The 208,064-nt window shown below is 42.8% G+C and overlaps 10 protein-coding genes across 33 annotated transcripts; 5 read left to right on the top strand and 5 right to left on the bottom strand.

Annotated features, from left to right (window-relative positions):
- The first annotated feature begins 1,486 nt into the window (after positions 1-1,486).
- Positions 1,487-28,878, top strand: PISD (phosphatidylserine decarboxylase). 6 transcript variants are annotated; one of them, XM_082773872.1, is made up of 8 exons: positions 1,487-1,565; positions 3,885-3,979; positions 9,295-9,470; positions 22,637-22,873; positions 23,022-23,160; positions 24,063-24,209; positions 25,580-25,740; positions 26,056-28,862. In XM_082773872.1, the coding sequence occupies exons 1-8, from the start codon at positions 1,516-1,518 to the stop codon at positions 26,278-26,280; spliced, it is 1,230 nt and encodes a 409-aa protein (XP_082629998.1). In that variant the 5' UTR covers positions 1,487-1,515; the 3' UTR covers positions 26,281-28,862. The 6 variants fall into 6 exon arrangements, 5 of the variants coding, with proteins under 5 accessions (XP_082629998.1, XP_082630000.1, XP_082629999.1 ...); XM_082773873.1 differs by lacking the exons at positions 1,487-1,565; positions 3,885-3,979; positions 9,295-9,470 and adding exons at positions 13,574-13,966; positions 18,209-18,418; positions 20,479-20,644; XR_014318659.1 differs by lacking the exons at positions 1,487-1,565; positions 3,885-3,979; positions 9,295-9,470 and adding exons at positions 18,416-18,612; positions 20,479-20,644 and having other exon boundaries at positions 26,056-26,475; positions 27,100-28,877.
- Positions 24,146-57,892, bottom strand: SFI1 (SFI1 centrin binding protein). 4 transcript variants are annotated; one of them, XM_082773871.1, is made up of 32 exons: positions 56,937-57,100; positions 56,203-56,286; positions 54,362-54,538; positions 53,288-53,359; positions 51,144-51,251; positions 50,741-50,835; positions 49,354-49,471; positions 49,005-49,107; positions 48,404-48,560; positions 47,482-47,643; positions 46,884-46,954; positions 46,379-46,471; positions 45,896-45,993; positions 40,962-41,043; positions 39,873-40,051; positions 39,566-39,641; positions 38,818-38,913; positions 38,343-38,419; positions 37,538-37,640; positions 36,967-37,063; positions 36,134-36,294; positions 35,624-35,698; positions 35,218-35,292; positions 34,672-34,848; positions 33,680-33,921; positions 32,604-32,699; positions 32,156-32,417; positions 31,349-31,493; positions 30,487-30,610; positions 29,703-29,805; positions 29,046-29,182; positions 24,146-24,223 (listed from the first exon to the last, which is right to left on the bottom strand). In XM_082773871.1, exons 2-31 carry the CDS (start codon positions 56,220-56,222, stop codon positions 29,075-29,077), a joined length of 3,552 nt encoding a protein of 1,183 aa, XP_082629997.1. In that variant the 5' UTR covers positions 56,223-56,286; positions 56,937-57,100; the 3' UTR covers positions 24,146-24,223; positions 29,046-29,074. The 4 variants fall into 4 exon arrangements, with proteins under 4 accessions (XP_082629997.1, XP_082629996.1, XP_082629995.1 ...); XM_082773870.1 differs by lacking the exons at positions 24,146-24,223; positions 56,937-57,100 and adding an exon at positions 57,836-57,892 and having other exon boundaries at positions 29,042-29,182; XM_082773869.1 differs by lacking the exons at positions 24,146-24,223; positions 56,937-57,100 and adding an exon at positions 57,572-57,681 and having other exon boundaries at positions 29,042-29,182.
- Positions 57,893-58,223: 331 nt separating this feature from the next.
- EIF4ENIF1 (eukaryotic translation initiation factor 4E nuclear import factor 1) lies at positions 58,224-80,048 on the top strand. 7 transcript variants are annotated; one of them, XR_014318650.1, is made up of 20 exons: positions 58,224-58,369; positions 58,702-58,825; positions 62,583-62,656; positions 63,459-63,586; positions 64,132-64,427; positions 64,968-65,169; positions 66,534-66,709; positions 67,971-68,106; positions 68,433-68,612; positions 70,657-70,886; positions 72,248-72,319; positions 72,679-72,865; positions 73,878-73,957; positions 74,271-74,410; positions 74,582-74,666; positions 75,554-75,686; positions 76,854-77,198; positions 77,500-77,577; positions 77,736-77,884; positions 78,140-78,280. XR_014318650.1 is itself a non-coding variant. In XM_082773745.1 (19 exons), exons 2-19 carry the CDS (start codon positions 58,706-58,708, stop codon positions 78,364-78,366), a joined length of 2,973 nt encoding a protein of 990 aa, XP_082629871.1. In that variant the 5' UTR covers positions 58,224-58,369; positions 58,702-58,705; the 3' UTR covers positions 78,367-80,048. The 7 variants fall into 7 exon arrangements, 5 of the variants coding, with proteins under 5 accessions (XP_082629871.1, XP_082629874.1, XP_082629872.1 ...); XR_014318651.1 differs by having other exon boundaries at positions 77,413-77,577; XM_082773745.1 differs by lacking the exon at positions 77,736-77,884 and having other exon boundaries at positions 72,251-72,319; positions 77,413-77,577; positions 78,140-80,048.
- Positions 80,049-80,868: 820 nt separating this feature from the next.
- On the bottom strand, positions 80,869-85,771 carry DRG1 (developmentally regulated GTP binding protein 1). The gene is made up of 9 exons (XM_082774104.1): positions 85,666-85,771; positions 85,376-85,499; positions 84,613-84,788; positions 84,138-84,207; positions 83,423-83,592; positions 82,848-82,978; positions 82,462-82,629; positions 81,883-82,005; positions 80,869-81,413 (listed from the first exon to the last, which is right to left on the bottom strand). Exons 1-9 carry the CDS (start codon positions 85,705-85,707, stop codon positions 81,314-81,316), a joined length of 1,104 nt encoding a protein of 367 aa, XP_082630230.1. The 5' UTR covers positions 85,708-85,771; the 3' UTR covers positions 80,869-81,313.
- Positions 85,772-94,286: 8,515 nt separating this feature from the next.
- PATZ1 (POZ/BTB and AT hook containing zinc finger 1) lies at positions 94,287-114,029 on the top strand. 2 transcript variants are annotated; one of them, XM_082773836.1, is made up of 6 exons: positions 94,287-95,962; positions 98,339-98,402; positions 101,750-101,821; positions 104,836-105,007; positions 109,438-109,575; positions 110,914-114,029. In XM_082773836.1, the coding sequence occupies exons 1-6, from the start codon at positions 94,674-94,676 to the stop codon at positions 111,330-111,332; spliced, it is 2,154 nt and encodes a 717-aa protein (XP_082629962.1). In that variant the 5' UTR covers positions 94,287-94,673; the 3' UTR covers positions 111,333-114,029. The 2 variants fall into 2 exon arrangements, with proteins under 2 accessions (XP_082629962.1, XP_082629961.1); XM_082773835.1 differs by lacking the exon at positions 101,750-101,821.
- A 10,314-nt stretch (positions 114,030-124,343) lies between these two features.
- On the top strand, positions 124,344-130,999 carry PIK3IP1 (phosphoinositide-3-kinase interacting protein 1). The gene is made up of 6 exons (XM_082774484.1): positions 124,344-124,499; positions 124,608-124,727; positions 124,851-124,967; positions 126,966-127,151; positions 127,283-127,361; positions 129,366-130,999. Exons 1-6 carry the CDS (start codon positions 124,421-124,423, stop codon positions 129,571-129,573), a joined length of 789 nt encoding a protein of 262 aa, XP_082630610.1. The 5' UTR covers positions 124,344-124,420; the 3' UTR covers positions 129,574-130,999.
- Positions 131,000-131,780: 781 nt separating this feature from the next.
- LIMK2 (LIM domain kinase 2) lies at positions 131,781-161,877 on the bottom strand. 4 transcript variants are annotated; one of them, XM_082774478.1, is made up of 16 exons: positions 161,827-161,877; positions 159,749-159,848; positions 146,449-146,584; positions 145,114-145,223; positions 144,668-144,856; positions 144,215-144,320; positions 143,161-143,357; positions 142,380-142,566; positions 139,881-139,967; positions 138,970-139,101; positions 138,639-138,695; positions 138,390-138,455; positions 137,407-137,581; positions 135,916-135,971; positions 133,953-134,110; positions 131,781-133,772 (listed from the first exon to the last, which is right to left on the bottom strand). In XM_082774478.1, the coding sequence occupies exons 1-16, from the start codon at positions 161,840-161,842 to the stop codon at positions 133,616-133,618; spliced, it is 1,929 nt and encodes a 642-aa protein (XP_082630604.1). In that variant the 5' UTR covers positions 161,843-161,877; the 3' UTR covers positions 131,781-133,615. The 4 variants fall into 4 exon arrangements, with proteins under 4 accessions (XP_082630604.1, XP_082630607.1, XP_082630606.1 ...); XM_082774481.1 differs by lacking the exon at positions 161,827-161,877 and adding an exon at positions 160,812-161,591; XM_082774480.1 differs by lacking the exons at positions 159,749-159,848; positions 161,827-161,877 and adding an exon at positions 159,358-159,464.
- Positions 161,878-162,592: 715 nt separating this feature from the next.
- On the bottom strand, positions 162,593-176,197 carry RNF185 (ring finger protein 185). Of its 4 annotated transcripts, none has more exons than XM_082774487.1 (7): positions 176,075-176,197; positions 170,592-170,782; positions 168,991-169,009; positions 168,224-168,336; positions 167,590-167,644; positions 165,744-165,861; positions 162,593-164,304 (listed from the first exon to the last, which is right to left on the bottom strand). In XM_082774487.1, exons 2-7 carry the CDS (start codon positions 170,771-170,773, stop codon positions 164,207-164,209), a joined length of 585 nt encoding a protein of 194 aa, XP_082630613.1. In that variant the 5' UTR covers positions 170,774-170,782; positions 176,075-176,197; the 3' UTR covers positions 162,593-164,206. The 4 variants fall into 4 exon arrangements, with proteins under 4 accessions (XP_082630613.1, XP_082630611.1, XP_082630612.1 ...); XM_082774485.1 differs by having other exon boundaries at positions 170,592-170,823; positions 176,075-176,139; XM_082774486.1 differs by lacking the exon at positions 176,075-176,197 and adding an exon at positions 175,372-175,396 and having other exon boundaries at positions 170,592-170,823.
- A 3,217-nt stretch (positions 176,198-179,414) lies between these two features.
- Positions 179,415-203,884, top strand: LOC309884974 (protein CUSTOS). 3 transcript variants are annotated; one of them, XR_014318714.1, is made up of 10 exons: positions 179,415-179,583; positions 179,795-179,840; positions 180,606-180,704; positions 181,382-181,455; positions 181,787-181,877; positions 182,212-182,583; positions 196,078-196,275; positions 201,944-202,069; positions 202,811-202,891; positions 203,669-203,879. XR_014318714.1 is itself a non-coding variant. In XM_082774483.1 (6 exons), the coding sequence occupies exons 1-6, from the start codon at positions 179,448-179,450 to the stop codon at positions 182,558-182,560; spliced, it is 795 nt and encodes a 264-aa protein (XP_082630609.1). In that variant the 5' UTR covers positions 179,417-179,447; the 3' UTR covers positions 182,561-183,434. The 3 variants fall into 3 exon arrangements, 1 of the variants encoding a protein (XP_082630609.1); XR_014318713.1 differs by having other exon boundaries at positions 202,811-203,884; XM_082774483.1 differs by lacking the exons at positions 196,078-196,275; positions 201,944-202,069; positions 202,811-202,891; positions 203,669-203,879 and having other exon boundaries at positions 179,417-179,583; positions 182,212-183,434.
- HNF1A (HNF1 homeobox A) lies at positions 184,593-200,523 on the bottom strand. The gene is made up of 10 exons (XM_082774482.1): positions 199,914-200,523; positions 192,772-192,971; positions 191,862-192,048; positions 191,304-191,542; positions 190,394-190,551; positions 188,439-188,640; positions 186,927-187,118; positions 186,569-186,690; positions 186,124-186,265; positions 184,593-185,518 (listed from the first exon to the last, which is right to left on the bottom strand). The coding sequence occupies exons 1-10, from the start codon at positions 200,246-200,248 to the stop codon at positions 185,391-185,393; spliced, it is 1,905 nt and encodes a 634-aa protein (XP_082630608.1). The 5' UTR covers positions 200,249-200,523; the 3' UTR covers positions 184,593-185,390.
- Positions 203,885-208,064: the final 4,180 nt, after the last annotated feature.

Here is a 208,064-nt window from a genome sequence, read left to right as displayed (position 1 = left end):
CTCTGTTTTCTCACTTGCTAAAGGAACTCTTTTATTGTCCCACGCTTTGACATGGCACATTTGCACAGGTCTAGCTCAGCTCACAGCTCTCTGGGAAGTATGTTCTATTCCTCAGTGAGTACAGTCTATATCATCTTTTGATATAATATATTAACAAATGTAAACATAACAAAAAATCACAATAGAAAAGATCACATGATAGAAGTGATTTTAAAATAGTTATAGGTCCACATATTTACTTATAATGTCAGGAAGAAAGATTAGATCAGGCCAGATCACTAATCATTTAAGTCCATGTCAATTAAAATACACTATAAACAAGCACATTTTATTTAACTATACCTCAACCTCTGAATCATTACTGAATCACCTCTGGGGAAACTTGTCTGTCAGGCCCACCTGCAGGGTACAGGTAGACATCAAAGCCAATGGCTTTTGCAATGCCTGTAACAAAACATCTGACAAGATCTATCCCACCTTTTTTGCGGTTGTACTTCCTGCCAATCCTACCATTATGTTAGCTCAGGATATATGTATATCCCAACAACTAAGTCAGCTAACATTATTAGTATTACGTGAAGGGTGCATCTGGTTTTCTGTTTAAACTATACATCTTCTAAAATAACAGGTTTTTCTGTATATGTCTATGGTATAAGATATGCAAGGGGCAAGCTTCAGCTTATATACATACTTATATATTGTTCAGTTTATAAAGATGCTTATCCTGCTGTTTGCGGTGATATGAAAAAGAAAAAAGCAGTGACATGAAGATTTTGTAGACTTCACGGAGTCCTGGTCAGGAAAACAAATAATGATTAATCACAAACGTAACAGGTCACCTGAGAGGACCATGTCCTAAAGCACCGAGGATGTGGAGACACAATAGCAAGACTCTGGAATTCTTTTCCTACTGATTCACTCTGTGAAACTATCCCCTTCCACCACCGTCAGAAAAAGATAATTACCAACTTCCTAGTAATATTGCACATATGCATCTATCTAGAGATGCATCTGAGGGTGTGGAACCCAGATAATCTTTACAAAATCCCCTCTGTGATGTTACGATATAGGCAAGCAACACCCAAACCTGCACTACGCTCCTCACCTGCAGGACCAGCACTGCCTCCCCTCGCGGAGTAAAACCCCTGTCCTGACATCTCCGCTGCTCCCAAGTTCAGGCTCAAGCACTCCCCTACTCCCTCAGCAGCAACCCTGAGGCAGCCGAGCCCCCAGAGCCTCACGCTCAGCTCCCCCTGGCACAGCCCCACGCCCAAGCCGTGCCTCCCCTTGGGGAACATCCTTATCATCCCCACATTTCCCTTTAGGGACCAGCCTTGTCCCCAAGCCCCCTTCCCCTGAGGGACCAGCCTTGTACCCGCCCCCGCCGTCCCCTCAGGGCAGAGCCCGCTCCCCTCACGCTCCCGCCTCAGCCCCGCCCCGCCCTTCCCGCCTCCCTCTCTCCCTCCCTCCCTCCCGCCCGGGACGCCGCAGAGGACGCGGCGGCGGCGCGAGAAGATGGCGGCGGCCTTGGCACGGCGCGGCGCGGCCGCGCTGCAGCGGAGCAGGTACGGGCACGGCACGGCACGGCACAGAGGGGCCGGGGATGAAGCTGAAGCAGCTGCTGACAGCCGGGACGCTGGAGGCGTGAACGGGAGGGGGCTGCCCGTTCGCTGCCGTTGCGAGGGGGCTCCGGGCTGCCGAGGAGGAGGAGGCAGAGGCAGGCTTGGCAGGAGCAGAGCGGAGCTGCGCGCCCGTGCCTCCCGGTTTCGGAGCTCTCGGCTTGCAGGCTCCTTGGCCGGCCTTCCCCCCGACAGCCTCCGTTCCTCTGCCTCCATGCTCTGGCCTCCTGCTGGGCACCGAAACCGGCCCCGGGGAGAGAGCGGGGCCCGGCGGCTGCCCCTGCCCTGAGCCCGGGGTGCCCGGCCCCGAGCTGTCAGCACGTCTCGGGACACGCTGGTGTTGCAGGCTGGGGCTGGTTTTCATATTTTTACCCCCCGTTTTTTATTGCTCTGCAAGCTTTCTGGTGAATTTAAGTCCAGTGCTACCTGGATTAGCTTTGTGTAGTTTTGTGACTCCATTATTTGCAGCCCGCAGGCTCCTAGCTTGCTGTCAGGCAGCTGCTCCTTCTCTCCCAGGTGTTGGAATATGCTGGAGAGCAGGCCCTGTATTACAGCAAATTAGTGTAGCCTGGGTCAGGCGACTTGGTTATTCACGTTCAAGTTGCATCATGCTGCTGTGTAAAACATACAGGTTCTGCGGCAGCATGGGACGCCTCTGGGTTTGTAAGGAAATAATGTCCTGGGAGATGATGCAGCCGTGTGGCATGTTTGGCACCTGGTTACAGGAATCTGTATTTTGGGAAGGACTGTGCTGTTGTATTTGGGTTAAAGTAATGGTTTTAAGAAGCTGCAGCATAGGGTGAAATACTACTAACGTTGCGTTATGGGGAAAACTTAAAATTATAGATAGTTATCCTTGAGGAGTACACTAAAACATTGATAGCAAGTACCCTCTGCCATCCTTATGTGACTTCTGGACAACAAATATACTATTTATAACTCTTTTCATAACTAAAGAGAGAAAGTCTGTATGTGACTCAGTAGCCATCTGAAATTCATTCTTAAAAATCTGGGAGAATCATAATCACTTCCTGAAACTGAATCATCTTAATGATGCAGTAGCTTTTAAGCTAATGAAGTAATTTTGTACTCAGCATGTATCTGATCAAGAGCAGATGAAAGGTCTGAGTGCCAAATGAAGACATCCCAATTGTCACATTTACATCTCCAGAATGAGTGCCTGGCAGTCACTTACTTTTCCAGCTATACCAGTTGGTCTAATAATCTAAATTACTTCTCGGAATCCATGACTCTTCTGTGTTCTCCCCCTTTTCACCATTGTGGTGAGGAAGGAGATGCATGAACCCAATTTATGATTGTCTCTTAAAATAGTTGCTGTTCATTTGGAAGTTCCTAAATGACACCTGTGTAGCATACCAGTGGAGGTAGAGTGAGATCGTTTAGCATTTGGGATTATTCCAAAATTTCACCACTACTACAAAGGGAGTGTGGTTTGATCAGCGTGACTGAACTCACCTTTGTCCATTATAAGTATTACCTTTGGATGGCGTTAAATACTTGTCAGCCTTATTGTTGCAGAAGACAATGTTGATGCTTGTGCCGTGTACCTTCCCTGCAAGTAGAGAAATGTTTTAAACATTCTTGTTTTCTTCAGCAAAACACAAGTCACTTATTGAGCTTAAAGTAGTTGTTTGCATGCTGTTGGATAAAATTGGTTTTTATTAGACTGGAAGCATATCTAGAGAGCAGTAGCTCTCACCAATTTTAGTCTTTTTTTTTTTTTTTTAATAACAAATAGATTGTTGATCATGTAGGCTAGGACAGCACATAAAACAGAAGATGACATTAGACAATATTAGCTTGCTCTTTTAAAGACCCAAGTTGTAGTCACTAACAAATATATTAGAACTCCAAGCAGCCCAAGATATGGTACATGACATCATAACCAGTTGCCCAAAAAGCGCTATTGCTAAGATCAGCAAACACAGTACTCAGAAGAGCCATCACCATTATGATAGGATTAAGTTAAAAAAACACATATCAGTGTTTTGGTAGAAAAATGGAAATACAGGAATACGAAGCATCAAGTAGATGCAGCACTAAACAATGAGGTATCTGCAGAAACGGTTGGATTTCTCATGGAGGTGAGGATGTACTTCTGAAGGAGGGAATAGGGTTTGGTAGCAACTTTATAATAGTTGAGAGCTTTTCCCTCTTTGTTGTTCAGCTTCTGAATACTCTGTTTATGTTTGCATTGTAAAACGTCTGTACTTGACCAACTGTTCCTTGTGTGTTATTTCACAGTTTGCTGACTAGCTGTAACTTCCTCATACATGAGAACCTGTGCATTAGAACTCGAGTCCTGTGGAAGCAGCCACCTTCTAGGACATTTTTCAGTGGTAAGTGCATCCTTCATCTAACCCAGTGTTAAAAATGGGGTTACTCAGAATTGGGCAAATTCTGCTCACGTAATAGTGAGTATGAAGTTCTTGAGGTTAAAACAGATGGAATGCAAGTCCAGAGTCAGAGAATTACTTGATTCACCAAATTTCCATGGACACATGCTTGCAAATGGTGCTTTATATCTTTTGGTAGTTTGTTTTACAGACAGTAAAGAAAGAATGTTTATCTATTCCATAGGATTCCTTTATGAGGTATTATTCATTATTTCTCAACTATTTTGGAATACTTGGGTAGCAAATGTTGTAACAATATAATAAATTTAAAAAAATACAGAAATCATTTGCTTTAACAAAGAGGAATATTTTTGACAAATATTCCTTAGCTATGGTTGAAAGCTTCTCCCTTCTTTAGAAGTGCCATCTGTTCCATTGATTTTATAGATATGAAGAACCTTGCAGAGAAGCAAATTTAGGCAGCAGTTTAGATGTTGTCATAATCCAGAGCAGTACTTGGCTAAAACTGGAATTTGGAGGACTGTCAGCCCCCAAATTAGTAATACCAATGTTGGAGCTTAATAGCCATGGAGTTGTGTATTTTCCATTTGTGGTATATCCACTCCCCTCCCCCCATTATCTTTGATCATTCTTATACTGCGTAATTCCTGTGTGTGTTTTTTATCAAGAAATTGCTTTGTCATTGTGACACCAGCTGCCCTAACGGTCTCTTTTAGTGTATCCCCTTTTTTAGTGTATTTGCTTTTTTTAAGCTTCTTTGATACTTTAGCACTCATCCTTTTCATTGCAACGATCACTTCTGAAGAAACCTGTCGAACAGGGCTAGCAGAAGAGAAGCAAAGATGTTAAAGAGAATGGCAGCTTCCCCCCCTCTTTTTTTTCCCTAAGGGAAATGTATATATTTATATTGGGATCTGTTTCTGTTGTCTTGGTAATGTTTTTTGCGAAGTTTGCTATTTAATTAACACGTGCAAGCATTGCAATAGTCAGGCAGCTCTGCATCCTGTGTTATGTGCCTCCTTGTGTGTAAATAAAATTTGAATTTCATAAAATTCATCTTGTATTATTTTCATACTGGCTCACTAATGAAACAACTTTTCCCTCTTAGGCATTTTTGTACAGCTCTTAACATAAAATAAACTAGAGCTTAATCATGTAACATTAGTGTCAATTTCTTTGCTTCATCATGCCAGCTGTATGGAAAATGAGTGACTTCGTGCTTTCCTATAGTCACTAGTTTCAACACCTGGAGGGAAGTAGAATATTTTGTAACCCAAATATAATCAGCCCATGATCTGAGTGCTTAAAGCAATGCTGATAATGTGCTAGAGGAAGGAGGTCTTGAGGAAGAGCGTATATGATGGAACCTCATTACCTGCAGGTTTGAAACTTTTCTGAATGTTTAAAATTTTCCTAGTGAAGATGATCATAGCAAATTAAAACCAATTGACCACAGGTTTATTTTTCTTAATTACCTTCTGCAGATTACTTAGTTTTGTGAGGAGTCCACAGCTGAAAAATGTGTTTTTAAGACACAATACAGTTTAGTGGAGAGATTAATGTTAGTACAGTGTTTTTACATATATTAAAAAAAAAAAAAAAAGCTTTAATAGTTGGACTGAGCCAGTATTTTCTGTACTTCACATACCTATGTTCTATCAATCACCCTCATTTAGAAACTTTTTAATGTCAATTTAATTGCTTACCGTGTCCTGCAACATTTCCATGAGCTCTGTTGTTTTAGAGTTTTTCTAGCAGGATTGCACAGCCGAGTGCCAAGCCGGGCACCGTGTCTATCTCTTGCAGGGTGGTGTCAGTAGGGGATGCGAAGGCATCTGCATGGGTGCTGGCTGAGGGATCTTTGCAACAGCATAGTCATGAAATGAGCTTGACAGCTAAAATGGCATCTGTTATCAACATGAAATGCAGAGAAATAATGTTAGACCATGAAATGACTGACTCTGAAGGGAGGCATCAAACTTAATCTGTAATGGTTAATAAGAAAGCAACAGCATGTACAAGGTGGGAATTTGCTGAAAGCTGTTCAGCTGTGTTACCCTCTTTGTGGTGTAATGCACCTTGAGATGTCTATGGAAATCAGGCTCCAGCAGTTTAATGGGCATGGAAGAAAGAAAATGCCTAAATATCCTTTAATATTTTTATCTGTACTTGTAATTTTAATAAATCAGGAAATTGAAGTAGGATTACATTAAATGCTTAAAGCCTGATTAAAATTAGGTGCTTATGCTTGGAATTACTGTAGCTGGACAAGGCTGTGAAGAGCAAATACTTATTTATTTATTTATTTATTTATTACCAACAATTTGTTTGTAAACTGTAGCCTGTGTGTTGTCATGGTAATGTAACAACTGCATATTACCTTCAGGTTTTGTTTCTTTGCCAGCTCGGGTATTGATCTTGTTTTCTATAGCCACTTCTTTGAGTTAACATGCCTGTCCAAACCCTTTGTCTGTTTTATCATTTGTGGATACTTCATTATTGAAAAATGTGCTTACACAGCTTAATGGAAATGGCAGCTTTTTTTTGGTCTAGAAATCCAAGTTAGATCTTGCAGGAAAAAAAAAGAGCTGAAATGCATAATGCAAAATCATTGCTCACATGAAAGAAAGGGTCTTTTAAAGTTAATTTCTTTAAAAAAAAAAAAAAAAAATCAAAATTAACTTTCTAGCCAACCATTTTCTAATTCGTACATATTTCCAGATTCTGGAAATTTAAAACTAGGATGCCTAGGATGCCTCTGGATTTAAAACTAGGTGCCTTGCAGATGATGTCATTAGGAAAAGATAACTCTTCTTTATTTCTACCCCTTATAATGGCCTCATTGAAGGAGTTTAATCTTTTCCTAGAAGGAATTCTTAGTTGTAACAAAACAGTATTTATATAATTGAATCTGGTAGTGTAGACTAGAACATGCCTCTGACTATGTGGTTTGCTTTATCATCCTGTGTTTTTTAATGTTTCTGAGGAAATGAGTCTTTATTCATTCCATAGAAGGAACCTTATACTTTATTTTTATTCTGGTTTGCTGAATATACTCAATGGTAAAAAGAAATCTAAAACAGGTTACCCTTATCTGAAAGGAGTTCAGACTTAGGGATGGTTTGAAGCATAGAAAGGTAAGTTAATGGTATGTTAAGTCCTAAACTTTTTCCTCCTGTCCTGAACTTGTTTCTGTCGGCTGATTTGCCAAGACCTGAACTTTCCTTGAATTCTCTTGCTGCTTGTCAGATAGCTGCTGAGATGCTAGTACTGTTAGAGAACATGATGTTCAGCTGAAACTTCTAAACAGCAACTGCCTGAATATGGTATTGTTGCCAGAGTTGGCAAATAAATCTTTTTGTCTTGGAATTTGTGAACTTGTGTGAATTTCATTTATACGTGAAAGGTAGGGGATTTTACTTTATTGGGGGGGGGGGGGGGCGGGAATAATAAAAATAATAAGTTTAACAATGACATGTTGAACGTCTTTGCCAATGCTGATTTGGATAGCGATCATGGAAGCACTTTTTGTTAATGCTGGAGATAGGAACAAACAGCTCTTCAAATCTTTCATCAGCAAAGTAGATTGTTTACTGTGGCTTGTGAAACACCAAATGGTCTCTAGCAGAGGAAGAGAAATGTTCACATAGGTCTATCAGCATAGGCTCCTGAAGTGGAAACAGCCTCTGGATACAAACCAGAAAAAGCTGCTCCTGCCAAGGGGTTTTTCTGTTTGCTAGCTGTGGTGAAATTGCTGAGCAGCTTTGCCTACTTAGAACCCAAGATGTGGTGGGACGGCAATTAAAGGCTTTAGGGCTAAAGAGCATCATTGGTCTTTGTACAGATATTTCTGTTGAAATGGTGATGCAGCTGTCTAGGCAGACCAAAGTTGAAAGGTTGTAGTCTTTGCAAACTTAAATGTCTATGAAGAAAGACTTTTGCCTAGGTGCTCTACCCAATCCATGTCCTTTATTGAGCGTTTTCTTCAGGACAGAATGTTTTCTAGAATCTAATTAACTGTAGTTGCGGCCTTGTTTTGTTTTTTCAAATATATGCTTTTTTTTTTTTTTTAGTAAGAATAAAACTGTTTTCATATTATGATGTATTTTCAGACCTATAATTCAAACAATGTTTTAAATCACGTATGTAGAAAAGAAGTGAGCAAAAATATTTTGGTAAAACAAAACACGATTAAGAATTGGGCATGTTCTTGCAGCATCATAGATCCAAAACAGATGAATGCACCTGATCTGTGCTTTGTCTCTATGCATGCCTAGAAATAGAGCTGGTGTTACTGATTATTTTTTTTCAGTTGTTAATTTGTTCTTTCAGAGTCAAGCCCTAAGCCTGACTTTGATGGAACAAGATATAGGCCATTGTTTTTGCTTCCTGCTCATCCACATTAAGGATTGTTGTGGAAATGACACCAAGCAGTGTCTGAGAATGAATTCCTTTGGGCAGCTTTTTCACTGTCTGGCAGTGACTTGTGCTCATTGCTGGGAACCTTCAGACTAACATGGACAGGAGAATTTGCTTAGCCCATTATGCCTGGAGAACTGTGAGGATTTGGGAAGGGAAATGCTTTCCCCCTCCTGTGATGGCTGTTGCTTAGTGACTGTCGAGCCTACATGTCTCACACAACGGCGTAAGGCTTGGATTATGCAAGAGGAGCTTTGTAGTTCTCGGTAATAACCTCGGAATAGATGTAATACTAGATGTCACTTTTTCCATGTATTATAGCAGAATGTGCCTATTATCCTGTTTACCAAACCTACACTAAAGCAGATGGTCATTTCCTTCCCTCTTCCAGTTGGGGAATTCCCAAATCGTGTGGCTATCTATAATGAAAGCTCTAATGACTGAGAAGCAAGAGGCTCTACAGTGCTGTGTTCCCTGGTCACTGAGTTTTCCATATGGTAACAACACAGAAAATCTCATAGCTGGGAAGTTTGATAGAAATCCTGAAGTGAAGTCATGAGAACTGAATCATAGCTCCTGGCGCTTTCAGGCAGCTCATTTGATACACTTTTTGGGAAGAATGTTGGAGAGATGCAGGGAGAGAGGGCAAGAAGTTAAAAACACTGACCAGTTCGTGCTAATCAGCTGAACTTCAGTAACTTGGTAAGCTGCAGTAACTGGAGCACTTAGGACTGTTTATAAATACCTTCTGTGTCATAGATTTCTGATGACATTTACATCATCTAAGCTGACGTCCCTTGCTGCACGTGTTAGTTTTGTTTGCTTTTTAAACAGTGTAATTGTTCTCTTTCCTTAAAGTCTGCTTTTCTTTGTTACAGACAGGAAGAAGTTTCATACTGCTCCGGTAGGACAAGCCTTCCGCCTGCGCCCCTTCCATGTTCTGGTGGCTACAGGTGGGGGATATGCAGGGTACAGAAAATACGAGGATTACAAGGTGGAACAGCTAGAAAAGAAGGGCATAGAGCTGCCTGTGAAGCTTGCGAGCGAGTGGGAGGTAAGAGACTTGTGACAAGTGTTTCTTATGTTTGATGCAAAGCTCTTTCTCCCTTTCCAGCAAGGAAATGTGTGGTTTGTTCTCTGTAGCTGATGCATTTCATGGAATTAAAGTCTCTGTCTATTACATATATATCATTTCTGCTACAGTCGATATAATAATAAATTGGGAACTACTGCCATCTCCTCCATCCTTAAGTATGGCCAGTGCTTTTTTTTTTTTTTTTTTTTTTTTTAAAAACACCTCAAATCAGAATTACAGGAGGTAGTTAATCAGGTGAATGTATTTTGGAAAGAAAAAAGGAGCTTGGTAAGTACTGAATCGTTCAGAATGGAAGTCAAGTAGTCTAATGTCCTGCTTAAAGTAGGGCTGATCCTGAATTCAAAGCAAGTTACTCATGGCTTTGTCCACTTGGGTATTGAAAATTTCCAGGGACAGAGATTCCCCAGCCTCTCTGGGCAGCCTGTTCCAATGCTTAAGTATCCTCATAATGAAAAATACTTTCCTTTTATCCAGTTGGAACCTTCCAATAAGCTCTTGTCTCTCCATCTCCCTTAGTAAAGAGCTGGTTCCATCTTCTCAAACTTCTCTTAGATGCTGAAAGGCTGCTGCTAGGTCCCTCCTAAGCCTTCTTCAGGCTGAACAAGTCCATAGGCTGTCCTCACAAGCCATGCACTGCAACCCTCTGACCGTCCTGGTGGCCTTTACTGGACATGCTCAAGTCTATCAGCATCGTTCTCAATTCTAAAAAAAACCAAACTGGATCCAGTATTCAAAATGTGGTTTAACATGTACAAAGTAAAAGGGAATGACCTTCCTGTGGCTTCTGCTGCTATATGCTGTTGGCCTTTCTCACTGCCAAGGCATGCTGCAGACTGGTCTTCAACCTACTGCCCACCTGCGCTCCTGAGAGAGCATCAGGTGTGCGTCTGCAGCAACTCTGCAGGAGCTGTTGGCTCTGTTTAGTGCAGTGCATTGTCTTACTTTCTCACCTTGAATTGCAAGGTAGCGAATTAAGCACATTTTATAATTTACAGAATGAAACGCAGAAATCAAAATCGACAAGACTGAAACTACATATAATAGGATTCAAAAAACATTTAGTGCTGAGTATGTCCTAGTAGTTTTAGCTAAGGGTACAGCGTGTGCTGTATTTGTGGGGTTTTTAATCTTCTCACTGACTGCTCAATCTGTGCTACTTTTGGCACTTTGCTTACTTCCTATGTGCCTTCATGCCGTATTTACTTTACAAGAAAGCTGAGACCAAATTAATACTTAATTAAAAATTTAACTGTTTTCTTTGTGACTATGTAGCAAGACCTTTTTTTCATTAGTTAACACCTAGACCTTTAATGACACTTGCTGATCCTGAGAAATTTTTGCCTTTTTCTGGATTCCAAGAAGTTTCGAATTTCTTTTTGTGGAATTTCAGTGTTTATATCAGATTCATACATCAAATAGCCACTGCAGCAGTGAAGAAAGAAATATTTCATAACTTGATGTAACTGCTATATCTCCATCAAACTATTAAGGAGATATTGTACAACACTATGTTAGGCAGAGTTTAAAGTACATCTGATATTCCAAACAGTGAGGTGAGTGTGTCAGTGCCATTTCTGAAGGCAAAGAGTTAAAAATTCTAGGACTGTAGGATTGTGTAGGAGATGCTTCAGTATGACCTTTAGCATCCCCTTTCTTTGCATTCCTAAGCACACTGCAAGTTTCTGAGTGCTTTTGGCCACGTGCCTTTAGGGGACAAGGCTGGAATTCTTGAATTCATTTTCACTAGTGACCCAAATCAGATATGATCCAGACAGGCCAGATGCTAACAGCTTAGGCTCATAGTTCCTGAGGAATTTGTCTGTAAATCTGTCTTCTGTATATTCTTGTCCTGTGTCTCAAACAGGTTTTATGTTTTGATTAAAGAAGAAATTGCTAAGTAGCCATGGAGTACTTATTTTAAAAGGCACTGTCAATTCAGTTGTGATACTTGAAAACAAATTCAATTTTATACCTAAAAGAAAGAATGATAATTAAAAAAAAAAAATCCTTTATTAAATTTGCTTTCTCTCGTTATGCTGCTGTGCTGGCTTGTTATTACTGGTGGTTATTTGGTGAAGCTGCGAGTATTGCTTTTGATGAAGAGGCTCCAAAGAAATCACACAAAGCATTTCAAATCAATAAGGACTCCAAATGCAGCAGATACTAGTGGGAGACACTAACAAATTTTCCTGGTCATTCCTGATATGCTTAGGTTTTGCTGACTGCTTCTGTGGGAGGGAAAGGAAGCTTGACAGTTAAGAGGAAAAAGAAACTGTTCAGACATTGAAAGAAGTATTCTAAACAATGAAGAATTCAAGAAAAATAAGACCTACATTGTTCTTCTTTGGAAAGTGGAGGGTTTTTTTTTGCTGAGCTATCACTTTCCATTATTCTTTTTTTTCCATTATTGCATCCGCAGAAGCACACTTAAGAGTGGGGAGAAGAGAGGCGTTGTCTTGTTTTTAGAGCAGAGGTATGAGACTTTGCATAGGTAAAAAGACACCAAGTGTGATTGACAGGGCTTTGAAAGTGGTACAGAACAAGAAATTGCTGTAGGTGATCTTGCTGCTGTGAACATTCAGCTCCCCCGTCCCAACCTCGTGTTGATGGGAGAATACAGCACCTTCCACCTGACACGCTGCATGGAAGGCAGATTTCCTTGCTTCTGAGCAAAAGACAGATGTGAAATAGGTAATCATCATTGTTACACAGGCAGGGAATGTCTTCCTGTTGCAGACGTACACAGCAGGTATTGCTACAGAAGTGTGAATAGTTTCTGATTGAATTAAAGAGTATATTCCTATATGGTTTTGTTTCTTCTAACTTAATAAAAGAGTACAAAAAATAAATTTGTTTTAAACCAAGCATCTCTTCAGTTTTTCCACAGGGAAAAATAGAACGGTTGTTTCTTTAGCACAGACCTTTTCTTCCCATAATTTTCTTAGAGACATTATGTTGCTAATAGCTTGAGCTGATTAACGCCTTAGTGTGTCTCTTACTGTGAATACCAGTGAGGATCAGCTTTCATTTAATTAGATGAGGTAAAGCAGAGGGCTTGGAGGGAGACAGGTATCCATTTATCAGATGGAAGCTTATTGCTTCAAATCCTTGCTCTCACAGAACATTTCCTGTCCGGGATCTCCATGCATATAGCATGCCATACATATGCTAATTAAGGTCTCTTGCATATTTTCCCTTAGGCAGGGGGCAGTGTTGCTATAGGGTGGCTGAATTATTCAGGGAAACCTTGGCCAAAGTGTGAGTTAGGATGAACAGAGTGACCAGAGCTTCTTTCTGGAAAGATGAATTTCCTGTAGCTGTCCCTTGCTTTCATAGTTTGTTCTGGTCTGATAAAGTGACGTAAAATACTGGGTTTGTGGAAGGGTCTCTCTTGTTGGAATGACAGCACAAGCAAAAACACTGTCAACCTTTTACAGTTCGGTTCCCTTAGTGGCATCCGGTAAGTCAGATGACAGATAACACACATTAAAAATGGCTTGATACAGTGAGGAAGTGCTTGAGTATAGATTTAAGATCTTGATTCTCAAAGGTAATAAGAACCCAATTTTTCCTATTGATGTTAGAAACTCCTGGTAGCTGTGTAATGGGATATAGGATATTTTGGCAGTACAATACAGAAAGCGCTTTTCTTGGCCCAGAGGAGACATTCAGTGTGAAGTTGAAAGGTGTGTATCCAGATTAGGAAAGAACTAATAATGAAAAAAGACTTTTTCTCTTTTGTATCCAACTTGTTCTGTTTTGGAAGAGTGAAAGGCAATGGGTGGTGAGTTGTTTTCTTATTCTTCATTCTTCCCATGTTCTGATGTTTTAAATTGTATTTGAGAAAACATGTGATTACCAAGTATTTGTTGTAGAGCTGCCAGATGGCCATGATGAAGATGGGTAGAAACGTGAAAGGGGGGCGATATTCCAACATCAGGAGGAGGGTGTGGTGGTGTGTGTGTGTGTTTTTTTTCTCTGCTCTCCGGAAAACTTAGCTGAGTAAAATTATGTTTTTCTATCCGACCGGTGGGATGGATTTTTGAATCCATGCCTGCCCTGTCTCACACGGCTTCCTGAGCATCCTGCTGGGATTACGGGACAAGTTCTGAGTGTTTCGGGAGCGCTCTGAGAGCAGTGCATCTCCTTGAAACCGCGTGTCGCCTTCAGGGGCGGCCCCAAGGAGGGAAGTGTTGGGGGGCCGGGTGCCGTGCCTTGCTCCCTGACACCGTGCCTTGTCCCGGGGCGGCCAGACGACGTCGTGGCCGCGTTCGGGGCCCCTCGGCTTTCTCTTCCTCTTCGTTTCTCCTGCCCTGGCTCCTCCTCCTCCTCCCGGGGCTGCGGGAAGGCGGCCGCTTCGGCGCGCCGCTGCCTGGGGGCGAGGCGGGGCCGTGCCGCTTCCTTAAGGCGGGGAGCGCCCAGCCCAGCCGAGCCGTGCTGAGCCGAGCCGGGAGGTAGGTGGGAGCCGGCCGGGAGAGCCGCCAGCCCGGGGCCGGCTTTGTTCGCGTGTCCGGAGCTGCCTCGGGAGGGCGGAGGGGCCGGGAGGAGGGCAGGCGGCTCGGCCCCGAGGTGCTGCTGCTGCCGGGCAGGGCTGCGAGGGGCACGGGGCAGCCGCTCGGCGGTACGGAAGTTTGGGGGGCGGCGTTGCCAAGTCTGGAGCCCTTCGTGTGTAAGCCCGGAGGGGAGGAGGGACAAAGGCGCCCGGCTCGAGCCGGCTGCGAGGGCAGAGGCTCGGCGGCAGGTGGGGCCGGGGCCGGGGTTGGGGCTGGGAGCGGCTCCGGGGGGCTTCGGGACGCGGGGTGCGAGATGTCCCCGCGGAAAGGGGCGGAAGGGGGCCCGGCTGTGGCAGGCTTTGTGCTGCTGTGGTTTTTCATCTCGCTACAAAAGTAAATACCGGTTTTTTCCTGTTTCAGAGAAGAGCGCTTTGAGGCTATTTAACAGATTTTTTTTTTTTTTTTTTGCACGGCTTTAAGTTCAGAATAACAACAACAAAAACCAAGCCTGCCTTATAGCTTAGTATATCGCTCTTTTCCCCTTCCATTTATAGGATGTAACTAGAACTGCAGTGTAAAAAAAAAAAGTAGGAACAATCAAAAGTTTTTTCTTAATAAATTAAGAAATACTGAAAAGCCATTGGAAAGACATTTTTTAAAGCAGAGAATTTCAGAAGCGAAAGATGAGCAAAGCAGAGCAGGGTGCATCCCGTTTCCCAGCACCTCCACGGAGCGCAGCACCCTCGGCCAACTCATCCCCAGGCAAACTGGAAGAAGTGAGCGCACTACTCAAAAATCACGTGGCTGGGGCGAGCTCGAAGCCTGCTTCTGGGCTCCTCCGGCAGCAGGAAAGCAGGCGGCTGTGTCACAGGCACAGAGTTCAGCGGCTCCCGGCTGGGTGTGCAGCACCTTGCGCTCCTCTCGCTGGGCTGAGTCCAGAGGAGCGGCTGGGAGCTGTGTCTGAAACTAAGCAGAGAGCTGGGGAAGGAGTGGAACCGTTAACAAACCCTGCTGTGTCACTGCGTACCTCTCCCTTGACAGCAAGACCTTGCTTTTGCTGGCAGTTAGGCAGAATGCAGCGCTGGGAGTGGCTTTGCAGTGAACTTGCTGGGATGTCCACAGTGCATTTTTTTAAACGGCAGTTCTGTTACCAAATGTAGAAAGTGTGACCAGAGGGCTCGAGCCCTCCGACGGGTGCATTCCAAGCCTAATGATTCATGCTTAGGATTCAAAACTGAGACCGCAGGTTTGAAGTACAGTTGCATGTTAATGTTCCTTGCAACTGCCTTTGCTTGCTGTTTATAAAAACTTGAGGGTAAGGCTTGAGGCAGTAATGAGAAGACAAGTAATTAAACAGGGTCACTAGATTTGATGCTTATTTGAGCTGACAGAGCACAATGGTGTTGCATAGCTGGCAGATTAGCAGTTCACTATTAGATAATAATTCTCCAGGGATTTGTACCTCATGGTCACCGCTTCTTTTATTTACTTAAGATGCATTCTGGATGAGTTCAGGCAGGTGAGAGAGCGTGGCACAGGTGTCCAAGCTCCTAGAAACCAGCAATCCTAAGATTCTTTTCCAAGCTAGTAACACAGGTTTTGTGGCATTGCCTGGATCCCATGAAGTCCAGCCGTTTTGAAGCTACTGTGTGAGCCCCTCTACCAGTTCTTGTTCCTTTCCCCGTGGAAAGCAGGTAAACTCAGGGTGTGTTTTTCATTTCAGCCTCCTCACACTGGAGGAATTGTAAATTGCTGCTGAGACAGCTGCAGTAAGAATGGCAACTTGCCATGTAAGTCAGCACTTAAGCAGGACTCTCAGATTTGCATCTCGGTGCATGTAATGAGGTCAGTAGAACAGAACGTAAGAGAAACATAGGTTGTCATACTCCTCTGAACTGAGTTTTTTGAATAAGTGGATGAAAAACCTTATAATGCCAATATTTGCCCCATCCTGGAGAGGAATCTCTTTTGAACCACACTGTGCTTGTTTTGATTTGAACTGAAGGGTGGTAGTCCCCATTGCACTGGGCAGGAGAACACTTCAGTGTCCGTTCATTTTTAGGGAGCAGATGAGATGTAGAACTTGTTCCACGCTTTCACAGAATCAGGCTTGCTCAATCTAGAATATAATTCCTTGAAAGCATTTGGGAGGATGAAACTGAACTTCTACTGAAAGAGCTCATGGATTTACCTCCCTAGTCCTTGAGAGAAACCTATACAATGTAGATAAGGTGGTTTTTGTGCTGTTGGCCTTCTGCAAAGCCATGCACAGCTAAAAGAGGCAGTTACGGTGGAGGTGGAAGGGGGAGCAGGGCACAGCCAGGACGCATGAGCTGCTTAGACAAGGGGCTGTCTGCCTGCTCCTGCCTGGCCTCACCAGTGCCAAACAAAATATCTCGCTTCACGGTTTTGTGAAGATTCATGCTCCGCATGAAAATGATTTTAGTCAGATCTTATGAAATGCCTTTTGAAAAAGCATTGTTGATTTTTCCTCTTCTTCTATTAATATTTTTTTATTGGTGGTTATTCCCAACATTCCTGTGCTCCTTGTTGCCTTTCTTTGAATTTTGATGGGGGATTTTGGGTAACTGCTCGCATCATTTTACTGTACGTATGGCTTTTTTTTGAGTGTAGGTGTTTTTCTGGTGCCAGCCAGAGAAAGATTGAATAGTATTTTCAAAATGAAAACAAAAAAGCTGATGCAGGGCTTGGGGAGGAAGGAGTATGTTTTTGAGTACATTCAACTGATCTTAAATTTGCCATCTTCCAATTAACTGTTTTTGTTGTTGTTGTTGTTTATAAATGCAGTTGTTAAAATTCAGCTTGAACAACAGAATAAACACAGGCTTTGGAACTTCCTGTGATTTAGGATATGATGTAACTGTTTTCTTTTTGAAAACAAATACTTTCATACAGGCATTCCAGAGGTGTTTCTTGGGAATATCTGTAATATTTAGAGTTGAAGGCCAGTCATAATACGTGATTTGTGTTGGAATATTTTCCTTTCAAGGCCTGGGTGGGAAGCCTTTAGCTAGTTATTTCTAGATTTTCATGCTGTCCCTCCCATTTCTCCTGCCTTATCCCTAATAAAATATATCCCTTTCCCTTACATCAGAGCACCAGTGTTCTTTTTGATCTACTCTCTAAGGCATAGAGCTTTCACTGTGTTTAGAGAACTTTGGAAAGAAGGATATAACAATATATATATGTTTCTTTTTTTAACCCAGTCTTTAACAGGAAGAAAAAAAAAAGAGAGAGAAATTGATAGCCACTACAAAGTTAGCCTCTAAACTATTCTAGGTATTTGGTTTAATCTTGAGGTGAGACGTAGCTAGCTCACTTCCCCTTTCTAAACCAGGGGTCCTGTTTCAATCTGCTTTACCAGTCCAAATCCAGACAAGAGGAGGTGCAGATAGGTTTGAGATGCAGTCTGCAGGGTCAAAGAGGGAAATTTTTCTGCTTGTTCAGATTGCTGAGGTAGAAATACTGTAGCCCTTTGTCTTTATCAAACAAAACAAACGACGACAGCAACAAAATAACTTCCTTTCCACATGTTTTGCATTTTAGTTCTACCGGATGTAAAAACTGTGATGGTAAGACAGGCACATAAAAAACATGTTAACATTTCTTTCATAACTCATTCACAAGCTGGCCCTAGAGCTGGCTTATTTCATTCACTAAGTATCTGTCTGTTAGTAGAAGAATGTCCTTTACCTGTTCCCTAAGTGAGTCTTTTGAGATGGGAAGAGGTTCCAGGAGATGGATGTTGGTGTCTGGCACGAGTTCGTGAAATGGGAAGATGTTCCTTTCCTCTCTGTTTGCTTCCCAAGCTGGACATTAAGAGCAGGAAAGGATTTTTGGTGCCCAGTAGTCTGGAACTGCCTAAGCTGCAGCTGCTGCACTGCAGAATTGAAGCTGGGAATTATCTCCTCCTCTTCTCCGCCCCACTCCTCCTCCCAGCCTCAGATTCAGACTGGCTCTGGGGTTAGCTGTGTGAGGCCGGCTGGCTGCTCGTCTGACTGGTGCATCGGTGCTCAGCAGCCTGAGACTGCAGGGAGTTCTTCGGAGAACTGAGTTTCGATGGCGACCAGGACTAGGGAGAAACAAGGACTGCTTATATGGAGAGCTTGTTTTTGTCTTGTGCAGAGTCGTCTTTGTAGCAGGATGTTGAAATATGACACAATGCCTGTTTGTTTGCAATAGCTGCAAGCCTCGTAGCAGAGATTCAAGTGGGAAACAGAGGGAGACCAGCGGGGGAATTAGAAACTGTGACGTCGTGTCCTCCCTCCTGTGCCGGAGCAAGCAAAGAAAGGAGAGGTAGAGGAAAAAAGACTGAGCCTTGCAACCAACCATCACCTTGGCGATGTGTCAGTCAAACACCCTGCAGGGACCAGATCTGCATACAGGGAAATGGTGAGATGCTATAAAGCTTTATCTAACCCTCCGCCCTCGTGCTACAACCTCCACAAAGTTAAAATTCATGTCCGGAGGCTGCGTTCAGGGAACGGCAGCAGCAGCAGCTGTGCCGGGGACCAGCACTCACAACTGGACAGTCCAGGCCCGGCTGGCTCTGCTGGGGGTACACCAAATAGGAGAACTCGTTTCAGGTACTGTTCAGTGTTTTCTGCTTTGCGAGAATGGTGACTGAACGGAGAAACAAGGGGAGGGAGGACGGGAAGGTTTCTGGGCAGAAGGAGCGACAGCCATCTGCAAAGCTTTTGTTTGGCCTAATTACTATAAAGCTCCTTATGCATTGCATTGGCAGAGAAGGGCATGCTGTTATATGACAAGGGGAACGACGAGAGGTTTTTTCTTTTCCTTTACCCTGTTCTCCATCAGTAGGAGAACAGAAAAAATAGCGAAGGGACTGCTCTGAAACCAGGCCAGGGCAGTGCGAAGCCTGAGGGCTCTGGAGCGAGCTGCCAGGATGCAGCTCTGCCGGGATTGGTCCAGGAGCGACTGCAGTGAAGGGGGGGAGAGCAGCGGCAGGGGGAGCGGCACCTCGGCGTGGTGCTGCCAACACGGGTCTGGCCCTGCCAGCCCTCGAGCAGACCGCGGGCTCACGGGTGGCGAGGACGGGAGGAAGAACATGAAGTGCCCCTTCCTATTCCCATGTTGAGTCAGCCCCACCTCCTGCTGAGAAAGCCGGCTTTACCTCTGCTGAGACAGCACTTCATCTCCTTAGGTGTTCATTGTTTTTGTTTTTTTTCCTTCTTGCATTGCGATGCGTAGGTAATTCTTTGTTTTTTACATATTAATTTTTTGGGGAGAAAAAAGTTGTGTTTGCTGCAGGGAGAATCCCTGAGCCAAAAGCACTATCTTGTATCCCAAAGTGGTGACAGTTGTACCTGGCTGTGTGGTTTTTTAATTCTGATTCAAGTTTTGAAAAGAATGTGTTGGCAAGAAAATTTCCCTTTTAGTTTCTCAGAAGACTTGAATATTTTGCCCTCAGGTAGGCAGTGGGGTCCTGGAGAGCCTCTCATGCAGATCTCCTACAAGGATCTGAACTGAGACACATGATTACCTCTGCTAATAAGAGGAACAGGTTTTTTTTTTCCCCTTGGAGAGTTACAAGTTCAAATACTGCCTACAGCCATTTGTACAAAATGAGTTTGCTTTCAGTCAGGACATCCACATAAACAACTGCACTGATGTTTTTTTGTAATGAGGCAAAGGAATGATTGGGCTACAGAGACTAGATAATCTTGCAGCACTAGCAATATCAGCTTTGTTCCACATGTTCTGTGTTCAGCGCCAAGGGTACCCAGTAAAAGATTTAAGACCTGGAAAGATGTCTTTTGGAATCAGTTACTTAAGCATTGTATTAATTAACACAGGAGTGCGACTCCTGTTGTTTCCCAAGTGCTTGTTTCTTGAAGTCAGTTAATGGCCAACAGGTCCGTGTAAATTTGACTCCAGTATTTTTTGTGTTACAAAATACAACCTAAGATACAGTCCAGTCAAGATGTCTTCAACACAACGAACCCTCCGAGGGAAGTCGATTGCTTAGATTTCAAGGACTTCTTTAATCAGAGTATCTGCTCGTTCCTTAATGTTGCTCATCCATAAAGTTCTGGGATTTAATGTCCCAGCATCACAAGAGTCCTGGCTTTCAGGGTACTGTTTGCTGTCCGCTTCGACTATCTAAGATCCAGAACAGTCAGAAGCAACATTTTCTGCGGATGTAATCTGACATTTTGGAAGAAAAACCTTTGCTCTCTGTTATTTGCATTGTAAACTATCGTGTTGTGTTGTTAGTTGGATGAAGGATATTGTTGGTTGGGTTTGTTTTTGAGGTAAGCCGGTTTTCTATTTTGGGAAGGGGAAGAACTTGCCAAAATAAAGGAGTAAGGACTTGCAGAATTGATCTTCACTTAAGGATGAGCAGGATTAAATCATCCCCAGCTATCAGAAGTTGGCAGTTCTGAGGCTGAGATGGCTGACCCTCTTATGTTGTGTATGTAATCTTTCAGGTTGCAATTTCCCCAGCTGGCCCTGAGGCGAAGGTTGGGCCAGCTAAGCTGTATGTCTAGGCCTGCTCTGAAACTCCGTTCTTGGCCTCTGACTATTCTCTATTACCTTCTGCCTTTCGGTGCTCTTAAGCCCTTGACCAGAGTGGGATGGAGGCCTGTGAGCAGGGTAAGTGTGAGCAGATCTCTTCTGCTTCATGTATGTTAGCTGTATGATACTGAAAGGCACTGGCAGCAGCTGGGTGGAAAGATATTTAATATAGAACAGGCTGATGATCACTAGCATGAAAGCAGAGAGGTGCAATTCACGTTTCCCTTTATTTTTTACTGTTTATAATTTTTATGTCTAATTGCTTCACGGATAAGTAATTTTTTGGTAGTGGAGAATTTTTATTCTCTAATGGCCAAGGTTTACCCTGAAAAAATTACAGAAATATTTTAGTTTATTCAGTCACCTCAAACTGTCAGGGCTAAGATAAGACAGACCAAACCGCTTGTCCAGTTCCCTTTCCTGGCCACACTGAAATGGTCTCTTGCCTCTTTTGTAAAGAGAGGGTTTGTTCCTCAAGTTCTTCAAGCATTCAGTCCAGCCTGTCCAAATGATAGATTAATACAAATCTCTGCTCTGACACTATTGCGTAGTGTGTAGGAAATCGTGTGAGTGGATATTCTCTTTAACTATCATATGATTGCAGAATGCAACAACCACATTAACGTTTTGATTGAAAACTGTAACAGAATCGCAGTTCTCAAGATTATTTCCTTTAAGTAGCTGTTCTGTTTGATCCCGCCAACTTGAAAACCAGATGCTTTTCAAGAGGAGGGCTACTAGGAAATATTGACAGTTTTTGTGACATTACAATTGTACCTGTATATTCTCAGTGTTTTTGTGGAAAACTGCAAAACTGATTTTAGAAATTAACACTGTATGTGGCACGTCAAATAAAATGGCAAAGCATTTTTTCTTCAGTACTTCCGATTATAACCAAAGGCACTGTTGATTTAGAAGTTTTTATCTGAATTAAGATTAGGTTGATCATTTCTTCCTGAAATATCACTGTATGTTAATGCAGGATGGTGATTTCTGAGTAAAATCTTAATTCACTGTGTTTGATAGGATGGACGAGCTTTCAGGCAGCATGCGCTTGTTTGTGTTTATAGCTATATTCTGCAAGACCTAACAATGAAGGATGTGATTAACACTGAAAATAAATGATGAGCCTTGCTAAGGAAAAAAGAGAAACATATATAAAGAGCTTGGAAGTTAAATGTAGCTGAATTGTACTAGATTCAGCAGATTACTACTTATTCAGAACTGATCGCCGAAGGTTCAGTTCCACTGCTGCCTCCCACATGATCATGCAAGCTTTTGGGCTGATGCTAAGTACCACAGACCTCAGAAATGCTACCTGCTGGAATTACCAACAGGAAAAAGCTGTCCTCTGTCCAATTACATCAGTATTATATATAACTCTTACCAACATTGTTTCATTTGTTTATTCTCGTTACTAAAACATATGCTTTGATTTAAGTCCAAAGGGAAGCATATTTTTGCTGGAATAAACTTTATTCTTGCAATTAGCAACTCCCATTGTTGCAAAAGAATGAGTAAGGCTGGCAAAAGTTTATATCAGGTTAGGAGCATACACATGGGTTGGGTATTTTTCTTCAATTATACAAGTATCATTAGAGATACTGGGTTGCAGAAAATACCTTCATTAGTAGATATATCTGAGAATTGTGTTATCAAATACTGAAAAATTATTTTTCTCTCAGTTTTCATTTTGTGGTTCACAGAGGAATATTGGTAATGTTATGCTCTTCTGATAAGTATTCTACTAGCACATGTATTTTTCTGTAAGCCTCACATTGGGCAGTCTCCAGTAATTTGAATCACAAGCTTCTGCCTGCTAGGGAATAAAATTTCTGGCTTCAACATAAGGTTATAGTAAATTTTATCCTATCCCTTATTTGCTCTCATCACAGTGCAGGGAGTGAGGATGTAAGTGCGATGTTGATTTTTTGCTGACTTAAAAGCTACTTCACGTGTGCTAAGGAAGTGTTTAGCAGAACAGCTTGATCCTTTTTGTTTTATGTGAAGAAGTGAGAGAAAACCATCAATGGGAAGAACTGAAGGACATCCTGTTAATTCTTTCTTCAGGTTGCTCTGTACAAATCAGTACCAACTCGACTGCTCTCACGAGCATGGGGTCGCCTGAACCAGGTGGAGCTGCCTACATGGCTTCGGAAGCCTGTTTACAGCCTGTACATTTGGACATTCGGAGTGAACATGAAGGAGGCAGCTGTTGAAGATCTGCATCACTATAGAAACCTCAGTGAATTCTTTCGCAGGAAGCTGAAACCACAAGCACGGCCAGTCTGCTGTTTGCACAGTGTGGTGAGTGAAGGGAAATGAAGGCTTAACACTACGCTACCAGCTTCCCTGCTTCCACCAGAGAAACATGTCTGCCTGCTCTGATGGATGGAAGGATGAGGAATGCATGAATTCCTAATGCATTTCATTTTTTTTTTCTTCTTTTCTGTAGATCAGTCCCTCTGATGGAAAGATCCTTAACTTTGGACAAGTAAAGAACTGTGAAGTGGAGCAAGTAAAAGGGGTTACTTATTCACTGGAATCTTTCTTGGGACCTCGCATCAGCACAGAGGACTTGCATTTTAGGGAGGGTAAGTTTTGATCAGTTGCACCTGTTCTGCTCAGTCTATTACAGTGTTCTCAGAGATGAAGAAAAAATACTTTTCCCCCCCCCCCCTCACATTTCCTGGAACAAAAGCAGTTCTCATTTTTGTTCTATTTGGGGATAAACATGTCACTGTTATAGTTCTGTTTGTGCATGGGTAGCATTATACTGTCTGTTTTGTTCTGATTCATCCAGTTAGACTGCTTAGTTACTTTGTATCTGGTTATATTAACAATTACAACTGATTCCAAGGTCTGCCGCTGTAACAATGCTACAGCTTTCCTGCTAACAGACTGAAATGTGCCTGAGCACCTGGTTAGCAAAGATCGTACAAGCTGTTCTGTAACACGTTTTGTGCACGAGCACTATACTCCATTGACTTGTGTTGTCACCACTTCTGCTGCGTCTTGAGCAAGGCTCAAGGCTTTGAGCTTTGATGAGAGAAACATATTTTGCTAAACTGGAGGGGGGAATAGAAAGACCAGGTTCTGCAAACAGTTATTTTCAACATGAGCACAAATGCAACTACTTTGTTTAATAAACCTATGACCTTTTCACAAATTCTGTTCTCAAAAGGGTAGCTTTAAGAAAAATTTGGTGTTAAGTGGATTTCAGTTTCTGCTGCTCTATTTAGGGAAAAGTAAACTCCAAACCAAATGAATATCCAAAATGATTGAAAGAGTACAGGCTTCCTTTGTTTTAAAGAGAAAAGAATACTTTGAAATAATGGATTCCTGGGCTTAAGGGTATCTTTTTCTAGTCTTACTGAACTATGTAGACTGCTTTTAGTCGTGTTATTAGCACAGTTTCTAATGTAGAGTGCTCAGCTATGGTAAATAATGGCCATAGAGTATCTTTAACCCCATTTTTTCCATGGTTTCTTTGCAGCCTCACCTGGTAACTCCTTTCAGCAACAGCTAGTCACAAAGGAGGGGAATGAGCTCTATCACTGTGTAATCTACCTTGCACCAGGGGACTACCACTGCTTCCACTCGCCCACTGACTGGAAGGTGTCACACCGACGTCATTTTCCAGGTTGGTTTCTGTTCCTAGAAAATAAAGGGATGGAAGTAATGCTGTAGGCCACTGCTGAATGAGACCTGCTAGCAGAACACTTGTACCTAATGGATAATGGGAGCATAGTGATTTGTCATATGTGTTTATGAATAGGTAATATAGTTTAACAGAACAAATCATATGTGAATGGTGAAAGAAGTAATATTCTATTCAGGCTGTCCTACTTCCTTCAAATAATTGTCGATGGAGGCTGACCTGACTTGTTCCCAGAAAAAAGAAAAAAAAAGTTCAGTTTGCATCTGAAATATAGTTCTGCAAGTTAGAGTAAACAGTAGCCTTAAATATGACCTCTATTCCTGAGCTTTGAAAATCTTTCTGTAATAACTTTTATTTTTCAACTGATTGATGTTAATAGTATTTCCTGGTCAGTTCTAGGTAGCTAAAAGGCTTTCTTCTGCAGTTTTAGTAACTACTTTTGTGCAGTTACCAAAGAGAACTGGAAGGGCCTGCTCTCAGGCACTGGATAGTTAACCAGTGAAAACACATTCCTAAGCTGTAAGAAGTCATTTGGCTTCATTTTAGTAGCCTGTAACCTTTAATGTGACATGTTAGATGTATCTTAAGTGGTTACTTGAAGGCTTCTTTCAGTTCTGCCTGTTAGGGCTGAGACTACGGACTAGTTCTTAAGGTCCTGACTCTGATCTCTCTTTATCAGATGACAATTAGCAGTAGTCATCATTTGTGAATAGATGAAACTGAGATGAAGTTGGCTAGATCTTTGGTAGAGGAATAACATCAGATACTGAGTCCCTTCACCTCCTTTTGGTAACAGAGAAGTAGGTATGCCTGATGCGGGAATAAGCCTCAACAATGGCAGGTATTTTGAAAGGGACTCTTAAGTGCAGCTTTTGCTCCTTACTTTAAAGGCAGGCCTTCACTGTTTGGAAACAGTCAAAGTGAAAGCTGTAGAAGGGAATAAGTGAAAGCCAGGGAGCAGAGGGAACAGGTCAGCCTGAAAAGAACAGTTTCTGGTTATGAAAATTTAACCCCTTTTTTCTCTAATAGGGAAAACTGTCAGTAGTGCTCCAGATTGTATTCGAGCCCTGTAGCAAAGGATAAGAATGGTCTTTGGTTTCCTAGTGACTTTGCTAGGAGAAATATAAAATCATATGAGCCATTCCTGAGCAATGTTGATCTTTCTGCAACCATTTTATTTTCACTATAGCCTTGTTTTTTAATTGCTGTACCTGAATTTCTCTCTTCCCACAAATACGTGACAGAATTGCTTACTGGATCATCTACAGTTATACTGAAAATACCATTCAGATAACATTACAATACTGCTACAAGACAGACAATTGAGTTTGAATGTTTTCTTGCTATTGTAGGCTCTCTGATGTCTGTGAATCCTGGAGTTGCTCGCTGGATCAAGGAACTGTTCTGCCACAACGAACGGGTTGTCCTTACGGGTGACTGGAAACATGGCTTCTTCTCTTTAACGGCTGTAGGGGCAACAAATGTGGGCTCTATCCGCATCTACTTTGACCAGGTGAGTAAAACAATAGTAGACAGCTTTCTGGTTTTGATGTTTGAGGTTTGTGAAGCAGAATGGAAAAATAATAATCTTGTGAGCCTGAAATTAAGATGTTTCACAGCCGTTGATGTTCCATGCTGATGATATGTTTTAAGATTGATTCTCAGGGAATCGTGCAGTATCAACTTTTTTTTTTTAAATATTACTATTGCACTTTTTGAATGGTAAGGTCCTGCACTGAAAATGCCTGGATAACCAGAATCTGCAGTTGTGCTGATGAATATAGAGTACTGAAATCCTCAACTAACAGTTTCTTCCTTGTCTGTACAGGATCTGCATACCAACAGTCCCTTTTATTCAAAAGGTTCCTACAATGACTTCAGCTTCATATCCAACAACAACAAGGAGGGAATACCCATGAGGAAAGGAGAACATTTAGGGGAATTTAATCTAGGTTCTACTATTGTACTCATCTTTGAGGCACCTAAGGACTTCAAATTCCACCTCAAAGCTGGACAGAAAATCCGCTTTGGAGAAGCCCTCGGCTCTCTATAGAAACTCTCGCAGCAAGAAGGTTTTATATACAAAGGGACTTTTATCACATCACAGAGTTTCACTTAACAAGTGTATATCACTCAGCAGGACCTGGGTGAGGAAAATGGAAGATGTCATTGCTATGTTCAACTTTGAGAGTATTTGGCCTATATTTACCTATCGCTGCTGAATGCAGAAAGAGAATTGAATGAACATGTATGTATCAGGTACAGCTGCCTTTAAAGATCTTGACTATGGAGGTTTCTGTCCTACCCTGTGCCTGTAGTCTGATGTTCTCCCCCTCAATGTGCCACAGGATATCTATGTTCACAGAGCTTAAAACTCCCTTTTTAGCCTTCCTAGACCATGCAGGTGCAATGGGGAAGGGTAGAAGTAGAGATTAGGTTTATTTAAAGGGACATTAAGAAGGTGAGTCAGACCTTAGATCTGCTGTATTTCTTTTTCAGACCTTGAGTAACAAATATATTCTCATCTTTATTCTAAAACACTTCTCTGAAGTCCTTGTATAAAACACATGGAGAGCCATTAACTAGTCCAGCTAAATGGACTATTATGGCTTCACAGTCCAAACTAAGCAAAATGCACAGACTGCATCAGAAAAGTAAGTTATAAATCCAATTTATTTCCTAACATTAAACAACTTTAATTCTTTTACTTAACAACATCCCTTGAAAAATGGACTTTGCACTGCATTTTAAACCTGGAACCACTGTGTCTACATTCCATACAATGAAACTGGTGATAGTGGATTTTTTTTAATATTAGCAGACAGGTCCATATGTCCTGTTCCTAATCCATGCTTTTATTTTGCTATTCCAGGCCTTAAAGATCGTTTTTATTTAAGAGAGAGTTCACCTCTTGAATTAAGGGTTGGAAGACACAGAGGATGTTTCTCATGTGATGCTGTGTATCTTCAGTGTTGCTTTGTCATTAAATTATTGAAGAATAGTTCCTCTATTTATAGGGCAGTTTCAGATACTTCAGGACCAATTTTAACGCATGGAGTGCAATACCATACGTACTGACAGTACATTAAAAAGAGCAGCTCTTGGAAGCAATCTCAGGTTGCCTCCCAGGTGCCAACTTGGCCATCCTATAATGCACTGGCACCTATTTTGTCTTATCTAAAATATAAAAAGCCACACCTGCTCTGACTTCTGCCCTCAGACTAATTTTGCTAGGACTGTGCAGGGGCCTGAAAGCTTTATGCTGGAGCTTCATCCTACAGCAGAACTTCAGAGACTCATGGTAACTTAACATCAAGAAGAGTTAACAAAACACCTTGGATCTCTTGAGCATGGCACCAAAAGCCCTGACCTTGGTGCCAAAGTAAAGAAGAAGAACTCTGTTTTAAAGCAATGTATCAATTATTTTTAGAAAATAAACTGTTTCAAGTCCAGCCGCTCAAACATTTTGAGTTGACATTGCTGTCCAGCGCTTGTGGGAGTGGACATGCTTATAAAACTTGCCTTTTTGATCTCTGAAAGATTTCTCATACTACTTTCTTGCTTGAGCCTTGGGTGTTTTTTCTTCTACTTCAAGGAGATAGTAGGCTTTGATCAGCTGTGACTTCTTTAAGAAAAAACTTACCTTCTTTGTATGCACTGCAGAAAATAGAATATAATTTTATTGTACAAATGTCCAGTTTGCCAAGTCCTGTATGCTTAGCTTGTCATCAGGAATGAAAGGATGATGAACTGTATGTAGCAACGTAGTCCAGCCATGACTCTAAGATGATGGTGGCTGTTCAGGTGACAAGCAGGAGAAAATTCATTTGGCTCTGAGAGTCAATGTTTCCTCACTTAACATGGGGAGGAGTTTGAAAGCTTGAAGTGGCTGTTTGCCACCTATCTTATTAAAATTCTTGGCAGTAGCAAGTTTACTCCTGCAGCAGTATATTAACAGATATAGGTTTCTAGGATCGTGCACTTTTAAACCACCGAGAGTAAGAAATACTAAGGCAAACATCAGCCACAGAGGATTCAACTGTGACTAGCCTCAACTTCAAAGACATGTTTATAGCAGACAACAACTTAGTTCCAGTGGATGAGAGAAGAGATAATCTCTTCTCCCTTCTCCACTGGGGCCTATGGCATCCAGATGTAGCCAAAGCAACTTTAAGCTTTAATTTCTTGCTACTCAGCATCATCTGCAGGATCTGAAGGTTACTGTTACTCAGTAATGGAGGATGTATTAAAGCAAACATCTGGTAACCTAAGTCTAAGAAGTGGGAGAGGATTCAGCAATGCAAGTAGCTGGTTTTGTGAAGGTCTTAATACTGTGCAGAGCTAGCTGATTAACAAACATTACTTGTGCAGTGGTCAGCAATTGCTCTGGAGCTGGAAGCAAAGTTCATAGAGGGTACTGATAATGCTGTGAATTTCTCCTGCATGGAGAATCCATTGAATTCTTCAACTGTATCAGTAGCACGGTATTTTTGTATGTCAAAGTGTATGACTTAATGACATTAACTCATTTAATTGCAAACATTTTGAAATAAAGAGTCTTATCTGTGTTGCTTATCTTTCTGAAATGTCAGGGTAACCTAAACTAGGTATTGTGAGTGCAGCATGAGGTATGTTTAGCTTCTGATTTGTTTGTTTTGTTTGTTTTTTTTTTTTAAACCAGCTATGGTCAAAATAAAACAAGCAAGAGTATTTAAATGAATTTATAAAATAAAAATACCATAAGTGGACTAAGAGAATGTATACATCTCTTCCATACCCCCCTATTATGAAAGGGGCAAGAACTGAAGACATTCCTACCCATCAGCTGGAATATTGGTTCACGTGAATTACATATCCAGGGCAATCTGAATGTCATGCAGGCGGGCAACCATGTTCTGCACATGACGTCTCTCTTCTTGTTGTGCTTTGGTTAGAGTGTTGATCCTCAACTCCAACTGAATGTAAAGAAAACTGCATAAGGTGTTTGTACAAGATACTGTTTAGTCTCTTTGACTGAGGAAGCCTTTGTTATCCTTATTAAAAACCACCAAGTAACAGGATTGCATCACTCATAACCAGTTAAGTACAGTCACTTTAGAGGTCTAAGTACAGTACACACACAGACAGCTGTATGAACTTGGGACCTGACAGCAGTATGGATGCAGTGTACTTTTGTTACATTGATATGAGAGTCCACAGAAAGGTTTAAGACTAATTAGTTAAGCTGTTTATGTAGCTTGAAGCAAATCTTACATCTACTGGAGCTGCAGCTACATATCTGAACAAGTAGGAAGATACATCTACACAGCAGCCTTTGTTCCACTTGACAGCCCACTTCTGATTACAAGTTTCTCTTCTCTTGATTTTGCTAATACCTTACTGCTGATTTCCCACAACTACCACCACAGTTCAGGCTAAGCACATAGCATAGTCATAGTCACTTACGTAACTTGAATTTGTTTGCTGTTTACCCACCTGATCCAATTCTTCCCGAACTTTTTTTACACTGTCTTGGTCCTCTAGTTGCGTACTCATTTCTAGCCACTTATATAGAATCCGTGCCTGCTGCTGACAGGACCTGATAAGAGGGATTAGATGAATTCGTATCCCAATTAGGAGCTCAAGTGTAAGCGTAAGCCAACTTAGACATGCTACTGATGCTTGCAATAAGACACTTTTTTTTGTTTGTTTCAAACCAGTGAGTCAAGTCTAAAAAGGGAAAAGGATGCTGAAAGGTGTAAAAATCTGTATGAAAGCCCTTGTCTTCACATCCTACTCTTGAGAGTTAAAACCCTTCAAGCCCCATTCTCTTCCAACCATTTTTGTAAATTTTTTGTTCTACTGGAGAAGTAATCTGTTATCAAACCCTAGCCACATTTTTTTTATTATTATTTTTTTGGAACTGACAGTTTAAAAAGCTAAGTCTTCACACCTCATTGTAAGAGAGCTGAAAGGTAAATTTCAGCTGCTCTGCCAAATTCATTTGCATTGCCTTCAGACTATGCCCAGTGACACTCCTGTCAAGGTTTCTCCAGTAGCTGCCAAAGGTATGATTAAACCAGCTGCTGCTTACACAAGTTCTGCATGTACCCTCTCTCTCACCTGGAGTGAACTATTAAAAGGACAGAATTCTTCTCCATTTAATTCACAGTTCTGCTGTGAAAAAGAACGGTTTTCAAAGTACAAAGAATTCACACAAAAGTGCAATATAGTGTGGACAGCATGAAGAAAGGCTGGCTATAGGGACTTTGTAACATACTTGAGTTCTTGCTTCCTGCTGAAGTAGTACTGCATTTGCTGTTGAATGTGTCGGAGCTCTGCTTCCAGCTTTCTCTGGAATGTTTCTTCTTTGGTACTGTGCTCCCTCCTTTCTTCCCGTTCAGCTGAACAGAAGATGAAAAGCACAAGCAAGGAAAGTAAACTTACTCTGTTTCTTCTTATCAGGGAGTCAGATTAGTAGGCAGGAAACACGGAACCCTCTTGATTTTTTTCCCATTCTGTCACCACGTGGTACCTACCTGTTCACACAATAGATCAGGTATAGTGAGAGAGCAGGTGTCCTGACAGCATTGCAGGTTTTCAAGACCAGTTTAAACACACCCAAGATGAGAAATGCTCTAGTCAATGGTTTAGACTGCAAATGCTGTTTACAATTTAGTGTTTCACATCTGCTCTATAAGTCTGGCCTCATGAAAAACTTTAATGCCCTTTGCATCCTGAAAGATGCTGCATAAAGGGATGCTTAGACATCATCCACCCCCTGTAAGTTTTCCCAGCAATTACAGCACTGAGTTAATTTTTCCCTCCCCAAGAGAGTTCAGCTCCATATTCTTGCCATGTGTACATGAATGCCCCAGCACTAGGGCATACCATTGTTAAAATCCTGACCCCTACTAGTTCCCATCCCTCAATCCCCAAAACAGGGCTTTAGTCCCCTGCATCAATAGGGTCCACACAACCGTATTGCCAATCCAAATCCAAAATAAATGACTGATTCTTCACCTCCTGATGTAAGCATACAAGAATCCCTTGTCTCCCCTGTGCTTTGGGGAGGTGACTTGCAGCCCTGCGTATACTGGAGGAGGACACATAACTGCTGCAGCTTACAGCTGAGGACCTACCTGCATTTTGGTGACTCTGTTTTCCAACTAAGTCTTCAGGTGACAGCAACTGTGACTTTAAGTTTGATCGCAACTTCTCCAACTCTTCTCTCTGTTGATAGCCTTGGGAATGGGCTCCTGTGTGACCATACGCAGGCTGACCTCTCTGCAAAATCAGAATGATATTTTGTTCCTCAAAGGAGCACCTGACCCAAGCTACTAAGCCCTGCTCACACCAAGACATCACCTGTAGTTGCTGAGCCTCTCTCACAAGCACTGCTGCTTCTGTGATATTTCAAGAAATGAGCTTTCTTTTCTAGCAGAAAGATATTTCATCTAGAATAACACCTCCTTTTCTGCATGGAACAGAGGAGTTCAAAATGCAAGCACCTACGTGCAGGTAAAGTGATTTTCAGTTTTTGAGACTCTCAGATGTTGTCAATGCTCCTAAACTGTGTTACTCTTAAATCCCTATAATCTGGTTGATAAACTGTAACTGCTCTGAACTTGTAGAAGGAGCTGCACTCAAGTCATTTTCTAGGAGGAACATCCTACTGGCAAGGACACAAAACCATTAAAAAGGCATGAATTACAGTACAAAACATACGGGTTGGCCAGCAAGTGAAATATTGCTTTAGACTTGGAAAAAAAATTCTTGAGCATGAGGAGACAGTTCATTTAATCAACTTCTAACTGGTACAAGAAAAAAATAGCTCAACAGCTGGGTAAGCAGTTCTGAGGAGTCGTAGGAAGAAATAGCAATAAGCAGCATGTGGGCTGACAGGAGCACAGTAAACACACTAGTTTTTCCTTCACCAATACACTCACCATTTCTGACCCAGCTTTCTCGTGGGGCATAAAAAATGAAGGAGACCGTAGCTTTGGCTTCTGAACAGCACAGTGCACATCACATGTCCACAACGGTACAGATGGGAGAGCAGTGTGTGTCAGAGATGAGTTGGAATGAGTGGTACTGCCCATCTGAGAAAGCCATTTACAGGTGCTTTCTTCCGTTTCAGTTACTGGCATTAAGTTCCCACTCTGAGAAGAACATTTGTTCCCATCTGTTTGCTGAAAAGGTGTCCCTGATCTGTTAAGGGAAAAGGAATGCACCTGTACATTTCAACTTACTTTTATACTTCACAGTCGGTGAGGGGAAAACAATTAAAAAGGAAGAATCTTGCTGTTCTCTTGCACACTGAAATAAGGTCCTGTCTTGTGGGGGAGCTAGCTGGTTTCCTAAAACCACCAGTACTATTAAAAGCAGATTCTCTACCTCAAAAAAGGAGTTCCCAGCAGCTCCTTGTTTTCTAGAGATTCCAGAAGGAAGTTAGGTCTTTGTGGTGGTAATCTTGCCTGTTGTACAGCCTTCCTGAAAAGAACAAACAAAACCAGTGATGACAGAGATTCATAATTATTTTAAATTGGTATAAGCTGGCACTGCAGCTAAAGAAGCACTTTTATTCTGTCATTCTACCCCACCCTGCAACATTGCCCTTGCATGCAATAACTTTTAAAGATTAGATTTCAACCTGTATCAATGCTGCCAGCTGGTTCACTGTATGCATGACCGTGCATACACAAGGACTGGTGGAAGGGGTAGAACTACTTTTGGCAGCATATGCTGGCTTAAAGAAATGTGAAATTTCTACCTTATAGCCCACAAGTCTCCTGTCCTAGGTTCTGAAGGTTCATGGAAGACTCTTCTTTGCATTTGCCCCATGATCAAGGAGAATTTTGGTGAAAAAATAAGAGTTTCACTGACAGCTCTAAGTCGCTTGGGCAAGACAAGCTCTCATAATGGTATAAAATCCCCCCACCACACATCTTTCAAATGCTTCTCTGTGTAACAGATCCCATGATAAACGACCAATACTCTACAAATTCATAGTTGCATATTGAGAAACTCCTAGAGGGAAGTATAGCTGAACTGATTCTACTCATCACCAGTATGGAAGTCAAAGTCACAAATTCTTTCATAATTTGATGGCCAATATATACATTATGTGGCAGCTCTTGCATAACTCAGCAAAGCCAGCCATTTGATGAAGCATCAGAGAAAGGCAATATGCATGGAACTAACAATCATCACTGTGAAAACTTGGAAATAAAAAAATGAGCCTGAGGTCTATATCTACCTATATATAGTCTCAGCTGAACTAAAGGACAGAGTGATTGGCTCTGAACCATAAACAAAAGCATATGTCAGATCCAAACAGGAGCCGAGACACAGGGCTCCAAGATATGGATATGGACACATAAATGCACAGATCGATGGATACAAAGTGTATGCTATGGACTACATATACATACACCAGATGAATTCAGGAGAGACTGAAATTTTACACTTACAGCTCACTGAGAATTGAATCACCACCAGCAAAGTGAAATGGTAGATCGTTGCATTTTGAAGGCCACAGCTTTTCCTCTGCTGAACGTCCTTTTGTCTCAAGGCTAACATCAGGTATTTTAAATGTCACTTGCTTTTTCAGAGGTGACCCAAAAGAACAAGGCTTATTTAATTTCTTGTAGAGAGCTTTCTGTCTCCAGAGCATTGCACAACGGTAGACTATCTGGTGAAGATTGTAGGCTGCCTGTCAACACAAAGAATAGCAGAGCATCTGATGGTTGAGAGCAGACAGTAACACCACACTACCTAGGGTAAACACCACCACAGAAAGGAACTGCAGTTTCTGATGACCTGAGAGCCATACCAGCTCTTCACACTAAATGAGCAGGTCCGTGTTAACATTCAGATAAAGAGAATTAACTGGGTACTTCTGCAACAACTCAGGATGCACACAAACAAACAGAACAAGCAGTGTCTTGTAAACCTGGAAAAGAGCTGGAAAAGCTGACCAGGAACAGGAAGTAATCAATACATGCATCCCTATCCTCCTTTCCACACACAGGGCTGGACAGACATTCAAAGGCACAAGTGACACTACAGCCCACTCTTGCAGGTCAAAGCAGTACTAAAGCTAGGACAGGATGAGATGCAGCTTCTAATGTTTTATGTTAACACAGTCCCAAGTTTAAGAACCCTAGTTAATGGCAAAAGTCTTATCCAGCTACATTGTCTATTGGAGGATTTGGCCAGTTTTGAAATAGCTTCATTAAGAAAGGCTCCCAGTTACCAACACAAGTCTCAAGCGCCCTACATTCAGTTCGGAAAAAAAAGGACAAGGTATTTTGCTTTGAACCACAGGTAAAAGCATATGCCAGATCCAAACAACAGCTGAGACACAGGGCTCCAAAGTCTATACATACTCACACACACACACTTCAAATACAGATCAGAGTTTGGTGCCCTGGATGTACCTGAGTGTTCACTTGTCTCTCACCTTTATCTGGTGCTGGGCTTGGAGCTGTCCCCGCAACTGTTTCATGCCAGCAGTGTACCTCAAGATCCAACTTACACCTTCTCTCATGAGAGCAGTACGATAAACTTCTGTGGCTTCTTCAATGCGATCTTTCCTCTCCTGTTGCACTTGGACAAATCTCAGCCAAGCACTGAATACCTACAACACCAAGAGCAGACACCTGGCACTATTACAAAGACAAGTTCTGGGTTAGGGACTCCACTCCCCCTGCAGACAAGAACACTCTCAGTTCCACTGGACAGTAATAGGCAGAGCTACTGCAGGACAAACACCACAAGGACAAAAGAATAGGGGTTTGAGTCAGCTGAGTCAGGATGGGAAAAACAAGCCTTTTTTTTTATTATTTGGATTACAAGACATGGGGACAGTTTTCCAGCATCTCAAATCAAAATACAGGACCCCAAAGAGGAAAGGAAAGAGATGAGCACATGCACTCTGCTGATTGCAGTCAGACCTGTGTGTCAAGCCAAATACGTTTGTCTGCCCCCAAGCCTTCCACACACTTACCTTCCTCTGCAACGAAAGAGACCAGTACCACAATGCTTGCACTGTCTTCTGCTTTTCCCATTGCTGTTGCAACAGCTGTTAGAAAAAATAAATAAATAAATAAAAATATAAATATATATATATATGTATATATACACACACACATATATATAGTACAGCAATCAGGTTAGGAGTTTACATATGCCACACCAGAAACACTAGCAAAATCAACCAAAGAAGAAGTGCTGGTGGAGCCTTAGCAGAATAACCTACCCCATCTACCCAGGATATGTAAGGTGTCTCTTGTGCTAGTGGAACAAAAACTTAAATAGTTTTGTTTGGTCCTCATGTGAATGGAATATGAAGGAGAAGAAAGGCTAAGCATCAGCAAGCAGCTATATACTTAACCCAGAGGACAACTCCTTACCCGTGTCTTCCAGTAGGAGAAGGAAGTAGAGCAAAGTCTGTCAGTCATTAGCTGATCTGCCTTTCTCTGTAGCAGCTGTGAAACAAACAAAACAGAGAGGTGCTTACAGTCAAACCCCAATTATGTGAGCCAAATGCTACTAGAGCAGAACAGATACTAAACAGCCTTTACCATCCTTTGTTCTGTTGAGGCCAGCCACTCTCAATATCCAAGTGCTCTATGGTGTAACCCCATCTGCAAATACCCGTGAGCCCACAAGGATTTCATTAACAGTAAACGATCGCACACTTGGCAAGCCTGACTTGTCATCTCCTGTTAAGTCTGTTAGTTCTAATTGAAACTTCTTCAGGCAAGGCACAAGCATGTTCCTTCTTCCTCAGTGCACAACGCTCTCATGCTCCTCCTCAGCCAAGACTACTATTCCCATCGCTAGGAAACATGGCTGGCTCCTCTACACCAGCAACTTCCCACCCTGGGTGACTGGCTGGGGAGGAGGTTGATCCTTCTCACCATTTTCCCAACACACCGCTGATGGTATTTCTTCCATTTTTCCAGGTACTTCTGCAGCAGGTGCTGCTGGTGGTGCTGCACTGCCTTGTGCTGCTGAGCCCTCAGTATCAGAGACTCCCTAGTAGATTCTTTCCAGTGAAGAAACAGGGTCTGTAAACACACTATCAGGAGAAGAGAAATTAAATACCATACTACCATGAAAAAGACACTATTGGTTTCAGACAGTATCTAGTGATCAGCTGCTCTTCCAGATTGTTTTGGCAAAACCTCACACTGACTGTACTCAGCACTAGGAAGAAGGAAAGTGGAGCATTTCAGGTATCAGACAGTGAGCCTTGACTTGCAAGACTTCCCTGATATCACTGACATTCTTTATAATCTTTCAGAAATCATTTGCCACCTTTGTGCTTCAGAGTCATCAGCCACATCGTTTACATGAACTCATGAAAATGTTGGCAGACTTTGAGGGCCTTTCTATATTAATTACTAGAGAAAGATTGAGGCAATAATTGATAAGATTACTTTCATGACCCTCAGATCAGAGATGTCTCAGCTTTTCAATGTTAGTAATGGGAAATTCCCTTGAAAAAAGAAGTGTTATCATCTATTATATAGACAGGGAACCAAAAGAGAGGCAAAAGTCACAGAAGAAGCCTTCAATAGAACACTGTAGTCCCAGGTCATTCGCCGTTCAATGGGGCTTGTCCACATAGGCTTAATATCCAGTCATCTGCACAGACGATACAAAAGACTGCCCTGCTAAGCCACATCTTTCTAAGGTTCTTATGCAGATAGCTAAGTCTTTTGAGAGTTTAATATTCCCATCAGCTCACCCATATCCAAATGTTTTCTGGCCTCCATCACAGCTGTCACCTTCTGCTGACGGTAATGCATTTGTAGTAAGGCAGCATACCTCCACTGTAGAAACACCTAAAGGTATGATGCAAACAAGAGACAGGATACAAACTGACATTACAACATCCTTTAGAAGTACCACATTCTTGACACCACAATCATTTTCCACATTAGGCTCAGAAAAATGGTGCAAATCTCCTAAATAAAATGAAATACAGCAGTATTTTAGAGGGTCCCCCTGGCATTTTTCAGGCAAAATTTTCTGTCCCACCCATAGATAATACTACTATGCTGTATCAGACTGTTTTCCCCTTTCAAGGGAATACGGAGAAGGAAAATAAGAAGAAAAACCACGAGCTCACTCAGAGACAACTGTTGCAGAGATGTCTGTAGAAATAACCTGTGACTGGGAGTTTGGATCTCCCAATTTTCAGGGCTTTTCTTGATTGTTGCTCTTAAATTAAGTTTTTGATACTTCTAATTGCATTACCTGACCCCTGCCTAAGCTAGCAATCATACAGACCTTGGTATCTGCAATACAGAACATACCTTTGACAGGATTACTCTCCTGTAGTGTGCTTCTGCTCGAGCAGTTGCCTTAGCTTCACAGATAAGGGAAAGGGCATTTTCTCTCCATTTACACAGAATCTGTCTGTAGGCAAAATGAAAACAAAACAAAACAAAAAACATTAAGAATTACTCTCACTTGTTCGTCTGGTACCTTCCCACTCACAGGGGAACCAAAACCAGCTGTCTCTATAAACTCAGTCTTGCAAATCAGTTATGGTTTCTGCTGAGAGAAAACAGAAGGCAGTGCAAAAACAGAATACAACCCTTAAATCTAGCATATTAAGGTAAGTCAGACTCTGCAAGTGGCTCAAGCTGTATAACACACACACAAAAAAAGACATAGTTAAAATTAAAGCAACTACAACCAATATACAGTGACTTAACCTTAATCATCCTCCTTACTGTAATGGAAGAAAGCCTCTACATGTTCCAGGCTGCTTTAATATTACAGCAGTCAGAATCTATGCACTGCAGAAAATGATATAGTTTGCTGTCTTGACTCTCTCATGGGGCTAAACACAGATAAAGTCTGGCATGTGCAATAGTAAAGTCAATGAGACAGTTCAAAAAAAAAAAAAAAAAAAAAAGTTAAACCAAAACAGATGGTGATCCACTAAGAGGTTGAATTTAGTTAGTTGACCAGCACAGAAATAGCAATGCAGAGTAGACAATTCCCACCACCAAATGCTCAAAATTTTACACAGGTGGCAGCAAAAGCAATAGAGTAATTTGGCTGCAATGTAGTCAATTCGCTCTCATGCTGCTTAAGGAAATATGGCCTTACCGCAGCAGTAGTCTAGTGTGCTGTTTCTCCTTTTCAGCTACTTGGTATAGGATGCACTGAACGTTATGTTGATAACTCTGTAAGAAAAGCAACGAGAGGTGAGATTTCCTAAACTGCCGGGACCTTTGAGGAGAGAAGATATCTGGAAACTCTTAACAGCAGCTTTAGAATTAAGAGAACAACAACAACAAAAAAAAAAAAAGCTCTAACTACTGGAATCAAATGCAGTTTTTCTGAGATGGGTAGTCATTATATAGTCATTAATGCTATTATTTATCATTCACCGACACCACAAGATGACATTGCTTCTTTTGCTTCAAAGAATAATGCTAGCACTCACACTAGCCAGCTACAATAGCTTCCATTCTACTTGCACACTTGGTGCATAAGCACCTGGAGTGAAACAACATAGCAGCTTGTTATTTGCCATTTCAGCACACACAGACAAGTTCCACAAAGTGTCATTCTCTCTTACCTTCCAGGCTGCCAATGTCTTGCTCAGTAGTGTGTGCTGATAGTGCATATCTGCTTGCACCAGCTTTGTCCATTTCTCACACCGATGTCCCACATACTACACAGAGAAAAAAAAGGCAGAGATTGAACAGATATGTGATGGAGGGAAATCTAGCAATGGCAAAGAGCAGAGGGAAAAGGATCATTTCTAATCTCTGGTGAAACAGCACTTCTTTTTCTTGCTATGAAAGGTTTTCAAACTAGTCCTGCACTCTGCTATTCCTCTCAAAAAGGCTAGTTGATGCCTTTTTTCCCATCCTTTTTGAGGAACCCTCTCAAAGACGCATTTGCTACACTATGTCATGGCAAGAGATGGCATAAAAATGAAATGCCATCTGATATTGCGTGCTATGACCTGTGCATAACTATAAGCCATACACCACAGACTTACTGCAAATTTCTAACTTAAATAAAGCTTTGCAAAGGACATAATTGGCATTGACTAGGAACAATCTGATCACACTAATGCTGGTTACATTCTCAGATAAATCTCAAAAGCTCTAGTTCCATTCTCACTATCCCTGAACAAGTGAACAGGAAGAACTCCCTTTATTCGCTACACAATTCCTGTTCCAGCCACACTGAACTGATTTTATCCACCTGGCAAGAGAGGAAAACTTAGGAATGACTAGTATTTAAAATCAACCATTTCCTTTAATGGGTACAAGCAATCCAATTTCAAGCATTTAGCCATATGTTAACTCTCTCACCTTTCTCCACTTGTTCCAAGACTGCTGCAGACACTTTGAATAGTGAAATCTTAGGGCTTGGCTCTCCTTGAGCCTCCTATGGGAAAAATGATTGAATTATTTCTCCTCCAGTACAATCCATGTTACTAGACACCTCTAGCACAGACATGTCCACACTCGCTATTTTCAGTCTACTAAGTAAAAGACAAACCAATAGAATCTAAAGCACAAATACGAAGTCAGTGACTAAGAATTAAATACTGCTTTGTCAGAAGTGGGCCACCACAAGGCTAATCCAAATAATTCTCTCTTCTAAAAAACTTCTTACTCCATTTTTCTCTCTTGAGTTTTTTGTTTCCACAGACAAAAAGCCTTTAGCAGCAGCAGGTCCCTGTAGTGATCTCTTGCACAAGCCAACCCCTTTTTCTCTTCCAGACGTGCAGCTGTTCTTCTACACCAGAGGCACCAGAAGCAAACCAGCAGTTGCCTTTCAAAATGAAATATAGCCTATAATGGAGAGAAGGTGGCAATAAATTTGTGACAAATGCCAGCTGCAAACAACAGAAGACAATTTTTCAAAAGTTGACAGGCATAGAACTGTCCCCCATGTGTTTTCATCTTTTTTATTTTGACCAACAATGGACACATCAAAGTCCCTTTGCTGTGAGCTTGTGTGAACAGTGTTCTACACATTTCTATGTACGTGGACAGAGAAACTGTTACCAGAAAACAGAAGACCAAAGAGGAAACACAGAAGCTGATAACCAGCATGTGAAAGACTCCCAAGAATCGATAAGCTCAAGAAACAAGTCCTGTTGAATATGTATGAGCAGATAAACGCAGAACACCAAGAGCCAGCCCTATCTCCACAAGGCCACCAGCACACACTACCTTTGACTAGGAGTTGTGCAGCTCACCACATAAAATAAGGCAGTGGCTGATATATAAAAAACTACAGGATCATATTTACACCTTAGGAAACGAAAGACCCCTTGAGGGACTTCCTGGACACCAACCTAGAAGCCACTACTGTGTTTGCACAACCCCGTACTTATAGCTAGAGTGGGGAACTAGCTGGGGTGACTCCTCTTTATTGTTATTGTTTCAACCAGGTAACTACGAAACAGAATGAGAGCATATATATACACTATGTGAGGGAATAAGAGAATGAATAGCATGAATAGTTATCTGTTAACAATAACAGTTTGATTATATTTATTAATAAGCAGCTTAAATTAAAATGGTGATTAGCAAATACTTGTTGCAATGCGTTCCCTGATTTGATTCAATACCACCACCAGAGAGAAAGGTGTTTACAACACAAAGCCCATCTCACATTAACTGATGTTCAAAATAGTGAACAAGAAATCATTCCCTCTATTTCCTGAGCAAGACCAGGCAAAAGAATTACTTTTACCTTTTTCTCTTCCATTCTGTATTCTTGCTCCTTGCACGCCTTCAACAACCACGTGTCAAATATCCGTCTCATCAACATCTTCCTGAAAGCAAAGAGGGAGAATATCAGCACAGAAGATAATTCAGACAACTTATTTTATGAATTTCAAAAGACCAACACATCTACAGCTTAAATAGTTAATTCATTTTCTAATTTATGCTAGCCTTCCCTAGAAATCAGGCAGCTCTGTCTCTCTATAAGTCTCTGGGTTTAAAAAAAACCACCATTTGTCAGCTGAAATCCTATGCAAAACACACGGGACAAGACTAAAGCATTTACTGAAGCTATTACAACTCCCTGCTTTCATTCAGATCATTCAAAAGATCATTCCAACCACTGATCAATTAATTTATTTTACTTACAAAAACACAAAAATATATAACAACTTTATACTTCTTCTCCACTACAAATATAGTCTGCTCCCTCCTCCCTTGGAAATATTTTGAAGATATTACTCTTTTTATTATTCTTTTATTATTATTTATTCTTTTTCTTTTATTTATTATTCTATATTCTTTTATTTTTATTATTCTATATTCTATTTTCTTTTATTTATTATTACATCTTTTATTTATCATTTATTATTTATTATTTTTGTTTTATTTCTTATTATTTATTTCTTATTATTTATTCTTTTATTTATTCTTTTATTATTTATTATTATTTTTTATTACTCTTTTTTATTTTTTTTATTATTTTAAATAAAGAAAAACAAACATTGTAATAGGACTTGAAAAATGTTATGACAACAAATAATAAAAGCAGAGTGGTCTAGTGTCAACACTGAATGAATTCTACCAAAGCCTCTTTATAAACAAGGCAAAGTTAGTTGCCATCATTATCAAAGCTTTTTTCTTTGTAGGTGGAGATAAACCTTCCTTTCTAGCCTGCCTCCTCCCAGGGATGCACAAGACTTATTATCAAATAGTATCCCAAAGTTGCAACAAATACATATTTGTGATTAACAACTATATGCTCTCACACAGAACACACATGGTAGAAGTGTCGCAGTCCAGAAGTTTGAGTTAGTCTAGTAGAACTAACACCCACTCAAAACTACATCTGTTATTTCTAAAACTTAATCATGTGGGTATACTAATTAGATTGTCAGCAAGTCCCAGCCCTTCTCTAGTTAGCTCAAAATACACTTCGGACTCTTAGCAGGTGATTTTTAGTAGGTGGCTATTAGAAGTCATTTCAAATTTATAGTAAACAACATGAGTTAAGTGAGTCTTTCTAGAGGGTACAGGTAGCTGCCAACAAGAGCATCTTTGATCAGCAGACGGTCACAAATCTCAATTGATGGCTCTTCTGGGGTATCTCCTGATCACCAGATGCAGCAGCTGGGGCATTGACATATGAAACTGCACATATGTGCATCAGAGATCAACAGGGAAGTTGAGTTCTGGCAAACTGTCATGAAAGTTTTACTTAGATCTGGTTGGAAAGCAGCCCCAGACATCTGAACAAGGAACACACTTCTTACAATTGTATGTTCAGGAAATAAGACTTCATTTATACTCTTCTAAAGAGAAAAGATTGCATGCAAAAATATTTCTGGCTTACGGAATCAAGGTACAGCTACAGAATCGATGAAACCTTTGAACCATGTATTTATTCATCCTCTTCCTGATGAGAGGCATAAATTACAGTGCAGTAATTTCATGCTACAACTCATTTTCACAGAGCTTATCCTCCTGGGACTTTCAGCCTTCTCTCTCTCCTTGTCTGCAGAAGATAAGCTAACACACCACTGCTGCACTCTAACACAGGGTGGAAAAATTCCCACTTGCTTGCAGAAATGCACTCCAAACCTACTTGTTACTCTCACAAAAAGCAAGCCGATATCCAATGAAAACCAAGCTTCCTACAGCTTGTTTTTCAGTTGTGAAACCTGACAGAAACACAGCAATCTAAAACAGAGGATGTGACCGTCCTCTGCAAATGAAAGCTGTAAGCTCCCAAGTCTACTAGGAAACAGGATTCAATGCTAAAAGAACATTTTTCCCCTCCCAGTTTATGCAGGAGGTGTCCGAGGAGTAGATTCATTCTAAGACTGTTTCCAAACATAAACCTTCCAAGAGTAGAAAAAAAACTGTTAGTTTTCTAATACAGAAAATGGGAGATAGGGTTTAATAGCACAAGAAGTTGTGAGCCTAACTGAAGGGTTAGGGCTGAATCCAAGGCTAAGAATACAAGCCAAGGTAAGGTCTTTAAGGAGTCCCAAAAAAGATTAACATTTCTTTCTCTCCATCAGTATTTTCATCCCCCTCAGATTTCCAGAATGAACAAATGCACAATCTTAGAATTGCTGGGCGTGTCTGAAGCTCCATAAAAGTAATCAGTAAGATAAATCATTACCCTGAGACAAAGGCTAATGGCTGAATTTTAAAGAGGTGATGAGAACCTATGGCATCCGTTTACTTCAATAGACAGCAGAATCAACAAGCAACTCTGAAGCTGCAGTGTGAAATTACTGGGAATCTTCCTAACTTAAACTGGAGTAACTCTAGGAATTGTAACTGATTTATTTTCTTGCAAGACCAAACTTGTGAAACAATCAATATCATCATTGTGAGTTTAGGTTCTATTCCTATGAGTATCACACTGGTCTTGGAGCCAAAATTGAAGTTTACAGGTACATCTTGTTTGTTTCATATTGAATCTAACTGCACATACTGCAACTGACTGTAAGGTAGGTAACCAGAGTAATATTTCTTCAGTGACCTCTGAACAAAACCGAAGTGATCCTGAAGTCAAGACATCAAGAAATCATTTTTCCACAAATTAAGAACAAGCAGCTAAGACTCCTGAAGAACTCTTTACAAGGAGCATTTCTATTTTCATCAGGCAACCTAAGTGAATCTTACAAAACCTATAGTTTATTAAAGACTCATTGAAGCAGCCCAAAACACCATCCATAACAAACTAATTTCATAAGGACAATCCTAAGTCTGTGTGGAAGAACAGTAACATTTTTTTCATCTCTCTCCAGTGTTGTTCACAGCTCTTAAACTACTTCCATGCCTGAAAGGCTGCCAAGATTTTATTCCCCAAATGTCTATTGGTTTTGACTTACTGTCTCTAAAGAGGTGCAAACCAGCCTGACTCCTTTTCTGAAGATTTCCACAGTCTCTATTTTAAGGGATTTAGAACAACACTATCTCAAATAAATAAACATAGTTAGTTCTGAATAGATTACAGACATTTGCCTTTATGGGTTTGGTTCTAACATTGAAAATGCATTGATGACTTCTCTCACAGACGGAAAGACAAAATAATCTGTCTCATTAATGTATGATGACACAAGTAGCTTGTAATCATTTATTTTGGGTATACTCATGTAATCCAGTGCTATTCATAGGGATTATGAACACTGCTATGTTCATGAACTGTAAGAGAGGTCCTGAAATCAAAACCAAAACTGCATTGGGTAAAAAGACAATGCCTAGTGATCAGTTATTCCAGCAAAGAAGAATTAGAAGAAACCATCCGAGTAGTTGCTGAAGAAAATAAAAATAAAAAGCACAAAAAATATAAAAATGCACACAAAAATATAAAAGCTACCCTTCACCAACAACAGACCAGCAGAAAATCATTTTTCTATTTTAACTGACTGAATTGCAGAACTATTTGTAATTTCAGTCCTTTTAACCTTTCCTGCCCAAAACCAAGCCAAATGATGGGCAACACTGTTATCCGCTCCAAGTTAGACACCAAGCTTCACTCTGAATCTTGCAACTGAAGAGGCTACTTTGAAGCAGTCTAACATAAAAGACAGTACAATCAAATTACAATTATTCCTCTAGACTCAGATGGCATTAGCATCACCTGCCCTGCAGAGCATGATAAAAGCTAGCTGTCAGTAGAGGATTCAGAGAAAGACAGTAGCAGACTGTTTCCAACAACCAATGGTCAGCAAATGGACTCCACAGACAGTAAAAATCTACTGAAACACTAGTGAGACCCCACACCTGCCTGAAATTTCTCCACTTGACATTTTCTAGCCACAGCTTGAGAGATTCGTGCAATAACGATGCCCTGGAAATTAAACATGAATCAACTCTAACTCAGAACCAAGTATTTCACTTTTTCTTGTAATATTAGTCTCTCTTAATCAAGGAAGTTTTACAACTCTCAACCAACCCTGCTGGGAGGATTAGAAGAAATGAGATAGAGATTTGATGGTGTGGAAGATTCTGATTAGGCCGCAACGTAGTTCTCTGAACTGTGGAAAAATCAAATGTCTTTCTGAACACGAGGTGTGCTAAACAGATAGAAGAACAACAGAGAGAACGTCACCTATAAGCATGCATGGCACAGCAAGGTTTCTCTTCATTCCCTTATTACCCTGCACCTCATTTAAACCAAGCAAATCTATGTGGTTTATTGCACTAACATGCTCACTCAGGGATATCTCAACAGGTTTCATTTGTTTGAGAGCAACACCACAATACTGTGGTTGAAATGTTTTCAGTTTCAGCTCTAGCTTCAGGATCTGTGCACTATACAAGACAGCATGCTGCCCTGAGTAGCACACAGACCTGTCTGGTAAAGATCTTGCTCTCCCCTGCTAAGCTGAATCAAAAATCAGAAAATCTCCCAAAATAAAGTGGCAGCAAGAATTTTGAGCTCTGACTACCTACTGCTCTTAGCAGGACAACTTCCAGTTTTTGTATTCAGTATTAAGAGTCTCATAGCTAGGCTTATTCCATCTCCCCCTCACACTTCACAGAGAGGCAGGAGCTATCAACTGTCTATTATTCACAGAAAACATGAAAGCAATTTGCATCAAGAAGATCATGCTCCTAAAGGTATTAGCAGATTTTAAAACTGAACCAAAGGCTCACAAATCCCACAATTATATAAACTTATATGAATATTTCTCTGCATACCTGTAACGTGCATGAGCCAAGGATGTTAAGGCCTGCTGTTGTTCTTCCTCCTTCTCTTCCAAACGGGACTTCCAGAGGTTCCAGAACTTCTGCAGCACCTGAAACGGAACAACAAAGATATGAAAAACAGAGCCATAAAAGGAAGGAGAAGAAAGCAAAGAGAGATTAAGTGTCCTATTAAAACTGCATGCAGTGGGCAACCATTGTTGCAGCAGGCTGCACTGTCCCATAACACAAACTTCGTCTATAACCTGCTATAATTTGTTCTGGCAAAATAAAAAGTCACAATAAACATTAAAATCACAAAACTAAAACAACATACCAAAGATGGCCAGTTGATTTAGGCAAGAGATTTTCTGTGGCTATTAGCATTTAGAAACAAAGCCACTGATTTAACAAGAAATATTTTGTAGCTGGAAGTAGACACCAATAGGACAGCTCAGGAAAAACTCTGACACAAGAACTGTACAAAGTCAAACTCACTGTAATCTGATACTGACGGTATGACAGATTTTTTCTCATTTGCTGAAGACGAGTGTTCATAACATTCTGCTGAAGACCCTTAAACCCAAGTTTCTGTAATAGAAAGAAACGCACACAACTTTCACAAAATCCAAGTCAGCAAGCACTCATCAGTTTAGAACTGGCTACATATCACAACCTACATTTGATGCTACTCCTTACAATATCTAAAATTTAGCATCTTGTCATCAACAAAACCATGCATCTCCTCTCATAAGTCATCAGTTCTCCAAAATTCCCCTCCACATTCCCAGGGTTTTACTGTGAGGCAACTAACTTCCCATCTGGATTCAACTGGCATTCTGTAACATCTGGAATTTGGAAACCTGTTTTGGAAACTCACCATGGCAAAAACATCCCCCACTTAACACCCGTGCACCATTGTTAGTGTTCATGGCACAATGCCAGTCACAAGTATTTGAATTCTCTCCACAACCTCTTCCACGTGATGTAACAGTGCTCTTACCAGCAGATGATGCCTGTGATGTTTTTCAGCCAGCTCCCACTGCTGGGTCTCTTCCACACACAGTACAACATCTGTTACTGAGTTAAAGCATCTTTTACACAAACACCTATCCTGATAAATATACAACCTCCTCCCACAGAAGGGAACTACATTTTCATCTAAATGTACTTCAACATTTGAATTTCCTGCACTGTTATTTGTAGGGAGATATTTTGATTACAGTCAAGTTTTAGATTTTGCAGGCTTAACACAACACATTTCTGATTCACTGTTCTGTAGTAGCCAACAGGACAGCTCAAGAAAAATTCTGACACAAGAACAGTATAAAAATCAATCTCATTGTAACTTATGCTGTCAGTATGACAGATTTTTTTCATATGCAGGCAGATTTTTCTCTTGCAGGCACTTAGCTATCAAAAGGCTAACATACTATGATTGCAAGTTTTATTAATTGTTAATAGAGCCTTACATACATCCTTCTAATGATACGTTTGTTACCTGTGCTACTGTATGATATTCCGGCTTATTAACCAAATCCTCCCACTGCAGTAATGCTCTTAACCTTAGTAACGCTAGCAACTCAATAGAAAATGGATACAATGCTTCCAGTGTGCAAAAGCTCTCCATAAAGCAATCCTCGCTGATAGTTTTTCTATCTCCTTTTGTTGAGCATGTGCTCTTCTCCTGCACTCCCATGACTGCCGCCAATTTGAGAAACACTGACGGATTATCCTGCCTTGGTGATGCTCTTGAGCTAGCTCTAGAAAACAAACACACAAATTACTCGTGAATTATCCTGTCCTGGACTAATTTATTTCAGGTTCCAAAGCAATAGAAGCTCCTAGCACTGGAAAACAGTGGTAAGAATTCAGTTAACACTCAACTACGGACTACATTCTTCTTTTTGATCACAAAGGCAGTTTTAAAGCAGAAACACACAGTACTGATTCAAGAAGGGAAATGAGTTTCCCTTGATTTAACAAGTGCCACTGTGCAATATACAAGCTCACTTTTCAGCATTCTGCTGTTACTAGTGTCCTGATAGCCAAGCTGAAGTCTTTCTACTACCACCAATCAAAAGGCATTCACGAAAATGTCTGAACTTGTCCCAGTGATTTCAAGGGAGAAACAAAAGAACTGCTGTAATAATCCTTACCATCCTGTAGGAGCTGCGATTTGTCTGATTACTAAAAAAATCTTCACACAGATTAACTGATAATAGCCCCAACAAATATATCCTTCTCACACATCTTAGAACATAATCTGTAATGTGCAAGTTTTCATCAAGGGAACAGTAAAGCATTTTCTTTTAAATCACATGGAAAGGAGGTGATCTTCCTCACAGTTCAGTACAGAACCTCAGCTAGCCAGGCTTGTGGCAACGTACAGCTCAAGTTGGATCTCACCATCTGTTGGGACAGCAGCAACAAGAAGCACCACGGTGTCTCCTAGAATAAACACTGCTGAGCCCTAAGCAAGGGGGCTGAGCTATTCTGCCCTAAATCACCATTTTCACTCACCATTCTGACATTTCTTTGCTCTGTGAAGTTCTAAGTACCCCAGCCATGCTTTCATGCTTTTCTTCAATTCCACGTGCAGATGGTGAGTTACTGCCTTAGTCTCCTTCTGCTTGTCACTCTGGATGTATAAATACAGCTCTCGCCACTGCAACCAAGCCTGACAGGACAATTGAGGGAGGCCAGCAAGGGGGGAGAGGGGAACAGACAACATTAGAGAAGTAGAACAAAGAACTCTCCATAAGTACAAGAGTGAAGCCGTGAGCAATGAGGTTTCCCAACTAAACCATTTCCCAAGTAAACCATTCTTTAGGAGGCTGATTTTATATCCTCACGTTCCTCCTACATTTATAGGCTGCTCTCTCACTCCAATCCATTCAAACACCCAAAGCAGCATCAGTGTAGAAAAGGTAGAGACACAAAGAATTTCCATAGCAAACATTTTTCCTTTTTTTTGTTTGATGCTTTCACACTTTTCCCATTAGAAATCCTTTTTCTTTCTTTTTTTTTTTTTTTAATTGATCTGCAATGTATTAGTCACATCTGTCATCTGTGTGCAATTTAAACATTAGAAATGGTAGCAGCAGGAGTTACTAGGACTTACTCGAAACTGTAGGCTCTGGGCCCAATGCTGCAGAGCTAAAACATTCATTTTACGTCCAGCATGGTTCTGATAGCATCGTCTTCTCCACACTGCCCATGATATGCTGCCAAAGCAATGTTACAGACATTCAATAGCAGGTTCCATAGTTTTATGCAAGAAAACACCTTCCTCTCACTGGAAAAGGTATGAATAACCACCCTTTAAATTCACAGTTTATAGGCATACTGGAAGAATTCAAGTAAAAATCAAACATGAAACAAAGCCACTGTAGGAAAAGATCATAGAACACGAGTTAAAAAACACAGCCTTGTGGTCAGTGCCTCCCTGTCTGTTTCCATTCCATTCTTACCGCAAACAGCTTCTTTCCCTGAATGCCAGCGCCACAGTGTGCATACTTTGTTTTGTCCTTTGAACATCAACATAAATCAGCCAATGCTGCCAGGTCCTGAGTAGTTTTTGCTTCTTTGCTGTGCATAACAAAAAATGACAGCATCTTAAGTTCATGCAACAATCTGGCATTTTTAAGCACCCCATAACACCATCTGCTGCCGAGCTCCAGTCCCCGCAGCCTGCAGTGACACCACGTGGGAAACCCTAAAATGACAGCCACCAGAGCTAGCCACAACCATCCAACCTCGGCAAAGGGAGTCAAATGGACAAGAAAAATCTCTGAAACATCAATAGGATCATGCCACATGTTCAGAGCAGTGTGAATTATCAGAGTACGGCATTGTTTTATCTTTGGTTCTGACAGGATGTATAATTGGATAACAATATTCAGCATAACAATCTTCTTAAATAAGAACTGCAGGTTTCTCTTTGGTTAGTTCAAAAAAAAATTCATCAGTAACTTTTCAAGCTATTCCCACATCACAGAGAACTCAACCAGAAACAAGCCAAGTTTGTTTAGCAAGCCAGTCACACACCTAAATCAGAAGTGTCACAAATTCCAGCTTACGACATCATCCAGTGCACTGCCCTGCCTCATATAAGTCTGGCTTGTCAGAACTGATATCAGTGAAGCAAAGTTATTAGAAATGATCAAAAATGTCACTGATTTTATACTACTTCAAATTTATCCCTCAAAAAATATTTTTATTTGGAAAATTTCTTTGTGATCTGGTAAATCAAGTTTTGATCTGTCTTTAAACAGGTCACTTTTCAATCATTTTGACTAAGTAACACACAGCTGCTTCTGTAATTACATTAGTCTAGAAAGTCCATCAGTTTGTTTCCAAAATGCCAGAACACATCATATTCCAATATTAGCATTCATATGCAAAGAGACCAGTTAATTTATTTTGTAAATCAACACAGAACAAAATCATGGTATCATGTTTAAAAGGGAGTCATCTTCCCTTTCATGGAAATTGATATTCCCTGAAACTTAAGGAAGTTGCAACCAGTATAGGCAACTTCACCAGCAAGACAAATCCAACACAGAAGAAAGGAGCTACATAAGACTATGACCACTTCAAAAGTTTGGGCTTCTTTTCAACTACATGGCAGAAGCTGGAAGGAATAGTGAATACAGGTAAAATACGTGTGGCTAAGTTTATAACATGAGGAATCAGGATCTAATCTCTATAAGCACAGTTGATGGAGAATTCCAATCCAGTTCCAGTTAAATGCACAAACATGTGGAAGGGACAGAGATTCTGTGCAAACATTTCCCTTGGAAACTCCTACCTCAGCATGTCCCCAAATACAGGTAGTTACCCCCCTTCTACACTTACCATGAGACTCTGCAACATAGTATTTCATCCTCTTTTGCTGTTGCTGGCACACATAAGCTCTCCAAGCTTTGAATATTAAATTGTGGAGTAAGTGCCTGAAAAATAATAAAAAAAAAGCCATTTGATGTAACAGCTACCAATGCCTAGAAGAAGGATCCTTTTAAGTTCAGCTGCACTCTAAAGATACGCTGGATAAGAAACACGTACTGCATCCTAAGAAAAAAAGGGGGGGGGAGAGAGAGAAAAATATAAAAAAAAACAAAACAGTTAAGACATTGCTCTTGACCTAGAGCTGTCATTTTACTACATTAATTGTTCATCGGTATTAACAACTTCTTTAGAACCTAAGGAAAATTTCTAGTATAGTTAGATACACTCAGTAACAGAAAGCAATTTCACAAACCTGTAGTGGTTGTCAGCTCTGAGGATCAACTTCCTTTCTCTGCAAACAGGCCACCGCTCCTTCCATACTCTGAATGTTTTTTGAAGAATCTTCTGATCATAAAAGCATCTAGGCAGGTGAAAGATTTGGACATGGGAAACTTCAAACACATTTCCAGGTTGACCACAAATAAGTTCAATGCAGATTTTCATTTTGTCTGATTAGCCTAAGAGCATGTAATTGTGTGTTACTCTACTGTTACACCCTATTCCAAGGCTCTTTAAGTATGACAAGAAGCAATCAGTTTATTGGCTCTAAATACTAAACTATGCAAATATTTTCCTTGCCAGTTTTGGTCTCAGTTATTTTAGCATAAAATATTTTACATATCAAAATAAATACAAAAGCTGCTTGCAGATTTTATAATGTTTTAATATTTCCATTGTGTTCTTAGAAGCAGCATACTGATCTCAAGTCATCCCGAATTTAACATCTTCCCAAAGAACACTCAAATAAGCTTAAAAACTACTTCATGAAGTTGCACATTATCCATGCCAAAAATGAAGCTGTTTATCTGTTCGTTTACCTTCTCCTTCTGCATGGAAGCTAACACACAAAATGGATTTACAAGTCACATATGGCCTCCAAATCCTTTGAACCCCAGAAGAACAGCCTCCACTTCTACACCCAAATTTAATTCCCAAACCTGACCAGGTAAGAAGTGATGCTACATTTCAAGTGAACTGTGAACAACTGAAAATTCAGGTAGAAGAGAATCTATATGATGGAATTAGGATTTTGATCACTTATCTCATAGGATAAAATTCTCTTTAACTAAAAATAAGGGTCCTCATCTATTATTCAAGCAATTCACTTTCTTATTTTTAAATATTCTCTGAAACATTTTTCCTTTGGTCAAAACAACCTGACCAACATTTTACAACGTGGAAGTCTCATCAGCTGGAATATGAATGCTTTCCAAAATTTCCTCAGCTGTTTGTATTTTGGATGGAGCGAAGGAAAATGGAAGAACCCACGAAACACACAAGCTAACAAACAAAAAGCATACAAGAAGCCCAGACTAACTTCATTAAATTGGTTTTGCCTATAATATCAACAGGATTAGGTCCAGAATACCTTGATGTTTGTCAGTGAAACACATACAAATCCTCTCACCAGTTGCAATTCATAGCTACCTACCCCACGTTGCTAAGTCATTCCAAGCACTTAAGCAGGAAAAAAAAAAAGAAAGAAAAAAGAAAAAGAAGACAGAAAAGAAAAGAATGAGCTATACATTTATTTTTTACTCAGTGCACTAATAGAACATTGTAAATAAAAGCTGTGGAGAACTGGCAACTCCTGATTCTAAAAAGGCAATTAATTATCGCTTATATTCCTTTCCGAACTTTAGAAAATATATTTCCACTCACCCTAAAAAAAAAAAAAAAAAGTCATGAATTTACACAGCCGAAGCAAGTAATGCAAATTCAGTATAAGGGATACTAACTAAGGCAGACACAGCCAGAATACTTTTAACAGAGTACAATGAAACTGGGCAACAAAGGGTCTGATCTTACTCCGACTGAAACAAATGCAGGTCTTTCCACTGGTAACTGCCTCAGTTCCCAAGGGAGTGGTAAAACAAGAATGAACATGCAAATTAAAACTAAAGCAGAAAAGAGTATCAAAGTGTTGATTTTTAGTAGCTGTACACTAACAACAAAAATGAATCATCTGCCACAGGTATTTTGAAGTCAGATGCAAAGCACGGCAAAACATATACAGATACATACATTAAGAACAACACTGCAAACAGTGAAATGAACTGAAGATCAAGATCTATTTGTGTTCCAGATTATTTATAAATTTGAAAAATCATTACATTCAAAGCATGTGTCACATTCATACCCTATCATTTGTATGCACATACAGTTCAACTTCATCAAGACAACTGCAGGTCCTCTGAAAAGAGTTAATGAAATTTAACCACAATTATTAAAACAAACAAACAAAAACAGGAGCAAGAGGAGTATTCTAAGGAAACCTTCAAATGACACACAAAAGACAGCCAAGGATTTTCTTGACAGCCACTAGTCTCTTAACCCAGTGTTACATTACTAAACCATACCAAAAAAAAAAATCTAAATTTCTGGAATTTCATCTACCTTGAATTGGAAGGAAGAACTTGTCCAAATGTCTTTTTTGTCCACAGATAAAAGAACTTCCTTTCTAGGTATCTGGAATATAAGAAAAGTTTAGCATCCTTGGACTCTACCACCGTTAACTCACGGGCAACAGTAAAACCACAAACTTTTATGGTAGTTTCAGTAATAACACTAAGGGTCTGACTTTACAGAGATCAAATGCATATACGAAATATCTACATCATGAAATTAGTACCTTTAACAAACATAATGAGGTCAGTGACACACTTGCCTAGGAAACCTAGGCTGACAAGTTATTTTCAAGCAGCCCAGTTACACTCAGTGATTCTGAATAGCAGCCTGCCGATTAACTGGGGTGCCTTTTTCCTGATTAGGAGAGGTAATGTTACTATTTCTCTGGTTAACCAGCCCTGTCAGACACATTTCCAGAATAGTGGGCCAATCTAATGTTTACCGCTGAAACAGGGAGATGTTCCTTCTTTCCACCTCCCCCACAGCAGTTCTGCTTCTCCAGATGCCTATTCAGCTCACTCATCTAGGATTGTGATACTATCACTCTGTTTTTTTTTTTTTTTTCCTCAAATGGATTTAAGAGTTAATTGCTTCACAGATGGCCCCCATAAGCAGGAAAGCTGACACAGGGATTAAAGCACACAGCCATGAAGAGGGCCTCCCTCTTTCAGCAAGCCTGAGCTGCTACATCAGCTCCATTTGTTCAACAAAGTACTAGGCTTTTGATCTCCAAACAATTACCATCCCATCTGTGTCAAGATTCCTTCAACAAACAAATATAAAGAAACACAAGAGGAGAGCAAGACCAAGTTATTATACCTTGCAGTCCTCTAATAACACACAATGTTAGATGGTCATTGTTTACATTAGAAAATCAAAAATGTAGGAAATCTGAGCTAATACACGTCCTCACATTACCACAAGACATCTTCAAAACTGCCTGACAGACCTGTGAATAAAACCTTTGTCCTAGCATTCGCTTGTACTACTAAACCCATACTTCTTCAGGTGTGACCTCCACCCCTGCTCCGTTCAGTTAAAGGTATGTAATGTACTTATCACCTGATCTGGAATTCTTTTAACCTTCTTCCTCTATTCCAGGTATACCCAGCTTGATGCAGACAGTAATGACCTCTGTCCTGAAACTGTCCAGAATGCTGGGAAGCAACGGATTGCCCAACTGCGTGTATTTCAGGCCTAGGTAGTGGTTGGATTTCATGCACCTCAAAGCATTTTAATCTTAAAGAAAAAGAAGAAATATTTTGTATAAAGCTACATTAACTTAATTATTTCGATATATTAATTTATAAAAATTTCAACAATCGCATATAGAAGTTACACAATGTTAAAATATATTTATTGTCTCTGTCAGGCATTTTTCACTATCTTCATCTGTGGAACGTTAAGGCCACCTCCCCAGGATGAGCAATAAGACAAATCAGTGTAATCAAGATAGAGACAATTCCTTTCTCCTCTGAAATTGAAATGAAAAGGTACTAAAACACATTTGTGCTTTCTCTCCCATGTGTGTATACAATAAAAATTAAGACCTTTGCAGAAAGTTTTGAATGTGTTTTTCTGCCTTATTCTTGAGCATACGAAGCTTTTCTGTCTACACCAAAAAGAACATCTTGAGGACTTCTCAATGATCGTTTTAACTGGAAATTGACTTATATGCACGGCACTTTTACTAGGAGCTCTTTCGTAGCCTTACTTATATTTGAACTAAAGGTGTTTATTCTTTAAAAAAAAATCCTTCCCATTTTCAGAAATCCATCCTTAAAAAAGCAAAATTAAGCATATTTACCCGTCATAGTTTACTTTCACATGTACTTCTGATCTGAAAAATAACTTATGTTTTTATGAATTCTAAGTATTTTGTCTTCATAAATTCTGAAAACAAGAATAATAAAAAAATCTAACCAGATAAAACTTGCTGGACCAGTTGTATTGAAGCTTCTTTCCCAAAACAAATACTGCCACCACCCTGAAAATTTGCACATTAGAACCACAAACACATTCTTGAATTCCATAACAGGCAACAGAATAGAACAGTCTCAAATCTCACCCTAGTAACTGCCTGAACTGAGCTAGAAAAAACATGGCTACAGTCAGTAAAAAAAAAAAATCTTGTTTCCGTGAAGTTATTGGAACAATCTACACTAATAAGTTTCAGGAATTCAACAGAACAACTATTCACAGCATGAAGAATAAATCACTGAAAACAAACAAACAACTCAGTTTCCTACAGTTTACTAGTTAAAACCTCCTAGGAGGAAACAATATTTTTGCCTTGTTCCACCCAGCTGCAAGGAGATAAAACAAAACCAACAAAAGAAAGTGACCTATATTTTGCAAGAGACAGAAGTCCTTCTGCTCCTATAAAATATTGTTTGAATATTTTCTGAAAGAGTAGTCCCCATCTAGGAAGACAAAAGAATTCTCTGCACGTAAAGACGCGCAGTAAAGGCAACTGTATGCACCTTGAAGAAAAGGGTTTAAGGCTTTTGTAAAATTATGTTAAGTAGTTTTCAGCCTAAGGTTTTGTACATGTCTGTTAGGTCCAATTACCTCTAAAACCTTCTAAATTGTTCCAAAGGCAAGTAATCAAGTTTTGATAAAACATGTAGAAGTTTTGTATTAAAGTCTAAGGATCAAGGAAGATTTTTTTTTATACTACAGTGTTATGATAACATAAACCCCCACAGAGTCATCCTTTTGTTTGTCTTTTGTTGTTGTTGTTGTTGTTTGTTTAATTATTATTTATTTAGAAAAGGAACACGTTCTGGTTAATAACATTCCATGGAGACCATAACTTTCTGCTATCCCATGGAATGCATAGGATGTCATTATTAAAAAAGTAGCCAAGGTCTTTAACAAGACAGCATCCTATTATTACTTACCTGCTTTGGGATTTCTCCATTTTGCTACAGTTCCAAGTCTGCAGTGAATAAATGCACTTGCTGCACTGGAATGTTGTTTATTAGCTTTGGACAGAAAAAAAAAAAATAGTTCTTGTTATTTGTGATGAATACATCAGATGGATTTATGTCAAATGCACTCTGTGAAGGCCAGGAATTCATTTCACCCAACCTGCATACAAATAGCATTGTGAATTTCTAGGTGTTTAATACAAAAAGCATCCATCCACACAGCCTTGCTGACCTGGACGATAGCGTGCTGACACAGTGTTGGTAACAGACAGGCACAATTGTTGGGATACTAAACCACCAACTGTGCCTAGCTAGAGCTGTGCTGGAAAGGTGGTAGAAAACGGAGATGACTGCAAGTTACGTTCCCCAATTTAGAACTAAATCAATTGTCTAGGGGTAGAAAAATGGTACCTGCCCAAACTGATTTCTTTCTTTGTTTTTAAACTACTGGCCCTTGCCTACTGCCTTCAAAAAGATAAAAATTAAGAAAATGGCAAATTCCTGCCAGCTCCAGCAAAACCTTCTGTACACACAGCGCCTTACACCCGGCCAAAGGCCTCAGAGAAAGGACTGTGAGACCAACTGAATTTATAACCAGTAATTCACTTACAAACATGAGATCTGCAATGTATATTTCTGCAAGCGAGACTTAAGTTGTGACAGGAAAAAAAAAAAAAAAAAAAAAACACCTCACTGCAGCCGACCTGAGCTCTAATGGACGAACCCCCTTAGAGGCAGCGAGCCAGCCCCTGACGGCTCGCTGTGCTTCTGGAGGCACGCTGGAGAAGCAGGGGACCAGACCAAGCTCCCTCAGTGCCCTGCGGGCCGTGCTCTCCCCTCACCACCGCCCTTTCCCCCTCAGGGCCAGGCTCCCCCCTCACGAGGGGCCGCCTCAGAGCCCCGGGCGCGAGCCCGCCGAGTGGCGGCGGGGCGGGGCCTCAGGGCTAAGCCTCGCTCCCCGCCACCGACAGGGGCCGCAGCGCCGCCGCCGCAGCGCCCCCCAGCGGCGGAGGAGCGGTGCCCGCCCCGGACCCGCCGCCACCGCCGGGCGGGCACCGCGGGCAGCAGCCGGTGCCTGGCACACGCTTCCCCGCCCCAGGCGGCGTGCCGGCCCGCGGGGCAGCGCCCGTGGAGGCAGCGGGGGGAACGTGGAGGCAGCTCGGTGACAGCCCGCCGCTACGAGAGTCCTGGAAGAGCAAAACCGAGGAACGTTTGTTTATTTCACTCCGCTTTGTAGCGCCCATATTCGACCGGAGATCGCAGGGAAGAATAAATAAATAAATAAATAAATAAATACAGAAATAAATAAATAATCCACCGCAGCCCCGCTTTTATTCACCCGGCTCCGCCGGTCTGCGCCCCTCCTCTCGGCGGCCGGGCTGGCAGCGGGGCTGACAGGGACCCGGGGCGCTGACTGACGGGGACCCGGGGCTGACGGGGACCCGGAGCCGTCTCTGCCTGACCGGCCCCGTCCCCGCTTCCCGCCCTCCCCTCACGCCGCCGCCCCGCAGCCCGGCCGCTGCCCGCCCCCCCCCTCTCCCCGGGGCTGCCCTCCCTCAGCGCCTGCAGGCCCTCGGCGCTCCCCGCGGGCTCCCTCACGCACCGCAGCGGCCAAGCGGCGGCTGCTCGGCGGGGCTGGCCGCGAGGCACCGCGCTGAGCGCCTCGGCGGCGCGGCCCCGCTCCTTTCAGCGCTTTTTTTTCCAGTCAGGCGCCGCGCGGGGGAGCCCCGCCGCCAGCCCGCGGCTCCGCGCCTGCGCGCCGGGCGTTAAATGGGTGCGGGGCGGGCGGCGGAAGGCCCCGGTTACGGCGGCTGAGGGGAGCCAGAGGCGGGCGAGGAGCTGAGAGGGCGCGCGAGGGGCCGGGGCCGCGGCCGCGTGAGGGGAGCGGAGGCGGGCGGGAGGACGGCGCCGGCCCGGGGCGCCTGAGGCGGCGGTGGTGGAAGAGGAGGAGGAGGAAGGAGGAGGAAGGGGGGTGGGGAGCGAGCACGGCGCCGCCGGGCTGCGTGAGGGGGGGAGCGGAGCCGGTGGCCGGGAGCAGGAAACGCCGCGGGCGGCGCTGAGGCCTGGAGCGGAGGGGAGCTGCCGGCGGGAGGCCCGGCGCGGTGAGGAGCGGGGGGACGGCCCCGGGACGCGGCAGGTGAGGATCCGCTGAGTCACCTGCCCCCGCCGCGCCGCTGTCCCGGGACAGGGCCTGGGCCGCGCTGCCTGCACCGGGGGGCCGCCGTTCGGCTGTCCCGGGTGCTGCTGCGCTGCTTCCCCGGGATCTTCGCGGCGTTAACGCCGTGGGGCAGGGCTGGGCTGGGCTCCGGGAGCACGGTGAATGTTGTAGGGGTCGCAGCTACAGGTTGGGGGTGGTGGTGTGTTTATTCGGTGCATTTAAGTGCTTAGAATCTTCCTGAACGGGGAGCAAAGTGTATCCACTAGAAGTGGGTGTCTCAGCCTGATGGTTTGTTTGTTTGTTTTAATTAGGTCCATGGTCAAAGGCTTGGAAGTAGCCATGGATAAAAAAGGAGGCACAACGGAAGCTGAAAATGGTGATGCTTTCCTGGAGTTGAATAGAACTGCGACAAAATACCCGCATCGTTACACAAAAGTAAGCTGTTTCTCTTTTTCTTTTAAGAGATGTACATAGAGCTGTTGGTCTCAGAAATAAAGGGGGAGCGGAGGTTCCTGTGAGGTGGAAGCAGTAGGGTGAATTCTGAGAAGCCTTTGCACTGATTAGGATTTGCCAGATGATATAAAATGAGCAACCTGTTAAATGTGGGGTAGCTGTACAACCCACAACCCTGTCCTTGATATGCTTTTGCTTCCCACCACCTTATTTTAATAGCCAAGCACCTCAGAGCATTTGCTTGGGAGGTTATGATAGCAGCTGAAGTATGTTGTCCTACGAGCTTTCCTGAGCACTTGCATTTCATAGTCTTAGTTGGTCTTTCAGCAATGTTCGTTTAAGAAGCTGACCAAAATGTTTCCTTAAAGTAGATGCCACTTCCTTGGAACATATAGCACACCAGATCTTATCAGCAGCTTTAGCATGTGTCTGAGATGCTTTTCATACTCTTAAAGTTGTTCATATTTGAGTGTTGGAAGCCTAAACACCTATGAATCCAACCAGTTCTTAATGTTAAAAACTTTAACACAGGTGCTGTAGTTCACCTGTGGTAATTACTGTTTTTCCCCTCATGAGTAACTTGCAAATAAAGATCCTTTCAGCACTGAGGAAGTTTGATATACTGTGGCATTTAAGATTCAAATTTTGTTTGCTGAAGCGTGGTTTTAGAAAACTTTTTAATGGTGGTGGACTTTCCTGTTGCTGCAAGCTGTGGGAACAGGTGGTTATTGCTTTGTGTAGAAATCTATTGAGACACTTTACAACAAATGGCTTGAAGTGTGGAACAGAATGAAACAGTGTGCTGTTGCTGATTGTGTTATCTTGCTTGAGGAATTCTGAACTGTTAGTGTCCTAGTAGGTTGGTTTTTTTAAGAAGAAAATTATCATTGTGACTGCTCTGCTGAGATAGCAGGGCTAGCTTGTTTTGACTAGGCATCAACAATAAGCCAAGTACTTTAGAACAGGCAAAACTTACGTGGGAACAGCATGCATCTCCAATTCTCTCCCTCTTAAAAAAGGTGTGCATCTTAGCCTTCTAAGATGCCATGCGTAGTATGGTTCTGAACTTTTAGTTAACCCTGAAGCGGAGGAGAGGTGGTGTCTTAATACTTTCACTGTTGGACAAATCAGTATCTATCTTCACAGATTTTGCTCAGCTCCTTTCAAGAGGAGTGCAGGTTCAAATTCTGACTGCTTTTTGGTCTGTGTTCAGTTAGTGCTGGTGGTAAGTGTACAAAGGAAGTGATGCAGTTGTGGATTCAGTAACTGAACTGTAGTTATGATCAGGATAAAAGCTGGAGAATTAGTGTCAGAAAGCCCTAATAAAGGTCTCCTTTAGTTATTGGTTTCCAAGGAGTTGCAAATGAATAAACACTAGAAAACAATCTATTAAAGTATCTGAGTCATATTAAGACTTTCTTAAGCATAACAACTTAAATACACCTGATCATGTAATCAACATCATAAGCCACTTTCACATGATCCAGTTCCATACCATTTAAGGGTGGGAGGAACACTGCTTCAGGACATGTACTGCTGGTTTGGAGTGGGGACTGAGTTCTTTTAACAATTTATATTAACCTACTACTGGTAGGACAACAATTGGTTCACACCAAATCCTTGTAAATTGCTTGAATAAAACTGTTTAACAGGTAAAAACCCCTTTCTTCCACCTCCTTAAAAGTAGTACTGTGAGATTTTTTTTTAAAAAAAAAAAAAGCAGAACAGAAGAAACAAAATAAACCATGCTGTGGCAGCAACATTCATTTATTCTTATGAGAAAATGTTATGTATTCCAGGCTGTTTCTTCTAGCTTTTTGGAAGCTGTTGCTCCAAGGGTGCACAGCTCATAAATGAAAGCCAAGAAACAATTCAAACACTCCTCACTTCAATAGAAAAGTTGCAATAAATTCTGATTGGAAGTCTTTGGACTCCCTCTCGTGGCCAACAAAATAGTAAATTTCCAAGTCTGGTAATGGACTGTGCTGTTAATACTTACGTGATAGTGTTACAAGGTTGATTTTCCTTGTATATCAAGGTTTATTTTGGGAGGCTGTGAGCAGGAAGGCCAGTCTTTTTATTTAAACATTTGCTGTCCTGGCTGTCTGATCTTGCTAAGAAAAATAGATTTATTTTTTTTGCTGAAGACCTGGCTGATGCTAAAGGCAGGGAGGAAATTTGTGTGCATGTTAAGGTGTTGTTCAGCTACCAAGTTTCACCTGGAATTTTTCAAGTATCAAGTGCATGTAGCTAGTGAACTGATTTTAGTTGTGGAGGTAGTTGTGTGAAAGCTCTTGTTCAAATACTGTAATCTCAGGAGAATAGTAGAGAGATTCCCTTCTTCTGTTTGGCTGATGTGTTATCTGCTGTTAGGATCACTTTATCCTTCCTGCTTTCCACCAATTTCTGCACAGCTCTGAATCAGTTCAGTACAGCCAGGAGTGAGGCAGATTGAAGAAAGGTAATGTAAGGAAGATGAGTAAATTTAATTAGAAATGTGCATCTTTACTGCAACCAAGCTTATAAGTCAAAGAATTGGTAATAACACTTATAATGCTTTTTTAAATGTGGCAAACTCTAATTAAATAGTAAATTGCTAGCCTACATTAAATAATTAGGAATGTGCAGTAGTAAACTAAGGACTAGATTTGGAAGCTAGCAGAAAGTAGAAAACGAAAATAACAATTCAGCACCAATTTGGTGTTGGGTAGAGTGGCTATATGTGATATTTTGGAATTGGGTGATGGTCAGAAATGGCAAGCTTGGCTGGAATTTCCAGATCTACTTCAGTAACTGCTGTTGTGTAATGTTTTGGGTTTTTTTTACTACCTGAATCTTAGATGGAATGAAGATTGCTGTGTTCAGTGCTGTCTTAAACTGTCTTAAACTTACTAGCTCCAATATCGATTAAGTCTGTCTTGTAAGTTGAACTGTAGAGGGAAATGGGGAAGTAAACATGTATTATGTGAGCAGCCCCTCAGTTGTTAATGAGGATTGAACATCACCTAGGAAGGCTTAATGCTTCAAATAAGTGAATATTAAGAGTTTATGTTCCTTAGATTAAAAGCAGACTTGGTTCTTCATCTAATATGGAGTAGACATGGGAGGAAAATGTGAATCACTTGCTAGGCACTGCCACTACAGTACTGTTCTACTGACTTGTTGCTTAAGACTGATTTTTGGTTTTCAGACTTTCTTCAGAAATTAACTTTCAGAGTCTTTCTGGTGCTAAACTGCTTAGAACTAAGTTTAAGATCTGTTTCTGGAAGTCCTATGCTGACTTGTATAAATGCTTTCACAAAAAATTGAATACTTAAGTTAACTGTTCTAATGTTTCATCAGTAAAATATTCCTTGGACATTAGAATCACTCAGATATTTCTTCTGTGTTGGTATGAGTCAGTCACTTGTTCTATAAAATATCAGTGTTATAGCTTAGTCTCATTCCTGATTCTCAAACAGCCATTATGTTATCTCCAGTTTTGTAGATAGAAGTAATGGGAGGTGGGATCTATAGTTCTGATTAAAGGGTTACTATATCACCTGAGATGGTTTGCTTAGTGGCAAAATAAACTGTCTAATGTCAACTTTTCACTGTAGTATTTAACAGGAAATAAAAACAACATGTTGAGAATCTGGGGTTGTCAAACTAGATTGAACAGGCAGTCTGGAACAGATATTTTTGGGTCACTTGAATTTTGTCCAGGTGAGCATTGAAGCTAACTTCTTTCTTTTTCTAGGAGGAACTGCTGGATATTAAAGAGCGTCCCTACTCTAAACAAAGACCTTCTTGTCTATCTGAAAAATATGACAGGTATTTTCTTGATTATACAAAAAACTATAGGCATCTATTTTAAAACAGAAGTTTTAGCTGAGAAGTTACTGATTTCAATGCAAGTATACTAAAGTATTTTCAGAAGTACTGACCTAGTAAAGAAAAAATGAATGCTTCAGGGAGTGTTGTGCTTTGAAAAAATTCTAACAAGATCCAGCAGAAAATAACTTCACACAATACAAGTCTTGCAAGCATGCAAAATCCATGCTTCAGCATGGTTCTAGTGCTGTCCTCAGTTTTAATAAAATGCTACTAAGAATATAGATGGATGCGTAGCACTAACAGGCTTGTTTTAACAAGCTGGTTTGCTTGATGGATTACTCTTCCATGTTGACTGTTCACCTCATCTAAAAATTAAAATGAGAATGTTCTAGGCTTGTGATTATAAGTAAGTTTGCTAAACAGCAGGATCTATAATATCAGGTTTTATTGTACAAGTAGGAGAACCTTCAGAATGCCTAAGAACAGAGACATTTGATCTACTTGAGTTATTTTTATCAGTGTACCAGGCAAACTTCACTGATACCTAGTGGGACAACATATGTTGTCCCTTCTACAATCCAATATATACTATATACTTCCTTATGCTTCCAAAAATGATCCAGAATACCATATATGAGGTCATAAAGTATAATAAGTCAGACTTAGAAGCTGGATATGGGAGATGCATCTCATTTGTACTGATCACTAGTGAGCAAATTCTGGTTTTCAGCAGCAGTAGTAATAAGATGTATTTCTTACACTACAAGTAGTAGACAATCTTGTAACTTTATTTTTGTAGTGATGGTGTCTGGGATCCAGAGAAGTGGCATGCATCTTTATATCCAACTTCAGGAAGAACTTCACCAGTGGAAAGCTTTAAAAAAGATTTGGATTCAGATCGGACTTCTCTTATGCGTAGGATAGTAGGTAAGTGCATTCTTACAGCACAGGACTCCAAATTGAATGTAAGCTCTTGACAAAACTTTTCCTTGGGGGTAACATAAATAAGACAAAACAGTCTCTGAAAATTAATTACATAAAATAAGGATCAAGGAAATCTTGGTGGTTCTTAGTATAACCTTGTTCTCAGTATTCTGGTAACCTATCTAAGATAAGAAACATAGCAGCCAGTTGTTTTATCATACTATTCTTGTTATATAATACTAACTACACATAGTTGTGCAATTGCAGGGGGGTTACTTCCCTGTGCTTCAATATTAAGTACTTAGGAGGTCTAGGTGGGAACAAGCATATACTTCATAGGTGACAGAGCAATGGTTCTTTAGTATCCAACTGTAACTTTCATTTTTTCTGTGGTGTCTGGCTTAATTAGCCTCACTGAAGTAAATCATGTGTATTTTTCTTCAAAAACCTCTGGGTTGGCAGCAAGATTGTGGGATGGAAGGCTATTCTACTGATAACTAGCTTTTGTTTACCAAATACATGGTCTTTATGTGATCTTTGATTTGTAGATCCAAGAGAGCGAGTGAAAGAAGATGACTTGGATGTAGTCTTAAGTCCACAAAGACGAAGCTTTGGAGGTGGCTGTCATGTAACTGCAGCTGTTAGCTCACGTCGATCAGGCAGCCCATTAGAAAAAGAAAATGATGGTGTCCGTGTTATTGGTGGCCGGAGGATTGGCAGTGGAAGAATTATCTCTTCTCGCAACTTTGATAAAGACCACCGGGGTGGTGATAAAGACATACGTGATTCTAGAGATGCAAGAGACAGAGATCGTGACAGGGACTACAAAGATAAACGCTTCAGGGTTTGTTCTTTCTTTTCCTGATTACCTATTAAATTAGTTTTTGGACACTCAGCAATAAAAGCAGAGGCAGATTAACTACATTACAGTAAAGTGTTCCCCACAAATAGGCTATTTCTTCTTAGCGGCATTGTTATGGTCCAAAGGCTGAGTACTGAGAGCTTCAAAAACTGTTCTCAATCCTTCTGACAGATTAACTGTGGTACATCCAATTCTGTGTATTCTGCAAACCTCATGCTAGATTTATTAGATACTGTGTAGTCTAATAATTCATGGTTCTTGACCTAGCTGTTGTCAGCAAGCACTGTCCTTAGCTTCAGCAGATAGAAGCTTTTCATGATTTAAGCCATTCTTCTTATGAAAACAAATTAAACCTTCAGTTGAATTCCCACTTCATAACACAAAGTTTAAAATTGAAATACTTCCGGAGCATGCTGAATACATGCTCTTTTAAGGTATGCAAGGTGGTGTTTGCTTTGGAGGTCAGGGAAGAATGCTTTGAAACTGTATTCAATGGTTAATATTTTTAATATTCTACTTCAGAGGGAATTTGGTGACAGCAAACGTGTCTTTGGGGAGCGGAGACGGAATGACTCTTATACTGAAGAGGAACCTGAGTGGTTCTCTGCTGGTCCTACAAGTCAGTCTGAAACCATTGAGCTCACAGGCTTTGATGATAAAATTTTGGAGGAAGATCACAAAGGGAGAAAACGTACGAGACGACGCACAGCCTCACTAAAAGAAGGTAATGGCAAACTTAACAGAAGCTTTGCTTCTCTGGTAGTATTGTGTATTGCTGGATATAGAGGTGATTCAACTTCTGTCTTAAACTCACATTGCTTTTGATCATCCTGAAGCAAAAGACGAGGCTTGAGTGATCTTTTTGTTGGGAAATAATATTGTATCACTTACAGGTATTTGCCATCTGAAAGGCAGAGCTGAAAAGCTGGGGGAGAAAAACACTGTATGGGTATTGAGTCATACCAGGAATTCATAGGCTACTAATAATGTTTTGTCCACTTCTGTATTTGGTTGGCTGCTAAAGACTAAAGAGATGGTTTCTTAATGCTAGAAATTCCACAGGTGGGCAAAATAAACTGTTTGGATTTAAATTGTACTACATTTTACTTAAGTGAATACACAGTTCCACACTAGGTTTGTTTGTAGACATGTTACAGCTCTCTTGCAGCACCTGTGTGAGCTTGGTAAACCTTTGTATGTGCTCTGCTCCTGCTGGTGGAGTAGGAGTAATACTGGTCATATCTTGACAATATTAAGACAGCTCTTGTCAAGTACCAGCTTCCAGGGAGTCTGGTTTCTGGGGTTTCAAGGAAGAAAGTAGGAGCTGCCAAGGATTCATCAAGAAACATCTGTGGCTATTAACATGCTATATATATGACAGCTGTATCTGCTTGCCTGCTTGATGTGACATAAGGTCTGATGTCTAATCTATGTATCTTCCTTGGTTGCTCAGGATGGTTAATTACTGGTTCAATTGTAATTCTCACTTCCATGTTTTGGAGTAGGTAGTCTTAGTTACAGACTAGAAGCTCTGTACCTGACCTGAAATCCAGTGGATTGTAGTTACTGTTGTAGTAGACTGCAGCCAGTGTTTTACAGAATTCTTCAATTAGAAGGGACCTTCAAAAATCATCTAGTCCAACTGCCTCACAACTTCAGGGCTAACCAAAAGTGAAGCATGTTAATGAGCATTATTGAAACGCCTCAAACACTGACAGGTACAGGGCATCAACCACCTCTGTAGGAAGCTTGTTTCAATGTTTCACCACTCTTGTGGTGAAGCTCTTCTCTAATGTCCAATCTGAACCTCAGCTTTGTGCTATTCCATGCGTCTTGTCATTGATTACTAGGGCAAAGACATCAGCACATTCTTCTCATCAGGAAGAAACCTCATAGCTCTCTGTCATATTTCTCAAGATTAGGTGACCCAACTGGTACAGAACTGCTGAGGAAGTATCCCATAGGTGGCTAAACTACTTTAGTCTTATGCTTGTAATTGCTAGGCAAACATATTGCCTGCTAGGCACTTCTCCTACAGGAAATAGGTAAGTTCAGTGACTCAGCAATTATTTGATTTTTCTTTTTAAGGGATTGAATGCAATGGTGGAGTGGCAGAAGAAGATGAAGTGCAAACTGTCATTGCCAATGAAACTCCAGCAGATCAAGAAGTTCCTAGGGAAGCTGTCTTACAAGAACCAGCTCCAGGAGAGTTTGACTTCAATGAGTTTTTTAACTTGGATAAAAGTGTTCCTGGCCTGGCTTCGGTGAGTTTTTTCTTTTAAGTGGATGTACTTGTGAGAAACAGTTCTGACTTCTGCTGTATTCAGTGGTAGCTAAAACTTCTTGCTTTGAAAGTTACTTAAGGCAGTGTGGAAGTCTAAAATCAATTTCCAAAAATTTAGTTCTGAACCATTAGGGTGTTACTTCCAAACAACTTCCAAATGTTATCTCTGAGACTAGCTCCATCTCCAAAGGAAATGTGTGAGGCAAACAAGCTGATTAGTGGTAACCAAAAGAAAGGAGAAATAAAGATCCAAAATAAGCATCTTAGACAGATTTTCTTTCATCAAAATGAAGTGGGTCAATACTATCTTTTTTTTTTTTGCTGTTAAACAAGTGGTGCTCAACACCATTTATCAGAGAAAGCAGATTGGAAGAGAAAAACTGTTACTCCTGTGTATAGCTTACAGTAAACATACTGTATGGTAAAATTGCACTTGGGCCCACTTTTAACTGGAGTCTCTTGTGAGGTAAGCCAAGTTCTACTTTAAGTTAAATCTTAGAATGCACTGCTCTTAAAGCACTTGCAGTCACTATGTGTGGTAGTGACTTCTGACAGACCAGCTCAATTGAGTACTGTTGAGTGAACTTGAGTCAGCCTGAAGGGAGGAGGTGCTGGCTGCCATTAAGCTGGTGGTGCAGGGTTCTTTGACTTGAAGAATGCAACCCCTTTAGTCAGAGTGGTTCAGCATGTGAAGTGCAAGCAGGTAGCTCTTAGCTGCTAGCCTTCCACCTCACCCCTTGGGGGATACTCCCAAGCTGGGGAGAAGTGTCTGCACTGCATTTAAGGCACTGTTCTTTGTGCTGGAACTGAATTCAGTCATGGTTGCAGAAAGCTCAGCTAATTAAGACTCTAGCTTGTGTATAGTGATAGAGACCAAGACTGGTCCTTATCTAGTCATTTGACTTTCAGAATTACTAGGCTGTTATTTGTTCTATTACTTGTGGCAGATGCTCCTCCTGCTTTTCTCACGCATCCACTTTAAAATGCCATAGTTGTAGCTGTTGGATGCTCTGCTGTTTCAGTTATACCAAAGATTTTTTCAGATTAAAACTATAAAAGATATATTATGGGTTTTACCAGCGCTAATTACACAAGTGTTACTATATTTGGGAAGGAAAAAGCAGGTCAAAGCTTATAAACTGCAAGAGCACAATCTAGTTGTCTATAGCAATAATATCTTGGTTTCACAGTAAAGCTTCTCAAAGATCTTATCTTGCTTCTGTTATTTTTCCCCAATCTAGATGATAGAAGATGTGCTGGGGGAAGGTTCAGTGTCTGCCAGCAGGTTCAGCAGGTGGTTTTCTAATCCTAGTCGTTCTGGAAGTCGGTCAAGCAGCTTGAGATCTACACCACATGAGGAACTGGAGAGGTTGGCAGGTAAGACTGTAGGACAATGCAAGGTCAGATATTCTTCTTCCATCTTCCTTTCTACTTCTTTAATAATATGACAGAGCTTTAGGATAGTAAATTCTCCCACAGTTCAAGCACTTGATATTCTTTTGGAAGCTCTTAGAGTAAGCAGCTGAGTTACTTTTTTGTAAATATTCTTGTCATGCTCATGATGGCTCTCCAGCTGATCTCGGGCAGGGGATGTAAGGCATAACATCTCATTGACATATTGAACTTGGTTACCAGTATATGTTCATCTTGAGACATTGGGTTGGTAAACTGATGTGGCAGTGCTCCTGGTTTTGCTGTTTCAGGTCTAGAGCAAGCCATTCTCTCCCCTGGCCAGAATTCTGGAAACTACTTTGCTCCCATTCCATTGGAAGACCACTCTGAAAACAAAGTGGACATCTTAGAAATGCTACAGAAAGCCAAAGTGGACTTAAAACCTCTTCTCTCAAGTCTTTCAGCCAACAAGGAAAAGCTTAGAGAGAGCAGTAAGTGCCTCTTCAGATATTGTGGAGTTCTTGTTGTGCAGTATCTCAAACCAAGAGGCTTGGTATTCTGGAAACATCTACTGTTGAGTCCAGAAGTAGGAAGTACTATACGTTTACTGACACTACAGATCAAATACTCAGCAAGTCTCGGTTAAGTCACTGTCATCACTGATTCTTCTCATCCTACTCACAGGATGACATCAGGACTCTTATCAAACCATTTTACTGGCCAGTTACAATACAAGTCTTGAGCTGGGTTTCCAGCTTTGTCTCTGGCCTTTATGTACTTTTTTTCTATTGGAGACTGGTAATATCAGTTCTGAAACTTTGGTGTCTAAACTTTGGTTAACCAAAAACTTGCATTTTAAGTCATTCTTGCAAGCATCTATAATGTATCACATTCATTAAGTATCAGTATCTGAAAAGATGAACAATCACTTCATGGTATCAGTATTTAAATGTGCACTGTAAAATTAAACTTCTCAAGACTTTTGCTAGTACTTGAAAAGCAAGAAGATTGCTGATTCAGTGTTCTAATAAATTAACGTAGAGCTAAAACACAAGAACAGATTTGGCTCTGTAATGTTAACTTGGCTAGAATCATGGAATTACAGGGAACTTCTTCTGTTAGAACAGCAAATTGCCAGCAAAAGTGAATTCTAAATTGAGTTCAGGGCTGACTTAAACTTTATTGAAGAGCGCCTCCAAGTCAGGGACTTGCATGTTTGAGACTGTAGCATGCATGGATGGTAAATAGCATGTGTTCTCTTTGAAATCTCAAGGTCTAATTCCATGTTAGTCTCTTTTTTGGCAAGCAGCATGTATTGCCATGTGAAATGGACTGAACAAAATGTAATGTTATTCCATGATTTGTGTGGACTGACAGGGTATAAAATCATCCAAGAACTGCAAATACACCCAAGCATCCGTTTTGGGAGTAGGAATTGTTTTAATACATGGAAAAGCTTTTCTTAATTTGACTTAAATCAAGCTACAAGTCTTTTCTATGTTCTGCTTGGTCTGACTTTCCTACTAAAAACTTCCTAAATTTTGATCCTCACAAAACAAGGATGAAAGAACTACGTGGAAGCTTCTATTCATTCTCTAAAAGTACCTGCTATGCGTTAAATATTTCCATAAAATGCTCAACTATTATGGAGTTTCTAGGCCAATTCCTCTCCACCAACATTATGCTTCTCATGTTCCATACTGCATGTCTGAATCATTGTTTCTTTTTTTCTCACCATCTTGACCAAATTTCCAGTAAGTCTTGTTTCTTTGGGTCAGCATCTGCTACAGCATCCCATAGCATGCTTCTATCTCTTTTCTCTTAAGGTGTCATGCCTTGTGCCAAACAAACTGGTCCATAACACTTGTCTAACCTTGATGTCACGCATTGATAGCAATTTGTATGTATGCATACATACACAGGATAAGTACTGCTTATTAATACTTGTACCAATTATGCTGTCATTCTGTAATGGCTCTAACTTCGAAGAAAATGTCTACTTCAAACTTCATGCACACCCAAGTATGTGTGCAACTGATTTTTCCAAAGCATCAAGATTTTTCCAGGTATTTATTCTGTGTACCTATGATGGCTTCAGGCAGCTTGACATCACTTACATTGTGGCTCTAAGACCATCTGGTTTTCTGAACTATAAGATCAATTCAGGAAGTTGTACTTAATTAGGTCACTTTCAGATGAATATATTCTGTTAAAAGGAGATGAAATCCTAATACGCTGTCAAATGTAGTAATGGTGTATATATCTCACAGGATATATGAAAGGTAAGGAAAACTTAATTGGTTGAAATGTAAATGAATTCTTGTGGTCTTGCATGACAATGCTTCTAATGTAAGTATGAGGATGCTTGTCTAAACAGTGGTAAGACATGGTTTGACAGTTGGTGTGAATATCAGAAAACAAGGTTTTGACTGTTACCTTGTTTTCAGACAGCTTGTACTCAGCACCTGTACAAGAACTAAAACTTATTTTTTAAGCAGAGCTGTGGTTTACCAGTATTTCTTCTGTATTTCTCAGCACATTCAGGAGTAGTACTTTCAGTGGAAGAAGTTGAAGCTGGGCTTAAGGGCCTGAAAGTTGATCAGGAAGGAAAAATTGCTACTCCATTTATGGCAGAGCAAGTGGAGGAACCATTGAACATAGCTGGCTCCAGACAGATCAAAAAAGATGGTGATATGACTGCCTTTAACAAACTAGTCAGCAGCATGAAGGCAAGTGGGACTCTACCTTCACAGCCCAAAGTCAATGTAAGTAACAGCTGGCTCTGAACTGTAAATGGATCTGCGCTAAGATACAGGACACAAAGTGAAAACCCCTTACATGATGCTTCTGATAATGTGTCGGGCTTGATTGGATCCAGTGGCATGATTTTAAGTACTAACTTTCATTTAGAATGTTGCTGCTTGGAGGGAGAAGAAAGCAATCACAGAATTGAAGGGGTTGGAAGGTACCTCATATGATCATCGGGTCCAACCCCCCTGCCAAAGCAGGTTCCTTAGAGCTTAGAAAAGCAATGACAAAACAGAAGTGCTTTGGTCACTTTCCCCAGCCAAAGGAAATAAGTTTTCTTCACTTCAGGGTTCATGGGGTTTATTCCATGTTAACGTGGAATACTAACATGGAATATTAAGTTTCTGAAACCCCCACAACTCATCCTATGCGAGAAGTCTAATAATTGGGTTCTTGAGGATTCTTTAAAGTGGACCAATGTGAATATCTAGTTGCTTAATATTTGAAGACTATAAATGCTTGTCCCCCACTTAAAAGATCCTGTATAATGAAAAGATTCCCTGCTGTAGAGGGCTCTTTGATTAGTGTCCAAAATCGCCTACGCTTGAACTCATACTGCCTGAGCCTTTTTTAATAAAAACAAACCTCTGTAGAAGAGGTGCTGTCTACACATAATAGACATCAGTCTGGTCTTTATAGGAGTCTTTATGGAAGACTTGCTAGTGCTGGTTGCTTCTATGCTGGAATTAAAAGGAGTGTCTGTTGAAGTAGTTTAGTATAGGTATAACTTACACTTACCTGAAGCTCAGATGTCTTGCTTTAGTGGCTTTTGTTTTAAAAGGTACAAACTTCTTTTGTCTGTACAAACTAATACTCTAAACTGGGTTCTAAAATGTTTAAGAATAAAAATTAAACTGAATACTGAGATTGTTAATTGGAAGAATAATATTAAACAGATGATGCTAAGCTTTAGATTGTGAGATTGCAGCATGAAATTCATCTTGCCACTAGCTGCCTAAACAGCTTGACCCAGAAGCTATTAATAACTTCTTCTGGCACTATAAAATACTTTTTTTCTAACATATAACTCCAAAGTATAAAGCATTTTTTCTGTTAAACTATATCCAATTGTTAGCTTCATCCACCTTTACTGAGAGATAGCAAAGAACACATATTTCTCAAACAAAATTTGAACAATGCATGTTGAACTACTTACGTGCAGTCTAGCACTCAGCTTTGTCTTGACTAGGGAAGATCAGTGAAGACAGCTCAGCCCTTAACTTTGCTGGGATTTAATTTGGCAGATAAAATGTGACTTGTCTCTTGATTTGTATGATACTTGTCATATTTATAGCTTATAATATTTTCACTTCCTTAGCAGAGCCTTGACAGCCACTTAATGTCACCTCCAGAGATGCCAGGCCAGCCTCTGTCAAAAAATATTCTACAGGTATTTCTCATTGATATGCTTTTAAATAGTTTTCCCTAATAAAAAGATAGTTTGAGATATTGAAGGCAGTTATAATATCAGTAGTCAGACTTCTCTCCCTGTGAGAGGAGAGACCTACTCACAAAGCTAAACTGACGGAATTTCAGTCTTGTGGGAAACAGCATCACAACTACAACCAGAAAACTAAAACCTTGGTTAATGCCTAATTCCAAGGGGAATCCAGAATTTGTCTAGTTGTGTAGACCTTGTCAAGACCTTGTCTGTCTCGAAGTTGCTATTAATAGCATAGCATGTAGTCTAGTAAAATAACTTTTTTGTAATTGGGTCATATTCTGAACACTTGCATTACATTTTCTTAGGAGCTTCTCGGCCCACCTATTACCAGACCAGCTTCATCAAATGTCTTAAGTGGCCTGATAAGTGGATTGGAACCTGGAGCCTCTTTACTGGGACAAAGAGCACCTTCTCCTCCTATTCCACCAGTGTTTCCAACTCGAGCTGCTTCAGCAGATTACCTGCGTCACAGAATATCTTCTTCACCCATTGGTGAGACTTGTTACAAAAGCTGTTATATTCTTTTAAAGACTTAAGTTTGCTTTAAATACTGCTTCACAGAACAATAAACTTACTGGTAGTTGTTGGGCAGCTAGCTCAGTGTCTGCCTCTTGAGTGTACGTACAATACAACATCTTAATTTTCTCTTATGTTAAACTTATCTCCAAAAAATGTAGAAGTCTCTCAGCTAGACCTCAGTAAATTCTGGTGTGAAGTAACGTGTTCTCTTACTGTGTAAGAAACCAATCTTAAGGATGTAGCAGGTCAGTCTGAGTTGGAGTTAATTTTTTTTGTAGCAGCCAGTATGGTGTTGTGTTCTAGATTGGTGATCAAACCAGTGCTGATATGCATTATTTTAGCTATTGCTGAACAGTGTTAGGTGTCAAGGCCTTGTCTGTTCTCACTTTGCAACCCCAGTGATTGGATGGGAGATGTGTGTGCCCAAGAGAATGGGTGGGGAGGCAACCATGCAGATGACCAGAAGTAACCAGAGATGCTTTGTGGCATATAAAGTTTTATTCAGCAATAAAAAGGGAGAGAGTGAGTTTAGGAAGGATAGCTGTCTTTTGCCTGGGAACTGGCTGGGTATTGGTCAACCTGTAAGAGGTAGATGACTGCCTTTCCATTGTTTTTGTTCTTTCTCTTCTACTTTTACTTACTAAACAGTTTTTATCTTGACTCAAATTTTCTCGCTTTTATTCTTCTCTGCCCTGTGGGGGACTTGGAACAAGTAGCTGGTGTTTAGCTACCTGCTGGGGTTAATCCTCAAGAAGAGACAACTTGGCTACTTGTATCACAAAAGGCTGCTACTACCCTCTGGGCTCTCCCTAGTGACAGGGAAGAGACATAGCTCTCTTCCCTGTTAAGTGTTAGGCTGGGGATCTTCGCAAGGAGTCATTAATGTAAAAATGGTTAACTTGCAGATATATCAATACTACGTGTGTGAGGGACAAGGGGGGAGAATCTGTTAGTCCTTTTGAATGTAACAATGCTTTTTCATTAGGTTTTGGACAAGGTTCTCAGCAATTGCTTGGTGATCCATTTCCAGGTGTAAGGAAGCCCATGAGCCCAGTTGCTGCCCAGGTTAGATTTAAATGCTTCTTGCTTAATGTGTATTCATCTGTTTTTCTTGTATTTTGAAGTCTCAAACAATCTTGTTTCTGCAATATGCAGATATTTGTTACGTTTGTTTGTTCTAGTGAACCCCAAGCATGTGGGTGCAGTCGAACTTAATACTATCTCAAAACCTCATTGCCATTAGACCCATCGTAGAGTACCTTAAGACCTTTTGAAACATCTATCCTCTGTCAGTAAAACAGGGCTGTTGGGGGAAGATGTTTTGTGAAGGCATAATGGTAAACCTTTAAAAGCTTTTTTCAATACATCTCCCTTTCAGATGAGTCCCTTGGAAATACAGCAAGCTGCTTTAGAGGGACTAGCATTACCACATGACTTAGCCATACAGGCCGCAAACTTCTATCAGCATGGCTTTGGTAAACCACAGATGGACAAAAGCAGAGATGGCTACAGAAACAGGTGAGTATCTGCAACATGTAAGGGACACCTTGTCAACTGATCGAGTATTACCTTTCACAAGATACTCATACTAGTGACTCATTTAAGCTTGTATTAGTTCTAGGCAATTCCGCCTTTCATTCTGTGCCAAGAGTAGAACTACCTCTAAACTTCCTGTCTTCTCTTTAACAGGCAGCAGCGCGTGACTAAATCACCGGCACCAGGACATAGAGGGAATGCGTCTTCTCCAGCCCCTACAGCATCCATTACCAGCATGGTCAGTACCTAGTGTGTAATGGTTGTAGGAAAAGCTGTAAAGGTGTCTGCAGTAACTAATTGTAGCAACCATGATCAGTAGGATATAAGGAGAAGCTGAATATTCTTATTATCTTAGTGGCCATGCGATACATGAATGGCACTTGATATTTAACTATGTCTTCACTTTGGAAAATAATTTCTTCTGACTAGTCAGTTATCTAGAACTGTAGAAGCCTCACTAATGTTACCTTGATCCAGTCCTCTGAAACCAGAGGAAGGAAACTGGGAAAATTAGGCTCCCATATTTTGGTACCAAAGCCTTCAAAAGATGAGCTGAAAGCTGGAGTGCGTACAGTAGAGAACACTGGTCTTCAGTACAGGTTTGAAATGACTCAACTAAATGTAGGCTGAAATATTACCCAGGAGCTTCAGGATTGCTTTAAAAAAAACGCCTCAAAAACAAAATGTTTCCTCAGTGTTTTCAGTGGTATGTAGTGGCATGTTGCTTTGATCTAAGTTTCCCAATTATTTGGTCAAGTGCTTACAACTTATGGCCAACATATACAAACTAAATACTTGCATCTGATTGCCTAACAAATGAGCAGCTTCCATTAAAATTAGGTAGCACTGGTGGGGAAACAATGCAAATTGGGTGGTAGTCTTCTATAGATCTGTCATCACTGAGTTCATATGAATAAGGCATTAGACTTTGGCAAAAATTAGATGGAGAGAATTACTTAAATGATGGAATAAAGCTATGAAATAAGGTGAACTTATGGATGCACAAAGTAGCCAATTCAAAAGAGGTTTAAATGGAAAAGATGCTAGAATTGGTGTCCCATAACTAAAAGTGGGGCTTCAGTAATCAGCACTGAATAAGACATGGCTTCTTAACTCTTTCTGCAGCTGTCTCCTTCCTTTACACCTACCTCAGTGATTCGCAAGATGTATGAGAGCAAGGAGAAGAGCAAAGAGGAGCCAGTTTCTGGAAAACTGAAAGTCAGTGATGGCAAAGATGAAAATCAGAGGCCAAATGAAGGTATTGTAATGGCTTTAAAATAACATGCATGAGATTTGGAATAGAATTCAAGAGCTTCAACACATGCCTGCACTAATTTAAGATGCTTTTGATTTGTGGAGTAGGAACGGGCCTATAACAAGGGTTAGAGCTATGAAGGAGATGTGCTCCACAGGGCAATCTTCCAGCAGTGTTGGGTTTAGATCCATTTTTTCATTTTTCCTCACTTATGAGCAATAGTAACACTAAGACCTGGGCCAGAACTGTTTTGGTTTTTTTTGCAACTGGTCTTGATGAACAAGCATATTAACAATAATACTTCCATCTCTCTCTATACCAGTAATTGAATACAAGCAACTCATAGCCCTCTTGAGACATCTTAACTGAACAATCAAAGCTGAGACCAATTAACCTCTTCTAAATGTAGCAGATTAAGGAAGCATTTTGTCACCCTAACTGATGTAAGTGGCTATAAAAAGGAAATGCTCAATACCAATTGCCTGACCCAGTGGGACTAAGGTTCCCAATTGCCATGACATTGTACTTTAGTACTACCAGCAACAGAGAAGAAGCTTGCAGTTCTTATCATAGTAACTTTTTTCTTTTAGCATTCTAGCTATTACTGCTACCTCAACTTGAAGCAGATAGTTCTAAGATATTTTAGGCTTAAGTGATCTAGATAATCTGGAAGTAGATTCTTGAGGTGCTTCAGTGTATGAAATATTACTAAGCAAACGTCAGACATAGAAGGCTGCTGCTAACCCCCAGACACTTCTACACTGAAAAACTGCTTAGGGCTGGATGCCTGGCACAACTCCACCCCCAGGTTATAGCCTCATTTGGGGAGGATCCCTTGTGCCTCCTGTCTGCTTTGAGACTGACTCATCCATGCTGCTGGTTCAAAAATCTCAAAGTGTGAGGGAAGTAAGAAATAAAGGTGGAATTGTTGCTAACTCTGTCATAACTTAAGCTTACAATCAAAGGGTTTCTGTGAGATTTTTTTCCTTCTCTATTGTTTTGACACAATTTGGCCAAAACATTCCAGGAGACAGACGTTTCCTGTTGAAAATGGAAATGTGTATAAGTTTAGCTAGTCCTGGAGTCTAGCAAACAAATGCAGGTATTAGCTTTAGTTTTCATTAGATACAATCTCTAGCTGTGGACTATAATAGTTGTATTCAATTCTAGCTACGGATAACCTACTGTCTAGTTCTGTGGAGAATGCAGATCAAGAAACTTTGCCCACCTTAGGTACCAAACTACCTGCACTGCAACGCTCTGCATGTTCCACACCTCTTACTCAAGCAAATCGTTGCACCAAAGAGCAAGACTACAGGCCTAAATCAACTGGCAGAAAGACTCCTACAATGGCCTCCCCAGTACCAGGAGGCCCTTTCCTCCGTCCTGTTCATCAAGTACCCCTTGTTCCCCATGTTCCAATTGTGCGACCTGCTCATCAACTGCATCCAGGATTGGTCCAGAGAATGCTGGCGCAGGGGGTTCATCCACAACATCTGCCCATACTGCAAGCAGGTAATTCATTATTTCTTTTTAGTATACATGTATATTCCTGACTGGGCTCAAGTTCTGTTAGGAACAGCACAAACAAACGTGGCCAGTAATAAATATCTATTACATCAGAACTCTTAAACAAGTAATAAATTCTAGCCCATCTAAACACATAAATGGTCTGCTTTAAGGTCCGTATGCCTCTTAAGTAAGAAGTTTCCTCACTGTTGTACAATAGGTATGCTTCCTCCTGGAGTGGACCTATCTCACTTGCAGGGAATATCTCCTCCAATCCTTGGCCAACCTTTTTATCCATTACCAACAGCCAGCCATCACATCTTAAATCCACGCTCTGGGACACCTTTGCAGCTAGCGATGATGCAACAGCAGCTACAAAGATCAGGTAAGCTAAAACAAAACAGGAGTAACTCTTTTAAAATGCTAAAAAGCCTGTTCCAGTTAGTATACTTGCTGGCCTGTCTCAGTATGCTGGACTAATAGGAGGCTACTTTGATACCTACACAAGAATAGTGATAATGAATATCTAAATTGCCAGAGTAGTTTTGGCCACTGCAGGTTCTCATGCCAGAAGGAAGTCCAACTGAAGCATTCAGTTTCAAGATGTGTTGCTATTGATGGATCTGCGTTTTGCAGCACGTGTGCAGCCTTTCCTTCCTTGCTGGGTGAGAAAGATCACCCACCTACCTCAAGTAAGATGTTCTTTGATACTGGTTTTCCAGTTAATCTACATGATACTGTGCCCAGAACTGGCAGTGTCAGGCAGTTTATGGGAGCACTGATGAGAATAAAGACTTTGGGTCTGGATTTCCCAGGTCTAATAGAATTAGTAAAAGTCCTAGCTTACATGCTGATTGCTAATATGCATTAGCAGATAGCTGCTCTAGGGCAAGTCTTGGCATTGGGTGAACTCATTACTCCACCTCAAATAGCTTTACGTTCCACAGGCACTGGAGCACAGGGATCACCTGCTGGTGTGCAAACAACCCCTCAGAATGTGCCATCTCGGACTGGATTATCTCACGGGCACACACAGCTTGACCATCGCCCCAGCCAGAGAAGTGGCTCTCCTATTGGCCTTGCAAAATGGTTTGGTTCGGATGTCTTGCAGCAGCCTCTCCCTTCTATGCCATCCAAAGTCATCAGTGTAGATGAACTGGAATATCGGCAGTGAAGTGACCACTGGGTGGGACACTTGTGATTCTTTAGACTGGATAAAAATGTCCATAGTCAGGACTTCACCTCTTTGTTTTTTGGGGCTTTTATTTTTAGCACTCTGTGCAAAATTTCTTTTTGAGAGACTAAAGCACATGGCACCTGTCCTGGTCTCATGTCTGCATCAAGACTAAAGGATCCATTATGGCTTGAATAGTGAAGCCTGAAGAAATTTAGATGCAAGACAAAGCCAGTTTAATTCTGGAAGTGTCTATTTTTTGTTTTTGTAAGATATGTGAATGAAGTGCTGATATTCTCTAGTGTAGAGGTAGCAGCTATGGATTCCTCCTGCAGAAAACTAAATGTATAGACCCTTGTGTACAGACTTATGTATAAACAATCTTTTGTATATATACACATAGAATAGCTTTTTTGAATCTATACAGCTGTACATAAGAGTAGCTGATAACAGTTGAGCTTTAGTTGTGCCTATGGTTTGGATCTTTCTCCATTGTACATGTGGGACTTTCTTTAAGATTAAAGTTGCATATCCTAAGTGTGAGTGAACAGGATAAAGTTGCTTTGCCTTTTCTTGCTGCTCATCTCCTCTAGGTCTCCCTCAAACACATCCTTTTGTCATGTACTGTGCACTCAGTGTAGCTAGTGTCCAAGTAAAAAGCCCACATCTTGCTGTCTGTGTAACAGAGGTCTGATTCCTTGCGTGTATGACTCTTGCCATCACATGAGAGAACTGTTTAGTCTTCAAACGGCCTTGAGGAAGGGACCTGGTACAGTACTGATAAAGCCAGCTCTTCATGTCTGCCATAAGCAAAGAGACTGTAGGTACCTACAGGGCATAGGTCTTTCAAGAGGGCTGGTGTTGGTCATTGTTTAGCTGCAGTATTTTCCTTGTTTTAATCCTTCAGACAAGTTAGTAAAGGTCATCAAAATGGAGCCTTTGAATCCTCACCCTTCAACTCCTGTCATAGCTGTGGTATGTTCTATACTGCCCTCCCTTCCATGTGTAGAGAGGGGAGATCCAAGAACTGTCCCAAGTCTAGTGTGCATCTACTGATGCAAATACTGTGAAACTTGCCTTTTGGAGTCTTGTTCTGCGGCTTGAAAGGGGGAGGAGGGGGTAGTTTTGTGATCTTACTGTGTATATTTGGTTTTAAAAATACTATGTTCCTTTTAAGCCTGTTCCACTTTCCTGAGCAGTTAAATGTTCTCTTCATCCTTCTACTGCATGGTTCCTCACTTCACTTTCTCACTTGTGTTAAGTCTAGTACTGCTTTCATGTCTTCTATTGAACTTCGGCCATTGTGCTCTTTTTAAAAAGTTGAAAGCAAAACCAGAATTGTCACAGACTTGCTCTTTCTTAAGTCTCACTGAATGCAAAACCAGCAGCAGGAAAAAAAAATCACTTGACTGTATTATAACAATTGCCAGCATGCTGTGGTGGGTTTGGTTCAGTCTAGCAGAGACCATGTTGTACAGAAATAGCAAGCTGCAGCCTCTAATGTGGAATCTGTTGGGGGTCACCTGTACTTCCTAGTATTTTTTCATAAAACAATCTCTGTAAAACATGCAATCACCAGCTTGTCCTTGTAAGATTGTTTTCATACTTTTTTAACTTGACACTTTCCCAGTAACATTCTGTAAATAAAGTTGATTCTACCAGCTATCTGTATCATCTGCTCTTGAAACTACACTTCTATTGACTAATGTTGAGCATTGTTCTTGTATGTAAGCTAGAACCTTAGCTAGAGCTAGATGTCCATGAGGAAACTTCAGCTGCACTAGTTTGGTCTACAGGCATGTGGATGTGTACTTTACCTCACTAAAGCCATGCGTTATCAGCTGGAGAGCTGCGCAGTACTCTGCTCTGTAACAGTAGGTGAAAGGCTGATCTTGAACAGCCAGGGTGAAGTGTAAGGAATGAAACTCTCACATACCAGAACTCAGCGTAAAGGCTAAGCCCTGTGGACCCTAACTAAGCAGTCCCTCCAGAAAGAGTGAATGAGCTTCCCCTGCACTCCTCCACTCAACTATTGTTCAGGTTGCATAGGGCTACTTCTTGGCTTTCTGAATACTAGGAAGTAAAGTAGGATCGAGGCTGACTAGCAACCACTGTTCCAAGGCTGTGGTCCCTGAAGAGATGTTTAAAACTGCTGCATTTATTTTTAAATATGCAGTGAGATCAGCATGTATTCTTCTTGATACTGAAGATACCCTTACTTCATTTCTGTAGAACATAAGCTAGCGACTAACATGTGGTAGGTGTTCTGTGCCACCTAGAGCTCCAACTTTATTAATTTGTCCTAGAAAAAGAAAACGAGAGTCCCTGCTTTAAGAGCAACCTATTATACAACTGAGTTTAGAGAACTCAAAGAAGCAGTAAACTTCAAAGCTTCCAGTCACTGACACAGTAGAATCCAGCCCTCTACTTTATTTTCACTAGTATAAGCAATTGAAAAAGTGACTGCTCATGATCAGAACCCAGCATCTTTTCCATAAATGCAGGACTATTAATAGCCTTGAAGTATTCAAATGGGAACAGCTGAGATTAAGGCAACCAGAGCTAGAACTTTGTCCTCCAGCCCTGTGTTGTAGGATACAGTTTGCCAGCCTGTTTTTCATTTTATGTTCTAATTTTGAACAAAATAATTCTAGCTGAACTTTTTTCCAATTAGGGAGATGTACATGCAGCAGAAAACTCATAACAGGCATCAAAACTTCCTTGTAACATTTTGCCCTTGTGCAAATCACTTGAGATCAGCTTCTCATCTGTAAGTTCTGCCAGCATGGGACACTATAATATAAGCTGGCCAGAAACATCACTTTTTCCATGCAATAACTTACTACCATAAAAAACAGTATCCTCTTCTGTAGGGTTGAGGCAAGTGACCTGTTTGCTGCTTGCATTATTAATGAAAGTCAGGCAGGGGCAAGTTATGAGAGCAACTTTATTTCTTCACAATCTGAATGACATCCTCATCTTCAAGAGTGTGGTCTTTGCCAACTTTCTGAGGGTTGTGTTTAACAGATGAACCCCACACCAGTGCACTGAAAGAGGGATAAGAAAAATCCAATTAAGACACAGAAGTATAATATGCAGACAGCAGAGCAACGGCTATTTCTGTCACAAAGCTAATACAGAAAGCAATGCTTGGGAGCTATTTTTATTCTCCTCTAAGTACCTGGATGAGTGGCCCGTGTGAACAAGAGTACAAGCAGATCAAAACAAAGTATGAAGTCATCCAAAATACTCTTGCATATAGGATAGTGGCCTATAATATTGCGCCTAGTGTTACTTTCAAATCCAGGGAAAATGATTTTTGTTATCAAGTTTGTCCAGGAAAGAGCATAGAAATATCAAATATAACTTCGTATTCGGTTTAGTTGTAGGAAGATCTATTGCTTTCAAGAGAAACTAAATCCTGTGTTCACTTCTACCTTCCTAAAGACCAGAGGAATATAACATCAGGCAGATTACTTTGTTCTCCAGAAATTACTCTTTTACAATAGTACTTACTATTTAAAGTCTTTAATGAGATTTTTGTGGATCTTCATGCAAAAATCCTCCACCGTTGTCTTGCAGTAAGGTAGTACAACAGGAGAGGTGTAGTCTGGGAGCTGCCCTTTAGGTTTGGTGTAGCTGGAAGACACGGAGCCCTCAGTCAATGCCAAAACCTCCTCTTCTCTTTCAAATCATGAAATTTCATAGCTTATTTGCACCATTGTCCAAGGTGCTTGTACTCAGTTCCACTATTTCAGTGTGGATGACAGATACCGTGTTAATGGGCGTTCATGAGCTGAAAATGCATCTCGGTAGCTAAGGGCTGCAGCAGGTTCTCCCTGGCTAACCGCAAAGGTTTATTACTAGTGAACGTTCTGTTGCTGCTTAAAAGATGAGAAAACAAATAGCTGATGGGAAAGAGTACTTGTGGTTTTTTTGTGAGAAGCTCAACATGTACTAGGAAAAAAGTGACACTGTCTGTAGCCCATATACCAAGTAGAAAATCATTAATCAAGAACTGTCATTCACCCATTAAGTCATTCTTCAGTCTCAGCCTTACACTTAACTGCACAGAATACAGCAACTGGGACTCACATTCGTACTAGCTTCAAGTAGTCCCAAATTTTCTCCAGCAGATCATCAAAGTTCCAGCGATGATGAGCAGATATTGGTACACAGTGGGGTACTTTGTAAATAATATCTAGTTCCTCAATGGAGATTTGGTCAATTTTATTTAGGACATAAATGCATGGGATGTAAACCCTGCAAAGAGAAGGAAACAGTGTCACAGCAGCCTAGCAGCAACACACCGCTGCCGTCACTGAAAGAAAAAGCATCATTTTTGAAATGGACAGTAAGGTGCCAAACAGTATCTGTTGCCATCACATTACTAGCTCAGCTTCTGTGGAAAGCAAACCTGGAAGGCAATTCTCTTTGGAATATACATTGCAAATGTGCCAAACCAAGGGTCTTGACAGTACCTGTTTCCTTCAACAACATCAATTAGGTCATCAGCAGTGGCATCGCTGCGCAGCGTGACATCGGCGTTGTGGATTTTATACTCTGCTAAGATGCTCTTCACTGTTTCAGTATCCAGCTCACTCTGAGGACACTGAACATATACAGCATTAAGGAATGGAGAAGTTAATTGTCAGATCAACTATTACAATTAATAATGCTGTCAGTAAGTATAAAGGTTACTAGAAATAATAACTGCATTATATATTATTGGACTTAAATGATTTTTTCCCTGTCTCAAGGCTAGCTTTGGCAACATCACACACAGTTAAGTCCTAACAACTTCATTAATGCCACTGATGGCTGCAATCAGACATTTCACAAGTAATGTTTCCTGACAATTTGGGACCATTTTCAATAGAAACACGCATATCTACTAGTAGGTATAGATACCTACTATAGTTTTAATATCTATGGATATTTCTGTGTTTTTAAAGATTCAGTGTTAAAGGGAAATGACATGTAGTCCAGGCTGCAAGGCCAGCAGACAGCCGTCATCCATTTGTTTGGTTTGGTTAAAAAAAAACTTCCAACTTACTGTGGCTGTAAGGTTAATGCCTCCTTTATCCTTTTTTTTAAAGCCGATATTGGGGGGCTTACTATTCAGACGTATTCCAAATCCCTCCAGTTCATTCTCAATGATTTTCTTGTGACCAAGGGGTTTCAGCACATCCAGAACAATCAGAATGAGATTACAGGTTCGAGCAACTAAAAATCAGAAAAAGCTAACCCTCAAAAAAGTATGCTCACACAGAGACAAAACAGCACAAAAGATGGCTCAGTAGACTGATGACAATATCAAACCCATTAATTCAGCCAGTTCATTTCTGATTTTTAAAGTTCAGTCTAAGACTGAAGTTTGTAATGCTGGTCAAAGAGCACTGACAGAAATACAGATCCTTGCACGGTGCTAGAATCATGGAAAAATCTTCTTTCTACCTATGTTCAGACTTGGAATTATGCCAAAAAGCTATGTAAAGAAGTCAAGATAGAAGCCTGGTTTAATAAGGGATCATATTTGCCTTTAAAGTTGGTAGTAGTCATTCACCAAAGTGTCAACACAGCACAAATGCATAGTCATTACTGAAAACAGAGCAAAATGACAATGGCTACTGCTTCACATCAGGCAGCTCAACTCTAGCATAAATTACAGCTTTATAAAGATATCAGACAGTGATTCAACCCTTCATTCCCATAAGCCATACCAACTGAACCAGTAGTAGGGTGCTGTCTCCGAGCTCTAACATACTCACCTGCAATGACTTGCCGTCCTCTGCCTTTACCATCCTTGGCACCTTCAATAATTCCTGGGAGATCAAGTAGCTATTTGTTCAGAGAAAGAAAATTAACTCAGAAAAATATTTCTCTTTACAGAGAAAACAAATTGTACTTCTACCTTTCTTCTTAAGCTGCTGAGTCTACTGCAAATCTGAACAGAATAAAGCAAAGTTGTTTCTGCCTAGATTTTTACGTATTGTATTATCCCTGTTGCCCTATTTGTAGACTGGAACAGATCATCTTAGAGTATGAGAACTACCCCAGGAACTTTTCTCCAGAGAAAAGTGAAAAACGGGACAAAATTGGTACCTCATGGGAACATTTCCAACACATTCTCCAGCACTTCTACATACCACTTCTAACCTGCTAATGTCAAGCTAGACTGTTCAGCCATAATACCATTACACCTACATACACAATCTTACCTTCACAGACATAAAAAATTCTTACCTGTATCTTTGCTCCTTTGTATCTAATGACTCCAGGCACAGTGGTTAGTGTGGTGAATTCATATGCTGCCACTTCAGAGTACACACCAGCGAGATTACTTAGAAGAGTAGATTTTCCCACTGATGGAAAACCGACAAACCCAATTCGGGCATCACCAGTCTTTGCAACATCAAAACCTACAAATAAAGAAGCAAAATTAAAAAAAAATGATTTAAAGATGGACAGTTTCTATCTTCTAAGCTTCTGGATAGTGAGCAACCCCTCAATTACTTTTAATATTGTCTTAGTGAGACCGGTAAGCTTCCCTGACGGGGATATGAGGAGGGACCAAAGACTTCATGATCTGTACAGCCTTTAGTACCTCATCTGCATGACGCTCCGTAACACATACCCCTAATAAAGCATGGGCAACAGTGATTCCCAGTAGCCTATACCTGACTTGGGTGCTGATGGAGTGTTCACTTTAACCACTGCAACTTACACCACTCGCACCTTTATATAAAGAGATAACTACTGCAAGGTGCTTCTTCATTGAAAACCCCTAAGACTTCTCCAAATACACGCCTACTCCAGCCAAAACACAGAAGCTCTTCCGTTTACTCTTCAACAAGGGATTCACCCCAAAGCCCCAGCCAGGGCCGCGAACCCCGGCGCTAAGGTCCTGCACCGGGCAGGACGCGACGGAGAGCAGGCGGCTGCTGCGATTAACTCCGCCGACAGCCACAGAGGCGGCCCGAAGCCCTCCGACCGCCTCAGGACGCACCTTCCCCGGGGCCGCCGCCGCCGCCTCCCTTGGGGGTGATGAGCTCCCGGCGCAGCTTAGCCAGGCGGGCCTTCAGCAGCCCCAGGTGGTGCGCCGTGGCCTTGTTCTTCTGTGTCCGGGCCATCTGCAAGAGCAACCGAGCCCTCAGCACCGGGACCGGCCCCGCCGAGCGGGAGCGGCCTCCCCGCGCCTCACGGCCCCGCCGCCCCGGCACGGCACGGCACGGCCCCGCTCCGGCCTCTGGCGTGCCCAGCCCCCGGCGCCGAGCAGACAGAGGCCCGGCGCGTTACCTCCGCCTCGATCTCGGCGATTTTGGCCAGCGTCCCGCTCATGGCGGCGGCGGCGGGTCCCGGTGCTGCCCGGGAGTCACCACAGCAGCACCGCTCCTCAGGCCCCCGGCGGCAGCGCGCAGGCGCACCGCGACTTCTCGCCCTGAGGGACGGCAACTCTCGCGAGAAGACGGTGGGCGGGAAAGAGCGCGTGCCGGCGGCGCTGAGGCGATGGGGCTCCCCCTGGCGGCACCGCTGAGGCGGCCCCGGGAGCGGCAGAGGCGGCGGCCGGAGCTGTGTGAGGGCGGGGTGCGGGTACCCGGGGTCTGTCACGGCTCCCGTCAGGAGAGCCCTGGCCGGGCTCGTTAAATGCAGAACAGTTTGGTGGTTTGTTTTTAACGGCCTCGTCAAACGCCAGAGCCACACATCTTCAGCTTTGGGCAGTGCCACAGGAAGGCGAACAGTTGGATTTGGAATAAAGGGTGATTGTACAATACGAGGAAATACGTTTTAATAAGGTTTGAAGGAATTTAGAGTGCCTGAATGTTTTTTCCCTGACATGTTTTGTCTGCATTGGAATAATCTATGGAAACTTTTTTTTTTTTTTCTCCATAGTCACTAACCTTTCCAAGAAGGCTCATCCAAATCAATTTATTACAAAACCTGCTTTTATTCAATGCATCTAAATATAAAATTTTACATGTTTTAACAAAAACACATAAAATAAAATACTCTCCTAATCCCTTACTATTGAAATGTTTATAATGACACTCTTGCAGAACCACCACATCTTCAGCCTGGATCCTGAGCACTGTAAATTAAAACCTTGCCTCAGTTTTGGTTATACAATTGTTACAGATCATCAGCTCATCTGCAACTTGGAGTAAAAAAAAAAAAAAAAACAAAAAATGAGAGAACTAGTTCAGTGGAAGCGATGTGGCTGTTTGCTATCTTGTTTTTCCTCCTCACATCCCCTGCTTGTCTCCTCTGAATCCAAAAAGACATCTTTCACGTCACGAGCTCCGTTATGGTAGGAATTGTCATTAATATAAGCTTATATAGAGCTTACTAAAATAGAATCTCAAATAAAATGAGATTACTCTTCCCGGTAATGTTAGCTTAGCTAAGCTAGGGTAAATATAAATGCACCTACCAATGTATATTTTTTCATGGTATTCTAATTATTCCTTGTGAACAATATCAGTTTTCAACATCTGACATAGTGGGTTTGGTCCTGGTGTAAGTCTTTTCCTTCTTACTTCAGATGGAATTAGACTTTTTTAAGCTTCAGCTTAGTTGAGACATAAAATCACTTCACAAGATTGCAGTCCCTTCTAGTAACAGGAAAAACTGAGAAAAATGCAAATTCTGAGTGCTTAGTCAGGCCACCTCTATTTTTGCAGTATGTGTTGGCTAACTTCAGAACTTGATGCTAGCAACAGTAATAGCTGTTTTTACAAACTAACTCTAAATCCCGTATACTGTGTCAAACTATATTATTTTTCCAAGTGTTTGATGAATGAATAGAGATGTCAGTAAATAGTGTACTTAAGACAATACTGCTTAGTATGCAGTCTTAAATCCTTTTTTTTTTTTTTCCAGTTACTCAAGCAAAGGTCCTCTAAGGATCTAAAGCACTTAGAAACTTCTTTTAGCGTTGACTATTCTCCTTAATGACTGGATGGGAGTACAAGTTTAATTAATAAAGATAATTTGCTTGATTATTTTTCCAGCTAAATGAACACCTCCTAATTGGTTTGAATATTTGAAGTAGTTCACATTAGTTTATAACATAACCCTCTATTAAACTTCAGAAAGGTTTATCCAGTTGAGGTTGGATCCCAGTTGTGAATAATTATTTTATTTACTGTGATGGCTGGTGTGAATTTTTTATTATAGGGTATTTTATATTCTGTGGCACTCTGGAGAACAGGGTGGTTATGGACATGGGGAGTTAGATGTGACAACTGGAAAAGTGACTGAAACATGTCCTCTGAAAACCACAGTCCGAAAACTGAGTTCAAATTACAAAAGTATATTAAAAATAAAAATAAAATAAAACAAAACTCAGAGAAGGAAAAAAAAAATCAAGGAAAATATTTGTGAGAAATGGGATATAATGTCAGAAGATGAAAAAGCTCCCAATGGAACCTGAAAGAAAATGAAAGGCGCTACAAGAGACTGAGATCTACTTGTAAGGTTAATTGAGCTTTATAGTGGGCACTGACGGATGAAGGAGTGTGTAAATTGCCATTTTTTCTTTTTAATTTACAGAATTTCATTTAGGTTATCTAGATGAAGTGAAAGAGGGTATCTATTTCCAAAGGTTGTACATCGTACTACAGCAAAGGAGTCAAACTCTTAGGTGTTCAGATGCCTACTGTATTAGGCAACATGGGAAAAAGGTTCAAATTTTCAGTGAAAAAAAGCAATGATCAAGTAGTTACATGGATTACTAACAGATAAACTAAAAGTGTATAGCATAAGTAGTTGTCTCTATTACTTTTAATAAAGTAAAGAAAGAAATATACTACATGGTGTTTAGAAATTTCAGGAAAACTACATCTGAAATAAAGTCTGTCTCAAGAAACATGACACTATGGAATCAGCAATTGAGAAAAACTAGGAATTTGTGTTTAATCAAGCTACAATGGCAGGAATGTGACCAAAATGGCACATACCTCGTTAGCAAGATCTGGAAGATGGAGCACTGTAGTAAAAACAGGTTTCAGAGATTCTTATTCAATACACTCAGTCCTGCTGACTCAAGGATTTTGAAAAGTCATTTCCTCTACTTCTGTTTAAGTTTTATTTCTTTGCACAACAGGAATGTGCACTTGCCGCAAAATGATTGAAACTTTAATGTTTCCATAGCGCTACCCTGCAAGTATGGTAACTGTAGATCACTTAAATAGGAGAGCTAAGTAGTAAATCTCTTTAGTGTGTTTTCTGTCAAACTACTAATTTTAAATAAGCTTCTTCAGTATGGGCCAAATTCTGACATTCTTTCTGGAGCAGCTATTATCTTAGCTTGGTTAAGAGTTTGACTTACGTGAGATACAAAACACATGTGTTAAGATGTGGCTTGCAGGTCTTTTATTGCAAAATACATGATAAAAACAGAGTATTAAATTGATGTTTATAACTTCCATGTAGTGTATGCTTCATTAAAATAACAGATTTTATTTTGAGTGATAAAGACTACTTTAAAATTAGGTATTTTAGGGTGTTTTTTTTTTTCTTTTTTCTTATTTCTATTTTGAAAAATAACTTCAGAGTCAAAATACTTGGAGATAGCATGTCTATTCACAGCAAGAAACTCCTTTTAGCTTAAGAGCCACTCTGGTTTTGGTAATTCACCTTGTGACAGAAGCTATAGAATATACTGGGAAACAGCTGCACTAATGCTACATGTGTTTGGACCTGTGAGGGACTGCATTTCCAGCTTAGTGCTGGGGATAACATGCATTTTCTGGAGGATTTAAAAACTGGGAGGGAGGTGGCAGGGAGGAAATTTAATCATCATTGCAGGTGAAACAAGGCTCTTGAAATTTCATATCCTTTCAGAAATTATCACCAGTCCAGTGAAAAATAATCTGCATCAAATGATAACCTTGACCTAAAGACTTATGGTTTTAAGAATTATGGGTATAGGACTGTAATCAGCCTGCCAGAGTTCCTTCATGAGAAAGGGTAACCGACAGGTAAGGCGTATCTATTAATTTTAAGGCTTTTTTTTTTTTTTCTTCCATTTTGCAATTTCACTCATTTATGGTGTTGGTGTTTTTTTGGTTTTTTTTTTCCTCTCCTTTTTTGTTTGTTTGTTTTTACTGAATTGTACTTTGGCTTGAGAATTGCCCACTGATTAACACTATTATTGTACTTCAGAGAAGATCTGGTGGTGCTGAAAAGAGGAGATGAACTTTTTCAAGCTGGTGACAATGAACTGGAGGAATGAGATTCTGAGAACACCCTCCGACAGAAGGTAAGATTTTGAGATCTGAGGGCGGGGGGGCGGGGGGAGGAGGGAGAGGGAGGAAGTCTTGACTGGAGCTATAACATTGCTTGCCTGAGGGGAAGGGTCTTTGAAAGCTGACATAATTTACACTTTAAATGAATCTTGAAATTCAATAGACAAAGTTATTTATATTTTGAGTATAGTAAGAAATACAGATTTATCAGTTCTTAGTTGTTGTCCTGGATTAACTTTTTAATGCCAGTGTACTTGGTATTTCTGTGCTCAGAACAGCACAGTAGTTCAGCTGTTAGTCTGTAAATGCCAAACATTCACTACTTGCATTGCTTATTTAGGATCGTATTGTACTGTATGTTTTACATGAGAAAGTTGTCTACCATGTTTCCTCAACTAGATATGGATGCCTAATTCATGGGCAGTCGATTTGATGGAGCAGGAAGCCAAGATTGTATTCCCATTTTGACCAGATCCTTAGCGTAGCAATCTTGTTTTGAATGGCTCAGGTTGCTTTGGTTCCAGACAGTCTAGAGTAAGTTAAGATGGGCAGAGTGAAGAAACGAGGGGAACAAAAGGGAGATTAAGTAGCAAAGGTTGGCTTCAAAGCCTGCTTTAAATCAGTTTAACAACAAAAAGTTCTGTAGTTTAGCGTCAACTCCCGAGACTTTGTCATGGACCTCCGGGCAACAGATGGACTAAACACGAGTGCAGTGAAGAGATTGAGCAAAAAGAAGAAAAGCGAATAGTGTGATTTCCCCTTTTTATAACTCTTACTGCATACTTTTCATAGCATCATATACCTCCCTACTAGACGTTGCTGTAGTTTTTGTGAGAATACTAGGTATTTTTAAGCAAGAGAGTTGTTTGCTTTTAAAGGAGAGAGCTGACAAATCACTAACCTGTGTCTGGATTGCAGAGGAAACTGCTGTCTCCAAGTCTCTGAATCCTTGCTGCTAGGGTTAGCATTCTCATGGGATGATTCCCAATAAAAAAATGGAGCGAGTTTCAAAAACTAAATTTAAGTAACAACCAACCTAACAAGTAATGAATGCTGAATTAATTGCTTGTTAGATTGGTCTCAGTTAATTAAAATTCCAGTGAAAGCTCAGAAAAAAATGACAGCTACTCACTGAAATTTGCAAGTATGCCATGAAAAGCCTAATGTTACAGATTTCTGTTCTCTGCTAATATTGTAAATGATGTGAAATGATGACTACCCTTAAAGAATGTCCTAGTACAGACTATTTGGAAAAAAAAATGTAGCTAGATCTACAGATTCATGATCTGAGCATGTTAAAAAAATAAGTACATCTCAAGTCTAATTAATGCATACCCAAGTAGATTCGAATAGATTCAACTGTGATGCAGTCTTTCTGTAGCTCCCTATATTTGCAGTTCCAAATTACTTTAAGGTCTGCGCTTCTGAGTAAGGCCAGTAGCAATTGATCTGCTATGAAATGAGCAATGTACAGTGTACAGTCCCAAATGGCACACACATGTTCAGAGCAAAATAGGGTTTTTACTACTATTGAGATACCAATCAAAGTACTTCAGCAGGGACCAAACAGCTGCAAAACATTTAGGGACAGATCAGGAATTCCCAAGAGCCGAAGTGAGACAGGAAATAGTGAGAAGCTGAATAAAGTAGCTGAGGAAAATGCCTTTATTTGAAAGAGATTGGAATTCAGGAGAAGTTCAACAGGTCCAAGTGCAGAAGATGTGAGAGCAAATAATTCAGGAATCATCCGAAAAGGGGAGTGAATTCTTTATACTGAAAATGTAAATTTTTATATGCATTTAAGTCTTCCATCTGGACCTTGGTCTTTGAGACATTAACTAGCTAGTTCAGATGATGAATGATTCCAAAGTAAGTCACACTAGTACCCTTCCATAGCTAAGTATGGGGAAATGACACTTGGTCATCACATTACATTTAGGGAATGTAATCCTCCAAATCTCTTTATACAGGTGATCCAAATTTTGTCACAGTTCTGCACAAATTGTATGTTTATTTGTAAATAAAGGGAATCTGGCTATGTTGTAACAAGCACTAACTGAATGACTGCATCAACAGGCTCACGTCCTGGGACAGGATAAGCTGGGGACCAGATGAAGTTGGCTCAAGCGGGCCTCTAAATGCATTGCTGAAGCAGTGGAGGTGGCGGAGAGCGATGCCACAGGAGCAGAACTGAAGTGAGAGATCCAGCCTTACTGTGTGAGGGGACAAGGAGCTAAGGTAAAGGCTGTGCCGGTCACCCTGTGATCTCCCTGGGAGTGCTAAGTGCGGGGGGTCATCTTTACCGAGAGCCCAGCAGTGTGCTCAGGGGACAAGCTCCCGGCGTGCTAATGCGGCATTCCAAGGGGGAGCGGGAATGGAGCGGGAATGGGTTTGCTGAGAAACACGCGTGCCTAGGGGGGGAAGTACGTAGCATTTACCTAAAGAAGCAGGCAGGGCGTGTCAGACGGTGCTTTTTAAACAGGAGGGCTGGGAGCTGAAACCAGAACATTCCCTGGCAACTGGAGAAAGTTCTGAGGAAAGTGCAGTGTGAGCGGCAGGACCCCCTCCCCCTGCCTGGAGAGGAGACAAAGAACAGGCAAGGAGGGAACTGAAATAGGAAGCAGGAACCATGTCAGGAGACTGGGGACTAAAAGAAAGCAAATTAATAAGGCAATACAAACCGCTGGGGGGAAAGGCACGCAACTGACTGAAGCCACTAGGAAAGATAAGCAAATTCCAGATTCTTTAACTGCTGCAAGTGTGCGCACATGCAGCCTGCCTAGTATGTGTAAATATAATCCTTTTCCTCACCACAGCAAGTACAACTCTTGGTTTGTGGCACACTAACAGACTAACAGGATGGGAGCACTGCATTATACATGTAATAGAGTGCGTGTTCATCAACATCGCTACCACTCGAACAACCTCGGATTTCCCAAAATACACGTTCAGATCAGGGCGCGTGCATATGTAATGCAGTAATAAAAAGCTACCGGCAGTATTCTGCCTGCGGTGTAGTCAGCTTCCAGCAGAAGCAAGAGAAACCCAGCATACAGGCTGAGGGCAGCGCGTGGCCTTAAGTGTTAATGCAATATCGCATTTTGGAAGTTGGAAGCTTGGTGTGCTCATTTGCACATCAGTACCCAGAATGCTTTCTCGGTTCCACCACTGTTTAATTCAAGTGCTGGGTTCGAGCTCTTGGAACGCTCCACAGTGTGAGATGCCCTTGCATGCGCCGAGTTCAGTATTTTCCACTGAATAGTTTAAGTGACAATACTGGATTGTGAATGGGTCATCCAAGGATTCTGAATTAGCCTTGATGTTCCAAATGCAAAAAACTGCCCTTGAACGCTTTAAAAACGCATTGTCTTTAACAAAGCAAAGAACCTAGTTTTGCAAGAGCGCGTGTTTGGGGGGAAACATTTCTTCAAAAGTAAGCAACAATTTTTCTGAGACAGAAAGCAAGATTCAGCCGAACGTGACTGCTGCTGCTGTTGCTGCTGTTTAAAGAGGAGCTCTTCGTACCGAGCCCGTGAGCACCCAGGGGAGGTTCAGCACCGGGCCGGTGCAGGCAGCCCCGAGCAGCTGCCCGCAGCCCTGCCTCTCGGGGCGGTTTCCCCGGGGCAGGCTGGCAGCGCGGCCGTGGGAACGGCGGGGCAGCGGAGGCCCCGCGGGGAGGCCGTTCCCCCAACATGGAGGCAGCGCTCGAGGCTGCGCCTCCCGCAGCCCCCTGCCCGCGGGGACCGCTGCTCCCAGCCGCTCCTGCCGGGGGGCATCCCTGCACCGGGGGAGAAGGGGGTGAAGGGAAAGGGGGTACCCCCCAAAAAACGCGCAACGCCTCGCTTTTTTGGCCAAGCTGAGAGTTGCTGGGGAGGGGGTGAAGAATGCAATGAAAGGGCGGGGGGAGGCCGCAGCCCCCGGCCCCTCGGGGATCGGCTCTCCTCGGGCGGGGAGAGGAGGTGGGGGCCGCTCGGCGCCTCTGCAGCTCCGGGAGGGTTTGCATTGGCCGCTCCGCGCCTGGGGAGGGGGGGGGAGGCTGCCTGCAACCCCCCCCCCTTCTCTCCAGCCCCTCCTCTCCCCGGCGGGAGGGGGGCCCGGGGGGGCGAGCTGCAGCCCGGATATTTGGGGGAGGGGGCGAGCGCGGCCCCCCCACCCCCCTGTGCCGAGGGGGGGGCCCCCGGCTGCCGGCTCGGCATTGGAGGAGCGGTGCTGGGGGAACGGGGGGGCTGCAGCCCCCAGCCCCCGCGGGCGGGCGGGGTGGGGGCCGGCCTGCTGGCTCGGGCTGCTCGAGCATTGGCGGATGCGGGGAGGGAGGGGGGCAGGAAGCGGGGGGGCAGGGGGGAGCCCGAGCGGCTGGAGGGGCGGGGGGGGGGGGGGGTCTCTATGAAAAGGGTGGGGGGCTTCTCGAGCAAAAGAAGAGCGGAAAGTTTGCGGCGCCGGCGGTGAGGGTGCGGCGGGGCGGGCGGGGCCCGGGCCGGAGCCGGCGGCGGCGGCGCTCGGCGGGGGAGCAGCAGCCGGGGGGCCCCCGCTGGATTTTTGTAGGGGGGGTGGTATCGCCCCCTCCTTCTCCTCCCCCCAGGGGTGAAAGTGCAAGAGGAAGTGCAGCCGCTGCCATCTTTCCTCCGCTCCAAACACACAGGGACGGACGGGAGCCGGCAGCCCGGAGCCGCAGCCGCCGGAGCCCCGTCCCTCCCGGCTCGCTGCAGCCGCGCCGCGCACGCCCCTTCCCGCGGCGGCCGCAGCGCCTCGTGGCGGCCGGGCCCGGGCGGAGCTCGCAGCGCTCGGCGGCGGCCCCGCGCCCCTCCGCAGCCCGAGCCTTTTGTCTCGCCCCCCCTCTCCTTTCTTCCCCCCCCCCTCTCTTCTCCCTCCGCCCGCCATCCCCTCGCACTGGGCAGGGAGCGCAGCGCGCACCGCCGCCGCCGGCCCGGCCAGGGGCGGGGAGGAGCAGGAGGAGGAGGAGGAGGAGGAGAAGGAGGAGGAGAAGGAGGAGCAGCGCGCCGCCCGGCGGCCCTGAGAGTGCGCGCCCCCTGCGGGCGCCAGCGGGGCGGCGCAAGCCCCATGGAGCGGGTGAGCGAGGCCGCCGCTTGCGGCCCCTCGTCGGGCTGCTACACGTACCAGGTGAGCCGGCACAGCGCCGACATGCTGCACAGCCTCAACCAGCAGCGCAAGAACGGCGGCCGCTTCTGCGACGTGCTCCTGCGCGTGGGCGACGAGAGCTTCCCGGCGCACCGGGCGGTGCTGGCCGCCTGCAGCGAGTACTTCGAGTCGGTGTTCAGCGCGCAGCTGGGCGACGGAGCGGCCGGCGGCGGCGGCGGAGGAGAAGGGGGCACGACGGAGGCGGCGGCGGCCGGTGGTGCCGCGGCGGCGGCCGGCGGTGCCCCCGGGGGCGGGCGGGAGCTGGAGATGCACACCATCAGCTCCAAGGTGTTCGGAGACATCCTGGACTTCGCCTACACGTCGCGCATCGTGGTGCGGCTGGAGAGCTTCCCGGAGCTCATGACGGCTGCCAAGTTCCTGCTGATGCGCTCGGTGATTGACATCTGCCAGGAGGTCATCAAGCAGTCCAATGTGCAGATCCTGGTGCCCCCTGCACGCCCCGACATTATGCTGTTCCGCCCGGGGGCTGCTGACCTCGGTTTCCCTCTTGACATGACCAATGGTGCCGCCTTGGCCCCCAATGGCAACGGCATCGCTGGCATGCCCGAAGACGAGGCCACGCGGGCTGCGCTCACCGCTTCTCAGTCCTCCCTGCCCGTTCTGCAGGGTGTGGACCGCCTGCCCATGGTGGCAGGCCCCCTTTCCCCACCACTGCTGGCCTCACCCTTTCAGAACGTTGCTGCTAGTGTCCCCACCTTGAGTACCAAGAGGGGCAGAGGGCGTCCCCGTAAAGCCAACCTCTTGGACTCCATGATGTTTGGTGCCCCTGGGGGGCTGCGAGAGGCTGGCATCCTGCCTTGTGGCCTCTGCGGGAAAGTGTTTACGGATGCTAACCGTCTTCGTCAGCACGAGGCTCAACACGGGGTGACGAGCTTACAGCTGGGCTACATAGACATCCCACCCCCGAGACTGGGTGAAAATGGTGTCCCTGGTCAGGATGACCCCGATGCCCCCCGAAAGAGAAGCAGGACGAGGAAACAGGTGGCCTGTGAGATCTGTGGCAAGATTTTTCGGGACGTGTACCACCTGAATCGGCACAAGCTGTCGCACTCTGGTGAGAAGCCTTACTCTTGTCCAGTGTGTGGGTTACGGTTCAAGCGGAAAGACAGGATGTCCTATCATGTGCGATCTCACGATGGCTCAGTGGGAAAGCCCTACATCTGCCAGAGCTGTGGAAAAGGCTTTTCCAGGTAAGAGAGCACTTATAAGGATCGTAGGCACACACACAGAGACCTAGGAAGTTGCCTTTCCCATCCCTTGGGAAACGAGAACAATTTGTGTTTAGGATAGTTTCACTGTTCCAGTTTAAAATGCCTTGAGAAATGAGACTTCATCATTTCCGCTGGGAGGCTGTTCTACAGTCACTTGAGAGGATTTAAAAGTAATTAAGATGTAGAACTGGGAGTCAGTTGGCTTCTGGGTAACATTCCCAGCTTTGTCCCAGACTTGGAGTATGTGTGTCCTTGGGCAAATCAGTTAGTCTCTCCCTCAAACGATGAAATGGGTGTTGAAATAATTACCTACCTCACATAAGTGGCTAGAGACTACTGATTTGTAAGTAGTTTGAAGGTGCTGTTGAAGTGCAAAATATTAATACATCTCAAGTTTATTATTTTTCTCGTATCCATTTTAAATTTTCTTTTTCTTAACTTCCCTTCATTTCTCTTAGTTCGTAATGTTTTTTATCACCCAAATGTGAAGGAAGAGGTGAGATTTCAAAGGCTGCAGCATCAAGTATCTTTTAATACATGATCTTTGTGTCCTTTGGGTTTACATCCTTCTGAAGGGGATCCTGTTTCTGCCCTGCAACATACGTAAGATCTGTGCATTTAATGTTGCTGATTTTTTGTTGTCGCTGTTTGTGGGAGTTAATTTAATATAAGTAGTTTGGTACACGTAGTTATGTTAGTGGTATCTTACAGTCTAAGTTAATGCATTTGCAACTTTTTTTTGTAAGTTTGCTGCTCGCTTTCAGGCTAGAAGTAGTGGGGGGAGGGGGCATGCCTACACTCCGCGTTCCTTTTGTAGCAGCCGCCGATTTTCTGCAGCAGTTGGTTTGCTCCAACAGGAGAGGAGGAATTGAGGCAGAAAAATGAATCAAAAGGCTTCTAGGGCTAGAATTGTCCCAGCTGTATAAACGTAGGAATTGTGCTCCTGCTAGTTCTCTTGTGGGTAGAGGAACATTTTGTTACTGAAATAAAGAAAATGCAGATTTTTCTTTAAAAAATGAATAAAAAATCAGCAATAATTAGGGGATGCACCATCTTCGGGAATGCAAATTTAGTGGTGGAAAGTCATAAAACATGAAATTGCATCTGTTAGCTAAAAGTGAAAGTATGCTTTTTACTCTAGTACTACCTGAGATCATCTGCCAATAGTCACGTTTAAAATTTTCTGTTGCTGTATGAAAGATTTTTGTTAACAATGGGAGGTGAAAGATACGTGTCGAGTTCTTAATTATCCCAGTAATTTAATGTGACCAAGCAGGAATAGCGTTACGAAAATGAACAACAAAAGTGTCGATACATCTTTGTAGAGTCCAAGTAGGCAAAGTAGAGAATCTTTCCTAAGCAGAAGTGTTCAGGTATAGGAGCAGCCAAAGGAAAGCTGGAAGCGCAAAGTCTGATTTTGGTGTCCTTTCCTCCATTCAGTAGCGCGGCACTGAGGTTGCCAGGCTTGAGGCACCTGGAAGGACCCCAGCCAGGCTTTCCGGTTGCACAGCTCCAGCCCCCGTGCTGCAGCATCAGGTTTAACAGCCTGCCTGCAAAGTTCAGTCAATTTTCTGTCTGCCGGGCGTGAATTCCATCCCGCGTCCTCTCATTGGCGCAGCTGGGAAGCTGGGGGAGGAGAGGGTGGAGAACTTGTTTCCAAGCAGTTTGGGCCTCATACAATGAAAAGCTTTCTTCCCCCTAGGAGAAACTCCCACCAGGAAAATCTGCAGCTATTCAGTCTTCTCTTCAAACTAGGCTTTACTGATTGTGAAGAACGGTCTGACTTTTTCAGTAATAATTTGCTCTTCCATTGCACCTTCTAGTTGGGACCTCCAGAGCACTTATTTGTATTAATGCAGTCTCCCCACCAAGTTGTGAGTTAGGACAGTTTTTTTTGTCTTGCTGACAGAAAACGTGTTGCAGCAACAGAGTTAGTCAGTCTTTTTTGCACAAAGGTGCTTAAAGTTGGCTTCTTACATCCATGTTTGGGACATAAATCAAAAGGGACCAACTTTCAAATATTCAGCAATTGTAAATCAAATTTCCCTGATTGTCAAGGTCTGAATAGGATTTTGGAAGAAGACATGCAGGTTTGAAAATCGTTGTAGCTTGCATTTCTGTTTTCTTTGGTTGTTCATTCATAATTTTTTCTTGAGAAAATGATGCTTTTGTAGCAAGTTGGAGAGAATACTTACCAAGGTAGAGTCCCAGTTATTGGTGATCTGGTTCTTGCAAAGTTAAATGTTGCTATATTTGGAATAGATCCGCCACAGGGATTGTCTCTTTTTTTGGTTAAAATTGTAAGTTTATTTTTAGTATTTGTTTTAAGTGTGCGTATGTGTATTTTCTTTTAAGGCCAGACCACTTGAATGGACACATCAAACAGGTGCATACCTCAGAGAGACCTCACAAGTGTCAGGTAGGAGCTGGAGGGGTTTAGACTGATGTATGGGTAATCTTTTTGTTTTAAGGCACTAGATTTATGAGTATGCAGAGAATTATGAAGTATCAATACAAATTTGTGGGTCTACATGTGTGAGGCTGGGACAAATGTTTGTAAATAATGGTGTTCTACAGCAGTAGCTTTACAGTCCTCCTGTCCCCCAGCCCCTTGTAATCTGCTGCTTTGGTCCTCCTGCCTCCCTCCCCATCCCCAGATGTTCTCCCTGCTGCTCTGCCCCAGTCTCCCCCCCTGGATCTCTTACCCAACCACTTTGTCCCTGGGCTTCGAGCCGATGACAAAGGTGATGCCCCCTTTTTTCCACACCCACTTCCACATTCATGGTTGTTACCAGCAGGAGGCTCCAATCCTGACTTTTTTTTTTTTTTTTAAAAGAATAATTTCAAATAAAATTGGTGAATTAACATCAGTTTCTAAGATGCTCTTTTTATCATGTAGCCTTCAGAACATTGCACTGAGCAAAATTGGAAGCTTTTTTCTTTTTCTCCCAGTGAGAGTACAGATAATATTAGCACAATACCATTTGTGATGTAATGTCATAATGCTGTATATAGTTTTTTGTTGTTGTTTTTGTTTTTTTACAGTCAATAAATTATTTGTTGGGGTTTGAAAGAACAAATCCAGAAAGATATTTTGTAATTAATTTGTACAGAGATTTAAGAGGTGCCTGGAAGTGTTAATTAAGTTGAGAACCTGCTTCCGTTATCACCCGCTGTCTTCACATATTTGTTGGGCAAACATCTAAAGCATATGTTGAGTGAACAGTCTCCATGCTTGTTCTCTGAGGAAAGGTTTAGCTATTTATTTATGTTGAGAAAGTTTGAGCAATATAACTTCATTTTCTTTGAAGACAGCGAAGGTTAGAAGTTTTTTTCCTTTTAAAATTTTGACCACATTTTATAAACCAAGTCAATCCTATGTGACTGCTGCCTTCTGATCAGCTTTCCTTTTCCATCTCTTGACGCATCTTTGCTACGTTTTCTCAAAATTGTGAAAGTTTTGAAATGTTTTTGCAATTTTATTAATCCAGTGAACAGATTTTCATATAGAGAGAGCTATCTAAAGGTTTCTGCTGACTTAATCTGACAGCAGGATCTTTGGGGAGTTCATCACCTTTGAAAATCAGTCCATAGAGCTTTCATGTTGATTTTACATCTTGCCCCATCAAAAACCTAAGACTCATTTAAACTTCTTAAGATGATTTCGGGCTGCAGATTCATATAAATTGGGAAATTCTGCTCTCAAGAAAGACCTCACAATTTGGAGATAGCAAGGCATCTGTGTGGATACACAGATAACACAGAAGGTGACTGAAAAAAATTATCCATAAAGCATTTATTTGTGTGCAGATACAAAAACGAATATTTAGGTCCCCACATAACCGGAAAGTCATCAGTCTTTTGCCACTTCATATCAAGGTTACTGAACGTGTGAAATTTGTGAATAGCACTGATGAGAATGGATTGTCCTTTGCCAACTGATACCTGATAATTTTTTTTTAGTTTTCTGATTGAATTAAGAGTGTTAAATATAACCTCTGCAAATGTGAATCAGAGGGTATACACTAAGAGCTAGGAAGTCAAGGAATACAGAAGCTAAGATTGTACAGCCAAGCTTAACTCTGTCTCCTTGCACACATGTATTTTGTGATAGCATTTGCTAAGAACAGTCTTTTTCATTGTGGGTTTGTTTTTTGAAGTACAATAATGTTACAGGCAGTGCTCATTTCAGTTAAAAGATACAGGCTATAGGGTACAAGCATGAGGGCAGAGATGAGGTTGTCATTTCAGGCTTGGTTTGTTGCTGATTTTTGACTGCTTAACCTTGCAAAGTTAATTTGTTATTAATCTTAAACAATGGGTAGACTTTTTTTAAAGAGCTGTCATGAGTCTTTGCGAAAAATACTTCACGATATCCTGTCAGATTAAGAAAGTCTTCTTGAGTTTGCACAGATCTGATACACATGGTACAACCACGGAAGGGATGATATCACTTAAAATTTGTTTCAAATCTGAAAGCTGATACATAAATTGATAAAGTTCTCTTTCTGCTTATCTCATAACCAATAACACTTCTGTTCCATGACGTGTATCTAGGCACAGAATCTGGCTGTTAGGAAGGAAAATAGCTTAATGTTGACATGTTGCTTCGCCACTTTCCATTCAGTTTGTCATTGATTTCATTTGGCAAACTATCCCCCATGAGAGTAGGCCAAGCAACATTGAACGTCTTTTTTGAATTTGTTGAGTTCCTGTCGAAAATTCCTGTTATTGTCACACTTTGTTTATATTTACCGCAAAAGAGTATTCTTTAGGTAAACAGAAAACCTTCCGGAATCCTCTGTTCTAGTGGAATTCTTGGAAGTAGTGTGCTGCTATGATCTAAACAAAATCCAGACTGTTTACCTGAGTCCTCATGTTTCTTGACATACCGGTGAATATCTAATGTTTTGTAGGGGTAACAATGTGGCATCAATGTACATTTTGGACTGCCAAAACAAAAGAGGGAGGGTGTCAACCCAACTTCAGAACAATAAAATGAAACCATGAGAATCAAGGCAGTTGTAAGCTGACTGTTACTGCAGTAGTGTAGCTCGGCATGTAGTCCTGTGCTCATCTCCCTAATGTAATGGTTGGGCTTCACAGGTCTTTGAAAAATTCTCCCAACCAACTGCAGCACATGATGCCAGACACAGACCTGATTCCAGCTTTTTCATTACTGTTAAAATAGATTCAGAATGGTGAATGCCTCCACAGACCCAAGGCATCTGAGAAATCAGATCCAAGAAATCGCTTTGGTGTCCAGATAATGACACTTTGGCTACATTTCCCCTGGATCATTGCATTGTTGATAAATATTATTATATTTTTTAAATCTGACAGTTGAGTTCTGGATAAAGGAGAAGGGGTAAGTTAGTTTTCTGGCCATAATGGGGTAGGTCAATTTGCTGGCTCATGGGAAGGAGCGAGGCTGGATTGTTGGCTTTTGAGTATGAATGGTATAAAAGCTAGGCTGCAGTTTGGGAGGAAACTGATCAGAAAGTCTGTGAATGGGAAAGAAAAAGGGGAGAAAACAGAAGTTTGCGCCTTCTCTGAGAGAAGAGCCAGGTTGTTCCTCTGGCAGTTTAAATAAATAAAATAGAACAAAGTAGGTTAAATTAAAGCATGACAAATTATGACAAATAAAAAGATCTATTTATTTAAATAAACCTGAAATTGGCATCCCAAGTCCAGTGCTTTTCCCATTGATTTCAATGCAGAATGAGTTTCTTCCTGTCCTAATTTCTCTTACTTCCTGCCTATTAGCAGGAAAATGGCAGCCACCATGGAATAAGCTCAGAGACATCCACAGCCATAGAAAAGTTGAAACTTCAAGAGGTATTTCTTCAACAATGTTTTTTAAACTTTATATATATTCTTTTTGAACTATTTATATACCTGTGCAATGTTTGATAGGAAAGCACTGGAGTTTTCTTCTATGATTAACAATTAATGATAAATACTTAGTACTCACTTAGCACTTCACATCTTTTATAAAATAAAACTTTTTACTTTTTTGTTGTTGTTTTTGCTCTATACCTTTTATAAATATTAACTATTTGGATATTAACTTTGGGGTTTTCCTTAAGCATAGTCCTGTCTCCCATTGTTATGATTCAGCTAAACTGATTCTTGCTTTCTCCACTGGACTGATTTTTTTTAAGCTTCTTCACAGATATTTGCTATATAGATTATCCAAAGGTGAACTTTGCAAAACTCAGCAGCAACACAGAAATGATTATATTGCCTTTTCCTAAGCTTTCAACTTGATCAGTTCAATATGGGACAGATATGGTTTTACTTCTGGCATCTCTGTATTTGTGTGGTTTGTCTCTGGTCTGCTTTATAAACTAATGCACTCCCAATGCAGTTGTATGGACGCTTACTGTGGCTCAATGTTACTAGGGTAACTGATGATGCATCTTTTGGCTGTCATCCTTGATTGTCTAGTTATATACCTTCAGTTGATATCCAGCAGATTGATTAGTGTCAGTGCTAGAATCCTGACTTAACTGAGCGTTTACCTCTAATAACATTTAAGTAAGTGAAAGCTGCACCTGTTTTGCTCAGCGCTGTGTCCTGAGATTTTGAACGAAGAGAAATCTTTCATGTTCAAGAATTTGCCTCTTGATCTTCACTGCTTGTGATTTATGATTCCTTGTCTGGTGAGCTGAGTCAAATTTCTGTGTGTCATGGAAAACCAGATAAACTTCCTGTTGCCTTCTTAAGTACATTAAATCCTGATCGTGTGAGGTGCTAAGTCTTGTGTTTGCTGCAGGGTAGCCTCAGCTCCACAGGAGTTTACCATACTTAAGCATCTCAAAGGATCAAATCAGTCTAAAGCTCGTTGAAATTGGTAGATACTTTTCAGCTACCTTCAGTGTTTTTTGGATTAAGCTCTTGATTAACTTACATGGGTTACCCTCTTTTGTATTTGTCAATTCCATTTATCCGAAGTTATCGCTTTGAAATTTTAGTAGCGTTATTACTTCTACAAGTCTCTCTCTGGTGAAGATTTGTTTAATTACACACTGATACTTGAAAAGACAGAATGTATCCAGTTCCCATATCACTTAATATTCTCATGTTATCTCATAAGGGACTCTGGTTATACATCTTAAAACTGCATTATTTTATACAGAGGTGTGATATAAACCAAACACTGTACACTCTGGAATGTCACTGTTCCCTGCTTGGTCAGATCATTCTAACATATGCTTGCTTTTGTTTTTGCTCTTCCATTTGTAAGCAATGTTTTTGGAGTATAATAACTTGCACAGTGTATTACTGGTAGTTTATTATTTTAATTCACATTAGAGGTACAGCCAGCCTTTCAGAACTGGCAGGCCATTGTAGTGGGCCATATACACAGCCTGTGTGCCTGTCGACTGCTATGATTATAAAATTGGGAGGGAGCCTTCCCTCAGCTGTTATATGGATTGTCTCTGGGAATTGGGCAAGTAGTACACTAGATCAAGAGCTGGGAAAGAGTAAGAAAATTTTGAAGAAAATAGGGAAGCCTGTAGCTTGTGTAGTCTTTTGCTGAAAGTAAGAGACAGGTTGCCTTGAGCTAGCAGAAGCAAGGAAGATAAGGGATAAAAGGTAAAAAACAAGAAGGAGAAAACCAGCTCCAGACTGACCTATAGTAACCTTTTGCTCATTAAGGGTCATTAACATTAAAAATCACACCCATCAAAATGCTAATGTATGCTAATGTAGGATTTGATGTTCCCCTCGCTGTTCCTCTGTAATGCACAACCTCAGCAGAGATAAGTTAGGTGAGCTGTAATAGCCAGTCAAAAGTAGCCCAAGGGAGAGTTTTCACAAGTTTGCTGTGTATAAATGACAGGGATTTGAGTCAGAGGTGTGCGTGCTTTGCGAAAGATCGCCAGGCAGCTGACTCTGCAGAGTTATATAATTAATTCTTTAATTAAAAGACCTCTGTGTGGATTATTGGATTTGTTTGAATTGGATTATTCATGTGGACCCTCTGTGTGCTTATTGGCATGGCATGTTGGGCATGAACCTGCAGACAACAGGCCATATAAACAGCCCGTGTGCCTGCTGACTGCTATGATTATGAAATTGGGAGGGAGCCTTCCCTCAGCTGTCATATGGATTGCCTCTGGGAAGTGGGCAAGTGGTACACCATGTCGAGCTTGTTTCATGTTAGTAAGTGGAATATGATAACTTGATCAGGGGTAAGTTGTCACAGATCACAGTGTCATTCAGTTATTTTGGTATCTGCTCATTTCACTCCCACACTTTTTGTCTCTACTGCTACTGTGGATACCAGAATGGCTTTTATTGTCCTTTGTCCTCTCATCCCAGCCAATTCTCTGACGCTTCCTTTTATGTCTGCTTAGCCCAAAGGGTTTGATCCTCTGTACTGAAGTCAGATTGCTCAGATCGAAGAGTAAAATTTAGGAAGGTGACAGAGAGGACATTTTGAGTGATCTAAAGTGATTGTAATGGCTCAGTGAAATGGTAGACTTCACTGTAACTGGAGTGAATTGGTTTGTGCTATTTCTTTTACTGAATATTACTCAAAGTGTCAGTATCTTCATCCTTAATGAAGGGGCTACAGCCTTAGAATTCTATCTTGATTTAAGTTTTACTGTCTGTAGTACGTTAGAGCTATTTTCTTGCTTCCTTAATTCTTTTAAGTAGTAACATCACACCTTCTGCAGTATGTTGGTGATCTGAATTGTTTATTTGTGGGGAAATGGCTTGTGTATCGTGTCATTTGCATACACAGGGTCTAAGGTATTTACTCTAAACAATACAAATTTGACAAATATCAGTGCTTTGAGCAGAACTGATGAGTCACATGGTTCTTGTTGTACCTGCAGACTTGTAATGCTTCCTTTGCCACTCGTGACCGACTGCGTTCACACCTAGCATGTCATGAAGACAAAGTTCCATGCCAGGTGTGTGGGAAGTACTTGAGGGCAGCATATATGGCAGATCATTTGAAGAAACATAGTGAAGGACCAAGCAATTTCTGCACTATCTGTAATCGAGGTAATGAGGAAACTATTATTTATTTATTTATTTATTTATTTATTTATTTATTTATTTCAGTGGAATGGGAAAGTGCTTGAGGGAAGCTGTAAGGCTTTGTGACTCTGCAACAGGAGGAGGTTATACCATTTGAGTGTATATATTCTCTGTTTTCCTTATTGAATGCTTAACCTTGAAACTGATGGAACTATAGGACTCGCCATTTTACGTGGCCAATAGCTACTGAAAAAACTCTAAAAAACTTATAATTTTAAACAAATTATTTTTATACAATTTTGAGAATTTTATTTGCTAAATAGCCAGATGCCTATTAAATAACCATGATATGTTGCCTTGCCACTGTTCATCATGCCCGTATTTTCGTATACCTGGTTGGAACTGAGTTCCTGCATTCAGTCTGGAAGAAGAATCTCTGAAATAAACATGAAGTTGAAAATTACATACTGTACATAAAAGATCTATGTTATATTATCAGTCTTGCTTAGCCTCCTGGTGCAGTAGTAGAATGAAGCTGCTTCTCTCTCTTCACCCAAGAAATTGGTTTGTGTTAATGTACATTTCCAAAACACGTCTGGTAAAGAGCACTAGAAGTGTGCTTTACTTCTATTTGTGTAAATACAGCTTTGAAGATTTTCCATCTCTTTGTGGTACCATCCTGTTGGAGAGAGAGTTGTAGATACAGGTTATGTGGGATGTAAGGCAAGCTGGGCAAATTTCAGAAAGGAGAATAAATCATTTTGACTTACCCATGTCTGTTTTGTTTTATTTTGAATGATTAATAATTAACTTCAAAGCATATTGCTGGCTCACACCCGTGCACGTACCTAGTAAGTGTTTGATCGGGTTGCTGCTGTGTTTTGTGATCGTGTTTTTTCTGATGAGTTGCTTTTTGTTAATGTGTGTTCACTTCTATAATTTAAGAGAGGTGATATCTTTTGAGAGAATAAAGCTCTTCTGTATTTAATGATGTGAGGATTTTAGGAGCTTTTAGATGACTAGAAGGTGATGAGTAATGAGAGACGTTAAATTGTGAGAGAGGTGTTTCCAGTATTTAAACCGTGTTAGGTCCTGAAAATGATACTATCAGTTTGAGTGCAAATGTCATCCGGGTTGAAAACTTTCAGATTCTGAAGCTCCGGGCAGATGGTTTGAAATGAAGCTTGGCCTCCTCTTCAGGTAAAGGCCTATCTTCTGAAACACCCCTTAGGCTTATCGTGATCCTTTCTGTGGTAACAACATGGAGGACAGTATTCAAGATCCAGGTGCTATCCTGCTCTCTTTCATCTGAACATGGTGCTAAAGAAAAACTCATACGGGATGTGAGAAATTGTCACTTTTCCAGGGCTCATAAGCTTGAGTTTCAACTTAACTACCACTGGATGTCACTACAGCTCTTTAAAAATTTAGCCAGCATGACAAAGACAGATCTGGCATTCAAACAATTAAATGATTAAAAGAATTTTTCATATCTTACAAGTTTAAATATACAGTGGAAATTTAAATAAAATAGGCACTTTGGTGTAGAAGGCTAGGGAACCTGTTGTATAGCAAACTGTAAGCAGCTACTTTATTCTTACAGTTTGTGTATTTCGTATGTGTTGCTGTGAATTTCAGTATACATCAGCACTTACAAGCCATGACTGAACTATTGAATAGTTGTTAAATATTTACCTTCTTTTAAAATTCATAGGAAAGGGAAGTTACAGACTGGCGTTGTCAAAATAATGGTGTTACGAACTCGTTATGTGCCGTGAATTTTGATTACAGATTTATGATCCGTGATACTGGGATTTTTAATCCAAAATGTTCTAGAATCAAATGATAGTGTTCATTATTTGAAAGAGATATCTCTTAGATTGCAGAGGCTGGAGACATGAAACACAGTGGAAAATGTACGAGTTAGAAACCTCTGTTTCATAGGCATTGGTGCCACCAGAAGCTATGTGCTGTCCTCCCAGCTGTGATCATGCCATGGCCACAGTGCTCATGCAATGGGATTTTTGATTTATTCTTTCCCTTGCTGATGTGCTGGTGTGTTGAATATGAAACCAAAAATGTGCATTGTTTGTTTCACAGAAATCAAATGAGTTAGGAGATGAGTGAATATTCCAGTCATAAGTAGGATGCATTTTTTTACAGTAAAATAAGTTCTTGTCTTTTTCATGGTGGATACAGAGTTGATTAAAAGCGGAAGCATTCTCCAGATGTTCTGGCTAAATCCAAACCAGAATTTTTGAAAAACGAGTATTCTGCAGCTATTTCTGTAGTCTGTCTCCTTGTAGATGTTAACTGAGACATCAAGGGAGAGATCCTGTCTATCAAAAGCAGATCATTTCCTTTGTGTGCATGTTTTTAATGTTTTCACTGGAATGAAGAAATCTGCTCTGCAGAGCTGTGAGATAGATATGGGTAAAGCAATGAATACATTACATTGAAAAATACTGCCGCTTTATCTTCTGCATTAGCCTGATTTTGTTTTTAAAGAGATTTTAAAAAGCAAAGGATTATTGACTGTGAATTCCCCTCGCCCTCCCCCCCCATCTACCTAGGACAGCTATTCATAATTAAGGCCTACTGAAAAAAAAAAGCCAGTGCTGAGTGCTTTAGGGAAAAAAAAAAAAAAAGGATAAAATCAAAAAAATCTCACTTCAAACAGTTTCCTATGAAGCAGTTGGCATTCGTACTGCTTGATGGAAGTTGATGACTCAAGTGTTCATCTGCCAAGTGTGTGAAGGGAGGCTAACACACTTTGCAGGCAGCTTTCATTATACAAAACAATGTATTCTACAAATAGAATTGCAGAGTTCAGAAAAAATATTGTATAGCAGAGATTACAACTCTAGATTTTCCTGTGTCAGTTGTACAGAAAAACACTGAATAACTTTATGCAGTTCTTTTTTTAATCGTTGGCAGTAGGATTCTAATGTGTTGCTAAAACGTGTTAGAAGGAGGCTCATCTCAGCATGCATTTGGGTTTTAGACACATGTAGGAAGCAAGGGAAGTATGTACCTTGTAACTGGAAGCATCGTTGTTCCATCTTTTCTTTACTGGACAAACACCAGTTCTTTCCATATCTGCAGTGGATTTTGGTAGTTCTCTTTTGGTAGTTTGGGAATATATTCTTCTGCAGCCCAGAGACATTCAGTACAGCATTTTGTGTGTGAGGGTAGGTCTTGTCATATTTCAGAGGGGAATAGCCTTAGGTTAATTCCCTGGATGACTTGGCCTCAATAGTTCTGCTCCCTAGTATTTGAGAGTAGTATGTTCTTGGTTTCTTCGCTTGTGCTTTTCTTGCTGTATCTACTTCTCTGTACTTCTGTCTTCAATTCAGGGATCCACAGCAACCATCTCTGTTCATTCTCAGCAGCCTACCCTTTGTCCCCATAAGCAAATTGCTGAGGAGTTTGGTCTTGCTCTGCAGGTCCTGTATATATAATTATTAATAACCCCTGGATAGTCTTTGGTCCTGGCTTCTGAGCTAAGTCTGTGCAGAGGGTTATTTTTTTGGTTAGCCAAAAGGAATTCTAGTGTAAAGCCACATTCATTATTAAATTCAGCACCTGAAACTAACAGCTGCTGTCAGAAAATCCACCCAAGAAGTGTGCCAGCATTGTTTTTGCATCCTTCCTAATATATTATTTTATTTCACTGAGTGTAAATGCAATTATATCACCATAAAAGTAGGATTGCAGTATAGATGAACAGATTACAGCATATCTGTTCATTTTTGAAGTGAAGCATTGACCTGATAGTGCTGTTTCAAGGGCTTGTGCTGCAAATGCTGTATTGGTTTAATAAGTCTCAGGTTTTCTCTATCCAGAACAGGAACTGTATCTGTGACTGTGAAACATGTGTTGTGCTTTCTGTTCTTAAAGCAAAATGTTTCCAACATGAAAGTGTGATAATATTCTGTCAAAATTTCATTTTAAAAAATGGTTGTTGAAAGTCTTTAAAACTGTCTTCCGTGTGCCTCATATATGATCCAAATGTTTCTATTATTAACTGCAAAGGTTATTAAAATCTTATTTTAAAAATGTTCCTAAGTACTTGTTAGATAATATATTACATTAAATGAAAAGTCCTTATTTGTGAGAGTTAATAAATAAATAAGTACATGTACAAATGTTAAAAAAAAAAAAAAAAAAAAAAAAAGTTTGAAATATACGTTTTTAATTTCCATGGTTTGGGCTTACAGATCAGAGCTAATAGAAGTACTGAAATCTGATTTTGAAATACTTTTTTGCTAACTGCAGACAAAATATGAGTTTAAGTATGTTATTTAAAACTGGGGGAAAGATTTTTTCAAAAATTATTATTTAATGGCAAACTTGTAATAGGGAATATGAACAAGAGAAAGATATAAAGAACTGGGAAGGCAGATGTGTGTCTTTGCTGGTGGCAGGATCTCATCTCCTTTTATCTTGTTTAGGTTTCTCCTCTGCCTCCTACTTAAAGGTCCATGTTAAAACCCACCACGGTGTTCCCCTTCCCCAGGTCTCCAGGCACCAGGAATCCATCCCGAATGGGGGAGCAGCATTCCACTGCGTCAGGACCTATGGCATCAAAGGCAAGAGACTCCCTGCTCTGCACCTTGCTGCTCTGTGCAGAACTTTGTGTTGTAGGTTGTTGGGCTGGGTGTGAGAAAGGGAAGGGAGGAAGGACAAGGAAAATACTGGAAATAAGCTGAGGGAGATGCAGCGAAATCAGTGTGTGTAATGTTTGCCCTTGAACAGCTGATTTAACAAATCTGGGGGAATGACATAGGCAGGTGAGAGGACTTGAATGTTTGGCAGCTTCTTAAATTTTAGAGACGGGAAAAGCCATGCTCTTTCATCTTGACCTAGGAACAGGCAGTATTATGGGTTAAAGAAAGTCTGTATCAGTGCAAAGCTTCGTTTTTTTTTTCCTGTTGGAAGTCCTTATAGAGTTACTACAGAAGCCCTTTGGTTCTGGGTGGTGTGCTGATTTAACAAGAGATTTACTCCAGCTCAGTGCTGTGTTGATTTCATGCATATCCTGTTTGGTTCATAATGCCGAATCCAGAGCAAATCTGTCTTTTGGGTTGTGCCAAGTGGTTCTTTGGTCTTTTAGAGTTAATAGTAGATACAGCTTATTTGTATTCAGAGGCTTGTTTAGGGAGTATGTCTGGGTTTCCCACGCTCATTCATATACACTGAGCAAAAAGTGTGGACAAACTTTCTTGGCATAGTGCCAGAGAAGAATGGGGAATGCTCCAAAAATACCAATGGCTTTGCCAGGATATGTATCCAAATGGCTTAAAATAGTTTCTCAAACTCCTGTTTCACACTACAGTGTTTAAACACGAAATAATTTTAGATTATAAAGATCACTTCTAACAGTGTTGCACTTAGCATTTAAAAACGAGTTCTCCAGGATTAAATGGAATTGCACCTCTGAAACTGCAGTAGCTCTCTACTGCCGTGTTGAGTGAATGAGTAAAATATGTCCATTTTTCTTCACATCTTCCTGTGGTTTATTGTACTTTATTAGGTTTCCAGGCTTACAGTATCTACTGTATTTCAGAAGTGTGGGGAGTGACTTCTACAGTTAAAACTCATAATCGGGTCCATGTATTTGTAGTGCCTGAGGTATAAACTTTGTGAGACACCTTTGGGGATTCAAAAACCAGAGACACGTTATGGATGCGTTCACTATCACAACAAATCCATGATAAAAACCTGGATCTTGCTCTGATAGCAACTCTGTAGTTTGTAAAGAGGATGTGCTCAAGGGCTTCAGAATACATGGGATTGCAGTGCTAAGTGTGTATCATTCTAACATGGCAGGCATTATTGAATTGGGTGGTAAACAGTATCATCTGTCTGAATGCATGTACTTTGGGAGATAAGGTTCTGAAATCTTCTCTCTTTTCTTTTTTCCATAGAAGGACAGAAATGTTCACATTCGGACCCGATTGAGAGTTCTGATTCATACGGAGACCTCTCTGACACCAGTGACCTCAAGACTCCTGAGAAACAGAGCACCAATGGGTCCTTCTCGTGTGACATGGCAGTCAGCAAAAACAAAATGGAGACGGAGGGAGAGAAGAAGTACCCGTGCCCTGAATGTGGCAGCTTTTTCAGATCAAAGTCTTATCTGAACAAACACATACAGAAAGTTCACGTCAGGGCCCTCGGTGGCCCACTGGGGGACCTTGGTCCTGCTCTGGGATCCCCCTTTTCACCCCAACAGAACATGTCTCTTCTGGAGTCATTTGGGTTTCAGATCGTCCAGTCAGCATTTGCGTCATCCCTAGTGGATCCAGAGGTCGACCAGCAACCAATGGGGCCAGAGGGAAAATGAGATCAGTTTGACCTTAAAGCAAAGCAGCAGTCTGGCTATAATGATAAGATGCTGTGAATGAAAGAGGAAATAATGAAATTTGGTTCTATAGCTGAGAATTTTTTATTAATTTTAGCTTCCCTCTTTGTCTCATGCTCTACCCCACCTTTAAACCTTCTCTGGGGAGAGGGTAAAAATGCTTCTTAGCTGATAAATTACAGAAGACTGTGACCTTGGATAGGAGACATGATTTAAAACACCAAATGGAGCTTTAGAGGCTGCAGTGGGTGTTTTGTCATGATTTTCTAGAATAAAAAAGAAGTTGCCAGCACTGATCTGAGAATTAGAGACAGTCCTAGTGACCAAGGCACACGGGGAGCTACAGCTACATGGAGCTATACTTTGTTCCCTCTCTATTCCCCATCTTCCCTAACCCACCCCAGAAAAACACAGCAAATTTTAAAAACAGACCCCTTATTGACTGAATATAACATTAAGAAAAATGCCCCATGGTTACAATGCAGTTGTCCTTTTAAAAACAAACAAACAAAAATGTGAAGAAGGTGAGAGAATTTGAACCCCTTCTGCCATTTGTGAGGCTGTGAGTGCTTCAGCAGAACTGAACTGCTGAGAAAAATTACCATTCAGAACAGGTTTTGTTATTTTTAACCATTGAACTTGTTGTCAGGTTTTTAATTCTCTATTATTATTATTTTAGGACCTGTTGTAGTGAATTGCTACTAAAAAGCCGGTCTAAGGCGATCACAGAGCACTCTTAAAGCAGCAGTCACATTAGGGTTAGTATTAATTTTTTTTAGATGTACCATGATTAATAACTTGGCTAGTTGATTGTTTTAAGTCTATGAAAGAAATAGTTTTATGGGGAAAAAAAAAAAAGGAAAAAATACCATTGCAGTCTGGTTGACTGGTGCTCATTTTTCTTGTGGGGACCTAGGGTATAAACATGATCAGCTATCGGGTTAACACTATGTACCACTGACTTTGTTTAGTGTGAATAAACCCAGGGGTTCACAGAGTGATTTTGGTTTAATTGGATTGGACTCTATTAAAGAAGTTAGTATGTTACTTTGTATCCCCTCGTTTTGTCTGGTTTTTGAGCAATTTAGCCACCTGTCCAAAAGGTGAGCAAATGAGAACCAGTAAATACGATATAAATCCCTCTCTCCATTGTACTGTACTCTTCAGTGACCTGGGCTTTTTGGCTACAGTCGTGCTTTCCTGATCTGCCTTTAGTCAGGTTTGCAAAAGCCAGTCTTACTCATTTCTTTTCCAAGAAGGGTTTCTGCTATAAGAGATGGGAACTGTGAACAGTAGATCTCTGAAAAATAATTGATAACAAAAGGCAAAGAAGCAGCACTTCTAGGCTGTTTGAGGTTCCATTTAATCTGAAAAAAAAAAAAAAAAAAACACTTGTGCAGAAATAGTGTCCTTTCTTGGCCTTCCCTCTCCTCCCATGTAGTTTTTCAAGGTCTTTATGTACCAAATCCAGGTATAAATGTTTGATTAGCTCAACACAGGGTTAGGAGTTAGGAATACTCTGAGTTAAAATTATGGTTCTGCTATTGATGTTCAAAGTCGTGTAGGACAGCTCATTGAATTTATTCCTTGATTTCCTATCTGTGCAGAGTTTTCTCTACATCACCAAATAGTTGTTGTGAGGGTTAATGAAAGAAGATTAAAGAAGTGATTTGGTAAACCAAACTGCTATGTAGGTACTGAATATTTCTAGAAAGGCCACTCTGAAGAGCCCAAGTCCCACACCATTCTCGTATTCTGTGAAACAATAGCATTCATTCCCCATCATTAATGCAATGGCAGGACAGACCACTGCAGACCAGGACCTACATCCTCTGTAAGAGGTATGCCTGCATTAAATGTGAACGTAGCCACAAACTGCTGCTATGGCACTCTGTGTTGTACAGGTGCTCCTAATCCAAACCCTGCAGCTAATCTATAACTGAAATAAGATGTTGTGGGATACATTCCTCTGTTAATTTTGCATTGAAAACATAGAATATTTTGTAAGTATATAGTTTTTGGAATGTCATTCTAAGCTCTACTGATTTAGAAGCACCAGCTTCTCTCATGTAAGAAGCTATATTGTAATGCCTCCTCTTGAATATTTTAAGTGGAGGGTGAATAATCAATGGTTTTCTCTTCACAGAACTAGCACTTTCTAAATTGAAAGCATGTTGCTGCCGTGGACTTGACATTTTGCTATTAGTTTAGGTTGGGAGACTGAAAGACACATTCTTCTCCATTCATCTTCCCCCAGAATCCTGGGAATAGGCATGAGCCTTATTTAAAAGGGAAAGGAAGAAAACAAACAAACAAACAAACAAAAAACAACAACAAGGAGAAAAAACACTCAACCACCCCACCCCCAAACCAAAGCTTCTATTGCTGTTGCTGTACTGATAAGCTTATTTGGCAAGCAGAAACAGGACATTTCAGAAAGGTAACAAAACAGTTTAAAATAATTTACAAATCCAGACCATGGCAAGGCAACCCTATAAACTGCCAAGCAAGTCAAGATAGAGCAGGTTTCCCACTCAGCATAACAATTCATTGGGATTAGCAAATGCAACTGCAGTCACCCTGCTTTATGGGTAGCTGGTATTTAAGCAGTGAGCAGCAAGCCATCAGCAAGCTTTCTGTTGAATTGAGGCTGTATTCTGAAAGATGCAAGAAGTTGGTGTCCCCATTGTTCTATATACACTTGAAGAACATGCAGTAGTCATAAAATTCAAGACCAGAATAAGGTAGTTTTCATCCTAGTTTTAGCTCCCCTGACTTCAGTGTTACTAGTGGGTTGGATTTTGGCCATGTGCAATTTTGAACACTACAGATTTTGACCTGATGAAACAAATAAATGAAAAGCCTTGAACAAAAAAGGAAGCCTTCTAAAACACTAAGTGTGCATTTTGGTTGTCAGAGAAAATGCTTACTAAGTTGTCATGAATAAATTGAATGGAAGCTACATAATTCTCAGTCTAGTGAACAGGAAAACAATTAGGCAGTAAATTAACAATCCTGAAATTACAGTTCTAGATCATCCTAGTGTAAATGGGAGAGATTTGCACCCACACAGAGATTGGTGCAGACTAGTTCCAAAATGAGTTGGGCAGATCTCAGCAGAGGTGGGTTTTCAGAGCTCTTTGCTGCTTTGGAGGAATATTACTCAGTTCTGGATAGGAATTTAATCTATATACAAATTTTTTACCTTCTGTACTTTGGGAAGTGTCTGCTGCTCACAGATCAGAGGACAGATCCAAACAGAAAACAGCCTCACCAGTTCAAAGTTCAAATGGAAATACTTAATGTGCCCCAAGCTGCAACCTCACTTAACTTGTTTCTATTATGTTTTTAATTGGCATGTCAGTGTATAGATGGTAACTTTTTTTTTTCTTCTTTGCTAGGACTGCAATCCACTGTTTGAGTCAGTGCACTTCTCTGCAAAGAAAGGAACTTCAGTTCATGCAAATTTTGATAATCAGAGTAGTAGTATTTCTTTGTATTACAGGAGTGCTTAAACCCCTCAACTGTGGCTCAGGCCCTTGTATATTAGGTATGATTAAAATACCTTCAAACATTTATAATTTAAGCATTAATGATAGACAAGAAAGGAATAGATGCCAGCATTTTACAGGTGAATGAATGAAACAGGTGAAGGACTAAAAAATGATTGTATGCATGCTTAAAGGTGTCAAACGTAGGATCTTAGACTTATTGTTAGGCTTTTCTTTTTGCCTAAAGTAATTTATGTCCCCAAGAAATGCAAGGTAAAGCATTTTAATATGAGTTTATTCCATACTGAGTTACGTTAAGTGACATTACCTTGCATTTGCCACCTGCTAGATGTGTGCAGACTTAAAGTGTGGCTTGTTTGATGCATGGTAATGTGATGGTGTGTGAGCTTTCAGTCTTAAGTGGTTTGCCCATGATGTTGTGGGAAATTGATAGCAGAACCAGAAATTGAACACAGAATTTCCTTCTCTCAATCCAGTGCCTTAACTATAATAGGGCAAAGTATTATGTGGTTGGCGGGGAGGGGGGAGGCTGTTTTGTTTGTTTTTTAAAGCCTAGAACCATAAGATTGTGTGGAGTTGGTCTTCATTGCAATCTTTTGAATATTTAATTGCAAATGCCCAGTCACAATTTTAGATCTATTTGAGTGCCAGTGACTTAGGGAATATTTGTGATTTCCCATGTATTCCCCAAAATTGTTGTTCCTTCCTCAACTGCTATCAGCAGTAAGGAATGACTTGAATAGAAGAGCTGTGTAACTGAATGTCTATCTAACTCAACTAATTGAATTGATAGTATGAAAGCTAACCTAGATTTTGTAGGCTCTGTTGTAACTTTAGTGTCTTGTTTTTTCACTAAATCTTTGTTCCTAGAAATCAGTATCTGAATTTATGTCTTGAGTCTGGAGTGGAGTACCACTTTCAGCTTTAATTTTTTTTAAGGTGCTTGCTTGAGGAAGTAGATGCCAAAGTAAATTTGAAAGGAACTCTGGACTTCAGTGTTGGAAGATTGAATGGAGAGCAAGAGCTCTCTCTGGGTTTCATGAGAGATGAATGGACAAAGTAAAAAAAAAAAAAAAAAAAAAAAAAAAAGTTTTAAAAAAAAAAGGAAAAAAAAAGGAAAAAAGGGAAAACAAAGAAAAAACAGCTACTGAAGTTTAAAATAATGAAACAGGAAAGGCTTTTCTGTATCACCAACAAAAATAATCCAATATTTTTATTGTTCAGGATGGCAGAAACTCTGAGAGCAAGTGCCAAACAAAACCATGGAATGTGTTGGCTTTTTCAGCATTATGAGTATACCTTAACAGCATTATGAATATCTTAACACAATTTAAGCCAGCTTTGTACTGTTCACCTTTTGCCTGGGCACAGTACATGAGTTTTAATTGAATAGAACATAAGCTCACATTGAATCCCTGAGTTTATGCTGTAAATTCCAACCCAAGGAACAAAACAAATAAGCAAAGAGGGGAAAAAATAAGAAAATTTGAAAAAGGAAATAGACTGTGGAAGAGTCCCATGTCTCCTGAGAGAGTCCCGCTTTTTGTCCTGAACATGCTTTTCAAAACAAGATCCTTTGGCTGTTGTGAATGAGCCTTTGGGAACAGATTTGGCCTTCAGCCCAACCTGCTGCTCCGTGTGCCTTTAAGAAGGCGGTGTGTTTTGGAGCTCTCAGCCTGGGACCCTGGCTGGGATGCAGCCTGAGGCCACCCTTTACTGTTGAAGAATCAGTAGCAGCAGCATTGGCATAATGTCTTTGTGCCTGCTCCCTTGACACCTTCACCCTCCACACATTCCTTTGCCCGAGTGTTTACTTACTCAGATACATACAGCTCTGCAAATAGCTGTTACCTGTAAAACAAACCAGAGAACTATTTGGCTAAAGAGAAAAAATAAATTAAAAATAGTTATGTGACATAGCTGCAAAGTGGTGCAGAACAGGAGCAAGAACCCTGGCTGTAAGGGGTTGTGGAGGTGGCTGGAACAGTTAAAGCATGCTAGTGGAAAACCACAGTTGTTTGCTCTGTGGTGGTGGGTAATGACTGCCTGCTTGTAAAGAATTAACACCTTGTGTCATCTCTAGCCTCTTCCTGTGTTTGGTTCTCATGTATAAAATTAGATGATGATAATCCATGAGTGGGAATGATTCAAGATTTAATTGATGTGCCAAATTGTGCTGCACAATCGTGCTGCTGAACTCTGCTACAAACATTTGTCCCTGCTGACTCCAGGCATGACGAAAAGTTAAACATTTGGTTACATTCTTCCTGAAAGGCAAAATATTTAAATTAATTTAAATACTGCCTGGCATTATTGATCTGCTCTCAGGGTTTATGTGAATGAAGCTGTTCCTGGGTGGCTTCTCTACTTGTACTGCGGTTTTGGAGACCTGGAAGTGTTCTGAGCTGAGAAGTGCTGAAGGAAGGAGGCAACTGGTGTCTCTCTGATCCAGTGACTCCCTCCCAACTCCTGGGTTCTATGTGGACCACGGGGTCACTTCATACAGCCACCGGCAGCTATAAATGCTCTTAAGCTTCCTGCAGTCACATAGTGAGCTTGGGTAAGTGCTTTTGTAATAAATTGGTCTCATTCTTGCTGATAGCTTTTTGGCTCCTGTGTCTACAAACTGGTGCCTTCTCCAGGCAGTTTTTACGTGCCCTTTGCAAAGTTGTCAGACTGACTGCTGGCTCTTAAAAAATCAACCAAGCCTTGCTCTTGGACTCAGAATTTCTCTTCGGTACTTTTGTAACCTGAAAGTTTGCTGCAATTAGTGCTGATACACATTGTAAGAGAAAATAAAAGGCTGTTCTCAGATGTCCTGTAGAGTGAACAACTGAAACATGAGTGTGGGATGAGCCAGGAAGACTGGCATTCTTTCCTGGCTGCATGCTATATGGAAGAGACAGTGCCTTGGAAGGGAAGGAGCAGAAAAGTTTGCCGTTGACTCTGATGAATCCTAATCCTGCTTCTACTGAAGTTGTTGGGAATCCTCCAATTGTCTTCAGTGTGAGCAAGAAGGGATCTTAGGTGAGGATGGATGACTCTTTCCCTACTTGAATGAAGTCTCTTGCCTATTTACGGGCCTGCTTCTATTGAAACCGAGCCTGTTTTAGCCTTTTTGGGTTCTTAGGGACCTGTTTGTATAAAGCAACTTACCTACCTATCTTTTTTTTTTTTTCTATTGTGTGTATTTTTTGTATGTTCTGTTGAAAGGTGAAGCCTCTGTAGAAGGGGATGCAAAAACTGATTTTTAAATAGTAATAAACCAAAAGAGAATTAAACTCTGCAGGCTGCATGCATTCTTTTTATGGAGACGGAGAACAGAGACCATGAGTGCCCAGAGACAGCCTGTATTTCTCATATCTACAGATCTTCCTCTTCAGAGGTGGTTTCTGCCTTTGCTCATCTCCACAGCACTGTATGAGAACCCATGGGCAGGTTGCAACATTGTGTATCAGGATGGTCTTTTGATCAGCAAATCCTTTCTCTGGGGCTGTGCGATGAGATTTCTTACATCCTTTTAGTGTAAGTGATGGAGTGGCAAGTATCTATGTGAAATTTGGTATTGTCCTTATTGAATATGTGGAAGACGGTGAAAATAAAAATGAGATAGAATGTATAAATATATTTTTGCGATGCTCCTGGCCTGCCTACCTCAGGTGTTGGGTCATAAGTCAAATGTACAGTGTTCCAACTCAACGCCATTGTATTTTAAAGAATTAAGTGAAGTATGAGGTGAAGCTACCAATCCTTTGTTCCTTCCAGCTCTTTTTGCCTCCTTATGGTTTTAACACTTTGAGCCCTAACTTTCTAAGAGAATGGCAAACTCAAGACCAAAACAACAGCAACAAAGATTTGCCCTATTCTGTAAATATATTTAAGGAACAGGGTCTTTGCTTTTGCAAATAGACATTAAAAGTCCATGTGCATTTATAACAGTCATGAAAGAGGCTATCCCTGCATGCCTATGGTATGTGTGCAACCCACAGAGAAAATAAAGAGGTTTGCCTTTCTACACAGGAAAGAAAGGGCAACTTCCCAAAATAAACACAGCCCCTCCCACAGCCTTCAGGCAAACACCTGTGGAGAGAGAGGTCTTTCACAGTACCTGTGTGCCAATGGTTTTATCTGCTTTCAGGTCAGCTAAGGAAGTAAAATCCGGTGGTGAGAGCTCTGCATTTTAAATGTCTGTGAATCCTGCGCTTTTATGAGGAAACACTAGTAGCTCTGCTGAAAGGTTTGGTATTTGCTCCCATGTTGAATCACAAAGACAGCTTGGATCTGAGTCCTAAAACCCTAGGTAGATAAGAAAATCTCTCTATATGTATGTTTTTTTTTTTCTCCAATGTGTACAAGTTAATAATCTCATTGCCTTTATGTTGGCATGGGATATGGGAGTTGCTTGCTAATAATGAGTGTTTTTGCTTTTTAGAGGTGGTGCACTTTCCAAAGGAACTGGAAGTCTTGTATATTTAAGTGCAACTCTGTAACCTAATTCTTTCCACAGTGGCAGCTAACTCTTACTTTGACAATATTCCATGATTACTGAAATTTAAGCAGCAATGTTTTGGGCTATCACTTCTGTTTGCTTGTGAAATCAGTTCCCATGGTGAGTAAAGGATTGGTAGAAGGACGTTTAAATAGTTCTCTCCAATTCACTGGAAGTTTTTCTGTTACCCAAACAGAAATCTTTATTCCCTCTGATTCAAATCTCCAGATATCTCCAGGTGCTGCCTTTTTCATGCATTTCATCTGTAGATTTACATCAGCATTTTCTAACGAGTAAGGATATTTGTTTAGCTGACTATTTAGCTTTGCTAGTTACTGCTGTGCACCACGCGGAATGAAGAAAGAGGAAAGCTAAAAAGGTACTTCTATACCTAAAACAAACAAATAACAACAACAAAAAACACAAAACACATCCTCATATTTTTCTTCTTGCATTAATGTTTGTTTGTGCTAAGTCAGCACTATACACATAGATAACATGGGAACATCTTAGACTTTCTGTGCATATCCCTCTTCATGATTCCTTCCCCTTGAATACCATTTGATAAGGTATAACATATTTGAAGCTTTCAAAGCACTTTGCAGACATGTAATCCTTTCTCCCTTCTGTGATTTAAGTAGTATTAATATGACAAACAGAGGCAGAAGCTTGCCTAAGGTCAAACAGCAAATCAGTAGAAGAATTTAGAGCAAGGCCTTTTTTCCTCACTCATAAACCTATATATTCTCTGACTCCCTCCACCCTTAAACATACACGTTCTGTTTTTTTGTCAGCAGCAACCTGTGCTTGTAGAGGAGAAAAAAAAAAAAAAAAAAAAAAAAAAAAAGTAAGTGGAGGCTGAAACCTCTTCAGCTCTACCTTATTCCTAGCAGTTTTGGGACAGTTTTATGTTATCTTGCTTGGAGACACACCCACTGGAAAGCAGGTAAAAACAGCATCTGTGATCTGTATGCTGATTTTAGAATGCTCTGGAAAGGGGAAAGAGTTATGGGCCATGATCCAGTCTGAGTCCTTTACAACAGTTGCAATGGACCACTGTGAACACACGTGTCTATGGGCAGTTGGGCCTGTCAAAACCACTCAGGGAACTGTGGTAAGGCAGTATGTAGTTTGTCACAAAATGGACAAAGGGGTGTTGCTGCTAGAGAGGACTCAGTGTGAAATTTCCTAAATCAGGGATTGCTGAGAGAATTTAGTGCTAATCTCAGTGCTAGGAAAGTGTAGCTGCACTGCTTCTCCCCCAGTAAACAATAGGACCCAGATTGCCCTCCTGAGGCCCCTTTCCTTTTATTACAGCCCACACAGAAAGCTCATCTGAGAAGGCACTTTGACTAAGTAGAGCAAACTCTGAACCAGTCTGAACCAGTTCAAATATCACATATGGTTGTTTTGCTTCTGCAGACTTCCTTGTTAGTCCTTGGAGGCTGTGGCTGGCATTTACTTAGCAATAGCTCATGCTGTCAGATCGAAGGGGGAGGGGAAGCCTCTCCTTGAACATGTCAGCAGGGGGATGCAACAGAGCAATCAGATATTTCTATCGCTCCACACTGACTCCTTTGTAGTGACTGTCTCTGTCTTGAGTCGCAGTTATACTTAGCTCACAATTTCATAGATTCAACATCTGATCTGCTTGTTCCAACCCTGATGTTTTTTTCTTCTATGCAGATTATTTCTAGGTTAGGAATAAAATGTATTTATTTCTGACTCCTACATCATTGCTTACGGAAGGCTTTTCACAATTGAGAATCACAGTTCTTATGATCCGGACAGAGGCAACAAAGGAGTAAAACCCAGTTTTGTTGGAGTTGTAAGTACTTAACAGTGTTTGGTAGCATTTGATACTTAGTGTTTCAAGCTTTAAACACAAATTGCTCTAATATTCTGTTCATTATGGATGAGACCTCAGTTTACTATCCTTGGCATTACAGTTTATAAAGTAAGCAGAGAAATTGGAGAAATGGTAAACTGGAATAAAGAGAACTTTCGAAAAACCAGTTTTGAGGGAAACATTTGAAAAATTATTTTGATTTGCCTATAAAGAAATGAGAAGTGATAGGAACGTGGACAGTTTTCTCCATATTAAGCAGTCCATGTTAATTTGTCTAGGAAAGAATACTTAGATTGTGAAGGTGATTTTGCTTACTCCCCCCAGTATCTTATTTAGTAAGATTAAGTAATAAGCATGCTAGTTCTTTCAGTAGGAAATTAGATGAACTTTTGGCTGGGAAGATCTGAACGTACTTTGCTGTGGCCAGAGAAAGAGGGTGGGTTTGATGACTTCTTGTAAAGTTCTTCCAGAACTGTGTATTTTTAGTTGCCTCCCTTTGTGTAACGTGCTGTGCTACATGCTAGCTTCCTTGTAGTTTTCTTCTTAAAGAAAGTTCTCCATATACTTTGAAATTTTCCACAGGTAGGGGGAAAAAAAAAAAAAAGCCCAACTGAGAGGCAGGAGAGAGAAAGCAGACATTTTCATTCTGGAACTTGCATAAGGTGAACAGCAGAAAGGTACCAGCTCACAGTTGAAACTGGTTCATGCTGAGTTTAGGGAGGATGCTTAACCTTCCTCATTCCTAAAGATGGCTTATGTATTCTGTGAAGTGTTTGTCAGTGTGTGTATGCATTATGGTGCACATATGTGTATGTACATACTGACTTTTACACTATGTGAGGGTACAGTTATAGAGCTATTTGTTTAGTTAAAGTTTGAGTAGTAATGTCAGGTTTAATCTCTGAAGAGTGTAGCAAGAAGAGCAAAGCCATTCCCAAAGAGCAGAAAGAACAATTGACTCTGCCCTTGACAGCTGCTACTGGCATCCTATTAAACTTAACTCCATGAAACTGCCAGGCATAAATCATCCCTTATCCTGGGGAAAGCTAGAGATGAAAGAGAAAAAATGATGCTTAGAAGTCAGTTGTAGAAAAGACTTTGATCTTTACCGTTAATGTGATGGTTTTTGCATTTCTCCCAGATTCCCCGTTGTCCTTCTATGGACTAAAAGCTCAAATTGTTTGCTGGAACTTGGCCGCGTGTAATGAGAAGTGCAAATTTATCTTGTTACATAATAGGAGAGAGAACTGAGGAAGGTCTGAGAACTGGGAAGGTCTGAGGTTTGTTTCCACAGAGATTACTGCCTGGCCTGCAGTTCTTGGGTCAGGATGTACAGGGAGAGATGCTTTCTGTGCGAGATGGCACAGAAGCTTTAGTTTCATGAAATGAGCTAAAAGAAATTAATTGTACAGGTTGGCAGCCCTCTGCAAACAGTTTTGGACAGACTGTGCCTCTGGATGCATGTGTGGCCCTGCAGTTTCTGGCTGAATGGATTTTGTCCCATAAAATCTCTTATGAATAGCTATTACAAACAGAAGGTCTGATTCAGCAGCCCTTAGTCAAAAATCTCTCTTCAGTTAGTGTTGCCTTCACAGAGGGTAAGTGGAGAGCATAACGAATGCAGGAACTGAGTGTCTGCACACAATGAGCATAATGACATGAAGCAGACATTTTAGTTGGTGATGTCGGTCAGTACAGATACACAAAGGATTTTTCCAACCTAGCAAATCTGGCTGGAGGTTGTGTGTTTTTTTTTTTTGTTTTTTTTTTTAATTTTTAATTTGATGTTATTAAACTAAACTTAACGTAGTGTTAAATTGTATTGTTAAAGCACGAATCACACACAAGTGCTAAGGTTACAGTTTCATGTTCAGTGGTAGTGCAGCTTAATTGACCTGTTTCTGTCATTCCCCCTCTGTCATGCTGGTACATCTGCTTTTTGGCGGTTGCACTGTGGACTGGATCCAGCAGGCAATCTGTTTGTAAAGGGTTAAAGTGTGTGTGACCTGGTAAGAAAAGGCTGAGAGCTGGGTTGGATCAGTTCTTTGAGCCTGCTTGTCACACCTGTAGCAGCCTGACAGAAAGCACTGCCAGGATGGAAACATCTGGGAGTGGAGGGAAGGACTGCTGCTCCGGCCAGCACTGCCCTGCAAAGTGATTCATCAAACGCTGGGTACAACACGCAGCTTCCCGGCATAGAAATACTTTCTGTGCGTTCAGTAGTTCCCATGTGATTTCAAAGCACCTTAAAAGAAGGGAACTTCCATGTCCTTTTCGGGGGAGGAAGCTTTGATTACCCCTTATTTAACAGAAAGGAAGGGAAAGAGCAAAGAAGTGAAGCAGGCAGACTGGCCAAGGTCAGAAGGAACGCTGTGGGAAAGCCAGAAATAGCACCTTGTGCTGCAGGCCGGGGCCTTGGCTGCAGCCCTGTCTGTTGGCCCAGGCCATCCGTGTGAGCTCTGTGGGCAGGTCTGAGGGTTCAGCTGCTTGTTTGTCTCTTGTGTCAGCCAGAAACCTTGCTGGTGACTCCAGGTGCTTTGGTGCTCTCACTGGCATCTCAGTATCTGAATACCTCTGCCTGTTTGGAAGATGGGCATTTATTGTAACCCATCTGAACTGCCTGCAGAAAGGCATTATTTATCACTGTGGCTGGATGCCTGCACTATAATTAACGTAAAGCATTTGGGGGCTGTTTATCTTGTTGTTCTGTAAGCAGGCGGCTCTCTGAGCACATGGAGTCAATGAACAGCAAGAGGTGAGCGTGTGCCCCCCGTGCACCCGACTGGAGAACCCGACTGGAGATTTAGGGGAGCAGAACGCACCCCTCGCTGCTCGGCCAGGGGCAGTGCCCGTTTTACCCCCCGAGGCCAGGCAGGGGTCGTGCCGCGGCTCTCCCCTGCGGCCCCAGCCCTTCTCCCGGCTGCGGGGCTCGGGGCCGTGTCCCCGCGGTCCCGGGGCTCTGCGGGGCTCGGGGCCGTCCCCCGGCGGCCTCCCCTTCCCCTCCGGGGGGCTCCGCAGCGGGGCCGGGAGCCGGGAGCCGCCCGGTGGCGGCAGCGTTAGGACCCGGCGGCGGCTGCGAGGCGGGAGGGGAGAAGGGAAGAGGAGGGGGGGGGGGGGGGGGGGGGGAGCGGAGCCCGGCGGTTGTTTACCGGGGAGGGGAGAGCCGGGGCAGGTCTCGCCGAGCACAGCCGGGGCTGCTCCGAGCCCCTCCGAGCCGAGGATGCTGCGCGGGGCCCCGCGGCTCGGCGCGGTGCTGCTGCTGCTGCTGCTGCTGCTGGCCTCCGCCCGGGGAGCAGAGGGTGAGCGGGGGCTTTGTTGGAGGCTGGGCCCGGGGGGGATTTAAGGGACGGGGTGTGCAGCGAGGGCTGCCCGGCTCTCCCCGCATACCCGGCCTGCTCTCCCCGCAGAGTGCCTCCGCGGCGACGGCGCGTCCTACCGCGGGAGCCGGAGCGTGGCCTCCGGAGGAGCCCCGTGCCTCAACTGGGGGCTGGCGGTGCGGAGCGGGCCCGGCGCCGAGCTCCCGGCAGGTGGGTGCGAGGGGTCTGCGTTTTGTTGTGTTTTTTTTTTTTTTTTTTTTTTTTTTTTTTCTTTGTGGGGGGAGGGATCGGGCCGCCGAGGTCCCCGTGCTGACGGCCCCGTGCCTCCCGCAGCCGCCGAGGATCACAACAGCTGCAGGAACCCCGACGGCGCCGCCGCGCCCTGGTGCTACGTCCGAGGTGCCGATGGGGTCCCCGAGAGGAGACCCTGCGACATCGCCCCGTGCCCAGGTAGGAGCGCCCCCTCCCTTTCTTTCCCCTCTTTGCTGCCCTCCCCTGGGCTTTGTTTTTCCCATCCCGCCGCTGGGGTTGGGGTTTGTCACCAGGGTGGGTGGGGTCCCCCCCCTGCGCACGGACAGCCCCAGCTCCGCCAGCCTCCACTGCCCTTCTCCGGGAACAGAGTGTACCCGGGGCTCCCCCTCTGGCCCTTATCTGCACATCTGCCTCCCAGCTGCACCTTGCTCCACCCCTAGAGCTTTTGTGTTGGCACCACAAAATGCCTGTGCAAAGCTTTGCCCCTGCACCTATTTTGCTAGTCGCTATGGGGCTGTTGGGTCGTGTTGCAAAAGGCTGAGGTCTGGACATCTAGGAACTACAGAGACGTGGGTAGAACATTACCGTGGGGCGTGCTACAGCTGTCTAAACAAGTATGCAGCTGCTAAATGAGTGCCAGGGTGAGTTTGGACATAGGTAGGGGGAATAGAACTTGATAAAAACAAGAACTGAAGGGAGGACAGTAAGAAAAAGAAAACCCCAAGCATTGGATTCTTCCTGGATGGTCAGACGTGTCAGGGTGTGAAATGACCTGCCGAGAGAAGAACTGTAGCTGAGAGCATGCTTCAGGGAGAGAAGATATTTCTATTGCCTGAGGGCAAAGTAGCCACTTGTTTCTTGAACTTTTTGTTTATCTCTGGGAGCCCCTCGAGATTTACACACTTCACTGTCCCTCGGGATCGCTAGCCTTGCACGTAAACAGTTTTTCCCCACATGTACTTCCTCCACTTTTCTTCACTGTGCTTGTCTTTTGCCTGCTTTTCCCTAAAGATAAAGCAAAACAAATGTTCTACTGCCAAGATCTTTACTCAAAACAGCCCTGCAGCTTTGGGATCTGGAGAGTTAACTGACCTTTCAGCCAATACATGATTTGCATGTTTAATGGTTTGGCTATTTTTATGTCTCAGAGTGGGTACCTTTTTATTGTAGTCATGTCCTGCAGCTTGCCTTAGTTCAGCTTCTCTGGCTGACTTTAAGTAAAATAACTGTGCAGTGCAGGGGACCCTGATTTCTAACTCCCCTTCTGTACTTCCATTTCACATTCCACTGAGGACTCAAAATGGCTGCAGATAGAAAATCCACATGGAGTTATTGCCAGCTGTGGGGTGAGATCCAAGGGCCTACTGAGAGATGGAGGGAGTTTTCAGGTGTGGATGCATACCATGTATGGCATTTCCAAAAAGCATTATTATTTTTTTGTTTGTTTAGGACAAGTAGTAGATGCATACATTCCACTGCCATAGCTTATATTGTGCTACAGCTTCCATTTTAGCTGTGACGTGAAAGAAGAAGCTGTCTTGAAGATATCCATCCTTAAGCACCTTTCTTTGGGCTCTGGCTGAGGAGGGACTTGCTGTACTTAGGCCAGTCAGTGACTGTGCTGCCTGAAGTGTAGCTCTGACTTAGCCTGTCTCTAATGCTAAAGGAGTTTGCGATATGGCTGCAAAGAGGGGCTGCATAAGAATGTCCCCAGGTTGTTCTTCCACCAGCTGGAGTCTCTTTCCGTCAAACCTTTCTGTGTCAGAAGGATGGAGGCAGGAGAAAGATAAAGACTCCTGGGAGACTTGGGATGGAGATCCTCATCATCTTGTTTATGTCTGTTCAGCATGATTGAAGCTGCAGCCTGTATATCGATCTATAGACTAAATGAAGTCATTCTGCATCCCCTGGACTCATGCCCTGAACCTGGGATTCATTCTGCTGTCTGACTTCTGTCTCATATGTGGTGGTGCCTTACACTCCTAGTTAAATAGATTCACGTAGAGGAAAGCAGGGGGAGGAATACGTGTTTCTTGCTAGGATTTTTGGCAACAGCTTAAGAGGGAAGAAATGTTTGTCAGTTATTTCGAAGGTAGTCCGGTGATAGCAGTCTAGATCTGTTCCACTCACAAAGCACATGTTATGCTAAAGTGCTCATCAATGCTTAGTATTTTGTCTCTTTTTTTTTCCCAACAGATGCTACTGCTACCACAGTCCCAGTCCCTACAGCAGAGGTTAATATTTCTCAGGAGGTCAACCAGGTGTTTGAACCAGCTGATACCTTGCCCTCCCGGAGCGAGGCAGCCGCTGTGCAGCCAGTCATTGGGATAAGTCAGAGAGTGCAGATGAACTCCAGAGAAAAGAAGGACTTAGGGACACTAGGTACAAACACTGGATTGTGTGCTGGATCCATCCATTCCTGTAATTCTGGCAGGATGGACTTTTTTGAGGCTCTGAAAGCAACGCTGTAACTGGATCTAATGCCTCCAATTCTGCCTCTTTTCTTTCCACAGGGTATGTGCTGGGGCTGATCATGATGGTGATAATCATTGCCATTGGAGCTGGCATCGTCCTGGGATATATCTATAAGAGGTCAGTGGCTACTCTTCTTCGTACAAAGGCTGGTTGCATGAAGCAACCTACGTAGATAAGGAAAGTCTGAGCAGCATCTGCAGACCCAACTAGCTCCTAGTGAAAAGACAGCTACATGCTGTCTTTTCATACAAGTGTTTCTCTTGTCGCAAGAACTATTTAAGAATTAAGATTGTTTTTGTTTTGGGGCTTGTGTGTGCAGGCATGTGTATGTGCTTTGATGTGGCTTTCTCAGGTGCTCCCAGGGGAGCTGACTTTCAGGTAAGAGCTGGAGAGAGCAGATCCCAGGTGTCCTCACAGGAAATTTATTTTGTGGTCAGAAGAAGCGATCCTTTTAGCAGGCCACCTGTTCCCCAGCTTTTTCTAGCATAGGTACCTTTAGAAGGAAAATGGCAAATTCTTTGCACACATGCATTGTATTCTGTGAAGCTGCATATCAAGTAGTGCTCTTTTTGAACAAGTTCTTTTTACCAAAAAGGAACCCTGTCTGCTCCTGTGTGCTCTAAGGTCAGTTTGGATTCATGTGTAAGTTATAACTTGTTCAGCCACTTCAGCGTGTTGGAAAGAAACCTTTCTGTAGCTCAGCAGCATTTGAGCATCAGAAGGGTTTGTGGTAACAGCAAGCAGCTTAGTTATTTGTAAGGGACAGGGCAGGATTAACAAATACCAGTGAATATGGTTTGCAGCAAGTGAAGGCCCGGGCTGTCTCCTCTGGAAGGGTTTGTTCTGTAGTTTGGCTGTCTGACAGCAGTCTGACACAACCAAGCAGAAGGAGCCCTCTCCCAGGCTGGGACACGTCCTTATGTAAGTGTTTATAATAAACGCCGGCAGAAAAAAAAAACAGAGGGAGGAGTGTTACATAAGGGGCAAAACACAGAGTGCTGCTTGTCGAAGAATCTGATTTGAGGTGTCACTTCAGAGAATGCTGTTTCATGTGCTGGCAGGAACAGCAGCCACTGCTGCACGCTTGTAGGCAGCTTTGAAAAGCTGCCAAAATGCTTATGTGCTGACTGGAAGCCCTCAGCAGCTCTGCCTGTTTGGGATCACAAGCCCCAGGAGGCGCTGAGTGGTGCCTGTCGCACCTCACTCCTGTCTTTGGCAGGAAGGAGCCAAAAACAGAGGCTGAGCTTTGTCCAAATGCAGCTTTGCTTCTTCAATCCCATAGAGCCCACTGCAGGGTTGCAGTGCAGGATGTTTCCTCTCTTCCCTGGTGTCTTGCTCTCTAAATTGCATGTGCAAGCTGGCAGGTTTGGGTGGGTGTGGTGAGAAACCTCTAATGTGTTTAGCAGCTTTTGGTATACACGCTTTTTCTGGAGACAACGTGCTATTAATGCCATCCATTTTTAAAGCAAGGCAGTTCTTCCTTGGCACAAATTACAGAGGTGTCATCTCCTTTAGCTACAGGCTGTAAAGTGAAGTCAGTTTGAGAAGCCACTTGTGGTACTAAGCTGTTAGCTGCAACAGAGCCAGCTCTAAAGTAGGCTTTAATACTTCCAGTAATGGTGTAATTTGCTACACAGGTTTGTTTGCTGCAACAAAAGGCAGAATCTGTCACTACCTCTGATGGTTGTTTCTGCTGGATGAAGCAGGCTACAGAAGCTCTTTTGCACAGCAGTGTGCTCTGTGCTGTCTCACTGCTCCCCTGGGCCTGCACCAGGCAGTGCTGTGGGACTGTAAGGTACTGAGTAACACGTCAGCTCCGTGGCTTGAAGCAGGAAGTTGGCTGTACAGTCATCATTAAGTCGAAGCACTGTCAGTGAATAAGCCAGTTAGAGAGAGGGACACTTTACTTGGCTGCTTTTTTTGTAAAGGTTCTCACACAGGGGCCTCTGTTTACGATAGGGAATGTTTCAGGGACCACTGTATGTAGCTGGAACATCCTTTTGTTAAAGAAAGAGCTAAATCTGCCTTTCTAGTATATTGTCTTCACTGGAACTCTGCCTCTAGCCAGTGGCACTCGCCTCATGCACATACCTATGTGTTTGGTTTTTTTTTCTTATCTAGGGGAAAAGATCTGAAGGAAAAGCATGAGCAGAAAGTTTACGAGCGTGAAATGCAGCGCATCACACTGCCACTCTCAGCGTTCACCAATCCTGCCTGTGAGCTTGTAGATGAGAACACAATTGTGGTGCACACGAACCAGACGCCTGTGGAGGAAACACACGATGGTAGCGGCCCGCTCATGGGGCAGGCAGGTACCCCTGGTGCCTGAGCAGCTGGGGCAGGAGAGGTGCAGGCTGAGCGAAGCTTCCAGCTTCCCACTGTGAGTGTGGGGGTTGTGTGTGTTCATTTCTATTTTGTTTTCTTTTTGATGAAAGCCAGATGAAGGTGATGCAGGGGGACAGAGCAATGGGCTATTCATCACAATCTGTTTGAGGGGCACCATTCAGTGCATGACCAGCTGGGGAGTGGTGGGGTGGACCCTGCTGCTTCCTCCCACCTGTCTCCACAGAGTGCCAAGGAGCTGGAGGGGATGATGGGCCAGGCTCACACCTAGCCACAGATCCCATAGCCCAGAGTGTGGTCTTGGCTTCCTTCTTCTGTTCCTTTCCTATTTAACGGTGTGCACTGTTACTTACGTTTCAGCCTGGAAGCCCAGGAGGGAGCAGTACTGCAGGGACTGAGGGGAGCTTCACGTCAGACTTAGCTAGATAATTACACTCTGATTATAGTTCCTGTCTTTTTGCTTTAGTGGCTGAGAGCTGGGAACACTATCCAGAATCCTGCTACTAGAACAGGGGTTGTTTTTTTATGTTTGTTTTCCCCAAATAAGTATTTGAGGGATGGCTCTGGCCAGGAACAGTAGGTTTAGCCCTAGTGTAAAATTTGGAAAAGCTCTCCTCAAGCTCTCGAAAAATCCAGGTCTTCCAGGGCTGAGGCCACTTCTCTATTTTCCTGCGGTGCTACATGCACAGCCACACTTGTAGGTGTCCAAGTGGTCTGCTTCCTGCTCACGTACACAGATCAGGAGACCAAAAGGCCAGCAGCAGATAGTTTTGGAGTAAAGAAAAAAAACCTGTGCCCTTCTGTTACCTACAGCAGGTTGAGCACGGAGGATAGACATCTAAGTTCCCCTGACTTTCTACAGGGCTAGCTCTGGACAGAGTGGCCAAGTGAGCTGTAGAGGTCACGCTGACCATGAGGCAGCAGCTCCTGCTCTTCTGGCTGTAAGGGCAGCTGCTCTTGCAAGATCCTGAAGTTACAGCATGGCTTCTGGCCCAGCCCTCTTCACACACAGCTTGTGCAGCAAGCCTGCTTGCTTACAGAGCCTGGCCTTATAAGAGAGATTTTGTAACAACTTCTATCAGCATTCCAGGGACTTTGGAAAGGATGGCTGCTGCAGCATCTCCCCAATGGCACCGAGTCAAGGCCAGTTCAGGGAAACATCTATCCCCATCTCAGGGGAATCAAGCCATTCAAGTAAGTTTTCTAGCCATCTGCTTTATAGCTGAGGGCCTAACAGGGAATAGCACTTGGCAGCAGGGGTTTTAGTGTTAATGTTTGATTCAGGAAAGGGAAACATTTTATTTTTAAATGCCTTTGAATACCATTTCTTTGTAAATGTTTTAAATACCTCAGTATGAGAAGGTGCAGATTGTGCTACCTTGTATTAAAGCTTAAAAGAAAAATGCTCTGTAGATCTGTGTGGACTGTGGCTCAATCTCTACATTCCTTCCTGCCAGAGCAGAATCCTTTTGCTTATTGCAGATGTCAAACTGAAAAGGGAAGATGCTACTTCAGTTTGCCAAGCCCAAAGGTAAAATCCCCTACAAGCAGTGCCTCCGCTCACCAGGACTGACAAGGGGTACAGAGCTTTATCTCCTTGCTGCCAGCAGCTAGCCTAGTACTGGGACTGTTCCTGAAAAGCAGCCGGGGGTATGCGAGCTGTGCTGACTAAGCAGGCTGGCCCGTGGGAAGACTGCTCTCAGTTACAGCCCCTTCCTGCAGTGACGCAGGTCAGTTGTGCTTTGGTGCCACTCAGCAGCAGCTCCATCCCTTGGGGCCTTGCACTGGAAAGTATGATGGAGACAGATCACAGCAGGTTAGAGGAGGCACTGACGTAGCTAGCATTTTTCTTCTGTCCTGGCATCAACAACTGCCTCTTGAACTACATAGTTCAGAATGCAATGTTTCCAAGAACGGGCTGTGTTTTTATCCCTGATTCAGAAAAGGAAAGTAGAGAGAGGCTCCATATTCTGCTGCCTTGTGTCAACTCTTAAACAACAACAACAAAAAAACATGTCACCTTCTTCCCTTTCCACCACTCCAGGTGACTAGGACTACAGCACACTTACACTGCATCTCAGTGATCCTGTGTGTGATAGAGCCCTCTGGCTCAATAAAGGGAGTTCTTAGATTTTGTGACAACAGAAACAAGTTAGAGCTTGATGTTTTATGTACCACACAGACAACACAAACCTGTTTCCACAGCATACATTTACTGTCTTTTAATTTAGTTAGATCATGGAGCTGTGCAAATCACAGTTCATAAACCTCACCCACACATGACCCAGGAATCTCCCCTTCAGGGGTCCCCTCACAAACCAGCCTAAGCAGGGAGGCGGGGAATCCTATTAACAATCCTGAATCCACTGGACCCAGTTCCAAGAGGCTCCTTCACTGACTCACAGCACGAGCCGTCCCCAGGGTTTCTAAAATACCACTACACAGACTAGCCCCACCCCACCCCCACTCACACTTTGTCAGGTGATGACTGGTCCCATGTCATTTTACATGATACTTTAAATTAACAGGTAAGTGGTGGAAATCAAAGTAACTTAACACCCATTTCCCACCATTCAGCGCTGAGAGGGGTGGGGAGGACACAAGGAGAAAGCACACTAAAACTCCAGTTAAACCAAGAGGTTTGTAGAACTTAAGAGCAGGACTTGAGCCAGCTTTTTGTTCGGTTCTGACAACCACATGAGCTACTGAGACAGTAGCTTGCTTCCTTCTCCATCAGCTGAAGTGCTGGAAGAAAACAACCCCCACCCCCCTCCCAGTGACTCCAAGCCCTTTTTTCTTCCCCAAAGCAGGGAATGACCTTGAAGAAAGTTTCTGCTTGGACAATCAGCTCAGGGGCTACAACAGCAGCTGCAAGAAGACCTTCAAAGGGAGCAACTTGCACAGCCTGCAGGGAAAGATGAGGTAATGGCAACGGAATTATTAGTTCTCCAGCTGCCACTCCTGGCTGGATGGGACAGTCTCCATCACTTTTCTGTTTACTACCAAGTCCATCCTTGAAGTAGCCTTGGGCACATCTCTCATGCACAAAGTGTGAGCCACTTCAGACCTTCAGCTTCCTGAAGAGCACCTTCTGCCACCCTTTGTGTGACCTCATGTCCACAGGCCAAGCACTCCAGCAGCTTCATCTCTCCATGGATGAGCTCGGCCAGTGCCTAGTGCAGTTCTACATATTCAGGTTCAAATAATCTCATATAGGTTAAGGTCCTTAGGCAGGCAAGACTTGCTGTGCAGGCTCAGGGTCTGAAGATGTTCAAGTGCCTCATCTGCTGCCTGCCTGGGTCAGTATCAGGAGGGGCAAGCAGAGCTCAGTCTTAGTGTTTCAGGCTTTTGGAGGTATTCAGAGAGAGAAGAAGAAAAAACCCACAAAAACAAAACAAAACAAAAATGCATACACGTTTCCCCATGAGAGTTGTCCATTTCCTAGGCTTTTTCACTCCCTATACACTGGAGGCCAAAATTTCAACAGGCTGTTTTGGAAAACACATGCACAAACATACACACACACAACACACACACACACACACACAAACTGTCCTGGTGGGGCCTTTTGCCAGATGTCCAATTTTCCCAACTTTCTGAGCAGGGTAGTCAGTGGAAGGAGTTCCAGAAGTTCCAGAAGTGCTGGTCCTCGCCCAGGAGAGTTTCCTATAGCAATTCCCTCCCTGGCAGACAGGCCGGGGTGGCTTCACAGCTTGCAGCCAAGTTCTAAGGCACCACAGTAAAGAAGCCTAAAAAGGCCAGAGAAACATTTCTCAAGCCAGAAAAATAGTGTTGAGCAGCTTTCATAGGTGCAGTTGGCAGGAAACAGCCCTTTTTGCTTCTGAAACATGCCAGAAATCCACAGTGAATCAGGATGTCCAAAAGGAGGAGGGTTGGGTGGGGAGAGAGAGGCAATGCAGCGAACGCACAGCACGGTGCCCCATTAATGCCCTGGAAGTGGCTGAAGTGCATCTCCCTCCCCGTCACTCAACTCCAACAGAAGTGGTGCAGGCAGCAGGACAAGCTGACTAGGTTGTGTTTTCAGGGAGCTTGTCACGGGTCAGTCCGTACTGCACGCTCACGTTGTGGTCCAGCTCTTCCAGCTCAGACGGGAGGGGGATGGCAAGTTCTCCCAGGTAGAGAGAGAGAGCTTCGAAGGAATCTTCCAGCTTGGAAAAAGGGGGCCTAGAAGCAGCAGTGAGGAAATGTGAGTGGGGAAGATGAAGCAGAACAGCACGTGGAATAGCTGGGCCAGTTGCCCAAATATGATTCCCCCCTCCTCTGCTGTGCAGAGCAATCCTTCCACCAAGGGTGGAACACACCCTCCAGGCTTACTAAGAGGGGTGCTCCCAGCACCAAACCTACCTGCTCTCTGGTTCCAGTCTGCAGCAAATGGCAGCCAGAGGGAAAAAGGCTGGAGGACAGTCAGCAGGAACAAACTTTTCCCAGAACAGCTTAACATTAAGGCCAAAATCCAGTGTGCGTGGGAGACAGTCTGGGTCAGCATAAACCTGGCCTATGATCTAGGGAGAAATGAGAGGTATGCTTAAGTACAGTAACAGCCCCAGAGCATTAACAAGCTGCAAACTCCAACATTAGGCAGGGACTCCTTCAAAGTTTTAGGTTGAAAGAGAAAGAGCAGAAATGCTGTTGCTCCTCTCCAATGGGACTAGCTGCACACGGGAATAAGCAAGACACTGCATACGGGCAAACTTCAGGTGAAACTTTTACAAGACCTGGCACATGGTTACTGTTGTAGAGGAAGGCCCAGACACCTCTTGTTTCTCCCCAGGGTTTTTCTGCTGGACAGGACAACATGTACCTCCCAGGGAGCTCAACAGTGTTTCACTCTGATGTATGGTGCTGGGGGAGGATGCAGCCCCTCCTGATCACAGGTAACTAACGCAACCTGCATCCCCATCCCATCTCTCTTCTCAATCTTACATCACCACCAGCAAAGCTCCCTTGTCATATGGAACTTGATCAAGGAAGTGCTGTAAATGCAACAGCACAACAGATTCTGAGCTGCTCAGTTACTGGCAAATTCAACTCACCCACACCCAGAGGGTAAGGAGTAGAAAGAACAACCGTAACCAATGCCTAGGAGGTTGCAGACAAGAGCCAGTAGAGGAAAGGGATGGGTGGAACAAAGAGAAGCCTTGTCCCAGCACTTGAAGTCCCAGTTCTCGCCACATACCCCACTGAGGTACACTCACCACCTACAGTGCTAGGGGACTCAAAGTACACTAAGAGGGAACATACCCATTGCAGAGAGCTGTAGGGTGCTCTGGGTCCAAAGGAGGCCAATGTCAATACAAACTCTCACATGGGAAGAGTGTTAGGTATAAAGACTCATCAGGTATCACAGAAAGGGTGTTATTTGTAACTACTTACGCTTTTCTCTGCCAATAAACTCAGCAGTACAACCACATCCTGTAACTAGCTAGTGAACGCCTATTATGTATTTTGGCAGGGTTACTTCCTTTTTTTTTTTTTTTTTTTAAGCATTTTAGCATCTTGGTTTTGGTAACAAGTGAAATGTTCATATGCTACCACCCCCTTTGTCTTTTCTTTTTTCCTCTAGATAAAACAATTGTTTTAGTTCCACAAACAGATTTTCCGCATTCCTAAAACTATCGCTCATAGCCACAACATTCTCCAAAATGAGAGCCCAGTACAGAGAGAGCTCCAGATGAGGCCACAAAGATTTATGCACTGACATCTTCTGTCCCCTTCATCCAAACACTGAAGATGAAACTGTGCTGGTCTCTCCTGGTGTTCCTGTCAGTGCTGCGTTCCCTGTACACATAACACCGCAGCTTTCATCTGTACTTCCACTGTCTTTTAAAACTGAAAATACCTTGCAGCTTAAATGGTGCTCTCTGCTCTGCAGACAGAAAAGCCCAATATAATAGTAAGAACGTGCATTGACTCGAGATATGCTAAGCCAGCAGACTTCAGGGTGCATGCTTCATTAATCCACCTGCAAAGAAGTTTCGGTTTCCTCTTCTTTGAAAACATGTGCCATCCACAGGGGAGGCCCTGAATTTACTGAGATTATACAGCTGACTGTTCTTTTATTGAGGCAATATGAATAAATAAATCACAATTTTGGGGAACATCTCTTCTAGCAAAATGGATACCAGGGCTCACTCAGAACCTGACAGAGAACAGATGCAGGGTAAGTTTTATACTCCCAGCCTAACTCACGGTGCTGTCACAGGCTGCATACTCAGCCACAGGGAACTGTCTGATACAACATGTGGAAGGAGATGGTAATGGAAAAGGAAAAGTCCACTGAAGATGCCATGTGATGTCCTGGACTTACCTCACAAAGAACAATCCCAAATGAGAAGATGTCCACTGTCTCATCATAGCTCTGTCCTACAGGAAACATGAGGCATTCAGCTTTGTGACAGACAATTCCCCACCCATCTATTCCAGGAGCTGCCAGCATCTGTCTTGGGCTTGGCCTCCAAAGCTTAACTAAGCGTATTTCCTGGAGGGCCCTCCACACAGGATATAAAGCAAGGTTTAAATCTGAGCAGGGTCAGTTGCCCCAAGACATGTATAGGAAAGTGCAGCTGGTATACATCACCTCCACTTATTTTAAACTCTGCTTCTTCCTTCTGCTGGAGAAGAAAAGGACAAGGCAGGGAAGCCTCACATATCAGAGGTCAAAGCAAATGCTAAGGATGACTGGAATGCCCATTTCCATTGACTGCTGTTTTAGTGCCTCTCTACACAGCAGTAAGTCAGTGTTCAGCTTCCCCAGCAGTGAGTCCCTGCTGCAGTGACTGCAGAGGTAATAAATTACGTACCAGCAGCGCTTAGAATCTGGGAACTAGACTGGCTCCAGCACGCCACTCTGTGCGTACAGACACACCCCTCCCTAGCCAATATCCGGTATAAACAGCCTTTTTTGTAGAGGTGATGTCATACTGCATTCTTGCTGTTCTCCTGACAAATGCCAGGTCTGAGACAGCCTCTGAGAAGCAGCCTTGGACTCAGATGGGCCTGTAGGCCTTGAGAGGAGGAAAACAGGAGAGTACCCAAGAAGGTAACGTGAAGAACTGTTGAATATTGGAGAGAAGAGCCAAGTCCTCTCTTCTCCAATGGACTACGTCAGGCAATATTGATCACATAGGCAGCCCAGCTGCTCAGCCTGGCCAGACAGACCTGCTCACTGGGAGGACATGGTGTCCACTGTATTTCACCTTTACCTCAACTCCTGCTGGGGCAGTTTTTTGCCCAAAGGGACATAGTTCATCCTTAGTGCAACTGTGGGCTATATGCCAAAAAACAAACAAACACGGATTTCCCTGCACTTGGGCAACCCCCACCCTCACCTCAATCCCAAGATTTCAGCAAAGCTGGCAGCAGATGGCTTTTCCCTGGATCTACGCAACCACACACATAAGCCTCATCCTGGAGTTTAATGACTCCCAGTTCAAGGGGCAGCTACAAAGCAAGTGGCTCTAACAGAAATTGTTCTTGGGTTCAGATTTGTTTCAGGCCTTTTCTATCTTCCCTGATACTGGACTGTAGGAAGTTTAGGTCTGCTGCCCTTCTGAAGAATCCTGCTATCTGCCAGAAATGTTACCTCTGATGGTACAAGGGCTTATCAGGGCAGGTACTGCAAAAGAAGTGCAGCTCAGGTACCTGTGTGTATAAATAAGCTTGTGTATTAGCAGGTCTAAAACCATAGGCTCTAATAGGTTTGATTGTTACTAGGGGCCGAGAGCTTTCAGTAATCCTATCATCCCTATACCTTGACACAGGCTGGCTCCTTGCCTGTGCCTTGCTATCAGTATCTTACCATTTAGCATTTCTGGGGCCATCCAGTATGGGTTGCCAACCACTGTGTAGCGCTTCTTCCTGTCACTTTTCCGCAGGGTTCGTTTCTTGGCAGATGGTTTCTCCAGAGTGGGCTTTTTTCTTTCCTCCACAATTAGCCGAGACAGACCAAAGTCAGCCACCACCACCGTCTTATCCTACACAAGGGATTTAGATTAAGCCACTGATTCTCCTCAACTTCATTCAGGAGCAAAAAGGCTGCAATTCCTGTTCACTGTCAACTACACTGTAAAGACTACTAGCAAGGTTTTCTGCATCGAGTGTAGCAAGCTGTCTAGACAGGTATATGACACCCAATTCACAATTCCAACCTATTATTTCCTCTCATATTTTTTCCTTTTGTGGTTGCTAGCATGAAACCCATTAACTTTGCTACACTTGCTGGGGCAAACTTGGACCTTTCTTTTCAGACCGTCCTATTCTACCTGGCCAGAAATTAACTGAGCCTTTCATCCTGGATCTCTTGAAGCCTAGATACTCATCTCATATTCCAGTCAAGTGAACAAGGGCTTGAGCAAATGAAGTTACACAAAAATCTTGCGACCTAAAAGCAGTTCAAAAGAGGGTGTACACATGTGCACACACCTGCACACTTGTCTGAGTCTTGAGAGGTAATAAAACAGTCAGCAAGTGGCTACAAGAACAGAAGCAGCTGTAGAGCTCTACATTTCATAGTTCAGATGTACTAACTTATAACACAACTTAATAGATGCTACCACAGGAAAGGAGGGGAAGAGAACAGAATGAAGAAACGGTAAAAGCAGGATCAATCTGGGAAATCCCACATGAAGACAAAGTTCCCTTGTTTAGGGCACTAAGCCTCTCTGAAATCAGTCCCAACCTGACAAGACGGGGCTCTGAACTCAACATCGTGTGGAGAAAACCAGGGTAGGAAGATGACAAGGAAGGGAACAGCATGCTGTGGAGAACAGAGGTATAGCTCACCAACTTAATTAGGCAATTGTGTGAATTCAGGTCTCTGTGAATGATGCACATGGAGTGCAAGTAAGCCTGGAACAGAGAGAAGTCACTGTTAGGGATTTCCAAGCAAGTATGTCCCTTTACATTTACAGGCCTCAACAACTATTTGCTAGTAGTCACGCAGGATCCACAACCCCTCATACACCACACTGCTGAAGCTGCTAACCCTCACCCTGGAGGTTTGCTCAGTGATGAATGAACTGTCTGACTCACCATGCCAGAAGCAATTCCTTTGGCAAAGCTGACCTTCTGCTGCCAGGGAAACGGGTCCTGAAAGACAAGTCCTCAGTCAGGGTCTACATTACCAGCCAGCTGGTGACAGCGATTCCTCAACAGGGACTCTTACAGCAGTCAGAGAAATGCTATAGCCCCAGGAAGAAGGCCCTTCCTGCTCCAAGCCACCCACAGCTAAGAAAAAGCTTTTCCACATAGCTCCAAAGCAAAAGACTACCAACAAACATCGTAAGGTTGGCACAGCCACAGCACATTGTCAACCTTGTTCCACAATGGAGGTCTACGAGGCTTCTCCTCAGCACATACTCACCGCATTGCGGAGGAAGTCCTTCAGGGTGCCACCCTCGATGTACTCAGTGAGGAGATTTAGCTTCTTGTCCTTGTACAGTACACCGATGAACTTCAGCACGTTGGGGTGATCCAAGCTGCGCATCACTTTCACCTGGGAAGCAGACATCCCACCCCAAGGTGCAGAATGGAGTAAGTCCTGGCAAATTCTGTCTGCAGTGATGTGTGTACTGCTCCTGCCCCAGCAGAGGACAGCACTCCCATCCTGTAAGTCACCTCCAGGCCCCACAGAGTACACTCAAACCCTAATCTTAAAGCAGTCAATTATGTGTTGCCTCTTCTTTTCCACACTGTGCGATTAACCTGATCTTAGTCTTTAAGGAGAGCATCCTTGGGTTTGGTTAACTTTTAAGAGAGATAGGTGTTCTCCAGGGCAGCTATCTGTTCCATATTGTGCATGCCAGGATCAGAATAGCAGTGTCAGCTGTTTAGAGAGCTGCCTGCTTTTAAGCTAAATCAGACTTTGAAAAACATGGTAGGCAGCCACCAAGAAAAAAGCTTAGTTTAAATACAGCAGGAGTCTTAAACATCTTATGGATATTGGCCCTCATCACTTGTATTTATGCACAAGGCTCAAGGGATAAATCCTTTATGTATTTGCACAGCTCTATTTGCTTCAGACTCAGACCACTTTTTATTATTGAAAAATTAATGAACTGGGAGCTGAAGTCATGCCTTCTGCTCAGTTTAAGCAAGTCACACTTCACTGCAGCAAACGTTCAGCTGGTATCAGGCTTTCCCCAGTGTAACGTCTCCCTCCTTAGCACCTCAATTCCTGCCAGTCTGCTGGCATGATCCCTTTTTCACTGGGGGAGGTGGAACGGAGTGCCACCATACTACTGGCTTGGTCATTTTTGGAAATCTTGCTCCTACCTCTGTCAAAAAAGTCTTCTGTGTTTCCTCATCACAGCGAATCAGCTCCTTCATCACCATCACCTTTCCCGTTGCTTTGTGAGTCACCTGGTGGAAACAGACACCACAACTACAGGCAAGGTTCAAGAATACATAGCTCCAAAGCTCTTGCAACTCTTCTGAAAGAGAGCGTAATATTCCCCTTCTATCTGGAGGAGGATATACAGAGGAGAAAACACAAAAGCCCAGGAATCTGCAGAAAACAGCATAAAATTTCTCCTTTCAGAATTCAGCAGAAATTCTGTAAGAGAAACAGAAATCCCCTCAAGCCGACAGAGGGTCATACCAAGAGACCAACAGCATCCCAAGAACCAGAGCTGAAGTCTCCACTTTAGGCAGCATAAGGTTGAGCTGTCAAAACCTCCGAAGGCATCAATTCCATACTTGTGCATGTCTCAAGTTCCTCTAGGAAAAACACTTGCCCAGCGTGATGCTCACATTTTGTACACGGGTCCTAACAGCTTCATTTGTATCAGAAAGGAACCAATGTTCATTTGCATCAGGAGTGAAACCCAGCAATGCAAAACTACATTACCACATGCTTTGGTGTTAATGGTGACTCTGAAGCTTGCTCTTTCTAATGAGCTTATCAAATTTAGTCATGCAAGAACTAGGATGCACAGCATATTCAGGTAAGGCGGGAAGCACTTGTTTCACCATGCTCCTCAGAACAGTGTATTGCTACCTGCAAGGAACATCCCAATATGGTGGCAAACCCAGAAATCCACACGGTAGGTATTCAGCAACATATTTCCTGGCTCTTGACACTGAAAGCATTTCAAATATCTCAAGAGCTGCCTGTATCCAACTAGTTTCTAACATTTTGCTGTGTTCTAGAGGTTTCTTTTAATCAGCTCTGCCTTACGTGCACAAGGTACAGGAATAAATAGAAAGGGGCCAAATTCTGATGAGCAGGTTTTACTGGAAATCCTCTGTCCCTTCAGTCGCTTTGCTTGGACAGCTCAGTCTCCTTAAGATCTCCAGATAACTAAACAACCACCTTTTCTCTAGGAACAGAAGGAGACTGTTCTGACTGGATACAGTACTTGTTACACCAAAAACATTCAATCTGAAACTCAAATAAATTATCACTTTTTTTTTTTTTCCAATCATACCTTTTAAAATAAAAAGCCTTTCGGAAAACCTCCAGAACTGTAACCCAGAACACAAGACCAGTTACAGGATTTAGAAAGCTTGTTAGCTCTTGCAAACTCTGTGGCACAAGAGTTGTTTGGAACCATTGGACATAGCAAGCTGATACAAGTAGAATACAATTTTATGGAATAACAGAACGACACAACAGAAGCAGGAGTACAATATTCTTCTGCTCCCATCTGAAATCAAGCATCCATATGTAAGTAGCGAGCCAGGGAACACTACACATTTCAGCCAGGGACATGAAAGCCAGGAATATCTAATACCCAAAGATAAAGGGAATTGAAAAGACAAAGACAAGACAAGGCTAAGTGGAATTCGTAAGCTGACATACCAGCAGAACTGAAACAGGTGTCATCATGAAACTCTAAGAGGGCAATTTTAATTTCCAGAGCATGCACCAGGATGGCTATCAGGTAATTTGAGCAGAAAAGAAATGCCTTTGTGCCATTAACTGTGGGGACGCAGATGACAAAAGCATGCGACAGAGGAAGGGTTCTGCTTACCTGGACCTGTTATTTGTCTATGAGCAGAGGAGAAGAGAAATATGCTCATTAGTATAGATCAAAAGCATTGGGTTTGTAGTACTGGCTCACCACCATCCGTGGAAGCATGAGATGAACAAGGTATAAGGAGAAAAGTCCCATAACATGGTGAATAGCAATCCGAGTACTGAGGAGATCACAGCACCTTTGGTAAGGCAGAGACAGCTGCCTCCTGATGCTGTCAGGGATGCTAGGAGAAGAGCTCCTGAGCACCCCTAGTCAAGATCAGAGAGCTTAAATGCAAGAGAGCAGAACTGCTATTAATGGAGATTTTAACTATGAGAGTCATGCAAGACCTGACAACTACCACCACATTCAGGCTCTGCTGGGGGTTCAGAGTTCACTACATCAGCCTCACAAACCCTTGAGTATGCCACACTAATGGTGGGTGAGAACGTGTTTAACTCCTCATTCAGCATCTCTTCTTCACAAAGATTTTTATAAAAGCAAGTGTAACTTCTTCCCCCTTCTCCCTCCCAGCCTCGGTGATTGCTGTGACACAGGCACTAACTCAGGAGATGATCATGTATGGCCAAGGCTGACGTTCAAATAGGACAACGTCAAAACCATCTGCAGCTAGAGATGCTCATGGTCAGGGAACAAAACAGAGAAATGGATCTCACTGAGCAACCCAGGTGAGTTCTGAGACTGACCACTATCAGCAGAGCAAAGAAAGGCTACTGGGACAGTGGCAAGTTTCTGAGACAGGCAGACACTGCTTAATCGGAGTAACCGATGAATGTTTGGGGAGCTTCCTCACCTTGATTGCTTGTCCAAAAAATCCTTTTCCTAGTACTTCTCCATGAATCAGGTCGCAGGGCCGAAAGATTTGCTGGGAGCAGCTAGAGGAGGAACGTAGGGATTCAGAGCGACTGATGTCACGGCTCAGAAGGAGCGGTTCCTTCGGAGAACTGGGGCCAGGAGACTTAGAAATGCTGTTACTTCGCCTAGAAAGCAAAAGAAATGAGAAGGTCAGGGAAGTTGCTAGAAAGCTTTATGAGTCAATGTATACCATCATTAACTCTTAAGAGACCAGTTTCTAGATGTGCTTCAGTGCTCTTCGTATCTCAAAAGCCAGATGTTCTCCCAGCACCATGGAAGCTCTCTGCAAACCTAGAGCAGCCTCCAAGCCAGGGCTGCCCAACATTTCCTGCAGAGTCAGATATGGACCTTCTGAGAAGGAGGAAGCTGTGAAGATGAAGCTCTTATTACTTCTAAACAAAGATTAAAATATTGGTAAATGACTGAATGAGCAACTGAGCACACCAGCCTAAGAAGACAAGATTTTTCCCAAATACCAGGCCTGAGTCATATTCCGTTTGAGGACACATTCTTTCCCAGCCATTTTATTTTCTAACTAAAACCCTGTAAACCCTGTATCTTTTCTATGGTAAAAGTGGAGCTCCTCAACCGCTTCACCAATGGCTCATACTAAGGCTCATACCACAGATTAGTCATGTCTCTGCAGTCATTTTCAATCACAGAGCAACCCAGCCAGGGCAAAGCAAGCAAGGTCAGAGACCGTGCTTTCAGGTCTTTACCTGAGGGATCGCCGGCGGAGCGTTCCTTCCAGATTCTCCTTGATGTCCAGTGGAGAGATGGAGCGGGGGGAAATGGGTGGCTTTATGTGGGTGGGAAGCCGTGAGTCCAAACGAAGCCTGTCTAAGCGCTGTGAAACAGGGTCATGCTCTATCAGCAGCTGAAGCGTCTGGCTTGTCTTGCGAATCAAGTCCTCCACCTGCAATCAAACCAAAGAACAGGATGATAGCAGATACGAGGAACATGAATAATAGCAGATAGAGGAGACAGAGAAGAATGCCCTTCAGAGAGTTCAGTGAGATCACTCCATAGTTGTGGTTTAATTACACACACCACAGTTGTCTACCAGACAAGCCAAGAAATTGTGACAGAGAAATTTCTCATGCTATCCAAAGCCTCTTCTGTTCTGGTTAGCTACAAGAGACCAAACATATTTATTTTTTCTGAGAAGTGTTTGAAAATTACTCAGGATTCTATCCTGAACAATGCTGTAGAAAACAGCTTTGCAAAAGCCGTTGTGCTCCTACTGTTCTGTTCAATACCAACAGAATATAAAACCTTTGTGTAGTGCAGGTAATGGTGGTCTCACTACACACTTGCAGCATCACCTGGTAACTGTACAAAGCATTTACTTGTAAATATAGACACCAAATACTTTTTTTTTTTTTTTTTTTTTTGCAATGGGAAACTCACCCCTATGATCAGCCAAGCCTTTGTCTATTACTAGCTGCCTCTAAAGTGATCAGAACATCAGACTTCACCACTAATACACGGAGGGTCTTCGCAGCCTCTGTCCTCTAAGATGCTTCCCTTATCTTCCCTTGTGACTGAATGCCACAAATTCAAAACTGCACCCTAACTGCATTTCCATTTGTTACACTTCCCTCTTCAGTTGGGATGGGCAGCAGAGTTTGTCTTCATTTCTGTTAGTACTGTTACCATGAGTACTATGGTTGTACACACACACACTACGTAGGGTGGGAGAACAGTGCCAACAGACAGGAAAGTTCTAGAAAGACTGATGAAAAGGAGGCTTCAGAACGGAACTCTACATACCTCCTCCACCTGTAGTGTACGAATAGGAGCTCCATTAATCTCCAGGATACGGTCTGCAGGGTGGATGGCATTTCGGACATCTGGGCTGATGTGCATCCTGTTAACTCTAAACATGGGAATTATAGCGGGGAGAAAAAAAGTCATTTTAGGCAGAATTATAAAAAATACTTGATCTCTGATGCTTCATTTTGAATTGGTATTTTGAAGTAAAATCTTTATTATGAATACTAATCTCTACTAGAGTAAGTGCTTAGGTCTGAGCTGGTTTGGGGAGGGCTTTTCATTTGCCTAGTTGCAAAATTTGAAAGTCCATTACAATTCTCAAATGTTCCTGTTCCACCAAGACCGATCCCCACAGCAGTTAAAGCAGTTGGCAGAACAGCAGTGTTGCAGAAGATTTACCTGCTCCCTCTGAACAGGCATGAACTTTGCACACAGCTTTGTCATACTCACTCCTTCACTTGGACACCAGTGGCATAGCTGGAGCAGCCACCTTCAACAGATACGGAGAAACCTCTCTTGCCATCAGTAGCTGCTGGCATGGAGATGAGTGTCAATGTGTAAGGCAACTGCTCACGCAGAGACTCAGTGGAGTGTTTTTCTATCATCGGTGTCAGCACAATCTGGTTATGGCATTTTCCACTAAAAGAAGTGAAGAAAGTCGTTATGGCAGTGTCCTTCCCCTCCCTGCCACCCTCACACTTCTACGTTCTGTCATCGACCCTAATCCATAGTTTTTGTGCTTACTCCATTCCTTCCTCCCTCCCACAAAAGGCAGCTTCCCAGCATTCCTTAGCATGGCATTAAGCTGACCCACACGGAGCCAGATAAACGTGCTTTAAACATACAGCAGGTAACAACGCAATTTCCCAGTGGCAAAGCATTCAGCTCCATCTTACCAGTAGAGAGTGGAATGCTGCACGAGCGCGTAAGTGTCCCCATCTTCAATGATCACTTTGCAGCTCATGCAAGCAAAGCACTCGGGGTGATACTTGTATTCGCCAGCCACCTACAGACAGAAAAGGGAAGCGCTTAGTAGAACTAAAAGCAATCAGCAGCTGCAGCTCCTGCTTTCTTCTCATTAATTTGTTCATTCAGATCTCACAGCCAAGTGGCATTCTTTTACTTCAGAGTTAAATTAGCCCAGTCTACCTTTCCTGAACCTCATCTTTGGCACCTTGTTTAAAAAACTTCTCTGAAACAAACATATCAACACGCAAAGCAAAGCTTGTGTCCCAGGAACCTCTGTTATATTTGGCAGCTGTTCAACTATCAAAAATAGTTGATAGCCTGCTGCAGACTAGTAAACAAGATATTAAACCTTCCTGTTCAGTTGCTCTTGGCATGACAACTAATGCTACGCCTGAATTAATAAAGCTGAAAGGGCTTTTTTTTTTTTTTTTTTTTGGCAGACAGGCAACACACAAATTTATATACTTACCAGTCAGCTGACAGAAAAAAATAAGGCAAGCTGAGACAACAAAATACCTTTAAAGACTATTCTTATTCATTGAGGTCTGTTTTTCTGTTTTCCTTGTAATAACTTCCCTTATTGATGATACTTCGCAAAGATTCAGGCAGACAATGAGAAATGGTCTCAGTACTGAGTACCATACTGCTTTTATTTAGGCCCTAGAAAATAATGGCCATGTTTCATTCTTGACAGTTATAAAGGTTAAATATTTGCAAGGCTGTGGCAAGGAGTGGAATATTTAGGTGAGCCCCGTATTGTCCAGGCAGAGTTCAGTGTTTCAAAACAAATAGGACTAACACCACTTCAGGATACCATTGGCCAGAAAACCACTTTGGCTATAGCCCAGCTGGCACCTGGATGGCAATCTAGCCCAAAGCCACAACCCATCACTTATCCCGAGCTGAGAGGTATCCACTACAGGGCAGTGGAAACCCCCCCCCCCATGGAGAAACCCAAACACTGTGCTACAGAAACTGAACAAGTGTCCCATTAATCACCCTTCTATTTCTTGTATCTGTGCATTTCAGCACCTTGCTCTCTTTGTTCTTAAGCTTCACATCCTCACAGCACCCTCCTTTAAGAGTTACTCCTCTTCAAAATGAATCTTTATCTAGACAACGCACATACAAGCCTCTTTGTTTACCTGTGACACAAAAGCTGAGTAGCAAGGAGACTGTTACTTTCAGTTTGATATTTGAATAGCCAGGACAACTCCCAGCCAAGGACAAGGAGTTGGAGGCAGGTATGTCAGAGTCCTTACCATCACAGGACCAGTCATCAGCAGAGAGCAGCCATGGCAAGATTCCCCAAACTTCCCCCAGTAGTCTTTGTGGCAGTACAGCTTCCCATCTTTCTCGTAGTACCAGTTCGTGAGGGGATCCTGACATTCAGAGCACCTTGAAGGAAACAAAAGAACAAGGTTCCTGTTAGCAACAAGTCCCAGTTCAATGGAGAATGTTCTCTCCTACGTGGGGAAAACACATTCAGCAGCAGCTCACTGCTGGCTGTTCTGGTCACTGACGTACTAGATCCAACCACTTGGCAATGCACTTTCAAGTCAAGATTAGCACCAAGGTTTGTAAGGAGGGGTGGTACCAAACAATTCAAGGGCAAAGACGCACTTTCAAAGTTTCAAATTCCATCCACTTCTTAAAACACATCAGCTGGTTTACAAATTATGTCATATAAATTTTACTCCTTTCTCCCTCTTCCCGGGAGTATGCAGGTTTCCAGTTGCAGGCTCGCCCAGCACTAAGATGGCTCTGCTACATTTCTGCCTAGGCAGTGTTTCTACAGCATCAAACCTTCTTGCACCAGAGCACCTGCCCCTCAGACATCAATAGCAGCTCCCTTTCCGAGAAGTGATTATTCATCCCTTATCTACAAAAAGGAAACAAACCAAACCCCCAAACAAGGAAAGAGATGCAGCAATTCTGTTGCAGATATCATTTCTGCAAATCACAAGCAGAACCCAGATCTTCAGGCCTGAACACCAAATAATCCTGCCTCAGCAGGACATACTGGGCAAGGGAGTTTAAATTCTGCAGCACAGAGGTGTGACTTAACGGAGAGATAAGGCACAGACAGGACTACATTCCCTCAGCCCTTGCATCATTGGAGATTATTCCATTAGCCCTGGGCAGCATGTTCTGAGGCTTTAAAAGAAAAATTAGTCTGGTATTGGCCATTTCTGAGTGCAGCACTTAAGGCAGGTTAGTAACCATTAACTGGTTCAAAGGAACACCTCCAAGATCAATGTCTTTGTCAGCACAGTGCTTTCCCAAAGGTAGGAGTTTCTTCTGCCCCTACCCCAACAACTGGCTCAGTTAGTACATTGGAGGGCAACTCATTGCACTGGTGGGAGGGAATTTTTAGGTGGAACTGTGCCCTCTGGGCAGCGTGCCTCTCTCCACAGCACCAAATGCACTTCAGTCAGCCCGTGGCAGTGGAGGAACACTTCTTACATGCTTCATTTCTAAGAGGGCTGCTACTGGTCTCACCTTTCACAAGCTTTCTCGAAGCTTATTTGTGCCAAAGGCATTCCTTGTAAATTCCACCAGCTTGTAACAAGCGTGGTGATATGAGAAGCTGGTTGTGCTCCAACAGAGAGACGTTCTCCAATATCTCAAGAGACTGCCAAACAAGATGAAGCTGCTTGTAAGTAGCCTATGGTGTTAGGGGAAAACACACCTCGTGAAGTATTTAATGCCATACCCTACCCTCAGGAAAGCTGCTCCTTCTACTTTAGACTGTTTGTTCTCCCAGCTGAGCAGCTCCCAGTCCTGTCCTTCCCCCTCCCTGTGACGGGAAAGAACTCCAGCACGTGCAACAGGCCCTGCCAATTTTGCCTGAGCAGGGGGAGCAGTAAGTGAGCATCATGCTACCAGGTACGTGCATTATTATAGCCTCAGCCTTGGGGCACTGTCAGGGTTACACCCTGCTCATGGTATGCAAGAGACCTGGAGGGCATTGCGATGCATTTTGCCTTCAACCACTAGTCTTTGGCTTTCATTTGCAGTAAATACCCCACGCTGAATGATCAAGTAGGTGAGTGGGAGGGAGAAAAGAGCAAGTGGAGACTAACAGCAAAGATTTCTATCACTCTGTGGCAGGAACATCTGGCTCAGCATGGGCAAATCGGATCCCTCAAACTTATCCAACTTCTGCGTGCATGCCTGTACCAGTGCATGCTCCATGAGTGATTACATCTTCAAACAGGGAGCTGTGACCAGACCTGCACTTGGGATGCAGATAGCAATACTGGAGTCTGGGGACTGCTCTACCAGGACTTCAAGACCTGGCTTTCTGACTAAGTTCTCTCCAAGCAGGTGGGTTATTTTATTTATTTGTTTTTAAGCACAGTACCTTCCCTTCCTCACCCCTCTCCAACTTCAACTCCCTTTTCTTCTTAAGAAAATCTAATGTTTCCTCAAAAGCAACACAACTGCAGTTTGTTTTAGACACGTTCCAAAGGATCACGTACACTTGTCCTCCCACTTCATCAATTCCAGCCTCGCAGCACTTTGATTACTTTGCTTCCATCCGGAAACAAGCACTGGTATCTAATTTGCAACACACCCTCAGTGAAATGAAGGTGAGGGGTGGAGCCAACAAGCAGTCAGTTCTTTGCTATGCAATTAAACAAATCTGGGCAGGACAAGTTTGCAGCTTAAGGCTCAGAACCCCACCCTGGGCAGTGAGGCAACAGGAACAAAGCAAGCAGAGAGGCTAGGTGCTGGTAATGGGTCTAACTGGCTACTTCGTTAAACACTGTCACTTAGAAAAGGCTTTAGATTTGTCAGGTGCTGAGAACTGACAGCACACAGGTATAGTTATAACAACTTTTTCAGCTGTTTCAGTGTCTTTGCCCAATGATAAATGCATCACATGCTAGTTCCACAAGACTCTCATTGAAGAGATACGTCAGATTTTTATCACAGAAGATACAAGCGTTAATACTCCTTCCTTTTTCCTCCTCAGTGGAGCATGTGGCATCACTGCACTGCCATTGCTGGAGTTCACATTGGCTGAAACAGGAATACAATTACTTCTAGAGGCATTAAGCAAGCTAATCTTTGCCAGTCACCACCACCAAAAGGAAGGAAGATTTCTTCCTCTTCTTTTAGATTAGAAAAGGCTAATCTTTTCCTAAATGATTTGGTGTTCTTATTACCAAGTAATGAAGCATGGTAATCAAATCTCTTGGAGGACTGCTAACAACTACACTTAATGTGTTTCCTCTTGCAATGCAGCCACCATTTTCAGATCTGCAGAGCTCTTTTCTGATTATACAGACCCATACACTATGAGTCTTCACTTCCCATCCTTGGTAATCAAGAATAGATTAATCTGCCTTCCATAGTCATCCTCCAGGAACCCCAGGCAGCATCTGGAGCGCAGTGTTCAGCCCTGCTCTGTATGATGCTCTGTAACACAGAAAGAGTTCACAAATCGGTGCTTGATGGTTTTGCAGGTAGTAGGAAGATCAGGTCACAACAGGTAACCAGCCTGGTTTTCAGCAAGATGGAGATTCAATCCATGTGGCATCTCTTTTACATCTAAATGAAAGCCAATACCCTCATGGAAGCAAAGACTTCCCTGGCACTGAAGAGCCGATCCCTTTGAGAAGGGCTCATTAATAAAATCCACCCCCCGCACACTGTCAGGCTAGATCAGTTAACGCTAGACAGGCTTGAAAGAGCTGCGGTTCCAATTCTACAGGCAGAGAGGGGAAGAGGACAGTCATGCAGACAGAAGGCTGCGGAAAAAAGCATAATCCCAGCCTGCAGCTAACCCAGAGGCTTCTCACCCAGGCCTAGCAGAAGCGTGTGCACTAGCTACATAAGAGATGTTTGCCAAGCAAGAACAGATGTTAGAAAACACAGAGTAAGTACTAGACGATGCAGTATTTCAGCTCTGACTATGCAAAACCACCTCCACACCACTTAGTAAAGGTGCATCTATGGCTTAGCATGATGCCCTGCACGTAGTACAAATAATGAAAGGCTGCTCCCTTTCCTTCTGGAAGTGGATGCTTTTTCGGAAGGTTGCCTAATGAAGCTCTGCAGTTGCACATTAGTATTTACTCCTATCACAGGTTGTTTTAACAAAAGGCCCACTACCCCCAAATCAGTGCACCAGTGTTTGTAGGAACAGGATCAACAATAATGAGCAAATACAAGCAGAGGGGATAGGACAGAGACAATGAAACTGCCAGCCTTGCCTTTCCCCATACATTCACCTTATCAGCACATCAGCATCGCTCACAATCCTGGCTGTGCTCAGCCCCACAAACAGTTTGCACCATGGAGATGCAATGCAATCAAAGCCTTATTCTCTAGCTATCACCTTTCTCAAGCCTTACTTGTTTGACTGAGCCAACAATGTTTGTTAATGCAAACCAAAATATCATGGGACAAGAATCCTTTCCACGTAAGTGAAGCGTGTTGCTAGCCCCTAGTTACCTGCAAAGTACTTGATTTCTTTCTTAAACAAGATTGCGCACTGCCTCACTGCAGATTACATCACCTTCTCAAACTCTGCAGCAGCATGTGGCACTCCCTCAGCCTGTGCTGTGCACAAGTAGCATTGGAAGAGACGCAAGCAGCAGCAGCCATGGCGATCTCATTCCTCTGGCTGTGGAGCAAAGCACAGGGGCACAGGATAAAGCAGTGCACAGCGTCGCTCTGAAAGGGAGCCTGCTCACCCCAGAACACGCAGACACTGCCTTGCAACACAGGTACCATTCTCTCGTACCTGAGAGCCTTCACCAGGGAGGCTGGCAATAAGAATCTCCTCCTCAAAAATATGACAGGACCCCGCATTGAGGCCAGCTGCTTCCTGCACACAAGCACCAGACCTGACTTCACAGCTCACATGCTAACTGCTTAGGATAGCATTACAGGAGCAAAATGACAGCTTGAAGATCCACTGCTAACCCTGTGCAAAACTTACCGAAAGGGATCCTTGGGAGCGAAGTAAGCAGGGGCAGACAAGTAACTTCCCATCTTCAGTACAGGATAAACCGGCTCAGCCACAAACTTGTCCAACTGCCTGCGAACAGCTCTGCTCTGCCAACATGGCAGCAGCCAGTGCTCATTTCGTCTTGCGCTGATTCAGATACCTCACCTCTCTTTCAAGCTGCCCAAGGAATGCCAGGTCTCTCTTCTGCTCATTCCTTGTCAGATTTTTCCTGGCTCCCATGGCTATGACCATCCTCTCCTGTGCTCAGCAGCTGCGGCACCCTTGGGAAGGACAGAATAACTGCTAACCTGGCTAGTTGGACATGCTGCTGCAATAGTTCTTGCGAGCTCTGTTGCTTGCTAACTATTGTCAAGTTTTCCCTTCTCTGGTTCCACCCAAGGGTGGGAGGGGAGGAGGAGCCATTGCAGGAGGACAGCGTGTGGCTACAGAGCCTGAATAAGCTGTACTTCTCTAGGGGTGGAGCTTTGATCCAAAGGGGGCTTGCATTAGTAACTGCTGAAAGACAGTAACTTTTGCCAAATGAATGAGCGTGAAACTGCTCTTTGCAGCAGTGGTACGTCTGGTGGACAAGTCAAGGAAGGCTGAGTCTGATGGAGACAGCTAGCCACGTCTCCAAACACTTCAAATCAGTGTTTGCTACATACTTTCCCAAATCCTTCACAGTGAGCTGGGGTATACTACCTTAACAGTACCTTCAATATATTTGGTCATCCTCTTGCAGGAGGTAACTTCCTAGTGTGCTTCGTCCAAGGAAAAATAACTTTCTTTCCCACACTTTTAACACAGAGATCATTCAGTCATTTAACTGAATCTGCACCTCCTGAAAGGAAGCTGAGAAGCATAAATCAGCACAGACGAGTACTCTCTCCTACTCGCAGCACATGTAGCTATATCACTTTGCTTGCTCTGAAGCCAAGCATGATCTCTAGTGGCCAAACCAGCTAAAACTGTTTGCAAGACACCGAGCGATGCAACAAACATATGCTGCTGCACTGAGCCTCCCATTTTTGTACAGTCAGCAAAGCCTGGCATGCCTGAACACAGCCTGAAAATCATACTATGTTCCAGAGGCAAGAGTACTCAAATGTGCTTTTACTGGAGCAGCTCATTCTGTTGGCATATTGTTCAAGGGATGCTTGGGGCTGAGACGAGGCAGTCTTGGCTACAGATTTGACAGCTGCTGCTTGCTATTGAAGTAAGCAAAAAAACAGGCAGCTTCTCTCTGTCCTGTCCCGTCCCGTCCCGTCCCCCCCCCCCTCCCCCTTCATGAAAAAAAATATCATTTTCTTCCTTTTCTCCCATTCAATGCAGTTTCTGAGCCTGGCTGTAAAAGCACAGTGAAGCCTAGCGCAGCAGAGCCCAATGTGATTGTCAGTTCCAGCACGGGTCTAATTCCTTTTAACATTTCACACAGCTCTACTGGAAGCAGCAACACGGTGAGTCTGTGTCTAGGAATGCACTCTGGTCTCCCACATTCTCTATATGTTGCATGCTGAAAATGGGCCAGTGCTCAAAATCCAGCGCTCCCCTGGTTATCAGCACCACCCCACAACACACACATACCTCTGGTGCATCGCAGAGCCTCTCCCCTGCCCAGTATCACCTACAGACAAAAGCTTTCCCCCACAGAACTGCTACCACGGGCTGAACTCCCTCCAAGGGGGATTCCACGTGACCTCATAAATCCCAACTTTTCAGACAAAACCTTTGAAGTTTTGATCCACAGATGTGATAAGCAGCCAGCTAGTCTGTGAACGAAGCCAGCAGATAAAGCCCAACTTCAAAGTAATAAAAACCACCCAGACAGCCAAGCAACTGGGAAGGGATTTTGCTTGAGACTTCCTTAAAGCAAAAGGACACATAGTCCAAATGTCTATTTAAACAGGAAACATCTTATCAAAATGATTCTACTTTTGCAACAAGCCCTAGCAGCAGTCAGTAACTTACCTTTTCCTACGCAGAGCTCGTTACTTCTTGCTTTTGTCTATATGACCTATTTGAAACCATAATAGCCCTGATAAAAGGGCTCTAGAAAAGGTGTTAATCTATTCATTAGTTCTAGACCTGAATTCCTGCCAGAATGAGTGTACTTCAGAAATGCTGATAAACAGGTGGTGGTGGTCAGACCTTTTCTGTGTAACTTTACTGATACTATCTCTGAGAGCCAAAATGCAAGGGAGCATGAGCTGAAGTCAAAGATATCCATATTTCTCTCCTGCAAATTCTGACAGCATCTGCACTACAAACACACAGCCACCACAGGGGTTTGCTTTCCTTACTATGGTTTGGAATTGCATAGTCATTTTTGCCAGAGATAAAAGCCTGAACATTGTAACTGGCAAATGAAGGGGACAAATAAAAACTTCAACAAACCTTTAACATGAAGTTTATTGCAAATTGAGTTGCAAAATGTCATAGATTTTATCATTTTATCCCCACAGAATGGCATCATAGCTGTTGTGATATTCAAGTCATTATGATCTTTAGACAGTAGGGGTTAGGTTGCACATCTAGACACACTATTTACCATGGTTCATGCTGTCCACAGACAGATTCATCAACAGAATAGCATGGTTACAGACAGATGCATTGCTCAGCATATCTACCAGCCCTAAGATATACAAATTTATCCTGGCACAGGCAGGCACTTCAGTATGTGCGTGGGATTGGTATAAGCTGGGGAAAGGCATCTGCTTGATGCCTCAGGAGGCCGCAGCAAGTCTTTGTTTCAGCATGGGTGCAGTTTGGAGGCATTCCAGCTCCTTCAATACAATCCCAACACCTCATTGTATTTCCAAGGCACTTACACCTAACATATGCTTCACTGGTGTTGAAAGACAGAGTCAAGCTCCTGACATCAGGTACTGAAACAAACACTGTTTTGGTATGCATGTACCTCTGAGTGAAAGCTCTTGCATGCAGCTCTTGAGTAAACTAAAACGACTAGTGAAGTGAAACTCATCTTTGTCACAGCACCTTACTTCTAAACAGAGGCAGGGCTTTAGGCAGAGTGATGCCACCTTAGTATCCAACACCACTAAGCACATTAGGACAGAGGGAGTGCTTTTACCTCCAGCATACTTAGCTAATGCCTGCAGACCTACTGACTTCGTACAGGCTGAGAAGCAAAGTAAAGAAATGCAGCCTACCGAAACTTCATTGCTTATACATATTTTTAGAAGCAGTGACTTCTGATCCGTAAACACCTGACAGATGACTGTAAGACTGGCACTTACACCACTGCACCTTCACTTGCTTTCTAACTCACTGCTTTCAACTGCAGACTGCTAAACTTTTCAGGGGAAGGATCCTGTCTTACTCATCTGGAAAACCCAGCACACACTGCACTGTGTGAGTAATTCTAATTATATTGATACAAGAATGCTCTGATAACAATGCCCTTAAGGACAAGGTGCACCAGTTAACTAAGAAGTTCAGACCGGAATGCCCGGCTCCTTGAATACAAACAGTTGTCATCTATGTGCTGTAGCTGATAGATTGGCCTGAGGAATGTGACCATGTCCACCTGCAGAGTGCTTCGCTGTTCCTTTGGATTTTTAAGTCCTGAGCTTTTATGGCCATCTGTGTGCAAACAGGCACTTAGCAACTATTTCTCCCTGTATCAGATAGTGAGCTGCTGAATTTCAATGCCCCATGGAGACACCATCAAAGAGGCATTTCCAGGAATCTGCGGGATTAGTGGGGAAGAGCTTTCACCTCTCATGCCCAATAAGCTTTCTGTAAATGCCAGAAATTAGAGAAGACATGGAAAAAGAAAAGATTCTTGTATTCCTGCATTTGCTACATTTCACCTACGTTTTATTACTACTCATATTTCCCCTGCTCTCAAATTCAGCTGTTGCGTGTACAAACCTGCGTTCACAGCTGAAAAGTTCAAGGAAGAGTCAGAGTAGCAAATATCTCCACCTTTCCAGTGCATCTTAATAACACCTTTGTTTACATCTTTATCTGTCAACATTTGTAGCTTCATATCCTGACACTCTAGATCTATTTTTCCAGTTGTCTGTGGGGGAAAAAGCAGCCCTTGGAAAATGAAGGCCTGTACCAATCTGAACCAACAGAGGTGAACCAAAGGCCCAGATCCAGGGCTGCTTCAGTCTAGCAGAGACTGACAGGTGATGTGATTGCTGCTTACAAACTGGCAAAGAGAAGTTGAAGTTTAGCAGATATCCTAAGAACCACAGAAAATAGATCTGCAAAATACCCCTTCCAAGTCATCTAGTTTATCCTCCAACCCCCATAAGATATGCAACAATACATACACAATTCCTAATGCGAGGTTGCCAGGCTTGCCTTCCTGGGCCTCCACATGTAAAAAGAATCAAGGTAATTCACTACGGTTTGCTGGGCAAAAAATGTTTCTATAACACACAAAACATGCTATTCAGTATAAAAAAATCAAGTCTTTGTACAAAAATCAAACCACTAGAACTGGCAAATTAATAGTGGGTCTCTTTCTCCCCCGCGGCCGGGAGCTCAGGGCACCCTCAGCGCACAGGACAGTGAATGCCGTTCTGTTTTCCCAGCGGACACTTGTCACACTGCAGACCACACAATGGGCAGGCAACGAGGGATTCCGGGAAGAATCCACTTTTAACCTTGTTCCACTACTGAGAAATGGGCAGAAGGAGAACTTGTTTCAAATTCACTACACAATACCCATAGGAGACAGGGCCAGTTGTTGTTCTGCACTCTGCCAAAACCGGTCTGCTTTTTAAAGTGTTCTGGTGGTTACAACACTGTGCCTTTTAGTTTCTAGCTGCAGTAAAGGTTAACAAAAATTTAAATGGTTGAGTAACAGGTTCAAAAAAAAAAATAAAAGAGTGCAAGCACCTGAATGCAAAGCAGTCTGTCAGGTGAATTGATTTAAGGAACAATGCAATTTCCATTGTGATTTAACCAAATTTTGTTTTATTACTTTAGACTTTTTTTTAACAAGTATAAGTAGTTTCTGAAATATTTCAAGACTATATTTAATTGTAGCCAGGATGTTTTACTGGAAAGTCAACTTGCTAATTAACATTGTTTAAATATAATCTTGTAACCCCTAATCAGCATTAAAAGGTTTAATTTATGCTTAGATATCAAAAGCTTACACTTTTTAATCAGCTGTTTATATGATTAACTTAGCATCAACTATTTCATAACATATTTTTTAAAAAGAATTCATAATGCCTTCGGGATTTTTCTCCAGGTCAAACTGGGTTGTATATGCATAAAAAGCTGGTATATTAAGCAAAAATGAAATTCTTTTCTAAATTGAATTAATAGTTTATGGTCACCATCATCTTCAGTCCCTTGATTCTTTAGACCTACTAATGAAAAAAAAAAAAAAGAAGTATCAATATAGAATTTCCTTTTTTTTTTTTTTTTTTTTTTTTGTCTTCCATAAAAAAGAAGATGAATTTTTTCATTCTTCAAATTCCCGATGATTTTCTGTTTTTAATTAACTAGTTTGGGGTATAAACTAAATAGTGGATATTTAAATCTTTTACTGTAAAATCATTAGTAATCCATTACCTTCAGTAAGTTCAAGTATTTTGAAGTTATACTTTGGACAGTTTTTTCTGTAATGTGGTGGGTTTGTCTTGTGTTTCAGATTCCTGCAGCAAGCCTGTTTTACTTGGCTACTTAAGTTAGATTTTTTTTTTTTTTTAATAGACCATAGTAATATACATCCTCTGTTATTTCAGTTAGGAAGGAACTGAACCTCAGCTGTCTTCCTTCCTAAAAAGTTCTTACAAAGCTTGCTACAGTAGGGATTCCTACCACCATTCCCAGTAATTTTCTTCATCTGGATCCAAAAGCATTTTTCACCTGAATGCATTCAACAGGCTTCATCTGAATTAAGTTTTCAAGTGATCAAAACTACGCTTTTCAAAAATACTGTGTCCATAACAAAACCATGCAACTACACATGGGTCTTCTCATCCCATCCTACTCAGATTCAAATACACAATATTCCTATTAAAAAAGAAAAAACGAGGGAATTATTCTTGTTTGTCTATCTGTGGGGTAAAAAACACCACCAAAGCAATGTACATCAAAACACGAGGTATCAACACTCAAAGGTGTAATTTAAGGCAGTATCTTCTACTTTGTAATATGAAAAAAAAAAAAAAAAAAAAAAAAAAAAGGACCAAAAGCAGTAAGAACAGCATGGTCTAGGTTAAAAACAAACACACACACACAAAAACCACATTCTTCTTCCAATAGTCCCCTTAGGTTAAAGTGATCCAGACCTAGGAAAAAGACAGCAACTTTCTTTCCTTATCGAGGTGGAGAGTTTGAATTTTTGTGCGATATTTGTACCAAATCCAGTGGAACTGTGTACCAATGGAACAACAACGACCTTTGAAAGCGACTGCTATCTCAACAGAATTCAGGGGCAAAAAAGTACATTCAGAGTTAATTCACAACAGACATTGTGACAGAAACATCCAAAAACGTCCTCTGCCAGATCTAACCCACCAAGCCTAAAGATCAGCTAGCCAAGGAACAATTGAAAATATTCAAGCTACACAAATTGGGATTTGCTTGGCCCTCCAGCCAGAGCAGAGTGAACGCAGGTTTCAGAGACAAAGCTCCTGCACATGCAGTTTGAGGAAGGAGGGAAGTGACAAAAAACTTAAATCCTCAGAGACACGCATGTACGTCAGCTACTGCCAGTGCCAAGCATGATCAGCAGCCTAGCCTGACCAAGAATAAACAGAGCTAACGAGCCTGGAGCGGTGCCAAGCGGCATTAGAGAAATTATGTGCCAGGCCAGAGACTCAGCTAATCCACAGGAAGACTGTAAAAAACACTCCACAAGAGCTGCCGGAACTCACAGCTACTAGCTGCCAAAGGCTCCTACCATTAGAGGCTTTTTAAAAGTTTGGCTTTGGGATATGAAGCACAAGACTGCAGCCCAGCATGGCTTGGGGATAACAGAAGAGAAGGGAGAACAGAGAGCAAACCGGGATCTGTTTTCATGTACAGTCCTAGCCTGGAACTAGGAAAAAGGGAAGGGCAGCTTCCTTTAGTGCATGTTCCAATTGTTCACTCAGCATGGCAGCTTAGCTGGGTGTTGGAGCTAGCCAAAAGCACTGAGTGTAAGAAAAGTGCATCAGCAAACACAGAAAGCTACTACTTAGCTCAGGAGAAAAGCTGGCATCGTCACTTGTATGAAGAGGGGAAAAAACCCTTTCATTTTACAATATAAACTACAATATAAAATTCTCTGTAAGGTTCCCTGAGGGCACGATTTGCCTCCAGCTCAGCTGTTAATCCACCTCCACAACAAGAAGCACCCAGACATTCACAAATCAAGACCTACATCAGAAATAGTCAAAGAAAAAGGAAGACAGGCAGACTTACTGGCACACTCAGATTTGAATTTGGCTAACTGGGAGAATTTCGGGAAGTTTAATAACAGGACACCGGCTTGTTAGAGAGGAGAGAAAAACAGGGTTCAGAGAAGCTGACTCAACATAGCTGAACAGGAATACTCAAACCCATAGAAACCAAAGAGACGGGGATTTGCAGTGATTTAAAACAGTGACTGTGATTAACAAGTCATTCTAACTAACTGCATTTTCCAAGTCAGAGCTAGCATTGCTTTGGCAGCCAGATATGCTTTTTTTTTTTTTTTTTTTTCTTTTAAATGCACCAATAACCACAATACTTCATCAGTCTTTTTAAAATTAAACAACAGCCAACCAACAACAACAACCAAAACCAACAAGAAACCACAAAAGGACAGTAAATGCCTGTGCTGGCACAGCAACCACTCCTCCAAAGCCATGCTTTGACAGGGTCCAAAACATCAGCCTCTCCAGATTCAAGCTACAGGTACCCCTACACAGAAGCCAGTAGAAGCTGCAGGTACCCCACCACTCTCCCAAATATAAACCCTTTCAGAAATGGGATTCTGGAGCAAGAGAAATCGACGGAATATTTATGAAACACCCACAGGAGGCATTACTCCTGCTGCCAGGATGCAGAGCATGTCAGAGAGCCTTTTCTGTCCTTGCTGACAAAGGTGTCCAACATTATCGAAAACATTTCTGGCAAGTTTGCATGGCTTAGCAGTCAGACGGGGAGACAAAGCAGAAGGCAAGAGCTCCCTCCCCCAAATCAGCAGCTTTTTTCCCCAGCACCCTGCTATCGCCCTTGCACCTACCACATGTGGAAGCAGCGGCAGGCTATCCAGATTGCCCAGGCACTACTCCGGAATGCAGCTGAAGACAAATGTGCAACCCATGGCTTCTGCTACCGCCAGGAAATCAGAGCTTTCATGTGTACTTTATCTGTGTTCCCGTACGTGTTTACGTCAGCGTGGTGATGCTTTGCCAGCAGCAGCCGACTGTTAGAGCTGAAGGTCAGTTCCAAAGGGCTGCTGCAGGCACTGAGGTATGGCTGCAACCCGCAGCGTGCATTTTCTACAGGAGGCTCCAGAACAGGTCAGACACAGAGGTGATAGCAAGATATTGCCGCTAAACTAACCTCCTGTTAACGCTTTGAGCCAGCTGAACAGTCCCAGGAGAGTTTAAAAAGGCTAAAATTTTACCTACCGGAAACAGGAGATATGCCAAGCTTCATTAACAGTCCTGTAGAGGCGCTGACCAGCAGCGATGCTGTCCCCGCATCCTAGGCATCTCCAGACTTCTTCACCTGTGTGCAGAAATAAGGTGACATACAGCAACCATTTCACATCAAGGAAAACTCAAGCATTGCTGCATCCCCGATAATAACAACCTGAAATTACATAGCTGACATTAAAGGCTTCACACACACACACACACAGAGCGATAAGCCAATACCTGGCATTTTTCAGCCCCAGAGAGTGGAGTTCCCAATACGAACCCTAACATCTATATGGACTTTTTCCCTTCAGACCTAACATCACCACGTGCTCCTTCATAGTCTGCAGAGGAAAGCAATATCACTTTTCACAGAAAATGGCTCGGTTACAGCTGCGTTGCTCTTTAGAGCAGAGATTTCAGGAACTTATTGTCCCAGTGTGACAGCTCCTACAGAGAATCATGCTATGCCAGGAAGCCACGTTACCGTTTCCCCTGTGCCACTGACTCAGCACCTAAGATTTTCACTCACTTGTATAATTAATTGGATTTCCCAGAAAAGAAAGAAAGGGAAGAAAAACTCTACTCGGCAGAGTACAACTTGACCACCAGGAAGGAATTACACACTCGAATGGATATTCCTGTAGAGGCTGTACAAGCAACGTCACGCTAGAGCCAGACTTGGGAAGAGGGGTAGATGCTACCGGCCTATTGTCCCTTCCGAAAGCATTGTGAATAGTCAGAAAGTTAAAATAACTTCTGAGAGAACTGCCATAAAACCCCAGAGACGTCTAGGATGCATACAAGCAAGGAAAAAGCAGCAGGAAGACCCTTGCACAAAGAGCATTTGGCACACAGATAAATGCTATCCAAAATCCAGGCAGCTGTTTGGGCATCTTCAAGTAGGAGTCAAGGATCTGGATGGGCACAGGATGGTGCAAAGAACCCGCCATGGAGCTGGGCGCGTCTCAAACCTGTTTCTTCATGCTACCGAAAGCTGACTTGCAGTTAAGTTGCACAAGGAAAGCCTGCTTAGAGGAGGAAAACCACTAACCACTGACTTCCAGTTTCTAAAGAACGTTAGAACTCAGCAGTTGCTCAGGCGATCGCCCCTTCCTTCACTGACGGGGACACGTTTCTCTCTGAGGTCAGTGGCGATTACCAAAAACTCGTGGTGGGGTGAACCTGCTAAGAGCATGCGGTCAGATGCAGCCTGCTTCCTCCTGCAACTTCACCCCGAAACATACAGCTCCTCTCTTGACCACATCAAATGGCTACTCCAGACAAGCTCCCTCTCACTCTGCAGAAATCCCTCTGCTGCAGCACAGCCAGTTGTGCGATGCCGAAGGAAGACGCATTAGATTAACAGTTCAGCATTCGGAAGCGTGCCTCTCGCTCACGGGGAGGATGATTTCTTTAGTCCCCAGTCTCTCTTTATCTTCACGGTTTAGATGTGGAGAACGTTACTGGTAGGTATGAGTCAAAGGGACAACCACGAGGTCACACGTTCAGCAGGGCAACAGCACGAGGCGAGAGGACAGCGCGGTGTGACTGTGAGCGGTTAACGAAAGCAAGCAGAACCTGCCCGTCAGTGCACGGCACAGCCACCACGGCCCGGAGGGGCGTCAGCTTGGGGGGTGGCAGCAGCCGGGAGAGCGCAGAGCGGAGCGGAGAGCCGGGCCCCAGCCCGGAGCACGGGGTGCGAGCAGCCTGCGGGGAGCGGCCGGGCACAGCACGGCCCCGCACAAGCGCCCAGGCAGAACCCAGAACCGAGCCCCCCTCCTTCGGTGGCCACCGAGCACCTCCCCGCGCTCCCCGCCAGCCCCTCAGCGCCCGCCCGCAACCGGCGGAGGCCGCCCCCTGCCCGGCCCCAGCCCTGCCCCTGCCGCCCGGAGCCGCTGCCCGCAGCCGGGCCCCTCCGGCGGGCCCGCAGCCAGCCGCCACCGACGGCGGCGGAGCCCGGAGCAGCCCCGGGATGAGCTCCCCCGCCCGCACAACGCCCTCCGGGCCCCGCGGCGCCCCCGCCCCCGCCCAGCGGCGCCCCCGGGCCGGGCCGGGCCGGGCCTCACCTGGCGGCGCCTCCATCACCGCCCGGCGGCCTCGCGGGGCGGGGCGGGCGGGGCGGGGCCGCCGGCGGGACACGCCCCCGATCGGAGCCCCGCCCCCCCGCTCATCGCCGCAAGCCAATAGGCGCTCCGCCCACCTCACGGCTGCGAGCCAATCCGCCGCGCCGCAGCGTGGCGCTGACCGCGGCGGGGACCAATCGCGGAGCGGCCACGCTGTAAGGCCCGCCCACCGTGCGGGCTCTGAGGCGCAGGGCGGGGCCGGGGCGCGAAGGGAGCGCGGCGGGGGCCGGCGGCGGCTGTGGCGGCACCGGGACCGCGCCCGCTTCAGTCACCCCGCCGCTTCCATAACCCCGCGGCCTAGAAGGGGCGGTTCAGCCCCTCTGCCCCCGTTACGCGTCTGCGGCCCCGCCGAAGGCTGCCCCCAGCTCCCCGCAGCGCCAGGGCTGCTGCCCCGCGCCCGCAGCGGCTGTGAGTGAGGCGATCTCCGGCCTGTCCCCGCTCCTCGTCCTCAGCACCCCGTGGAGGTGAGGTGAGGTTCCGTGCACTTGAGAACCTCATGCAGGACACGGTAAGGGTCTGGAGGTGCTGTAGGACAGACCTTGAACCCGCACTGGGGCTGGCTTCACGTGAGCGATACGCTCAGCCAGGGGAAGGCAGGCCTAAGCCTGACAGGCCGTGACACAGCTGCCACTGCTTCTCAGACTTGGACCTGCCAGGTGGAAGTGTGGAGGCTGGGAAGTTAAACATCAGTCATCCTCTGACACGCTGCTCAAAGTAAACGTTTTATAGTTACATAAATATGCTTCTACAACAATTAATCAAAGTGCCCTGCCCGTACACATAACTTATCCATACACATGAGAAAAAAGTCTAACTATTGAAACAAACTTTCTCTGAGTTGATCTGTTTTGTAAGTCGTACGTCTGTTGTGAGGGAAGTCACAATATTCACCTTGCAGGAAATCATTATGACTATGGGTGATCTGAATCAAAACAATCTAAAAACAGTAAAAGAAAGACATGGAATTGCCTCGTCAGAGAAATATCAAAATTGTTCATCTTGTTAGGAAATCCATCGTATCTGCTGTTCTGAAGGAATCTATACAAATACATCAGGAATACTTTTTAAAGCTGTATACCCAACAGGATTCTGAAGAGGCTACAGAGTGCTCACCTTCTGAAATATTTTCCCCTCATCACAGAAGTGGTTGTGGTCTTCTCCAGCACTTAAATGAATATCTTTGGTAGATACTGCAGGGACTCTCGCACAAGAGCCGTTCTGTTGTGGCATGTTGTAGCTGTACACAGGTGCAGAGAGAAGCTCTTCCAAACGTTCCCTACTGTGGCACGTGCCAGCAGAGGCAGTATCTCATTTTTCCTTCTGTATAATTTTACAGTTTGACAAACTTAAGCTCAAAGCTCACTTAAAGATGGCCCTTGCTCCTCTTCCCAAACAAGCTGGTCTCAGGTCTGTTACAGGATTTTATTTGGAGTACATGACCTTGCGTAGAAAGTCTCACAGCCCTGGGAAAAAGAAACGTAGCTATGGTGGCAAGGTTGTGAGGGGATTATCCATAAGTGCAGCCAACGGCCGCTGCACAGAACCAAGGAAGACAACACTGTTTTGTCAGTAGGGAGCGGGGCTGGGGGAGGCAGACAGGTATATCATACTGTTCGGCCTCCCCACCCGGCTTCACCAGAAAATCTTCCAGTGTCTGGCTCCAGAAAATTCAGGCTTTAAAAAAATTGCAGCATAAATTTGTATCCCTTCTAACAGCCACTTGAGCTGCTTCAGGCAGGAGTTTTCCATCACTCTGGGAAAAAAACGGCAAGAAGAGAAACCAGTCTCCACGGCTGGTTCCATTTGCATCATGTGCTGTGCCCAAGGATTCCCAGCAGTGCTGCAGATGATTTCCTGAAGGTGGCCGGATGTTGATGTGAAGACAACGAATAACACCCACAGCTCTGGCAGATCCGTCACATTTGCCAAGCACGAGATGCTGTTCACGCTGCAGAAGTTTTTCCTTACCTGTCCAGCCTACCTTGAGGCAACTGTCTTTCACATGAACCTGCTGTAACTGCTTGGCACAGGATTTCAGAGCAGCACTCTTTTAAGGGCAGAGCTCAAAGCTAGGCCCATGGTTTGTGGCAGGAACCTGTTGTACAAGACAGCTGAGCTGAAATACACTCTTTAACCAATGTTTAATTTCCAACTCTGGTGCAAAATGCGAGATTCTTCACTGTGCTGTGGTACCATCGATTTCTGAAACCCATGGTTAGCTATGGAACCAGACACCAAGAGGTTTAAAATGGGAATGGGGATGCAGTTTGTAACTGTTTCAATGGCCTTGCCGGCCATGAATAAAGAGAATAATGGAAGAGATTTATGCAATCAACAGCCAGAACATTATCACCAGAGCCACAAACAGGAAGAGGCGGGATAGGAACTGCTCATCCACATATTGAGGAGTCCCTGGAACAGCTGGAAAACAGGAAGTAAAAAACAGTTCAGCACCTTCCTCTTCTTCAGGATATTGTGTATTCTGCATATACTACATCCATAAATGGACAAATAGGCAAGGAATCCCTCTGCTGAAAAACTGTTGCTGTCAGTATTTCCTACTCTTAGATTGGCCAGCCGTGATGGAAAACCAAAAGGAAGACAAGCATGAGCTCCCTGGATCAGGACCTGCAGTAAGCCTGCTCGTGACTAATAGGAGTGGGCCGCTCCAAGTGCTAGAGTATGCACAGGGCTGTGCTGAGAACTTCTGGGGACAGCGCTGAGCTAACTTCACTGCTGCCAGGTGTCTCCATTCTAAGGAGTCTTACCACCTCTGCCCGAGCGCTCCTTCCTCTCGAGGTGAAATCTCTCTGAATAAGCAAACAGTGAAACAAGGCTGCGTGTATACGCTTGACTAAGAGAACTAAGGAGAAGCACACAAGGTTAAAGCTCAAGACGTGCCTTTCTGGAACTGCTGAACTGAGACCACAGATGAAAAGCAGATAAAGGGGTTTGTGAAACAATGGCTGTTACAGCAGCATACATTTTCATGTTTCTTTGCTCTGTCACATCTCCACACGAATTTTCAGTGGAGAGTGAAGTGCAGTTAATAGGCAAGTTCATCTGACTGACAGACAACACAGGTGTGACATGAAGAACGTGCTGCCTGTTCTTACTATTCCTGGGCCGTATGGCACATGGAAAATCTGCCAGGCAGAACCTTTCACAGAGGAAGTCCAGAAAACCCTGGGCAGTAGGTTTTCTCTTTCAAAACAGGTAGACTCAGTTTGTCTACAGCACAGATGGGGAGGGGGGTTTTCTAGGGATTACTTAATTTTTAGAGAGGCAACACTAGTTGAAGTAATTGGCTGTTTTTCCTTAATTAAAAACAGTGAAGTAATTTCACCATAAATTTATTTCTTGTGGAATACAGCTGACTGTCTCTGAAGTAAGTTTCTGAAAAAAGGATCAATCTTCACTTTCATTCTGTTGTGGCTAAAAGCACCAGTTTAATTTTTTTCATTTTCACCTTTTATATATTTCAAAACACTCCTCCATACACCCCTGTGGACTCTTTTTTACTAGAAACTCAAGTCCAACTTGCCTCATTTTTCAGAATTAAAGGGGAAAGTCACCAGTGTCACTGTCCCTCCCTCATTCTAGCCTCTCAACAGGGCATCCAGCAAATCATACAGAAGTGACAAACTTGCTTGTTATATAAGCCCTCATACAAAACACGTAAGAAATAAACTGCCTTTCTCCACTGGGCATTTTCCCCTCATCCTCTGTTTCTATATACAGTACTGATTTACTTTACCATTAATGTTTGTCATTTAACAGGCTATTTGTCCAAGTTACGAAGGAGTTTGTAAAAGATCTGTTTGTGATAGGACCCTCTGAGAAGACAGGATGCACGGTACCTGGAGGAGGTCGCCCGTCATTTATGTTGAACGCTGTGGCAAATATACCAAAGGGAAACGCCCCAATTCCGAATGACATTTGGAAGCCACCATCCCCAAACCCAAAGCCCTGGAATCCCTGCAGAGAACAAAACAATGGAAGAGGAGAAAAAGGTACAAATAATTTAAAGCCTATTTCAAAATATTTTACAGAAGTGCAGATGTTCCCTCTCACTGGCTTTCTTAAGGCTGAAGGGGTATCATTGCAGCCTGGCAACTTTCAGTCTTCCACTGTTGTTAAATACTTCCCAAGTTCTCATGGGTAAAGTGTTTTACACAGTAGCAAACTTGCCAGAGGCACCTAAGAGTTTGAGAAAATGAAAAGTAGGAATCACACTTCTTGCTTGAAGGCTGCAAAGTAGCAGAAGTGTTTCTATAATTTCTCAATTTAAAACAGTATAATGTGTATATATATGCATCAATGTATCAAAAAATCAACATTACCAATTCTTTTTGAAACATTTTAAAACTCTATCAATAATTCTGTATTAATAGGTATTAATCATATAGCTATAAGAAAGATACTGTGAAAAATAAACTGCATTGATTTTTCTGATACATGTGCATTGTCTAAACATTATGTAAAAAAAAATGCAAGTGGGATGCAAAGATCATCATAAATAAGAACAGTATCAAAAAACAAAACAAAACACACCGCCACACCAAGGTTCTAACTGAGATGCCATATAAAGTCATCTGGGACAGGAATGCAAGACGTGGATAAAAGAGGGGAAAAAAATAAATAAAAAGGAAGATTTACAGTGCAACAACATTGATCCCAGAAGCTCCAGACTAAAATTCCCTGTCAAATCAAAAGGTAAGTGTTCTGAATTAAGATGAATCCTGCTGTATAAAAGCGGTGTATTATTTGGGAACCAACTGTATACGAATCCAAGTAGTTATGTCATGTTTGAAAACTGGACAACTCACAGTTTTATCTTTTATAATCTGGAGACCCGTCCTCTGGTTTCAGAATTAAAACAGTGATTTCAACTCTGGAGATGATAGGCCAGAGTGGTTTTTCAAACAGTGGAGTACCATTAGGATTTCACTCATATAATAAAAGCTAGACATTTCTGGGCTGATAAGTATTTGATGAGATTGATGATAAGATTTGATGAGTTAAGTCTTGACCACAACTCTTGTCAAGTGCTCTGTCACTATCTAAAAGGGACAGCAAAGTACCTTGCATGGCAAGTCCTACCTTTGTAGGAAATAAGAAAGCAGCATGGCTACTGCTGTCTTCATACCAGACTCTACTGACTTCCTGCAGCACCAGCAAAAAAGTCGAACCAAGCACAGCAAATGATTTAATAAGAAAGCAACTCCCTGGCGAGAGAGAACAACTAAGATGTTCCTTAATCACACCCAGCAGAGTTGTTTGCTTGAATCGTGAGGTACATGCTCTCTGAGGACCCTAGGCTGAGTTACACAGAAATAGGCAATTGTTTCATCAGGTCACTGTCATCATGCTAGAAAACACTGTGGTCTGTCCTACTGCCTCACTCCTATGTCTTCACCATATGCCAGCTGCTGTTTAAGTTCACTCTGCAATCTCCTCAACAAACCACAGATCCCACTTCAAGTGCAATTGAACTTAGTCCATTCTTTAGGATGCTAAAGAGTACTATGCAAATGGAATTTTCTGCCACATAGCAGCTGTCAGTTACTCACTAACAACCTCTGGTGATCTCTGCAGGACCCTCATACAGGACCTTATGCACACACTGTGTCCTCCAAGATGAAAAATACCACCTCAGTAAAAACAACCCAATTGCTCAAAGTCTTTTTTTTTTTCCCCACTTACCCCTCTGTTCTCTGGTTCAGGTCTCTGTCCTTGGGGTCGTGGCGGAGTTTTCTCTCTGCAGGAAGTTGTGGAATTAGCTCAAGTGCAAGGATGCATGACAACAGTATCTGCAATATATCTGACTAATAAGATCTAATAAGTATCTGCAAAAATCTGACTAATAAGAACAAACATGGAGCACGCTCTCACAGGGCCGTACTGCAGCAAAGCTGGAGGTAGTGTGTGACCAACTACACTAGATCAACTAGCTACATGAACCTTCAGGATCACATCCTTAACCTAAGATATTGCACTTTTGAGTAATAAAATATTCCATTGCAAAGGCTGGAAACTGAGGACCAATGAAGGCCATGAACATTTGATATAAGCTTCTCCAGTCAGATAACATAATTCCATGCAACCTACCATTTATAACTGATAATTAACACTCAATTCAAATTAAAACAAATTGCCAGTTGAACAAGAAGACCTTGGTCTGTAGACCCAAGCCCTGAAAGGGCCAGAAATATTTGGCAGAGTTGAATGTTCTGTCCATCTTTTGGCAATGTATCTCACATTGTGAATCAAACACTTCAGTAGTTTTACCTTAAACCCTGGTAGTTTTCACACAAATAGTTGTATTTGGGTTCATTACCTGGGGTCCTGTTGTCCAGTGCTGCCTCTTCCGTACAGAGGAATAACTTTATCTCGACTGATTCCTGCTTTGCACACAGGGCATACTTGTCTGTTCGGCCTGGTTTCTAGCCACTTAAAAAAAAAAAAGAACAGAAGGAAATTATGAGAAAACTAGTAAAAGACCACGGAAACAACAACATGCAAACCTAACTTGCATCCAGGCAGAGAGATTTAGCAACTTCTCAGAAAGCCACAGTGGAAAACATTATACTAAATGCCAAGTACTCTTGAAGTGTTGGCATTTTGCCTGTCTGCCATGATCTATTTGCTGATGCATACAGATTCAGAATGGCACTGGAGAAAATGTTATGAAATAAACAGTACCAAAGTCCCTCACAGGCCAAGGGCTAGCACAGGTACCTTCCTGTCATCTTCCTTTCTTATAATGGTACCACAATGTGCAACACTACATATGCAACAAGTGCACTCAGCATTTAAGCCTGTAAACTACACTTCTGTAAACAGCCTACAGTAATTCTCCTAACAAAACCACAAATGTCCAGTGGTTAATAACATGAAAAGTCGGAGGTAAGCAGAATAGAATCTAAGTTTTCTTTTTTCTAAAAGACTCGATTGCAAGTTGTTGCGCATGAAGTTGCATTAGCACGCTGCAGTTGCCCTGGAGAGAAAGAAGCGCATTTGAAGAGGGGGATACTCCAGAGAACCGAGGGCTTTATTGAGTCATTGGAGCTGATGAAAGACGGAGTAAAAGGAAACCTGTCTTACCTGGTGTAAACAAGGCCAACTGTGAGCATTCCCAGGACAATTTGTTCACAGAGAAGAAAAAAGGGAAAAACAGAATTAGTTACTGACAACTCGATCTGACAAACATATGAAGTGTACCATGGATAGCACAGCTTACAGACAACAGAACCCTGGAATCCAGCTGGGCCAGTTCCATAACCTCCCATTAAAACAATTTTTGAAAGCACAGCCCAAGCCTGATCTCCACTGGTCCTTTCAGGTTATGCAATCTAACTATGTTGCGAACATGATTCTCTCCATATCGCCTTTGATTCCTGCATCTTCATCTATACCAAAGCCACATACAGAGGGGGACTCTTTAGAGAGATACAATTCATCTTCTGGTGTTTACTGTGGATTTTCCCTACTGATCCCATGGAAGATATCCCTGAGCTAATATGCAAATTAGAAAAATACCAGTAATGAGACTCCAGGACCTTACCAGAAGTCATGCAAGAGACATTTAGCTAAAACACTGGGCACATTCATAGAATTATGGGATAATTCAGGCTGGAAGGGACAGATCTCAGGCAGCCTCTAGTGCAGTCTGCTGCTTAGGACAGGGTCAGCTGTGAGATCAGACCAGGTTTCTCAAGACAGAGAAATCTCCATTACACAGTACTACTCCTAAGGTTAAATTAATGTGGCAACTCAACGTTGAAGGCAAACAAGAAAACTACAAGATAAAAATGCTGAATAGCCATCTGCTCTCAAAACAGTCTTTCCAACATTATTTGAACAAGATAAGTGTTATTTTTTACAGTTCCAGTTTTCCAAATCCTTTCGCGATATTAAGATAAAATTATTGCAATAACTTCTATGTCATCATCATGTGATTTTCTATCTCCTTTAAATTAAAAACCCGTACCTTTAGATGTTACATATATTAGCAGATAGAAGTGCTCTTTTAGGCCTCCTTATTAATAAGCACAATTTAGCTTCCACTGTAAACCAAACAAAAAACCCAACACATTTGGACATGTCAATCCTACATAAGGGTTGACCAAGCTACTTAAATAAATGTGACATGCTTAACATACTTGTGCAATACATAACCAAAACAAATCAAAGAACTGAAAATTTAGTAATTACAACTGCATACCATGGGTAAAGAGAATTAGATCACATGTAAAAGCATGTTTTTTAAGAATAAAAAAATAACTGCTTTCAGATGTAGTTTTAGGTATGCACAGGTTAGAAAGAATTTAGATAGGAACAAGATAACTATGCTAGACCAGGCAGCACTGATTAAACAACACACACAACTAATCAACATCGAACTGTTTAAGGAGATTTCCTCATTTGTTTGCTTTTACAAAATAATCCAGAAGGTTTAAGATGCAAGAAACTTGCTCTTAGGAACATGAACGTTTAATAGATAAAAGCAGTTTAGATGCAAACGCAAACTGCTTCTAACCCAAAGACATGGTCCTTATTCAGCTTAAGACAAACAGATTTTTATTTGACATTTAGAATTATATATAAAAAAAAAAAAAAGTAAAAAAAAAAAGAAAAATATGCTTTTACATGATCATAGAGGTGCACGGTGATCTGGTTTATCTGTGGGGACTTGGAGTACTTACCAGAAGAGATGTCCACACAAGCTGATAACTGCATCCTTGGCAGTGTCTAAACAGATGTTACATTCAAAAGTGTTGTCCTGATTCGTATTTTCCCCAGCACCATTACTGCTACTGCTGCCACTGGTCCCTCCAGTACTGGAGCTCTTTGTTGATGTGGAAGTTGTGGGTCCTTTACTTGCCATTCTGAGGAGCTGCACAGATACAAGATCAAGAAAATTTTCCTGTTGGAATCCTAAAAATGAGAAAGGGGAAAAAAAAAAAAAAAAAAAAAAAAAAAACACATTATTGGCATTACAGCATTGTATTCTTGACCTTTTACAAACTGGCAGTGATTTACCTAAGAAGCACCTGAATCCTCCTGTTGATGGTTTTAGTTTAACATATCCAAGAGATAACTTGGTCCTTTAGTACAACCTGGCTTTTAACACCACTTGCTGTGAGAAAGATGAGCCCACCTAGTCATACTTTCAAACTATCAAACATTTCTAAGTGCTAAGCTTAAATGTGCTGCTGACATGCTTTCAACTCTCATGATCTTCTTTGATAAATACGACGATAACTTATTTCAGCAGCAACAACCTCTCCAGTCTAATTCCTCGATATACAAATTCCATAGTACTTGAAACTCTGAGATTCAGCAGAAGACATTTACATTTCCAGAAACACTTTTACTATTTCAAGACTTAAATATAGGAACTAGAGACAGTTTCAGCAGTTACAAAAATTATTTAACCAAAACAAAAATGTTTAAAAAAATCCACTGTGCTTTTTATAAATCTGTTATCATGCTGCTGTTGCAGGGATATGAATATCTAGAAAAGGTTGAGAGAAAGAACCAGGTGACTATCTGAACCTTTTGCAAGTGCAGTTAAACATGTGAAAAGTGCACCCTAAATTTTTCAGAAGCTAATTTCCTTACAAACTTACCCCACAAGCTTTAAAAGCTTCCTCAGTGTTCTGTCTTTGTAGCAGTGCTGAAGCACAAGTGTGTGGGAGCAAAATAAAACCTCAGCATCTCTAGCTGTTATTCTCAAAAGCTTTTTCATAAAATATAATCCAACTGCACGGTCAAGAAAACATCAAGTAAAGCATCGTACTCGAGCGTCACAGAAGTACTGCAGCAATGATACTAAGTTACAGCAAGAGAGATGAAATTTATTTCTGTAGAGCTTTTCACTCAGTTACATCATTTCACACAGTGTCCCAGAAGGGCAGCTCAGTATTCACAGATGCTGTACTTCAACATACACTGCTTTCAACACTGCTGACTCTTAGCATTTCACACTGTGACCTCATTTACACTCAGCAGCAAGGTAGTTTATTGTACAAAATTAAAATTCATGTTAGTTCAAGGCAGATGGAAACACTGCCAGCCCACAAACTACGCGCTAAACAAGCTGAGTTTTCACACATCCTTACTACCAGAATCTTTAGTAGCATCAACCTATCTTCTTCAGTGATGTTTGAAAGCTTATCAGCTCAGACCAATACAAGTGTGCTGGAAATTAATATCAACATTAAGAAAACCTCCCTAAAACTAAGGAGACTAAGTCTCCTTAGTTTTAAAAAAGGAATAAAAGGAATATTAACATTAAGTCTCCTTAGTTTTAGGGAGTTAAGGAAACTACAACACATTGTAAAAAATGCTGGCATCATTTTATGGAACGGGTACAAGAGATGCTTGGCTCTCGTATCTAACCATATAACATAAGGTAAACATGTGCAGGAGGCAAATAAATTAATTTACATGTCCCTAAATCCAATGCGGGAAGCAAAGTTCTTTTCTCCAAATCAAATTTCATATATTTAACCCCAGAAATATGAAGAATCGTTTAAAAAAAAAAACACTTTATCTTCACAAACACCTGCTTAGAAAACTAAACCAAACCAAAAAAAATAGCCTTCAGTAACTATGAAAAATGAAAAGAAATCAGCAACTTATGAAGACATGATAGAGAAATCCACAGAAGTATAATTAATGCAATGGAATAAAGGTGGCTGAGACAGAAGAAAGATTAAAATGATATAACGTGACAGGCACTGAATCTACTCTCCTGGAAGGTCATTTTTACTTTGTACTGGAATCCTCTCTTAATTCTTTCTCCATAGGCTGAATGTGCCTAATGACCTATTAGGATTTAAACAATTTAAAATATCAAAAATGTATCAAAATGTAACAATAAAAATGAACTATCTTATTCTGGAAAGCCTTCATGATCCTTTATTCTTCTCTGTGGAATATGTCTTAACATAACTAGGTCCACACCAAGCGCTGTCCGTGGCTGTTGATCTGCAAAGCATGCTGGACACTTACAGAGATGCAAGCATGAAACAGCATCCTATGACTAAAATGTACATTTGATAATTGTGTATCGTGTCACTTGCGAGTGTGGTCTGTGAATCCTAAAGCAGAAGCTCAACTGCAAATTCAACTTGTTCCAGATGTAGGACAAGCTCAAAATTGTTGAAATAGCACTTGAGCCACTTAAACTGCAAGACAAAATTGGGGGTGGGGAGGGGTGGAGGCAAATAAACAGAGCAGGCCAAGCAGACCCCATTTGCTGTTCAACAGAGAGCTCAGGAGGAAGACTGAGTGCACTGGGCTATCTTAAAATTTTTGGAGCTAAGTTAACAGAATTTAGAGAGGACTGACTGGACAGATGCCAGTGCAGTTTGCTAAACCTTTGCCCTTGATCAGGTGTCCAAATTAACACTACAGGCATGATGAGCTGCAAACAAAACAAAAGGAAAGATACAAAAATCAGCTGTTATTTAACTACAAGCACTCAAAACTTTTCTCTTTTTCTTTATTTCTTTGCTCTCTAGATATTTATAGGAAAATCTTTGATCTTTGAAATTTATCTTTGAAACAAACAACTAGTACAAATGCCTTTTAATTAGCATTTTAATCATCACCTCTGTGATATCCCAACAGGCTGCTCTGAAAGTGACTGAATCGCTGACATTGACTACATCAGGAGACCAAGAGTGGCAGTAGATGAGTGGTTAAGAAACAAAAAAACATCCTCAATAGGCTTCCTAAACTGGCAAAGTCTGGTGGAAGTCGAAGAAGATGTGTAAGGAAAGTTACATGTTTAGGGATCCAGCATGAATCCCACAGAGCTGTGTAAAGAGTAAGTGTGGCTGAACAGAGCTGGTGAAAGCAGACCTCCAAGAAACAGATGGCACACTGGGACCTGAATGTTTCCTGACAGCTGGGAGCTGCTCCCTGAAAGAATTAAACATGGGAAACAGGTAAGGTCTGTGTGCTAATATAAATCTCACTAACAGGCAATAAGAAAGAAATTTTACTCAAATACTTTAAAAACTAATCTGTAAATCTAGTGGGAGAAACTGCACACCAGGGAAATGTAAGCACAATAGATAGAGTAAAAGATCATATTTCTGGACTCAGCAAAGTAAAAGTGACTGTATTTGCCAAAATACACTGACATGACTCTAAAAATACAAGAAAAACTGTTCAAGACAGACTGGGAGAGTTTTCAGCATAAGTTAAAGCATACGAAAAATTCCATTGGAAACAGAGCAGGTGAACAATAATTCAGCCTGAGAAAGACACAGAGAGAGAACGTAAATTAGAAGCTGATGTCATCAGTGTGAAACAGTTGTAGAATATGTTCACAGCACTACAATATTAGAATGTTTGAAGTATTTACTTTTTAATCTTCTTTCATGATCCATAAGAATAATATCCAGTGAAGAGATAGGACTCTGGCTAGATTATTTATAAAACCTATAAGAAAGAATTTCTTTTTGCAATGTCTAACACATAACAATGAAATAAGAGGTGCCTAGTTAGATTTCAAATTCCACTAGAAAGACACTTTTCCATATTTCTTTGCCAATGGCTCTTATTTTGTCTGGAATTACAGAAACAGTCCCAAATGTAGTTCCTTTCTGAAAGTTCTGATTTAGTTTCTGAACTTCTTGCTGTTCAAATGGAAAGGAAAATGTCAGCTTATTTTTCTTATTACCACAATGATAATGGCATTTTTAGATACATTATAGATTGCATAAAAGGAATATTAACATTAGAAATCCTAGCTAAATCTAGAAAGTATTGCTCAGTATTGTTTGTATAAATACCTCCTGCTCACAAGCGTAACAAGAATCTGATTCTTAACCTATTACAGTTGTCTGGACTTCAAGTAGAAGTAACAGATAATCTGAGCTGGTAATCGTTGGCAGTGTCTCGAAGAAAGTACATTTACTTCTTGACAGTAACTTTAAGATAGATGTTACCAAGTACATGGCTGTCCCACAGTTAATCATTAAATACCCATTTATCTCTGACTACCTTTTTACTCTGTCCACCAAACACGTTACATTTTAACTCCTCAGAAACATTTTCTGCAACTTCGTCTTTTCACTTCCTGGAAGCTGGCCAGCATCACGTAGCTGCTTTTTAGTACTGCCACAAAGTGCTCCCAACATACAACTTTGTGTGATCGCTTGATCTTTCAAGAGCACCCGTTTGCCTTACAAACCAATGTGCCCTTGCTTGGCCTCATTTCATTAATTGGGATTCTGCAGCGCAGGTCTGGGTTAGTCGCTGCTTCCAGGGTAAGAGCCCAGCTGAAAGGCGCTTTTGGCAGCTCCGAGGATTCAATGTACCTCACAAATGCCAGCCACTGTCACACGCTGTCAAAAAAAGGAAGTGACTACAATAATCCTCTTTCTTTAACCATTCCCTAGAAGCGTAATATAGACTGCAAGAAAACATTGTACAAATCCTTAAACAAAGATTTTATCCTCTTACCTCACAAAGTCTACAGGAGGAAAAAAAAAAAAAAAAAAAAAAAGAGCGAGAAAAAGCAAACTGATATAACCAGTTGGGTAATACTGCCCCAGCATTTTCCTGGTTTGGAGTGTTATGTAAAACATTAAGTGCTCCGTGGGCTAACCACGTTAACATCACGATGTAAAAAAAAAAAAAGAAAAAAGAAAACAGAAACCCACTCAAACTGGGTTCGAGGGGCGCCAGGCAGCTCCCAGCCCAGCACCCGAAGCGGCTCGGGTCCCTGCGGCCGCCCCGCACCCTGCCCAGCGCCAGGCGCCCCTCGCAGCAGCAGCAGCAGCAGGAGGAGGAGGAGCAGGAGGGTTTCGGCTCGGCCGGGGAGGCTCGGGAAGCCGCCCAGCACGGGAATTTCGCCAGAAAACGCCGCCGGGTGGCCCCGGGCCCAGCACACCGCCACGGCGGCAGCAAGGGCCGGAGGTCAGGCAGCGGGGGCGGCACACGGCAGGCCGCCGGGACCACCGCCGGGGCTGCCCCGCAGCGCCCCGGCACCGGCACCGGGGCTGCCCCTATCCCCCGCAGCCCCCCGGAGCCCCCGCCCCGCTCGTTGAAGGCGGGCGGAGCGGCCCCGGCCTCCCGGCGCTGCCCGTGCCCGGCCCCTCCGGGCCGCTCCCGGCTCTCCTCCCCGCACCTCCCCGCGCCCCCTCCGCCCCCGGCCCACGCTCACCGGGGTCCCGCCGCTCCCCCGAGCCGCGGAGCCGCTCCCCTGCCAGCGGCCGCCGTCACCTGACCGCCCGGAAGCCCGGCCCCGGCGGAAGGGACCGGCCCGGCCTCCCCTTCCCTCCCCGCCGGGCCCCGGGGCCGCGTTCCGCCCGCACGGGGCTCCCCCGGGGCAGGGGGCGGTTGGTGCCTCCTGCCCGGCCTCCCCCAGGACCCCCGTGCCGGTCTCACATCAGCCGGGCCGCGTTCTGCCCGCGTTCAGCCCCCACGGCTCCCTGTCGGCTTTCTTCTCTGACGTTTTGCTCTGCTTTGATTGCAGCTCGGCAGCCTGCGGGGGCAGCGCCGGGTGTCCACTTCTGAAAAGAGCGAGAAGTGCAGGTCGTCAGCCGCAGCCAGCGTTTGGACCGGTGGGGAGAGAAAGGAAGGAGGCGGATTTGAGGGGAATCGTTGTTCAGATGTGTGCAGTGCTAGGATCTGAGCAGAGGAGCACATCCGGGATGGGAACAAAGAGCTTTATAAAGGTATTTACACAGCTCTGAGGTGCTTTGGAAGAGGGAGAGGAGGGGGCCTAGTGTCTGAAAGAGTTGTCAGAGCCAACGTGACACCACCAGAGGGCTTTGGCCCCGCTGTGAGCATACCCACCAGTCCCGAGGACGCTGAGGTGGAAAACAGCTTGGAAGTGCTGCTTGTTCTACCTGATAGAAAATGGGTGAATCCTGAGCTAAGGTCTCCTGCTAGAAGTGAGCCTTACAAGGGAACAGGTAAGGTAACAAGTGGGGATTAGTGCCAAGGGAGCCTTTCAGAAAGAGACCAAGGATATTGCCTGAGGCTAGTCCGCTGACAGAGATGGCCTGTGACTATACAGGTCTCATGTGTGGGTTTGAACGTGCCAGCTGGGAAGTGTTCAGCAATATAAAAACAGATGTCCTGAGCCTTTGTACACTTTACAGTAGCACGTAGGCTTGGCAAAACCCATGACAACGCAGTCATCCAGCAGCCCTGCTGGAACTGTTGTGCATGGTGATGGATTGCACTGGGAAATTTGTAGCTGGGGTGCAAATGGAGATAGTATCTGAAAATTACTGTGGTTATGTCCTAGGACACGCATTGTGAAGCCCCACTACCCACACTAGCAGTGTATTTACTGTGTGAAAATTTCTCTAATGAGACAAGCTTACTCATTTTCACCAAGACAGTAAAGCAGCATGGCTTGGCACAACTTCAGCACGTAAGCAAAACTTCGGCATCACAGTGTAATATCAGATTACTGAGAAGTTAATGAGGCCCCAAAGGTATAAATGGTGTCCTCCAGATGCTGGTTAAAACAAGGACGAGCTTCTAAAATTTGGACCAGCTTAGACTAGTCACCATGTACGTCTATAGTCACAGGAATTTCAGTAGTAATAGAGGATTTTTTTTCCTGTGCTATTTTAATCATGGAAGTAAGAGCAATGCTATGAATAGCCTGTATTGTTTGGATATCTTATGATAACAAAAGCAATTTGTAAAGAAATACAGTTACTGCTGTAGACGACATAGCCAGGGAATACTTACAATGCCCAGTGTTCATTTTAATACTTTCCTTTATGTCTCAGAAAAAATGGAATATAATTATGCATTTCTATAATGCCATGTTTACAGTACCCTTGTTCCACTCCTAGCGAGTATTTTCTTTTTAAAATGGAAAATATCCAGAGATAGACAGTGAATAAGACTGGGTGAGTGGAAAGGATGTTCTACAAGAAGAGACTGTAAATGTTAAGCTTGTTTACAGAGAAGGCTGTTCCTGTCCGATTAATCTTATTTAAAACAGTAGGTAAACCCAGATTTACTCCCACTGGTGAAGGAATTAAATTGAATGGCAATAATAAACGATGCAAGGGAATACTTTCCTTGATGAAACTAAGAAGTCAGCTAAATATCACTTGCACGATAGGGATATAAATACCATTAATGTTTATGTATATTCTAAAGGTGTTATGTGTATTGTTTTTCAATGTATCTGGTAGTCAGTAATTGCTTAGAGGTAGGAAAAAAAAACTGTAGCCTGGTTGCCAGTTCATTCTCATGGCATGCAGGAGAATAAATTAATTTGATGTATTCACTTTTTCATGATCTAAGTCACAAGACTCAAACGATGGTTATGGCACTATGTATCTGTGCTATGCACAAACATTCTCATAGTTGTGGAAGTCATACATATATCAAGAATCAAAGACACAGAACTTCCCATCAGCATTTTTCTCATCAACTCTTTGTTTTACTTGTAGTTTGAACTTAATGGTATCTTAATTCAGTATTAAACCACATTTGGGAATATTCTTCCTTCCTTAACATTTCCATGCAAGGGTTTCTGTTTGGGAGTTTTTTGCCTTGTCCAGCCAGAGGAGCAGTTTGCAAGACCTCCTGCTCATTTCACTTTTCTGTCTCACCAGAAAGGTGGGAAACCACACAGCTTTCTGTTATGTGACATGCTTCCATCTGTTTTTTTTTTTTTTTTTTTTTTTTCCCCTGTACTTTTGTCTCTGGGAACTGACACATTTCAAAAACCAGGCCCGTAAGCACACTGAGCTCTGCCTGATCTGCCTGAGTAAAACATACTTTGAAGCATCTGGTGCTTTGACATCTGTGAAGCAAAATAATCAAGCTGAAATAGTGTTACAGTCTGTGAGAGGAATCCCAGTGTCTGTAACAGCTAGAAAGAAATCGCCACAAGGAGTACTGCTGGGCTGGGATGAGATCCACCAAGCCAAGCTGGAAAAGCACTGAACAGAACAGCTGCCGGGCAGCCTTCGGGTTTTGTCAGTGAAGGATTTGATGCCTTCGTGCAGGTCAGCTGGAACTTGTCGTTCCGTGTTTGTGGATGAAGTGGCTGTGAAAGGCGCAGGCAGAGGAGATGCACGTCTCCTCTCCCACATCTCAGATGTTTTTCACTTATCTTTTACTAAAGAGATGAGATGTTTTTGCCTTATCTTAATGAAATTTATCTTAATGAACCTTGCACGCCTAGTACCTTCTCTGACCTGCTTCTCAAAGCTACATTCCTACAGCAGACAGGTGCCATCCTACCAGGCACTTAATGGTAGAAGGTTTTTGTGCTTGCCAGCACATAAGGACGCCAGTCCATCGCAACCTTCCCTTTGGGTGCCCTGGTTCAGTCGCTCTGAAGCCGTGAAGTTACAGGCTCAGAGCTTTGTTTCCCGGGGGAGCGGGGGAAGGGCTTTGGAGAGGCGTGGTGCCTGCCGCCGCCATCTTGTCGGGCAGCGCCCTGTAGGACTACAGCCCCCAGCATGCCCCGCGGCCGGCAGGTGCGGCGCGGCAGGCGTACAGCCCCCAGGACTACAGCCCCCAGCGTGCCCCGCGGCCGGAGCCGTCTCAACATGGCGGCGCCCAGGGGTGGCTCGGGCCCGGACTCGGACTCGGACTCGGAGAGCGGCGGCGAGGCGGCGGCGCGGTTCCGGGAGGCGGCCTGGGACTGCGCCAAGCAGGCGGCCGTGGGAGCGGAGCCGCGGGGCGGTGAGGGCTGGCAGAGGCCGGGCTACGCTCACCCGGCGCGGCGGCGGCGCCCAGGGTGGCGGCGAGCTTAAGGGTCTGCACCGGCCGGGGCGGTGGGACGCTTCCCTCTGCCCTCCCGAGGGGTTTCTCCAGCCCCTGTGTCTGGAGGAGGGATAAGGAGGTCCTGGCCGCGGGTCTCTTTCTCACATAGCTTTACTTCTTTCTTTGCCAGGTGGCTTTAAAAAAGATCGGTTACAATCTGCGCAGCAGAGCTTAAGGTATTTGTGCTTCTTGTTTCAGAGCTGTGTTTCTGTGGAGAAAAGCCTAAACTATGTTGTGTTTGTGCTACTTACAGTTAATACCTTGTGGCGCTTCCATTCGCGGAGCCATTTGGAAACAAATGACTGCTGATGGTTAAAGCATTAGTTCAAGTTGTCAGAAATGTCCTATTAAGGAATTAATATTTACTTGTAACAATTTAATAAAGTTTAAAATAGAGAGTTATATGTAGAAAGACATATTTAAAATATTGCAATTGCAAAGCCAATAATGTGTAAGCTGGGAAAGCAGCACCTAAGTTAGGAGCCTTGCAATGGAGGTGATGTTGGGCTATCTACGTTTGCAGCATTTCTGTAGGCTCAGTTTTGAAAGTTGTCAGCCAGGCAACTTCATAAAATCCTTTCTCATGGGACAAGATTTACATGAATTGTATCAATGTACACAGGAAGCACATAGCAGAGAAGGGATGTCCTGACATCACTTGTTTGCTTTGGTAGGCTATTTATAGGCTATTTTGTAGGCCATTTCAACTACAAAATCATTGGATTACTAACTGTCAGAGCTAAATAACATGAAGTTCGCTCTTGGGAGCTGAACTGTCACTGTTGAGCTATTTTCCACCTTTCTTAGTAGTCTTGTCTAGCAACAAAGTATAAATTAGTTCCTACAGAGTGGGAAACTTTACAGTCCCTTATCTCCTGTTTGGGTGAGAGCACCGGATGTTATTGCCCTTGGAAGAGATAACCTGTTTCTATTTTAAACAGGCGTGAGGTGAATGGTCATGATGAAGATGGAAATGAGCTACAGACCACACCGGAGTTCAGAGCACATGTTGCAAAGAAACTGGGGGCAATGCTAGACAGGTATTGGCATGTGATAGTAAAAAAGCTTGTTCTATGGGTAAAGTACAAAGATGCTTTTGTTTGCTAAAAGTAAAAAAATCCAGATCAGAGTGTAACCTGGATACGCAGGGGAAGCTGTTTCTCTTCTCATTTCTTTCAATCCTGTATTTAACGCAAACTTCCAGTATTCTAATCTGGCCCATCTCTTGTGTTCCCCTGTTAAAGACTTACCTCTGCAGCACCACCAGTCTCTATTTGCTTCTGCAGTAAATGTATGGTGGGAGGAAAAAGCACAGTTTGTCTGCCTTAGCACTTTGGTCATTTAAAGGTCAGCACAAGAATCTTCCCTTTGTTTTTGTGGCTTAAAGCCATACTCTGTTCAGGGTTGTGCTGGCAGCGTGCGTCTGACTGGGCTGCTGCTGTCTCTATTATGTGTGTAACTATTGCCCTGAGAACTAGAATTCCTGGAGTTTAATGTAGCCTTTCAGAAATGTTAAGTCATTCTTGTGGCATGTGTTGCTAAGGAGAGAAGGCATAGTCTGCTTTGAAAGCAGAGAATTGAAATACTGAGAAAAAAGTAAGGAAAAAAATATCTTCCTCTGAGCTTGTTTCCTAGAAACACCCACCCAACTTTAGCTCATTTTTTGTACAAAACTGAGATCTAAGTGTCTAAGATCTGACTGGGGTTTTCTGTTTAGTTTCATCACTGTCTTGAAGGATTCATCAGGACCTTCACAGACTCATGTGCAACAGCCTGATGGTGGAGATGATGGTGAGTTCTAGTCACAGACCTCATGGGTGTTTTGTGATCTGATTAGTTAAATGGTGACGAGTGGGATGGATCCTGTCCAGTGCCAGCTGCCTAAAGAGCACTTGCAACAGCAGATTTTGTTAGCACCATGGCAGGCTGTTACTTTGATGTTCTGATTGTTGTGCCCTAAGTCCTCACAGACTGTTAGTCCCAAATAATTTCTGTTAAGCCCTGTAGCTATCCATTAACAGCAGTGAGGTTTCCTAGTGAGATTACTGCTGGTTGCTCTCACTTTTTTTTTTTTTTTTTTTTTTAATCTTGGCTAAAATTCCTTTCTAAATGCGTATTTTAGGTTTTCGCCTCTTCTCCTCCTCTGTCCCGGGAGACTGTGAGAAATCCGAGTGTAGCCGAGCCTCAAGGAGGAGACAGCCATCTAGCTCCAGGTGAGGTGCTGTCAGCTGCTTCACTCCTAAACGCTGTTCTAATCCACATTTCAGAAGCATCTTGGACTCCCCCATGGGAACAAGAAGCTGAAGAGCCTGAGCAATGTTTTCTATGACTCTGAGTATAGCGGACTTCTTTTGTTACTTTTTTAATACTGGGGAACTAGAAACTTTTGTGGGAGATACAAATTATTTAAACGCTAACTGTGGGTACGGGAGTCCTGGAGCCCCTGGATGTCTACCAGGTGCTCTGGTCTTAGATTACTATGCTCTCTCTGCATTGAATTGAAGCAAGCATATAACATAATTTCCTTTCCTTTTATTGCCTTTCTAGTGACCTGGACAGTGATCAAGAGTGGCAAAGGTACCAGGAGGCTGCTGTGTCAGCTGCAGACATTTTGAAGCAAAGCGCTTTTCCTGTGCTGTCCCAGGATTCCAGCCAGAATCCAAGTCAGGGTTATGTAGAGCACAGCCAGAAGAAAAAGAAGAAAAAGAAAATTAAGGGGGAGAACAAGACTGAAAAGAAATTAATAGACTCAGTGGAGTGTGACCAGGTCAGCAAAGATTTGCCACAGTTGTCTGCAAATGGGCTGCATAAGAGACAACACAGCAATCATACAGAGAACGCAGCGTTGCCAGGATCTGTGAAGAAGAAGAAAAAGAAGAAGAAAAAAAGTGAATGAACGTTTTGCTCTGCAAATGACAGGTGATTGTGATGAAGAATGCAGAAAATAAAAACTAAGAGTTGCTAATTGGCGGAGCTTTGTTCAAAAAGCTCAGTGCCTTGAGAATCTAAGTGACTTCCTATGTTGTTGGCATCCCTCATGGAAGGGAATATTGTCCTAGTGCAGTGTTTATCTGTGCTGCTGCTTATGCAGACCCAACACAAAGGGATTAAGTAGTGCACATGGACTAGTGTGGCAGAGGGATGTAACCATAGCTGTGTTCTTCCTGATCTGTTCTTTCATGTCCTGAAGCCAAGTCTCATGTCATGGAGACAGTGTATGATGAACTGAATTTGGTTTACATGGCAACAGGTGATCAGCTCCTCTTTGCTTGCTCCTAGATGCCTACTAAGAATAGCTCTGGCCTGTGGCAGACTCATGTATCAAAAGCACCCTGGCAGATGTCAGCCCCCCCCCTTTTTTTTTTCCCCTTGTGATTGTCATAATGATCTGCTGTTGAAACCTGCCATGTTACTAATCCCTCTGTAGTCTGCACCTCTTCAGGGTGATTTCAGCTGTAAACAAAGGTTGCGCAGTGAGTTTATTTTGGGATTGTTACAAATAGGTAGTTCTGTTCAAATGGTGTCCTTTGAAATGTGTTTTCTACGGCATTTTTTATTAAATTCTACTACACCGTTACTCTTATTTAATTTGGCAGCTTTTTTGTTTTGTTGCATTCAGATGTCTCCTTCAGCAAGGTGAAATACAGCTGAAGATGGCTTTTCAGTTGGTTGGTGGTCAATGCTATGAAATTGCTACGGGAAGAACTTAAATCTTAGTCACCGTGTTTCGGACTTCATTTTGGTTGACTGTGGCTTTTGTCTCTGAACTACAGTGGGCTTTAGTAGTTTTCAATGTGGTTCTTAATCTGTTGGTATTTCAGCTCCAGTATTTCAGGAAGCAGCCTGTTATTTGGATAAATATTCCGTTTCTGGTTTAAGACTGTTGGGTTTCAGTAACTAACTCATTGGCCTTATTCAGGGGACCTAAAAGCCAGACCAGAGAAGTCAAAATAGTGAACTCTTGTTCTTTGAGCATGGGAAAACCAAAGATGCTTGCTTTGCTACTGTAAAATCCTTGCTGTATTTCACTCAAGAACACGCAGTTGGCATCCAAAAAAATGGAGAGACTGAGTAGAAGATTGGCTTGTAAACAAAACGAATGTGACAAAAAAATATAGCCAGTTAAAATTTCAGCATACTGAAGCTAGCATCTGGGGTTTCAAATATATAGTGGTTGAAATATTATTTTTTGCCTTGTTTTATGATGACTTTTTTCTGACTCAATGTACTTGCAAGTAATGCACATAGGAAACCAGGAAGCCATTCTAGGATAAAGTTCCTCAGGGAATGTAATTACTGCCACTAATTTCTGATGCTTGACAGTATCAAGAGGAAGCTCTTGACAAAAGAAACTCTAATGGACATCTGCAATATTGAAATTTCCAGATATGATATCTGAAGAGTTCACTGCTGGGCATTTTCTTTTTTTTTAATTCTTCCTTATATCTTAATGTTATCAGTCTTGGGCATATTTTATTGTCAAGGAGTTCTGTCCCTTTCACAGCGGAATGAATAGCTCTGTTCCTGTCACAGTGGCAGAAGCATATTGATTGGGGCTTTTCTTGTGTCTGGCTAATGACGTATCAGTGATGTAAAGATTCAGAGCAAATAGAGAAGATGTAATTCCTCCTCTAATTATTTCTATAAGCAGATCTTCAGGGCTAAAAGCCTTCACTTAGTGCAAGCAAGACTCTTAGACCCCAGGGAAATTATTTACCTATCAAGAACTGTAGAATCTAGTCTACAAGGAAGCTAAGAATGAACAATTTTGTAAAATCAATCCAAGTTGACATCATTACAGAGAACAACTGAAAGAACTGCTGCTTGTGGAGCATGGGAACCCCCCCAGATGCTGTGCATTGTCAGGGACCTGTAGAGAAGGACACCCCCATGGTTCAGCAAGACAGCGTTCATGTGGTTAATGCAGAGAGCTGGAATCTCCTTGCTGCTGTTAAACTTTAATTTCTGCATTTAAAACAAAGCAGAGCTATACCAAAAAAAATAATAATAACCAAGCCATTTCCACTGGGATAGCATGATTTTAGAACAGGTCATTTTGAGCTGGGACTGCCTGGGATTTGTAGTTAACTAAAGGATCTGTGGCTTGTAGTCACAGGTTGTGACCCCAGCTTGTACCAACAGGCTTTTGCCAAGCCATTCCTGATTCAGTTTCTGGGTGATTTTTATTGCAAAGTTGAAAGCCAGGTTCTCACTCTTGCCTCCAAGATTAAACAATTTCTTGTAATTCCCATTTGGGATTCCTTACAGCACAGGAGGTCAGTGTTTTACAGGCAGTGTTCCTCTGTTGGCAGCTCAGTTTTGCTCTTTTCTGTGTGGCTTGGTTTGGTGTTGGCAGGCTTGTGCAGGCCCAGCCTCGTGAAGGCTGAGCGGGATGCAAGTCCCATCCACGCCCTGGTGTTTTTGCAGTATCCCAGTCAGATCCCTATCTTAACAGGGCTCCGGCAGCCACGAGATGTCTGGCTGTTCTAGGCTGGCTTGTGGGGTTGGGTTTGGGGGGGGAGCAGTGGGTTTTAGCAGTGCCAGCATCATTGTTCCACAGCTCCTGCTCTGAGCCTGCGCTGCCTTCTCCCCTGGAGGCAGCTGAATGAGGGGTTTGTGAGGCGCGGCCGCAGCCTGGTCTTCCCGCGGAAGGCAGTGGTGGCAGATGGCAAACGCAGCTGGAGTCGCACCTTGTGTCATGGCAGTCCCCATGAGCTGGCTATCGGTTACTGAGTGGAGGAGGCCATCTGCGTGGAGATGAAGGTCTCGATGACGTTGTGAGAGGATGGCAGCAGCTGACTGTGGCTGTTGGTGGAGTCAGAGCTCTGGTACAGCACCAGGCTGCTGGAGGACACTGTTAAAAGCACAGGCATCAGTTAAGTACAAATTCTCACTGCAGTCTCTTTCTCAGTTGTGTTGGAAATACGGGCACACATAAAACTTTCTGGCATAGTGGCATAATTACTTTTTCTACTTAGTGTGCCGTTACATACCTAGCTCAAGTCCTGAGCTAGCTTGAAAGTGTTATGGGAGGCAGCTCTCAGGGAGTTTGGACTGGAGGATTCGACTTGGTTTTTAATGTCCTAGCTAATGTCTTCTCTTGGAGCAGAAAACAACTGGAGTCCCTTAACGAGAAACTTGAGCTCTCCAGCCCTGAAAACCACCTGCACGACTGGCTGTGCATGGACATTGTTTTTGTCAGTCTTTATAAGGTTATTTTCCTCTCTCAGTTCTGGCGAAGGGTCCCATTTCCACAGTCTGGCCTTACACAGCTTGCACAGACCGTGCGCAAAACCATTTCTTCGTGCCACCTTTTCAGCAACCCCCATCCCTCCCCCAAGACCCTGGGAGAGCCCTCTTAGAGAATGCTGAGCCCCAGGTGCCATTTTTGGACTGGGTTTTATGGCATTGGCAAGAGAAATTAGGCAATGTGGGCGTTAAGGTAGTAGTAGCTCTTACCAGCAGGGCTTGAGGTGAGGCGAGGGCCGGGCTGCAGGTGCTGGATGGTTGTGTCTTGGTTCTGCAAATGTATCGTCGGAGCCTGCGATACCGGCGTGTGCATCCCAGACTCTGTGTGGGTTTCTGAGTCAGGTGTGAATGCCTAGAGGAAAGAAAGTTAGCGGTGCCTGGCTTCTGCATCCCTGCTAACAGGCACTAGAGAAGAGTATTAGAAGGAGCGAGCAGGTGCTGTTTCCAAGGAGATTAAATTCTCCTTGATGATGCAGTGACCAGTTTGTTTTAATGCCTCCAGTACTGCAGCTGCTGCCAGCGAGGCAAGGAGATGAGAAAGGTGGTTCTGCCGGGATGGTGCAGACCACACACCCAGAAACTCTGACAAGCAAGGGGCTCCCAGCAGGTGCATTTGTGAGGTGGGAGAACAAACAGATGTGCTAGAGGCTGTTACCTGTTTAGTTGGTGTCAGGTTAGTCAGGGCGCTGAGGTTGGCGGTGTCTGTTATCACCATGGTCTGTGGTAAGAGGCCTGTGTGTGTGTACTGGGCCACCTCGGACTTGGGGCCGTAGAGAGCTGTGCACGAAAGAAAACAAGACCATGTGGGTGCTGGAGCTGTGCGTGCCATTAGCTTGGCTGAGCTTTTCCTTCATGCTGCCTGTGTGTGAGCCAGTGGGAGCGGAGGGGCAGGGAGGTGAGTGCAAGAGGAAAAACAATTCAATAATGACAGCACTTACGTTTCAGAACCAGCAAATGCTCCGGAGCAGAGCCTTTTGTTTGTTTTGCTTGAGCAAACGAGTTCATGCTCTTACCGTGAGGGTTCTGTATCTGGGCCATGGTAGCCATGAAGGGGCTCTGGTTTATGTGGCTCTGGACCTGCTGCATGAGGGGCTGCTGGTAGGACGGGTGCAGCTGCTGGGAGAACTGGACGGGCTGCAGGGTGGTGAGGCTGCTCCCCATGCTGTTTATCACGGGAACGCTCTGGGGCTGGGTTGAAGCCAGGCCTGAAAAACAAGGAGTGATGTCAGTGGTGTCTCACGCCGCGGGAGGAGTGGCTGCTCTGCAGCAGGGCCTCTGAAATCGTGGTCATGGCAGGTCTGTTGCAGCAGGGCGAGTTCGGATCCTGCTTTTCAGGAAATCGGTTGGTTAGCCATGATTATGAGTAGACTTCATGCCTGTGAAAATGAAGCGGGGCTGTGCAAAACGTGTAATGCACACAGGTACCATGAAAACCCCCTCTGACTTCCCATGTTTGCTCCTGGGGTGCATCCCTTCGTAGATCACTTGCCAGTTTAGTGATAGCCCCGTGTAAAGCTCCGCTGGAGAATCCTCACTCAGAAAGGAGCTCAGAGCTACATCTCGGTGTCCAGCTCGATCCTTTATTCTTTTTTGTTATGAAGTTGTTGGCAACAGAGATCACTGTGCTGTAGCTGCCCAGCCACATGAAATGAAAATTAAACTCCTTTTGTTTGGGCTGCCAAATTTTGGAACTTGGACCAGTGAGAAAGTGGTAGAAGGTTTCACACATCAGTACTCACTTCTGTCTGGACCCTATTCATGGAAGTCACCAAGTCTCTAGCACTGAGACAGTGCTAATGCTCTGGCAATCTTTTTTTCTCCTCTTTTTTTTTTTTTTTTTTTTTTTTCTTGCACAGAATTAGAAACAATGTTATAATCCTGGACATAAATGAGGAAATGGAAATTAGTTCCCAGTTGTCACCATGGAACAAATAGGACTGCTTTCTTCCCAGGAAGAAGGTAGAAGAAGAGAGTATATATTTTTATTTTTCTTTATCTAATTAAATGCATTTTGGCAGTAGCCTAGTCCTGGAAAGAGAAGTAATCTCTTAAGTCCAGAAAAGCTGTCAAAGTAAAAAAATGTTTTTACTGCTGTAGGTTCCAAAGGCATATGCTGCTTTTTACAAGAAACAGAACAGGATGTTTTGTCTTTCAGGCACTAGGAACATGTTTCCATTTCCATGGGTTTAAGGAGGCATGATGTTTATCTTTGGGAAGATGCACAGGAGCAGGACAAAACATTGGCATGGGAATAGATTGCAAAAGTCCTGTGCTCTCAAGGCTTGGGTTTCTGTGTAACCTAATTCTAATATGAATAAGGAACATCTGTCCCCTAATTACATGGGTACCTGCAAGTAGTGCAGTTGAAGATCGTTAGTGTTTGTGGCAATTTCCCCAGGTACCTATCACTGCCAAATTAGTGCTTTTGTCCCTGAAAGCAGGGAGGTGATGCTGACAATTACAGGCAGCTCCCTATCCCGATAAGCAGTCATTCCAGAGAACAAACAGCCGGGGACACAACTCACCTATCACGAGGGTGGAGGCACCCGTGTTGGTGAACGCTGGTGTTAGGGATGAGGTCTCGCCAGCTCCGATCGCCATAACACCGGGCAGCGAGGCCATGATCAGGTTCTGAGTTTGCTGGCTCAGTGCGTGTGGATTTTGCTCCAGGCTGTGCAAGGCGGTCAGGGTGCTGACAGGGGGGAGAGTTCCTCCAGAAGCCGAGATCTGTGTGGAAGGAGGACTGTGAAAAAGCCACCTGCAGCGGGCTGAGTTGGCGAGTCTCAGGGCTGTGATAAACTTCTGCCTGCCCTAGGCCCCTTGCTAACCAGGACTTCACACTTGCTTGTCTGCAGTTTTCCTGGTTTCTCATGCTCATCAATTAACTACCACAGGTCAGCTGATGAATTAATAAGAATAAATCCTTGCTCTGTTTTATTTTTTTCATACTTAAAGGGCTCAGAAGGGCTGTACACACATGAATGAGGTCAGTCCAACTGCATTCTGTAGGGAAGGCTTATCCTGTGCTTTACAGCTGAGGGAAGAAGATGATGCCCAGAGAAGTTAAGAGGCTCAGGTAATTTTACATGATAATTCTAGCTGTGAAGCTCAGTACAGAATCCAGTTCTCTTTTTGTTCACCCTTTCCTCTGAGAAATGTCTGTACTTTCTCCCAGTGCGTGTCTTCGTGGCCAGTGAGTTTTCAGACTGAGGCCTTAAAGGGGTTGCTGAAAAAAATCTTAATATCTCTTTCCTTGTATTTTCTTCAGGCCACGTTAACTGACAGTTCCCTGTTCTTAGAGATGAAGCATATCTGTTGGGTAGAAATTATTCTATGCTTAGATGTCTTTCTGATTTAGTTTGTGACCTTGAGTCACCAAAAAAATTAATAACTGTTTTCCCAGCCCCTGAAATGAACCACATCACCTTTGTTCATGCTCTAACAGGGTTTTGAATTTTCAAGGCCCTTTAGAGATCTGTAGTTGAAGTACAGTGGAATGGCAAAATATCATTCTAATAATTCAGCTGATAAAGAAAATTGACATTTATACTACTTTTTTTTCCTCCCCTCAGAAAAAATCTATAAGGACTCTTTAGGAAGAGCAAGCACTAACAGGTTAAACAGTGGGACAAATCATTTTGGTAGCAGTTCTGGAAGACAGCTTTAGAAGATGTTCAGCACTTCATGAAAGCCTTTATTTTTTTCTTCAGGGAGAGACCAGAAAACCAGCCAAGTGAGTGAGTGACTGCAGAGATTTAAATCATACTCATTTATAGTGAACTTAGCTTTGCCTCAGGCCAGTATGTGCAACTTCTGCCAACTGATTCCCTATAAGCCAGGGAACATGTGCAAACTGAAGGTGGCCAGTCATGTAGCCTTAATGTTTCATTGTTAATTATGTGGAAGGAGGTATAGTTTAAAACAAAACCAAAAAAATCTCAGAAGGAAATTTGAGAAGGTAAATTGCTGCAGTCAGATAACAGGGTGTCTCAAGGGTGTGTGTTGCAAACAGGCTATTGGGCTTAATTTTTACAGGCAAGTAATGGATCAGAGACCAGTTAATCTCATCTGATCAACTATCCCCAGATGTGTAGAGGTCAAATGACAGATGGAGATGATGAGAGACTGTCAGTGGGGAAAGGAGAAGAGAAAAGAGTCTCCTGGGAGGAGGGAAGTCATGTCATACCTTGAGCTCTGTGTTTTTATTTTTTATTTTTTTGCCAGGACAGACTTTTTTTTTTTTTTATTATTTATTAATCTTAAGGAAATGGCCATGGTTCTTGCTTTCATGTCTGAATGCTCACCCTTCCCATCAGTCACAGGTATCCCAAGTATGATCATATTACACAGCCAGTGCAAAGTGGCTCTGACACTTATCTGTAAGAAGGTGGCTTTAAGAGTATTTGAGGAAATACTGAGTAACCACAGGCAGAGGACCTGACATGGTCTAGGCAGCGGTACGTCAGTGTATGTCACTTACCAGCTTAGTGTCTGTGCTCAGTAGGTTCTGGCTGGGCTCCAGCCCAGGGGGAGAAACCTGATGCAGGATGGTTTGGGTGGTCACCATCGAGTTGTTCCCGTGGTGGTTGCTGCTGGAGGACTCAGCCTCGCTGGCTGGCTGCTGGTTGTACCTCACTCCTGCACCACAACGGGGGGGAAACCGGTCATCAGAAGTGAGAAACGGAGCAACTTTGGCAAGTGCTAAATTCAGCTTCCTTTGTGGGCACTTCAGTGTTTAGAGTTACATTTTTACCAGTTTGCCCTGGCTCTCTGCTGTAACTTGGCCTAGCTCCTTCCTCTGATCCTGACTTTAAGGCATGGCTGTGTGCTTGCTTGCTTGCCCTGCAGGGAGCAAGCAGGGTGCACTGGAAACCACCTCCTGGCATGTGGATGTAGAGATGATCTTGCTGAGACTCCTCTCTTCCCAGGGTGAGAGCAGTTTACTACCTCTGGCCTATGAAGCTGAAGAAGCTCTGTTGTTCTAGGGTGTAGAATGACCTTTCCTGATGCCTGAAAACTTAAATCACAGTGTGTAATGGTGCTGATATGTATTGGAGAGAGCAATAGGCATGCACCAGAGTGAAAAGATACAGAATTAACCTGTGGTGGCAGCCCAGCAAATAAATTCTTGAAAGGGGATTACTGTCTGCCAGTCAGGAGGGAGTGCAGAATGTCAAAGAGTAAGTGAGGAGATCTGGCTGAAAGTTTTGTTACTGAATTTAATGTCACCCTGGCTTTTCTAGCCACTTGGGAGACATGATCTCTATGCTCTTTCCTTATAGCATGCTTTTTCTATCTGTGAATTCACTTCCTAAAGAGTGATGGTTTTAGTGACCGAATTCAGACAGGTTTGAGTGTCTCTTTCAAATCTCCCTCTGCTTGTTTCTTACCATGAACTTTGCTGGGTGAGAGAGCAGATGGTGGCTGGAGGGAGGACGAGTTGTGAGGAGTTAGGGGGGGAGCAGGCGTGGGCTGTGGCCCGCTGAAGGTGTCCATGGCCAGCTTGTGCCGGAAGGCCTCCTCCTTCCTGCGGTTGGCAAACCAGTTGTAAACTCGCACCTCGGTCACCAGGTTCGAGCCCAGGCCCTGGGCCTGGGATGGGGAAACTCCTCTCTGAATACACTCTGCTCTGTTAGGAGAAAGCACAAGAGGAGTCTTGCTGAGCTCGCCTTAGTCAAAGACACGGAGTTAAGTGCACAGCCCCAAAGTGGCTGTGGCCTTGCACACCATGTGGAAGGATCCTGCAAGGTGTAGCAAGACATGGGGTGTTACTGGATCCTGTGTGAACAGGAGATGTTCAGCAGTGGCATTTCATTCAAGTGTGGCTGGTGGCAGTGGTGACATGCGCTGCTGTGTCACTGCTGTGCCACCTCTGACAGGCTCTAGCATACCGGGAATGCAGAGAGAGCCTGCTCTGCCCTTCCTCAAAGCCAGACACCCAACTTTACCTGTTGCACTCCTCCACCAGTGCCTCCCTCTCTTCTTTGCTGGGGTTTTTCTGTCTCTCGTAGGCTTGGAACAGGATCTGTTGTGAGGCAGGGCCCCACTTAAAGCGGTTTCTTCGTCCCTTCTTGGTGGGCAGATCGTCTCCCATGGGTTCCTCTGTCAAGATACCCTGGCCAGCATGTGTGAATTCTGCAGGCACAAGAGGGCAAAGGAATTTGCTTTTGGGAAGCAAAAATGACAGGCTGCCTGTCCTTTTCTACATGGATTATATCTTTGCTCACACCTTGGAGGAGTGAAAGCTGATGCAGGAGACTTCAGAGTAAGTATGCCTGGAGTCCTGTTCTCCAGAACAATATGAAGGTCAAATGCCTCATTTTACTTGCAACCCATCAATACAAAAATAAGTGTGGCCAGTTCCAGGCAGACTCTTGGAATACAGAATTGCATGCTGCAGGGATGGGTTCCCAATGGGTGCCCATAAAGAGAGGGTTTAGAATGCACGAGGTGACAGTCAACAGTGCTTTGCTGTGGCAAGTACTGCTGCATGCTGCTTTTTGCAGCTAGGGGAACTGTTGCTTTAGCTGAAACTGCAAAAGCCTCGTTCTCAGGTATAAATTTTGTCTCTGTTAGCCTACACTGTTTTAATCAGAGGATGGGTATCAAACTGTAATTGCAAATAGATAATGTTAGGTTGCTTCTCTTTAGCCAAATGAGGGTTGGGGTGTCGGATAAGTGCAGGCTGCTTCATGAGGGTTTTTTTTTCCATGTACAGTTTGAGTACTGGCATGGACTTCTCTAAGCTTCCTGCCAAAAGTGGCTTTTCCTTGATATAAACGGGGAGTAAGGATTAGCAAGAGACAGCACAGGCTTTTATGGAATTAGGGATAGGAGAACAATTGTTGCCATACTTACGCTGGGCCACCTCTCGCTGCTTGCGGACGTACCAGGTGTAGAGGGCTGCCCTTTTTTGGGTCTTCATGGGAGTGCCCTTGTTGAGGTGCTGTGAGAGGTGAGATTGGTTCAGACCAGTAGTGTCCACCACCTCGCGCTGAGGGATGTTGTGCTGCTGGAGGTAGGATTTCACCATCTTTGCTACCCGCCAGGGATCCTCTCTGGAAGGAGCAGAAAACATTCCTCAGGAGAACCATCTCTAAAGCCAGTGCTCAGCAGACCTGGATGCCAAGGATGTGCACTAGAGCTTCCTGAGGCACATCAGCCATCACCACTGCACGTAGTGAGGCAAGAGCATTAACTGGCTGAATAAGGGAAAGGTATTCTGAAAGGTGTCCTGAACCTTGTTCAATTTTGGCTGTGCATTCAGGGTAAAAATTGCATGGTATCAGAAATAAGGTGGCAAAGAAATAGCAGTAGCTTCCCTTAAACTGATCTCTGCAGGCACTTTGATTTCCCTTTAGAAGAGGAGTCATCTGTGGTTATCAAATGAATTTCCCAATATGTAGCCATGTCTTTGCCATCTGTGCTCAGTTCTGTGCAAGGTTTTGCCCTGCTCTGTCTAGGCAGTTGTCATCTGTGAATGACAGAAAGCACTGACCAGCAAATGAGCAAAGAATTCATCTTTCCGCTGGAAAGTAATGCAAAAGTAATTTTTTTTTGCTGCTAGTGAGAAATAAATGTTATAAGGAGGGAAGTGACATTGCATTTCAGCATTCAGCTAGATGTTTTATGGTTATAGATATTTTTTCCAGAGTTGACATCTCTTTTGCCATTCTCATCCTTAAGGCATAGGTGCTGGGGTAAATGTACCTAATTTTTCCTGGACAGATTCATTCGGATACTATGCTGAACCTCGCTCATGCCCTGGAGGAGATCCCATACAGTGGTGTAGGAAATGAGAAGAGGCTTTCATCATAGTGTCACACAACAGCTCTGTATGCATATGCACACCAAGCCATCCAGGGTTACGGTTTTGCACATCAGCTGTGTTGTGCAATTCCACTGCTTTGCATCTAGACCCACTCAAACTTCTACATGCTTCACAGAAGAACAAGAAACCTATTAATTCCTCTTATTGCCACCTTCCTTTGGGATAACAGCTGAAGGAATAGACAGACCTACTTGAGACCTATTCACAAAACTTGACACTAATCTGATTTGGGATTTTATAATGACTGAATCTCTGACAGTGAAGGTCACCTGTTGGAATATCCTTGTCAGTTCCTAAGGGAAACAGAGGAAACATGACTTTGTGTATCAATTTCACTAGCACTGAGAATTACAATAAAAACAGATGTGAAATCATGCAGTCTAGAACCAAAAAGTGCAGGAGCCTCTATGGAAAAGATTCTGGGTTAGTTTTTAACAGAGAGCATCCTGCTGTGTATCATCTGTGAAATCTCTGGTGGAAGTGGTTTGTGTGCTGTAGAAATGCAGTGGTGTGGCATCCAACACCAGCATCAAAGGAGTAACAGCAGGGGAAAAATGTACCTAGGATTATGGAGAAACTGTTGCAAGTGCACACAGGTCTGAGCAACAGGCAACAGCTGTACTATTCATGGCTTTGTTGACTCAGTAAGTTGCCGGAGGCTGCAAAGTGATAAGGAGGACAAAGTCCACACCTGTTCTCTCAGTGCAAACACCCTTATCTCTGTTCCCCTCACAGTCTCTTTCCCAGTGGCTGGATAGTCCAAGGAACAAGCTCTGCTGCAGTTAAAGTATGACAGACGCAGTGTCAGTTATAGCTCTGAAGATTCTGTTTTCTTAAAATAGAACCGTTTGCTTCTCTCCTATGATGGTACAGTTGCTATAGAGGATTCTGTCTTCTAGCCTCTTCCCTTTACCGTCTTTGTCTTTCAGTAGCCTCAAGTTGGGCTGAACTCATGAAAGCTTTCCCTTTCTCAGTGTCTTTTTCTTCTCCTACCATCCAAACCAAGGATCAATCTCTTCCCTCTCTATTTGTGATAGTCTAGCCAGCATACGTACCCTGAATTTGTTGCGCAAGTTCCTGTACAAAGGAGAAAAGGCGCAGACTTGGAATCTCTGATCTCTTAGATTTGAGTCCTGGCTCAGATGGGGGGAGGAGGGACTGTTATTACTGATGGGAACCTCTGTTATATATTGATTTCCTTCCTGCACCCTGATCATGAGTCACTTCTATCTCCTCTGACAAGGAGTCTCCTTCTGCCTTCCTTACTTCTTTGAGGTAGAAATAAAGCAGGAAGAACCTGTGAGTCTCTTTTAACAGTACTTCAAAGCCTTGTGTATTTCCATTTTGTTTTGAGACAAAGCAGAAAGCGTTCTGTGAGGTAAAATAGTGCGGGGAAGTCTTAGCCCTGTATGATTTTGTAGGGCAGCTGTATGAAATCCAAGCTACTCTGTATGCTGTCAAAACACAGGCTGTAATATCAATGCAGCAATTTTTTTTGGCCCTAGGCTACATCACAGAGCAAGTGGTGGCAGTTGGTCAGCTGGACCTCACATGAACCATTGCCCAAACACTGAGTTCCATGTCTTTATTGTTGTCTAAGACACCATAAAGTGAAACCTTCACTGGTGGTAAGACTCATTGACTGTCAGAGGGCAGGATTTCACTCTAAACCTAGTTTTCCTGGTTGTAGGTGCACTAAAATCTCAATTCCTGAGTTAGAACTGTAGTAATGGGTCTGCCTTTCTCAAACTCTTCTATCTGCAAGCCTCTTCTCTGTTTTTTTATCTCTTATTTCTTCTCAGATGCAAGCTGCTTCCCCACTCTTCTCTTGTTCTCCCAGGTCTAATTTCTGCCTGCAGATTCTTGTCACATAGTTTTTACTTCCTTTTTTCCTAAGTCTTGCTGTCCTGCTGTCAGCTTCATCTCACCCTCTGAGAATAGCCCTTCTCCCTGACTCATCTCAGCCACAGGGGCCTGGGTCCTCTCTGCATTCCGGCTTCCCATTTTCTTAGTTCTGAGGTCACTTTTTAAGGGCGTTTTCACCTCCCTTTTGTTACCTGAACAATAAGTAACCCAGGTAGTTAGTTATAAACTCAAAGGGAACAAGAGGCTGGTTGATAATTTATAGCAACATCTCAAATTTAAATGGAAAGTAAATATCAAGTTGTTAGCATTAAAGAAAACCCATTCCAGAGAGCTGGAGATGTAACATTCAGGGGACCTTCTCCTTCCTTCACTATTACTGACTTTTCTTTCTTTTTCCTTTGTTCCTTTCTTTCCCCTCCTCTTCCTCGTTTTTTCCCTTCTCTCCTTTCCTTCTTTCCTATTCTCAGATTCTCAGGTAAGAGAATCCTTCATTTCCTCAAGATAGGTTCTGAATTTCTGCTTTGGACCAGACCTCGCTTAAGCAGAGGTTCAGAGCGAGGAAGTTCTCTGGACCATCCTCTGGCCCTTTCTTCTGGAGCCTGCCAGACAACCCTCACTGATGTCAGTGCACAGACTGGAGCCGGGCTAGGCAGAGAGCAGGGAAGGTAAGACCATCCGGCAGGGTTCCTTTCTATTGAACTTGGCCTGGTTTGCCTCATCTTGGTTTATATGTGGAAATGAAAGGGGTGTGGCAGCTTCATCTCCAGATTCCCCAGCTAGAGCCATTCTAAGACACACTGTCAATGGGGAAAAGATTGACCCTTTATCATCACATCTTTTTTTTTATTTTTTCCTTGTGGAAAACATGCTTTTATCCCTGCCTCCAGGGGAGATCTGTTGCTTATCTCCATTTCTGTCTGTCCTAATAGAATTTTACCCCTTGCCCTACAGGTGAATTGTTGCTGTACGTCTCTATTTGCTGTACATGTATGATCTGTCCCTTCTCCCAAGGTAGCTTCTTTCTTGCCTTCTACTCTAGGTAATACCTGATAATTACTCCACACAGCTCCACCTTACTAGTGAGTTATTTATTCTTTATCATAGATGCAGTTCTTTGTGTAGAATAACAACATTCTTTCTAAATCACTCAAATTGCAAATTTACGGAAGATCAGTAAGATAGGGAGGAAATAGAATATTAATTCCTCACTAGAGAAGCCCTTGTATGCAATTCCTCTGTCAGCTGTTTTCTGCAGGGACAAAATGTAATAAATGCCCATAGGTTTACCCTGTTCGTGGATGTCTCTTGTCTACATCCTGTTTTGCTCATCTGTGCTTAGTGGTTCTGAAACTGTGGCTTCAACTTCAGTGGTCCTGTGAGGACATATTTGGTCTCTTGATGCTATCACTTTTCCTTTCCACCACCTGGTAAGCCTAGCAATGGTTTCTTTCCTGATGCTACTTAATGAGCAATGCCTGCAGTTACCACAAAGACTTTCTTCTATCGCTTGTAGCTGCCCACAAGTCAATCTTTCTGTTCAAATGTGGTTTACAGTGTTAGACCAGGAATTGTTAGGCCAAAGAAGCTTCTGTCTAAAGGCAAAAGTGCCTCCATCGAGTTTCTAGATGTGAAATCCTCATGTGGATGCTGAAATAGCTTTGCAAGCATTAAAATTCTAATGTGGGTACCTGGGCTTGGAGATTAGTTCTTGCCTTCCTTCCTTTTATTTGTGGCTGGCAGTAATTTCCACTACAGACTGTTCTGCCTTGCCTGTAATTATTTACAATATTATTTTAAGGACATTACCTTTTCCATATGTTAATGGAAAGGTTTGTTCTTAAAACCAAAAAGATGTTTATTAATAGGTAACAACTGCTTAGATATTATCAAACCCTGATACTGGTTCGGATACTTTGAATAGATCCCCAGACATACAATTGCTTTAAATGCATTTTTATATATATCTTTGATCAGAAATTTGAAACTTGACGATACAGATTTCCTACTATCTTCACTTTATCTTGAATAATTTTGATCTATTATATTCCTTCATAAGTGCGCTTCTAACTTACTGGCTGAAACTGGGGCTTTTGGTCCCCTTCATAGTGTCTGGAGCAGCAGAAGTGAATTACTCTATCTTGTAGTACTGGGGAGTGACAGAATAAAGTTTTGGAGTTCAGAACAAAGCTTTGCAATTAAGACCCAGTATGAGGCTTAGAAGTTCCTGATTCTTGCCCAGTCCTCTGTCTGCTCTCCTAATGTTTAGGTAAGTCATAGAATCCCATTCTGTAAAAGGGGAATGCTGCTCAGTTGACTCTGCAGAGAGATGGGAGACTGATTGGAAAGCATTAATGTTACAGGTTTGCAGGAGAGGTAAGTGTTGTGCTGAGGCTGGTAATAAGCACAGGAAAGACCAGTAGCAAGTTCCCAGAATGGCAGGGAGGGTCAGAAAACAGATTTCACACTGAATTGAAGGTAACAGGAAAGAATTCCTTCCATCTGCGAGTCTGTTCTCAGATCACAGGGGATGGCATGTTAGTCCTGCTTCACCCATTCATCAGAGAGAACGGGACAAAGCCAGGTGCTCCTCTTCAGCTTCCATGGCTGCCTTTGTGGAAAGATACCTGATCAGAAGTTAATGATCAAAAAGCTTATCAGGGGCTTTTCATCTATAAATTTATAAGACAAAAGAGAAATAATAAAGCCATTGGATAATTAGTAACTAGCCAGGGCCCGCCCGGTGCCACTGGTGTCAAACTACCCCAAGACCTGTACGCAGACTCAGGGAGACGAGAAGGAGACAAGGATGGGGGGAAGGAAGGAGAGGGAAAATTAGCCAGGAAGGCATCAAAATGGGAGGATTAGCAGCAGAGACAAAAGCGAGGAGAGAAAAGGGAATAGTTAAAAAGAACAAGGGAGAAGAAAAGTAAGGGGAACAGAGGAGACTAAAAGATGTAACAGAGCTGGAAGGGGGGAAGACAAGAGGAGAAAGAGTTACTGGTCCAAAAAGAAGACTGGATTGCTGGGAATGCTCTCCCCACCCAGGTAAGAGCTGATCCAGTGAATTTACCTCTGATGGGTACTGCAGAGTCATCAGCTCCCAGTCTCCCAGGGAGCTTTCACCTCTTAAGTATTTACAGTGAAATCAAACTCTTGACATGGTGTTTTTCTAGCTCTGGCCTTTGTGGTGGGATTTTAAGTTTGCCTCTTGTTTTTACCTTTTATATTAATTTCGTTTGCTTATGAAGAGGAGTGACCAGAAAGCTTGAGAAATTCTCTAACTGGGTTTTAGTGAAGATTTTAAGTGCAGAACGTTGCTGCATCCTGTGTCTTCTGTCAGCTTGTGATTTCAAAATACCCACCCCTAAAACAGATGGGCAAGATTCTGCTTCTGTTGTGCTAGATAGCTTGGGATGGACCCGGTCCTTGCTTGGGCAAACCTCTTAGCTTGCTCTCAGGAATAGTATCCCAGGAAGAATCCCAAATAGGAATCTTGGTGAAAGTTTCTCTGAGTCTGTTACAAGGCTTATTGGCTCAGGGAACTCTGCCTGTTTTTCCATTTCAAAAATGCCTGTATGCAAAGGCAAAATTGTGTGGCAGTAAAACCTGTAATTGTTGCTGTATGTGTTCTGTTGTAGTTGTGACAGGCAGCAGATGGTAGAAGTGTAGTTTGTTCTGCCTAGATTTTAACCTCCGCGTCTATTTGATTTGTGCTCTTTCTACAAGAAAAATCTCCAGTGAAGTGAGGAGAACTTTGCACTTGCAGGAATGAAAAGAACAAGTTCTCTTGGTTTGTCTTAGACCAATAATCTGTAGCAAAAAATGGTAAAATTAAAAATATTTATCTCCTTAAAAATAGCAGGAAAGCATTACAACTTCAATTTACAAAAAATTCATAGGCTAATATGATACCAGTTAAGAGTGACCACGTATGTTTTCATTTTTCATCCCTCGATGACTGAAATTGTGAATCCTACAAAAATGTAAATCTTAAACACTAGCATTTAGTCAGAGATATAAGTTATACAGGCCTCGGACTGTCCTCAAGCTAGATGATATGAGCATTTCAAATATGTAATCAGGGTCCAGGGCTCCCTTTATGCATTTTAAGTGAGATTAAAAGAGAAAGTTTGAGCATCTGTAAGGAACTGGGGGAGTGTTTTGGGAGAGCTGCTAGTCTGGGCATGGTTGAAGACTGTCTCTCCAGCTAGATCAATTGTGAATACCAGGAACATTGAGCGGAAGGGATAAGGAAAAGAGATTTAGAGGGAGAATACAAGAAAGCAGCAAAGAGGAGCCTTACTGTAATAGTCTTTCCACCACAGCCTTCTGGTGAGCAGCCTCCTCAGGGCTCAAGTTTTCCAGCTCCTTCATTATCGGAGGGGTAAATTCTTCCCCGTCATCAGAGGTTTCATCTTCCGATAACCTGGATTCCCCCATTCCATTGGGGAGATTGGGGATTTCGGGGCAAGATTCCCCTTTCTCTGTCTGGAGGGCATTGATGGCGCGCTGACTTTCACTCTGGAGCATGTAGGGTTCCACTTCGCTCAGTGCCTTAATCAGGGTCTCCTTGGTTAGCCCCGACTCCAGCAGCGCTCCCAGCAGCTCCACTTGAAGATGACTCAGCTTCGAGACCATGGTCTTCAGGCTGGTGTCCCTTGGCTCTGAATTCCAGGTTATCCCGCTTCCAGCTTCCCTACACCATGTTCCTGAGGTAACGCGCCCGACTGTCAGCAGAGTGGGCACAGCACAGCCTCCCGCCTTTACGCCCCCCCAAAAAAAACAAAATACAAAATTGAGCCACTTCAGACCCCCCACGACTGTCCTGAGCCAGTGCTGATAAAGGGACCCTTGGCTATCTGTTTACATTGGAGCAATGTAAATTCTCCAAGGTTCATATTTATCTGTGTGCTTAGCAAGTTACTGAACTTTGGACTTCAGCACTGCAGCAGCAGTTCACAAAGTGCAGAGGGAGAGAAAGCAGGGGGAGGGGGAAAGGGAGGGAAGCAGAAGGGAGAAGGAGAGTAAAACGAAGGGGTAGAAGTTCTGCCAGCATGGAGAAGAAAAGTAAGCTATGGAAAAAGAAAAGGGGAGAACGAGAAAGGAAAAACATGACTTATTTTTGGCCCTATTGGATTTAGAGAAGGAAGGAGATGGAGTAGCTAAGTGGAAGAGGCACGTTGGGCTCTGCCTGGTTCAGGAGAAGGTGCTGCTGTTGGAAGATGGCAGAGCCTACTCAGAGCTCTGGCTGGGGTGAAGTTGAGCTACTTGCAGCCCTTAAGGAAGGCTTTGGGCTGAGAGAAAGCTGCTTGAGGCTGCGAGAAAGCTGCCTTGGCAGCCTCGTTAGCCCTTGTGCAACCCTCCAGTAGAGAAGAGCAATGGCTGGGTTTATATAAATGTTCCCAAGACTCACAGGACATTCTGGAGATCCAGCTGGCTTCTGTGGCAGAACATCAAGTGTTGAATGACTTTTTCACTTCTGCCTTTTTGTTTGCTGTGTATCTCGGTATACAAATCCCAGTCCCACCATTATAACTTGCCATGTTTATTGCTTAACTGATGAGCAGGTGCAGTGTACCCACATAATTCAGAGGATTACAGGGCTTGCCCCATTGAGCTTGTGATTCAAGCACATGATAAGGAATAGCCCTGGGTGTTGGTATATGCTGAAAGTCCCTCTCCTATCTTCAGTTGCCCTACTTCTGAGAAGTGCCGGCTTTGGTTCCCATTTATTACTCTCTCTTGATACCAGCCCCTCTCTAATGTTCTACTCCCACCTGTTGGGTGACTTCTGAAAACGTGTTCTCTAGCTCAGCTGGAATTACTTAGTGCAGTTCTCGGGGAGTCGTTATGACAAAGGTCTTCTCTGCTCTGAAAATATATAAATGACTCTATCTGCTTCGTGTGGCTAAATTAGGAAATATCATGGTGTGGACTTGATCGTGCATGAGCATCTTGTGCAAGTGATTCCTTCTTACGTGATCAAGAGGATTTAAAACCGATGTTTTAACGGTGGTTTCCTAGGGGCAACTACTTGTCTCTTTACACGCTCCCATCAAACCCAAGCTAAGGGGAGCCCAGTTTCAAAACTCACTAGTTCCAAAACTCACTGGTGTCCTGAGACAATGCTGCAAGGTGACCTTGGCTCCGATTTCCCTTTGTGGGCAGCATTAGCCATGCTCTCTGGGCTGCAGTGACAAAATGCTGAAGTCAGCAGCTGAAGGATAAAGCTCTTTTTCAGACTGGATCCCTTCTTCTGCATGGCAAACTGCAGTTGGACTGCTGGGTTGATCCTTTCAACCAGGACTTGTTAACTGTTAGCTTTTGTTTCAGATGGCATCTACGCCCAGGGTACCACCAGCTCCCCTTGCAGCAGTGACCTGAGACAAGTTCAGATGGCTGCAGAAGACTGAGGCAAAAAAGAAGTAACCATTTGGAATCCATGTAAAAATACTTAATGTAAGAAACTTTCTTGTGAATATTAATATATAAATACATCTTTGGTTTCTAAAGGTTTGTTTATTGTTATACTGCAAGAGCATTTAAGGAGCGGTGAGTTCTTTGGGATCGTCCTATCACTGTTTTGATACAATTTATATGCATTTTACTTGTGATTTCAATTGTGCTCATTTTTCTCTTCCAGTAGACATGCCAATGCTGGTCAGTAACAGTAATTGCAAATTGTAATTATAGTATCCAACTGTGATATATATTTTATTCACAATACATCCTTATAATTTAAGAACTTTGCAAATGGGGATAACAGATTGTGGGCCTCCTACCATATGTGACAGAAGATTCTGTCATACTAGGTTACTTCTGTTTTTCTGTGGCATGGTGATTTCTTTTACCTAAACTAAGATGGAAAATATCACTGTTGTTATTTAAAAGATTGTCCAATCTGTTTTCTGTAAGTCTGTCTCTTGCATGCTTGGGGAGGAATGAGAGGGCCAAACAACCTAAACTTGAGGCAAAAACGGCAGTCTTTGTCAAGGGAAACCGTGAAGAGAAGAAAACACAGCAACAAATTGTCTGTGTTGTGTGGTTTCGAGGATTCTTTATGCATCCAAAAGCCCTTTCCCTGTTGCTTCTGCTTGCCCTGGGGACCTTCAGTTGCAGGGGGTTTTAAAATAGCCTGTTTTGAAACTGGTGAAATTTGAAGACTTTAGAAACAGAAATGAACATCTGTTTGTATGTTAGGACCTCATTGAATGCTACAGCCGGCTGCCATGTGGAGAACTGTGAGCTGAAAATGGAAACCTTTCAAATACTGAGGAGGAGGTAAATACTCTATTGCTTTCACCTGAAGTGCTTTTTCCCTTGGTCTATTAGAGTTGCCCGCTTTAAACTGTAGTAGCCTAGACAATTAACAAAACATGAAAGAAAGAAACTTTCTTTCAGCTTCTACAGCATCACCTCTATATCCACTGTAACCTGCCAGACCCTGCTAATTAATGGTTCAGGACTCCATTAAGTATTTCAGATTCTTCAGCGCAGGAAAACTAGTGACCTTTTTAGTGTTTCTTAAACATTACAAATGGCTAGCAATCAGACTGAACACTTGGGAAGTAGACAGGAGGCTGCTGCTGTGAATTACTCCTATTTTAGACATGGACAATAAAGATTGCAATATCGTTTTTTCTCAGATTATTACGAGTGCCACAATATACTGTTCTGAGGTAATAAGGACAGCAGAGGTCAAGGGTGGAGGCTGCAATGCGGTGCAATGCTTTAACCAACTAAATTATAGTTCTAGTAGGAGAGCAGGAGCTAAATAGTAGGGTGCCATAATCCATAATACTCTTGTAACTAAATTGTACCTCACAGATTTTGCCTTGAGAATGAGTATTTGAAAGAAAAGGAGATTGTTGCAATTAAGGAAATCAACATATACTAAGCACTGGTAATAAATGAAAATGGGTATGGCAAAACAATTTGCTGGGCCATTACTTGATTCTTAATTTACCCAGACTAACATGATCTTTGTAATTGTGATAGGGCAAGTTTTTGAAGTTTGAAAACACTGAATGATGCTGCTTATTCTTCTCTTGTTTACAGTATCTGTTTTTGTTTTTCTGCAAAATTGCTTGGTTTTCCCTAGATGTAACTAATATGGTTGCTGAACTCCCTCAAATTCAGTGCTTCAGTGACAAGGCATAAGCAGCTTTACAATGCTAAACTGGCCAGATTAACAGCAGGCTCACAAAAAATGTTTTATTATCAAATCGGTTTGGATTTGGATTGCAAAAATAGATCAGTAAATAATCACAGGAAGACTGATTTCTATTTTATTTTAATGGCAAGTTTAATAAAGATTGTTTAAACACACTTGAATACTTTGCCTTGTTTTCTGTGCACTTTAATACAACTTTGCATTTTTCTGCTGTTATTTTCTTCATTTCTCCTGAAGTAGCAGGCAGTCAGATAACACTGTATGACAGCCATTTCATAAAGCTGGGCTCCTGACATTCTCCAACATCCTTCCTAGGTAGGCATTTGTTGCCATTTGAGGCAAGGATGTCCATGGTTCCTCCAGTTTTTATTGATGTCTAATAGTCTGTCTCAATTAACTGTCCCAATGTAATCCTTTCTCCACTACATGTAATAAAGTGGATTATTTAACACTGATAACTACTGCATGAAAGCATAAATAGGTAGAAAACAGGAAAGTTATTCTTATTTTAGATTTACTGGTCTGTATTCTACTTATTACACTTATTACCAAAGTAACAGATTGTAGAGTCTGGTGAACAGAATGGAAAGCAGATAAGACTCCTAAAGCCTGAATTCTCAAATCAATGTATCTATTACCTTTGTTTCCATTTATTGAATTATATCTATCATTAAGTGTACATCATGAACAATACAGTAATATGCTAGGATAAAGCCAGCCTCATGTGATTTCAAGGAGCACATTGGGAAAGAAAGAAAGAAATCCAAATATTTTTATGATATAAGTGCTAGTAAAGGGAGCCTGCAGAGTTCTATGAAAAGGGTGGTAAAATTGCCATTGGCAAAAGAAACACAGAAGCGGTTCTCTTAATAGTTTATTTATTTTCCATTTTACTATTCTTCCTGCTGAGATCGCTAAATGCTTTATTGGCCTGAATGACATTAACATCCTCACCTCTGTGATATCTGAGTTGTTATATGTTCACCCCTATTTCTGTGCTTGGGGAAAAGAGTGTTATGCAAATAACAAAACCAATTATTTGTGCCCTGGGAGCTTGGCACATGACTCTGAAAAATCCAAGGTAATTGTCATTTATATATTGTTTTCATAGGGTTGGATTCCAGCTGTTTGTGCAAACCCTGAGTATCTCAGTGGGAAAGAACTTACTTGAATACATGCTTTTAATGTTCCAAATATATATCCATTTTATGCTTTAATTGAGTAGTCTCTTGTAAATATGTGATAATGTAACTGAAAATGTGATTTTCAGAGGAGAGTTGTGTGTGGGTTTTTTTTGTGCCTCCTTTCTTACTTTTGAATTAGAACCACCAAAATCTTCAGAACCCAGAGATGGAGGCTATCTTTCGACTGAGACACAGGAATAGGTTCACAAGTTTCTCCTTACCACTGTTTGCAGGTTGCAGTTTCGTTCAGAAGAATTCATGTTTTCCTCTGTATCACCAAAGATTGTGCTCGTTAAGTTTTAGGAGCCTCAGTGAGACTTAGGCTAAGGTGTAACAGCTATTAAGAACTGAACTAACTGGCTGCAGAGCTGGAAGGTGTGGTGTAATAATGCCATAGGACATAATGGGTTTAAAGTATAGGCTGGCTGTCTCTTTCTCTCTATTCCTGTTCTGGTATGGAGAAATAGGACTGTGTCATTCTCATTCATCCCTCCATTTCCCCTTCGCTTATACACTGTTTCTATCATCAGGGTGAGGATGAGTTGGAGAACAGGAACAGCTCTGGAGTTCAGTTAATGAAGGAGTTTCCCACTAGGTGGTAGTGAAGAGAATCCTATCACATAACTGGTCAGTGCACTTTTTAATTATTTTCTCAACAAGGGGAATCCCATAAGGATCTTACAAGCAGAACAGCCCAGAATAGCTGTGAGCTATACTGTCAAAACTGGATCTCTTGATTTTTGCACTCCCTAGTTGTTTCCATGCCATTTGCTCCTCCTAAAACCAAGCTGCATTAACAACTCTAGCTGTCATGTCCTTTCCTGAAAGGTGAAGTGAATCTACATGATGAATTTGCTCTGGTTTTCTTCCCACCTCCATTATAAAGGCATCAAGACGTGGTTAGCCAAATGTCATCTAATGACATTTAAGCTCTTTGGAGATGAAGACTCTTTGTAGTCAGTACTTTCATCTGATTCTCTACCATACTTGCCTGTCTGTGTTCTGGGAACTACATAAAAAAATACAATATTTGTTTACTGCTAGTTTTGAAATACTTTGACAGGTCTAGGTAGTGCATCAGTCTGCATCAAAGACACCAGAAAGAACAGCTATTTTGGAAGGGCTTTGTAATGCCGGAGTAAATTGTCACTGAAATTCAGAGTAAAGCTCCCTTGTAGGTCCAAAGAAAATATACACAAAAGAGATGCTGGAAAAGCTACCTGCAGAATGCAAGCTGTGCTCCCTTTTGGTGTGAGGGCAGATGTTGAGTCTGCGAGGAGGAATAAGTTTCTCCTGTGAATTCATCTGACCAGTGTAACATGATGGAGCAACCTTGCAAAACCATTTAGTAATTTACACACAAAGTCTGAGATGCTAGAAAAAAATATATACTTCAATGCTCATCAACTAAGAATCACTTTTGTCAAATTAATGTGTTGCAAGTTTTGCAAAACTGATAAACTGGAAGCTATTTCAGTAAGGGCACAAAGCAGGGATATTGTTTTATAGTGTCTTTTACATTGTCTCAGAAAAAAACTAAAAAAGGATATTTAGTATCAAGACAACATTGAAACATTGATTTATCTTTGCCTGCATTGATTCAGAAAGTCTTCTCTCTTGCATTTATTGTATCAGAACCATTGAAAAGGGTAGTATAAACACACATCCCAGATACTGGGATAGCACCACAACAGAGTGAAGATTCCAAATTATTTGTCAGTTTTCTAGTTGTTACTGTAGATTCTTCTGCTGTGATAAGGAAGGAGAAAGCAAGAGGACTTCTCCATTGTGCAAGTCCTATCACTAGTCTGAACGTTTTTTAATTTTAAACAGGGAAAACCCTAATTTCTACACAAACTGATCAACTAGGCTATGTACCCTACAGCTCAAGGTTTTATGCATGACTCGCTCCTCTCTGTTTACATCCTATCCACCAAAGCTTTAAATCTTACTGAGATAAGCACAAGTATTGTGTATGGGGTGCAAATTGGGAGATATATGGTCAGAGGAGAATTTTTTGCAAGGTAGCCTTGCCTGAGCTGGGTGAGAGATGTTAGTGTTGCTGCCTAATCCTTCCCCAACACATCGCAGCCATGACTGACCCCAGCAGGAATCCCACTAAGCCAGTCAGTCATGATGCTTTGATTATTCACACCACCTGGTTGATAAATCCAATTCCCAAGCAGATTTTTCTAAGCGTCGGGAGCTCTAAGGTCATTCCTGTCCACAAGGAATATGAAAAGTGCAGAGGATTTGTATGTTGAGGTGTGACAACACCCCGAAGCTGTGAATCACTTGTAAGACTCCAGAAAATAAAGGGGAGAGAAGATTACTTCCTTTGACTTCCTTTCATCTCCAGTGCAACTCTTCACCATGTTTTCAATGCATGCACAGTGTAGAAGCTTTTGAAGCTTCTTACTAAACACTTGTTTAAAGTTAAGCACAAGAATCCCTGGCCTTCCCTCCACCAGTAACTCTGCATCTGCCCATGCAGCATCTTCCATTGACAGTGCCCCTACACTTCAGGCGGCTGGAGCACGCTGTGTTTCTTTACTGATGAGGAAACCAAGCTAGCAGAGAAGTGAGCCACCCAGGATTACACAGAACTGAGAAGAAATTATTTGTTCTCAGCTTTTAATCCTGTCTCATGACTACACACAAGCCTAAGCTGTTTGTTTTTTTTAACCCCCATTTAAGAGAATAACTCAGGTGAGCAGAATTAAGTCATACATTCTATCCACCACTAATAAAAATAAGCCCAGGTGGGCTCCAGAGGCCATTTTGGAGCCGTGATGCACCTGTAGGTGCAAGGAGGCTGTCCTAACGCCCATTCGTTTTTCTGTAGATTCTTGCGGAGTTATATTAAGGCACAGAATTTCTACATACCTCGAAAAAAAAACCCCACCAACCCCAACCACCTATTTTTACCAGACCTGGGCGTTCTTCTCCTATTTCGTGCGGTTCCCTCACCTCCAGCTGCGAGCTAATCTCGGCTCGCCTCCCTCCCCCGCCGCGAGGAGCAGGGAGCGAGGCCGCCCCGCACCCAGCGGCCCCGAGCCCAGCCCCGCGCACGGGGAGGCCCGGGACGGGACGGGCC

The sequence above is a fragment of the Aythya marila genome (assembly GCF_965140915.1).
Source record: "Aythya marila genome assembly, chromosome: 17".
Classification (NCBI taxonomy): Eukaryota; Metazoa; Chordata; class Aves; order Anseriformes; family Anatidae; genus Aythya; species Aythya marila.
The sequence above is the reverse complement of the archived record's forward strand: the minus strand, read 5'-3'. Positions and strand labels throughout refer to the sequence as shown.

What these genes read in the sequence shown, in the direction of transcription:
- PISD (XM_082773876.1), top strand. Translation starts at nt 18,416, where the DNA reads ATGGTGAGATGCTATAAAGCTTTATCTAACCCTCCGCCCTCGTGCTAC. An exon ending in ACACCGACGTCATTTTCCAG is followed by an intron (nt 24,210 to 25,579) that starts GTTGGTTTCTGT and finishes TTGCTATTGTAG; the next exon opens with GCTCTCTGATGTCTGTGAAT. An exon ending in TCCGCATCTACTTTGACCAG is followed by an intron (nt 25,741 to 26,055) that starts GTGAGTAAAACA and finishes TTGTCTGTACAG; the next exon opens with GATCTGCATACCAACAGTCC.
- SFI1 (XM_082773870.1), bottom strand. Translation starts at nt 56,222, where the DNA reads ATGGAGAAATCCCAAAGCAG. An exon ending in AGAGCTGACAACCACTACAG is followed by an intron (nt 50,836 to 51,143) that starts GTTTGTGAAATT and finishes ATTATTTTTCAG; the next exon opens with GCACTTACTCCACAATTTAA. An exon ending in CTTGGAACAAGTGGAGAAAG is followed by an intron (nt 38,914 to 39,565) that starts GTGAGAGAGTTA and finishes TTCTCTGTGTAG; the next exon opens with TATGTGGGACATCGGTGTGA.
- EIF4ENIF1 (XM_082773744.1), top strand. Translation starts at nt 58,706, where the DNA reads ATGGTCAAAGGCTTGGAAGTAGCCATGGATAAAAAAGGAGGCACAACG. An exon ending in CACAGCCTCACTAAAAGAAG is followed by an intron (nt 65,170 to 66,533) that starts GTAATGGCAAAC and finishes TTTCTTTTTAAG; the next exon opens with GGATTGAATGCAATGGTGGA. An exon ending in AATATCTTCTTCACCCATTG is followed by an intron (nt 72,866 to 73,877) that starts GTGAGACTTGTT and finishes CTTTTTCATTAG; the next exon opens with GTTTTGGACAAGGTTCTCAG.
- DRG1 (XM_082774104.1), bottom strand. Translation starts at nt 85,707, where the DNA reads ATGAGCGGGACGCTGGCCAAAATCGCCGAGATCGAGGCGGAG. An exon ending in TACTTGAAGCTAGTACGAAT is followed by an intron (nt 82,006 to 82,461) that starts GTGAGTCCCAGT and finishes CGTGTCTTCCAG; the next exon opens with CTACACCAAACCTAAAGGGC. An exon ending in CTCATTAAAGACTTTAAATA is followed by an intron (nt 81,414 to 81,882) that starts GTAAGTACTATT and finishes TCCCTCTTTCAG; the next exon opens with TGCACTGGTGTGGGGTTCAT.
- PATZ1 (XM_082773836.1), top strand. Translation starts at nt 94,674, where the DNA reads ATGGAGCGGGTGAGCGAGGCCGCCGCTTGCGGCCCCTCGTCGGGCTGC. An exon ending in TGTGGAAAAGGCTTTTCCAG is followed by an intron (nt 95,963 to 98,338) that starts GTAAGAGAGCAC and finishes TTTTCTTTTAAG; the next exon opens with GCCAGACCACTTGAATGGAC. An exon ending in AGAGACCTCACAAGTGTCAG is followed by an intron (nt 98,403 to 101,749) that starts GTAGGAGCTGGA and finishes CCTGCCTATTAG; the next exon opens with CAGGAAAATGGCAGCCACCA.
- PIK3IP1 (XM_082774484.1), top strand. Translation starts at nt 124,421, where the DNA reads ATGCTGCGCGGGGCCCCGCGGCTCGGCGCGGTGCTGCTGCTGCTGCTG. An exon ending in CTCCGCCCGGGGAGCAGAGG is followed by an intron (nt 124,500 to 124,607) that starts GTGAGCGGGGGC and finishes CTCTCCCCGCAG; the next exon opens with AGTGCCTCCGCGGCGACGGC. An exon ending in CGGCGCCGAGCTCCCGGCAG is followed by an intron (nt 124,728 to 124,850) that starts GTGGGTGCGAGG and finishes TGCCTCCCGCAG; the next exon opens with CCGCCGAGGATCACAACAGC.
- LIMK2 (XM_082774478.1), bottom strand. An exon ending in CAGCATTCCACTCTCTACTG is followed by an intron (nt 144,857 to 145,113) that starts GTAAGATGGAGC and finishes CACTTCTTTTAG; the next exon opens with TGGAAAATGCCATAACCAGA. An exon ending in GGCCCCAGAAATGCTAAATG is followed by an intron (nt 135,972 to 137,406) that starts GTAAGATACTGA and finishes TGTTTCCTGTAG; the next exon opens with GACAGAGCTATGATGAGACA.
- RNF185 (XM_082774487.1), bottom strand. Translation starts at nt 170,773, where the DNA reads ATGGCAAGTAAAGGACCCACAACTTCCACATCAACAAAGAGCTCCAGT. An exon ending in CTGAACCAGAGAACAGAGGG is followed by an intron (nt 165,862 to 167,589) that starts GTAAGTGGGGAA and finishes TGTTCTCTGCAG; the next exon opens with GGATTCCAGGGCTTTGGGTT. An exon ending in TGACGGGCGACCTCCTCCAG is followed by an intron (nt 164,305 to 165,743) that starts GTACCGTGCATC and finishes CCTGTTTTCCAG; the next exon opens with CTGTTCCAGGGACTCCTCAA.
- LOC309884974 (XM_082774483.1), top strand. Translation starts at nt 179,448, where the DNA reads ATGGCGGCGCCCAGGGGTGGCTCGGGCCCGGACTCGGACTCGGACTCG. An exon ending in GCCTGATGGTGGAGATGATG is followed by an intron (nt 181,456 to 181,786) that starts GTGAGTTCTAGT and finishes TGCGTATTTTAG; the next exon opens with GTTTTCGCCTCTTCTCCTCC. An exon ending in AGACAGCCATCTAGCTCCAG is followed by an intron (nt 181,878 to 182,211) that starts GTGAGGTGCTGT and finishes TTGCCTTTCTAG; the next exon opens with TGACCTGGACAGTGATCAAG.
- HNF1A (XM_082774482.1), bottom strand. Translation starts at nt 200,248, where the DNA reads ATGGTCTCGAAGCTGAGTCATCTTCAAGTGGAGCTGCTGGGAGCGCTG. An exon ending in TGCCTCCACCCTCGTGATAG is followed by an intron (nt 187,119 to 188,438) that starts GTGAGTTGTGTC and finishes CTTGTTTTTCAG; the next exon opens with GCCTGGCTTCAACCCAGCCC. An exon ending in CCTCACCTCAAGCCCTGCTG is followed by an intron (nt 185,519 to 186,123) that starts GTAAGAGCTACT and finishes TGCTTTTAACAG; the next exon opens with TGTCCTCCAGCAGCCTGGTG.